Below are 239,054 nucleotides of genomic sequence, written 5' to 3' on the forward strand. Positions count from 1 at the left end.
GCTCCCAGGAAACAGTTGAGTTTTGTTTTGACCTTTAAAACATTTTATACTTTCTTCTCCTGTTCGTGCATTTCAAATGCATTAAGATCATTGGTTCTAATGGGAATGCCAATGTTAAGGTTAGTTCAAGGGTAATTTAATATATTTAGGAGGTGTCAGTGCTGAAATTCTATATAATAAAATATACGTTATTTTGCATGTTTGTACGTCTAGATAATACATATCCTGTGTTAAATTCAGGTTTGTGTGGAGAAAGTGTAATAAACACTTCTAGAAGTATGTCAAGTGACATTGCAGTGTACATAGCGGTAACAAAAATGGGAAATTAAGCTCCTAACTCTCTGTGCATACACTGTGTCACAATTATGCAAAGGAAGTGGAAGATGATCTTTTACAAACTGGAGAAGGTTTATTTTTGGGAGCCTTATCCATGTACTTAGCACCAGGAACTGTTGATCTAAAGGGAAGTGTGAACATAGCTGTAGAGCAGAAAAACCTTGGAACCTTTCTCCATTCAATAAATAAATGAGGTCAGAATGCTTATTATTTTAATTAATGTGTAGTCATTAAAAGTAACAATACTTCATCCTCCCATCTTGGAGACAAGGAGGGCTGTTATTTCAGGGTTCAGCCATACGGGAGCAATAGAACTCTGAAGCAACTAAAAAACCGGATGAAAAAAACCCTGCTTGTCTGCTTGGACACAGATTCTCAGCTTACCCATGACAGTTGTGTTGATACTGCTATTAACAGTATTCTGCCTTGCCTTCCGATTACACAGGTTTTACAGATACCCAAGAAAATGTACATTTAGATAAAACTTAGCATGATTTATATAGCTTGAGCTAATGAGTAAGTTTTTACTTAATTAAATGAATTATGAAGATGTTTTTTAATTGTCAAAATGCCAAAACTGATATGCTGGGCTTTGGAAATCCTTTCTATTTTTAGAACAATACTGACTTTGTTTCTTATAATGAAATTTTTCAGGCTGGTAATCTATAATATACTCAAGTCTGTTTTGAGATGGCTATATTTAGTTAAGCGTGTAACCTATTAATATTTTGAAAGTTGGATTAAATTCTTTTGATAGTATTTTTAACATGCCTATTTGTAATTATATTATTTCACTACAGCAGACAGACTGGTAAGTCGTTAGTTATTAAGGAAAAAAAAATGTTCTAATGAGTAAACAGGGCCTTTCACACAGTAAGCTGATAGTGTTAAGCACCACTCAGGAGGACTGTGATGGGTACTTCAAGGCTATTACCATGCTGCATATATCTACCTGTACTTAAATCCTTAACTCTTAAAAATCGTGGGGATTTTGAATTATTATTATGATGCATGATGCAGCTCATACATATTCCTGTGAGGAGTTCTACAGCCATTTTAAGTTGTACAGTTAAAAAGGTGAATTAACTGTAAAAGTCCATTCAGATAAAATCAGGAGATGAAACTGGTGCAGAACAGTAAACCAGTATAGATGTATGGCTCTGACAGCCTCTGCATCTTCCTCCATTTTCCCGAGCATGCCTTGTGATGCTGATGACAATGCATGTATGTAATGCCCAGGATCCACAAGGTAAACATAGGACTGCCTTAATTACCATCACCAATCCCACTGCTGCTGAAGGTTTCAAACAATCTCTTTGATTTATATATGTATATAACTACTACCTGCTACTTATATCAGCTGCAAAGCGGTTTGACCTAAATTCTACACAGCAATATGTCATATTATACAATATTAGAAATATCCCTCCCCAGTAGGTACTTAATACTCTGCTGTGTTTTGGTGGTGTTGGAACAAGCAAGTTCCACTGTGAAAGTGAACCATCGCCTGATGTGATTTACAGTGCCCTAAACTGGGAGGTTGTGATCAGAAATACTGTAAAGGGGTTTGATTTTCAGATGATGCCAAACTTTCCCATTCTAAAAATAGGATCTCACTGAAATGTGTAACATTAGGAAAGTAAACACATAATTTTTAATTTCATTTCCATTCTTTTGTGTGACTATTACAGATCACGTGAAAAAGGAAGCCATAATAGTGTGTCATATATTGAACTTATCTTATCTTAATCACTGGCATTTTTTCCCCCAGTGGGTCTCTAATTTATATTGGCTCATTCAGGAATGATATACTGCTATTTTCTGGCCTGTCATCAGTGCCGCCCAGCTCTCTTCAGCTTTTATATTGAAAAAAATCATGTTGTTGAACTGAATGCTAAAGAAGCAAACTGTTTTAGATTAATTTTAAGGGCTAGCCCTTTCCAAAAAAAATGTTTTAACTAGCTTCAAAAATCTTTCAAGGGATGCAATAAAACATTTTATTCATCCTTTCATTACTATGGCACTAAATTTCCAGTGTTGCATATGTACCCGTAGGTAGGTATACGTGTTCGCACACACAAAGATATGTCTGTGTATATATAGAGAGATAGAATGAATGAGTACGCGAACGAATTAATATTGGTTTTGTTCTGAGTTGTTATCAGTTCCCCAGTACTTCTTGATCTCATTACCACCACCCAGTGGAAAAGCTTGGAGCTAATGCCAAGTCTTGATGTGAACTTCAGGACTTCTTCCCAGGGAAATACCTACTGCTTCCGTAAATGAGCCCAAGCTCACTGAAGGTGAAATTTCCTATTGACTGTGGCAGACTTTTGATCAATTCTTTAGACTCCAGATATTTTAAGTCTGGAAAAAGTTGTCTGCACATTGGTAAGGGAAATAATCTGCTTCTGATAAATGGCAATGACTGATCTGCTATCCTAGATCTCAAAATGTACTGTTTTCCTTTTTATTCACTGATTTGCTTTTGTTAACCAGGTTTTCTCTTGATGCCTCTTTTATTTTAGTTAAAAGTCTTTAATTTCTTAAGTATCTTAGTCATACAATTTAACAAAGCAAGTTTAAACTGGTTAAAATTAAGTAAAAAAAGTTTAATTGGTAAAAATTAAAATTTGGTGCTCATTATGTAGTCAACTCCCTTTCCAAAAAAGTACAAGACACTGAAGGGCTTCTTGAGACCTTCTTGGATATTGGTTATGGAGTTAATGTGTCATTGGCTTTAATACTGTGCTAGCTACGTCACCTGTCTGCTGGAGTTTAGGGATTTTTGTCTGGTAGCTCTGTGGAAGTGCTCCCATTCTGTGGTCTTCCTGCATTTGCTTTTTGATTTATGCAGGGGTATATTTTTCACTGAGTTTTTCTATGCTATTCCTGGAAGATTGTTCCTTGCACTGTTGTGCTAGATTGTTACAGATGTGCAGCTGAAGAGGGTTTTATATAGCAGTCAGTTGTAAAAAAATGGAGGTATTGCCTTTGGTGAGATCATATCACTCGATTTTTGTCATATGACCTTTCTTAATTTGATTTCATTTGTTCTGTTTGGTTTTAACTTGGATGTTTGGTTTGAGTAGAAGCCTGGAAACTCTAATTCCATCACAGATTGTTCTCAGGATCCTTTTACCGGTTAGTGGCTCCATTTGCTATTCATGTAGAGCCACTCTTCAAGTGTGCACGATGAAGGATTTCCTTGTAAGATAATGTTTAACACAGCAGAGTTCAGTGTTTGAAACGGGCAATGTGGCTTTGGCAGAGGGTTCATTTACCTTGCCTGGACCACCAGGTGTTTTCTGGCTCTTATAAAAGCCTCCTGCTATTTAATGCTCTTGTGGTACATCAGTTACTTGTTCATGTCACTCATATTCAGAGTGTCATTTTTTAATTTTGGGGGTTTGGAAGGGTTTTTTGGGGTTTTGAGTGTTTTGTTGTTGTTTTTTTTTTTGTTTTTGTTTGTTTTGGTAGGGAGGGATTAGGGAAGGAAAAGAGAAGGCATGTGCAAGAGCTGTTGGGGAACTTCTGCAACACAAACATTAATAAGGGAAGATACAGAGAACAGTGTATTTGGTTCAATAACAACAGAAAGTGTTTTCCTCAACAGTATTCTAAAGTAGAAAGGGGTCATACAGGTAGTTTGGAAGAGAAGGGGCAAAAAAGTGTTTCTACCTCTTTACCCACATGAATTTGTTCAGGGCTACAAAAGCTATGTGAGTATGTGAAAAAGGGATGGGGTAATTCTTGACAGACAGCTTCTTTGTGGAGCTGTTCTTCAAGAGCTGTAGTCTAAAATGATGTGCTTTGTAGGGCTGAAGGAGGAAAGAAAAGGGGAAAAAATATACAGTGTGTTTTAATAATTTTTTACTACTTTGGGGATCAAGCAGAAATCTTAGTTTAAGCCTTCCCAGTCTTCTCCCTGTGACTTTTTGAGGGCTGCAAGGTACAGCTCACAATTTGACTGCATACTACAGGGCTTCGAGTCACTATTGCCTTTCCTTAGCTTTTGTGATACCGGAACTCCGCTTAGCTCATGCACTGAAATAGGGAGCCCACTCTGTCACTCTTTGCATACAGTGAAGGATGTGCTGAGGAACTAGGCTGCCAGTGTCCCAGTTTCCTTTTTTCTAGCTGCACAACCCCCACAGCTGATGAATGAATGCAGTTGTAATATAGTCTATAATGTGTATTACACCATAATGGCCTTTAAAAGGTACATGGGATACTCTCATTTTTCCTTACGCTTAACCCAAGGGTAACAGACATCTGAAACGGGGGGAAATATCCAAGGCTAAGTGAGAGGAAAAGAGGAGGAGTGCAATAAAAGGAGGCTGATAGTGCAGGAGACAGTAAGTAAGGGTAAAAAGGTGTGCCTCAGCAGATTACTTACAGGCAGATATTCCTAGGATAAACTGCATTTTGTTGAATTCGATAAGAATTGCTATGGCAGCTGAATTGAGTTTCTGGTGACTTACAGCGCAGATATTTCTTTCCATACTTGATGGATATGTTTCAGTAGTGGGTGAATGATTTCTCAGGATACGTTCACTTGGTAACATACTCTGTGCCATGCTTTAAAGACTGTTAACCAAAAGTCAATTGTTTATATTGTTGAATTTTTTTTCCTGGATTATGCTAGGACTATTTCTTGATTGAGGAATACTATTAAATGTTAAAATGCAGAATACTGAGTTTTGTCACAGGCAGAAAAACAGTACAGTGCATGTGAATAAGTGTAATTTATTCACTGGCTTCCAGTTCACAAGTTTTCCAGAAAGTCTTTCAAACCCATAGCCTGTTTCTTGAGTTGATATTTGCAGTTTTATAGAGAAAGAACTCCTTGAAGATTTTTCCAAATAGGAAGTAACAGGGAGAATAAGAGAATGAGTTAATTGGCAGCACTGGTTATTATTATATGGCAGAGATTTGAATAAATAACAGTATCCACGGCTCAAAACCTAGATAATTATCCAGGAGAACAGGACTGAGACAGACATAGGTAAGAGTGATGGTATGTAGGAGCTGATGAAATTAGCAGTCTAAGATAAAAAAAAGATTTGGGAAGGAAGCAGCATCTTGAGCCTGTGTGATCACAACAGAGAAACAGAATGAGGCAGGAAGAGTACACTGAAGGATTAAAGGGAGAAACAAGGAAAACTAGAGATAGCAAAGTATCAGAGAAGCAGCCAAAAAAAAAAAAAAAAAAAAAAAAAAAGGCCACCCAGAATAAGTAGGAGTAGAAAAAGTGTATTTTGTTTATTAGGTGATGTTTAGCAGAACTTTCTTTATCATTTATAGAGGGCTTTGGAGGAATCAAGAGGTCTTTAGTTGGGGTTGGTTTTCCTCCTTTAATAGAGGAGGACAACAATCCCATAGCAGCAGCAGCAGCTATAGTAGGTTTTCAAAGCTGTTTCGGGCACTCTCACTCATTAAAAAGCACAGTAATCCTTTCAAACTTGAGCTATGGCAGTAGATTATTTCTCTGATGTCTCCCAAGTTGCGGGAGTCCAGCAGGAGCATGCAAGCAGTGCCTGCATGCCTCTGAAAGGCCAGAGAACGGCCGTACAACCCTGAAAAGACTCATGTACCATTGTAGCAAGTGTAAATAAATGTGTCAGTAATGTGTAATGAAATGGTCAGCAGAAGGATTTCAGAGAAAAAATGTTCTGATTCTTTGAAATGGTGGATGTATGGAGTAGACTGTGAAGAGTTTCCCTCCCAGGCAGAAGGGTCCTGACACATCGCTAATGTTATGTTTAGACGGTGGAAAAAAATTGTTGTCCAAGTTGGAATACATTATTCCCACAAAGGAGTTTCATGATTTTATGTCTTTTCATTACTCTGTCCTACCTAAAGTTCTGACATTTTTGAAAGAGAGCCACACCCATGGTCCTGTCTTAAATGGGAACTGGGTCTTAAATGTGCTATGTTGTTAAACCTATCAAATATTTATAATACCGGCTTCATTTTTACACTGTAATAAACTTGCTGGTAATTTCTGGGTGTACATGTACGTCTTCATCAGCACAAATATAGTGTTATTGTGTGGATGTACATTTTCACTCTCTATTTTGGCTGCAACAAGCGGCAGCAAATTCTGATCTCTTACCTGTGCTTCAGCTGTCAAAACTTCCCACTTTTGCCATTTCTGTGATTCCTCCCAAAGCACTGAAAATGCTGAAGGATGAGGGACAGCTGTCAAAATTTACTGTTCACTGTGTATGAAGGGTTGTAACGATAGAAAATGCTTATCAGCGGAAGGCACCTCTTGTAAATTGGGGCTTCCTTCATCAGGGATACAAACAACAAAGACAAATTTCTGCCAGGAATGTGTTCCTCCCCGCCTCCCGCCCAGTTTTCTGTAAGCAGTTCCATTATTTTGGAGGACAAGATGATTGGACGGTGGTGTTATGTTGCCAGCAGTAAATGCTGACTAAGAGATTTTCAGATGTATCATGGTTCTGGGCTTATTTTCTAAGGTGTTCTCTCTTTTGGCACTGGAATTTCACCCTTTAAAATCTCGACTTTTGCAATGCAGAACAAAGGTAGAGCTGGATGGAAGATGAGCCAGTTTTAAGTCTTAAGTGATAAGCTGCAAATCATAGATCTCTTGGAGGGGGGAGCATCTTTATTAAATATGTCTTTACACTGAGAAATTCTGGTTCTGGCAGCGAGTTCTGATTTGTGTGCTGCAAAGAGAAAGACACAACGTGAAGGCGTACGGTGTATATTGTAGTTGCCACGTGCTGATTATCTGGTGGCTTTTAATCTATAGTCTGCTAGGGGCTTTACAAAACGGAGCGGGTACACTATACGTACGTTAAGGCTGAGGCTGAGGCTCGCAGAGGCAGCGCCAGAGCCTGCAACAAACCACGGTGGTTCCCGTTTCCCCTGCAGCCGCCCAGGCCCTGCGAGGAAGGGCGGGCACAGCCGACCCCCGGGCCGGGCCGCCGCGCCGTGAGCGCCGTGAGTCACCGCGGGCGGGGGGCAGCGGCGGGGCCGCCGCCGGGGGGGTGAGGGATGCGGAGCCACTCCGGCGGGGATGCGGGGCCGCCCCGGCAGAGATGCAGGGCAACCGCGGGAGAGATGCGGGGCCGCCCCGGCAGGGATGCCGGCGCAGCGGTTCCCCGCAGCTCCTCCCATCCTCACCGCAAACACGCCGCGACCCAGAAGTTTTGCCAGCACGCTCCCGATTTTTAAGATGGCCCGGCGGGATGCCACGAGAATGGGCTACGGCGGCACGGAGAGCTGCTGCACCGGCAAGGGGCGGGATGGAGCTGGCGCTGCGCGGCGGTGCGAGGTGACCGGTGTCACCCACTTACGCCGTCACGGGCCAGCAGAGCCGAAGGTGGCGGGCGGGGCGGCGGCGGGTGCTCCTGACCGCCCCGGCCCGGGGAGCGGGGGCCGCGGGGGGCCTGCTCCGCCCTGCCGAGGTTAAGGTGCCTGCCGGGTCACGCATTAAAATATTATAACTATATATATATATATATAAGATAAAAAAGAAAAGGGTGCGGTGGCGGCGCGCGGAGGCTGGTCGGAGGAGGGCAGGAGCTTTGGGCTGGGGGCGGTGCACGCCCGGGCATCACTCCCTCCTGCCCCCCCGAATCCCGGAGGAGCCGCACCCGTGCCCCCCCCTCCCCCCCCCCCCCCGGCAGAACAAGGGAGCCCCTCCGGGGGGCACAGCCTGCATGCGGGTCTCCGGCGCTGGCCGCCATGGGGGTGCCGCCCCTGCCCCTTTACCTGCCGCCTCCCCGGCGTGGGGGGGCGGGGTGGGGTGTCGGCCCGTCCGCGGCGGGGGCAGCGGGGCGTGGGGGCTGTGGGTGGCGGTGAAGGCGGCGTGTGACAGATGTCCTCCTCTGACAGCTCTCGGTATCAGCCCAGTGGCTCCCTGCCATTGGCTCAGTGCAGCCGACCGGCAAGGCTGCTCGCTATAATAACACTATGCCTGCCAGAGGCGGCAGCTCAGACGGCTCCGCCGCGGCCGCGGCGCCGCTCCTCCCCCGGCAGCCAGCGCCGCGCCGCGCCTGAGGGGCTGCGCCCCCCGCCCCTCCGCCGGCGCCGCACATGCCGCGGGGCCCCGCCGGCCCCGGCCCTCCCCGCCGAGCCCAGGCCGGCCTGAGCGCCCCGCCGGTGGCGGGGAGGCGGCCCCGGCCCCATCCCCGGCTCCATGGAGTGCTACTACATTGTCATCAGCTCCGCGCACCTCAGCAACGGGCACTTTCGCAACATCAAGGGAGTTTTCCGTGGCCCCCTCAGCAAGAACGGGAACAAAACTCTGGTAATGGCTTCTTCCCTTGCCTCCCTCCTTCCTCCCCTCCTCGCAGCAGCGGCTCCGGCTGGCGGGCAGCCGCCGTGGGTGAGCTGCCGGCGCCGCAGGCAGCCGGGGTGCCGGCCCTCCCGGCGCGGTCGGTGGTGCCCGCACCGCCCCGCACCGCCGCGGGGATGCGGTGCCCTCGGCTCCCGCCCGCCCGGCTCCCCTCCGTGCTGGGGAGGCTCTCCCCGCGTCCCTGGGGCGGTCTGTGCAGCGGCAGGGTGGGCGCTTGCATGTCCCTTGCATGGCTGGTTGTGGAGAGCCGGTGAACGGCAAGCCCGAAGCCCCTTTTCGGCGGGGAGCCGCGGGGCTGGGGCTGCTCGGCCCGGGGAAGGGGGCGGCTGGCGGACACCCCCCGCGCACCGGGCGCCTCCCGTTGCGGACGGGGAGTGGGGGGGGCTGGAAGTGCGGCTGGGTGAAGTGAGGAGGGGACCCCAAACTTGGTTACTTGGGGTCTGAGCTGTTTGGGCTCAGAGATGCGGCTGTGCGAGAGCAGCTTGGGGAGCGGCACCCGGGTGTGATGGTTGGGCTGCCGAGTTTTTTCAAAGCAAAACTCCGCGTTTGGAAGGAATTGATGGCTTCAGGTAACTGCTCGGTGCTCCGGGAAGTCTGCATCTTAAGGCTCTTAAAACTGTTTCTGTGTACACGTGCCCTGCTTTGATATCTTTACATTTGTTGGGTTTCCTGCGTGTTTTTGCTGACTTGCCTGGGCTGGCTTCGCTACTATTGCTGAACTTCAATGGCAGAGTTACGACGCGCCAGTGTTGGCAATACGTGTGCTCTCCCGCCCGTTCAGATGAAAGGGATGTGGGATAACGGCGGGCTGGGTGAGCTGCATCACGTAACATCTCAATCGCCGCACAGCAAAGTGCGGACAGACGTCTGGAGAGTAGGATGGAGCTGAAAGAGGGGCTTAGCCACGTTGTTTATCACTCTCTCCCATCGCCGTCTTACTCTGAAATCCCCTTTGGAGGAGATGGAGCAGAACTTGCCACATTCTTCTTCACTCGAATGCATGACCTATATTGATAGGGAATTTACTAAAGTACTTAACATTTGCTGGAGTTGGCAAGCTTGCAGTTTCTCCCTAAATAAAGAGATTAAAGCAAGTCTGAGCCAAGTCATAAAAATAGTAACTACTACGAGAGAATCTGAGGCAGATTTTTGGACTGTTGCAAATGTAAAGTTCCTGCTTTCACGTTGTAAATCTTACCACAATTTTACGTGCTGTGGATTCTGCATATTTTTCTGTTAGGGATTACGTTCTTGGAATTTTAAACAAGTATTTGTAGTATCCATGAGATGGCAATATGCATGTAATATTTCACTGTAACAGTTGCAAACTCAAGACCCACTGTAGAAATATTTGGTACACTTAAAATAATTGCATGATGCATCACCTTCTCTCTACTGAAAAATTTTAGTAAAGATGCATTTGGACAGGACTGAGAATACTCTGATGTAACTTTTGGACTGTGTATTTATCTTGTAATTTGTAAATGATTCTGCTTCAATAACATTTTATTCTGGCTTTTTGATCCCCCACCCTGGCAAAAAAAAGCAGCCCTGTATTCTCAACATTCCTGATTGGTCTATTTATGAGATCATGAGTAATGAGTAAAAACATTAGTGACCAAATTACATTGGAGAAGACTGGTATTAACTTAAAAATCAAATAAAAATATTGCGTAGGCTTTGAAACATGCTTGCTCTGGAAAGAAATTTAACTCAACCCTGTTCTTCAGCGAGACAGGGTAGATGTGAAGGGAGAAGAGATAGGATGGGGTTTGGGTTTCCCATGGGACACCTTACCTTTCAGAAGCTTTTGTTGTGGGCGGTGGGGAGAGTAACTGGCAAAAGTTTTTGCAGGGTTAAAAAGGGAGAGTTCTCGATGCTGGCTCTGTGGACAGTAAAATGAAGTCCTTTGCTATGAAATAAATGCTACATACGCAGACGTCAAACTTTTATTTATGTTTGATTTTTAATTTAAAGGAGGGAGAGATACCATTGGGTTGTGATACAGGGCGATTGGATACTTCAGACTAACAGTTCTGTGGTGCTGAAGTACATTTCAGCCAGCTCCAAGGCTGAAACCAACAGAGGATCGGTCACTTTCCCTGTAAATAGGCTTTCAAATGGAAAAAGATTAAAATCTTTATTAATACAAAGTAGAATATGCCTGTAGAAGTTCCGATAAGAATGCAGCCTTTTAATATGCTCTTGGTGGCTTCTATCCTAGAGTAAGACCAGGAGAAAAAGCAATTTGTCAATCTAAACCCCAGAAATATTTTGGAGCCACTCTGACTGAGACCTACCTTCCTATTTTGCTCTAAAGCATTCCGCCAGTTTTCATCTGTGCTCCAAGCTTTCTAACATCACTGTTTCCTCATAAACTGAGGAGAACCTGACAACAGCCTCTGCTTGTACAGCATAGAACTGCTTCTGTGCAAAACTTGCAATATTTGTTAAGCTATGCTTCTCTTAAACAGTTCTGCCACTATGCTCTATCTGGAAAGAAAGATGACTATACATGCTACAGTAGAATTTCACAGCAATTAAGAAAGTACTGGTCCTAGTCAAATGATGAAGTTGTGGTTTCAAGATGATTTTGTGTAGTGTATCTTCAAACCTGGTAGCTAGTTAGGTTTCAGGGGAGGAAGGTCCTTAGAGCTTCTGGCTGCTGTCCCACACTGAAGTGTCCTGCTGTTCACCGGCAACTCATCTTTTTTGCCCTGCTCTCCAAGAGAGGTCACTGAGAAACACTTTTCCCAACTCTTTGTCCCTGCAGGTGATCCTTAGATGTTCATCCTCTGCCTATGTCCTGGTTCACACAGAATTAATCATCTAAAGCTTTACGAAGTTTTGGTTCAAAGCCCACAGAAGGTAACTGGAAGAAAGAGCTACAAATTCTTGCTCACCTAGTAGGGAACATAAAGCGCTAAGCTTTGTCCTTCCAAAAAAGTCTTTCTCAGTGGAGAGCATCAGAGAGTTAGTTTATGGTAAAAAGATGGAATAACAGTGTTTCTATTGCCTAGTTCCCAGCCACGGCCTTTTTCTAAGTCATATCTACCTGTAGTGTCTACTGAGTGCAAGGCTTTGAGATGGGATTGTGTGGGTGGAGAGAAAAGGATGAGGTGAAGTGTAGGAGAAGGAGGGGATGGCCATGCTTTTGTTCCTCAAGGGAAGATTTAGAGGGAAAACCTGAGCTTGGAAAGAAGTGAAAGGCATAAGAGGGAACAAAGCAAAGGGTGGATTTAACCAAACTGAGATAAGAGGCTACTATAACCCCCCACTTTTTAAATTAAGTAAGATATGAAAAAAATGCTTGTGAATGAAGCTTTAGTGAGATGGTGGGGGAGGATGAAGGAACGCTTGTCTGTGTACAGCTGCGGGTACCTGACAGTGCAGCTTTGCAGGGTGCACAGAGTGTACGCCCCCGGGTAACAGCTCCGTGCGGGCAGGACCCGTGTACCTGATTGTAATGTGCTGCTCCTTATCAGGAGAGCGCATCTGAATAATGAATTGATGGGAAACTCAGCACATGTGGGAGAATAGCATCCTGACTCTTAAAATTCCTTCAGAAAATGCAGCGGTTTGGTTAAAAGGAGCTGGTGGTGTTTGGGCTGTTGGGTAAGCTTTGTCCTCCCCCACTGCAGTTTCTACTGTCTGAAACACCCTTCAGGTACGTAAAGCCTCATAACAATCATGGAACTACCACTTCGGTGCTCTGGGGCAGCTCCTTGGAAGGGATGCTTTGTTGGTGGGGTACTGTTCAAGTGAACCGACTGCTGATCTTTGCATGGCAGATCGTTTTTGACAAGAAATTCAAAACTTACCATGTGGGTCAGTAATGTGTAATGATGTTGCAAATTTCTGATGCTCTTTCTGTGTTTTAATGTAATATTGGTTATGCCTTGGTGTTTTAATCAATGAATATAGGCCTGATTGCTTGGCCATGTCTTGTCAGGGTTCCTATCTAGTGACTTTGAAGCTTTTCCCAAGGCTGTTGTTTTTAGCAGTAGCAATCTGTAGAAATTTGTTTGCTACAAACTCTTTTGTCCACAGATCTCCTGAAGTTTTCATGCACTTACAGTGTTATTTTTTTCTATACCTTATGTTATTGATGTCAAATTACACTAGTCTGTCTTTGTAATTTATCTTCCTTGCTGTGGCTGCTGTCTTGCAGTTTATAATCTCAAAAAGTATTGAAACTTGTATGGAAAAATAGCTCTCTGGAGGGAGAAATCAGTTGTTCAGACTCACAACCACAAGCGATTTGCTAAATCCTTAAAATGTCTTTCAGAATATAAACCAAACCATTTTCAAGCATTATCCTGGTTACATGTACAGTTTCTGGTTTGTCAGCAAGAGAACTGACTCTTGGTCTTCTGAGTAGCTGGTACGTGACTGGTGACTGAATATCTGCTCTTTCACCCAAGGATAGTCTACTGGTGTAAATGGCAGTGAAGAAGAACTAGCCATGTAGGGCTCATTCACATCTTTTAATTGGACAAGTACATTTTTTCTGTTGCTGATCGGAATGAGTAAGGTTCAGTTGCTTGCCCAAGGAGGTCAGTGAAAAGTTTAGACCTTTATATGGTATGAATTGCTGCTGGAGTTGTGGTTTTAAGTGTCTTGTTGATACTAATAGAAAGTAGGTGAGGTCAAGAATTCCCTGGTCAGTAGTTGGTTAAAGACTGCTGTTTCAAATGTACCAAACACAGTAACCTGTTACTGTGTATAACAATAACCTCTCTATATGCATGTAAATATATAGGTTTATACTTTGGTTATAACTATGTATGCACAGGGGACTTCAGGGGAAGAATTGAAATAGTGGTCCCCAGCTCCAAGGGAGACAGGCACAAATGATCTCAAACTGGAATCAGGCTTTGAGCTCAGTGTGGAGAGGAAGATCACATGAACTTCAGGTGGCTACCATGTAGTACAGCTCCATGCCTCCCAGTCAGCTTGGTTGTAGGTGCAGGGAGTGCATGTTGACCTTTAAAATACAGTGTAGGTACAGGTCTGTCTAAAAAGCTGTTGGTTGTCCATTAAGACCATATTTTGTTAATCCAGCTGTTTTTGCCATCAGCTATCTTGCCTCTTAGGTTTATTGAACAAAACTGCTTTGAATTTTTATTTATAAACCTTTGTGTGTGTGTGTGTGTGTATATATGAAAATACTTACAACTTCTTTTACAAGTCCTAGGGCTTAGTTCTGCTTTTATAAGAACTCCACAGAGTTCAGATGCTGGTACGCTAGTGTCTTCTGAAAATGCCATCTGTTGTTCAGGCTGTCTGTTGTCTTTAGCTCTTTTACATTTTGTAGAATATTTTTGTGCTTCTAGATCAACTAAAGTAAATATGTTGTGGTGGTCATAGAAATTCTCTTAAAATTGATTTTTATTACAACTATGCGTACCCTACTACAGTAAGAAAGCAGTAAACTACTTGTAAATCGGCTTTCCTGATGAAAAATCTTCTAGCTGTTGTACTCATGCATGGTCAGATGGAAATGCCTGCTGATTTCGAGTCATTTAACACGTGTGAAATAAACAAAACTTACCAGAGGTTTATTTTAAATACAGGTAAAAACAGGTCCTGCAGTTCTGTTTGCCATATTGTATATTGCCAGTAGCCGAGGGTAGTTTTAAAATTCTGTCTTATACATGCAGGATTTAATAAAACTTTTTTTTTAGAAAAAAAATTTTTACAAAAAATTGCAATGTATTATACGTTTTTCATCTTTAGCATTGCGGAGTTTGTAGGGTAGAGTTGTTAGGCTTGAGTTATCTTGGTTAAGGGAGAAAAATTACCTGGTACTTCCATGAGGGGTTTGTCCCCTGTGAACGTGCTGGTGTCTGTGGCGTCTCACTGTGCTCACGAACCAGGCTTGGAACTCGATAATGTTTCCATCTTTTCTGTGAGAGAAGCTGAACAGCCCTAACTCATTAAAATATTAAAATGCAAAACAAATTCTACCTAATTTGATTTGAATAGTTAATCAGTGTCACTTAAATCATGATTGAAAACCAACCACTTGGAAGACAACAAAATAATTCGGTAAAAGGGAAGTAACAATGAAATCATATCTGTGTTCTGCATCTAGAGTTCATTTGTCTGAACACAGGCGACTCTTTTTTAAATAAGGCTCTTGGTAGTAGGCCTGAGTGAAAGCACCATCAGCAGGGTCGTTTTGGTTAGCTGAACGAAGATAAGTCTATCATAATTTATGTGCATTTCCAAGGCAACTCTGAGGGGTCGCAGGTGCCATGCAGTGAGATGCGGGGCACTCGTGTCCATCAGGCTCCGTATGAGTGCATCATCTGTACCAAAATACAGTGGGAGCTGGAGCCCAACATGCAGCAAATTTTAACTGGGGCAGCTTCTGATTCAGAGCTAGTACTGAGGCAGACTTTTGTGCTGTAACAGCTTATTAAATGCATGATAAGCTTCAAACACATCGGTATTCTGTTGAACGTAATTAGACTATTACCATGGTTAAATTAGTACACTTGTTTATTTTTTTTTCAGATCAAGGCCTTAAAGAGTAAGTCTGAGGAGAGCCGTTGCCTTGAATATTTTCTAATGCAAATATCCATAGCAATCTCTGAGCTCAGAGATACAGAACATTAATTTTAACGCGTTGCTCAGTCTGGAAAACTCTGTTGCGCACATGTTGTTTTAACATGTTGCTAACTGGCAAACAGCAAGTTGGCTTCTGTATTTTCAAAACCATACATACTTTTGGATGCATTAAACTTACGGAACCTTCTCAAGGTGCAGGTTGCAGTTCTAAAAGTCTCACCTTTCCCATAGGCTGTGGGAACGTGTGGGTTTTCTGACCTTCCTATCATCAGGGATTCACCATTGAAAAAAACAGTTAACTGTGAGGAGGACATCCAGGGGACACCGAGTAGTGGCCTTTTAGTTTAGCACATTGGGTTTTCCAGTAGGACTTGACTAAATAGCTGCAAGATCTTGGATGCCCCTATCTGGTGACAATTGCAATATTTCCTTTTTTGAATGGCACCCAAGTATGCCAGCAGGAATAACTAATCTCTGCAAGAGTCAAAAATATTGAATGGATGCATCTTGAAATGTGGGGATGGACCAAGATAATCCCACAAAATCAATCCAGAGCATTTTCTATTATATAATACCTTAATACAGTTACTAATGATGGCGGCCTTATTTATAGCATAGGTTCTTTAACACTGCCTGGTGGTGGTGGAAAGTGAGTTGATTTTTTTTGTTTGCTTGCTTGTGATTCAAATGTAAACACAGGAGAGGGAGTGAGCCTTCCTCATTTAGCTGTATCTGGCCAATCCCTAATAAACAAATACTAGTCAGACCCTTTCATTTTTCCACGCATTTTTGGAGTGAGAACAAACACTTTTCCTCCAGCATTCTTGAGAGGCTGGTATGTGATGAGCTGTGACTTCATGTTGTTTAACCAAAAAAACCCACCCCAAAGTAAACAAAACAACATTTACTCACGAGGAGGCACAATATTTGTCATGTTTAACCTTGTTTTTTCAATAGAGATAAGAAACTGCCTGAAGGCATCAGGAAACTGGAATTTTAAACTCATAGTGTAATTAATTTATTTTGTTAAAGTATGTTTACGATTCCCTTCCTCTAGGGAAGGGAATGCCACTAGCCATGGCAGGGGTACAGATTGGGCAGAAGGTTTTGTTTTTCCCTTGGCAGATGTTTGTTCTGAACCATCTGAGTTGTATGTGAACACGAATCTCTGCAGAACCCTATTTTTTTCAATTTTTTTTAATTCTTTCAGATAGTAAATTTCCAGATATTTTCCATGTGGGATTTTAAATGGTGGTAGTTGTACAGATAGTTTTGTAAGAAAGGACATGCAAATTGTTCCCCCACAGCTGTAAGAGCAAATCCTCAAATAAGGCCTGGAGAGTAATCTCCAGCTCTCCCGCCTGCCATTGCTCTCCTCATTGAATACAGTGAAGGACAGGGGTTTGACTTAGAATTCTGGAAGCATCTTGGAAAATGTTTAAAATTGGTTTGAGGAACTGAGATTTATTATTTTTTTTTTGTAGCAACTTGTCTTTGCATTTCTTTAATATTTTTTTAGTTTTTGGTGAAAAGGGTATTTTTAGAGAGACTTCTTTCCTCAAATAGAGAGTGATCGGACTGCCTCCTCTGGGACCCAGCTCAACTCAAATATTCATGTTGCTGAATTTCTCACAGCTACATATAGCTGTATTGCTTACATTGGCCAAGTCTTGGTCAGGTTGTTTTCTTTAAAACTTTGTAGTGCAAAATGTCTGGTAGAATTTGCCTCTTCACCTTACAGAAATAAGTTTCTGGATTAGGAAAACTGCTTCCTTTCCAGCTTACTGATAACATATATCCACAGCAAATACAAATCAATGTTTCTGAAATCTGTGAGACTGTGATTTAAGAAACAGAACAACCCCCAAACCCCCCTCTTTTCTGTGTGTGTGTGTCCATAAAGTTTGTGGATTCCCCCCCCCCCCCCCCCCCCCAATAAATAAACTTACAACTTGATTTACATGGCAGGATGTAATTGTTCTTTTAGGGTTTCTGTGTAAACAGCTGCATTTTCTAAGTATTTAATTTCTGTTGGAAGTGTTTTTAAGAGGAGAGCACAATACCCATTACAGAACAGCGTATCAGCTACTACTTCATAAAATGGAGTTTGATAAAATGTCTGGACTTCAAGCTTGAGGACGCTCTTGGGTCTGTATAGGGTTATGATTCATACATGGGTCTAGCCAAGCAGTCCGCGACACAACTTGAGCCTGAATCTGTACAGAAAAATGCTTTTATTTATTTATTGATTCTAAATTAGTTATTATTGAAACATATGATTACTTAGGGAAGTTTGCGTAAATGTGTTGATTTTTTTAAAGATGTTTGGCCTTGCTCTGTTGGAAACAGTTGGCTTTGCTGTCTCATGAAAGGGTAGAGCGTGGACAAAGATGTTCGCCGAAAGCCTTGCCAGTCTCTAAACCTGCTTGTCCCCGCCTTGGTACTTGTTCTTCGGCTGCTCCCAGTTCACAGGATGGCTTTCTGGCCTGTTCAGCAGCACTGTTTTTCTGTGGTAGGAAAAAAAGGTCCGTGGTCTGCCAATACCACATCCAGTTCGCCTCTTAACAGTTAGCTGCTGGCTATGCTGGGAAGGAGGGGGGGGTGGCCATGAGGAGTACCTGAGCAGGGTGGGCAGGGAGGATGGATGGGGAAGCGACCTGCGGAGCACGTGGTACCTGCTACGGGACACTGCTCTGCCTCTCCGCTCCCCACGGGCAAGGACTGAGCGTGTCGTCAGCTGATACGACCTCTGAAAAAGGCAGGGGCTTCTAAAGTGTATTCGTGGCGATGGTAATAAGCTTCTCCGGACCAACAGGCTTGAATCAATCAGCAAAGGTAACTTTTATTTGTTTATTTATTTATTGTGTTAGTATTTTTCATGTTTGGATAACTTGTTTTTATAAAATAACGGTAATACCAAGGGAAACAAAGCAGCTGATAGGAGACACCATGAACGACTTACGTTCCATTAATGCAAGGGTTCTTCCCCATTGTTAATAGCACAGGAAGGTGTTTATCCAGATGTTATGGCTTGGTTTGGTTTCTGAATTTAAAAAATACTACAAAGTAGCTAAGTGGCATAAATAACATTATACCACAGATCTTGGACTTTTTATGAACTTGCAGCATAGCACACTAGATTACAGTCTCCAGTATTTTTTTTTTTTTTTTGAATGTATTCTATTTTTACAAAGTATTCTTTATTGTCAAAAAAAGTGATAAAAAGTTTAGGTTTACTTAGAAGCGAGACTCTGGAAACTTAATGTAATTACATGAAGAACATTATGCTTTTTCACATGAGGTTTATACAAATAAACCAGGGTTGCTAATAGCTTTTATGCTGCTTATTTATGATACATTCTTAAAACATAGTTAGCTGATGCTTTAGACTACTCTGAGGTTAGCAGTGAAGCAAACTGCAGAGTAGATTTGGGACTTGTTGGTTCTTTGCTTTGATATTTCTGATAGTAATGTTAGTTTTGTGATAGTTTTAAGGAAAATATTCTTTTACAAGGGAGAAAAAATGAGGTAATATTTCCAAAGGAACCACTAAATCACCTGACAGCTATTTGTTTGGCAAATAAATGAATGTGTGTGAACTAGCAGGTAGCATTAATGATCAGAAAGAGATTAAAACAGTTTTGAAGGACCACTTCCAAAGGTTTATGGAGTTGTAATACTCAGGGTCTGTTGAGCAGAGACAAGAGCTTACTACCAACAGGATGTCCAAAATACTTGAGAGTTTCTTTATAAAACACCTTTGAGTGCTTGTGAGTGCGGAATTGCCAAGGCAATGTCGTGAGAGAAAGCCTAGTGAATCCCCGTAGCTGGAGCATTATGCCTGCAGCTGCAGGTGGTGGCAGCGTGTGCCCAGAGTGGACCTGCTTTATGAGTAACTGGGAAGTAAAGAAGAAAAATGGAGTTTCCCAGTGTGCTGGTATTTGAAGGGAAACTTCAGCTAGGTATGTGAAGGGAGCAAAAATACCCAAGCTATTTCATATAGTGAAAACGAAGGGTCACCAAATGTTAGCAAACTATTGCAGTGACTAATGATAAGGTGGAACTGAGGAAAGACTATGACAAAGGTTTGCCTGTCAGCATGTTCATGGTGGCAGTGGCAGTATATCTGCTTTGTTTGTTCGGGTTCTTGCATTGAGAAACTGGACAGACTTGGAGAGTTTTTGGTCAATCAGATTCCTCTTGGAGGTATGTGGAGGGTGGCAACAAGCTGAAGTTAAGAGATGGGAAATTCTGATCAGGGATAAGGAAAAAGAAAAAATTTGAAGGGTGGTCAAGCACTCGAAGAGGTTGCCAGAGAGGCTGAGGGCACTCCATCCTTGGAGATGCTCAAAGTTTGACTAAGCAGCCTTAATCTGCCTGGTTGTGCTCTTAAGCAAGGTGTAATGTCCCTTTCAGTCAATGTTATGATTTTGTGTTTGATCTGTAGGAGAGGGGCTTTTAATGTCATCCTCTGTGGTATGAAGCTCCTTGGGGAGCGAGGCATGTCACTGTCATGTCCTGCTTACGGCCTTTTGGGACCACTGGGTGCTCGTGGCTCACATTCCAGGTGCTGGCTGGCTGGCAGGAGCCATGTCTTAGCTGACTTTCTCTGGGGATCTCCTAATCTGTCAGAGGTCTGACATATAGTGCTTGTTTCAGCTCTCAGTAACAAATAAATCAAATGCAACTATTGAATCTACTTACAGTTTCTTTTTAGGGATTCCTGAGCTGAGTCATGGTTTTCATAGTCAGTGACCCAACTTATAATTAAGAAGGATGATGGACTCGGAACTTGTCCAAAACGAATTCATATTTAGCTCTCACTCTCCACAAATCATATGCATTATCAGCAGTATTTTATTGATTACACTTTTTCATATTAAAAATTGCTGGAGTATAGAATCTCTAATTTTAGAAAGGCTTTTAAAAGGTACTCAGGAGCACTGCTGATAGAGGAATTGATTTGCTATTAGAACAGCATTATGCAGAGGCAAGGAAAAGTCAAGCTGAGCATTTTCTAAAGGCATTGTGTGGTGCACTCCTGCATTACTGGAGACGCAGATTGTTGCAAAAAGGTAAAATAAGGAACAAGCCATAAAACTGACTTTCTTCAGCCCACAGAGCTCTTACATTGTGGGATGGACAGTGTATACTTCCATAGTTTGAGTATTTCCAGGAAATCGGTCAGGTATTTTGCATCTCTTCATACAGCAGGTATGGTCTGTTTATGGGTTGATTTTTTTTTTTTGCTCTTATATATTTATATAATTAGTTATATTAGATTTTTATATTTTATAATGTATATAATATTTATAATTATCATATGCAATTAGTTTTTATTATATTTTAAAACTATATTACGTATATGCAGACCCGTGTTTAACACAGTGGTATGGCATCATACTCATTTCCTATAGTTCATGATTTACGTAGAGCAATTATGATTCTGAGGGAGGGCAGTGCCAAAGCTTGTTATGAGTGGCTGAATCTCTCTTTTCTGTAAGAGGGGGCTAGTTGATATGAACAGACAGTTTTCACTTACTGGAATGGAACTGAGCAGAAGACCAACCTTGCAGAAGTCCCCATAGAGCAGATCTGTGCATGTGAAGACTGAGTATGTTCTCCTTCATCCCCATCACAAGCAGTAGAATTCTAGTGCTTGCCTTGAAGTGTTCTGGTCGCTGCAGGCCAGGTACCGGCTAATGCTGACCATGTTGAAGTCAAGGGATGAATGTTGGATTTATTTTCAAATCGGTTAGTAGAGTAACCGGAGCCATATATAATCGCCTTCTAAAAAAATCTGTCAGAAGTTTGATGCGTAGTAAATGTGAAAGCTACAATATGGAATAAATTAGCAAATGGCTCAAGTTCAGTGTCTCTCTGAAGACTACAGGGGGGTAGAGGAAATTACACTTGTATTTTACACCTGCCAAATTGAATTACAGCAACAAATCTGTATAATTACAATTCAGAGACCATGATTTATTCTCGGAGTTAGGTAATTAGAAGCAGGACTGCACTTGAAGGCTCAAATTGGATTCTTAGAAAGAGTTCCTTACATGAATATGACCCATACAGAAATCAGTGTTTTCATCTCTTCTATTTTAAGAATTTTGAATCATAATATAAAGTGACTCATCCATTATTTCCTCATCTCTTCATCAGCAAGATGCACAAGAAATTGTTCCTTTGATTGTTTCCCTGCAAATGTGAAATCTTTACAGTTTCTTCTCTTTTCAACAGGCATTCATAAATCCAATTAACATTAATGAGTCTCACATGTGTGCATCAAGAGAAAGAAAAAGGACCTTTTGTCTCTTAAAGCATGTGTTTAACTGCAGAAAAAAATGAAGAAAAAGCTTTTGGTGAATTACGGGTTACAAAGTCAATAGCTTCTATCTCATTTTCGCAGTAGCTAACACATTCCCCTGGTTCTCTCTCCCCTGTCAAGGGTCCTTGTACGAGCTATAAATGCAGGATGAGCAGTGCTATTGGTGAAGTGGTGAGTGCTATTATTACCTTCAGTTCTAAGATTAATTACTAATAGGCCACATTTGCAACCGAATGGCAGGATTACAATAGGGTTAATGTGACTGTACTTCTGTCTCATGACATGACTCTGGGAATAAAGTGAAAAGGAGTAAAAAGTATTAATATCTTAGTGACCTATAAAAAAGAAGTGCTTAGTGCCGCTCTGCTTAGAGGGATGACAGGAGAACCTCTGAAGAATAAGACTGATGGTGCAAGAAGTTCGTGAGATTTCATATTACTCAGTAATATTTCTTGTTTACTTGGGGGGGGGGGGGGGCTCTTGGAGCAGCTGCGACTTTCGCGATGACACGGGAGGTCTTGATTGAGCTCAATGCTGTGAGCGGGGTCTTAGATCGAATACTGACCTCTAAAAAAGCATCTGCTCCTGTTGCTGGTAAAACAGTCTCAACACAGGGAATTTTGCTTAATTTAATTCATTGTCAATTAACACCAACTTTTGATTACTGAACTGTGTATTGGGGTTGGCAAAGAAGACTTAAATTGAAGAAATGCTTCCTTAAATTTGGCAGCAGTGAAGCTGGGGGAGGGGTGGGGAGGGAAGTGGGTGACTCACATCAGTGTCATGGCCAACCACAACGGGTGCGGGGTCCCCCACGTTCCCCCCACATCCCCTGCCCCCCAAACCTGCTGAGTGTCCCCAGTACCTTCCTCAGTCACAGCTGACGTGCAAAAAGGCTCCAAGGAGCTCATCGCAGTATAAATATGCTGAAACCATATGGTCTATCAGAATCATAATATCACTTCAGAGGTTTAGAAATAGCATGTTTATTAGCCGTAATCGCTCAAAACCTTTCATCTAAATGAATTGTCCTGAGTATTCAATGTAGTTACATTTCCATACAAACCTTTTGTGCCTTTCAGTTTGGAATAGAACCATCATCATTCACATAAAAAAACCCAACAGTGAAAGCCTCTTTGGTTGACCCCTGCGTCCACAGCCATCTAGTAGGATCAGGATCAGGACTTTCTTGGAGGCACAGATTACAGCTAATTCCATGTAAGATGATCTAACATGCACATCTATATAGGATGCTCTGTGCTTTAAAATAACTGTTACACTTTTCTGTCAGGAAGCATTTCCTCATTTCCTGATAATTTTACAGTTTTGCAGTGGTTTTTTCTCTGCATTGTTTGAATTTAAGCCCATTTTGTCTTGACTGTTTGCTTTTACTCCTTGATGGTTACATCCTTCAGATATCTGTAAACTGTAAGAATCCTCAATCCTTACATCTTTTCCAAGCTTGGCATGCTTAGCTGTTTTCCTCTTTCTTCATACATCGGTTCCTTTAGTCTTGATTATGCTGTGGGTTTTTGGTTTTGTTTTTTTGTTTGTTTGTTTTGAACTCGCTCCAGCGTTTCAACATAAATCTATCAAATGGTTCCTAGCAGTCCATATAAAAGGTGAAATTAGAAGAATTCCATGGATGTTGCTAGTGGTTCCTTGATGTATAGATACTTGGGGGTGGATTGTGCAGTCTGTATTTATAGAGGCATATGCTTATTCTATACATAATCTCACTAGGACCACTCACTTCATCCTGTTCTTATGACTTCCTTAATTTCCCCCTCCACTCCTTAAACTCCTTCCCACAAATGCAGCATTTGGCTATGGGTAGAGTTTTTAGTTTTGTGGAGTCTTTAGTAGTGCTGTGACTTCTCTATTGCCTTCAGTATATCAGATACAATTTTCAGCTTCTTAGGAAGATGCTTTGATAAATCCCTGATTATAACACTTGTAAGAGAGGCTTGTTTATATTTTGTAAGAATAATGTGATCCTTGCCAGAAGCTGACAGATTTATTTCCTTCTGCACTATTAATTGCTTGAACTTGTATGTGTATGAAAGAACAGGAATGAATATGATGTATTTCTACACAGCTAGAGACATAAGTTTTATTTCTGATCTCTTTGTCTTTTAATTTTTGCCTTATTTTCCCCTGTGTGGTTTTTTTTTTTCCCCTATCAGTGGAAGATCTACGTAGCTTGGTTAGAATTTCGCTGTTGTCCTGCTCAGTGCAAACCTCATCTCAGTGGGTATGTCCATTTTCTGTTGTGGCTCGTTGACCTCCTGGTCTGCTTTAGCTGACATTCCTTACGTGCTTTTTCTGGTTAGTGGGATGATCTGAATCCACTAAGGTTTTCTTTTGGGGTGGGGGAAGAAGTCACATTCGCTCCTTCCACTGCAGATATTTGGAAATACCTGCATTGTGTTGAACATAGATCTCACGGTTGATTCTTATACAGTTCTACAATCTAATTTTCTCTGTTTTACCTGCCTGACTAGATTGGCATCCTCATCACCTGCCATCTACCACAAATTCAGGTTCTTCCATTATTTCTTTATAGACTCAAATTTTAAATGACAGACATAAATTGAATGAAGGTGAGCTTTGCAGCAGACAAACGCTAGTCACCAATACGCCTAAGTTAATTTTTACTTGTAACGAAATATGAGAGCCGTCAAGATGTGCGTTTTATTAATCTGAAGAAGCATACTGCTTTGGCAACATCCATTTCCCAGGGATGCTGTAGCCTGCCAGGCTGCAGAAGTACCAGTTATTGTCAGCTTTTTCATAACAGGGTTAGCTCTTACATCTGTCTGTTCTCTTTCACCCTTCGTTGCTGCAGAGAAGTACAGAACATAACTTGAGTAACGTGAGATTCCATGTTATTTCATTTTGGGGCAACTGTGCTGCTCTCTTCTGTCCCCTCCTTCGCTGTGCTGGGCGCCAGGGTGCCTGTAGGACGGAGCTGACCTGCCAGCTAGGGTAGCAGGGCTGCCTTGCTTTCACTCCTGTTAAAGTACTGAACTTGGCAATGAAAGGAAGGAAAGAAAACATCGTAAAACTCTCAGATACAAGCTGACAAGTTAATATGCATGCTTGAACACTTAAAGAAATGAAATAAAATCCTGGGATGCCAGGGTTGTCTGGTGAGCAATCATTTTCATCACAAAGCTCTGGGTTTGAGAAATACTGGAAGAAGATAAACAGATTTAGTGATTTCTTGACATCACCCAACACTTTTTTTTTTCTTTTTTCTTTTAAACCATAACAGTATTTTATGTTTCTTGGTGCCTTTTCCATTTCCCCCATTCCATTTCTTTTATATCCGTCATTTGGAGGGACAGGGGCTGCCTGCGACTGCATTACTTGTAATTGGAAAGATGATTTGCTAAATGTAATTCTCTGTTTTAGACTGTGTACTTTTTAATGTCTCTCTGTCCCATGCTCCTACTTTGCTTTTCTTTCTTCTGTGCTCTGTTTTGCATATTTTTCCTTTCTGCCTATACCTTCCTCATGCTGTTTTCTTTCTTTTTTGTATTTTAAAAGCTTTGTTCCATTTCATATCCTAGGTCTTTGCAAGTTAATTCGCAAAACCAGATGCCATTTTAGAACTAGATAAACTGCCTTTGGTCAATCAGAAAATGAGAATTCAAGGTCTGAACTCTTGTTTTGACTAGGTTTTGGTGTTTGTGTTTTTTTGTTTTTTTTTTTAGAACAGGCTTTTTTGATTATGTTTTAAGTACAAGGTCTCTAATACAGTTGTAATTGCTTTGCTCATTAATTTGTTAAATCTGGTACAGATTTAATGGTATTGTTGCAGTTGGCATTTAGCTGATTGGAAAAACATGGTAATACTTGTGTTCAGATACTGCAAATGAGAGAATGGTAAACCTGGTTTATGCTACTCTATGCTTGCGGTACTCCACGTTGGTTCTTGTGAGCAGTTACAAGTTGGAAAAGTCCTCGTAAAGCTTGACTAGGTGGAACTCAGAAGTTGGTGTTTTGAAATGAGCATGTGGTTATTACTATTATTTATTTTTATAAAAAAACAACTAGGACACCAGAGTGACTGTGTGCATGCACACATAAGTATAGATATATAAAATGTATTTTCAGGCTCACTATTCCTTTTATAATGTGAACAGCATGATGGAGGCTGTGTTCAGGTAGACTTGAGTAAGCAGGGTGTGATCACACAAAAAAAAATGAAGAAATCTCTTGTAAAATTTTCTTGCAATTGTATTTTTTTTTTGTTTTCTTGGACAAGGAGACAACGGCAAAACTGAAGTGTGTTGTTTTAAACTGGCCTTCGTCATGATGGTGAACACTTAATCTGATGTGAATTCACCTTCAGATCTTTAAGATAAAGATCTGAGCTGCTGTTCTTAAAAAAAAAAAAAAAAAAAAAAAAATGTAATGAAAAAGTTATTTTGAAGAAATGGAGAGGGTGTGAGGAAGCAGAGGAGGATGCGGCTGGTAACAAAGCATATGGATTCCTTCAATAGCATTGCTAGAAATGCTGAAGTGGGTTCAACTGCTGGTAGCTGGGAGAGGACAGTGGTCATACTGGCAGAAGGATGGACTTCCCAGAGAAGTCTGACTCTCTGGCCATTTCTTGAGCAGGTCTCAAGGACCTGTGGCAGCACGTCACTTTGCTTAGGTATATAGTGAGGTACACTGGGAGTTGCTCCTTCTGTTGTACTCATGGGCTACATAAAGTCAAAAAGTCAAGAAGGTACTAAAAATGCATATACTGAAATTTAATATTGCTTAAACTTTGTGTTTTCTGAAAGGCATAGAAGAATATTTAAAACAAGATTGTGAAGCTTTTGACTCCTCCTAACTGTCAAACCTCATTAAAGCTTCCTTGAACGGTTTCCCTTCAGCTTTTTCCTGCTTGCCTCCCACAATAACAGTCTCTCCAGATGACAATAATAATCAAGTACTCTAATAAGCATATATACGGTAAATCAGTGCTGCCTATGCATATGGACTCATCTGCTTGCTGGTCTGTGTATGCGCATGGAAAATGGTCAGCTGCAAGGAGTCAGGCACCTGCACGCACCATTCATCAAGCTGATGTTTGGAGTACGTAGGGAAGCTAAATGGCTGGAAAGAGCTATCTTGTTCGAAAAAGCCACTTAACGACACATTCAGTGAGGAGGTAATATCTTTAAAAATATTTAGTGCCACTCAAAGCCTGAAAAAGCAACTCTTTGAAATATTTCAAGACCAGCATCTTTCAGGGGAAAGCTGAGCGGTTCATACGCAGTAATGTTAACTGTCTTTTAACGTAACAGTCTTAGATACTTAGATCCACTTACTACCTGGAAATACAGCTTGTACTGAAATCTATTAATTGTTTAAAAGTGTCAGATAGCAGAAGAGAACTGGCTTCATTACACTGTACTAAGCATGTTAGAATAATAATTTAGTACGTTCAAATCGCTGGGCAGGCAGGGATCATGAGCCTTTCTGACACTTTAACATTGTGATTCTGTCTCTGTTCACGTGAACAAAAAGTGGGGTTTTCAGAAAGGTTCCTGCTTATGCAGTGTATTTTTTGCTTCCTTAAGCTATATTCAGTGTTAGTTTTCACTGTTATATTTCATTTCTTATTGTACATGATAGATTTGATGTTTCCTTTAATCTTGCCTGCATTTCAGAGGTAAATGGAATTAATCCCGTGGTAAATTCCTATGTGTCCTCAATCGAACTGTCAAGCTTCTGTTGTTGGTCCTGGAAACATTTGTTTATCATCAGACTTGTTAAGTCTTATGTGTTGAGACCTAGACACGTACCAGTGGTTCCTATCTCATTCTTCCTGAAGCAAAGTGTCTGTCTCACTCATTTTCAGTGTTTGTAGCAACATATTACAAGTTGTCAGTAAGTGACATATTTTAAAGTGGGGTCATGTTTTGCTTTTCCACTACTAAAACGGGCCATAAACGAGACATCTTGTAGGTTCTGCTTTAAATGGGCAGCCGTGACTGAATCACGTGTTTATTCTGATGTTAATATTTAATATATGTGTGCCTTTGGATACTTTATGTATAAATGACCTGTTGAACAACCTGAAAATTACTGAAGTCTCCATGCATCTCCACAGGTTCTTCCCTGATCCATAGCAATGAGTGGGAATCGGAAGAGAGCTACGTATGCCTCCTATAGCAATAACTGGGGGCTGTTTAAATCAGTCGTGGGGATGCAGGAATGATCACATTACCTTGGCTTAGGAATGTTACCCTGTGTTATTTGAGCATGAATTTAGCCTGAGAAACAATGAGTAAATCGATTCAGCTTAGCTTTCTTTTCTCCTAGGCCAAGCTAATTTGAATTGCCTTACCTGGCTTGCAGTTAAGGGCAGGAATGAGGACCGTTGATTTACATAACCTTGTGAGAAGTTGGGGTTGCCCGTTTGAGCTGTAGGAGCTGCACTGAGGTGGCTTAAGCTCTGTAAAATTATTTTTGCCAGCACCTGCATTATAATTATTTTCAGAGGAATACCGTAGTTTTGAAGTGAGTTGCCTTTCTCCCTCTACCATGCATGTGTTGGTGTGATTTGCACGGCGGTGCTGGGACAGGTGAACTAGATTGCTTTTGGAGAAAATGAAACTTCCCTCCGTGAGTCTACCAAAATGTATGTTAAGCCATCAGTAAGATTCCAAACCAATGACTGGCCTTTGGATAGCTTTGAATTTAGATAGCGTGGGAATTGCAATATATCTAGTTTGAAGTCAAGTTCCTGATCTGCTTGTGTTACACAGCTGTTTACAGTAATTGAGTCAATGTAGAGATCCATCCTCTTGTGCAATTTCTTTGTAATGTAGACATGACCATATGTCTATATATAGACTGAGCTATGTCCAGAATCAGCATTTTACTCAGTAATACGAAAGTGCAATTAGATATTACAATAATTATATTGTTTCCTTTACAGTGTATAAAGTTATAAAGCAAAACAAGAATAAAATACTTCATCTTTTTGTATTACGTGTTTGCGTGCAAACATTCCCTCTTGCCCAGATGCACACAAAATTTCTTGCCCGTGTGATTGTCAATGTCTGTTTTACCAAGTCAGGAGGCAGAAGGGAAGCAGCAGGTCTGTAGGGCAAGAGCATCAAACCCCAGTATGTGCGATGGATGGACTTGAGGGCTTTCCCTTCCTGATAGCTCTGATCCGCTCCAGCAGACTGAAAGGCCCTTAGCAGGTAGAGTGTGTTAGGCAAGTCCTGGAGTGCATCTCCCTGTTTCCCTTGTGTGCTCCAGGACTTCTCCATGGTTTGAATCAGAACATGGTTGATGAGAGCGGTTGGGATGTGCAGGGGCAAACACTTTGGGAACTGAAGTACCAATGTAGACACGTCTGCTCACATGCTCACTTCTGCCAAACAGCATGTCCTAGAAGCAGGTTTGTTTTTTCAGGTGAGGGATGAAAGTATGAGAGAGGTTGAGGTTCTGTTTATGAAAGCCCATAATGCTTTTATGAAGTTAACTTATATTTGCTCTTGGGTTTTCTTTTCCTCCAGCGGAATATTCATGTGTCCTTTGAAAATAATTGGTCTGGTCATCATTAACATCAGTGAGGATATCATTTAAGTAAACACCCAAGTACTATGGTTGCAAGAAAAGTTCAAGCTTTTCCTGAGCGTTTGAGGACAGAGTCAGTGCCATGTGTTCCCCTTAGATGTGTTTCAGGCTTCTGGCTTCATTAGAAGTAGTATCATCAGTAGGAGGAGCTATGTCTTCACTATCTCCCTTCACGTTCTCTGTTTTTTTCTCTCAGTGTTTTTTCTCTCATCTTTAAGGAGTTTGTCCTTTCAGTTTATTGAGCTAAGTTCACAAAACAAATCTCGTTATTCTCGCACTGTGTATGTTTAATTCCTGAATCTCTTTCCATTTAGGATTGTATGAACTGGGCCAGGAAAACAAGGCAGAATATCTGGAAAAGCTATTTAAAGATGGTGGAAAATCTTACAGTTTCTCGTCTGATGCTAGGCTGAATTTGTTGTAGAAGTTCAGTGATTAAGTCACACCAGGTGCTGTGCTACACATGCAGAAGGGTAGCTTGGCACCAATGCAGCAGGGCTGCCCTCTTGCATTCCTTCAGCAGCTGGGCCAACATCACTGCGTCAAAATAACTCGGTGCTTCTGCTCAGCCTTCTCTAATCACCTCACTTAGATCCAGGCTTCTGAAAGAGCGCTCGGAAAAAATGATGTAGCTTAAGAATTTTTCTAAATAAATAAAGAATTTGGGAGAGTTCTGCTCTGTGTCTCTGGGACAGGGACTCAGGGGGACAGCTCGGGATGTTTGGAAGGTTTGTTTGATCTTGCTCTATCTTATGCTGTTTATATGGCACTGCTCTGGAGTGGGACATGGCCAAGAGTTCTCTTACCTGCAAGAGCTCCTTAGGTGGCCAAGGGAGCGAGTGTTACCTCTGTGATGTATGCTGTCGTGTCTGAGAGTCTCCTCGCTTTGGTAACCTGAATGGCAAAGGTTTCTATCATAGCTGGTGTCAAAATGCTGGTGGAGCTCAGTGTTGGAGCACCTTTCTCATAGTGTTGACTGTTTGTATGAGACTTTTTCCTCGATTATATAAAATATGTGCAACTGTTTGCAGTAAATGATTAACTGTGTACTATGTGAACTTTGGAACGTTATTGGTCTCTAATGCTGCAGCAGAATGCTGAGATGTGTATAAAAAGCTACAATAATTGTTAGAATATTCACCTTTTCATGCACGAGGAGACTTATATTCGTGCAATTAAGGAAGCTTAATATCTTTGTAGACTCCTGAATTTTTCAGGGAAAAACAGTAAGTGGCCAAGCATGTTTTGGGTGTAGAAATATTTTACACAGAGTTTAAATGATACCATTTTCCTATGGAATGAGATACAGGCAGGTAGCTTGTATTTTCCCTTCTATATATTTTAAATTACAAGGTACCTAGGTGGGCAGTGATGCATTTTCCTGTTGTTACTGAGGTATAACCTGAGCTGACAGCTCCTCTTAACAACTGGACATAATAGTCCTAAATGGGGTGACTGCTACCTGCCTGTGCTGGGTCCTTCTGTTCAGCTGGCATTTTGCCCACCTAGAAATTGCTCAATAAAACTTGAGTAAAATATATGGGCACAGAGTGATCTTTTTAAAACCCCTACCAACTACCTTCCTTATTTTACCTCCAACATTTACTGTTGTTCATTGACTCAATAATATTATCTGTATAGTTAAAGGTAGGGAACAAAATGAATTGACTTTTCTCAGTTGTAAAGAAGAATGATCGAGCTAATTTTCAAATAGGTGTGTAAGGTGAAAGAATAGTATGCAAATTTTAATCTGAACTTGAAGTGTAATAGTCACATAGCTAGACACAGTCACTTATGAACCAATAATGTAGATAGAAGGGGGAAAAATTACTGAGTTTTGAGAATGTCACATGAGCTGTACATGCAGGCCTTGCTCAGTTAAAAGAAGGCAAACCAAGACCAAACAACTCTTAACTCCTTTTGGCTTCAGTAAATATTGTGTGGGGTGTAAATGCACGTTTCCAGTGCAAAGCCATGGGTAGTGCTGTATATTTCAGTATACGCTGGTAAGCATGACCACTCAACCCATTTTCTTCCACTTGGTTATAGGGGTACCGAAAACCTGGAATATGGTGGGTTTTTCCCCTTTTCCATTTCTAGATTTAGATTTTGATGGGAAAAAGACTCATGACTGGACTCGCTTTTGCCAGGTACATCCAAGCAAGATTAGTTGGCTCGTACTCAAAGGGAGCATAAGGACAAGAGCAGTTCAGCACAGCTGGGTGTGGGAGCGGGAAGCCAAAGCCTGGAAATAGCCATTAGCCCGGTCCTGGCAGGCGAGAGCACGGATCAGATGACTCCCAGGCAGGGTGGGAGGGTGCTGCAGCATCTTTGTAGCGTGACATTGGAGAAACCTTGAGCTGATCTTATTTTCTTTGCCAAAAAGTGATTTATTAAAAGCAGGATATTTTTTTTTTTTGTACTTTTGTGTTGCAGTTTCTTGAGATTCAGTGAGGAAAGTCTTGTGATTGAAACAAAGGAACTTTAATCTGTATCCTGAATACATCCGTTTGATAGTCAGTTTGGGGGGGGGGGGGAAGTGGTGTGGTGTGGTAGAGGAGATAATTAGAGGAAAAACTAATTAAGTTTAATGCCTTGTATTTTTTGATGATTTTACTTTGGAAAAAAATGTATAATAAATACTCTTCCCTGCTACCCTCTTCTCTCTGGCTCTCCTCTCCTTCATTTCAAAGATGCAAGTATTTTATGAGAGGAGATTTTTGAATCTATTTTTTTTAATTCTTTGAGATAATTCTCAATATTGATCTTTTCTACCAATCCACTGGACTCTAATCTTTTTGACTACAAGTTTTGATTAGAGCATACAGATATATGAAAGGCATGGACTATATTTAAGCAACAGACCCCAGCTTAATTTTCTTTGCATCTCACTCTCTTACAAGTTTCCAGTATCTTTTAAATACCAGGAATTCATTTGAGAGAATGGGAATTCCCAGTACCTGATCTGTGCCTCTGGGTACACACTGGAGCCTGGTGCCTGGGGTTTAGACAGCAAGTGCATGGCAAAGTGAAGAGATTCCTTCTGTCTCTGCAAAGCACCGCTGTCATTTTGGCATCATGGAAGAGCACTGGAGTACCGAAGCAGGCAGTTCAGTATGAAAAAAAAAAATGTGGAGAGATTTGCCATTTTCCATGATGATTTAAAAGCTGCAAAGGCGTGATAAAAATCGTAATGATAGTACTTTGTGTTTAAACTGTAGTTTCACTGTTAAAGTTGAAAGGGAGAATTTTCTTGTTCCCTACCAATTTGGTTCCAAACTTGATGTGTCTCCAGCCCAGGTGCATCTGTAGTCCCATGGGAGACAGGTGTCGATGTTTTTTAGGGGTAGGAGAATAAAAATTGATAATAATAAAAAACCAAAACATCATTCCCCACAAAACCCCTCAAACAACCAAAACCCCTCAAACCCCAGCAAGATAGTCCATTACATGGTGTAAGATGTTTACATGGGAAAGTAGTGAAAAGCATGAAAGCTCATCAGCTCCTTTATTCTTATCTGGTTGGGCCAGAGAAGTGGAGAATTTTCCCTTTTCCCTCTGAATGCAGGGAGGCTTGTCTGAGTGTGAGCCCTGCTCGCCCCTTCTGCCCGGGACTTCCACTGTGTTTGGCCTGTTCTGCTGCTCGTGGGTCACTCCCATGGCCTTGTTTGGTTGCTTGGGTTTATTTTTCCTTCTGCTTTAATTGGAATTCAAAATCTACTTGTGGAGTTGAGGGTGTGTAGCATTTATATGTTAGTTTAAAATTACAGCACGTTCTTTTTCTCCCTCCCCCTAGCTAGATCCCTCCGTAATTGTAAGAAGGACAGATTATCAAGAGCTTTTCCAGGCACAGTAATTTTGTCAAGAAGGGCATCACTTTGCTCCTATTCAAAAATCTGTTTACGCAACTTTTAACATCATATATTCACTTGGGAATTAGCCTAGTAAGAGAAATAAAATCGCAACAATTTTTGTGGAGGTCTACTAAGGATGGAAGAGTTAATTATTGTTTCAATAGTAGTGAATATTTTACATTTATAATATTTTATTGACAATTTACAAAGAAATCAGCCTGGAAGTAAGGTAATCTTATAAGTCTGCTTAGAAATTTAAAGTCAGTATTCCAGGAAACGTGCTATATGAGCACACTACCACTCATCCACAACACAGAACTTTAAAATAGATGCTTGTGTTTTACATTCCTGTCTCTTATTACTGAATAATTAACACACAGACACAGTGCACCTCATATAAAGATTTTTGTAGGCTATAGAGAGTCACTACCAATTCTGGTTGGACTACATACGTGGGCTTTTTATTTGAGTGGTGACATGTCTGTTCAAATGCAGCTTCTTTGGAGCACAGTGGGGTTGAACAGTGGGCTGGATGATGGACATCAAGTCTGGGAGAAGATAGATATTAGATATAGACAGTAAACAAACAGAAAACATAATGTTGTTTTTGGGTGGAGTATGGCACCGTTCTCTCTTTCTAAGTTTATGTACCCATGCCATTGAGTTCACTGCCAAACTTGGAGAAATGTCTGGATGGTAGCACAGGTCTTGCTGTTTATTTGAATTGGGATAATGTTAGCTTTGGCCAGTGGACTTTACACAGAATCACACATAGCCTGTCTGTGTTAGCATTAAACTAGAGCTGCTGTTGTCTGTCATGCCAACAGTACTAATCCAGAATAAAATCCATTTCACATATGTCTTTCTGTCTGACCTAACCGAGGCTTGAGCTCCAGCAGTAATCTGATGGCATGTAGGTTCAGCATCCATAAACATGTGTGAACATAACTTGGGTGTCCGCTTTGGATGAGGTCTGCTTGTGTTATCCTTGGTTTACAGACTATGCAAAGGAAAAATGTAGAAGATTGATCTCTGAGAAGCAGAGGAAGGTTGGAAATAGGAGCTTTGTCCTTGAGGGCTCGTGTCTGCATGAGCTGTAGTTTATCTTCATCTGTACTATGTCCAACAATCCAGTGTGATGAAATCATAAGAGGTATTGGTGGTCTGGGAGGTGGGAAAGATTTTTGTGTTAAGAGAACCATAATTAGTCTCATTTTATATCCATATCTTATGCTTTCAATTTTAATAATTTTTGCACACTTTATCAATGAGTTCTTTGAAGGCTTTGAGTACTGTTGGATTAGAGACAAGTGTAATGGAAAATAATGATTATTATTAATATTCACTAGTGAGATAAGACAGGGTAGGTGAAAATGTGTTGGGGGAGTTGACCGTGTTAACTATCATCAGTAAGTTGGGGAATTAAAAAGAAAACCTATAAACATTTGTATATTTTTTTGGTCATTGTTACTGTTCCAGTGGAATAGGAAAGGGACACTGAATTCTTTAGGGCTGTTGCAAAGGGGAATTAAAAAGACTGAGTCTGCCACACCAGTTATTTTCACAGAGGAGAGTGTGGAGGTGCCAGGAGAGAGCTGGCTGTGACCTGGCTGAGGGTTATAGTTACAGCACCTTAAAGGTAATGGTCTGGTCATGGGTTTAGCCGGAGGGGTGCTTTCCCAGAAGAGGGAATTACATCTGGGAACAGCCCCTGACAGCTTAGTTGGCTGGTCCTAATGCAATGTAGTAATGGAGTCACTATAATTCCTGAGGAATTTAAATTCTGCTGTATTTAATCTTTCGTTGTTATTGATACCACTATTTTGAGCAGCCTAGACTGATTATTTCCTAGTATAGTTTAGTATATTTGGTTTAATTTATTATTTACATTTTAGCGTATTTGATTTAGTCTTTTATTTAAAGTAGAAACCAACATGTAAAATAGGATGCGGTTCAACAAGAGGCTCTTAGTTCCTAGTTCATCACGGGCTCAGGGGTCTGTTCTTCCAGGTGTTAGATAATACCTCAGCTTGTGGCTGAGGAAGGCATTGTGGACCGCCTTAGACCCACGTTCTCTTTTCCTCTCCAGTGTTTACTTGTTCCCCTGAACTTTCTACTTTTGACCTTTTTTCTTCTTTTGTGTAAGTCAGACTTTTCCTAGATCCTTGATTTGAGGGGATGGGCAGGGATGTAAAGCTGCCTGTGTATCTGGCTTGACAAACCTAAGGTAAAATTAATGAACAGTTGAACTGGGAAATAAAATAAATGTATGTTCGGGTGGTTCTTTTTCTTTTCCAGTACATGGGAAGTCTGACACAAACAACCTTCAGTCAGCACACTATTTGCTATTACTTATGTCGAGATTTAAAGGGAAACCCAAAAGAAAGAAGGAATATGAGAAAAGTATAAATCAGGATTTTTTTATTTTTTTTTCAATCCAGATACTAATGTCTGTTAAAACATGCACCACACTGGGGCAGCAGTCAGCAAGCATAGGTTGTCTGAGCTCCAGCCTCATGTCAGGAGAGTTAAGTATTTGGCATTCTGGAGGAGACCGGCAATTGGTTTTGAATGCCTTTGTGTGGTTTCTTTTCAGACAAATTCAGTTATGGACATCTTCTGATTAGGTTGAAGTAGGAGTTGCTAACTGCTTGGGTTGATGTGTATGAAGAGGAAAAAAGGTTAAAGAAATGTATTACCAACTGATGCTCCTGTCAGCATCCCTGTCTCTCTCATATTTTGAAAAGCAAGTTGTGAATATGCACGTAGTAAATTAGCCATGTCTGCTTATCTACCGATGGCACTTACATGTTTTAAATTCTCCCTTTCCCCCCATCTTTGGATATTTGAAGTAAAAACGGTAATTTTCTCACTATAACCTGTGGTTTGAAAGCAGTTACGGGCATTACAGGCTACATTTGTTTTGACCTTTCCCCCCAGGTTCATATTGCTTTCATGAAAGCAAAATCTTTCTCTTGGTGGCAGCTGTGGGCTTCTGTGCCATTGAATGTTTAGAGCAAATGGGGTAGGCGCCTGGTAGGCAGTTAATGCACTGCAGGCTCCAGAGCAGTCCAGAGGCTCCTTCCATTCCTTTGGCTCTTCATCAAGTCCCAAACCTCACTGACAAAGGGCCAGGGTATCAGTAGAGTGTTGGGTCTGTTATTTTTCAATTGTTTTAAAACAACAGCACTAACGTTCTGCTAGCCTAACTGGTGAAGTATTTATTTATTTGAGATGAATCAATTATTTTGATCTTTTTATAACTGATTTTAATGGAGTAAAGGAGATGCTGTTTCCCAAACAAGAAGCAACAGCAGATCGCAATTCTTCACAGTGTAGTAGATACCTTAATACAAGAAAGACTTCAATAATATTTAAATTACTTAAATAATTGTACGAGAAAAATAAAAGTCTTAGGTTAAGTATTTTGCAGCATATACTTTCTGGCTTAAACATGCAAACCCAGGCTCTTGAGCACGCTGCCTGGGATTTACTTGTGAATCGATAGAGTTCTTGATGTACTTAATGACTGATTCAGGTTTGGGTCCTTATATTTTAAGAAATTTTTATCCTCTGTAGGTCGAATGAGTTAATTTAAAATATTGTTGACAAATCCCATTAAGGTGATGATTTTGTTATAATCTGTGATCATTCATTTTTGAAACGCCCTGATTATCCCTGATGTTTTCTCAGCTGATGGATTCGGTCATGCAGTGGAAGGAAATATGTCTGATAAAGGAATGAAAATGCGTAAGAATCTGAAAATTCATGTGTACAGTTAAGTATGCTTGGAGTGTCTGAGGAAGGAATACCAGTCTCTTTTGAGTGATAAAGCTCTACTGAGTCTACTGATAACCAGAGGCAAAGTAATTTAATCCTCTTTTTTGGAGAGGCAGCACTGCACTTGCTCTCTGCCATCCTGGTTCTGGTACCTTTGCACATTCTTCTGTTGTGCGTGATGTGCGTGGCAGTGTGTATCTCTGACCTGAAAAGGTGACTTCTGGCCCAGGCCTGCCATGTTGAGGAGACAGACAACTTCCTATTTCCATATATAAAGATCTGATTTTTGTACGTACACGTGTACGTGGCAAGGAGCCAGTAACAAGTCTGACCTAGTAGAACTGAAGCATCTGGTTATAATATTATGGAGAAAAATGCAGCACAAACATGAGGAAAAATGTAGTAATATAGATAAACTAATTAATCCCTCCATGTCTTGGTAAGAGGCCCAACTTGTTGGCAATAAATCTTGGGGTTCTTTTCAAGGTGGAATTTCTTTTGAGCTGTCAGCTTGTATGTGTGTCTGAAAAAACCTATCTATTAGATTGGCATATTGAATGGGTTTTAGCCTCAAAATACTGAGTAGTGGTCTTACCAGATGTGGTGCTGAAAATGGAATAAAGGTTATACTGAAGTCAATAAAAATATGCATAGAAACATCAGTAAGGTTAGTATTTTATCCGAAAGTACGTAACACAATTGGCTACTGGAAGGTGATGCAGCTTGTTCTGTCTATTAAAAATTGTTCAAATATTATATTATTCTGTAACTTATGAAAATCTTTCAATAATTAGGGATAAATTATCCATTCCTGTTTTGTTTTTTCTTCCTCAAGTAATTACAGAGATAATTTAAAGATGCTTTTTCAGTCCAGTGGCTACATATATTGACCGCTGATTTTTATTCATCTGTGTGTACTCTGTGGGTACTTGTGTGTATGTAAAATATATACAGGTGCATAGGTATGTGTATGTATTTTTTAAATATGTGCAGGGTTTGGGCTCAACTTTAACATTCAGCTCCGTAGTTTAGGTACACATACCTGAGCTATTTGCACAAATATATTTATTTTTATAGGCCTACCTGCATATCAACCTGCTTTATTTTGTATGTGTTGAGCCCTTAAAAACCATGTTATAATAATGCTGGGAAGAAATCTTCCTCACTGCTTCAAAACCAGGACCGTCAGTAAACTGCAGTTAGGTTCAAATGGCCAAGGTATTTATTCTTCCTGTGAAATGTAACTGTTTTTCCAGTGAGAAAAAAATCAGACAGAAAAATGCCTCTGCCCATAAAAAGATGATACAATATTTTAATCTTTAATTTTCTCCTTCTTTAAGTCTTAAGTGGTGACCTGCAGACTGTCTGATGAACTATGAAGAGGGTGTAGAAGTAGTGTACTGTGTAATTTTTTTTTTCCTTTGAGTTTTATATATTGGAAGTGGGGTTGTGTGTGAAGGGTCTGGGGTTAATGTGTATTTTCAGGTTGTGGTGGTTTAAAGGAGGGATTGGTAGAGATTAGTGAGGAAAGGATGAAGAGGTGCATGGATGGTTTAATGTTATTTTTAAAACTACTGACTCGTTAAGGGAAAGTCTTTGTTTCCTTAATCCGTCAATTAAATGTTTTCATTGTTTGTGTGGAGATTCACCAGCAGCAGGTAGGAAGTGCCAGATAACGAACACATCCTCATCTAAATAAGTTTATAGGCAATTATTTATTGAGTATGGCCCTGACTGAAGCCTTATATCCAGCTCCTGTTGCAAACAGGAGCTCTGTTCCAGTGCTCTGCAACTGGAAGATCCTGTAGAAATTTGAGATATGCAGAGAGGTATTTCAAAGTCCTGGTATTTCTGAGACCAGAGCAAAGGCTGCTATTTAAACCAGTAAAAGAATATTCTTACTGAATGTCCTCCTGTTCATTGCATTGCTCTTAAAATAAAAGTCTTAGAAATAAATCCGAAGTCCAGCAAGATCCTCTGTAAATTTCCTTTATTTTTTGAGAGTTTTGTCAGAGGATCGTCACTGTCTATTTTTGAAATTCATTGTCTGTTGCCAGTGATGTTTTTATTTTTTTAAACAAGGTTAGCAGTTCTGTGTCTGGGGCTCTCTAGGTGATTTCATAGCTTGCTTTCTGCAGCGTAGCTCAGCAGATAGTAGCAACATTTCATGCAGTCAGTCCTTTCTTTCCCCTCCACTAAATTATGAGGTTTGTGTGTGTTGGATTTAACTATTTTGCCACACAAACCCTCCAGGATTCTGTGCATATTGAAGTGATACTAAATGTTGATAATTTAGGAAAAGAAGTCTGTCTGCTGTATTTTTATATTGGAGCTTCTTAAGAAAAAATAATTTTGTAACTATGTTTGCAGGATTTCTTCAAGCATTTTTCCTCATATTTTTAGGAGCCCATATCTTTCATATGCTCTCTCTCTTTTTCTCTCTCATGCTCTTGCATTCGCTCTCACATACCATTTAAATTTCTATGGGCTTCCTGACATTAACATATGGTGCTCCAAGGCTCTTTAGCTGGTACAAGCTCAACAGAAAATTCTGTGGTAGACTTGTTTGTGTTTGTATTTGAGAAATGTTGGCTGAAGAGACCTAGACTTTAGTCCTTTACCTGCATGAAGTAATATTTTACTCTGAGTACTTCCATTGCAATTAGTAGGACATCTTCTAGAGAAAGAAATGACCAAGATTACCAGAATCTTGTAGCAGCATCTTCCCAAGAATTTTTTTTCCCCTGGTGTGCTCTGTCTATCGTAGCAGTTTCTTAAGTCTTCTGATCAAAATCTCCTCTTTCTTTGAGAGAGGGAGGCAAGATACCAGGACAAGAACTGATCTGCTCTTGAAGATGCCTGTCTGCTCAAGGGAAAGTTTTTAAAACACCTAACTTCAGTGTTACTGCTCAGTTCTGCTTCATGGATTTGTTACTGTTATTGCTTAATAAAAAGGAGGTGAAGAAATATCTCATAAGAATCTTTTTTGAAAACACATCAGAGATGTGTTTTATATTTTCTGGAATTTCCTGTCTGCCAATGACAATACACAACCAAAAGCATGTTTTGGTTATACTGTTTATAATAGGTAATTAAAATAAGGATTGGAGTTTTCAGCTCTGGAATTTTATAGCTTGTATTTGGAAACATGAAATGACTGTGTTTTTGAGTAATTACCTTTAAGTTTATTATTTTTTTCTAAGGGAACTGTAAATGCCATCTTTTGAGGGAATTGGGCAGGTCTGCAAAGGCTGATTTTGCCATCCTTGCCCGTGTTTCAGTATCTGACCAGTATCCAGGGTGCTTTGTGCACATAGAGGAGTCTGATGAAAAAGAATGGTGTGTTCTATTTCCATTTCAGTTCTGCTTTTTTCCTTTGTGCTAGTTTTTCCTACTAAGCTACTGGGGAAATGGACAGTGCAGTTATTGTACCTATGCCAAAGGTATCTGGAGTACTGGCCGTGCAATCTGGAGGAAGGGGGAGGGGGGAGAATAGACACTTTCAGACTTCCCAGGGGCAGGATTGCAAGTTACCAACTGAAAACTCATGGATTGACCTCTGAGCGATTCAGAACCGATCTCAAAACACCTATCCACAATTCCCAAGCATCTTCCAGTCTGTCCCATGGACGAGCACATGGTTCCACACGATTGCTCCCCAGGAAAAGATTTCTGCCCACTTAATCCTGGTTTGTGTCACTGCTAATTGCTGGCAACGCTCCTGCCCTATGGAAGCCAGTCGGTGCGTTGAGGATGCTTCTTACAGCAGCGAGTTGATGTGAGCACTTCTTTAATGGGGAGGTTATCTTATTTAATGCCCTTATGTTTCATTAAAAGACTTCAGATAATCTGAAATGCAGAAATATGCTCCATTAGGTAAATGGTGAGTTTGTGACCTTTGTGTGGCTCGGTTCTCTAGTCTTAGTTATTCCAGGCACGTTAATAGGCTTGCAGGGCTGTATACCTCTGAATTTGAATTGCATTTGAAAATTTTCATGTTAATAAATTTGGCTTGTGAATAAGTGAGGACAAATGTTAGGACTTGCATTTCAAGGTTAGATGTAGTAGTGTTTTTACTATGAGTTTTGCCGAGGGCAACATTATTACGGTTTTTTACAACTTCCAAAATGGATGCATAAATGTAAGTATATGGATGGTCCCTTGGTTATTTGTATATATTTGTTTTTTAAGAAAGTGTTTCCTGGCTGTCTTTAAAAAGCATAAACTTCAGGTAGTTTAAAGATGTGCCTAGTTTTAAGTTAAATAAAAAATGTTATGGTACATTTAGTTGTGTAAATACTGATCTGGCAACTAGCAAGACATTAGCAGCAGTAAGAGGGATAGGCAGCACTTCAGAAGTGGCTTGTGCCACGCGTGGTTCCCGAGCCCATGTCACGGAGGCACGTCCCTGGTCTTCATTGCTGAAGATGTTGGCCTTGTTCTGGTCTCCTACCAGTCAGAAAATGGGTGTTACACGTGGATCTGATTCAACGGGGGTAAAACCCGCAGAGAATAAATATTGCTTCCGAGAGCAGAGAGTTTTCTGAGGCCTACGAGATGAGACAGTATTCTGCTTAGCTGATAAATTGCAGTGTAGCAGGAAGGATGCTACAATGAGTATTGATTTCTTCTGTGCATAGAACTCATTTTGCTCCAGCTTGTGAATTGCCTTCATGAGCTGACAATCCATTAAGGATCACTTTGTGTGTCTCTTCCTTCATTATTGCTTCTTCTACTGCTTTCTGCTTTACTGCCTTTAAAATACATTGTCAAGGCAAAAATAAAATAGGTAAAGGAGAAACTCTAATAGGAGCAAAGCAATTTGGCTCTTGGTAAATTACTTTACTGCAAAAAATATTTTAGTAGGAGACTATCTACAAAGACAATTTCAAGGAGCTAAACATATTATATTGAAATTATTTTATAGTAGGGTAACTCAACTAATGATTGTAATTGTCACAAAATACACCTTTTATTGTAAGGTTATTATTTTTTGAAGTCTGAGGACCTAAAATTCCAGTTTTATGTGGACATAATTTAGTCTTGTCCGTTCTGCGTGGGCAGTCAGCGCCTCATGTACTGAATATGTGCCAATAATACCTTCACAGATGAAATGCTTGGGTTTGTTTGTGTCCAGGAGGGCTACTGCTTCTTCTTATCCTGAGTAAACAGGGCAACGCTATATTTCTCTATGTTAATTTGTTTGCTTTTTCAAGGAAGTAGACAAGGTCAGTGACACAAGTGCGTTAGTAATAAAAATGTAGTTTTTTGCAAGAAAACTTGGTATTTTCCTTAATCACATAATTGCATTGATTAGGTTTGCACGTTTCCATTGTAGGGAGGGTTGGGATTTAAAATTTCTAGATAAGGTTATCAATTATAAGACTAGCAAATTAAGAGGACCACTGTGCTCCATTATGGAAGAAAATTTATTATTTTTGTCACCACGAAAATGTTTTAAGTTGTAATAACCTCCCATGTGTCTTTCTTTTGTATCCTTTTCCTGTAATTTTGTTTGGTATTAGGCAAGCTTTATCCTCCCACAAGTCTCCTTCTATTACCAGTCTCTTAACCTTAGGGATGGATATTGACTGTCTGCATAGTGATTTGTGATCTAGTGGTGGAGAGCTCTACCGAGAGCTGAACTGCGTTTTTAGGAAACAGATGTTTAGGAAACAACAGATGTTGCTCCTCAAAGCTGCTTTAAAAACCACAACTGAAATGTCTTCTGGCACTGGCTATCAACATTCAGTTTAATGTAGTTAGTCATACAAGCAGGGTGGCTTTCACATTGCAGGATTTTTCTTTTTTTCCGCGCTTGGACATTTGTGTGATAATCTGATTCATCTGACTCCTGCAGCTTCTGGCAGGTCCTGAGTTCTCCTGCCAGGAACCTTAGCTTTGGTTCCTGCCAGGAGATCTCTGGTAGACAATGACCTCATTAATCGCATCTCCTGGCTCTCTCGGTGCAGTGAGGCTTAGCTATTTCTACCCGAGAGTGACTGCAAATGCATTAAGCAGAGTTGTTTTCTACAAGCAGTTGGCCAGACTCGTGATACTTCCTTACACTTGCGATTTTAGCATTGGCTGGCCTGTAGTATTATCTTCCCATGCTTGTTTTTCATTGCCTCTGATCAGTGATCTGAGGAGTAATGTTCTAGTTGCTATGTGTTTTAAAAAATAGTTATTATTGAGGTCATTAAGCACCTTTTGGAAACTTGACTCTTTCCTTGGAGAAGACCATGGCAAGGATGTAGAAGTAAAATGAATGTCTTTTTTCTTTAAAATACATGGTGCCATGGGGTGCTCTGTGTACCTTCAGCCCCATCTCAAGAGTGGAGAAAGGATGAATTGGATAAGGCTGATCAGTTCCAAGGTGGTATTTTCTGGAACAAACTTTAAATCATCTTTCCAGTATGTCATATACATGAATTTGGGATTATTAGTAGACATGGAAGTGAATAAAATTGGTAAACCCTCCCTGAACCACCTGTGCTAAATCAGGAGAATTTTAGTTTGGTGAATTATTTTAATTGCAATTGATTTCTCAACTTCTTTAAAACATCCTAAGTTCTTTTTTGTTGTAAACCATGCTATCCTCCTGATGGGATTAAACATTGTAATTACTGGACTATGGGAGTGGCTATAACTATATCCATGTGGATCCTTTGAAAATAAAATTTTTTTAAAAAAAATACATAGAAGACAATTTCAGAGCTTGGATACTCTGTATAAACTCAGCAGCATATTTTTTTCTATATTTCCATTGACCTGATTTTGTTGTTGGGTCATTGTCAGGTTTTAAGGGTTTTTTTTTCCTCCTTAACACCTTTTTTCCTTCTTGTTGTTATTCTTTTTTTTTTAATGAGGAGGGGCTTTAATTTGTTTGGGGACTTTGTTTTCTTTTGGTTTTGCATGAGATTTGGGTTTTATTGGTGTGTACTACAGCGTTCACTTTTTTTTATTTGTTTAGGGTCAAATCCTTGGCCATGTACATGGAGCATCAAGAGACACAGAAATAAGAGGTTTGTGCCATTTCTGCATACCATTGAGTGTCAGGGGGGCTGGAGGCATCTGCTCCATGCTCAGGTACTATGACAGCAGACACCTAATGAATTTATTCTTATCCTCTATGGTGGTCACTCAAGCAGTCAGGCAGGGAGCTGGCATTAATGTTGTCTGTAATTTGCTTTAAATCCTCTTGAGAATTCTGCAAAGGATGGTGAAGCAGCCACTCATTCTCTCTCTTTCCGTCTTCAGCTTCCCTCAGCCCTAAGCCCTCTGGTGTTTTACCCAGATGTGCTGGATGGTGGAGACCAAACCGTGGCCAGTTCTGCAACATTGTCGTTATGAGTACAGAGCTTTTGAAGTCATTTTTCACCTTTGTTTTCCTCCTCGTTATATGTTAAATATAATAGTTTGTACTATATATGTGTATCTTTTGCAGCACCTCAGGAATGCATCATTTGGTGTGGCTTTGGGGAACTGGATAATCTCAGTGTTCATACTGGAGGTTTTACTCTGAGCCAAGTGAAGTGGCAAATCCCAGGGTTCCTGCTAGAGGCATTAATCTGCCATGGGTAGATTGAAAATTGGGTTTCAGTTTAAGATAGGAGTGAGATAGTTTGGATTTTATGCATGTAGTACACAATTGTTTTAAGTAATAATAATTTAAAAAAGAGAAGAACTGTAAGCTCGACGCATGAGTACAAAAACTCTACAGTAAGCGTAACACCAGAAGAAAAGAATCCATGGAGGAACGTACTTTGCAAAATGCTCGGGAAAACTTTGCAGTCCAGCTGAGCTTTACCAAGATTTTTGGTAACAAGAAAAGTAGTCATCTTGTACTTCTTCACAATGAATAAAAGCTTTCTCAGTGAAAAGGCAAGTTGAACATCGCAAGGCTTTTCTGTTCGGGCTCTTACAAGCCGTACCCAAACGTTGGTGGAGGAGTGGCAGGAGGAATGGGAAAAAAGTATTTTTATTTTAAATGAAAAATGATTTTATCTTTTTACGTATGTTTTTTCATAGTGTATCACTTGTCACACACAAACTCTTCCCACCCATTTTGCCTCTGTACTTGTGTGCTGGGTACTAATGTTTCTTTCTCTGCTTACAGCAGAACTAATTTTAGTATTCAAACCATTAGTATGCTATCAGTTTAATTCAGTAGTACTTTTGGGTTTTTCTTAATGCCAACATTGTTGATTTTTAGACCAGCGCCTAAGCACATATTGCCTTATTTTCATAAATTCTGTGACGTTTATGATTTAGACCGTTCAAGTTGGTAACTCCTGGTAACTCTTACGTCAGTTCTTGTTCTTTCACAGTGCATTAGTTTAATAGCTGTTCTTTAAGATAATAAATAAACAAAAAATAATGTCTTTACAAGTGTTTTTTTACATAAAGTGGTTCATATCCCAGTTTTTACTGTTGCCAGCTATAAGTTTTCAAGGATTATGCAAAAAGAACAAATTAATAATGAAGTATCTGGTGATACATTTTTTTTCCTTACAGACATTAAAGCTCCTTAAGTTTTGGAATGACTGCTTTTGTTTTTAATATACTTTTGGCTAAAGAAAAATCGCTGCTGAAAGATAAAAGAAAAAAATAGTTTTAGTACTATGCTTGGATAAAGTAGGTCTGCTTTTGCTTTATATTTCTTGAAAATCTTTCTGAACGTTAGCTAGTCCTTAACAGCTCCTAACAGGCTCTTTTTAAGTTGGGAAAGACTTTGATGGTTGAGCGTGCCAATGGGTTGAACATTTCAAACTACTGTGTGTGGTGTTTTTTGACAGCTGTGGGAAGGGTTAGGAGAGAGATCTCCACATTACCGTTTGTTATGTACAAGACTAAACCCAACACGAAGCAGTGACTTTCCCCAGGCTGACCTTTGTATGCAAAACAGATAAGAAGCAGTATGGGCTTGAACCCCACAGAATTCCCATCACAAAGCAAAAAAGGGAGGTCTCTTACAAGGAAGAGAAGAGAAAGAAGCAGAGAGAAATCATATATAAAATATTTTTTGCCAAGGGAAAAAGTATTCTTCCCCCCCTGGTTTTAATGAAAAGAATACAACAGTCAGATGTTTGCAAGGAGGGCCAGTTGATGTGTATCGTTGTGTGTGAACTTGGTTATTGGCCAAGACAGAAGGATGCCCAGGGTGAGAGGAAGAAGGCAAATACCTGAAGCTTGTGTACGGTGGGTCCAGCCATGATAATTTTCTTGGTCTCGGTCCTTAGAGACTTAGGTCCATGTGATGCAGCCTGCCAGCACATGGTTGGGACAGGACATTCCTCGGCACAGTGCAGCTGTGGCCTGACAGCTTTGGGGTATGCTGACAGGCTTGAACAGTTTTCTAAATCTCACTTGTGCAGTTTTGATCTGTTAAATTTATTTTTGTGAGGTACGGTGTTAAGTTGTACAGTGTTGAGATATGTGTAACCAGTATGAATAAATAAAATCATTAACATGAAGTACACCTTTTTAAAACTCATTAGTTTGATCTGAATGTAATTTAATTTAATTGAGTTTGCCTTCAGTTTCTTTTTATACTAATAAGCTGATTGCCTTTGTTCATTTCTATACACTAGTGGTTTAAAATACTTTGAAGTATAAGTTGTTGCTGTAGTGTCACAATACTTGAGAGAGACTGTGAAATGTGCATAACTAAGAAAAACTTGAAATAATGTGAAAAAAATTGAGAAGGGCAGAGGAATTTTTTGGGAAAATTATTACTTGACTAATTTCCAGCAACAACATACCTAAAATAGCTAACTCTTCTAACCACAGTGGTTTGGACTGATTTAACTGTAAAGTAGAAGTTAATTCAAGTTAGTCTTACATTTTTACAGTAAAATATTTATAGTGGAATACTTTCTTTCATTCTGAAGTTCTTTGGAGTGTTTTAGGACTACACAGATAATTAAATCCCTTTTACCCGTTCATCAGCTAAGTCTATAAGGTGACAGTTGGATGTTGGGGATTAAGAAAACTACTTTTTTCATTGTTACTTGCTCATAAGTTACAATAACCTTATCACACCAAAAGCACCTATAATAGCTGTAAAGCTGATTTCATGATATGATGCTACTGAACTTTTTAGCAGGTCTTTTATGCTTTTTTATTCTGTCTTCGAATTAAAATGCTGTACTTGGTCATTAAGGCATATGGTCAGGTTTTATTCTGATACCATTCTTCTGATACTGGTGTTTAACATGACATATACATATGGGGACTGTGGTGTAATAGCCCAGAGTGGAAGAACATGCTAATATTTTAACAGCCCCCTATGGCTTTTGGCCATGTAAGGCTACTTTGTGCTTCAGTGAGGATTTTGGCTTTGATTTCTGTGGCTTAGTGACTTGATCTGGATGCAGCCGTGAATTTATCCTTGACCTTGAGCAGGGGAGTTCAAAAAAGCTTAGATGTGAACACAATTAATGGCCATCAAATATTCTGGACTGTACTCAGCTTCAGTTATCTGTGGAAAAAAGAAGAAGAGAAACATTTTATTCATTTATTTTATGTATTACTTTTTTTCTTACGTGTTTGGGAAAGTAAACTTTGTGGCACATTGATGTAAAGTTTAGTGGCACAGGACACCAATTTTTGTCTGTTGACTTAAGGAGTTGGTCCTATCCTATCTGCTGTGTACATTAAACATACTGCAATGATAATATTTTTCACAGTTAGGTTATGCATCTTTTAAAAAATATTAAATATACTGTAAAATAATTGAAGAAATTAGAAAGTTCTATAGCTGATTTTGGTCAACCAGAAGACTTAGCTGGAATCTGACGGACGACTTCTGTTAGTGTTCACATTTTGAATATCTATTACAAAAAAAATCTGCGTGATTGCAGATAATTATATACTGATAAGCATGAAGCATTTTTTCCCTCTATTTTTATTTCAGAGCTTAAAAAAATGATTTACAACGTTAAGAATAAAAATGCTAAATATATCTTAAAAAACAAGACTGAAATTGTGAGCATCTGAAAAATGATCCTTTTTGATTGGAAATGAGCTGAGATCTAGACAACTTTGGCTTTAGATTTATTTCCCTGGTGTTGTGGCACTAAATTGGCTCTGCAGAAAGTACTGTCATGGAGGAGTGTCTCCTGTGGAGCCTGAGTAGGGGGCTCCATTTCTGCAGCCTACTTACTACTCCTTAGCCCTTTCACCTCCTGGCCCCACCTCTCTGCAATGCCAGGTTGCTCGCCCCAGGCAAGTGGTGCCGTTCACCCCACATCTTCTCAAATTCATCGTTCATATGTACCCGTTGCCCACTGTTCCCCAGCAGGCTCTCTCTCGTTGCAGAGCTACTGGGCAGCAGAAGCTCCCTGGTCCATCCTGGTGTTCAGAGATGGCCCCTCACCTGTCTCGTGGAGGTAGGATGAAAGGGTGCGTTGGTCTTGGGTGTCCAGGGAGCCATCGTAGGAACAGTCAGCACTCCTGGGGGCAAGGTTCACTAGTCATGGTAAGTAAATCTGTTAGGTTTCTGTGAAGTTGTATATCTGTGGAGAATTTATAAATTATGTTGGACAAATGTATGTGTATCAGCACAACTTTTTTCTCCCAGACACCAGAGAAGTTTGAATTTTTTTTTTTTCCTTTTTTCTGAATGACTTCTTGTAAAATGTAGCTTTGATGAGCCTGTTTGGGGTGGGAAGTACCTATTTTGATGTTTTCAAAATATAAATGTTTTACTTGGAGTTGCAAAACAACTGTTAAAAATAGATGTTTGTAGTGTGCTAAGCTTTCCCGCCAAGGTGTGTTTCCCCCATCAGTCCCAGGTGACCCACTTCCCATCTGGGTAAACTAATTTTCTGATAATATGTCCAGACGTGCAGCTTCTCTGCATGTAAATAATCTGATGCAGCGTGTATCTAGGAGAGATGTTGGAGCTGCCGAACAAAGGGCAGCACCATTTCTCTAGAGAGACCCACCCGCAGAAGAGGACAGGGCTGGAAGGTGTTGGGAAACAGGAAGGTGCTTCATGATATTTCCTTAAACAATTTTAAAACTAAAGGCTTTAATTCTTTTTGTAGGCATTTCTGATCAATAGAAAGGAGTTATATTATGGTTTGGATGATCTGGTAGGTAGAGAGTTCATTTTCTGCTGCAAGACTTGATGTGGTGGTGAAGTCTCCAGTAGCTCTGCTGTACCTCCTAAGGGACAGCTGGATTTGATTCAGCTGTCCCACAGGTATGTTGCCTAGAGAGTTTTAGTTCATATTTTGCCAAATCTCTGATCTTTCTTCTCAGGCTGTGGCTTTTTTTTTTTTTTTTAATTATTGTTTCAGTAAGAGAATATAAAATTTACTTACTTTAGAAACAGTATGTAATAGCAAAGATGTTGAAACAACAGATTGTTGTAGATCCTTGTTCAAGCAGTCCAGATAATTTAATGAACAAAATCCTTGATAGAATATTTTACAGGGATTACAGCATCCTACCACTAATGAACAGACTCCTCGACTAAGTAAGTATTTAAGTTCTAATGAAACAAACTAAAAAGTATTAATTACTAAATTATAAAGCTGTGTTTTCACAGTTTGAATCTGTGTGATTTTGTTTTTAGATAAAGACTCCCTGCTAGTTTGGAGTTGTTTTGTTCTGCTTGAGATGATCATCAAATAATAGCTAATTCAATACAATGATCAATTCGGTTGCAGATTAGTGTGGTATTCAGCAGTAAAAATAAATATCCCAAAACTGTACATACCCAAAGCAGTCTTTAATTCTAATAGAAATTACACTGAATGTTTTACAAATTTGCATGACTTGTTTGCAGTCAAACCAAGATAATGAGATCTAAACAGCAGGATTTAGGCTTAGGCACAAATAACGCAGTGTCTCTAAATGCTTTAGGCTGCCTTACTTTAATGTATGAGCTCTTTTAAATGTTGCAACTCCAATCCCTGATAAACGGGATTTTATAAGTATGAAAAGAGCTTATAAAAGAAAGAACACTTAGTTTATTGTACTGGGTAAAGTCTTTTGGAGGTGATTACTTTCTCAATGAGACACTGTGTTCAGCACTCCCGTGGCACAGGCATCTGTCACTCAGTTGTCACCCCATAAACCTGACAATATAACACACACACACACACCCTCCTTCTGTGTGGATAAGTGTAGTCTTCAGGTTGATATACTCAGTGACATTTGTTTAAGTGACAGATGTTCATGTCTAGTAGCCCTCAATGGGGAGGTGACCTTGTTGTCTTAGTGGGAGTTCTGTGTCAAGTGCTTGTAATTATATGTACGCAGTGAATATATGCCTTTATGAAGGATTAAATAGATAACGATGTTTTTACACTTCAGATTGCTGTGTGGATAATGGAGAGGCTTGGAAAAAGATAGCAAAGTTTCAGGGTTTGATTCTAACCTGCCCTAAACAGAACAAGATTAACTCTGAACTCGGTAGATGTAAAAAAAACAGAACGACCCAAACCTGTGGAGGACGAATGGTGTAACAGGCTTGACTCAAATTTTTGAGCTTGTTCCTTTCTCCTGGATGGTGCAGATGTTACAGTTGGTCAAGCCTGGAGGATCCGTTTGCTGAGGAATGTCAATAAGTGCATGCACAGAGTGCAGGGAGAAGGCTTTTAGTCTGAAGAACTGAAATCTCCTAACATTTCTGTTGGGTCAGTCTCATTGGTAGTGCCTGGTGCTGTCCTTACCAGGCAGATGTTTAACTGTTTCCGCGTAGTTTAGTTAAGGAAAGATGATGGCAGTTTTTTCAGCAAGCTGGATTCTGCTTGGATCAGCTCTAGGATGAGTACATTCACTTGGGGCAAAATGCTGGTTCAAATGGTTGATTCTTCACTACCGTTGTCTTCGGTAGCCATACTGGTTTCTGCATGTACATTCTGAATTTGGTATTTGTTATTTGTCATTCCAGGTCTCCAGAACATTCTCTTTGGATAGGTAATGTCTACCTAACTCTTCCTTTCAGAGCATGACTGACCTTTGTTTAATAGCCCCAAGTGATTTATTTTCTGGCCCCCAGCCCCTTTATTAAACCTATGTCACCTGTAGTACCCAGAAAGTTCCGTGACAAACAGTCCTGCAAGGTACTTGCATATGGTCTCAAAACAGCTGCTTCAGGCTTCCGGTTTTGTCACATACTTACTCATTTTTCATAGGGAAAGAAACTAAACAGTCGTTTCCTTTTCACCTTCTCTATGTCATTTCAGAATATGCAAAACCATAAAGAAAATCCCTGCAGATACTTGGGATTACTGAGATGGATTTTTAATTAAAAATTCAGAGACAGCACCTTGAACATCTTGATCTTTTTATGTGAACTTCTTGCAGATTTTATTCCCAAGGGTCTTTGTAAAGTAGTATAAAAGATGAAACCTTTTGGTGTAAGTTATATTTGGCAATGATTTTTTTTTTATTATTTGTTTATTTTTATGGTGAATGCTTAGCTTCAGCGAAGTTTTGTGAATGAATTGGAGGTGTAGTACTGGAGTCCACATGCATACAGCGTGTTCCTTGTGTACAGCACGGATTGTTGGCTATTTCAGGAGTTACATTGCGCTAGAGAGAACCCTGGGTTTGGGGAGGTGTGACTGACTGCTTCAAGAATTCAGTGACTGCAGCGATGGCGCCTACGCATCAAAGCAAACAGATTTTTTTAATTAAAAAAGAAGGGCAACAGACAGTTCTGTAGGAATATGCTTGTGTTTACTACGTAAACATATAGCAAATGCGATAGTTGTGACTGCCATAAGGTTACACTTCCAAGGGGTAAAAAATAAAAATCAGTGTTTAACTGTCTGTTTGGGGGTGGGGTTATTTATTTGTGGTTTTTTTTTTTTTCTGTGTTTTTTGTTTTGTTTTTGTTGGACAATCTTTCTGTACTTTAATTTCTTTTATTATTATTATTATATTATTATATAATAATATTATTTTTATATATTATTATTATATATTTTATATATATTATTATATATATATAAATTTATATATATATATTATTATATATTTTATATATTATTATTATATAAATATATTATATAATAATATTATTATTATTCTTTAATTTCAGCCAACTGGGATTGACAGAGCACCTCTGAGGAATGATGGGAGGCTTAATGTATTAGCATTGAGCACTTGACGGGAAAGCTATTGAGGGAAGCAGTAACATACTGTTCAATTCTCAATGTACACTGTGAGCAATTCCAGTATTATTTTACTTGTTGCCACAGCTCACTTAAAGTCTGGGTTACAAGTCTCAGGCCATTTGCGTGTGAAAATTTGGCCTGCATTTGCAGTTTTGTTGTCTGAAGTCAGTTTTTGTAAGTAAAATTTTATGCATTTTTTGATAAACATTTTAGAGGCCCCAGCATAGTTTTTGGTGTTGCATTAAGCGTGTGGAAGTTGATGGCAGAGTCCAGCTTATCTTGCCTGTGTATTTCTTCACACTGATTCTTTCACTGTTTAGCTTAAAACCTCCTAATTTAGGATATTAAGTTCTCACATTTCTTTATTTCAGTACATGCTCATTTGTAGATTATATTAAGGAGCTTCCTAAACAGAGAAACAAAACTCCAAAAATCCTTTTTGCTACCACGACTGCGTGTCAGTACTGTTCATTTGCTTGAGGATGCGAAGTTTCTTTTGGTAGTCTTGAGGAATTTGCCCTGCTTTCCCAGGGTAAACCATTAAGAACAATTAAACAAAATAAAAATAAAGCCAAGTATCTGTACGTTTATTAAGAGTGTTTATGAAGTTTTGCCATGTAAGTTTCCTTACAGTTTTCTAAAATTTAAAGTGAGTGAATCTATTTTATGAAAACCAAAATTATTAAAACTAGTCTGAAAATAAGTCACTGATGCAATAGTTCTTGAAGATGCAGATTTTTAATTACTCCAGTTTATTTTTAAGGTATGTTTTAAGTGCACTGAAAACACGATAAAAATGTTTTCATTTTTATCTTGTATCTTGTCTAAAGTATTGTCTAAAGCATCTTGTATGAAGTCAGCACTATTTTTAAAGACCTTTTAGTTCAAACTTCTTTTGATGGATTCTCATCCTTTTAGTTAGGAGCCTGCATCCGGCAAGCACAATATCTTAATGAATTTTCTTCATTACAGAAAAATGACTCCTTAGTGATCTGCACGTTTCTTTATTAGCAGGGACTGTGGCAAATTCTGCACATTCCTGTGTATTTTAACTTATTGCAGGGACCTGATCAATGTCGTGGTCTGTGTATGAGTTTCAACCCAAACTGTTTTCTCACTGGAGTTGTTTTTTTTTATCTTTAAGCCGGGTGTGTTCACATCACAGGAGTCATCAGCCAGGTGCCGGGGTTTTGACTGGTGTAAATGTATCTTGTTACTTGATTTATAGTGAGAGGGAGAAAGCGGTCTCTGTCCTGCGTAACTTCACAGAAAAAGAGAACCTAACTGAGTCCTTATTCCTGAAAATCTCTGGCATAATTCTGCTGCTTAAGTTTCTCTTGTTTTCTAGTCAGAGTGACCATCTTGTTTTCCATCTGTTGCTTCTTTTCTGTTTTATGATAAAGGTGCAATATCTGCATTTCTGGACCATTTTTAACTCTAATTTTCTATCTGCACATCACTGTTCCCGGTTTTAGTATGATAAAATGCTACCTCTACCGTTGGCATGCTAAAAACTTCTCTGTAGCAACTAAGAGAACAGCAGCATTACGAAGCTTCAGAAAGCCTTCATATGAACAGCACATTTAGGCTGGACTCACTTCTGTATTTGGTTGTCCTTGTTGTGTTTCTTCTGCATTTCACACACTTAAGTACGGCAATCCTTCTAGATACTAATTATGTCAGGTATGTGAAGGCTGTTTTTTCATGGCAGGTGACTCTGCAGAGCCTTAAGAATTTGCAAAGCTTGTCAACTTCTGTGAATGTTAAATGTCAATAGGAATGATAGTAAGGCAGCTCTCAGAAAGAAGATGTGCATACATATCTTTTAGAGATTTTGAGTCTGGTGAGTTTTTTTAATAACATATGCTTGAGATATTTGAATATTTTAGTTTCCTGTACTTCACATGGAGAATTCTGGTTTAGCTATGGGCTTTTGTATATGTAGTTATAAAAGAAGAAAGTACAGTGTAGGTAATCCATCAAAAAGGTAATGTCTAAGTTTTGTTTGACTATTTTTTATCTGTTCAAGGACATAAAAATAGGAAAATGGTGTTTTCATTACTGTAATCTAACTCATTTGCTGAGTTCCCTCTTCACTGCTTCACCTGCTTGCATTACAGAAGCAAAGACACTGGGTTGTGGTCAACGACCTGTTCAGAGCTGTGCCATGGGAAGGGAGGGACATTATTGCTAGCATTTAATACCAAATCTTCAAAATAATCACCCTCACGGATTTATTTTCTGAAAATGGATCTTTTCAATCAAATACTTGTATTTGGATTATTTTCAAATGGTTCCTAAAATCTTTGGATAGATGCCATTTGCTCACTCTTGTCATTTTTAATTTCTTTCTGTTTTCTCTTAACATGGCATGACTTTTTTTATTTTGACTCCCCTCCCCCAGCTATGACCAGCTGTGACAAATTATTTTTTCAACAGCCCTATGCGGTTTTTGGCAGACCTTTTCTACAGTCGATGTACCTGAGGGGATTGCTGCTACATCTGTCATGGGATTGTGCTGCTCATGGCATACATGAGTACTTATTTCTCAGGGCATTTTTATTTTTTCCATTTGAATACCAATACAGGTCTTTGTTACAGTTTTCTTAAGATGTGTTTGAGTCTTCAACAGCATCACAAGCTATGCCAAGGTGACTCTCTTACCACTCAACCTGACAAAACAGACTGCAAGCATTCCCCGAGTTACTGGTTTAAGCTGCTGCCAGTACAATGGCTCTGGTGGTTACTGTGCCACAGCAATGGTGCTTTTGTTGAATGGTTGCAAATATGGCAATATAATACAGTACAGCACATAATGTAATCTGGAAATTCAGGCTACAAAGACCGTACCCCTAATCCCACTCTGTAGTATGCTGTCTGCAGAATGCAGAATGATGCAGGGATCCAAAAGAGAATATACCCTATGCATCCACCTTCCCTAGGCATGTTCTGTTATTTTTTGCTTGTGTAGTGGGTTTCTGTGGCAAGGTTTTGGTAGTATGTGTGTGTGTGGGCTACAGGGTGGCTTCTGTAAGAAGCTACCAGAAGCTTCCCCCATGTTCAATAGAGCTAATGCCACCAGCTCCCAGAGGGACCCACTGCTGGCCAAGGCTGAGCCTATCAGTGATGGTGATAGCGCCTCTGGGATAACACAATTAAGAAGTGGGGGAAAAGCTATGCAACAAATTGCAGTGGAAGAGAGGAGTGAGACTATGTGAGAGCATCAGCCCTGCAGCCCCCAGGTCAGTGCAGAAGGAGGGTCAGGAGGTGCTCCAGGTGCTGGAGCAGAGATTCCCCAGCAGCCCCTGGTGAAGCCCACGGTGAGGCTGGCTGTGCCCCTGCAGCCCAGAGAGGTCCACGGTGGAGCAGATCCCCACCTGCAGCCTGGGGAGGAGCCCACACAGGAGCAGGGGGATGCCTGAAGGAGGCTGTGACCCAAGGGAAGCCCACGCTGGAGCAGGTTTGCTGGCAGGACCTGTGGACCCGTGGAGAGAAGAGCCCATGCTGAAACAAGCTTGCTGGCAGGACTTGTGACCCCGTGTGGGACCCAGGCTGGAGCAGACTGTTCCTGAGGGACTGCGCCCTGTGGAAGGGATGGCACTGGAGCAGTTCATGAACTGCAGCCCGTGGGAAGGACTCACTTAGGGACATTGATGGAGAACTGTCTCCCATGGGAGGGACCCCATGCTGGAGCAGAGGAAGAGTGTGAGGCGGAAGGAGCAGCAGAAACTACATGTGATGAACTGACCGCAGCCCCCATTCGCCTGTGCTGCTCCGGGGGGGAGGGAGAGAATTTGGGAGCAAAGTTCAACCTGGGCAGAAGGGAGGGGTGAGGTGCTTTTAAATTTTGCTTTTTTAGTTCTCATTACCCTACTCTGATTTGAATGGTAATAAATCAAACTAATTTCCCCAAGTCGTGTCTGGCTTGCCCGTGACAGTGATTGCCGCCCTCATCTCGGCCCACGAGCCACTGGTTACATGGCCTCCCCCTGCCCGGCTGGGGAGGGCAGTGACAGGGCGGCTCGGGGGGCACCTCCACCAGCCGGGGTCACCCCACCACGGCTGGTGTTCCTTAGTGGGGAGAGAGCTCCTCAAGCTTGTCCCCAATAAAAAGTCTTGCCTTTTTTGCTGTGTCGTCCTTTATTAGTGAATGCCTTTGAAGCAGTTCAGGTTTCGCAGCCTTCCTTTTCAAGGTAACCTACTAGTAAGTGCTGGATGTTGCGTACACTTAAAAGCCATTCTCTAGTGTTTAGCCAAATGGTTTCAGAGCCTAGGGCATTTCTGCCAGCAAATCTCTTAGCTGGGTGATGAGGTTTGCATATGGAAAGGGAACTCTGAGCTTGAACAAGACAGCCCTGACTGAGTACATGTAGCAAAACCCTCTGCGCCGCCATCCTCTGCGCACAGGCACAAATTATCCTGCTTTGCTGCTAAATCCCACTCGGTTAAAAACCTCAGTGCAGCAATGGTGAAAGTAGATTAGGAGAATTATTAATCACAAGTTGTCTGTCCACCTCGCTTCCTCATCTGGAAGAAATTATCCCCTGCTTAAGTTCAAGTGTGTTAACTGCTCTGCAACATAACAAGCCCTTAATCTTCAGGCTTCTAAAAGTATCCTCTCACGCCTTGATTTTCATCATCTTTAGGCTGCTTTGTCTGCTTTGCATTGCTGTAAAAAAAAATAAGATTAAACACTTGCCAATCTTCCGTGTTAAAGCTCCAGAAAAAAACAATCATTATAGGCTTTTTGTAGGTGACTTGTGAAGTAAATATTTACTGAGGGTTGATGCATTTTAGTGCGCTGCAAGTGCTACTTTGAAATGTAGTGTTTGGGTATGGGAATATTACAGTTCTTTCCTTAGGTAACTTTACTGATGTACCAACATTTCCTCTCTAAAATACTTCTTCTGACTTGTCAAACTCCCATTTATTTTGCAGCCAGTGTATTTGCATATCCATTTCTGTGTTCCTTAGTATTTATATAGGTAATCTTTTAATATTCAAGTTACCTACTGCAGGCTATTATGTCAGATAGTACTTACAGTATTAGGAAAAAAAAATCATCATGCTCCCTTAATCATTGTGATGTATTTTTAATCTGCTAGATTAGGAGAACAGATTGTGACCATTGACTGTACATAGCCATCAGGCCAAACCATCTAATGCAGCCAGAATGCACAGGGGATGGGTCTGGTGTGAAATGCTCTAGTGTAAAGCTTACGTTAGTGCCTTCCTCCGAGTGCTGCCCTGTGCATTGCCCGGTATATCCTCTTAGGACACCATCAGGAATTCAGCTTGTTCAGCCTGTTAACTCGCCATTTGGTGCTGAAGCTGGAATTTAATACCAATTTACTTCAGCAACGTGGCATAAAATTATCCATGTATTTGCTACTTGTTTTGCAAAGTGAGTTAATGTTCTTACAGCTAAAACCCAAATGCATCATATTGCAGTGTGCCCTTTTTTTCAGCAGTAAGCACATAAATTACATGTAAAGTGAAGATTTCTGTAAGCAGACGTTAAATCAGGAAACTCATGGTCAATTAAATGTTTCAAGCCTATTGTTTTTAAATACATTTTGCCCAGTTTCTCTTGGTGCACTGAATTAAAGCTCTCTAGTAGCGTTGGTGCCAGGGGCAGGTTCAGGGTGCTGGGCCAGCGCTGCGCCAGCCTACAGAAGTTTCCAGGCGGGGATGCAAGCGTTGCCATGTGCTTTGCTGCTGCCTGCCAGCGTATAAGGGGCACGTTAAGGCAAGGCAGGCATTTAGCCTGCATCTTCTACATCCGTGGTTTTGAGCATACTGGAACCTTTCTTAGTCAACATTTTAACGATTCAGTAGTTAAATAACAAAATAGATCGTTTGTGATGTGCAGGGATTAAAGGAGTTAATGGCTGTATTTGCTTTCAGAGGCATGTGTGCCTTCCATCGAAATAAATCAGTCTCTCAGGCTTCTGAGGAGAGTATTAGACCTAACATCATCTTAATATATTCTAAAGCTGTGTGTCTGAGAGAAGTGAATTAAAGGATTTTAAATTTCTAATTACTTCAGATGTAATTAATTTCCTCCTTAAAAAAAAAAAAAGAGTTGGATGGGAAAATGTGGTTTAAAAAGGCAGCAAGAACGTGAAAGGGGATAACTGTTACCCTGCGAGAACTGCTGCAAAGCACTGAATTAATGATTTTATTTTGTGCACGGCAATTAGACGTAGCAGTACTTTACAGCTACCAAGTCAGCGCTGCTTCTTTGAGAAACGTCTTGCTGTTTACTATGGTGAGGCTTGCAGCATCCTCAGGACTGGCACCCTGTGTTGGAATGTGCTGCAGCCTTTCGGGGGGTACCCGGAGAGCTTCATCCCAGGTGTGAGCCGCCTGCTGCCTGCTCACAAGCATCTGCTCAGCCCTGCTGCGTCGGCAGGAAGGTGAAACCCCACCACAGAAATAATTCATGACAGTGCAACTAACCCCAGAAAGAATTATTCTGAGTTGCCCCCTCTGTAAGTTTATAGCTTGTGACATCTGACTGGGGTTTCGTGGCAGCCCTGGAGATTTATCAGCAGTACCTGATCTCCCCTTTATATCTTGCAGTAAATTCAGAGAATTCACAGCTGCTGACTTCTGTCTGCGTTGCTGGCACCAAATGCCAGTTCTACTGAATTTCCCAGAGATGTGTTTAACCAGGTCAGTGATGAATCCACCCAAGAGCCACCTCTGCTTTGACCAATTAAGAACAAACTAAAATTAATGAATATAAATTTTGTACGGAGAGATGCTGTGTTGCCTTTAGATATTCTCAAAGCACCGTCGGTGTTATCTCTGGCCTGAACAGCAGCGTGGTGCTGGCTATGGGCTAGAAACCGTGTGAGGCTGCACTCTGCTGCAGCAGTAGTAGTTGAAGATATGCCTGCTAGGATGTCTTCTGCATCTCAGTGCTTTGTTTTCAGAAAAAGGAAGGTGAAAGAAACTTGATTATGGGGACTGAGCAAATTAGCAATATCTTGACATAAAAACAGTCTGCTTAGAAAGTTTTTAACCTTGGTATGTTAAAAGAACATGCTCAAATTAAGCCATGAGCTGTAAAGGCTAGTTTCTTACTTTCCCATTTTTGTGCCAAGAGCATTGACTGTATTCAATTACCCTGAAAGTGGAGGTTAGCAGAATCAGATTTGCAGCTCAACCTTTCCTATCATCCAGAAGTACAAAAGCCTCTTTCTTCCCACGGCTCTGGATGAACAGGAGAATCCACGCTGCCTTGCCTGATCACAGAAGAGATTCTCTTACAAACCTGGGTCCTTTTCGTTAGCATCCTCTTACAAGGTTAGGCCCCTCTGCTGGGCGAGATTATGGCTTTCATGTGTAAGACAAATAAATGTGAAGTATTGACAGTGCCTTCCAGGCTCAGACGTACCTGAGGTGACCCCAGACCTCTGCATGCCTGGCTCAGATGTCTTGTTTAAGCCTCTGAGCCTTCTGCTGGAGGATGCTCATGAAGAAATGCTTCTTCCCACCCCCTGCTCAGACACAGCAGTGAGGCAGGATTGCAATTAGTCATTCTTCAATAAGTTCTTTAGCAGTATGTTAGCTTTGTTGTGGGAATTAAGAGCAAAGATGTTAATTGAATTCTTCCTTGCCATTTTTGTTTTCTCCTTTGTGTTCTTTTTCAAATAAAAATATTTCCCCTTGATCTTACCATCTGTACGTATGTACTGTAAAAGGCCTTTTCAGAGAATTAGCTAGTGATACTGATGAACATGTAAGAATCATGCATGATGTGCTTTTTCTTGGTGTGTTTTGGTTTGGTTTTGTCTGAGGCTTCTAATTTCTTTACATTTCATTGGATGGCAAAAGTGCATCTTAATACCAGGGTAAACTCCCTGTAAAGTTTCGGTTGCAGTCCTAAACTGTAAAATGGCTAGAGTTTCCCAATGAAAGAGATCTAATAATTATTTTGATATGGACAAAACGACTTATTTTCTCTTAGGTTTGTTTGCAAAAGTAGTTCTACACAGTTCTCAAAACGGTTTCTGCTGTGGCTTTCCATAAGATTTCTTCTGTCCTAAGCATTAGAAGGAAAAAAAAATGTGTGTGGTGGGAAATAAGGGAAAGTGTTGGGGAAACTAAGCATTAGTTTGCAACCAGCTTATTTTCTTATTTGCTAACATTTTGGTTTTCAGTTGGCTAACTGGTTGGCTTACTTGGCATTCAGCTAGATTTAGATACACAGATGCTAAATAGCAGGAGTTACAGGATGCTTTTTGATCAAGACTAATTTTTGGGGAAACAGTTTGTCCAAAAGGAAGTATGTATGCTGTATGGGAATGGAGATTTCTAACTGGAGTTCTCTATTATATATATATATATATATATATATTTTCTCCCCAGTGTGTTCAGTTCTCATTTCTTGCTAAAGACTTTCACATAACCTTGTTCTTATTTGACTTTATGCTGCTGTCTGTGGCTACTGGAAACAAGTTATTTGGAAACTACATGTCTCTGGAATAAAGTGAGGTTGATCTCCAATGTTTTTCTATAGCTCAGTATAAGTGACAGTGTTTATAACCTGCTTCCAGAAAAATAGTGCTAAAGCTTTAAACGAGTGAGGATGAAAATATAAAATACAAAACTAATAAATGTTGTGTAAAGTGTGGGGTTTTTTCCTCTTTGCAATGCTATATCTGCAGTCTCAGCTCATTACAGCAAAATGGCAAAAGGGAAAATGCCCATTTAATAACCTCCCTGCCACCACAAATCTGTATTTGAAAGCATTTCCTTACGCAGTATGAAGTGGTAAAATAATTGTCAGAGCTGTTTAAGTCAATATGTCCTCAGCTGGGATGAATAATGATTCCTCCCGAGAGGAGCTGTGCTGGCAGGCTGTGAGCCTGGCCGGGAGATCCTGGCACTTCTGCTCACAGAAAGTAGTAAGTTATTTTGGAATAAGGAATCTGTGACTGCATAAAGGAACTGGACTGAGGTATGTTCTTCCATAGCCTGGTGCTGCAGCGGTGCGCTCTGCAAAGCTTAAGTTTTGCTGTGTGGTTGGGAGGTACGGACGTAATTGGCCTCTTACAGAGGGGAATGGAGGCACAAAGGTACAATCCTAGGGAAAAAGTGGTCAGCATCACAAGCAACGTTGCAGACACTAATTTTCTGGTGCCTTCTGATCTGTTTGCCTGTCACCTGAGGTGGTCCTGGAGCCTCCGGTTTCATAAATAGGCAGAATGAGGTTCCTCAAGAGCAGAATACCGATGAGGCAGAGGAATGACCAAGTGAAGTGATTCCTTACAAAGCATTAAGACCAAGGGGTTTAGTTTCAGGCCCCCACCAGGAGGAAGAGTAAAGATCATCCAAGGACTCTAACATTGTGGTGCATTTTGTGAGCAGAAATAGCAGCAGTTTGTGATGCCTTGGAGGTGAGCCTGCACCAAAATACCTGCTGGCATGAGTCCTGGCGGTGAGACGGGAGGAGCTAGTGGAGTTTGTTAATTTTAATTCTCAGATAGTTTTGGCATAATAGAGAAAAGAAGTAGTGCAGTGCTATCAGGACTGAATAATGGTTGAATAGTTGTGCCCAGAGACTGGACTGAGGCACCTGGGAAGCATTACTGCCAGCTGGGAGGTGCTCCTCGATGCTTGCTGGTGGCTGATTCTGGTTCCCAGTTGATGTCATCGTCTGTGCAGAGTCAGCATTCATTTCTCAGAACAGCAACATATCCTAAAGCTAAATGGCACATCTTAGATAAAAAGTCTAGCTAAATGCCAAGTTAGTCCTTGTGAGCCAAATAATCAACATGTTTTTAACCTGGGCCATAGCAAAAGCCCAAATGTAAGCATTGGTACCTGTCACTATGTCCCGCTGTCTTGCAGAGGTCAGTTGTCCTTCCTTGTACATATAGATATATGTATTAAAAGTCTCTTGTGTATAATTTTTGGTAGCCAGCAATAGCTTAAATTTAACACACAGACACACAGACCCCCCCACACCCCCTTCCCTAAATAGTTATTTCTTAAATACTTGGTGTATGATGAACTAAGTAAGATGACACAGAAGAATTTGGGACATTGCTTGTGTCAAAGAAGGTAAAATTGCTGTGTTCTTTGTAATTCAGAAACAGAAATTAAATCAGATAAAGTTGCTGCAACTCCAGTTTAGGGCTGTGATGTGATTTGTCGTGAGGTGTGACTGGTTGGAGGGTCAGGCGTTACAATCATGTAGGTGAAATTAAGGTGAACTGTGTAAGGTGGCTGGAAAGGGGAGACTGCACGAACACTGGAGAGACTACCATGGCAGGGCTCTTCTGGAGCTACCACGGCAGGGCTCTTCTGTGAACCTAGGAAGCAGATGGATTCTGTAAGGGACTCAAGAAATGTTAGAAAAACTCAGGGGCAATGCAGAAAAGCTGTGAGCGCTCGAGTCTGTTCTTTCTCAGGGAATGATTCCAAGTGATCCACTGCAGCCAAAGAGAAACTGCTAACCACGCACTTTACCTTGCAAACCCGAAAGTCAGCCAATTGCTAAGTGCCTGAAATAACCAGAAGGAAAGGAGACTTGGTGGAGGGATAGCTCCTCCAAGAGTCAGCGTACGTCACGTCTTGAAATGAAGGTGCTGGTGTTCCAAGCTGATGCCAAACTTCCAAGGGGCCTCATCACACTCAACAATGAGCCTGTATGAACGAGGTGTAATGCACTAGTTTGAAATAAGGGGAGCCAGAGGAGGGCCATTTTTATTTTTATTTTTTAAAAACTGGGTGAATCCTGGATTCTGGTACATTTCAAGTAAAGCTTCGAGTGTCAGAATCTGCCCATCAGAGGATTTTGCGTCGTCACCCACTCACTGCAAAAACCAGTTCTGTTTTCTGAATATTTTTTTGTAATTTATTTTGGAAAGACACTGGCTACGGATGAATATATGAGACTACTTATTTACACTGGCAGTCTTCTCATTAATTACTAGTGTGAAGTGGAAATTTTACCACTAGTTTCATTTTGTGTAATATTGTATTATATCGGTAATATTATTAACATTCTGAGCATTGCTCAAAGACCTATATGCAAAGTTTTTATCCTCTTTAGAAAAAGGGCAATTAATTTCTTTGTGCTCAATGAAGTAAGGACATCTGCAAATTATAGTTCTGGTATATAATTACATGTTTTGAGTAGCACACTGAATGCTAGTAGAAATATAAACTATTTGCAGTGATAAATATATCATCCAAGTCCCGCAAAATAAGCGGACTTTTGTTACTGCTATTTTAATTGCATGTAATTGAATTATTTCTTCTGTTTAAGTTTTTCAGATCTTTTATAGCTTGAAATAAAATTTGGGGACAGGAAAAACCCCAACATTAGGGTGAATGAGGAGGTGATTCAGACTTTACTTACCTTCTTACATCTGGTTCGCTCAAGTGCCACAAAGACTATAAAATTTATTGAGACTATTTTAAAATTAAGGCTTAGCCAAATTCTGCACTCAAAATATTTACTTCCTTTCTCATTTTAAAGACTAAACACTTTGTGATGTGATACGTGGCTTCCACTAATAAGGCTAGAGTAAGTCTTTCCCTGTTGAGAGTCTCTTGTCTTGTCATCCTTGTCATCAACAGGGATGAGTTGATCTGGATAGCACTTCTTTTGGGCTCAGCTGTCCATGGCTGTGCTTTGTGACTGCATCCCATGAGCTAAAGCTCTCTGTCTCTACTGAGGTCAGTTGCCACAGACATCAAAACTGATAGTGGAACAAGATGTGTGTCTCAGTCTTGGGTGTCGTGCAAAGATATATATTCTTTAATACATATATGTGTGTGTCTCTGTGTATATATATATACATTATATTTAAATAGATAAAATATGAAAATATATTTGTCTGTATTAAATATAGACACACACACTGGTTAATAATTAAAATATTATGTGAAATCTGCAAAGAAAACATTATTTAAGAGATAAAAGTCTTATGTGTTTGTTGTTATTCAATAGTATGTACTACAAGAGTCTATGGGAATAAAGTAGTATTTTTCTCTTTTCCATATTAGGTTCTCATACAACGGCATTCAGTGTTAGTCTTTCCGCATGAAAATGCCAGACACGATTTCTAGTTTGATGGCTGCACTCCTATGGCCCAGAAACAGTTATTACCAAAATGTTTTTCGCTGATCTGCATCCTTCAAAAACAAAATTATAAGTATTATTACAACAGGTGTGGTAGTTCTTAGAGGTTGTAGAGTTGTGTAAGCTTGGGTGTTTTCCGTTGCAGTTTCTCTTGTGGAACAGATTTCAACAGAAATGTATGATAGATTAAAATACTGATAGATTCATGTAACTCCATAACATTAAAATCCCTTTGGACAGTTTTTAAGGGGAAATATAATTAATTTTAAGATAGTTAAAAGCTGAAAATTAATTTTAAAATAGTTAAAAGCTGAAAGTACAGTTAAAACTCTTCGTATTTTATTGAATTGGACACATTTCAGAGTGCTTCTGTAATATTGTCTGCATGTACATGGCACATCTAGGGGTGCTATATGTTCTTTGCCAGCAGAACTGTCAGAATGTGGTGTGTGTCTGTGTGTGTGTAAGGTCTCCGCAGTATTAAAAAGCAAGCCTATTTTTGAACTCAGCTATTTTGAACTCAAAACACAAGGGCTTTGAAAGTTGGCTTCCCTTGAATTATTTATAATATGGAACTGCCAGACAGTATGCTTTAAAAGTAAGTGATAAGCCAGGACAAAAATGAATGGGGTATCGCCTTGTCTGCACATCTGCATTTCTAAAGATTAGGCAGAATTGGACAGGAGACTAAAGATTGTTTCATTCTTTGAGAATTACTTCTCTTCATCTACATTGCATTTCTGGAGCTGGTATCCATGGCAATTTGCAAGGATGATTTAGGAGCTAGGCTTGACAATGTCTGTGCGAGTTCTTATTCTAACACACTTAACATTACTTTGCGAGTTCATTTATAAACAGTTGTAAACAGTGTATTTTAAATTCCTTTTTTTCCCACCCTAATGCACATAGAATGTCCATTTTTAGTGGAGTGGAGGATCCCTATGGATTTGGTTCCATTTCTGTAACAAGTCTGTAATCTAAATGCCTCTGGATACTCCTGAATTTTTTCACAGCTAAGAATAAAACATGAATGGGGTTTAGTGAGCTGTACTGGCTAAGCATGGTGATTTAAACTTTTAATGATCTTTTAGTTATTGGAGGATCACTGGATAAAGTTTGATAAATCTCAAATTTGCTAATAATAATACTTGAAGTTCTGAGCATCTTCATAGTCATGTCGACTAAATCTTCTTGGAGAGGGGGAAAATGATCACACAGGACAAATACTTCCTAATGGTATTTGAATTTTAGATAACCTTTGGAGCTAAGAGCCATCGGTGTGAGCCAAACCCAAGGACTGTGATTTAGTAAGCCATTATTTCCCCAAGACCATGTTCTCTTAAAAAAAACAATTTATTTGTCTTTTGCTTGGAAGTTTTATGAGCTTCTGTGCCATTCTAGTGTGTTTCCGAGACAGTCCTTTACCCTAGCTCAACAGTATTTTGGTTTGATCAATAGGCCTGTGAAGTTACATTTATTCTCTATTTGAGTTTTCAAGAGGAACAGGAAATACAAGTTGTTTCTCTCTTTCCATTATTATTCTCTCAGCCATGGGTTTATTCCTTCATCTCCCCTTTCTTCAATTCCAGGCTCCCTTAGGAGCTGGTTTTAGGATGTAACAGCCTGAGGGAAATAAACAAATGTCTTGATTGAGCTTGTTAACTTTGGTACTTGATACAAAACCTACTTTAGAGAGAATTTATTTCTGCCTTGATTATTACATTTCGTACTTTATAATATACATGAAATATTTTGGAGCTATTTTAAGCTTTTGACAGAGTTGTATTGTGGTCTAAACCTAATCAACAAACTTAATACTGAAAGTCTTAGACACAATAGAAGGAAGAATATTTCAAGAATGCAGCAGGTTATAGTAGTTTGGCTTTTGTAATCCTTTGAAATTATTGTGATGCACTTGGAATTTGCTCCAGGTAGGTTGTATACCTTAGGATATTTTTATATACTGTGAAACAAATTTTCGTGAGGAATTTACAGTTGCAAGACAAATAGCCTCTTTCAGTTTTAATCCCTCAAATCTGGGAAGACAAGGATTTGTCTTCTAACCAAAGAATTCGAATATCTGTCATTAAATCTCATCTTTTCTGTTTTCAGTCTGTCACGTGAAGTTCCTGAGCTGAAGCTGTTGTACTCACTTAACATCCACACACCACCGACTGTAAATCAGAGCTGAATTTTCCCCTTACAGAAGCTGATGGACTAGATTTTGATTTCAGTTGCTCCACCATTAGTTAAAAATAGACAAATTCATTTTGGAGTTTACAGCTATGGCACTGAGTTTCAAAAACATGATTCTTCTGGAAGCATATCAGTCCTGGAAGTGAATCACAGGTTGGTTGATGTTGGCAGGGACCTTGTGCAATCGTCCCTCGACCTGCTGGCAATGCTCTACCTAATGCATCGCAGAATGCTGCTGGCCACCTCTGCCATGGGGGCGTGCCGCTGGCTGCTGGGCAGCTTGGGGACCACAAGGATCCCGATGTCTGCCCTGATGGCAAGTCACAAGGTTTTTCCCATTGACTTTATTAAGACCATATGTTATAGCATACCCTGTGCTCTGTTTGCTGTAGTCAACAGAAAGCTGGAACAGCCCGATATACCAGAACGGTGGACAATAAAGGTAGAGTCAAGTTTTAGGAAATAGGAATTAATTTGTCAGAGTGTATCGTACTGAATGGCTGGGGAGTAACACAACTTGCAGAGATCTTGAAGTTCTCCTCTGGAGCGAGCTGACATAAATAGATGAGGATTGCTTGCACAGCTTATATGCAAAAATGTTTTGGGAATTGCGCAATTGGTGGAGCTGAGAACAAAGAAAGATGCAAAGAGGACTGCCTTTGTGGAGATGATTCTTGTTGTGGTTAGATGATGTAATGAGGTAGTAAATAATGTAAATGCGTACTCTATGATGCCTAGCATGGCTTTATAACATGTCTTTTTTTTACTAAGTTACTCAAATGGCATTGCTTGTACAGGTTAGCAAATGCCATGAACTTCCCAGTTGCTGGAAACAAGTTGGGTTTTGTTAAAGTTTATTGAACTGTAAAACACTACGTAGATGTAATCTATTATCTAAAGATTTATTTTGCTGTATATTTGTGTGTGTTTTATTACTTAAGCTTTACATTTACTTTTTAAGTGCTGTGCTATAAAAGAAATCTCACTTTAGTGACTAAATACTTCATTGATTTCCAGGTCATGTGTATTTGCTTCTGGAAACAAAGCATTTTTCTTTATTGGATTTTCATTGAATCTTTTAATTTTATTTTTTTTACAGTTACTTATTTTTTATAATACATTGCATAGTACAATGCACTTGCAAATTTAGAAGTAACTTTGTCTTCCCTGGGAGTGCTTCTTTATATAAATCCAAACTAATCTTAGTCATAAAAATAGCTTAGCTAGCACCCTGCCTCAAAAATAATCAAAACTTTTTGAAAAGCTACATGGAAAACATCAAAAGGCTTTTCTTGACTATTGTAAAAATAATTTTGGTACGCTGTTGTGTTTTGAGAGAATCCATGTCAGTTGCAGCATCTCCAGCTGCTTACAGGAGAGGCTTTTGACCCAAGCTTGCTGCATTTCTGTGTCAGTATGTCTGTGCAGGGGCTGCCAGATGGAGTGGCCAAGACCCTTCACTTTGGGGGCATGATGAGGCCACACCAGTCCTGTGGAGCTCCCCCAGCATCTTTCTTTCCTGAGTAACTATTCAGTTCATTCCGCAGTACCCCTGAATGTCATGGTCGTTTTATGCCGCAGGCACCTGCTGCCCCAGCAGCAATAAAATCCTCTATTTATCGGAGAACCTCTCCTCCTTAGGTCTTGTCTTACTAGTAGGACTCTTGGAGAAGCGTCTTGCAGCATGTGGGACCCCTGAGCTTACCTGATGCCCCAGGGTTACGACTTTATGGATTCTTTTCTTGGGATCAGTAAAAGTTGAGTACAAAGTTTAGGAAACTTTCTCTTCTGTAGCACAAATTCTGTTTATTCACCACTAGCTAGGGATTGCATACCTCATTGTGCATTTGGTTGAGGTCTGAGTTCAGGTGGATGCTTTATTCCTGTTAACCTATGATTTGTCTGATATGATTCCTCGTGCCATCCAAATGTGCAATTTTATTTAGGACTAATTAAAACACTAATTAAAAGCTGATAGCTGTGCTGAGAAAATACATATTTATCACTAGTGGACTCGACAGAATCATAAGTCCCTCTTTTTACAATTTAGTATTAATATTACTCTACAGACAATTTAGACATCTGTGCATTGTGAAGCCGTTCAAAACTGCTTTACTAGACTGACTTATTAAAAACATGTTATCTAATTCAACAGCTCATTGCTCTAAGCAAACCAGCTGGGCTAGCACAGAGCTAGGAAAAAAAACCCAATGAAAGATGAATTTGTAGGGCAGAGTTGGTTGGTTTATTAGAAGAGATCTTTGCCAGGAAGGGAAGCATAGCTTTTTTTTTTTTCCTGTTAAGTAGGAGATTAATAATTTTGTTGTGATTGCTTGTCCACTGATTTGGTGAGTAGATACGGAATATCTCTTGACTCTGTTGGAAATGGAAAGCTTACAAGGGTCTTGGAAAATAGATGTTTATTTGGGCTTTAGCACAGTCAGTCTGTGCCTTCCCCAGCTGTTGCAGCTGTGTTGGAAGATGGGGAATGACCATGGCCCCGTTCTTAGGAACTGTTATGGCTGTGCTGGAATTTCCCAGCCTGGTGTTAATGTGATGAACAGGGATTTGCCTGTGACTGGAGTTGCACATAGACAGTACCTAAGGGATAGCAAGTGTGATCATTGCAGAAATAATCAGACCTTAACAGGAATGTGTCCAGTAAACAAGGAGATTGTGCAGCTGCTAATAACTATAAAGAAGTGTCTAAGTACTGGTAAAGCTGGAATAGTTATTTAGATTACGCTGTCTGCTTTGAGGTTATTGGAGTCTGCACTAAGAATGGATTTGTGGGCATCTCCATATCATATAAACAACACGAGTCGCCTTGACATTTAAAGACCATAGTGCTTTAATCTGTTGGAGGTCGTGATGGTTGTGTTAATATACAGGTTGAGACACTGAAACTATGATATCTTCCAAAAGTAATTCCTGTGACCCAACTAGAAATCTCTGTGGCTGTGAAAAGTAGGACTCCTCTATGGAAAACAGTGGTGGCTGCAGTATCATCTACAACTTTTATCTTAAATTGGTTTTATAAACCTATGCACATACTTGTGAACAGTTCAGAGATTTTAAAAGAAATCTGTCCACATAACTCACAGACATTTATGAACGATGCCAGTGTAATAGTAGTAGGTTGTTAATCCTGAGCAATGACAAAATCATATATGCATTCACAATGGACATTTTTAGTAAACTAAATCCATTTATCCACTGAGCCTTCAAGGAAGTGTATCTGTGACCTGAGGATTGTGCTCTGTATATGCTTCATGTTTGTCATGGTGGTGTGGGGTTTTTTTCCCCCCAGAAATAAGTAATTTATCCTACTTTGGCCTTATTTCGAAATACTTCTCTTGAAACCTTTTCTACTGTTGGTAATACTCTCCTGAGCTGCCAGAGTTGAACACTTGGAAGTTGCTTTTAGAGGAAGAAAAAACTGTTGTGATGAAAAAACAAAGTTAAAAATACTAGCTAGATATGAATGTTGTCCGTGGAAATAACAATTAGCCTGGAATCCTGCCAGCATCCCTCTCCCAGGGTCTGACCCAACCACTATTGATGGAAGAAACACGCAGAGGCAAAAAATCATTTTTATTATTTTTTCTTTTTAAAGTCTGTCAGTCCTTTAGTGGGCCATCTCATAGTGCTTTTCTAGAAGGAGAAAGAAAATTATTACCCTCTGGAGCTGTTCAGCATCATGGCTGTTGATGGGAAACAGGGGAGATTAAAATATCCTTCCTAGGCTGGAACCTGCACCGACATCTGTGTTTGTAGACATCTGTATACCTTCAAATTGATTCTGTCTGCCTCTAAAAATACTATCACATACCATATTTGTCTTGCAGAAATGAAAATTTCTCTGATGTCCAACATAATGAAAAATTGGATTAAATAACTTAGGATGGATTTGTCTTTCAAATGTTTTGCCATCATTTTCCATTGTAATGACTAGTAACATCAGGCAGAGACATTACCTTTATCATTTGTCTCTCTTTACCCCCTCCTTTCTGTTTACATTTCTCTTTTCCCCTTCCTTTCTGCTTCTGTTTCTGGTGCAGTATGGTAGGCATATCCATGCTTGGTTATTGGAGCTTTGAAACGAGCAGGCAAGTATGAATTTTGAGTCAAGCTCTTCCCAAGTGAGGTAGATGAGCTTTCTTCACTGGGCTGTTCCCTTTGGCTGAGATTTTGGTTTGATTAACTTAAAGTCATAAAGGAAGAGGGCCAAACTGGCTTCCACATTTCCTGGATATGTGCTAGGAATATGGTTATTGTAGCATCATTATTATTGTGCAGAGAAATGTATTTTGTACTTTCTATAGGAACTACATTGTAAAAATCAACTGTGCTCATCTTGTCCTGTTTATGCCCATGTTTCACTCATACTTTGTCAAAAAAGAAAAAAAAAAGGAAAAAATCACAAAGCTGGCTTGGTAAGTGCCACTGACCACCTACGTGCATTAAATTAGAAAAAAAGAAACAACAAACCACGCTGTATTATCAATAAAATTAAGCATGTCATAACTTTTCTTGGACAAGTGTGGTTCAAAGTTGGCATCGCAAAATGGCCCAGGGCTTCAAGACTCTGCAGCGTAAAAATTCGCTTTGTAAACCCAGTCTGCTGGTTACTGCCCTCCTGCCTCTTGGGTACCCATACAGAGCTCTGCTCCTTACTTTTTCCTGGGGCTAGTTTGGCAACTTAGTAGTGCTAAGCCAATAATAAAGGTGTACCACAGCTTCCACTGAAAGCTAATTGCTGTGCTTCTGCTCCCAGGGGCTTCTTGTCTGAGTATTTGGGAGTATAAGCTGCTGTTTTACATTTCCTTGCAGGCTTACACCTTGGGCTATGCTGTTGTCTACAGATGTTAGCCCTTGGACATGTTAGTTTAAAAGCATCAAGTGAAAAACTTGAGGAGCTCAAGATTTGATGCTGATAATTCAGAAATCAGTAGGGTGCTATGGCTGTGTTACTGCAGCTGTGGGTTACTGGTGTTGATAAGGCGTAGATACCCTGTTTCCCTTGCGGCTTCATAGCTTTGCAAAACCTTCCTAATGGACTAGTCTTAAAATCTGGACTGGGGGCACCCAGGATGTTAGCAGATCTCATTTTATATTTAACCCATATGTTTGCTTGGGACAATTAGAGCTTGGTGATGTTTGATTTTTTTGAAGTGGTCACTTCAAACAAGTATTTTTCATTCTTGCGTCCTTGTATTCCAGGGAAGCTGTAACCTTCTTTTCCACCTTCCAGAATAGCCCTGTCCTCCCCTGAAGCTTTGAGGATTGCATCAGGCAAACTTAATTTGTTTTGAATTAACAATTAAAAATGTGATTTGTTTTCTGGTAGTACATATTTGCAAACCTGTCTGTCTACAAATGTGTGCCCACACACAGTGATGGTGATGTATGGTCTCTGTAAATGTGTACGTGTTTATACGTAGTGCAACACAGTGTAGACATGAATGTGTGTGTCTGCATATACACGTGCATGCATCCCTATTTATATATAAAGTCATGAATAATTTTGCAAAATGTCCTTCCAAATACCAAAGTTCCATGGAATGATTTATAATTTGCCAAAAGATATGGAAACTCAGATATTAATTACTACAAAAAGTTAGTGAGTGATTTATGATGGGCGTTTGTGGACCCCTCTGTTATTGGACCCTTCAAAATGACTGCAGTAGAAAGGAATGAGCAGTATTTCTAGAAGCTTATGTGTATAAAAAGCGTTCTATAAAGTTTCATTAAGTAGATTATTATGTTTTTAAAATATTTGTGCCTTTTATTTATTTATTTCATCCCTTAACTTCAAGCAGCCTTTCTTTAGACTCAGCAGTTGGTAACATTTTATTTTGTGTCATTTTATGTCTTTAGAGATGTGTTGACATTTCTGCTTTTCAGAATAGCAGTTCTACTTTCTGTCATCAGCCTGTGTGTTGTAAAATGCCACATTAACCTTTCTAACACATTTAGGTGTTACACAGAAGAGACTTTTTAAGGAATAATCTGCTATTCGTTAAATAAGTAGTAGATATTGTGTGAAAAAACTGTCTGAACACCAAAACTCCATCAAGACAATCATGGGTGTCTGTATTAATAGTTTCAGGGTACAGGACATAATTCTTTAAAGAGACTTGGGTTTTCCTTCAGGAAAAAACCAGTAATGTCTCCAAGCACTGAACTGAACAGGCAGTGTCTGCTGCTTTTGACTTGCCACAGTTGTGTAAAAGCCTTGGCCTTGGGTGGAAAGAACTAGCCAACACCTAAAGGACAGTAGTGGGAAAAGGAGAAAAACGTTCATGTGCAAGATTTCTCACCAAACACTTAATCATGGCAGGGGGTTCTGATGTCTGCTTCAGCATCAGCAAGGTAACAGACTTAACTGAGGCAAATACTAATCCTCAAATGTCAGCAGTTGTGTGTTGAATCTGATGGCCACAGGGTATTCATTTATTGTATTACTTTATGCACTTTTATAGCTATTTCAAAGTTAGTACCAGAATTTGTCAAAGTATATTTAATCTTTTCATAATCCAAACATATTATATAGCATAAGTATGGATTTTCATATGAGGAATAGTTCCAACTTAATGGAAGCATGTGCCAAAGTGATAAAGGGTATATCCAGAGTTGGTGTGTTCACACAGAGTTTTAAACATTGAAGCATTTAAGTGTTGAAATTCTACGCCAGGTCCCAGAAGCAGTACCGTTGCATCAGTGTGGTGCTGCCTTTCAGCTGCAGATTCTTCAGGCAGAGGTTGTAAGTTCAGGTACTGAGTCACTTGGAGCAGGGTCTGGTGCTCTGGATTTCAGAGCAGACTTGGTGGCTGCAGGTCAGATGGAAATTGCTGGTGGAAAATCAGAGGAGGCTTTCACACTTTATATGAGGTCTTTTTAAAGTTTCTGCATTTTTAAATTGTTGCAGCCAGTTTAGAATGCTAATGACACTATCTGATGGTGATCAGTGACTTTTTCACGTGTGGTTCTACTCATAACTGTACAGTGATTCATAAAATCCAGCCACTATGTGGGCATTTAGTTCACCAGGCAGCTAATGTTCTAATACATTTGGAAAATAAAAATACAGCAGTCAACCTTCATTCCTGTAATTGCAGGACAAAAATAAACATCGAGACAAAGGAGAAAGAGGCTAGTAGAGGCACAGTGTTTGTTATGCTAAAAACCCCCAAAATTCACAGGATTTATCTAAACTGAATGCGTAGCTGAAAAATATTTGGGAAACAATATGTAAAGTAGATACAACAAGGGATAAACATGATTTTTAAAATGCATCTTCACAAATTTAGCTAAGTTAATGTTTCTGAACCCCCTGGTTCTTTTCTCATGTTGTATTAAGGTAAGGTGAATGTTTAGTGTATGAATGTAGCAACCTGGTCTAGTGGAAGGTGTCTCTTCCCATGGCAGGGGGGGTGGAACTAGATGATCCTTAAGGTCCCTTCCAACCCAAACCATTTCACAATTCTGTGATCTAATTCTTAGCTACTAGCCTATGCTTTAATTTCTGTGTCAGTAAGCAGAACTATAACTGTGTCTTGAGTTCCAGTGGTTATAGTCAGGAAGAAGCCTGGCAAAATATGCAACATTTACATTTATTGAAATGAGATCCTAATCTTTATATTACCTCAGGGTCAAAAGGATCCTATTAAACAATTGGCTTCAGTACAAGAAAGCAACTTAATCTAAGTCTTTGATTCCTAACTATTTTTATTTCTAATCAGTGAAGGTGGCAGATCCCCTTTTCCGCCTTTGTCCTGTTTCTTGATGCTATTATGTAGCTCAGAGGCATTTGCCTGCTCCTGTTTTCTGTAGGATATAATTGTATCTTACCTGAAAATGTCTGCAATGATCTACTGCAATTTAGAAAAGATTTTTGCAAGGATGTCACATGTATTGAACAGTATGCTGGAGAAAACAGATTAGTGAGAAACTCTGAATATAAAACTTCTGCTATGACATACAGAAATGGGCTCTGTTTTTTGTAATAATAGGTCTGACTGCAGGCTAGATACTAAACTTTATTTCCAGGTCCCAGGTGGTTCTGAAAGCAAATGTCAGAGCCTTATTAAATGAGTTAACATTATTGTTAGTCAGGAAAAGTGAAGTAGGGGTTTTTTGTTTGTTAGAGGTTTTTTTTCTTTAAGATCCTGCCCCCCCCCGCTTTCCCTCCCCCCCCCCCCCCTCCCCCCCCGATAAATAACCCAAGTAAGATCTGCTCACACTTCATGATACTATGTCCGAATCAAAACTTTAAATTTGCGGAGCATCTCTTTTGTTCTGAGATCAGTTTATTTTTAGAAAATAAATGAAGTACGCACAACCTTCCATTTAGAGCGGGGAAAAAATCAAATTTGGTGGATACTTTTCAACCACAAGTAGTCACTGTTCATGTTTGTTGTCACAGTTTTCTTTTTATCATAACATCGGGTAATGAAATTTAATCCCAACCAAGGGGTGTTAATGCTGGCTGAGGACAGCAAGGGTGGACAAAAGGGACATCGGTTTATGGCAAATGTAGTATTACTGCTTCTGTTTAAGAAGGATAAGCAGCAGCAGATGAAAAAGGGAATTCCTTGGACACTAGAATATGCTCAGAGCAATTGCAAGATGATTATACATGCTCTCTGAACATTAGTGACTTTGGGGCGTTTCACATTTACTATGGTAACTGCTTCCCCACATTGCATCTTGGCTGGCTTATCGAAGAGGCTTTGCTTAGCTGGATGCAAACACCGGAATTGTGTGAATCCTTGTTATGGATGAGCATGATGCATATGGCTAGCAGCAGGAAAATAGAAAGGGGTGTGTGTGTGTGTGTGTGTGTGTGTTTGATTTTTAAGAAACAAGGAATGAGAGTGAGAGACCTTCATGATATTGTTCAGATATATTCTCTAAACAATTCATATTTCTAGAAAACCACAAATATTAGTGGCTGCAAATAGCAATACCGGTTGAGAATAGCAAGCGTACAAAGGCATTGTAATAAGAAATACAGTCTGGAAAGAGTAATTTCATAGTAACATACTATTGTTCCTTCTGTATTTCATGCACTCACTGTATTAGTGAATTGTTACCCACTCAGAATTCCTGATTGAGACAGAATCAGTGTAAGGACACAGGACATTTGTAAGTGGAGAGGAAGGAAGGGATATATTAATTCATATTCATGGACATGAATATTCATGGAATGGAACATTGTACATTTGTCAGATGGAAGTGTTTGGTTGAGGAAACAGACTAACCAAAATATAACCATAGAGTAGCCTTAGTCACTGAATAATAGATTGGAATGACTTGTACTGTAGGTGGTGAACAGGTTTTGTTGGGTGCTTTTTTGATTCATTAGTAAATACGGAGAAATTAAAAATATGCTCCTAAAACACTAAGTCATGTTTAGGTTTCAGATACTAATTAAAGTGAGTTTAAGTCAGTGGACCAGCAGTCAGATTGGCACTCTTAAACATCCGGGATACCTCGAGCTCTATGACTGTGCGAATCCCTGATTTTTAGCTGAAAAAGAGTTTACATAGCTATTTCTTTCTACCTTTCCATTAATAAAAACTTGGATATTTTTATTTGTATGTATAAACACATAGCGTTTAATAACAATGAAGTACTTTTGCCAGTTGTGGAGGATAATGTGAGCACATTTCAAAATGCTTACAGCAATGAAGATGGGAATCATACTCATTCGGTCCAAAGTTATTACAAACTATTGAAATTTTGCTGATTCAAACACCACTGTTTCTTAACTTCAGTTATAAAGAAAAGTATTTGATTTTCATTGAAAGAGGAAAAACCACGGGTTTAATGAAGAATTATAATAAACATTGTTTTCACTTTATCTTGTAGTTGTTTCTCCTCTTTGTTTTTTGCTTTCCCTTATAGAGTTGTTTCCTGGCTCCCTTGGCAGCTGAGCATTTTCTTGCTTTGTTTTGAGAGTTAGAGACTAACTGAAATCCAAATTATTGGAAGGCAAACCCAAGGTTCCTATTTACTAAATTGCTTCAGAGTCAGATGTAAGTTTGACCCAGCTTACTGTAGAAATGTTGAGTCTTATGAAGTTCTTACGAGGATCGCTTGATATTTTCAGTTTATGAATGCTTTAAACCAGAAGAAAGCAAATCTTGTAAAAGAAGATGCAGGTATTTTGCCTGTATTTTCTTGTGTGATTTTAGCCCACGACAAGAGAGGAGCTTAATATGTTTCTGGAGTCATGTGTCTCCAGGCAGAGGTGTTGGGGTGTAACAGGGTGTGCTAAGGAGGACCATAGCAGCTCAGGAGGAATTACTGTCCAGAGTTTAGACCTAAGTGTCCAGAGTTTATTTAGACCTGATGGAAGGTGGAATGTGCCTGTCAGAAAGTTAAACTTATTTTGCATTTGTCTTTGGCGAGTGCTGCTTCTCTATGTTTAATTAGATAAGTTAATGACTTAGACCTGCTGGTACTTATGGTATAGAGATAATAGTTTATAATAATTAATTTCTTAAACCCCTCCCTAGTGTCAAACAATTTATCTTCAAAGGCAGCTTGTTTATCAAATTTGTTGATAGAAACTTGGAATATAAACCCCCAATTTTGAGCCCTGTAAATTAATTGTATTGTATTTTCTTTTAATCTGGGAAGAGGAGTGGGGGGGGGGGGGGGGGGGGGGATGGGGAGGAAGCACAAAGGATGCCCTGTTATTGGGACAAGGAAATCTAGGTAAGCGGCCAAAGAGAAACTTATATCCTAAGGATATAAGAACAGATGTTAATACACGGTGTTAGGCCCCAGGGGAGGGCTGCCCTCCCTCTTCCAGCGCTGGCCAGGCTGTGCTGCAGCACTCTGGGTCTGAGTGAAGTCATTAGGCAATTCCCTTGACGTTCTTATGCGAATGATGAGTAGCAAAGAGAGGAAAATAAATTCTCTGCTCTGCAGATATGTTGACTAACAGCTTGTGTTGTATAATGTGCCAAACAGGCTTAAACAGATCCTGAATTAGGCTGAGTGGATGGGCAAAGGTGGTCTCTGGTGTCCAGGTAAATCCACAACTTCTACTTCAGCATCTTCCAGAGGAGCTGTCAGCCATTTCAAAATAGGAAGAAGCCTGTGTAAATACTAGCCCGGGGCAAATCAACAACTACATAGGCTGTTTACCTGATAAAACTGTTATTAGTATTATAATCTTTGTTTTAATGTAAGTATGGCTTCGTACTTACTGCTTGTGGCAGCGAGTATCTGTCAAGGGAGAGGCGTCTGTCGAAGGCACCCGCCTTCCTGACAGCCACGCACGGCAAACGTGACAACAGGTTTATGTTTGGTTTTGTTTGGTTTTTTCACTTACATGTGCAGAGACGTTTACCTGCCTAGGATCAGGCAGCTACATCTACAGAATGTTTTTACCTGGTCTGAGCGTCCTCTGTGTCAAGTGGAGATCAGGTGAGGAATTTGCAATTTTTAAAATTTTCAGTTTGCTAAGAAAATCTGTAAGTGCCCTGAATTCCCTGTTAAGGATCAGTTAAATAAAATGATGCTAAAATATGTCCCTGTCATTTTTCATGTTCAGAAACAGAATGATCTATTACGCTTTTATATGCCTGAGTCTTTTGATGTAAGAAATACAAGATAATCATAAAAGTATGTTGAAAGACTGAAAGTTGTATTTCAGTCAGACTATGAAATTTTTATTTATGTCTTTTGTCAGGAATGGAAACCTTTGGTGGTAGTGTTAGTTTGACCCTTCCCTTGCATTTATCTCAGCGCCAGGCTAGAAATTGGTGTTGCATCCTATTTTCTCTTCAAGTAGCTCAGTGTAACATAATAAATGCTATTTTGTAGTTCACTGGTGTGTATGAATGAAGTTCAGCACATTGTGGATTCTGTCATTTTGCTCTGCACTGCTGGCATGGCTATTCCGAGGGGCTTCAGTGGAGAGCATGTCCCTGTCCTTATTGTGTGCTATTTTATCTGCTTGTCTGTCTGTTCTGAATGGTTTATTTTTTAAAAATTGCTGCTTGATTGCTTGCCCTAGACATAATCTACATCCCCCTGAAGTAACTTGGCATCTTACACTATATTTTGTTTGGAGTTGAAATGGGCTTATTTTTTTAAGTAACATACCTGAGCTGAAAAGTCTGGCTTTGGTGTTTGGAAGAATGTTGGGAAATATGTTTTGTTCCCAAAGGTGTTGGGAAATATGTTTTTCTTCATATTAAACTGGATAGACCTTCAGGATGATCTTCTGTGGCTCACCTCACAGCAGCAGCAACAACAAAATGAATCTTCAGCATTTTCTGGTCGTTTAAGGTACCTACTCGTACTCTCCCTGCAGTACTGAGGTGGAAGGTCTGCAGTTCTCCTCTGAGCTCAGCTGTCAAGTACAGTCATACATCTTAAACTACAAAAATTGAAGTTGAAATAAAGAATTAGTTTGTCTCGGGCAAGAGCATAATCAGTGGTGAGGAGCTGGGACTATAACTTTCTTAACGGTGGGTATACCGATTTATCTTGGAAGGGAGCTAGATTTAAGAGAGCACACGGAATGTAGTATTGCTGTTTTAGCAGCAGTGATGGGCTGATCCTCACTTTACTGTAGCCAGCTCCCCTGGCAGTTGGTCTATGAGTTCACCACATCCGTCTCCTCCCTCCCAAGCATTACCATTAACCTATTTGTGACCATCTCTCGTGAGAATGCTTGAGATGTGCTAGAAGTATTGCAATAAATTCAATGATGCTTTAAAAGTCTTTTATAAAAGGTTTTTTTTCAGAGCACATATTATTATTTTATTGATGATTCCTGCCGCTTAATACGTGCCATGTAGAAGCTTGTTCTTAACATGCTCAGATTGTTCAATATCAAAAATAGATTTAAGGGAAGAAGGTATCGAGGGAGATAGGGCAATCCGTCAGAAGCCTCTGGCTTAATATATCTGATGGGAAATTCTGGTTTGCCATCAAAGTGGCAGCAACTCGCTTGGTATGAAGTGCCAAGGAGACAGATGGCAATGTTGAAATATTCTCTGTTGTGCCTACCATCAGGTCTAGTGAAAAGAGAACTCAGGAGCAACAACATGTTGTAGTAGAGTAAATAATACTTGCTACCACTTTTTACAGGGAGTGAGTTTGTTTGTTAGAAGCTGCTGATGTAAAGCCGAGCTGGATTCCATAATGTGGATGGAATAGAAATGTGAGAAAGATAGGTTTGTATTACAGTCTCACTGCCTAGGAGCAGATAAATTAAAATTTCATTCTGGTAGAAGAATACAAACGTTAATGGTCAAGGTCAGTGGAAGCCGGAAGGGTAGCGTGCAAGCCCCAGACTTGCTGGTAGGGATAACTCTGCTTGGAGACTGAGGGCCTGCTTCTCTGTCTTTGCGGTTTTATCCCAGGTTCACATCTGGGTGCTGCTGCTGCTGCTTGTGCCAGACTGATGCGGATTTGAGGTGGTTCCTCACGATGAGTTGTAGCATACGGGATTCCCAGTTGCAGTTTACTTATGAGCAAATTAAGTTTTGTTCGTATGATAGATTGGACTTTGGAGACAGCATGCCATGGTTTGTCATAAAAGGTTTTATAGAAGTACTGTGGAGACATCTGTAAAGTGTTAATAGCTATACAACCTTTATCTTGGTGGGAAGAAGAGGTATTGCAAGGAAATGTTTGCTTAAGTTGTTCCTTTTGGAAAAGGGACCTGAATCAGGACCTGAGTGCTGTGTTTCCCTGCTGGCTTGGTCCATGAATTTGGACATGTCTCTTTGAACCTCTATTTCTTAGTACATGGAAAAGTGATGCAGTGGTACCAGGAGTAACAGTCAGCAACTGTAATAATTTTTTGTGTACTCTAATGCGCTTTAGTATTTGTAGGTAGCATCAAAGGTGCCAAGTATTTGAAGAACATGGACACTCTTCTACTTATTCTAGGTCATTTTCTAGCTGCTCTGTAACAGCTTTATGCTCTGAATACTAAAGGTCAATCTCTAACACAGAAGGAAGCAGAGAAATAAGAATTCACTTGCAGTTTTCTGAAAGTGTTAGTTACTTCTTTCTTATCTGCGAAAGATCTATTAAGAAAAGAGTTTTAACCTTCATAGGAATAGCTTCTTTGTGGAAAGTGAGGCAAAACAAGAAGAATACAAGGTACTTACAATGGTATAAATGAGTTAAAAATTATATAATTTTTAAATACAGTAATCATATATATTAATGTTGGTACTTGTGGTGATAAGATGATTTGGTCTTTGCATTTCTTTGGCTGGAGTCCAGTGAGGGCAGTAATTCCAGCTGGACTTTTGAAACCTGAAGGAAATGGCTGTTTTATACACGGAGATTGTCTTCTCCTTTCCTGCGTTAATTTCTTCCTGAGCAAAGATACGGGGAACTACCGCTATTTAGCTTCAAATTAAGCATTAGTATATGCCGAGTATTATTTAGGTCTTAACAAAACATACAGTCATTTGTATGACAGTTTTTCCCTTCTCACAAAAGTGTTTCTTAGTCTGTAGTTTTGGTCTGTTACACACATTACAAGAAAAACTTAATCTTGTCTTATGTTTGTTTTTGCAGGGGAACAGAAACAGTCCACGAATGCATGTTTGACCCTTAGGAGGGATGTATTTGGCTCATTCCCTTTGGTTAGGTTGCCATCTTCAGTAGACATTAGGGGCTTTTATATATGGCTGTAGAGAATCTGACCTGTAACATATTGTGCAAATGAATTTTAATTCTTCTTTCATGGCTTCTTTTATAACTACTTATAACTACACAGGTTGCCTTGTAGGGAATGGGAGGTGAAAAGCTCATCTTTATAAACACGCTCACTGAGAATGAAATAGTTTATGTTATTCCAGCCGAAACACATGCGGTCTCTGAAAATTTCTATATTCTATCACATCCCAAATAGAAAGAAATGCACTGGAAAGGTAAAAATGAAAAACGTATGAGATGACTTTGGTTGCATGAAATTCAAGATTGGAAGCCAAAAAAAAAAAAGAAAAGGTAAATAAGAGCAACTGACGGATTTAGATGAAGCTTAAATAGCAAGGGTTTATGTTTTTTCCTTAAATAAAAAAGTAGATATATTAGTAATTCATATTCCAAGGACATATATTATTTGTTAATGATACAAGGTAGCAATAGTTCAGCTAAATGTGTTCCCAATTTAGTTTAGTATGTTTTATATAACCAGGCAAGTAAGACAGAGATGCTCTGCATTATAACAAGCACATCATTAAAATGGCAGATGACCATAAAATTAAATCTTGCTGTCCCATGGGATATTTTTGAATGTTAAGTGAAAGCATCTGCAACTGATTATTTTGTCCTTATTAAGCTCAAACAGTCCAGAACCTTGAGTTTTTAAATGCAGGTTCATCTCTTGCATTGTGTATTTGTGATGAAGTAATTAAATAAAAAGATGCAATATATTTTTAATAACATAAACTTAGCTCACTGATTGATTGTGATTAGAGCCTGTGTTGAGGTCTTCCTATGCATGTATTGTTTGGATCTGGAAGTCTGGCTGGCAGTCTTGTGTCAGGGGTACTGCTAGAGCAACTTCAAGACTTCTTCACTGAATTCAGTTCATGTGGAAGTATATTATCACCTTTTTTTACTATTATTATTTGTAAGCCTGGCTAGGCAGGTATAGAGCTAAGTGAGAATGGATTTGGTCATTCCAGTTGTGACAGAAACAAATACTGGGACGTAAAGAGGAAGCGACTGGTCTGGTATTAAACACTTAAGAATCTTCTTACAAACCTGCATTTCTTACATTTGCAATGTGCTTCTAAATTCTGTGAACTTAGCCACCCCCAAGATTGTATATTGCCGATATTGCATAAGTAACTTCGTGTATGAATGGAAATTTAAAATTAAGTCTTGCTTTCAGGCTAATATGCTTTACAGTAACTAGTTTACAAACAAGAACTTATCTTGAAAGCCACTTTTCATAAATAACAGTAGCTGTATTGCTACAGCACCATCTCTCACAATATCTGTGGCAGACATTAGGTACCCGTGTTTACCTATTTTTTGGATGCAAGACACAGGGACAGGCCTTATTTTAGGTACATCACTGATGACTTCCATATTTCTGTGTTCATTGGGTTTGTCTAGTGCTTACTGATTCTAATTTGAACCTAGAAGTGCCTGGAAAAAAGTCCTTAACCCCAAATCTATGCAAAAGTAATGGGGATTTTGTGACTGCATCATCACGCCTGCATATATGGAAACTTAAGTTTTCACCAGTGCTAAAATTTTGTGAATTTAGAAGAGTATTTTGTGCATTTAGAAAACAGCTTAGTTTTTTTCCAATGGCCAAATTTAATATATTGCATATAACAATGTATATTTAACAACTACATGGTAATGTAAGTTAATGCTAGTGTCCCTCACCCTTTAATTTCTCTTTACTATTCTAAATTATATTCATTTAATGTAAAAAAAACCAAAACCAACCAACAAACAAAACCCTGAAGATAGTTTCAGGAAAGCCTTTTCCCCGTGAGAGGCTGTATTTTACATTAAAAATGTGATACAGGTTTTTATTACACACTGGTATTAAATTTTAATAATATCTTTTCCTCTGTGTACTACTCTGTGTGTATAACATAAATACATGTGTTTAGGAAAAAGCAGGCAATGGTGAGGGACTAATGAAAACTGGAAAAAATGTTGGTGCATGGATGTGTTCATTGCTGCAGTATTAATAGGATATTAAACTATTTCAGTTGACTGGGTAGAACTGTGTGGTTAAGATAGTCTAGATTAGTCTTACTATTTTCCCCAAGTTAAATTACAAACAGGTTTTCTTCAGAGGTGGCTACAGAGACACACACAAAAAAAAATCTGAACAGAAAACCCCAACAAAACCCCTAGAGTGATAGTATTAAATAGATGATGTATTCTGACCTGGTGACCATTTGCTGCTTTATTTACTGTGACATATTTATTATGAAAGAAAAAAATATCTAAATTGTATCAGCAAATAGTCCTGACATCAGTGTTTTCTTGCAAACTCAGATAATCTGTATATCTGAAGGCTACAATTTTCCTATTTTACAGCTTCCTTAAAGAGATTGTACCTGCAAAAAACACAGCTATATGCAATCAATTGATTGCTAAAAGTTATTATCCCCCTAGGATGCTTTCCTTTTTATATGCACTAGAACATTAAATTTAAAAATTAGGCCTGCTGTGCAACTAACAACAGGCTTCAGCTGAAAAATGTCAATCCACTTCAAACAATTTCAACAAGATGCCTTATTTTGCCCTTCACTTAAAAAAAACCACACCAAAACCTCACCAAGTAGTCTGAAGGAGCCGTGTAGCACAAGCTCATGCAAGGCCAAATCCTGCCTCACTGTGGGTGATGTGGACCTTGCGTGTGGCTGTGTGCCTGTGCTGTCTCGCTGCTGCTTCTGAGGGAACGTCAGGACGTGGCAGTTGGATGTTCACCAGCTCCGCTTGGGAGGATGGTGGGAACTGAAGGGCTTTGTGAAGAGCACTCCCTGCTGAGCATCTTCCTTGCTTCACCCTGGTCGACAATTTACTTCCCAGGTGGGCGAGACTGAGCCGTTGGCTTTTTCAGACCTTTCTGCCAGCCAGCACAGGAACAAAATTCATGTACTGTGAGAAGGCTGCTAATAACTCTTCAGGGCTAGGGAATGTAAAAAATGTTAGTACCTGTGAGGCCATTGCTTTGAGAACTCAGTGTCTCAAAGAAGCTGGGAGGAACATTCAGGCTACCTTTAAAGAGTACAGCTCTCAAAGGGGGTGGAAAATGCAGACAGAGAACCTGACCAGCAGTGTCACTGGGATGAAGGATTTGTATTGGAGAGTTATAATGGAAGAAGATTTGCTATAGGGAATGGAGGTACTACTTAATGGTGGACATCTGTGTGGGTTGTCAGAAAATCAAAAGATGTTGTGTCAGATTTTGGTTTACCTTCTCCAAAGTCAGCAGAGGTGCAATAGATATATAAGGCTCATGCAAAAAGCTTTTAAACTTCGGATTTTACAAAATCAGATTTTGTATGGTATTTCTTCTCCTTGCAATGTTATGCCAGTTCTGGTTTTGTCCCCCTTCGTATTGCACAGTCATTTCATGAATTGTCGTCATCCACTGCTTAGCTTCAGTTGGAGTTGCCATTTTGATGTCTACCTAGGAGTTTCCAAATTGCCAGGACTGGCTGTTGGAATACTGGACTATCACTAGTCCAACTGAAAAAGGAACTGGAGCACTAGTCGCATTATTTAGGAAAAGAGGAGCGACACAACGTGTGTTGAGTCAAATACAATTCTGTGTCCTGTGGAAGCTACAAAGCTGCATTTTGTAAGACAGTAATAGGATGTTTATGCTCATTAGCATCAATGTTTTGTGCCATTCAGAATAAATCCAAAATTATTTGACTTCAGAAGTGGGGGTGAGATGATCATTATTATCTATAAATCTTGGAATCGGATTTTCCTTTACATTTAGAAGCGTAACTTAGTTGTTTGCTTCTCAGTAATAAATAAAGTTAGCCAAAAGGAACTCACAAACATGTCTGAAGGAAAAAATGTAGTGTTAGAAACATATGACTGTGCAGACAGTGGGTTCAATTTATCTCAATAACTTCAGCCACCTACAAACTGTGGATGATTTTGGCTCCATTTCATGTGCTTTCGGTGCACAGTGCAGCCCTCCCATTTCAGCCATCTGCATTAAAAAGGGCTAAATTCAGACCACTGGCGCTGTCTCATTTTGTCACTAACTGCAAAAGGTGTCTTGGAGTGCATGGGAAGGGTAAGAAACTTGTTTCGTTTTGGATGAAAACTGTCATGTAGAAACTTCCTTTCTAATCAGACAGCATCAACCTGGAGAAATATAAAAGTTTTTGGTAACTGTGGAAGTCAAATATGATTTGTAATAGCAACTTTTCCAAATATGAAAATGGCACAAAAAGTAACGTTGTGTGATGCAAAAACACAGTATTTGCAGGCGGTCGGGCTTGCGACAGTGAGGGGGGAAGCTAGCTTCATGGGAAATGGGCTTCTTAGCAGGTTTGTCATCTTGCCTGGTGACTGTCACTCTTGGTTTCCACACTGGGCTGTGTGCAATCGGACCATGCAGCAAGTGCATGGAAATGTATTGACTAAAGCCTGTTAGAGTTTTTTGCATGTGGGCAATGAAGGAGAGGTTTAAGTAGCAGCACTCTGTAAAGGTAATATGTTTAGAGGCAAATTTCCCTACTGCTATAGAAGAAACAGCTTGATTAAAAATAATTTTATAAAAGAAAACATTAGAAAAATTAAATATAATTAAAAATCAGAATAATAATTTTTTTAGTGTGGCCAGGTAAAATTTTGCCTACTCCTTGTATTTGGAAGTGAATAATCTTGGTTGTTTTTTTATTCAGGGCAAAGCATATGATATATGCTGTATGATACAATGCAATCCTATGAACGGTCAAGTGCACATTAACTCATTTTCATACTGGTTTCTGGCTTTGAATGGTCAGTCTCGCCTTGGCATTTAGCAGAAATTCAGATTTTATTGATTTATGAATAATTACAGTTGCTACCAAAAGCCTGACTAAATGAGAAACTGTTGGGGTTTTCTGACCAGTGATGCAGTATATCAGATGTGTTTGTGGAAATTGGTGAAGGCTTATGTCTCTGTGGGCTGAAGTGAGAAGAATCCGTGTGTCTTAGATCAGTTCCTGTCACATCTTTCTTTCTGTGTCCCGGGTGGTGTGCGCTCTATTTGTATCAGAGAAGAGGCAGAGCTCTTCAGGTTTGTTACAGCTCGTCTTATTGAGTGATGCAGTTTTTTTCTGATGAGGTATCGAAAACATTTGTGATGTGCTGTTATTCATTACTTACAGGTAATAATAACAGTACTTTTTAGAATCATAGAATCAGAATTACATAGCTTGGAGAAGACCTTTAAGACGACCAAGTCCAACCATTAACTAACACAGCACTGCTAAGTCCACCACTAAACTATGCCCCTAAGTTCCACATATATGCAGCTCTTTTGATTTAAACTTTCTCAAGTGCTTTATAAAATGTATAAACACCGAAAACATCTGTGAGGACTTCTCTGGGTCATAACCCTGCACGATGTTCATTAACGGTGGCCAAATGCAGTTTCTGCAGTTTGGTCTCCAAAAAAAGCTCATTTGCTGTCCAAGCCAGACACGGTTCATACCAATTTTTGAAAACTTTAGCAGATTTCTGTTGTAATATTTTTTCTAATCTGCCCTCTGTAATTTTCGGCATCCACAGCATCCTGCAGCAAGCATTAAGTTCATGGCTAAACTCCACCTTGTGTGGTGAACCACCTCCCTTCTTTTTGGTCTTAAACTTGTCTAATGCTGATGTCATTAACTGCTGACTGGTTCCTGTGTTAGAATAACGAGAAATTGCCCCTCATTCATCCTCTCCACACCGTTCATGTGTTTAAAACAATTGCTCCCTGATTTTAGTTGGAATTACTACAGCACATATATATAGGTTTTGTGAGTCTTACAGCCTTGTTCCATATTCTGCAATATATGTAGTCATACATATTTTTAGCTAGGAAAAAAGTTAAGGTTGGATTTTCTTTATTTCAGCTGAGTAGTTCAGATTCTTCCTCTGCTGAATAAGATACTGTTTACATGGGTAAAAGCAGCAGGTTTAAAGTGGAAGGGAACAAGCTGTGCCTGTGGCTTTTATGTTTGTACAGACCTTCTCAATAGTGGGAAGTAAAAGACTTTATATGTATTTTACAGTTGAAAAGGCAAAAATAAGAACATTCATGATACATAAGAATTTTTAGGTAACATACCTTTTATGTTAAAATAGCAGAATTTAAGGAATGTACAAAATGTATTGAGTCCAGAACAGAAAGAAACCCTTGAAATACATCTGTATAGCCTGGAGGCCAAATAGACTAATTCTGCAGTTAAATAATGATTGGATTTCATAGCCTGTTTATTTACAGGGGTAAACAAGTGCATTTATGCAACGTCTCTAATGAAAATCTTGCCAGTATGTGAATTAGTGGGTTTTTTTCCTCTTGGTGTATATAGGATCTGTCATACAGAATTAGCGTGATTTTTTTTTATTGCTGTTTTAAAAATCAGTTTCTCAAATAAACTCTAAAGTCAGTCTTGCATCATGCAAAGAAAATGACTATTGTAAAGCAAAGCATACCCTTAGCTAGCATTCAACAAAGCAATGTAAGAAGAAAAAGAAATTTTTGAAACACCTTGAAGGCTAATTCTCTATGTTAATAACAAAATCCCCGGTTTCCCAGGAGTGCTGTTTTTATAATACAGTTTTCCTGCCTTAGGTTTTAGCTAAATAGATTGTACTCACTATATGCTAAATTTAAAATTGTTTGAGAACATCATGATTGGATGTGCCATAATTTCAGTGTGTCACAGGTTTTCTCTGAAGCATACAAATAGCTTTATCTTTGGTTCTCTGTGGTCTAATGAGATAGCATTGTTTTTTTCCAAGTGTGTGCCCTTGTTAGTGTCTGTATGAATTGACATTGACTTTTGTGGTACCAAAATGCTTACCCAGCACTTTTGAATACCTGGAGAAAGTCTGAGGCAGCTACGCTGATAGCAAGAGAGAAGAGGAGTGTCTTTATGCTAATTTCCAATTTTTTTTTTTCCTACTGGGCATCAAAATTCATTTATTCATATCAAAGTAGAAGAACTCTATTATGAATTCAGCTACCTGAAAGGAGGTTGTATACAGGAGGTCGGTCTTTTCCTGGATATCAAGTGACAGGGCAACAGAAAAGGGCCTTGAGTTGTGCCAGGGGAGGTTTAGATGGGATATTAGGAAAAAAATTCTTCACTGAAAGGGTGGTGAAGCATTGGAACAGGCTGCCCAGGGAGGTGGTGGAATTACCATCCCTGAAGGCGTTTAAAAAAATGCATAAATGTGGTGCTTAGGGACGTGGTTTAGTGGTGGACTTGGCAGTGCTGGGTTAACGGTTGGACTTGATGATTGCAAAGGTCTTTTCCAACCTAAATGATTCTACGATTCATGTGTATGCATTATTCTTTTTGTTTGCAGTGAAAATACAAAACATGGCATACAGCCACCTATTAACAATGTAGCACAAACACTTTCTCAAGTCACTGAGAGTATATTTTAATTCACTTAATGCAGGCTGTATTTGGGGCTGGTTTTGTAATCTTTGTCCTGGTTTTGCTATCAGTGAGATTGGTCCTGTGCTACAGTTGTGCCTATGGCTGAACTTTCCCACACTGCCTTAATGTATGAAGTGCATTAGCTGTTTTCTACAGGTCTCCTAAGTGCTGTGTATGAAAAAGCAAGAATAATGGTAGGTTTTGCTGTCATGGTATTTTGATATCAACTTCTACAATGCCATGATTTAGCATGATTGGAAAAATATTAAAATCCTGTGTGGCTCTATCACAGTTCTTGATGGAGCTATAGAAAATTATGAAAAAGATCAAAATAAATCTTGCAACAAGGAAAACAAGAAAGGTGTAAAGGCAATTTAAAATGCCACGAGATGGAATCTATCTGGCAATATCAGAAATGACAGAGGTGTAATGTTCTACAAAAAGATACAGTGTTTCAATGATGCAGTTGGTGAGAAGTACAAATTATTAGCGGGGATCACTAATGTGATAGGCAGTATTCAGTAGTGCCACTTCATAAGCAATGATTTTGCTTAACATCTAATAGCATTTGAAATTTGTGGAGAAACTGTCTGCATGTGTTGATCTCTGCATACATTGCAAAGTGTATTTTGTGGAGGTATTAAAGAAAAATTAAGCTATTTCTTTTCCAATCAATATATATTTTTCTAGTCTTAAAGAAGCAAGAAGCACTCTTTGAAATAGATGGGAATAGGTAGAAATGCACTTAAGGTATTTGTTGATTGGGAAGGTAGCATAGGGAAGTGTTTCAGGTATTTATTATGAGCACTATGTACTAGGAGCTGTTGTGGATTTATCCATCTTCATTTGTGTTGTACAACTGATGCGTTTTCTGGCAATGTAACTTCTTCACGGCATTTATATCCTGCTTACAAACAGCAATCATTCACTTGACTGCACTGCCAAAGCAGAAGACTTAGGAATGGACTGAGAATGTCAGCATCTCTCTGAATGCAAATTACTGTTTTCTAAAGTTTCTTACAATTAAAATCTAGGAAGCACAAACTGATTTAAGCTAATGTTGCTGTCGTGGTGTTAAACACGTCTGACCGCAACAGGGTTGGAATATTTTGGCAACATGCCAAAATAATCGGTGTATCAAGCCGATCAGGGTTTATCGAGCTTTTGGCTTGACCCGTATGGCCGAGCACTGTAGCGTGGATCAGAGGTGTGATTTCAAAGCCGGCCTCTGGCTCATGGCCACTTACCATGCGTTTGTTGATGTCACAGAGCAGTTTTCAAGTGACCTCCCTTTGGGTGCACCCTCGTCTGCTCCCATGGACCACACAGCCTTTAGTGGTGGGAGAAAGACTACAGCAAACCCGAAGGCAGGCCTCGGGAAATCCGCTTGCTCCCTTTGCGCCACATAGTTTACTAATGCAGGCATAGGCAAAGCTTGATTAATGTTCCTTCCCGAGTATATTTAATCTTTGTTTGCCCAAACTATTACCTTGTCCCCCTTCATCACCTTGCAGTCTCACATGTGTACTTAGCCATTCACTAGCTTTTCACTTTTTTTTTTATAAGAGAAATTACAAGCAATTATCCCATCATCTTTAAAAAAAATTAAAAAGGGTAATAAATCTCTTTTCCATCAAACTTCAATTTCCACTTTTATTTCATATCCATGAAATAAACCACTTCACGTATGACTAACTGATCTTCAGTTTTTTTCACCTGTAATGCATTTCCTGCACCTTTTACATCAGTTGGTACTTCTCTACATTCTGTTACTGAAATTTTTAATGATCTGCTTTCAGCGATTTGTTTATCTGGTTTGTCCTCACATATCTTGCTTGGTTAGTCATATTCAAAACTGTTGACTGATCCTTTCCTACAATTCTGTCTTCCCTGGGCTTTTAGAATACCAAAATTGTTCTCTCTCTGTCCTGCCATATTGGTGAATAATTCACTTATGCAAATCCACATTAGAACTGGAAAAGGGGCAAAGGAAACTAGCATGCAAGCGACCTTTTGTCCTATAGGTAAAGATACATTCTGGACATGAACTGTTATCCCGGACAATACTTTAAGATACAGGATTTAAGACATGTTGTAGGGCTGGTCTGCAGTGGAAGGAGGTTTACTGCAGGTTATTCTAAGAGGAGCTGGTCTTTTAGAAGGCAGAATGTGGCCAAGGGCGCAGTGAAAAGAACAGATGCAAAGGGAGAAACACCATTAATTTAGCACAAAATCAAGATACTGGAAAACAACATTAATCAATACATCAAAGAAGATGAAAAGAAGGAACGCTTTGCCTTTGTGCAAATGTTAAGTACCTGCAATAAATAAAAAGTAATGAAATCCCTCATTTATAATAAATTTGAACAGGTTGCTAATAATGTAGCCTAATGGGAGAATTCAAATGATTGAAAGGCTGAAAACGTATTTAAATAGCACTGAGAGGGAATGAGAGGAGAAGTGGCTCAAATATGTGGAATTTTTCTGTGTTCATAATAATTTATGAAGTAATTCTCTTGAATAACTCACAGTGCCACTTTCGAAGATATAATTTGCGAATGGAAATCTAACACATTGTGTGCAGTAGGCCACCAGCAGAGAGCAACATGGCCAGCTCCTTAAAAGCCTCCTGTAATGTGTAGGAAGAAAAATCACCATCGTGGGAGACTTTTATTTGTATGATGTTACTGGAGTCACACTGTCTTCTAACATTCTACTGTTTGAATTTCTTTTATATATATATATGTATGTATGTATATATAAAGTACATAAATGTAGATGATTAATTTCCTTCTACAAAATCTGATTTTGAGAGATTTCTATATTAGGTCTCATCTTTGCAGATGAAGGCAAAATTAGTGATGGCTTAAGTACCAAAGGGAGTAATTAACCGAAGTACAAAAGAATATGAGTTAGTTAAATTCTGAGCTGCAAGAATGACTGTAGAAAATCTGTGTGTGTGTATGTTTGTGTGCATGCATATATAGGTATGTGTGTGCTTGGTGCACTGAACAGGCCAGTTTTTGAGAATTGCAACATTTCTGATTAAAAGGAGAACTCACTGAGGGCAAGGAAGAGTGGCTAAAGTAAATCAACCAAAAAAAGCGAAGAGGAAGTTGATGCTAATGGATTATAAATCAGCATCCAGAAATTGTAGAAAGCTACTGAGGAATATGTGTGTGTACACACACACACACACACACACACACATATAAATATGTATCTATAATGCGCATATTATGTATCACATACATTGTATATGTATATAGATACGACCCTAAATAAATCAGTGGTGAGGTAGAATAAACATTGTAAAATGTTCTTTTTTCAATTATACCAGAATATTATATAGAAAAATAATATATATAAAAAAGTAAACTTAACCTCAAAGTAAGATTACTTCATTAGTAATGAAAATGGAAAAGTTCTAAATAACACTGTAGAAATGAAAGGTAGAAGAGTTTGAAATGATAATATAGGAATGTCAGAAATTCTGGGCAAGTATTGATGTTGTGTATTTGGAAAAGAAAGTTAGCAGAAAAGCATGACAAAATTTAATTACAACAGTAACTAAGGATGCTTAATAACGGTTAGCAACACTAGGCATATTGCAGTCAACAGGTTTGAATTACAAGTCTCTGAGAGTTTTAAAAAAATCTGCTTGAGTCATTCTCTTGAGTCATTCCTGTTGATTTTTAGTAACTCATAGAATATTGGGGAAGTTCCAGATGACGGGAAGAAATCTAATGTTGTGCCAATAAAAGGCTAAGCAGGACGACCCAGATAATTATAAGTCTGTCAGCCTGACATTGATCTCAGGCAAAATAATGGAATGGTTTCTAAAGGACTCAATTAATAAAGAATTAAACAAGGGTAATATAATTATTGCTAATCAGCATGGGTTTATGGAAAACAGACCTTGTCAAATTAGCTTGGTATCATTTTTATGATATTACAAATTTGGCTGATGTAATGAAGTTCTGTAGGTCATTGACCTGGTGCAAAGTATTGATGAAAAACTGGAAAAACCTACGTGATTATTTTGCAGTGTAGAAGGAAAATTTGTAAGTTCAGAGCTTTATGGTTAACAGCATAGTAATTACTTTTCTACTGCTTATAATGGAGAACATTGTAACTTGAAAGTAGCCACTGGTTTATTTTCCACTGAGCCAGAGACCAAAGATACTTACTACACAGCGCTGTCTCCTTAGAGCATGATGGATCCCAGTATTCTTCCAAAAATAATACAGACAATCAATTACTAGTAAAAAACTTTCTGGTTCAGATGGTGAGCTGTGAGCAGTGTGCTTGAGTGCCCTCTGGTACCCATATTACAGGTAGAAAGAAGGGTGCTGATAGCTACGGATGAAAAGTGTGGTAAGTGAAGGCTGAAGGGGTGTAAGGGTGGTAGGGGACAACAATATCATCTTTTTATTCTTTCCTTATTCTATGTTTTTCTTTGCTGGATTGACCAGCTGTGTCCTTTTGTTGATTTCTTTGGGTATGCTAGTTAATGTACATGTACAGCACCTAGCACAGTCAAGTGGTGCATCATACTTCCCAGAAATGGGAAATTTGCAATTTTATTTTTTTTAACAGCATGATGAAGTAATTTTCTTCTTGCAGCCTCTACTATCAGAAAAAAAATGTACAAAGGCTAAAAGATAATAATTTGTAATTAGCACATATGGAGATAAAATTTAACAACCTTTTTTACAGAGTTCTGCTACAATTTTCTCAATCTTTCCTTCTTATGTAAGTTGTTGGTTTTGCTTTCTATGGTCTGGTTAATTAAATCAGAGTTTTTTCTTTTATACTGTTTGGTTGTTCGAGCTTCCTGAAACATTAATTTCTGTTCTTACAAGAATTCAGATCTTGATGAGAGAGCAGAGAATAGAAATAAAACTTCCAAATTCCCATCAGCTGTGATTGATGAAGAGCTTGCTGAGCAATGTTGCAAGAAATCTTCATACATTTGTCTTGCCCACAAGTTCGTATGGGAAGTCCAACTGTATTTTACTGCAGAACTTTCATATGAGTGGGGTGATGTTCTCCATTAGAAAAATCACCTAAAAACTGCTTTGGACATTTCATTTCTCATTGTGATCTTGTTCAAGTTTTATTAATGCTTTATGCAAAAATGAAAAACAAAAGAAGGATTTTTGAAGTTGAATCAAGTCTTAATGAGCTGTAGATGGGGCTTATCTAAACACATAGTTGCTTGAAAAATTAATTTTGAATAATTAATTTTGATTCATGTGTCTTTTAGATTTTTTTTTCCCCTCTTTTAATTTATACTGATCTATTGAAATTCAGATTTTTAGGTCTAAGTAAGTAAAATCCATCCAGGGCAAATAAGTTATCCTGAAGTCAGTATCTTGTCCTCAGATAATATGAGCTATAGGTGGAAAAGAACCAGATATCCTTGTTGAAGGTTCATGACATTGAAAACATTTTTATAACTTCATTAATTTCTTTCTGAAAACAAATAAGCAAAGGAAATGCAAAAAGGTGATAAGTTTTTATTGAAAACATGGCTAGTCTCTGATTAGGATGGAGAGAAGCACTCTAGATCTTTAAATTCTGCATATTCTAAAATTTACAGTACTGCAGGAACTACTGTAAAAACTCCAGTACCGACTTTCTGAAGTGCTTACTGTTTGATACCATTGCTCATTTATGTAGCTATATTAATTATATTTTTAGTTTTGGTTTCTCTAAAAGGCTTTCACTAACAGTTTTTGAGTCCATAAAAAAAGCGTGCAAGGTGAGAAAAGTCTGAAAGTAATTTTAGATGTGAAAAGGCTTCTCTGTAGTTTATATTAAATGCAGAGGGGACGAAAGAGTCTATTCCTTTCCCCATGGAATGAGGGCTCCTACTCCCCACTCCCCAACCCCCAAGTTAAAGCAATTAGGGCCATTTTAAAATTGTTCAGATCCAGCAATGAATGAATAGTCATTGAAACTGAAGGACGTGACGTCTAGAACTGAGAGAAGGAACTTGAAGTCATGGATAATTCAGTATGACAGAATACCACTGAGGCCAAGAGCATGATTAAAGAAAAATCAGAGCATCTCTTTCTTTAGATCTGCAATTATTGGAGATGAAATGTGAACACGGAAGTAAAAATCCTTCATTCTTTAAATAAAGTTACCAAAAAAAAAAAAAAAAAGAGGAGGAGAATGAAATTTTCATAGGAAATAGTTACTTTTCCAGCATCTTCCATGAAATGGTTTTAATGACCTTGAAAAGATCTGTTACTTTTGGTGAAGCGATACTAAATTAGAAGTATTGTTGGTCTGTCCTGATGTAATCATTCTTCTTCTCTCCCTTAATTTATTGGGGAGTTAAGTAGAAGATTTTCAAAAAGTGTATAAAACCCACAGAATTTGCAATTACAACCAAGAAAATATGGATACCTGCATTAAACTTTGCAGTTTGTGGCAAAGTAGTACTCCATGGCACTATAGTGTATTGACATATAAACTAGATATAGTATGCATGCAGCTCTTAGAGTGCCTACTAAAACCTTGGTCATGAAAAAGAATCTTGGAATTCGTCTCCAAATAAATATAGGCAGTGTAAAAATTCAAGCTTTATATAATTGTAGTACCATGTTAATCTGATAAAACTCAGATATTTCTAAGATGCAATCCTAAATGTAATATAGTGACATTTTTCTGGGTTTCACTTACAGAAAATTTAGCAGCCAAATAGGGAGATATTCTACAAGACAGTGTGGACTAAAATAGCTTATAGCTTTTTCAGATAACTGTTTTCAAAAGCATTTGCAAAAATAAATATATCAGAGGTACTGGGATGTTCATTGAAAGAAAGGCATCTGCTTTTGTCAAAGTAATGTGATGTTCTAAGTTGATTTAGCAATGGTTGTAATCAACAATAAATTATAATCATGCTAAATGATGAAGTTTAATATGTATAAATGCAGCATACAAGAAAGGATATTGCAGGTGTTTGTAAAATGAATAAAGTACTCTGATACATTAAAAATGCAGTTCTCAGAGTATGAAGATGTAGCCTTTTTCTTCTCTGTATTTTTTTTTTTTTTTTAATAGCTGACTGGATTTTTTTAAAAAAGACAAACCCGACATTATAATTTGGGGATCCGTTTCAGTAGAGTATAGTGATTGTGCATGTGTGTCTGGAAACTGTGTGAATAAAGGAACATACTGTTTTAGAAATCAAAATACAGAATTATGCTCTTAATGTTAGAGACTCGGGAGAGAAGGGTTAGAAGCGTTGCTGAAGGCAATTATCTAAAGACATGCTAAACTCACTGAACTGTTCATATTAAATATACTAATTCCCTAGGCATTAACTCAGCTCAAGAAAAATTCCTATTTTTCTTGATGTTAATATTGTTAGGAAGAAAAGCAGGGAAGCCAGGTCAATTTGTGGGACTAATCGGAACAGAACGGAGTTAACAGAGAGGATGCCTTCATTTTTTGTTTTTACAGGATTGAAGATCTTTGCTTTTTCAACAAGAGAGAGGAAGGAAGAAAACTTAGAAAGATACAGCGTAGGAACCCCAGTGCAGAATACAGGATGTTGCGTTGCGGTGGTACAGGCATATATTGAATGGCCAGTGGTCCTTATCCCAGGAATCCCTTTGCTGTTTGGATGCTGAGCAGAAAGATTACCGTCCTCTTCCTTTTGGACAATAGCATCTGCTGTTTTGCTGTGCTCCTGCTGTTAGTTATTCCACATCATCTCTGTTTCTGAAATTCCTTTTGGTCTGCCTATTCCTGTTTGCCTCTTCTATCTTCTATTTCAATGTGCCTGAGATTTTTGAAACAAAATGTATTTGCCATCGTAGTCTGGTTTTTTCCTCTTTGCTGTTACACAGCTGGAGGGAAAAAAGGGCTTCCCAGAGAGTTTCTGAGGTTGTTGCTCTGAGTTTTCTACTCTATACAGGGAAGAAACAAGGTCTAACTGAGTGGTGTTAATTTTTTTTTTTCTGTTCCCCAGCTATTGTCTGTAGCTTTTAAAAGCAGAAAATCCCCAGTCCCTAACCCAGATTCATAGACATGTAAAGCAACCCTTACAGTAGTATTGTTTTACTGAAGAAGCTTTTGCCTTGGGAGGTAACTGCGGTTTCAAAGATGTGATGAAATATGAGGCTGCATTTGTTCTGTGAATAGTCTTTTCCTCCTACAGAATGCCTAAACATTTAAAGCATAGCTGTCAGCTTAGGTTAATCTCATCTGCAAGTACCTCATGTAAAATAGTTTCAATATAACTATATATAAATATATAATTTATATATGAGCCTGAGAAAAACTTTTAAAGAAAGTGGCATGTGAAAAATGATGCCTTTTCTCTCTACCATGTCCTGGCATTTAGATTTTGTTTGGCTGATGCTACATGTGCCGTTATATGTGTTACGCTATTGCCTAGCAGCTGAACATGTTTGCTTTGTGCCTGCACGCACAGCGTAGGAAGCGTAGGTGAAGTGGGCCATTGTAGCCAGTAAGAGGAAGGGAACACCAGCTTCAGATCCTTCTCTGTGGACAAAATTTCTTCCACTTTTTTTCTAAGATATCTACTTGTGCTGCTACCTCAGAGGAAAATTTTCTGAAGGGAGAAAATGTCATTTTCAAACTACCTCTAGAACCTAAATCCAACTTTTAATGTTGATCGTGAATCATATTCTGATTTTGTCAGTTTCAGCTTGTATCCTTTTTTGTGTCTGTAGGTAACAGTAGGGTCCAGCAGTAAATCCGGGTGTGATTCAGTCAAATATAACGTTGGACAAGAGCTGACATTGAACAACACCTTCATGTTTGTTACAGGGATATGGATGTTTTGTTAAAAAAAAAAGCATCTGATGAAAATGTGTTACAGGATGGAAGGCAGAAGTTGTTATACTAAAAAAGGGGGTTGGTTTTCTTTCTGTGAAGCTTACACACAGTATAATCTAGGCTAAATAAATTCCTTGGAATTTTTCTTCAAAGTTTAGTTAAGCCCTTGATGTAACTCTCATCTGAAGAGAGTCATAATTTGAAATTGTCATCTAGATACAGTATCTTTACTTTAAAATGCCTAATATGATTAGTTGCTTGGCATAGCATTATAATTGAAGTATTTAATAAACTGTGTAAGTACTCTTCTTTTTATCTATACAGTGTCTCTGTGAGGTTTAGTTTTAAGGCCTGAATTCTTAACAAATTAATCAGCTTTCCACAGCAAAGCAAACACAATTTCTTCCCTTGCATATTTTAAGTAATCCAGGCTTGGGGGTAGGGCCCAGTCTCTGATGATGATGGCTTTTTTTTTTTTTTTTTAATTCCTGCATAATTCTAAATCCTTGAAATTAAAGATGTAACAGCAGAACAAGACATGTTGCAATGCACAGTGTTTTCCTGCCTTCTTACTAGTCTGCGCTTGGCTAGTATGAGCAAAAGGCTTTCCGTCATGCCTCTCTGGAGTTGTAAGTTGTGGTGTAGTTTGGAGACTTTACTAACATACAGGTGAAAATACATGCATATGAAAAGTGCGTAGCCTTTGCTTCTCATTGATTATTTTTAATATATATAATTTTTTCAGATCTTTAGTCTCCAAGCAGCTGAAGCTCAAGCTTCCGTGACTCACAGCCATTTCCCCGTGCTACGCTCAGATAAGCAAGGGTTTATTGATGGAAGCAAATTAATTGGTGGACCTTTTACTTGTAATGATTTCTTTCCTATGTATGCTAATTTCTTACACGGAGACATTTTTTTCTGCTGATTTGATAGGCAGTGGCAACCAGATGTGCTGAATGTGTTTGTCCAGAGCTGCAAGAAGATGTACAGCATGCTACCTGCTGTGCAAGGCAAAATATATTTCTTTTTGTAACCTTTTCAAATCATAATTAGACCTGCAGCCTAGAGTATTTTTCATTGTGTTGTTACCATATTTCTTTTTAGACACAGACTTTTTTTACAGGCTCTATGGATCTGATCTTGCAAACAGGTAGAAGAACAGTGTTACCCCCATAAATGATCTCACAAAGCCTTGTGCCCAGCAGTGTGCAGGAATCGGTCCCAGGGATCTTGCAGTTGTTAGCGGTCTGATACCGATCTATACCTCTGCCGTAGCTACAATCTCTTGCTATTAAATAGAACGATGTGAGTCTGAATAGGTTGCAGTCAATTCAGAGTGCCACAGGTAAATTAACTAGATGAAATTTGACCATTGCATCGTTTCTGAGCTCCAATCTATACTCTGGATGCCCGTAACATTTTACGTCTGTTGCAAGGCTTTGCATCTTTGCACTGCCAAATACTGCTTTTAACTCTGTTCCGCTATATATCTCTCTTGCTTTTATTCCATTGTAGTGTTTTTGAGTGTTAGAGGAGTGAGTGGCTGCTTCATCCTTCATCTATAGCAGAGTTACGATTAGCCTATAATGCAGTTGCATTTGAACATCAGTAGATACAAAAGGGTATTCCTAGCTGAGGACAGAAATAAAGGTATTTGCTTTCCAGTTGGAGAACCATACCTTTAAATACCTTTACATCTACTTTTCATATGTTTGAAATGGAAAGGTTCTATACACAAGACAAACAGTACAATCTCAGTGATTTCTGAGATTACAAGATACATAATCGTTTCCTATTCATTCTCCGCTGTTTGACGGAGCACAGAAGCACCAGCCTCTCAACTGAACTGCCATTCACACTTGTACTCCAAGCCCCATCCTTTCTGATACATGCAGGCTTTTTTATATATATAAACCTGTAGTTTTATAGTACACCTGCCATTTTAATTTGGAGAAGGGGAGGGCAACAGTATTTTAAAGAATAGTGATCAGATTTGACTAAATATATGGATAAGAGAGTGGATGTCATTGCAGTGTGTGAGTATAGATTGAATTTAGCATTTAAATGCACTGCAGTTCTTCCCTATGGTGCTTCTACAGTAGGTCAGAATCCACGTTAAGTGTTTAGTTGAATTATTTATGCTAACAGGAAATTTTATTTGATCCATAATTTCAGCCTGGAATTTGCCAAATAGGAAGTAGTTGAAAATGACCATTAAGACAAAAAAAATGGGGGGTTGAAATGGGCATATTACCTGACCTCATGTTGTGGAGTGCAGAGAGATAGGTGGGAAGGATGTTCTTCCATGCAATAGGGACGAGCACCTGCCTTCTACCTGAAGAACAGGGCATTGGCATGAGAGGGAAGTTTATGTCAGTTAGTTGAGTCTTTGCAGAGCAAAATCATTGAGTGATCTAAATGTTGCCTAACTCTTGTTTTAAACCTGAAGTAGCATGCCTTTTTTAAGCAAACACTACTGCAAAAGGTCGAAATTCATCTGACTGCAAAGATTTGTGGTTCTGAGATAAAAATGTGGGATGGGAGTTTATATTTGAGACTTCACCTGTTAATAATAACTACCTCCAATAACATATTTTTTTAATTTATAAGCCAAGATAAATATTATACAGAATAAACCACAGAAAATCTCTAGCAGGTTTACCTGCAAATATTTGCTGTGTATGGCCATTAATTTATTTATTGCAAAAGGTAAGCGGAGAGTGTGTTGAAGCAAAATTTTATAATAAGGTATCAAGCCTTTTCCCCTGGCAAGGCCAGGCATTTCCTAGTCAGAGGCTTTACTAGAGCCTCAGGAAAAATTCAGCTAGGCTCAGCAGACTGTTAAAAGAGAATAACCCTAGCTGCAAGGGGTTTCAGGACATTGTGCTACAATTCTTTTTTTTTTTTTTTTTTTTTGAGACAAATGTTGTCTTCCAAATTTTTTAGTGTTGGTAAGTCAAGAAGAGCTTTGTATGTTGCCAGAAATATTTTTAACTGACTTCTAAAGTGAAAATTGAAAATGTGGGTGGATTTAGCTGTCTACTAATAGAAAAATCTAATGTATTCAGTGCTCTCTAAAATAATTTGTCTGACCGGCAGCTACTGCTCCAGAAATGTGCAGGTGTATTGTAGGTCTGTCATGTCATAGTTACTCTAGAGAATAAAAAACACTGACTCATCTCTAGGCTTAGGCAACTGAATCCCACCATGTGGTAAAAAATAGTTTTTTTCTCGAAGTAGAGAACGTTTTAAGTGTTCTCCCCTTAGCTGTTCATTACAACACATTTTAAAGGCAACAATTAATGCCTGACTGATTATTTTCAGTACATTAATGAAATACCATTAAGAACATTTGAAAATGTAAAAATATATGAGCAAGCAGATAATTTGGACTGGAGGGCTATTTCATTGTATGCAAGTAGCAAATGCTACTTTTTGGAGACTGTGCTTTGCCCAATGTAATTTGAATGAGTATGAGTTTTACTAATTTTTCAGATTACATACTGCATATAAAAGAGCCCTTGTTAATCATCATTAGAACATGAAAACAACATAAAAGTACTTTCTAAGTACTTTTTATCAGTTTTCTGAATCTTCCAGATAAATTCTGGGATTACCAAAACCATATTTTTTTCAAGGTTGCATACAGAAAAACATTGATGCATATTCAGTAGTTGAAGATCTTAAAATGTTTGCCATAAGCTACTTCTTTTACATCACTGAGAATTGCTCAGTTATATTCTGAATTTCATTAAGGATGATGAAAATCAGGGTGATGGAAAGATGCTTTCAATGTGTATCATTTGTATTCCTTCGGAATTTGTTATGTTTTTCATGATACAGTCTTGAAATTATAGTGATTGTGTATGTGAGGATGTTAAACATTGTAAACTCAATGATGACTTATCTGTCTTGAAAAACAGATGAGTAGATAGATATTCTTGGTAGTAAGTATTACATAAAATCATAGCAAACCAGACATTTCTTTAACTGGTGCTCAGTGACTCCAAAGTACTGAACTTCCTTTGACTTTACTTGAGTAACCCAAATTACGTGTCTGACTTAGTCCATGTAAAAACTGTGGAATTTAACAACTTATAAAACACTATTCAGAGGCAGGAACCTGTCAAAGATGGATACATAAAGATTGCATTGGGAATATAGTTTAGTGATTCCCTGTTTTTTGTTATGTCTACTCTTAAAATATAGAATTTATGATGTCCATTCATTCTTGTCTAAAATGCAGCAGTGAAACACACCTTTTGAACTTTACTGCAAATTACAGGAATGTGCTAAATACCTATTCTCTAAAGACTGCACTTCCAATTAAAGTAATTTTCAGTATGTTCATTGTACAGCATTTTGAGAGCTGGTTTCAAGATACAAGGCTGTATCAAAAAGCACAAAACCTGGAAAAAGTACTGTATAAAATATCAAATGAAAAATAATACATAAAATATGTATTAGAGGGCTGTAGCAATACACAGCATCTGATATAGGATTGGTCTTTGAAGTATGCCATACAGCTAAGCATCATTCTGCATTTTTCCTGTGATGGTGTTTTTTCTGACCAAGAAATGAGGGCAACTTATGTGTGAGTAAGAGTTCAATTTTTAATATGGGTCTACCGAACACTTAAGCTTTCACATTGACTAAAGCACTCAAGAATATTTTGCTTCATGTTCTTCTGAGGGCAAAGGGACATGGTAATTCCTTCCATGGTGTGATTCTTAGTTGTGAACGGAGACAGACTGATGCTCATAATTCTGCAAGTGCTTCCCGAGATCCTTATTGATATTATAGCACTGAAATACTGTAATATCATTATTCTGAACCTGTATCAATGGTCATACTTTCATATAGGTTATGGCTACCTGGTGATTTGTGTCTCTAGTAGCGTTAGTTCGTTCATTTTGATAAAGCAAGTGCCAGTCTGTGCAGAAGTGTCAGCTTTTGATACCTACCAGAGAGCCTGTACTTAGTAGATTTGCAATGTTTATAATAGCAGAAAAAGAAGGGGAAAAAACATTTAAAAGTAAGAAGCGCTATCAAGAAATTATTCCTAATCACATTACTATTTCCGAGGCATAACAAAAGAATTCTGGAAAAATCAAATGGCAAAATGCAAACCTCAGATGTCAGCTTGTCACTATGTTACATGTAAAGTAGTTATTAAAATCATTATGTTATCAACTGGTGAAGTTTAGACACACCAAATATAGCAACCTGCTTAATTGCTCAATATTTTATAATGAGTGAAAGAAAGGCAGAAGGGGAGGTGGGAGTGGAGAGAACAGTGTGTTTTCAAGGTACTCTGAAAGAACTTTTTTCCTGCAGAGTAAATTAAGCATATGATCAATAACACCTTATTCTTTGAATATAGAATATGGTATTAGAGGTGCAGCTGCCTGCTTGCCTATGTAGCTTAGAAATGGTTTCATTGAGATCTTCCAAGAATACAACACAATGCACGCTGACGTGGATTTGTAGCTTAAATCATTTCATGGACGCTACTTTTCTCTTGGGGAATCATATTAAAATGAACTGGTGTAGCCAAAACCAGTGTCTAAAATACTTAGGGTGCAGTGTCCAAATGTAATTTGCCATTGGAGTAAAGCTGGAGAAACTCAGCTGCAGTTACTTCAGGTTTGTGTTTGTATAAGGAGCAACTTGATTCTTGATTGTCATACTAGAGACCTGGCAGTGAAAAGGCTGAAACATGATTCGAGGATAAACCAGTAATTTACAGCATTGCTACAGTAACTACATAAAGCAGCCGAACAATGTCCAAAATATAAATTTGGGGGTAAAACCAAACAAACAAAAACCAAACCCCCCCACACACGCACACACAACCCCAAAAAACACCCAACCAAAACCAAATTAAGACCCAAACAAAGGAAAACCAAGCCCCCCCAAACCCTCAACCATTTAGTTTTGAAGAGTAAATGTACCCCATGTTGTGTGTTGTTCCCATAAAAGAAGTAAAGAACAAAGAAAATCTAATTTCTCCCAATAACATAAAGTTGTGATTACTGCATTTCTTTGTATTGTTTGTCTCATATTTCTTCAAAATTTGGATTTTTTTTTTCTTGTCCTGCACAGGGCATGAAATAAAGCTGTTGATGCAGAACCTACCAAGGGCACCCTTCTTCATTTGGGATGTAGTAATTTACCAAATAGCAACTAAGGGGACGGAACTGTATTTCTCCAGAGCATTGAAGGCTGTTAAATGATGCGCAAAGTCACTAAGTTTTCCAGGTTTATTATAGAAAATAACCTGTTTTCTGTTATTATTAAATATTCACCATTCAGATTCAGTTTTAGTTAAGAACTGGAGGACAGTCAGTCTTTCTTGCTTACCCATTATGTTTCCAAACAAGAAAAATGCAGAAAAATAACCTGTAAATACTGAAATAATTTGTTGAGTATATTTCTGCAGTCTGTAGAGGTCATTGCAAATTCTGCTATGTGTAAAAAAACAGAAAAAAATAAACTTTATCTCTTTTCTATCAAATCTAATTTTATGGAGTTTAGAGCACTGGAGAAATATGACTGGAGGGCAGCATTCACTAGTTGTAGTTTTTTTCCTGACTGGCAATTCTTGCCATGTCACAATAGGATTAGTTGAAGTACCTGTGTACTCTTTGGTAAAAGATCAAAGCCAAAGGAAATGTGCATCATATCCTCTTCTGAGGATAATTTATTGAAGAGAATGTACTTTAGATGTGTTGAAAGCATCGGTATAGTATGTTTTGCTTCCCTGGCCGTGGGAGTTGCTGGCATTGCATGCTCTAGATACATCTGTAGATTTGGTAAGCATTTAGTTGGAAGAATGGAAGGTGATACTGAGTTCATTACCAGGGCTATAATGAGATGTTATTAGATTTACATAATGGAACACTGGGAAATTCAAATACAATGTTCTGTCCAGCAGGAAAGTGTTTAGCTACTGTAGCGTCATGGTTATTTATTTCATGTCTCCCTACTTGCCAGGTAGTAGGTTGGTCTGGGAGGAGGTTAAAAATTAGGGATCCTATAGAGTAAGAAATACCTGCTTCCTTCTCTCTATACTTTGTGTCTTTTTTTGGATTAAGCTACTATTGTTTTGCCCAAAAGCATATATTTTTCCCATAAGACTTTATAGTAGAACTATTGTAATTATTAATTGTACTTTTCCCACAAGGACGTTTGTTGTACCAACACACATCCCTTTTTTGCATAGAAGAATTTCAACTTTCTATGAATTTATGCTTTAATTTTAGATGTCTCTGTTTAAAACCAGTTAACACATATGGGTAGAAATTATTAATATACCCACTCATCTAAACAAAGTATTCTGGATACTCTCCCTACTGTGATATGCTATCGTAATTAATTCAAGCAAATGTTTATATTCATAAAAATCATGTTCTTATTCAAAGTAAATAAGATATTTGGCAACCCCCCTGCCCAAAACCCCAAGGCCCAACACCAGGCTGATACGCTTGCCCACTAAATGGAATTAGTTTTATTCTTCCTAACAAAGCCACAACATTCAAGCCTTAAGTCTGTAGCTGGTTCAGTGACAGATGTGCCATTGTCCAGATGGACCTATTTTTTGTTTCTATTTTTTCACATCACCTTTATTCTGATGGGACCTCATTTACTGTTGACTGTGCTCTTCCAAATGCTTAAGGAAGCATAGGCGTATCTGTGCATTTTAAATACTCGGAGCATATTGCCCAAGTTCCTCTGAACTGGATATGGCAGGGAAAAGGATGACGTTACTATTTCTTTCGGTGTGTGCCAGATCTGCAGGGCTCATCTCGTATGGCTAGATGGGTAAGCTTATCTCAAAAAACTCCAATGGGAGCTTGCTTTTGTGTGGTTCAGAAGCAGTGTTAGTTGGAGGTGAGCAGAGTGGACATTGTGATGACTATTAGCTATATAAATTAGCTTATTCACACCTTCAGAATGAAAGAATTTTTTTGCTTATTTCTATGAAAGTATTTTAAAAATAGCTTCATGAAGGTACTTTGCATATGGTGTTAGAGTACTAAGCACTAGAGGGAAAGCATACTTAAGTCACCTAACACATATTCTGTGGTGAGGGACAGGAACCTTCAGTCTTGATTTCTTAAGCTCCTTTAAACTGTTTTTTGGAAGATTAAATGTGGTCCATCCCACCTAGATGTAGTGAAGGACTCCTAGGTGCTTTGGATTTTTTGCTTTGCTGGTGTGTGTGGCAGGTGTGTGCGCAATTTTCACTTTCTATTAAGGGGCTGTCAAACTCAATCTGTGTTGTCCAAAATCTTACATTGCGATGACAAAATTCTTATATAGTAATTATGTTTTATGTCTGCGCATAATATTGAAATTGGACAGAGAGAAGGCTTCCAATCTCCTTAATTTTCTACAAAGGTAGATTTTCTGCAGAGACAAAGGTCGAATCAGTGGTTGGGTTTTTTACTGAGGATGAAACCGCTTTGAATCTTAATTCCAAATTTATGACCTTTGAGAAGACTCCACAGGACAAAGTCTAGTTTGCTTGTGTACTTTGGCTCTAGGAAGTGTTTGTGGGTAAAAAACAGGAGTATAAGATGCTAATCAACCCAGACCTGATGTTTACTTCTTCTGTTAAGTTCAGACTGCTATTGTGTTTTTTGTTTGTTTTTTTTTTTCATTTGGTTTGGGTTTTTTCCCAGAAGATCACATTTAAAAAACAAAACAAAACAATGCCAAAAAATCAAACAACAAACCCACAACCTATTTAAAAAAAAAATCGATTAAAGCAGGCAATGATGACTGTTAGAAGCTGGCCACAGTACCAACATTTCTGATACAAAATACTCCCCTTTTACTCTCTGATATGAGAGCGGTGATGTAAGAAGAGCTGTACAATGTTCTGAGCAGTGATGTAAGAAGAATTGTAACGATCCCTTATCTGGAGGCAACCTCCAAATGCTTCAGAAGGTCTCTTGATCTCTTGAAAAAAGAGAGAGGTGCCACTAAAAAACCACTAACAATATGACACAGCAGATGTCTTGAAGTGTTAGGTCTTTATCTAGATTTTTTTTAAAAAAAACCTTTGTTTAAAAATTACATATTATTTGATTATATCTCTTACTTCTTGAGAAACTGTTCCGTTTGGTTACTTCCCTATTACATCACCACGTACCTGAAGATTTATGTCATTTTTTCACTGGGGATTCTGTGATTTGTTTAGATTTCTCTCTTGGAGGCGTCCTTTTCTCTGTGTTTGTACAGTCCTGATCCTAGAGGATGGACCTTACTGACCTCATGTTGTTATGTCAATATATAGATGTAAATTATTTTCATTATTGAAGGGATGGAAGTAGCAGACTTTTCTTATATAATTGCAGGCATAGTCAGCCCACAATGAATTTTAGGAATTTCCCTATGACGTCCATTTAAGAAAGCTGATTCGCAGCTTCTTTGAGTAGCTGTCAGAGATAAAATTTTCCCTTTATCTCTCAGCTGATAGAAAACTTCATTCTAATACAAAAATCACGTGAAGATTATAGTTATACAGAAGCAAATAACTGAGAAATTGTGCCTATCTTCTTCAGAAGGAAGGAAAAAGAAATTCAAGGTTTTGAGGACGTGCTATGGTTTTCTTCGTTAGGTTCAAACTACATTTGTATTAATTGTTCAGCCTGTACCTAGGAAATCACATGAACTGTTACCAGCAGAGTTACCCTTTGGGTTCTGTGAAACAAAGGCAGAATAGAAGGGCATGGCTGGATCAGGGAGGGTGGAAGTTGCTTGGGAAACAACAGATGGTGCAACGGTGCCAGTAGAAGTTGTAACTTTGTTAGCGTGGCATATTTGGTTATATGAATTTAGAGGTTATAGAGAAAAAGTTGAAAATTACTTTCAAGTCACTGGTTCAGAAAAGGATGAGAGGTGCGTTAGTGGGTGGGCGCAAGAGGGATATCTGTCTCTGGGTTCCTTAGCGCTTTTCTAAGTCTCGTTTGTAGGAATCTAATTACGCTTTGAAAGGCCCAATGACTTCAGTGGTGTTCTGATTCACAGCAGGGGTGATGGATTTGAATGTGGCATCTCTTGCACTTCCCGTTGCCTTTACTCTTTGTGATGGTCCTTCTTAGAAATGTTGGGGAAGGGAGAAAGCAAAGGGATAACAAATCTTCTGTTTCCTTTTACCAGTTCATTCTGTGTTCACAAGTTTGTGTATTAGCTGTAATTTGATGGTCTTGAAGCATCTCAAAACACGTTTGCTTTGGAACAAAAAGTCATCTTATAGTAAATTATTAATTTAGGTTTAGCTTTCAAGATGCTTGCTTGGTCTCTCTTCAGCTTTAGTTAGAAATATGAATATTGAAAAATGGCCAAGAGGAGCAGTAGTTTCTGAAGCATGAGTGTAGCTGTCTGAGGCAAACAGCCCAAAGCTGATTATGTGTATCAGCCTCCTCTACACCACTTGACCCCGACACATTTTGGAGCAGGCAGGTCCTCCTTATTTCATCAATGCCATTGTTAAAGACAGTGGCCTGTCGGCTGGTTTCTTACAGAGGTCAAACACATCACATGGAGTGGGACATCAGCATGACAGGATCTAAATTGCTTGCTTCACCAATTTCTAGCTGTATTGTAGTCTAACATCAAATCTTGTGGTTTCCTTGGAGCTAAAGTAAAAAAGACACACGTGGTGGGGGAAGAGAGGAGCGGAGAAAAAAATATAAATGGAGAAGAGTTAAGTTTTCAGCCAGGTGATTATTAATCTTAACTTCCAGGCCAGGGAGAGCCATGGAGGCATAGATTGCAAAGCTCTGCAATTTATTGGCTGAATTTAATGTTTTAAATAGAGTTAATTTAACAAGTTTTATGAAAGAAATACTGGTGATGTAGTAATACAAGAATTCTGTACTTTTATGGAAACACAGAATGCCCTTTCAGAAATATTTCAGAAAAATATCAGCATTTCAACACAATCACATCTTTTAAAATAGACTATTGAGAGAGTTCCACAATCCCTGGGAGCCAACACAGAAATCTGCGGAAACAAAATCAGTTGTTACTTTTGACTGCAAATAGCCCAGTGCTATATTTGTATGTAATCTTGAAGCTCCCCAAACTGCAGCTATTTTCCCAAATATGTAATATCACATCTTAGAGCAACAGAAGGGGCTGCATATTGGGTCTTAAGGTTGCCCTCAGAAGGCTAAATTCATCTAAGAGCAAATACTGCATCATCTTTTTTGCGAGCATCGTGTTGCAGTGGGGTAGTAATGGCCAAAATACTGTTTATATGTTAGAGCTGGACAGTGTTTTAGAGATTGAATGTTTTGCTCCAGATATTCCCTTCATACTAAGGGAATAAGTAGACTAAGAAATAAGCCACAAATGGTATGTGAAAATGAAAATAATTATGTATTTACCTTCAAATAACATACTTTACCAGAGAGAGCTGATTGTTTAGGTTAGACCAGGGGTCCTCAAACTTTTTAAACAGGGGGCCGGCACACAGATGAAGTGGCAGGCAGTCATCTGCGGCTGCTTGGTTCCCCCCTCCAACCCCCAGCGGGGGGGTCTGTAAATACTGGGGGTCGGATTGAGGACCCTGGGGGGCCGTATCTGGCCCATGGGCTGTAGTTTGAGGACCCCTGGGTTAGACGATGCAATTTAGAAAGAATTTGCTTCCCCAAAAAAATGTTATGTAAACTCCTAAATGGAATTTCATACATACAGAGCTGAGAAGAAAATGTGAACGTTATAGAAGTTTGGTAATCCAACAAACCCCACTGACATAGAGGTTAGACGTTTGTTTTTGTTTTGGTTTTTTTTTTGTTTTCTTTTGTTTTGTTATTGTTCAAGTATTACAGATTTTATCAGTGTTGAGCAAATCTGTTAGAATATGCTAAAAAAAGTGATGTCAGTTTCTGTAGTTCATCAGCCCTTTCATTTTCTTAACTGTCTGTTCCCATATACAGAGAAGATTTCCTTTGCTGTTCAAAATGGACAAACCCCTGTGCTCTGCCAGACACTTGAAATAGCTGCTGAGAGAATAGCCCTTAGCCCTCCCCTGTTACCTGGGTGTAAATGGCAAGGGAGAATCCGCTCCGGTGGGCTTTAGAAATGTATGTGGAAGGAGGGAAGAAAGGTAGTCAGACCACCTCCTTCATGCAGTTGGTTTGCATTTCAGAAAAGCTATCTGAGAGCCCACGGTGTGCAAGCCCTGTGGAGACTGCTAGGAAGGCAGCTAGGGTTTTGTGCTTTAATTAGTTGGAAGGTAAATGCTGTTTTGTAGGTGGGTTCTGTCAGCTAATCAGCCTTTCATTCATGTGTTGTTTTCTCTTGTCATTTATTAAGAGAGCTGTAGCATGCTTGGAGCTTTTTTAAAACCTTGACAGAAAAAGTGACAGATGTCTCGAGCATGGCAATCCGCAGACTCTCTTCCACTGTTTTTGGAAAAGGCATTTTGCAGTCTGTAACATAAATAGCTAAATCAGATGGAAAGGATCTGTTGAAAACCATTGCTCTAGCATGAATAGGAGACTTGATAGATTTTAAATTCCCTTATATACGCGCAGATTCAAGCCATTTTTCTAGGTACTATTAGTGTTGGTACTTACACATTTTAAATAAGGAAATCATCTCATCCCAAAGCTATCACTTATAAACAACTATTGTTAATATATTTAATTCAATATTGTAAGTCTGGAGTAACCCCAGTCTGAAACTGAGTCTTTAAAATGATGCTAAGTTACATCAGTTGAAATGAGATTTGTGAAACTGTTTTTCTGTCATGAATGCAAGCATGGATGATTTCCTTTTTTAAGTAAGGTAAAATCAAAGATGTTATTTGTATTGACACTGATGTTTTCACACTAAAACCCATGAAAACACCACATGGCAATCAATTGGTGGTGTTGGCTATTACATGACTGTAGCTTTGCAGTATGTTAGTTTGATTCAGGTCAGGTGGGCTGAAATAAAACCATCTGAAGCAAGTCTCATTTTGTATGGCATTTCACAAGTGCAAGATGATAATTGCTGTCACTGAAGCATGACTGCTCTTGTAATGAATACTTTCCACTTGCGTTCAGAGTATGTAGCTCTGTGTGTGTAGTACAGCATGCTTTAATCTTAAAATAATAAGCTAATTTGAAATTGAATTTATTGTTCAATAAAGTTTATTTGACAGAGGTTCTGGCTTCAACAGTCAAGTGCTCAGTGTTTGCTTTTAATTACGTAGTGTTGGAGAGATCCTATGCGGCTCTTTCTGTGATGACATGTGTTTCCAAACAGCTATGTTGATGATCAAATCTGAAAAGCACAGTTTTAAATTGGTTAATGAAGTTGTTAGCCCAACACATCATGTTTTCTCCTCCACACTGTTCAATCAAATCAGTGTTATCTAATTTTACAGTGGCTTTAATGTGGTCCTCTTGTATTTAGGTAGGATTGTTCGGCTGCTTCACTTTTCCATTGGTCTTGCGCACTGATGATACTTAGGTCACCTTTCTGTTCACGTAAAGTCAACACGTTCAGCGGTAGGTTAAGAGCTACTCCCTTCTTGCTGGAAAAAATAAGTACAATAGGATGGTTTTGCCGTCTGGTCCTCCTGTGCAACTAGAGCTAGTTTTCTATATGTTAATATATGCTAGGGCTGCATGAAAGTTGTAAGGTCTCTTTGGACATTAATAAATGTCACATGGGTGTTGTGATCCTCTGGTCAAAGATTCTTCACCCAAAGTCAACTTGTTTGACTGAGTATGGGAAAACTGAGAACCACTGAAATGAAAAAACAGAGGTACAAATATATACCTGAGTGTGTGTGTGTGTGTGTCTGTGTACAGAAAATTCTTGATACAGGAAAGTTTTTGAACTGAAGAAGGAAATGCCATGTTTTGTTGGACAGCAAATGTTTTTCAAGTCTGTCTTCAAGGGCATTACTATGTGGGTCCTGCTGCCTAAAACTAAAGAATGTGTTGGGGATGTACGCTTGAACTTCTGTGTCATGATTTCAGAAGATATGGATAAGAAAAGAGGACAGAAAAAAAATGTACTCTATTGAGGTCAATCTTTGCTTGCTGTGCACACCAGCTGTGGACCTGTGGGATGGAGCCAGGTTCCATCTTTCTGCTGGGAACTTCTCCTAGCATGGTTAATTTGGCTCCCGGTAGAAACTTCTGTTAATTTCATTAATGTGAACTAGTTATGAAGTCTACTCCTAAGTGGTGACCTAATCATTTGCAAGTGATTAGATATTATTTTATTAATGGTTAGGCTCTCGAGTGTAGCGGGTGGACTGTTTGGGGTTGGTTACTTGGATGTGGGACAACATCTGCTAGGAGTCAGCTGTTCTCTGCCCTCCTCTTTACTCATCCCTTTGGAGTGCTCAGCTGCCTGGAATAAAGACTGAAGCAAGCAATGCTAAAGCCAGGGAGCTCTGAGATTATGCAAACAGCCATTTAAATATGCATTACAAGAATTTACATTTTCACTTACATGCTGTTGAACTATTTTGCCTACTGCTTCTCTTTGTGACTCTATTACTTTAAAATGCAATTTAAAAATACGTTATTTCATAATTATTTGCATGGCACATAGTTACATCATGAATATTATGACTAGAATAGAGTAGGCAGTAAAAAGAGTATTTGTTAATGGAAAAAGTAAAAGCTTCATGGTAGTAAATATTTTACCAATTTATGAGAAAAAACGGTGTAGGAAAGCTTTTTAAAAGGTCAATGAATTTCTATTAAATTGTTCTATTCTCATTGCCTTTAAAAGTAAGCATGCAAGGTCAACATTAAATGCCCTGTGTTCAGCGGCTGAATTGCCATTTAAAGCAGAAGTCAAACGCTTGGCTCAAGAAAGAGAAAGGAGTGAGAGCTTTTGCTTCTTCCTACCGCTATTGCAGCGTATTGCAGAAATTATTCACAGGAATAATTTTAGTTCCACCTCCTTTGGTAAGACATTTCCAAAATGGAAATAGTTTGTATGTAGAGAATATACATGTATATATACCATCAACACTAGCCTCTCAAAGTGTCAGATTCAGTCTCGTATAGGTTGTTCTGATGAATCTTGTGATGGTTTAGAATACGTGAAAACCCCTAAAGGAAGTCAGCCAGGGAAAATGCATAACTTCTCCGTGTTGTGCTGTGTTACAGGGCTTTGTGTGCTTTATATCTCACCTTATCTTAGGCATCTCACCTTCCATTCCCATTGCAAAGGCATTTGGTCAGCAGGAGGTTCAGGGGGGAGCTGGAGGCCAGGAGCTGTACATGGTTGGTTGTCTGAAGCTACTGTTGGGGAGCTTCAGTGGTCCTAGGCTTAAGGGGGTCTTTTATATGTGACGAAATGTTAGTGTTGTAGGTGTGATCTTCATTTCTCTTAATCGCAGTTGCTGAAGGCTTACGTTTCCATGCAGGTAGGTGCTGTATTGAGTTGGCCAAAGAAAGCTTTTCTTTTAATAAGGACAGAAATCAACACTTAAGTAGCTTCTTTGAAAACGTTTAGCAGAATTATTTTAAAAATCCAAAGTGATGGCCACTGTCAGAGTCTTTATACTTTCATCACTTTCTCAGTTCTGATTACTGAGCTATAACCCCCAATTTTAAGGCGACGAACACAATCCTGAAAAAATGTTTGAAAAACTTCAGAAGTTCAGGATGCAGAAAAAAAAAAATAATCAACAGACCTGTCTCACATTCTCAAGGAAAGACGCCAAGTAAAACCAGGATACTGCTAGGCATTGATTCTTTTCTATGTATTTTCAGCTTTCTTTTCAAGGGCATAAATTGTCATTCCCTGTCTGCTAAAATCTTTTTCTCCTATTATTGTTGTTAAGGTTGATTGGTTTTTTTGGTTTTTTGTTTTTTTTTTTTTTAATGAGAAGATTGCTAACAGCTGCAGCACCTGCAAAATTCTCATATCAAAGGGATGTTTAATTTACTTTACTTTTAATCTAGTTTAGATTAGAATGACCTTTACTTTGCCTCATATTAAAATCCCTTTCTTGAAAAATTAATGTTTTCCTCCATGTTGCATGTATTGATTATTAGTGCTGGTACTTATTCATAATTAAAAATACAGTAGGTAAGAAAACCATTTTAAGGCTTGATCTAAAGCTTCTGGCATTTGTATTTCACTGCATTTTTATATTAACCCTTATAAGCATGTAAATAGAGGAACTGTACTTACTAAAGAGCTGTAAGAAAATCAAATGGGCCCAGTGCTATTGATCTGCCTTTCAAGTTTTGGGCTAATCTCAAAAGTGTTCCAGCTGGTACAGGAGTGCAGTGAGTCCTTTTGTCATGGCTTTGGACAGTCTTCACATGAAAATGCAACTTTGATCACAACAGTTACCTGCACAAACCCCAACTAAGAACCAGTTTTGTTTAGGTTTTTAGTGCTGAAAGTAACAACTTTCTCTTCCGGAAAGTAACTTTTTTAAAAAAAAAACCCTCTTACATAAGCAAGACTCAAGCAGCGAAATATTAGAAAGAAGCAATTTAGCTTAGAAAGAGCTATATAGATTGTGGAGGGTGACAGAAGCTGTCAGTATTGATTTTCTGCCACTTTCCTGTCCAACCTTTTGAATTCCAGCAGGCGCTCTTAAGGGGATGTAGCTTGTAACAAATTAAAGATGTCAAGGAACAATTGCTGACTCATATTCTGAGAGCTGAGCGAGCTCCTTCGCTATCAGCGCAGTCTTATTGTACACGGGGGACATCGTCATTACTTGATTTAATGTGCCTCCGTAGATAAAACTCATTGAAAATCTGTTTATAAAAGCAAGGTTAATGACAATGAATGATGTTCCCATTTACTTTATTTTTTATACACATGTATTTGTATACATATGTGTATATTTAAGCATATAATTTTAAACTTTGGCTTGTGAAATTTATAACATGCAAAGGGATCAAAATAAACACCAAAAATGTTGCTAAAACTATGCTTAAAACGAAGCCATTAAAATATGCATATATAAAAGCTTCATCTGCATTGTTGTGGATTAAATGGGAAGAAAAAACCCTAAGTGCTTTGTCTTCATTTAAAGCCTCCTGGCAGCATCTCGACACAAAACTTTTAACATGAGCATCCTCTGCTGAGTACTTTTCCACTCTATTTGGAAAAAATAAATTGCTTGTCTGGAGTGGTTAAAAGACTTTAATCTAACTTAATCATCATGAAGTATTTTACCATATGATAGAATTTGGTTTGCAGAAATAGTTGTTTTTTCACTGGATGCCCAGAATACATACAATATATCTGTAGTAGTAATAAACAGGAAAATTCCTTGTAATCATTAGCACAGTTTTAAAGAGTACATTAGCGTGTAGTTTTCTCTGTGTGATAAACACGTGCTATATTAATGTATTTTAAAATCCCACAGGAATATTGATCCATAAGAGCTGTCCATGAGAGATGCTGTGAGAGGCAGCGAAGGGCTGTGCATCGTTGAGGGAGCAGAGCGCTAGATCTGCTGGTACCAGCATTATTGCTTCCAGCTCTCACTAGTTCTGTGCTCTTCCCCCTGCAAAATTTGGCAGAAAATCCAAAAGCAGAAAAGACAGTCCTGACACTGCTTTCTGGTAAGGTCAGGATTAAAACTGCCTTGAGTTCAGACTTCAGGCTCTCCACTATGCTGACTTGTGTTTTTTTAAAACACTATTTACCTAAATTCCCTGGGTTTTATGGGTTGTTTCTTTGTGAAATTAAACCTGGCCTGATAGTTTCCCAAATCCATTTTGGTTACTACAGGTTTGCACTTTAGGTAGCATATCGTAAGCCTGGTTTCCAAAGTTAGATTTATGCTGCCATGCTCTGAATGTGCACGTGTTAATGTACGTGTCCGCAGGAAATGGTCAAGCCATTTCAGTCTAAATTAACAGAGAGGTAAAGATCTCAAGGGTTTATTTATTTTGCAATGGCGGAGGATCTAATGGAAAAGGAAAATGGGTCCACAGTGTGAGGATATTATTCACAAATGTTGTAGGATCCACACTTGGAGCTCAAGTCCTGAGAAAACCCGACTGCTGCTGCAGTTGCTGGCTGACTTGTGCTGTGTTGAAGGACAAAGTCCAAGATCCAAGGCCCTTTTGAGGTTTGGCAATATATACAACTTTTTGTTGGCTCACTGCTACTCAAGGATTAGTTTTTTAAGTAGGCCTTGCGAAGCTCTGCATCCAGAATGTCAGTTTTATTGTCTTTTATAAAAAGTCATTTTACATCAATATTAAATTTTGGCCTTTTTTTTTCTTTTCCACTATTAACTGTAGCTAGCTGGAATCCGGAATCCTGTGCATCTGACTCCTCTATCAGCAATATTGCAGATACTTTTGTTTTTTTAAGAAAAACAATTAGCAGGTTCAGAAATGCTAGTTTTGCATATGTTCCACCGATGATTCCTGCTGGAAAGCCTGTTGTGCATCCAACAGTTTCCATTGCATGGGGCATTTGTCTGCTGTTTGTTTCTTCAAGACAGCTGGAGGTCCTTTCAACTAAAAAACAAAACCTTCTGGCTGGGCAGGGATGGCTTAAGGCTAAGAAAGAATTGAATAATTCGAGACTATGAAGCCTTTGGAAAAAAAACAGCACTTTTATGCAAGAAATCTGTTTCTTTTACTGAATGCCTTGAACTGCTCACCGGTTACAGAAGCAGCATGACCTTGAGGCTCAAGGATCCTCCAGTACAGCCAGAAAAATAGATTGGAAGGCAGAAATAAGGGCACAACAAGCCAGACAGACACGTGTATTGAGGAGGAGGTACCTGTAAAGTACCACTTCAGTTTCTGGAGACTTTAAAACTGTCTTTTGTATGCTGTTCAGCCTCCCTAAAGCAATGGGAACCTATAGGCGCTATTTGCATAGAAATGGTCAGTAAGATATCTGGAATACTTTTCATGCCAGAGTTTCAAATTGGACCTGATGGCTTTTGCAATGTCCCTGTTATTAGAAAAGTCAAGACCAGCATGTTAGCACTGCTCACGTAAGGTTTGTGGTTTAGCAACCTCCCTCTCTGATAGCTCCTCTCAATGCTGCAGTGTGTGACAGATGGGCAGTGAGAGTCCCTCGAACTTCAGTCAGATCTTAGTCTCTGATGTGGTCCTGAGCTTCTGTGAGTGTGAATTGCAAATGTATTAACCCCCTCATTTCTTTACCTGACAGCACGACAGCATGTCATTCTCTTCATTTTTGCTCAACTTCAGGGATTTTGGCCATTTGCTATGCAGAAAACAGGACAGAAAATGGAGAAAAATGGAATAGCGTGACTAAGGATCAGCCTAAATGTGTCATTTATGCCAATGTCTGGGTTTAAGTGTGATATTTTTGAGGAAGCTTTGGCTATTTTGTGAATGTGGCTCATTTTCTCTGCATCTCTTTGAATGCAGTTAATAATTCTGGGCAATGCTGTGTAAATGCTTCATCTTTGTGCGTTCATCTTGCAGCAAAAGGTGTCACTCACACAGCACTGCTGGCATCAGAGCAATACAGGGCACAGCCATAGTCCTGATGCCGTTCTAAGAATCTCCTTGGAAATGTCATTGGTGGTAGCAGCCAGTAATTTTTTAGGCATTTTCCATCAGCTCATGCACAGTTACTAGACGTAAGACGTTTGAATATGGCTATCCTTGTTGCAGGGCTGGCTGTTACTGAACACTTGCCTGAGTAGGTAGACAGTGAAGAGATGATAAAAACACTTTCTCGTGTCTTTTCTATATCTGACAGTCTCAACTTCAGAAGTGTCTGCCCAACAGTGTATCTTGACACATGGCTGTACCACAGTCTATTTTTTTTCCATTTTCCACCACAAGAGTGAAAAGTATCAAATCAACTGAAATCTTTCCTTCCGCCCTTTGGCCAGGAGGTGGAGGTAAAAATCAGACTTCTATGCACTTATGAGCCTTAAGGGGTCTTTTCCTTTTATTGAAATGATTGACTGTCAATTATCAAGCTTTATGACCTAAAAGCTTCAAAACTTAAGTATTATCATTGACATAAAGTAATTATTTATGTGGGCTTCATAGCAATGATAAATGCTCCGTTGGCCATTTGTTTCTCACACAAATCAAAAAGTAAGAAAAACTCATTAAAAGTCATTGGAAAAAAGACATTTGCCATGGGTCACTGGTTACTGTTACTCCAAGCTCCTTTCTTTATTTTCTTTTTCCCATCCACCTTTTTTTTTTTTTTTTTTTTTTTTTTTTTTTAAACCTAGGGTTGTTCAGACATTTGCAACATTTTTTATCATCTTTTCAGAGAGCGCAAAGACCCGGCCCATCTCATCTCCAGGCCCATTTCATCTCAAAGATGCTATATCTGTGTTTAAGACCACAATAAGGTCACTTATAATTTAGCTAGTGTAGATCTGCCAGGGTAAATCAGGGCTCCTGCAGGGCTCTTCTCATGCTTTGGCAACTTGCAAAACAATCTCAGAAATGAAAGAACAGGATTTTCAAAACGTGTTTGTGTGTTTGCAAGGCACTGTTCTTACAGTCTTGTTTCTCTTTGTCCAAGTAGTGTTACTGTCTTTTCACTTAGACTGAGCATCACGCACAATTACTGCTTGTGAAGAGTATTTTGAATCAACCTAAAAGTAGAAGTCTTTATAAGGATTTTTTTCAAGGAGTTTTCTCTATGGGAAATTTAAACTTAATTCCATTTCCCATTAGGACTAACTTTTTCTCTGGGCTTTTCTCCGAGTAAAAAGATTTATTTCCATTATTTAAAGATGCCGAAAGAAATGCCTTCGCTCACCACCACCAATTTTTTTGTTGTTGTTGTTTTTGGTTTTGTTCAGATAAAGTTTTTCTGACACTGGTAACACTGAGGATTAATTTTAGGAAAATAAATATTAACTGCATCGTATTGCACCATAATGCAAATCTTAAGCTTGTACATATTAATAATTAGACAACTGAAGAAGCTCAGGAGAGTAATTCCTAGTAGGTTTGGGGGTTTTTGGTAGTGGTGTTTTTTTTAACTAAGATTAAAAGTACGTTGGTCCAGCTGTACAGGATGTGTTCCATTTAATAACCAAATGCCGATGTAGGAGATACTTCTTTCCAGCAGGATAAGCTGATACAGACCATCAGCTATGTATGAGAATAGACCATCCTTCTGGTTTGCAACTGGAATTGGTTCCTGTCTGTGTCCAGGACTTGCTGGGCAGGCACACTAACCTGCCTAGGAGTGTTTCAGACCTGGCCCAGTTCTAAGGTCTCTTTTTCCGTGGCTGGGTATTTAAGTGCTTGTGGCATGTAACTTCAATGCACATAATGTAAGGCTAGTCATGACGGGTCCCTGAAGCTATAAAAAAGATAGTAAATTTGCATGGAAAGTTTAATGGTCTGGAAAGCCATAGTAAAATGGAATTGGTGAAAGGTTCTGCGAAGAAAAATCCCTGATCCTGCTGTGGGGATTTCCAGGAGCACTGACTTCAGCAGGCTCCATGTGCTGTTCGGCAGCGCCCTGCTCCTGACAGACACGTTGGCTGTGAAATCGCAGTGGACTTGTTGAATTTAAAATACAGTTTGAAACTTCCTCCATAGGGCAAATATAATCTCACAGTCTTGAGACACTGATTTATATTTAAATAACAAAGTTTCAGATTTGTTTGAAAGTAGAATGGATTGCAATTTTAACCAGTCATGGAGAAGTTGTGTTCTTGAGAGGAACAAAATGGCACATAAACATCTTTATTTCAGTTCAAGGATTATGATATTTCCTTTTGCTTCTCTTAAAAAAACATTCCTTAAAAAATATAAGCAGAAGCAGAAAAAATACAAGAAAAATAGTGTTTTGAAAGTTTAGCATAAAAAAATCACTATAGACTATCATGATAAAAATCTTGCAGAAAAAAAAATTATTAGTCAAGCACAGCAGCCAAAGCAAGGAACACTGAACTCGATAATTACCAAGAACTCTCATCCTGAAAATACAGGTTTGCAGATTTTAATCTGTAAGTTGTTCCGTAGATCAACCATATGCTCAAAATTAAATAAGTTTCATAAGATGGGGTCCAGTTTTCTCTTTCCTCAGCGCCCCGGCTAGCTTGACTGGCAATTTTTGTTAGACCAAAACCTAAGTTTACCAACAAATTAAGGCTTGAAGAGCTCAGAGCAATTTTTTAATACAAATTAATAGCAGCCAGTCAATTTGCAGTCAGTTAACCTGAGGTGAAATAAATAAACAGCTTGCCCTTGCCCTGTTCTTTGCCCTTCCTGGGGTCCTGCCGCGCCTTGCAAAAGATGTTGTCATCCCCCTCGGTCTGAGCACAGCCAGCCCTAAATATTGACATTTTTTCTAGCGCTTGTTTTTTGTGCTCAAGAGGGGTTTTCAGTCCATCTCCAGGGCTGCAAGTTCTGCAGGGTTAAAAGGCATTTCATTTAGTTTCATGTGCCGCTGGTAGGATCAAATAGAAAACTTGATTTTCCTGAAGAGTCTAATTACATTAGACACTTACCTGTCAATGACATTATGTTAAGTAGCTACGAAAGTCTTTAGATGACTACATGCCTGCTATGAGGAAATGAAATGCCAAAAATCAACCCCATGATGTTTTAAAATCAAAATTCTGCTCTAATTAAAGTGTGTGACTGAACTATTTAACATGGGAGAGTAAAGGAGATTGGTACCAGGCTCCTCCTCCTTCCCTTACTTGTCATTAAACAGCGATGAAGATTTAGTGAAGAAGATATCTAGAGTTAAACGTTCTTTTTTTTCTACAGAAAAACCTTCTTCAATTCCACCGTGTGTGTACATCAAAAGATTAGTAGTAGACATGGGGTAAATAATTTTTTTTCCCGTTATCACTAGACCCACACTTTCTTGTAAGCACTGCTGAAGAGTTCCTTCTTAATACTAGTATCCAGGCAAACGTGTGTCTGGCACTCTCGCCTTGTGAGTGCATGCTCTGCCTGGAAGTAATTTTTAAAGCACCAGAATAAATAAATAGTTCTACAGACCTAGGCACAACAGTTAGTTTTAATGGCAAAAAAAAACCCAATCAAGTGATTTCATGAGACCCAGTTAAAAGTAATTATACAGTATAAGTACTTTAAGTAAGTTAATGAGACAGACAAATCTGATAACAAATTGCTGTCTCATCATAAGATTGCTTTCAAGTTAATCCAATCCATCCTAACAGTGCAGGACACTGCTGCATTGCTTTGCTCTCTGCTGAGTCCAGCTTTGTCCCTGGTCACATCCATCTCACCCCGCTTAGGGCAGGGGGGGCAAAATGCAGCTGTTTGCCTTAGTAGGTGTGTGGTTAACGAATCTGGTGTTTCAAAAACCAATGATGCATTAGGAAGCAAACAGCACTAATTTGAATAAATTCTGCTATTTCTTCCTGATTTCATGATGTTATTTAACCTAATGTTAAGGGTGTTTACCTAAATGTGAAATACTCTCTGTGTGTTTATTAGGAAGATGAGAAACCAGTTTTATAATAATTTGCATGTCTCTAATATAATTTTCAAGTACACACATAGCAGAATACTGATTAACTCTCTTGTACGTAATAAGTGTTTTGGTTGTAACTGGTTGTTTGCAGTTAATCTTGAAGAGAAAATAAAGGTAGAGCGTGTGTTTTTTTCAGACTCTGATGTTCAATTAATGTAGGGGTCTTCAGAGTATCACTCCTTTCTTGAGCCCATCCTCATCCACCGCAGTGAAACAGTGAGGTCATTGCTGGTGGGTACACCTGTGCCTAAAAGGAAAGTGTCAGAAGGGACCAAGAAATCAAGGAAATAGCATCTGAGGCTCATGGCCTTGTGAGTTTTAGGTTGCTATCACATCTCTCAACTAATGGGAATGTTTCAGGTAGGCCAATCAAAAAGGTCTGATGATATTCTTGGTATATATTTTCTCAGCCAGACTCCTTGGTATGAAACTGAAACTCACTATACACTGCTTGGAAATGAATTTGTTAAGATCAATGAGTAATTTGATCAATGTATCTCATTGGCTTTTGCTTTGATCTCACCGGCTTGATAAGGACAAGAACCTTATAAATAATTAGATTTGGTACTAGACTGCTTTAACATTATTAATGCAATCTATTTTTTATTTATTCCTTCAAGTGCATCAGTGAATGATGTATAGACTACTTACATGAGAAAAAATAAGTAATATGAGAAGGTATTAAAAAATTACGTGTACCAAGTAATACGATAGTAGAGGAGATGTTAGCAAATCATACATCTTGTTCAGTTAAATCTGCTTCTTTGTACTGTCTTTATAACACCTAGTAAATATACCACAAATTAAGGGAATCTGCTGTTTATCATGTCCATGAGTATCATAGTTAATTGACTATAGAGAAGGGTGTTCTTAAGCTATGGCCAGTTTTTTCTCTTGGTTTTGGGTTTTTTTGTTTGTTTGTTGGTTTGTGTGTGTGTGTGGGGTGGTAACAGCATATTTTTAGGCAGGTTCTGTCATATAAATACAGCTAATATATAGAGTAGCTTTGCCACATCAAGAGTATTAGCTCAAGTTTTTGACAGTGTTCAAAATACACTTTTGCGCCTTTTTTTTTTTTTTTTTATTTATTTGCTTTTTTTCCCCTGCAGTTATTGGGACAGAAAAAAAATGCTTTAAATAGTTTTTGTGAAACCAGGTTACACTGGAACATCTGTCGGGTCTAATGTGATCTAATCCGGAGGATCAGGCCGGAGCAGTCTAATCCTCTCTGGGATGACTGTACCAGTAAATTATCCTCAAGAAGGGGTTTATTTCTGTAATACATTTTACTTTGCAGTGACTGCAGGCCTGACCCTTTTAAGCCTACAGTAAATGCAGAATAGCTTACTGCAATAAAAGGAGCTCACATTTATTGTAAAGTAAGAATCTTCACACTGGCAGTCACCATGGAGTAGATAACGTATTGTAATTTCACATTCTTACCTTTTTTTTTTCCTAGCTGACCTTTCTGCAGACAGTAGAAGTATGGCCTGAAGTGCGCTCCATAAAAATATCCACTAGATTGAGGCATCCAGTCAACTCTCCAAAGTTATCCAAGTAGTGTTTAATGTTTCTGTCACTTTCCTTCTTTCTTTTTCTCTCCCAAAATGGGGGCAGAAAGTCTAGTCTAGTTGGTGACAGGTAGCCCCTCTGCAGATGAAGCCTGTTCCTAATCCAATTTATCAGATGTTTGCAGTAGTATTTGCCCAGGCTTAAGGCTTCGGAGGATGGAGAAGATGGATTTAGAGAAATAAAGCCAGCTTATAGATGTGATCACTTATTAGAGATCTTTCATATAAATTATGAAAAATAGCTACAGTGAATTATAGCTGTAGGCTTTCAGATAATAAGCCTTTCAGGAAAAAAATAATGAAACTAAGCGACACTCAGTTCTGAGTTTCATTACCAAGCTGAATCATAATTCAAAGTTCTTGTAAAACTTCCAGGACAGTTTTCAAATCTTGATGAAATCATGACTAAACCTGATCGTGTTTAACCTGTTTAAGTGAGTTTTTTGGCTGCTACTTTACTCCAGGACTATTCCTCTCCAATGATTTTCCAGGTCATTTCTGTCTGCAGTCCACTGTCCGATACTATCAAGGGCCAAGGACTGTAATTTTTTACTGTCAGTTTCTGGGCAGTTATCCCTCATGAAAATTGATAGAGCTAGCAAAAGCCTCTTCTTCCAAGGTAGTACTCCCTGTAAAATCGATAGAAATAGCCTGGCAGGCAGAGAACCAGCAGCCTGTGTGCTCCTTTTTCCATTCCCTGTTCACCCTTGAGATGGGACTTCCCTTGGCTCCCAACACTAAAGCAGCAGCAGGAACGTGTCCTCAGTCCTGCCACGGCCCTGGGGATCCCACGGCCACAGAGAATCTCCTCAACACCCTTCCTTAAGGGTGTTAGAAAAGGTATTTTTGTGTGTGTATGTGCAATGCAGTAAGGTGAAGTCACGGAAAGGACTAACAAAGATGTTTGGAGAGGTGGTTCAGTGTCTTTTCCCACCAGATTAAAAGAAAATTGTGAAGTCTCATCAGGTAGTCTTAGGAGCTAACATGAAGAAACTACCTTTTTTGTGTGTTTCATGATTGTTTGAAGTGCAACGCAATGCAGAATTGTGCAAAAATAAACATTTCTGCTACTGTTCCTTTAGAAGTTTTTGCTGTGAATGTATTCCTATTGGAGGTAGATACTTCATTGCCAACAATTAATAGTTAATGCTATTGCCCATGCTTAGACCCCAAAGCCGGTACCTCAGCCATGAGGTTTGTTAATGGCCATTGCTGCCACTGAAGAAACGTGAGGTTTTTGAAGTCAGGTGATGTGTAGTAGTTGGATAGAAACGTCTTCTGCCAGCAAAATATTGCACAGTGGCAAAGGGTGTCGGTGATAAAGGGGTTCTATAAAAATGTTGGTTTAGTGCTCTATCGTGATGTAAAAAATTTCCTATGTTAAGACAGTACAAAAAGGAATAGGGTAGAAAATATCAATATAGTACTGCACAGTGCAATGGTATATCGTGTTATCATGTCTTCTTTTGGTGAAAAGAACAAGCAGAGGTTGGGTAGTGGCCTTGATACAAGGAATGCCTGAATAAACTAGAACTATATCATTCAGAGAGCGACAGTGAGAGGCAGGGTGGTAGGGATTGTATATAATTATGAATGAGCCAGTCAAAGGGAATGAAAAATGTGTGTGTATGACCTTTTCCAATATGCAAAACCTAAAAGTAGCAGAATGCAGCTGCAAAGCAGAGGGAACGGTCCTTAGTTAAGAGTCGCTTTCCTTAGTTACACAGAATAAAATCTTACACGGGTTCAAAAGATTGACCTGATTCAATATAACCATTTTTATGTTCCTAAGGTCAAATACTTGTGGTTCTTACCATGTAAAAGTCCTGGTTTTCCCCTTCCCTGTGTATGATCGAACTCCTTTATTGTATTTCATCTACTTACATGTGCCTAATTTAGATGATGTGATGACATTTTTTACTTGCCTCCGAAACCGTGGTGTAATGCTGTAATGTAAAATTAACCCTACCCTCAAAAGAACCCTAGCTGAAGGAATTTAATAGTAGAACCCCCAAGATCATGATGAAATTTTATTGCTTTGCAGTATTCCAGTGTCTCTGCTCTATTAGGATGCATTGGCACATCAAATATAATTGCATTCAGGTTGGGTTCTGCTATACAGTAAGTGTATTGGTTCAAAAATGGTGCTTTATGTCAAAAGGAACACCAATGAAGTTCCGTAATTTTTTTCAAGCTATTTTGCTATATATGTAAGCCTTGCAAAATTTTGCTTGAGAGTTAATCAACAACATGGTTTGACATCTTTTACAAAGGAAAATTTATATTCGATTCACTGTTCTTGTCTTAGAATCCATCACACCCACCGTCGTCCTTCACAGATGTCATATATAATATTTCAGATTTCTTTCGTGTTTTAAAAAAAAGCAAAATTAGATGGCACCCCTTTGTAGGCTACGAGAATTGTTTTTAAAGTGTTTCAAGGGACTGTATCTCCTTAGGGTCTTTATATGCTGTCTCCACTGTTTTCCTAAACATAGGCATCTTGGTAATAATTTAAGTGGTTCAAAATCTGTAGTTTCTTACTACTTGATAGCAAGAATTAAGGTTCCCAGGCTAGGTTTCCATACAGCATAAATATACTATTTCAAAGTATAAAATAGTTCTGTTTCTTGAAATGAAATGCTAACTCCTTTTGGTTTTAAACAGAACAGATTTTATGAAATGCTTTAGAAATGTGTGAGTTTCTCACGTGTCAGCAAATATTCAAAATTCTTTTAACGGACAAAATTTTGAGGAGGTATTACCTCAGTTTGGGGATGAATCAATGGTGTTTGCTAGCAGTCCAATCATACCGAATTATATTTGGAGTACTATTTTAAATAAGTACTTTGTGGATGTAATTCTAATTGTATGACTATTCCTTCCTTTTTTTTTTAAATAAAAATTGTGACTAAAATATTCTAATGTGATAAAGTTTCCATTTTGGAATTATATTGGGTGTATGAGATCTAAGCTGTGAAAACTGCTAGGAAACAGGGACTTTTTCCCCCAAATTAACTCAGTTTAAGGTGTTCTGGCTATGAGATCATGTTTTATCTTAATCTAACAGAACAAGTAAAAAGGCAGAAACAAGGAGAATTTAGGGTCGGTTGCAAAGAGCTCACAGTGTTGAAATTTCTTTAAACAAATCAAAGGGGTATAAATGGTATTTGTGGCATTTGGGATTTCAGGGTGTGATTCTATCCCAGGCAGACTTGTCAAAAGCAAGAGTCGTTGCACTGAAATTATACATGCTCAGTGTTTAACTGGTATTAAAGTAATTTGAGATGACAGACCATTTCCATGCTCTTTCAGAACAGGCCATGTTACCATCAATGTATTTAGGAAATTAATAATATTATTTTATATAATTTGCTTGTAAATGATAAGCAAGGTGGACTGAAATGCCTTTGCTGACGTACGGTAAGCGGAGATGTGTGTCTTCTAATACTGGATGACAAATAACAAAACTATGAAGGTGCTCATTACATCTCAGATATGAAAATGTTCCTTGTGTTTTCATGTGTACACGTATATGCCTTCAAGAAGTGTGTATACGTATATGCCTTCAAGAAATGTATATACATACATGCCTTTAAGAAGGACCCAGCAGGGTTTCTTTGATTTTGTTTTCTGTTTAGTAAGTGTACTTTCTGCTTTCTTGTAAAAGCCTGATAACTAAATTATTGTCGTTTGTATCTTCATGCTTATTCTGCTTGGGTATATTACCTAGCAGATCTTTGGAGCAGTGAGTCTTGGATCAAAATTAACTTGAAAATAGCCTTCAGCATGATAAATATGTGTGTTTAGACAGAACCTGGGGAAATCCTTCTAGCCTCTGACAGAGCCCCTAAAGGGAGCTGGCAACTGTATAGCAAATTGATGTGTGCAAATCTTCAGCCTCGCAGCAGATACAGTAAATATGTGCAGTGTAACACAGCAAATATGTGAAGGCTTTTACTTACAGAGGTGTGTAAATGTTTACAAATATGATTAACTGCAGAGCGCAAAATCCATTCGCAGCATCAAAGGCAAAACTAAAATTACTTTTTCCCACCCCCCTCCAGGATTATGCTGAAAAGAAAAACACGATAGCAAAAGCTCTGGAAGATCTTAAAGCCAACTTCTACTGTGAACTCTGTGACAAGCAGTACTATAAACACCAGGAGTTTGACAATCACATTAACTCTTATGATCATGCTCACAAACAGGTAAGAAGAATCTGCTCACTACTTCAACTTAGTTTCAGGTGGAATAATGAAGTAAGATGTCCTTCAGGTGAGCCTGGAAATCAGGGTTGAGTTGTGCCCAAATTTCAGGTTCTGGGAAGCAAAATACACTGTTTTCTTAGAAAGAAATCTTGACATGAAGATGTTGCTTCATGTAACAACTCAGAGTTGAAAACTCTGAGATGGAAAGAAAGGGAAATGTGAACATTTGAAATGTGAAGATGAACAGGGAATGATGAAAAAATATGATTACGAGTGTTAATGTAGAGTTTCCTTGTTAGCGGTTTAATTGTGCACATAAATACTGTGGTATACCTAAGAGATGACTTATGGGAAGCATTTGTTGTAACAGATGTGGATAAGAAACTCCACGTAATTTTTGGTAAATTTTCTTTTAGTGCAGATACCATTCTGAAATGGGCTATATGATTTTACTTAAATATACTGAATATTAGAAAACTGCAGTTATGAAAAGTTTCTGGCTCAGCTCACAAGCAGATACATGTTAGCTTTAAAACATCGGCATTTGCATTTTTACCACCGCATTTTATCACTGCACCTCCAAGTTGTGTGTCCTGCTTTGGTAATGTAAAAGCAGTGCTTCCACGTAACAAGAGAGGCAGTGCATCCCAGGGTAACGTCCTGGTTGCCTGAGGAGTCGGGACTATGTAACTTGGAGGAAAAGACAATGCATCTTGACTGTACTATAGAGATATTTTATGATAATGTAAAGATATGTAATATGTGTGCAGGAAATTTCTACTTAGTCCACTTAGCTGACAATTATTCTGTATCTTTTTCTTTTTAATTATTTAATCTGGTGAAATCATGTGGTTGTGGATCTGGTTGATTGCTTTTCTTTCTAATGGAATCTTCCCTTGTCCTGTAATTCTGCTCAGAGTGAACATGGATTAATTGCTGTATGTGTTTTATATCTGCATTATGTAAGCCAATTATTTGCCATTCTTTCCTTCAGTGCTCCTCCCTGAAACACTTCCCTCCCTCTCTCTCACTGGTATTTTTATTTAGTCCATAATTTACGGTGTCAGTGTGTTAGATTTAGTTTTGAGAAGTATGGAGATGTGGACTTCAGCAGCAATAGCAGTCTGTGAGAAGCTGGAGAGAAAGATATGTTAGATAAGAAATCAGCAGCTAGCTTCTTTGCATCCTATAGATGTTTATTATGAGATGCAAATATTTTTATTTAAAATAAGCTGGAACTGGTTCTTCAGGTGTTACGTCCATACAGCAGCATCTCATTGATGGAAGGCAGCAAAAAAGAAAGTGATGGGCAGAATCTTCTTCACTTGAACTCAAGATGTTTATATATTAATTTTTCAGTGTTCTGAAGCACTTCTAAAAAATGAAGACCTGAAGGCTGTAGTGTTTGTTCCTCTATTCAGGACTGATGAAAAATTGATTTTGAAACTGAGGTCAGGTGTGAGACCTGGGGCTTGTTTCCAACGGCTCATATGGTTATTCTTCTTTCCTGATGGCTTTAGGCAGGAGGCGGTGGGCACTGCAGAAGGGTCTGACAGAGCATGGCAGATCATACCTCTCCATCTTTTCTGCATGAGGCCTCTGTGTATGTGTGTGCATGTGGCTTTGTCGGTGGTTTTGGTGACACACAGGAAGCCATCTTCCTCTGTAAGACCTCCACAACTCTGATCTTCCTGGTAGGAAATCAGACAAAAGTTTCTAGTTTTCCAGTAGAAAAAACAGTATGGATGCTTGTTTGGGCAGAGCAATAATTTTCTGTAGTATTACTGACAAATTAGACTATTGATTCCTGAGATTAAAAGGTTAAGTCAAGTTTAACTCTTCTGGAGTTTTTTTTGTTTTGTTGTTGTTGTTGTGGGTTTTTTTTGTTTGGGTTTTTTTTTTTTTTTTTTTGTGTGTGTTGGTTTCCACTGCTGTTATAAAGGAAACCCATTCCTCTTCCTGTATTTTGGGTGAAAAAGGGGGCAGGCAGCAAATGCTGCAATGCAAGCTCACTCAGATTTGCTCATTTTTCAAGAAAGTTCATACCACCTGCTTTTTTTGAGTAACCTGATTTTGCTAAGTGTGCTAGAGCCATTGCAGATGCTACTGTTGAATGCTCTGAATTTGTCTTTGAAACTTCCTACCTCAATGGCAGAAGTTTTCCAGCAGTTCAATAGGGGTGAGAGGAACAGATAATCTGGTTTTGGATTGTGCTTCATATTTTTTTCTCTTAACTTTCTCCCTTCAATCACACCTTTCTACTAATAATGGACAGGTAAGGGAAAGCACCTATTAGAAAAAAGTTCCCATGATCCAAGAATTAGCTGTAAGCAGCCAGTTCAGTGTCTCATTCCCAGCACCTGACAGTGGTTTTTGTATGATCAAATGGATGAAAGCTCTGCCACAACCTGAATTCATCCCTGCTATTCTGAAGAGCCATATTTAGTCCTAACTGAGCATTGTTAGCACCCTATCTAAGCCATGGGGTGGTGTACCGGTGAAAATATTTGTAACAGCTCCTGTACCTCAGTTTTACTGTAGAAGATTTTCTTTCCATTGATTCGAAGGTTGCTAGCACAGAAAATTTACAGGATTTGCAATAGAAGATTTTCTAATTATTTAGTTTTCCTCTTTGGGGTGGGGGGCACTGTACTGTCAGGGGTTGGTTGAGTTTTGATTTATTGTGCCTTACAGCTTCTGAACACTCGCTTTGAGATAGTATGAGGTCCTTCTGACCAGTCCAGAAAGAAAGGGTAGAAACGGGGGGAAATAATTTTACCTCCTAGGACCTGAAGGAGTTCAGAGCAGTTTCTCAAGATCTCCACTGCCTGTTAGTGTTTTCTCGTTCTTAGCTTTGACAATGTGGTTTGGAGAGCAATATCTGTAGCCTTTATGAAATACTTCTGGAAAAGCAACTTGCAAGCAGTTAGACAATAACAAAAAAAAAAAAAAAAAAAGGAAAAAAACACCAAAATATAATGCAGGTAAAATGTTCTGGGCTCAATACAGAGAGAAATGTAACTAAGGCAGAACCACTGTTATTTCATATAGTAAGAAGAGAATTGCTGTTTGATGATGACGATCTAAAATCACAGAATGCAGCTTTTGAGACCCATGCCAGGGCTTTAAAAACATCTGTATGGTTTTATGCAACATTTCTTAAGTATTTGGAAGCGCATGAGGAGCTCTCTGAAGTGCTGTATTTATGCAGGGGGAAAAAAGTCCTGCCTGAGTTCCTCAGAACACTGCAGTTTTGATAAATGTGGCTGAGCATGAAGTCCTGGGCTCTGAACGACCTTTGTCTCATAGCCGTTCAGAGCTGGTGAGTTGTGGTGTCTCACTGGTGAAGAAGGCTGGATCACACAGCTAGCTCCCTCCAACAGTCATTTCTCAAGAGACTTCTTGTCGCTACAAGAGCAAAGATGTTTTATTCCTGTATTTGAAAGTCTTCCTCTCCATGCCAGAACTTCTGATTAATTGCCTAATATCACGGCGGCCCACCGGGGCTTGGTGCTGTTTCCTCTCCCAGGAGTGCTCTTCCAAATTTCGAACAACAACAATAAAAGAAAAGCTGTTAGGAAAAATAAAATTAATAGCCCTAATGTATTTCTATCTAGATATGCAAATAAATCAAGTAAGAAAATTATAAGTAGGAATTTTCCCCACAGAACCAGAGGTCATTTCTCAAACTGTGTCTCCCTGGATGAAAATGATCTCCCTGCTCTGAAAATGTATTTACTATTGTAGGGAGGTAATAACGCACAAATTTTGCAGGAAGGCTAAATTAGTAGTTGTCTCCTTGCCCTAGTCCAGACACAGATTTCTCCTGTCTACATTATTCTCTCCTTACATGTTTTTCTTCTTTGCATGTTTTTTAGAGATCAGTGCCAAATAAGCTAGAGAATATCAATCTGTAGCCAACCAGAAGTCCAAACTTTAGTTGTCTTTGTGTGTTTATTGAATAAATATTTCATGGAATATGGGTGAAGAAAAAGAAATTCAGAAGTGGAAGGCTACAGTTAGGCATAACAATAATGAAACCCCTGTTAGTATATAGTATATAGTAAATATTTAATTTACTAATGCTGTACCTTCTATGAGGTATGAAGCATGTAAGCTATAAAGTAAGAGCAGTGTAGCACATTTGGGCATGCCAGTACTCTCAGCCAAAATAGGTGTTAGCAGTTGTTTGATTCTGTCATTTAAAAACAAGGCAGTGAATCCTTGTAGTCATCATTACAGCTTTTTAAAAATATCTCATTGTAAAGTTATTACCTCTTAAAATGAAAAAAGAAAAAAATCCCATCTTTTCTGCTTGGTTGGCGCCTGCGGAGAGCACACCGCAGGGCGCCTGCCGGCCGGCGTAAAACAACACAAACACTACAGTGGGTCTGTGCCCAGGCCATCTGCAGCTCCTGGCGTAGCCACACAGCTCATACCTGTGTGAAGGGAAACGGGATACATAATGCGAGAATTACAAAGTGAAAGAATTTAACTGCCTGGAGCCAACAGTATTTTATGTCATGTTTTTCAGGCGTGCTTTTTGCAGGTTGGGCTCCCCTGGAGCTATTGGAATCAGAGAGAGGCAATGTGTTCTGTATCATCTTGGAAATGCAGAAATGGTGGTTCTCAAAAAAAGCGTCATCTTTGACATACTCATAGAGCAGTATGTCAATAAAGAACTTTGTTGTACTGCAGAATAAAACCTTAAGAACTTGAAAAATGAAGATTTGCTTCATAAGCAAAACAAATGGGAGAATAGTGGGTCAGAGTTTTGAGGGATATATTCACCACTAAGATTTCATAAGATAAGAATATTAAAACTTCTGTTTCACAAGTTTTAAGTGTAACCCTTCCTGTGGGAAAGCTGGAGTTGGCTACCTGATAGGGGAATGGTGAAGGGGATCTCAAGGAGTGATGCAAAGCAAGACAGCGTTCTGTGTCCAGCTTTGCCAGGCTCTGCTTGATGAGATGCGGGAGGAGGGGGAAGGTCGGCTGCTCTCAGCTGGGTCCCAACCTTTTCCACTAGCCGACAGCCCCGGTGCAGCTCAACGCAGCCTGAAACAGCATTGCATTTCCTGGACCTTGCAACACACTGAGCCCTGCCAGGAGGGACGTGTAAGATGACGAAAGAGACAGGAGGGCCATGGTGAGAATTTATGGCCATGAAAATCCCTGAAAGTGATAAAATAAATCACTTCTTCAACACCACCTAAGCTGGTCTTGGATCAGAAGAATGCCCGTGTGGATGTCTTGGTGCCCAGCCCTCAGTGCCTTGCGTGACTGAGGGGGCGACTGTGTGTTTGCAGGGAGTGTGGCGACGGGCAGCAGGAGCACAGGTGCAATGCCAGCTGCTTCATGCCCTCGTGGGGAAAGCGTGACCCTGGTGCATCCCGTTCGATGGACCTTGTGGGACACAGGGATGCACGTGTAGCGTCATTCTGTCTGTTCCTTGCAAGTCAAAATAATTCTTTCAAGTACATTTCAGTATTTCTCTTTTTCTTTGTGTTTTTTTCTATCCCTGTAGCTAAGTGACTTGTCCCTTTTAATATTGGATAGTCAGGATTCTTGCAGTGGGTTTTCTGGAATGGAGAAATTGTACATTCCTTCCCTTACTTCAGCTTGTTTCTCACCTTAAAAGATGGAACGACGCAGTGTCTCCTTGTGGGCAGGCAGTCTTAACTTTCTGAATATTAAGCAAGCATAGATGAAGATTTAAACATTTTTGTTTGAATTGATGTTTTGTAGCTCTTTCTTACTGTTATTGGTTTCCCAGAATGTAACTTAGCATCTCTTCCTATATATCTTCCCCCCCCCCCCCCCCCCCCTCAGGAAAAGATAGTAAACTTTGTAGCCTTTTTAAATATTAAGCGAACATGAACAAATGTTCAGCTGTGTTTTCCTATACATAAGTATATTTTTAATGCACATACAACCATGAAATGACCCCCTCCTCTTCCAAACACACGCTGCTCCATCACTGTTTTTCAGGTTTTTTTTCCCATGATTATTGCATTATCTAATGGTCTTTTCTGTCTGGAATGGGGTTGGTTTGTTTTTTTGGTAAAAAGCTTCCTTTGAAGTCTTAAGCACTGATACTGACAGTAATGCTAATACGGGTCATCACCAGGCCTATTAATTATAGCTCAGCACTGCTGGTAGCATCGGAGCAGACACTCTGTTCTTCCTTTCTCAACTCCTTTTTTTTTTAAAAAAAAAGAAAGCATAAACAAAACGTCAAACCTTTTGCTGTTACTCTGAAGAGGAAGGCAGAATTGCCAGCATGACAGGAGCACATTGGGCCACAAAGGAAGAGGGAAATGGAGTGGGGATCTCTGCCCCGTTGCAGTGTGAGGATGTGTCCAGAGCAAACGCTGGAGAGGTTTCCAAGGGGGAGCCTGTTTCTGGGTTGTGGGCTGCCAAGAGTGCTGCTTCTGGGGTCACCCCTGGTAGGTGGTTTGGGGTAGGTTTTGGTGTAGACAGCACGAAGTGTAGGCTGCAGGAAAAGGTGAAATACAGCCCTGTTGCATTAAGGCACAAGGACACTTGGAAAGAGTTTTGCTGGTCTGTTAGTGCTGCATCTACATTGGCAGGCTGCCGATGATAGTCTTTATTCTGCTTCATAGAATGTATATTAAAATAAAACAGTTCTGTTCTTTATGTATATTTCAGTATATTTAGGAAGAAACATCACACACTGTTTCCTGGATGAAAGAAAAAAAATATTTTCCTTCCAGTTTTTGTTTTACCTATAAAATTTAATCCCAGAAATTGTTATCAGTGTAACAGAGTATTTAAGCACTCTTTAGCTCAAAACTTGCACTGATGGGTTAGATGAGGATATTCTTGAGTAAGGTATTAATACTGAAAATGCAGTTTTGTTGCCAATGAACATTCTGTTTCCTCATTACCAAAAAAGACATATCACTATGTTCCTGCCTTAGTAATTATAACAGAAAAGATACTGCATAACATTTTCTGTCTTTCATGTTTGGGAAATGCTGTTCTGTAATAATGTTTGATTAACAAATTGACTTATTTTTTCTGAAAAAAGTGTTTTTAGAAGAAATATAATTACAGTAGAGAAGTATATACCCTATTTGTCCCACTAATAGCTTGCAAACAGGGTATTAACCCCATGCACTGACACATCTAAACTCTGCGAGAACTGTATTTTATACCCTACAGCTTGTGCATGCTGGTTTATATGTGAGAGTTCATTCTTCATCGGGAAGAACCGTGCAACCTTTTCAGTACAAGCCACAGTAAATCTTAGGGTTATTATTGCAGTCTTTGCTGATCCGTACAAAATCAATCCTTCATTCATTTCAGAAAACACTGGTTCTTCTCTTTGTGGTAGTTCTGACCTGTTGACAAAACATAGCATTGCAATAATGTTGCCTTTTGTGAAGAGATGTGACAAATCGCAGGAACTACGTGGAGGTGGTAGTGGGTTTCCCTCCAGTGATGACACCTGCTCAGCCCATGCGCTGTGTGCAGTAGGACGTTGGGAAGTCTGCAGAGCCAGGCGTTAACCGACGGTACATCCAAGGAAAGGTGGCACGCCTGCAGCAGGCGACTAGTGCTGTGGTTTCTTTAGGCAGGCTAATGCTACTCTAGAAACAATATTTACTGTTCTGCATGTTTTAATTGCAGCTCAGTGGCGGCTTATACAGAAATGTCTTCGAGTTCCTAAACCACTCTGGGTGCGTTGAGCAAAGTCTGCAATATGATCTCAGGTTTTTCCTCCTTTTTCCACATGCAATCAGTGGAGTCTTGGGACAATTCAGCTGGAGAGCCTCTTCTGTGTTCCTGGTTGGCTTTTGGGGTTTGAGCTGCTGTGGTTAGCTGCTTGGCTTTTTTTCTGGTTTGTTTTTTAGTTAGTGCTACCACTACAGCTGTGCAGTAAAGGTCTAAGTGACTCCCTAATTTAAACTTTCCCCTCCCTCACACTGCACGTGGATGAAATCAGAAAGGCTGAAGTAAGGGCTGTGTGAGCATTTGAAGGGACAGGTTAGGCGAGCAGGCATGCAGTCTGTTTTGACCTCTGAAGGCAGACAGGCAGTAGCCCTCATTGAAGAAGATTTCAAGAGTCGGAGTAGAGGAAAGCAAAAAGTGTGCCCCTGCCTTCAGTCCTGTCTGCATTTCGGATTCAGCTGGGCCTTTTCCTTCATCTCAAGGATACCATAAACATATGTTCCAGTAATGCCTCCTAGTTTCTCACTATGCTTTCACCTGTGCCTGTTCATGACAAACATCCTTGTGACAAACCTGACTTATTCTGTAAAGGACCTTTCAATTTCTTCCAGAGTCTCTGTGAGTGGCAGAAGGGTAGTGGTTCAACATCAAATGACTGAAAGTGTTGATGTCTTTTCGTTGAATGATTTATTTTACTTAAGACATTCAATGTGCAGAAGACAATATAAATACAAGCAGTCTACATGACCGTGCCTCCCTCTTGCAGGCATCCTTCTCTTTCCTGGAATTTTCTGTTATGCAAGTTGCATCTTTTCTTAAATTAAAACCAACAAGAGACCCATGGTATACTGTAATATAAATAATAAATAACATTAATTCAACTTCATTCATGATTAATGCTACTACTTTTAAATTCCTGGCTTCTCTGATGTAACTTATTTCTGTTGTTTTGATATACTCAATGATACCAAGAAAGAACACAAAAAGGTGGCTCTGCACCTGTAACCCACCTTTCATTTTTTAGCACTGAAAATGAAGAATGTTAAAAAAAAAATTACTAAATGAAAACCTCCACCTTTTTTAATTCTGATTTGTATTTATTCCTTTTTAACCACCTTTATTGTATATTTTTGTATAGCTATTAAGTGCTTGCCTGCAGTGGCATCTGTATATTCACATCTGATACAGGATCTCATTTTGTCACATGATTTGTAACTACAGAGAGTTATTTTCTGCCTACAATTTTTTTGTGATGAGAACTAGAAACAAACCAAGAGACTCACAGTGACAGCATGGAAGAGAAGGGTTACTGGAGGTTAGGGATCATTGTCACAGACTCCCTTAAATATCAGGTTGTCTCCTCCTCACCTCCGTGCAACTTCTTCCCTTACTGTTATTGTATTCCCTCTCCTGGCTGCAAGAAAAGCAACTGTCCCCCAGCCAAAGGGGGTTTCCTGGAGGCACACTGGTTCCAGTGAGCATTGCAAAACCAGGGCAGTTTAAGGATACTTAAGGTTGTCAATAGCCTTTGTCTCACGGACAAAAGCTGTGGTATGAGACATTGCTGTCACTAGGTAGGATAAAAGATGGAAGGCTATATTAATTTGAAAATGAACTCACAAATGAGATAAAATAGAAAAAATTAAGTGAAGCATTAAAATGATGCTTATCAAACTCATCCTTAGTTTTCACTCTCTTTTGCTAAGCAAGCATAAAGCTAACATAAATCGTTCTCTTTTTCTTCTGTTTTGTGAGACAGAGGCTGCTGCCACCTGTCTTTCTGTCTCCTCTTTCTTTGCAGTCCCACTTCTCTGCCTCAGCAGGAGACTTTTCTTCTATGCTTAATGAATCTTTCTTTTTCCTTTGTTTGGATATGAGTCCGACACATGCTACTGATGTGGGTTACTTCATTTTCTTCCCTAATTTCTGCCCATAGTTACATGATTAGCATTTCTAAGGAATACCCCAATTAGTAAATTTTCTTGTCATCAGCATACTATATAAGGTTGGCCAAAAGTTATGTATTGTATAATGCGAAATATATTCAAAATACCATCTATGATAAGTTATTATAGTCTACCTGTGAGTGTTATATGCTCACTAAATAAGAACATGTTTGACTCCTAACCTGTCTCTCACATCTGCTCTGCCTGCAAAGCCTGTGACCTCTTCATTGAGTGCTTGGCGTTTGCCTTGCACAGTGGAAGCTCTATTCTGAGTTAATCCATAGTGATCAACACGGCCAACATCTTCAAAAGGCCAGACCCAATATAACATGAGTTCAACTCATGTCTCAAAGAGCAAAGAAGGTTTCTGGGGGGCAGGCAAAATCACTGGGGTATGAACAGCTAAAAAAAAAAATACAGAGAATTTTTGCGAGGAGATTTTGTGTTCAGATGCTTAGAAGTAGGTCAGCCCTGAAGCAGGTGTCCATCCACCCCATGCCAAAATTCCTGCAGGGGCATATGCTATACTCAAGCCTATTTTAGGATCCTTCTTTTTCACCTAATGCCAAAAAAAAAAAATAAAATATTTGGAGTGAGGAGGAGTGGCCATCCAAGCAAAGCTCTCATAACAGCTGAGCAATAGGATTTGCAATGGTAAGAGCTGGGCATCCTTAAAATGGCAGGTGTTGAATAACTTCACTTATGATGATGAGGTGGAGGCTTACTTTACTTAAATAATGGTCTTAAATGATAGCTTTTTCAAATGGCTCTGCAGGTACTAGATTTTCTTTACAAGCACTGTTCAGGTATCTTACTTTGGCTGTGCACACATGCCTGGCTATGAACAAGGGGAAGCTGGACTAGCTAATGACTCATCTGTCAGCCTCGATTAACATGAAGATCAACAAGGCAAATATAATGTCATATCATTTTCCTTAAGCAATGGTGAGGAGAAAATATTGTGTATTAAAAAGTGCCAGGTTTGGAAGTTTTTTTTATTCTTTCAGTGTAAGAAAGTGTAAAATTCCAGGTTTATGGCCCCATTTGAGTAGAGCTTCACTAGCTGCTCATTGTAGGATGGAGATTCACCCACTACAAAGGAGCTTCAGTGCTTTCCTAAATGGGTCTGCATGGAGAGGACTGACTCCTTTGCAAATCCTTCAAATTGCCATCTGAACTGGAGATCCTTGATCTGTAATTTATTCTTAAGTAGGCAACTGAGAATATCATGGTTCAGATAGTGTACATCTCTTTTCTTGGTCCACTGCAGAAGGTGAGCAATTCTGCAGGCGAAGCAAACCCAGTTATTTTGATGATTTTTTTTTTTTTTTTAAGTGAAAGGAAAGAGAAGCAGAAGCACAGGTCTGAATGTAATGGGAAGAAGGAGTGAGGGGAGGGAGACAGCAGGCAGTGAGGTCGCGGAGGGAACGATACCCTCCTGCCCTTGCACTTATTGAGGGGAGAGCTGACCTTGCTGCAGGAGGTGGCTAGAGGCATGCAGGAGGCTGCTCAGCTCTCGGCAGCAACGGACACCCTGAATAGGTGCCCGTCACTCCTGGGGCAGGGATTGTGTGTAGCTGGAGGATGTAAAGAAGTGGTATCGCGTGCCCTCCTGAGCACACCACTTCAAGCACGCACTCATACGTGTGTGCTTTGGAAAATAAAAAATAAATCTAAAAAAATACAGAGTGCTTATAATAAAAAAATCAAAATAGTAGTCACTTCTGGGAGTATAGGTGATTTCTGCAAAGTAAACTGCCTACTATATTGCTGAGGAAAATATCTTCTTGGACATTTGTATCTGCTGTCATTGACAATAAAATTGCTTGAAATATAAAATATGGTAGTGTGTTGCCTACCATGACAGAAACTGTAAGAGGTTTTGACCTTTAGTATGCTTTAATGGGTGCTCTACAGAGGAACTGACACTTCCATTTATTAACTTGTAATTGTCCAAAATAAATCCTGCTTTTTTCCCCTCCCAGTAGATTGAAGCCTGGTATATGTTAATTGTGCTGGCTCTTCTCCTGCCCTGACACCTTGACAGCTCTTGTCAGCTTTTAAAAGTTATTCCCGTATGAAAACTATACCTCTACTGGTTATTCTCCCATAATGGCCTTGCCAGTCATCTCTTCTGTGTTTTTTAATTCTGGCATCAAAGTTTATGCTATAGTGTTGCCCCCTGACAGGAGAGTGTTCTCTAATGACTAGCAGTAGGTCAGCACTCCCTATTTCGGAGAGAATGCAAAAAAATTGAATCCAGCATTTGGGTTTGCAAGTATATGCCTGGGGCTCTTGCTTTACTAAGGCTCAGGTATTTGCTTTTCATTAAAGAAATGAGGTAGTACAGTAAACTGATTTATTAGCTGTACCACCCGGTGCTCTTATCTCATCAAATCTCACACTGTGCAAGACTAGAGCATCTCATAATTTCAAAAAAAAGAGAGCTAATTAACATTTATGTGCTACAGGACATGATGGTACTTCAACGGGTGGCACTTTTTCCTTTGATTCAGTATTGGAGCAATATAATTGTGTTGCCGGAGTTGCTGCCTTCGAGATACAAAACCCGAGACCTTGACCACCAGGATAATTGAAGTTCCCAGACCGCTTTCTTAGGAGCAAGGGTGGGAACTCCAGTCGTGCACTGGCCAAAATCCAGGCAGGTAATTAGATTCTGTTACATTAATGCCCCCTGTGGCTTCAGCTGATGATAGCGACTTCTCTTCCCATCCTTGCCGTTCGGTGTAATTGGTGCACACAGGCAGACAGCTGCTGCCCCCCTCAAAGTCGAGTGGTTGTGCTGTGCTGATGAACGGTGCGGTGTATTCCTTAAGCCTAGCACCTGTAAAAGAATAAAAAGCAGTTACACCGTAGAGTTCATTGCTGTCAGAAAGATAGGTTTTGGCCAGGGAAAAATACTACTTTCTGTGTTTGAGTTTTTGAGTCACCAAAAATCACTGGTTTCTGCATTTGGGTTACGTGTCAGCAGATGAATGGTGCAATTACCCCAGCACTAATCAGATCACATTGAAGAGAATGCAAGGTAAAGGCAACGCTTTTGCTTCCACTTGCTGAAAGTGCAGTGGCATAATATTATTTGGGAGAGTTTGATGAATTTTAATGTGGGGGGGGTTTGATTGTTTGGGGGTTTTGTTTGTTTGTTTTTCCTTTTCCTGGCGTGTTCTCTGACATGCTCTAGAATCTAACTTTTTTCTCCCTCTGACCTGGAAGATGGTGAAGTTACAGTAATACTGGGGAACACACAGTGATCTGGGAAAGGCTAATAAACTGTTTCTCTTCAGGTCATTGACTCTGAAGTATAATAACTTCTTTAAGATGTTGTAATTAATGGTTTCACTACATTCAGGATCTTCAAGAGTGAAAGGCAAACCTATCAAAATCAGTAGTTTTGTTAAAACAAAAATAGAGTTTTGTTTCATGTTCCAGTTGGGCTGAGCCTGGAAAACCAAGCTGCCAACTCTGTCTCCCCTGGGAGCTGTCACTAGAAAGACCAGTTCTTCAACATATATGATTGTCACCCCAGGTTCTCCCATTACCTTTAGGATTAAGAACGTGCAATGGAAGACATTTCCATTGTAAACCTAATTCGGAGGGCCATTACAAAAGACCACAAATAGTTGAAGAACTGTAGTAGAGGAAGTATCAACCAATTCATATGTGAATGGACATTAAAAGTAACATGACTTAGTCTTCCCTAAATTTTACATCCGTTAATGTGTTAAGTTAAGCTTTAACATGTCAATGGCTGGAGAATTCCTTCAGAGTAGAAGCGGGAGAGGGAATGCTTTCCCTGGCAGTACGCAGGAATCTGGACACAGATTGCAGATGTGCTGCATGCAGGGTGCCAGCTGGTGTCTTAAGGGTCAGTAGAAATGTCAAACAGCATGATTTATTGTTAGTGATACTGCCCCAGGCAGAAATGAGCGTTCGTAACATCAAAGTGATGCGTACACTTTGTAGGCACATGAGATTTGTTTCACAACATCTGTTAAGACAAGAAAGCAAGTCAAAGCTGCACTAATTTATCTGCTTGTAAGGGTGTGAGACTGCTACCTGTAATTGTATCAGAACTCTTCATCGCCTTGTGGAGAACACTAGATCTGGTTTCAGCAGTGAGAAGTACTGGGGACTTGCATTGCTGAAATGTGCCTGCATTTGATGAATAGACCCGCTTTGTGCTTGTGTCAGGTGCAGCTGTGTATATGCAGAGTCTCAGGGAAGGCTCAGAATTTCTGGTGGGAAGCCAAGTACCCAAATTTACACTTCACCATCTTTTACCCATTGAAGGAAAGCTTGAAGTTTTAACACTGCAAAGTATTAATGTTTGAATACAAGAGGTACTTAAAATTATGCAAAATTTCTTAAGCGGTTCTCTTGCTTTGTTACTATTATTTAATTTTGGCTTTGTTTATTTCAATTTGTTGCCATTTTTAATGCAATCATTAGTATACATTTTGGAAGGCTAGAGTTAAAAGAGATGGTTTTCTTTCATAAAGATGGCCATTTGCAATTTTTCACCCGGAATCTTATTAGCACTCTCAGATTTTAGAGAAAAAAAGTGCTAAAGCCCTAGCATTAGCTGTTAGTTCAAAACGTAGCTACAGTCAGTTTATCTCTAAGCAGTAAAGTGCTATACATTAGCAAGATTTGATGAGAATAGAAAACACTATGTAAGTTACAACCAACTTAGTAAAACTAAGTAGCTATTACTTTAGTTCCATCTTCAGTGATCTTTTAGCAAGTTATTTATTTTAGTACAGACTGCTCTAATCTGGGCAGTGGGATCAAGGAAGAGCTTTAGTTGTCTGCTAGCAGCTTACCCAGGGACATGATTCCTCAAAATATGGGAATGTCCTACCAAGCCCAGGTGCAGGTTTTGGTGCACAGAGTGCTGGCACTGCCTTTGCAGACTGGTGAAATGGCAAATGGTCCTGAAAGAAGTCACGTGTTTGTCTGCCACTCCATCTAAAGAAATGTTTTGACTGATGAAACTGTGAACCATCCCCCTGCCTTACGTTAGCAGTGTTCGATGACTTTGCTAATCTCTATGCTTCTGTAATAAATTAAAAAAACCCAAAAACATCGTGAAATGGGTCATGTGGATTGCAGCCCCTTCTAAATATTCTCAGATCAGAAATCAGTTCAAGTATTGGTACTCTGCAATGCTTTTCATGGCAGCTGCTTCACACTAACTCCATTTTGCAGGCAGAGTTTGAAGGACAGGCTGTTTTGTTTCGCAACTGGGGCTTTACAATAAATCTGAGTCCGAGCCAGAAGTGGTGTATGGGTCTCCTGATTGTCTTTGTTTGAAGCCTATTTGGCCACGCTTTCCTTTAATTACACATGTGCTCACCACCCGGTGTACCATGCATTCATTTGCTGATGTAGCCTGGTTTTGTGGCACGCCGGTAAGGATGGTAGGTCTTTCAGCTTATGTACTGCATAATAGAAATGATGCTATTCTCTGCTGAATTGCCCTTTTTACAGTAACTGGAAGAAATTTTAATGCATGTGTATTTGTGTTAGAGGTAAGAGTGTAAGTTTTGTTCAGAAAGTTTCTAAGCTTTGGAACTTGAGAAATTTTCTAAGCTTTTCTGAGTCTTTCTGTGAGTATGTGGTTGCATCCTACACAAGAAGGCAAGAAGCAGTTTTGGGGATGACAGCTTGATGAATGGATTGAAGACATTCATAAAGGATGAGTCATTTTGATGCCATTAAGAGACAGAATTCCAACAATATATCCAGGATGTGCAGAGGGAGAAAGTGTTGTTTGTGTAAAGTAGTGTTCTTCAAACCTTCCCTAAGCATCATCTGTGGCAATTTTGCAAAAAACAGAGAGGATATGAGAGGGAAAAACAGGTGTCTTACAGATCTTTTTTTTTATCCCAGTCCACTTGGCAATACAGCATGCTGCTAAGAAATCTCGGAGCAGTAATGTGGGAACCTTAAGACAGAAGCAACATTTTTAAGACCAGCCTACTTTAAGGGATGTTATAAAGACTGAAAGCAGTATCTGAAAGATCTAGGTTTCCAGGGAAGATAACTTGTGGAGAAAATAGCCCATTTTTTGGTAGGCTAGAAGGAAATGTCGTTATTTGCTTCTCTATTTTTTATAGCTATCTGTAGAAGTATATAAAGAAAATTGAACCCAAATTTGTGGAAAGTTTTTCCTCTGTTCTTCATTAAAAATGCCCTTAAGGTTTTCTAGAAAGAGAGAGATTTGTGGAGTTGACAAAATCAAAAAATATACAACTTTGGTGAATAGGAACCAGAAAAATATGGTGATCACCCAGAGGGTTCTCCTGCCAAGTTAAAGACCAACAAAGGTACCTGTTTCTGCTGAATGATGTAGATCTTGTGCAAAAGTAGAGAATCTGGTCTGTAAATACTTATTAATTGTGGAGTGCTGTAGCAATCCTTGTGTAGGGCTTGAGGATTGTAAGAGGTTTCTTTGCAGGGCTGGGAGTTCTCAGAATAATATTATTTGTTCTGGTCTTTGTAAGAAGAGTGGGCAAGGTTTTCATAGCTCTCACCAGTAGTTCTTAGCTGCAGAGTACTTTAGTTTGTCTTTGAGTTTACTGTAGGGAAAGAGGAAGGCACTTTTTTGTTGGTTTTTTTTTTAACTTGCCTGAACATACAGTTATGCTGACCTTGAGATGATGAAGCTTCTGCTCTTCTTTTCCATTTTCTGTGGCAGTGTTTTACCCAGAAATACCTTCACATGGGGCGTAGACATTTTACATCTATCTTCTGCTAAGATATACAGAAGGTCCATCTAGTTAATTTACCTGTTATTTATGTGTCAGATAGCTTTTTATGGGCTTCTTTTTCTTCATCTCATCAAAGCTTAAGCATATAGCAGTTCAGAGTTCAGTGCCATAGGTTGTGCTCTGTGCTGTCTTCCTCACGTGATGCTCACCTGTTAATCAGAATTTGTATCGTGAGAGTGGATGTATTTCTATCCTGGCTGTTGTTATCAGAAAGGAAAGGTAAAAAAGGATATTGCTGGTTTTCCTTAGGAACTGCTTTCTGCCTGTAAGAATGTGGACTGAGATTTGGGTACATTTCCATTCAGTAATGAGCTCTAAGTTATTAGTTAATTATTGTTTTTATTAATTTCCTAGTGATTCTTAATCAAGGGCAAATTATCTCCTGAAAGCTTCGTATCTGATTGAGGCAAGAGAATGTTGTCATGAGTTTCTTCTGGTTTATATGAAACCAGAAGACTGGACCTGCTGTACAGTTCATCAGCTCCGTCAGGTGTTCAGCTGGCTCTCAAGGCTGGGGTACCCCACCAGGCACCTTCTGCAGTTACGTGGGTGAAAGAAACACGCCCGATGTGCAAAGCCAAGAATTTGTTGTTTGTTTAGCTGAAGTCCTAACAGCCTACTGAAAGAATTATTATTAGGCCAATTATAATGATGGTGCTTATAGTCCAAATTATCTAATTACAAGAGCTCATTCCTGATAACAATACAGATACACATAAGCTTTCTAGTGTCTGATCCTTTTCTGGTGTTACAGTCCTCCCAAAGAAGAAAAGGAAGGTGTCGTTACAAGCTATAAACACCGTGAATTCTTCATGTGGTGGGGGAGTATGATGTTGGTATCTGTGGTTTCCTCCTCCTTTTTACCAGGAGGAAGGTGAAGTTAATGTTGATGGCTCCCTTCTGGTCACTCTGAGGTTCATTTGGGGTCATTTTTATGTATTTACTAGCACAAATATGTGCCTCGCTTGTTTGCTCTTTCTCCAGTGTTTCACTATATTTTAGTCAAATTTGCTACATATAGTAAGTTTTACGTATGTTGGATACTTCTTCATTTTCTTTTTATCCCTAAACTCACTTTTATCCATATTTTAAAGTTTCATTCCTTTAGCAAGCAGTAACTGAACACTAATGACTTGCTTATCGTGCTGGGATCCTGCTGTCATCCCATTCCTTGCACCTTCAAGGCCTCTGCTATGATCTCTTGCTTGTCCTATTGGGGTCTCTGTTGCAGTGCTGGTTTCCCTCAGCAGCCACCAAGCTGTGGTTTACTGATAACGTAAGTAATATTTTATTAGTGTAATGTGGTGACACATACATCCTTGCTCTACAGTTACTTATATTTCAGTCAGCAAAAGCAAGGATGCAGTAGAAGACACACACAATGCAGACACGTGCTCTCCTGACTGCTGGCTACCAACGACTGCTATTTGTGGTAAAGTCACCAGGATGTTACCAGAGTTACTTTACAACACACTTCATCTGCACAGGTGAAAATGAAAGAATAATGCCAGGTTACAGTTTTCATTTTGCCTTGCAAGATGCATACTTCATATTTAATATTTTTTTTCTGCAGCCTTGTGTTTTCCTCAGAGCAGTCTGTGTGGTTAGTATTATTAAAGGTTGGCTTAAGGATAACTCAGATTTTGTCTGTGCCAGTTAGCTGTGGCTGAGACATATGTGTCAAAATTAGCAAAGGCCTATTCTTATCTCAGTTTTTATTGGTCAAATTGATACATTCTTTAAAGAAGCTTGTCATGGTCCTGGAATAATCGCTGGCAAGGACCAGATCCTGCCGATGAGAAGCAATTTGTGAGCAGAGGCTTTGAACGGCTGACTGATCCAATATAAAACTGGTGTGAGAAGGGGATTGTGATTTAACTCTGACATAAAGAATTAAAATAAAGAGCTTCCTTTGAGAGAATTCATGTATCTCCTTCAGCCTATCACAGTTATTAGCGTATCCTTCAAGGATTAGAGAAAATAACATTTAGGCGACCTGACTGTAAATATTAATTCCTCATTTTCAGTCATAGTGCATATTGTGGAGGCTGGAAAGATTTAAGATTTGGCGGGTTTGTTTCTGTGGCAGTCTTTCCTAAGAATGTCAGTGACCAAGGAGGTTAAAACAGTAAAGACAGACTAAAAATTTCCGCTTGCAGTTTTTAACATGCTTGTAGAAAGGGCATCGTGTCCTCCTTCAGTAAGGAAGGAGGAGGAAAGATCAGAATAGCAGCATGATTCCACTGAAGAGAACTTCAGTGAACCATCTTGACCAAGGTGAAAAGCTGGTAGGTAACGACAGACGCTGGTAGGTGTTGGAGGGCACGGGAGTGAAGAGTTGTTGGATGAAGTCTCGAAGAACTCAGAGCTGCCAAGTACGTTATTCATGCAGAAAACAGCAAAACAGTCTCCAAAATGAGCAGAAGACAACGTCAACTGCTGAGCCATCCAACACTTGTGTGTTTATGGAGCTATCCATTTTGTGGCCTTATCGTCTCCCACTGGAAAGTCATTCAGAAGAGAAATCCAATTTTCCCTCTGCAAAGAGATGTAGAGGTGACCTTTCTGTGAAAGGAGTTCTTGGTGAGGAAGTCGTTGCTCCTGTGAAATGATTTATGGAAGATGAATGCAGCTCAAATGCGGATTTTTCCAATAGTTTAAAGCTTTCCAGATAGAGTTTAGGTGGGATGTTGTGGAGCTCTTGTTATTGATGCATGGGAAATTGTAACTGGCCAGAGAGTGAAGCACTCATCTGTGTTTAGATCTCAGTGACTGGTGCCCACCTGAAAATACCAGGAGGCAGTGCCTCCCTGTATCACTGTTTTGGTTGCAGCAGAACTGTCAAACTTGAAAAATCTTGTATATGCTATGCTCAGACAGATTATTCTGGATGCTTAAATTTCACTGTTGGAGTGAAAGTGGTGGATAATTCTGTGGGACCAGGGAGTGGCACATGATGTCTGAAATGGTCCATGCTGGGTTGTTCCCCCTGGAGCAGCAAGAGGAGCTGTGGCCTCTGAGGGCAGCCCCACACTTACGGCCACCTGCGTTTTCCCAGCAGTGTGGAGCTGAGTTCTTTTCCCTACAGCATTGCCTGTTTCTCTAACGGTGCTATGAATAATCATTTCTTGACAGGATTTAAAATGTTGCATATGTTCTTTTTGAATCAGAATCCTAAATGGTGCAGGAGTGGCTGCAAAGGTAAAGTGATCCTTAAAGAGGTGACGTGTACCGGTCTTGTCTTTAATCTTTGTGACTGAAGAAGCTTCCTTAAGCGCTGCTGAAAATTTCCATGGTGAATTTAAAACCTCTGCTCTCCCTGAGCTCAGCAGGAGTTTCTCCATTGACTTCAAGAGAAGCGGAATTAGGCCTAGGATCATTAAAATAGATAACTTTAAATTAGACACTAGCATATGTAACCACTTTCCAGATGCACAAGTGTGTGTCAGCTTTATGTTCTTTTCATTATCTGGTAAAATTAATTTGATAGGTGAGATGCTAATTCTGTATGTCTATGCTGTTTTCTTCGGTCTTGGCCTTAATATTTATGGAGTATTCAGCTGATTTTTGCTGAAGCTAACAAAAAAATATCCTACAGCTTGCAATAAGATCAGGCTGTTGTTACACACGTGGTTAGTAGCTATCGCAGTGAAATATTCAGTATGCAGTGCTCAGCAATTCTGTAGGCTTGAAACAATGTTTTTTGCACAATGGCAATGCTGCGGCCATTTAGTGAACTTCTGAAAATGTAGTTATCTTCAAACGAAATCAACAAGACTCTTAATTTATGCTCTGTAACCTGTTACTTGTTAAAGTCCTGGAGCCTTGTTCAATTGTAAGCCATAATGCTATCTGAATCCCGCAACAGAGGATACTGGAAAGGAGCAGAAGATGCGCAGGCACTGGAATGATGTCAAATGAAACATGAGGCTTATTGTGCTGGGAAGGGCATTAATCATCATATAATGAAGTATGTGTTTGTTTCTGGCAGATAATTTCTGAAGGAAAAGCGTTAAAAAGAATAGAAAGCTGAGAAGGATTGATTTTTCCTGCTATTGCTTCAGCATATTTCTTTTGCAGTCACCTAATCAAGAGTAATTATTAAGATCTTCATCAAAGACAACCACTAGCTTTCATGTATATTACAGGTGCAAGTGTGCAAAATATTTAATATTCTGATTTTCCCCATGATTTGGAAAACAATAATGTTTTCATTTGGGTTTGGTTTTCATTTTAAGCTCATTTCATTATTTTTTTTCCCCGTGAACGCACATGGGAAGATCTATCTGAACTCAAACACACTTTACAAGAAAAATGCTTCATATGCAAGTCTGAAGTAGTCTCAAAAACTTAATTATATTTAATGATAATTTCAAGTTTTATATTACAAAAGTAGAAAAGACCATTGTGAATTTTCAGTTGTATAACATAATACATGTATCGAATATATATTTGTAGCACCTGAATGTAAAAGCTGGTTCAACAGTTCTTTCCTGCAGACTACACAACAGACTGAACTGCTGTGTATTGCTCAGGTGTGCTTATGAGCAAGTTGTAGTTGTTTCTGAACGTTATATGTCTTCATTTAAAGTTAAACAAAATCGCCCACATCATGAAGAATCTCACCTGCTCGTCACCGACCTCCTTTGGGCCCATGACTGGCAGGTAAAACAATCCCAACCTTCCGTTCCTCTTAATCCCCACTTTCTCCCCAGTCTGGGTTGATGCTCTTGACAGTGCTGGAGAAAGAGCAGTTTCACTTCAACTGAATCTATCTATTCAGCAATCTCATGGGCTCCAAGGACTCGCTAGTTTAAAATCCTGTATATATCTATATCTGCGTATGTTAGATTTCTTCTAATATTAAAAGACTGTCAGGAGAGTATGGCTGTGGTTTGTGGTGGAAATAGGAGAGGAACAGATTATTCACAGCCTGCATGTTCCTTGTTATCTGTAGAGCTTAATATCTAATCACATAAAATGGGGTTCTGTTGCAAATTGGTGGAGCTCTCAATTTTTTTTAAAAAAGCTTAAATTTTGAAACTTAAAGTGAGATACATACAGCTATAAGCAGAGGCAGTTAGAAGCAGCTTATAACTTGCAACAAACTGAAAGTTATTCCTACTCCAGCAATACCTCAACGTTCTTTATTAAAGGCCTCTCAAAACCAAAGCAAGTGGCCAGTGTAGCCTGTACACTGACAAAGAGTGCCGATGGGATAACTCACTGCGTAAGATGGAAATCGTAAAAATAGTGGTTGGAAGGAGCTAGCGGCTCACCAACATGAGATCATCAAGTAAGATGGGGCTTTTTTCAGCCATGTCTTGAATTTCTGCAGGGCTTGGAGATTCCACAGCCCCCCTGGGTAACGTGTTCCAGTGCGGCACTGCCCTAGCAGGCACTTTTCTCCACCGCTAGCAACAAGTGACTCTCATCTGCTGTGCAGTTCCCCGTCAAGCAGTTGTAGGCTGCTGTGAAAATTTCCCCCTTTTCCTCTTCTATTACAGGAACATATTGTAGTAATTAATTCCGTTCTGGAAGCATGAAAAAAAATTGTTGTCTATTGATTTCTTCCTTAGTCTGCTTATTTGAGTGGCTGAGTTACTAATTCCGTTGAGAAATCTTGACATTTCTCCTTTCTCTGGAAGTAACTTGCCTTGTTTGACTTTGCTAGAGAAGGACTATAGCATTAACAGGGTAAGTTCTTCTTGTATTACACTATCTGTTTCTTGGAGTTTTAAGTTCTTCTGTAGTCTTTACAAAGGGTTGTTTGTTCTTTTTTTAAAAATAATATAAAAGATATGGTCATGGAAAATATGTGGAATTGCAGACCAGAGCACAAGTGAAGAGATGCTGCCCTTTTGTGCTGTGCTAAGTGGTGGAGACTCCAGTCGCAGAATATTACAATATATGTGCTCACACAAACCACCAGAGAAGGTGTGTTTTTCACCTTAGTAAGCAATGTTTTCTGCTTTAAATGGCATGATGCATTCCCCATTTGAGTGTTTACAGGAGCTCTGATCTATTCTGTTATTATTTATTTTTGATTAAGCTTAAGCCTCTTTGTGAAGGGATACAAAACTGGTTTCATGTGACAAGTGTTTATCTAATGAGCACGTTGTTGCTCTGTTTGTCGTACCATAATTCACATAAAGAAGCAATAAACCATCTCAGTTATGTGACAGTGTTTCAACAGTAGTCATGTAGTATTCAGAGAAAGGGGAGCACACACAGCTTCTAGAAGAATCAGCAGCAGCTAAGAAGTACTCTTATTTAATCCCCGTATTAAGCAGTAATCAAGTTCTTTAAAAAAGAAACTGAATTCAAGCCCCCAACCCCTCTTTATTAACAATTACAATATGTTTTGTCTCATATACGGATTTAGAGAGAGGAGATACTTGATTTATTCTAAATAAATCCAAATGCCACTTTTGTGTCACCTCCACAGCATCGCTGAACTACCAACCTGTGTTCCCCATGTTTAGGTTATCAGCAAATTTTTGAAGGGCAGGAGGGAGCTGCAGTGGACTTCCAGCTCCTTTCAGGGTGCAAATGGAGTTACAGACTGGGGAAGCTTATGCTGGATTTTGAACACACCTGTAGGACCAAATATCCCATGTCTTCACCGTCTCAGCCTAACGCTGCTGTTGCTGGAGGCTAGAGTAGGAGCAGACCTGTGCCTTGTTTTCCTGGTCTGGCAGGTTGTTTGCCAAAACAGAGACTGATGCTCGTCCTCCCTCTGCCGACGTGGGCAATTTGGAAATTTGACTCCATTACTGCTTTTAGCTTTGCCTCCCTTTACAGTTTCAAAGTCCTTGTGCCAGTTAAGCAGCCGCTGCATTTTCTGCTGTGTGGTATAGGTGTGACAGTATGTCGGTTCTCTTAATGTAACGTAAAGCTATAGGGCTGAAATATACCCTGGCCTCTTTCCCTGATCACTCATCTACTTTCTCAAAAGTTCCCACATCAGCTGTGACTCTGTTGTGTTCGATCTTTCAGAAGCAACTAACTTGAAAAAGAGCTACGACCAGAATTTTGAGGTGTAACACAAACACTTGATATTTTAGTGCTCGGCATACAAAGGGCTGTAGCAACCTGCTCATGCTATTTGTGCTGCAGCTTCGAATATTTCAAAATTACAGAGTAAGAAAAGGAAGTTTTATTTTGATGAGTTATTTTTAAAAGCTAATAATCGCATACATTCATGACTCAGTGGCTACTGACAATACAGTTATTTTTTCTGGTAAAAGAAAAAGACAATAAAGCAGCAAAATTTGATGTCATGGCTGTTAAGCTCTGTAATTTTTTACATCCATTGATCAGAAAATGAATTTATGGTCTACATATTTTCAGCATCATAAAAGTCCATGTAATTTAATTGTTAATCTAAGGGCAAAAGCAAATTAACATAGTAATACCTGAACTGCATTTCCCTGAAATCCCCCGATAGACATTTTTCTGGCTCCTGCTGTTGTTAGAACTGTTCCCGCTGGTTCTTGACCCTGCTAAAGTTGTTCCTAGACTAGGGAGATAAGCTTTGCACAGGTGGTCTATGAAAGCCTCTCTGAATAAGCAGTCCTTAGAGGATGCCTTTGTGCTGGGGGGGAATGACTGGTTTTTACATGAGTTACTAATGCCATACAGAGAGGCTGTGTCAATGCTGATGCTAGTTATGATTTCCCCTTCGGTTTCATAAACTGTATGAAAAGTTTCACTGTTTTTCTTCAGAGTCAGTTCTGAGAACATTAGATGATATGTTTCAAGCGATAAAATTACTTGAGGCTGGGTTGTTTGTTCCCCCCCCCCCCCCCCCATTTTATGACCTGGTATCATGGTATTCAGGTACACTATTAAGCCTTTACGTGCTTTTGGTGTCCTGGGTATATTTATTAATTAATGTCTTCTCTGTTTTGAAGACCTATTAGTTTGAAGTGCTGTTGTTACAAGTGCTTAAATCATGAGTTAAAAAACAAAACAAACCCAACAACTACTTTGCCAGGTGGCAGAAGGCTTGTAGTAGTAATGTAAGAAGTGCACTTTATGCCGTAATGTCTTTCGAGATGCTTTGATCCACAGAGGTCTTCAGGCAGCTGGCTCCAGCAGCAGGATCTGGGCTTGTGGTTCCTGTATTATAAAATGCAGGGAGAATTAGAAAAGTCGTGAGCTTTTTGAGAAGCGGCATGCTGAAATTAATTGTCTAATGTGGTAAATGGAGAAGTGAAGACATAGGTGAAGTAACAAGAAATGGAGTCCTGTTGGAAGTCCAGTTAGGATTTCTTTGACTTTTTTGGTGGGTGTCTTCCACAGCAAGCCTGGGGACACCTGAGCTGTATGCCTCTGACTGAAATACCACACCTGAGTTTGGAACTCATGTGGTCTTCTCAATGAGTAGTTTCATCCATGCATAGTTGTGTGGGAGCTGGTGAAGTCTTCTTTTTCATCTGGAGTTGCATACCTCAGCTCAGCATGATATAATGGTCCTGCAGTAAGATTCCTGGCTGAGTTTGTTAGAAATAAGTGGAATATTTCTGCTTCAGGCCCAGTGTTACAGTTAGATTTGTTAAAATAATTCAGCTTGTGCCCAAGCGAAAGCAAGCCAATGTCAGAATCCCATTGCAAGGCTGGAGGGTCAGGGTGAGGCTTCCCGGTGCTCCACGTTTGGGGAAGTAATTTGCAAACCGACGATGGTCCATGCTCAGCCTGTTCAAAGTGGCAATACAGCGTATCAGGATAATCATGAAGGCATTTAGTTTTCTTGGAGAAATGCCATTTAATTATTCATTGTGAACTGTTTGTTGAATTCTACTTGCTAGGACTTATATGTTTTGAGCTGGTTTGTAAGCAGAGCAAAATACAGAAGGGAATCGTACATAAATACTGTATGACTGCCTTCTAATTATTTGCTTACTGATCTGTAGAAACAAACAAACATAACAGGCGTTAAACTAACTATAGAAGTTAGCATTAGTGAATACCTTGGCCACATGGAAAGGCATAAAAACATTAAGGAAAAGATGCTCTTTAAGAATAAAGCACACTTGGTTTTTTATTACTGCCATTTACTTTGAACAGCATTTGGGGGAAGGTCTCATGATACTCAGAATGCATGGACCAATGTTATTTTACATATAATCGGGTGTAATAATTTTGCCTATAATTGGGTAATGTTTCATTTTAATTTGCATAATAGAAGCAAAACCAACAAAATCTTGTATAGGGCAACATAAATGCAGTGCTAGCAACCACTCGCATGACAAAGTGCGGTAAGGAAGTGCAAGTGATAGCTTATCAGATGGCTAAATAAAGAGAAAATACAGAAAATAACTACAGTATCAAAAAGGGACACACTTTTTCTCACTGAGATGACCTTTTATGTATATGAAACAGTATTTTTTGGAAACTGACCAAGCAGGCCTCAAAACAGCTTGCACCAGGTGCAAGTTTTGTGGCTTACAACTAAGAAAAGTTCCACTTGTACATATATATTTGCTGAATAAAGACCTCAGGAGTTACTGAGGTATAATCCTTATAGATTGTTAAAGCTGTCCATGAAAAAGACTCAGACAGCCGTTGTAAGAAGAAAAACCCATCCATGTTGTATAACTAGTTCATATTCTGCTAAGACCGGTTTTCTGTACAGGCAAGGGGAGGTGTGTTTGACAGGAGGTCTGACAGAAGGGTAGCTCAGGAACAAGTAGTTCTCCAGAAGAGAAGAGCAGGCAGTTCGACATGATGGCTGTGCACACAAAAACTTCTGCCGGTCTCCTCTGTCTCACACGTTGACACCTACTTGTAGCAATCAAGAAGAACAATTTAATTAAAAATTGTGAGCAGTTCTTCTGTACCAGATCTGGTCCATGCTAAACAGATAATGACTGACCGAACTGACGGGAGGCTCTGATGGGTAGAATGATGTTTATTTGGCAATGACAGGCATGAAACCCATCTTCGTGCCTCCAAGGTCAGGTAGAAATTCCTTTAACAGCATTGCCCCTATTCGCTGTGAGTGAGACCTTACTTGCACCCTGAACCATGGAGTCACATTAACTTGGCACTCCTGATGGCGCGGAGTCCCACTAACTTTCAGCAGTTAAGACTAAAGGGGTCAAAATCTGGTCAGAATCAAAACGCTAATTATAATCATTATGGTAATTACAGTAAAGTGCTGCTGCTGGAGGGTGATTATGGATTTGTATATACCTCAGCTTCTCCTTTTTAACCTTGTGAAAAAGGCACCCTTTTATCTCTCTTTTCTTCTCTTGCTTTATCACATACTTCTTTTCTTTATGCATTGGAGGGGGAAAAGACCTGAAAAATTATTGAGCTCCACAAAATGGAATCAAATCCTCTCTTCAAATGCCATGGGCTGGAGGTGGGGAGGGGAAGGAGCAAACTTTATCCCTTCTCTTGTGTTCTGAGTACTCAGAAGTCACCTATGAAATTAAGTACTTCAGGTTTCATGAGTGGCTGGTGGGAAGCAGGGTCTTTAGTAAAACAGGAACGCATGGGGTAAAAAACGTTCTAGAAAGGTGCTTCACATTTCAAGCCTTTTTTCTTGGAAAAAAGTCGCCGTACATCCAGTTTTGATTGTGTTTATAACGTTGCACTGTATTAGTACAATAAAACAAATTTTGATTATTCTATCTAGAAAATATAAATGGTAGAAGAGGTGATTACATTTCAGATTATTTTTCTGTATCTATCAAGGGTATCCAGTTATTTGAAAAAAATGTAAAAATTGAAAATAGAGAGTGGTGCTCATTTTTCCGCAACTGTTTGTTTGCTTTCTCAGCAGGTTTGTACATACATGTTTCTTGGCATTAAATGGACTGCCAAGGTAGCACTAGCATCACCTGAAATGGCAAAGAAAGTGTGTAAATGAATCATAGAGTCACAAAGTATGTCAAGTTGGAAGGGACCCATAAGGATCATCTAGTCCTGTGCACAGGACTACCTAAAACTAAACCATATGACCAAAAAGCATCGTCCAGACTCTCCTTCAACTCTGGCAGACAGGGTGCTGTGGCCACTTCCCTCAGGAGCCAGTTCCAGTGACTGACCACCCTCTCAGTGAAGAAGTGAATGATAGTATATGGGGGGTTATTTTTCTGTGAATAGGAAAAAAAAAAAATCACGATAGGGGTGAAATAAAAAATTGAGAAGGAGCAGGAGAACAGTGCTGATAGAGTTCTGCAAACTCTATTTCCATGTGTATTATGCGCCACCAGGGATAAGAAAAGCTCTAGATATCCCTCAGACAATTTGGAGTTAGAATTACTGCCTTTACAAACCCACGTGGCCCCTATTCATGGCCAGCCATTAGCCCTCGGCCACTAAAACAGTGGCAGGTTACTGGGTCCTCCCCAGAATCGTGAGGTTACAGTCTTACAAAATGATGTCACCTGACTGTGAGCCATATCGGGGACTGATGGGCGTTGGGACCTACCGGAATACTTCTCACTGACATGAATGATTAGAGAAGTCTCTGCGTATTTGTCCTGTGATACAAAAAAACCCCTGAAATCTCCTTTTGGTGTGGAGGGTCAGAGCTCTGCATTTTAATTTCCCCCCCAAAAGAAACAGGCTGGAGATGAAATCAGATGTGGTGCTGGATCAAAGCTTAGTGTCTGCTTAACTGCAGCATCAGACACCAGCAAGAGCAGAAGATAAGCTCCTTCAAAGGGCAGATTTTCCCATTTCAAAATACAAGACTTCTCTGGCCATTGGGGATCCTCACTGGGACAGGACCCTTTTAACGTCTCTAGTAATGAGCTGGATGGCAGGACAGCGCGCTCTTGGGAGCTTTGCAGATGATACCATGCTGATAACATGGTAGGGCAGGTCTGGAGAGACCCTGGTAAGCTGGAGAAAAGGGCTGACAGGCTTCTCCGGGGGTTCAGCGGTGACAAATGCTATGCCCAGCATCTTGGGCAGAAAACCCCAAGATTTAATGCTGGCTGCGGGGTCAACAGGCTGCAGAGCAACTTTGCAGAAAAATACCTGGGGTGGTCTCATGATTTTTTATTATTGTCTCAAAGAGCAATCAGGCTGTAGAGAAGGTTCTTAAGCAAAATTCTGGATGAACGTTATGTCATCCTGCTGAGGGTGGTCTACATTAACTACAAAAGCTACGGTAAATTTTTTTACATTATCTCTAACCTGGCTAACCTGTCTCTAGCATCTCTGTGTATTTTGGTTATTCACTTGAAATGTATAAATTTATTGAATGGGTCACTTTGGTTAGGTCTGAAAATAACTTGTGCCATGAGTGCTTACCAGAAAGTAACTGTCATGTTTAGCATCCCTGGGGTTTTTGTGTGCATTATATGACTATTTCTTGCAGAGACTGAAGGAACTGAAACAGAGGGAGTTTGCTCGAAATGTAGCATCTAAGTCACGAAAAGATGAAAGGAAACAGGAAAAAGCCCTTCAACGTTTGCATAAGCTAGCTGAGCTAAGGAAGGAGAGAACGTGGTAAGTGCATAGCTGCTGAAACATTAAAAATACTTTAAGATAAGCCCTCCACTCTTAATTGGTGCTGTGGGGCACAAGGCAATTGGAGTCTCTCGGCTGGAGCCCCACATGCGTGTTTATGGCATTTTTGAAGCAGTATGTGTACAGTAACTTGATTCACACTATGTGCAGAAATGAATGTTTAACGTTGCTTTTTCAGTGAAGCTAAAATGACATGTATTTTTAGTTTAAAAAAAAAGATGTGTTTCATATATATTTCATAAAACCAGGCACATTGGTTGAAAGCTGAGTGAACTAGGTCATGCATTTACAGGCTGACACTGCTTCATTGATGAGGCGAGGAATACAGTCAGTCTTTCTAGGATGTAACAGATCTCTGTGATTTAGGTTTCAAACTGCTCACCTGGGAAAGCTTCCAGAAATCTAGTTTTAAATTTCAATAATGGCATTTTTTTATATTAAAAGGTAAGTGTTCCTTTTCCCCAGCTCAGCAGTGTTTACCTCCCTCCGCAAAAGTGACTCCTTGCTCATCATACATTTTAGTGGTGCATCTGCACATACTGTTAAAATTAATATTGAGCTTGCTAGTGGTGACTATATTCTCACCTAAATATGATACATTTATGATACTGACAAGCCAGTGAAAATATACATACCACCTTTTCACAGTGGAATCTATGGGGAAAAAAGTGAAAAAGTAGATGCTCAAATGCAAATGTTTTCTTTTTATCTAGCCTTTGTCTCACCAGATGTAAACAGAGAAATCTAAACAAGCTGATGCTCTTGTTCAGTAATAGTCTCTTTCTCTGTAGTTCGGATGGTGGGCAGTGTGCTGAAACAGTCTAAGTAGGTGGATGGGACATGAATGTTGTGAGATCTGTTTGACGTGAGCAAAATTACACCTAGTTTGGGGGTGTTTTTTTATCATTTTATGATAACTCTTATTGAGACGCTTTCTCCTCTATTAGTGTTTTAACTGTCCAAATTTAATACTTGAGGGTATTAGATATATTCCCCCTAAATATACTCCAAAATCTGAGTTTAGCATATTTCAGGAGAAAGAGGAGCTTAGTGTTTCCCTTTTTCCATGCTAGTGAAGCCCAAATTTTGCACAGTTTTGTTAATTCTGTTTTGGGTTTGGTTTGTTCATTTTTTTAGTAGTCTTCTAGTTCCCAAAGGAGAATTTATCTCTGAGCTTTATTTCTCTATTTAAGAATTGCTTTTTACTACCACTTTGCATGCTTAGAAGTGTGATATAGACAGACACACGGGATTTTTTAGACTGGTATTTCCTAGGTTGCCTTTGTAGAAGTGAAAATTTTATTCCGTTAAAGAAAGGATTTGTGTGCGATTTTTAATGTATATTTTAAATTTATGAAGAACTCGACAAGACAGGAAATCTCTTGAGGAATTCCTTTCTTGTAAAACCTCTACCTTAATTTCTAAACCAAATAGATCAAGTTTGTCATTCTTTATCTCAGCACTTCTTGGGGTCTCAAATGACACTTGCAAGTTTTCCAAGTGACCCATCATCTAGTATTGCTCTGCACTGTAGCACACAATAATTTGGTTAAAACAACAACAAAAAAAATACTGTTGTAACGTAACTCCATTACTCCTAGTGCTGAGCAGTTCCTGTGGATCCTGGAAAATTGGCAGCTTAAACAGTTTTTACTCTTCTCTTTACTTCCTATTAAGTCAGATAGAACAGATGGGAAGAGGACATGAACTGAAGAACAGAAGTAGACAGTGATAAATTTTTTCTCGAGAGGGATGAATCACTTACTGCACTACTGTCAGCTGAATTACTCCCCCTGGTATTATTTTTCCATGAAAGAAATTGCTGAGATTGCAAGGGTTTGGTCTGTGAACACAAATAGGATGGGAGCTGCTGTGTGACCGCCCGTGGGCAGAGCAGCAGTCACTGGGGTGATGGCTAAGAGGGAAGCGGTGTATGAGGTGCTCTCTGGTTTAAAATACTTTGTAGCGCAAAGGAATGTAAAACCTCTGCTATTTGCGGTAATAGTGTTGTAGCCACAGCGGTCTACTGGGAGGAGAAGCAGGATTTCTAGGGAGATACACAATCTGTTATTAGGCCAGCCAGTATGTCTTGGGAAAGTGAACTACCTTGTAGGGTTATTAGCCCTTCAGCTGATAACTTCACACGAAGGAACTGGGGGCAAAATATATTTACTCTTCTTTTTTTTTTTTTTTTAATACTAGTCAATGGATCTTATACAAGATGACATTTTTTTCTTATTCTAAATCTACGTATCCACAGATTCTTCCTCTTTCTTTAAAAAAAAAAAAAAATCATAGGTACTGATGTAACTCTGTATTTCTGTCTGCCGTTCTCTGAAAGATGCTGACTGAGTTTTGTTTTCCTTCCTAGCGCTCCTGGCAGTGGCCCTATGTTCAAGTCCACTACAGTGACTGTGCGAGATCATTGCAATGATATCCCACAAAGTGCTGCTGTAGATTCTGCTGACAAACAGGATTTCAGCTGTACTTTAATGCATGATGCGCAGAATTGTAAAGACATTGCTTCTGTTATTTCTTCTACTCCTGGAAATGCATGTAGTAATAAATCTGATGCTAACAAACGTGGAGATCAGGTTCAAGGAGCTCAAGGACATAGGGTTGGGTTCTCTTTTGCTTTTCCTAAGAAAGCAGCAGTCAAACTGGAGTCTTCAGCTGCTGTTTTCTATGAATATAATGATGAAACATCTATGGAACGTGGATTGAGCAGGAGAAGTAGGTTTGTTCCAGGAGCGTGTAACCTTCAGTCCCCTTCAGTGGCAGAAATAGTCCTGTGCCCTGAGGAGAAACACGACTGTTTTCACCCACTGGTGGAAAAATGCATCGACACAGCAGAAGCTCCTGAAGCTCAGGAGTCAAAAGAGCTGGCCAGTGAAGAAACCAGGGTGCTAGAGAGTCCCATATTATCTCCTTCTGTGTCCCATTCAAAGCAGCTGGTGTCCTCGGACATGGATGGCTGTGGTATTGATGTAAGTCCAGCAGACTTTGCGGACCAAACGGTGTCAGCGGTTGCAGAGAGTGCTGAGGTCCTGCCCCTGGACTGCAGCGGTTACGAGCTGCAGGCAAACAGGGCTCTTGCACAAGCAGTTGTAGAGGATTGTTCATCTCTGCAGGATGTTGCGGAGGAAAATGATAAAGACAGGAACAGTGATTCATCCACAACTGAAACTGAAATACAAAAGCTGGGGGCAGACATAATAGTTCCATCACCATCTGAAGAAAGCAGTAGTGGAACGCCACAAAGCAAACAGGACATGCACAAGAGACCTTGTGAACCCTTTGTTCCTGTTCGTAGCAAACATGGATCAAATATTCTTCAGTGGCCATCAGAAATGTTAACTTACACGAGTACAGACCCATCGATTTCTTATAGCTGTAATCCTTTGTATTTTGATTTCAAGTCATCTAGAGCAAGTGACAGCCAAGAAAAGCCCAAGCATCAGCCAAGCATACCTCATCTGCACCATAAAACTGAATCCAATGATAGCTTAGTCTCGGATTTTACAAATAAACCTACTTCAGAGTGTGGTGATTATGAAACAGAAATGAATAAAAATGTGTGCAACTATACAATACCCCTCATAAGTGATGTTCCCCTTGTCAGAAATTGTGATCTTGCAAAAAATCAAAATAAAGTGTCCTTGGATGAGTCATTCAGGATTAGAAAAATAGAAAAGTACCACATTTCTAAAAATTACTTGCGACAAAACACTGTGATAGATGAGAAATATAACAAAGTCTGGATCAAAGAAAGCCATGAAAAATGGCTTCACAAAAGTAGAAAACGGAAAAGGAGAAGAAAACTATGTCATTGTCATCATCATCACTGTGGGGACACAACAGCAGCAGAAATGGAGATGTCCTCAGTGACTGAAAAAGAAATTAGTTACAGAGATGAAAATAAGCATCAGCACCTCCAAACTGATCCAGATAAGTGCGGACAAGTTGCGGGGAATATCTGGCTATCTACAGGAGAGATACAGCAGTCGCATCAAAAGCTTGGCACTGAAAGTAGTTATAAGAGAGTCACGTCTGCATCAGATCATGTACACGGGGACCGAGGCTTGTGTGATATTTGGAGTGCAAAAAATAGTGGCCAACACCATGGTTGTAAACGACCACACAGAAAGAGCAAAGCAAGTTCTGGGAGACAGGCAGAGCAGCTGGCTCCGCGTTCTAGGAGGCACAGCTTAAGGTACTCTAAAACATGTTGTAGCTGGAAAGTCAGGAGGTCAAGCTGTAGCCCAGAGCATAAATGTTTAGGACAATGCAGTGAGGAGAAGAGTCCGAGTCACAACCAGTCCATAAAGAGAGGTTACAATGTTCTGACAGAGGAACCTGAAAAATCCCATCGCAAGCGGAGACAGCATACCTATTCCTCTTCGTCGGAGGAAAGCTCATATGGACAGTCGTTATCAGCAGAGGAATATCTAAGGCAAGCGCATACTTCAGGTACGCATCACAAGGCAAAAGGGAAACGCAGAAGAAGAAAAACTAGAATTCATCACGTATTCCTTGACAGGAACACAAGAAGTGAGACCTCCAGACCTTCCAAAGAAAATTCTGCAAATTCTGCATTAAATATTTTGGGGGACTTCTTGACTCAAGCCAGTCTAGAGGAAACTGACGTGGATCCCAAAGCTGATCATGCAAAAGATACGGATGAAACAATGCAGCTGGAGGAAAGCAAGTCACCTCTAGAAACAGACAGTTCACACATGCTGGAAAATGACAAACTGATGCCATGTGCAGCGATGCAGAGCGCTCCAAGTACATTTTCTGACATCGTCACAGGTTCTGCTGCTTCTGTTCCTGGGCACAGTGCTCCGGCAGCTGCCAGCACACAGGATGTTCTGCAGGATGAAAAGAAAAAAGAAAACGTCAACAGCTGTGAAAATCAAGCTCGTTACAAAGTTCCCCTCCCTAAGAGACATTTGGAACAAGTTCCTCCTAAATCCTATCTTTGCCATTACGAATTGGCTGAGTCTCTTCCGCATGAGAAAATAAATGAGATGACCAGTGAATGGGTACAGTGTAATCCTGGCATATTTAGCAGCCCACCACCCTTGCCATTCAAAGAAGCACATGTAAACAATCACACCTTTCTAACTACTGAGCAGTTAATAGCCCCCTTCGCCCTGCCCGATCAGACGTTGATATTCCCTCCAGATAACCACGAAAAATTTAAAGATCTCCCATCTGAGGCGTACCAGCAGATCGTGCCACCAAACATGCTGGCCAACAAAGTGAAGTTCACCTTCCCGCCCCCAGCAATGCAGCCCCCAAATTCCCCGCTGCAGCCCTTACCCTTGCAGCCGCCGCTGTGTTCTACCTCCGTAACCACCATCCATCACACTATCCTACAGCAGCACGCTGCCGCCAGTACGCTGAAGGTTCTCCAGCCCCACCAGCAGTTCCTCTCGCAGGTCCCGGCTCTTTCCAGAGCACCTTTACCTCATCTACCAGTAGGACCGCGGCTTTGCCCGGGGGGGCACGCAGCTTTTGTCGCCCCGCCGCATTTGCCGCTGCTGCCGCCCTCGGTCCTGCACCCAACCCAGCTGGCATTTCCCCCGCTGCCACACACTGTCTTCCCATCCCTGCTGTCCCCGCACCCGGCCGTCATTCCTCTGCAGCCTCTCTTCTAAGACAGTTTTTTTGGGGATGGGGGAAGGAGTCTTCAGCTAAACGGTCCTGCTGTTTCTGCAGTCCCCTCGGCTTTGCAAAATGGTCCTGAGAAATATACTGATTAAGATTCCTTATTCCTTGGGAGGCATTTACTGTAAGTGTAATGATGCAAACATTCATGCGAAGGTCAGACCTGTACTATAACTAAAGCACTGAATAGTCTGATACTAATATGAACTCTATCTATATATAAAGTGAAAATCATGTCTTAGAATATGTATAATGTATATAAGATATATTTATAGTTCTATAACTTATGTTGTAAAGTATTCATTTTTGGTTTTTATCTTTGTGTATTTGCACCTATTTAATGTTTAGACAAAGCTGATGCACTATGTTTTGTACTATGTTCTCTGAAACTGTAAATCTAGTGACAAACTATCTCTTGCAATAAATTTTTGTTAACTACTTAAGTATATAAAAAATCTTTCATTATAAGCCTCATGGATGTTGTTCTTCCATGTTCTTCTGCAGCTGAATAGCATCTTCTGCTCCTGCTGTGTTGGGATAATCAGGTTTCCTATACATCAGTGATTTATCAGGGAGGCTCGGAGGCTAATACCTTGAGGGCAGCTGTCTTACCGAACAGGAGAGAAAGGGTAATAGATGTGTTCATGTTAACGGTTTGATGTCACCGTGACAAATTTTGCCTACTTGTAGTATGCGCACAAACTGCTGACTGTTGGAGCTAATCCCTTTTGTTCTAAACCAAAAAAGACAAGGTAACAAAAATAACATCAGTGATGGGGGGTGGGGGGTGGGGGCGGGGGTGAGGAAAATTTCAATGGCACTTTAACTTCAAGGGAATATTGCCTATAGCGGAAAGGCAGAGTGTAGGGAAGGTCTCGGTTCCACCAGGCATGCTCTCTCTGCGCACAGCCCTTGGTGGCGGACAGATCTGTCAGACTGAGGTCCCTGCTGCCTGTGCGATGTGGGAAGATAGCAAGAACGTGTGAGCGTGAAGGGGAGGTCACGAGGAGTTTCTCATGGGGAACCCGCCAGGGTTTCATACAAATCCATACCTTGCTTCGCCCCCTTTCCTCCATAGAATAGACAGTCAGTAAAACAATAGTACGCTGCCATTATTTCTAACCGTATTCCAGAGACTTCTCCCTACCTCTGCAACCGTTTTATTGCTGTTGAACCTCACCCAGCTTTAGCCAGTGAAATCTTCTCATTTGTTTTAGTATGAGGTATATCAGACCCATACCTGTGATGGTCCAGAATAAAACCAGAATTCATTCTGAGCCGGAGCTATCTCTTCAGAGTTAAAATGAATTTTACTGTGTGAGTGAAGCCAAGGATTTGCAGCATAGCTGTTAGTGCTAGAAGTAGGCCCTCCGTAATGAAAGGTGGGTGCTAGCTCTCCAATTAATTGCTTCTTTTCACTTTTTTATATAGTATAATAAAATTATATACAGTTGAACAGAAAGGATAGTAATTTTAGAATATCATTAACATACATTGCATATTAACTGTTTGGAAAGTAATATCATAAAACGTATGTATCTGGATATTATTTTCTGCATCTATAGCGTTAGAACTTACCTGTATCAATATTGTAAGTTGTAGTATAATGTGACATTACAACTTATAACAAACAACATCTTGCCGCTATGATTACGGTGTCAGCCACTTAAGGGATGTGAGTTTTCCATGTCATGCAGTTACAAAGGGCTAAACTATATTAATAAGTGAAATGCTGATAAGAAAGAGCAGATTGGTCAGGTTCTGGAGAGCAGCTGGGCTCCCTGCCTGAGGCTGTGGCATGGGGCAGGATGTTGCTAAGCATCTCTCCCTGTAATGCCATAAAGAAGGTATATTTTCTCTAGTTGTAACTTCAGGTGAATGTCCATTGCTATTTATCTGGTACCTGAAAAATACAGCGTATAAGTAACTTCATACTCCTTTATTTCAAGAGTATGCCTACATAATCTGTATGTCTCCGCTACCTCCTGTAATATAGAGGTACCAAGCAGGCGCTAAGCATGGGAATCTCTGTCCCAAGCAGGAAGGTGTGCGCTAGCTGCTTCGTCTCCTGCCTTAGCTGACTTGAGCTGGCCTTTGCATTTCTGCCCTCTTCTGCGGTAGTCGGTGCAGATGGTCCCCTGGGTTCTGATGTCTCATCAAAGACAAAATCCATTTAATTATAGAGCGCTACACTTGGAAAAAAGAAACCACATAGGGCAATTATGGGTGCATGTTGTCATATCCATGCATTTTTATCTGGCAGGAGATTAAAAATCCCCAATTTCAAAATTTCAGTTGTGATGTTCATTGAAAAATCCCATCTATAAACTTAGAAGTCTGCATTTTTTCAACAAAATGTTCCAACAGCTTTGGATTTTACTTTTTTTCTTACAATTGAAATTATTTTTTTTGTATTTTATTTGTTAAACAGTTTCAAGACATTGCACAATTATTTATTATCAACTGTAACTGCTTTTCAATAGTGTATAAACTACTTACAATAAAAGACTAATAACCATCAAATGTAATAATTTTCTAATATGGTATTGCCTTTAGTGCTAGAACTGTTTGTATATGTGACTTCTTATGTAAAAGAAAAAACAATATAAAAATAAATCACAAATTACGTTTAAAATTGAGCACTCCAAATTAAATGACCTAATAAAATCATCTTTTGAGTTTCTGTTTTATTATTAATTATATAACTTATAGTAAGTTATATAAGGGTAGTTCTTTTTCATGTTTTATCTGGTATTGTAGATTAAATGTGTATTTTTATTCTATAACTTGGTAGTCTAATTTACAAGTAAAAATTCTTGAAAACGCTAAACAATTGAGTTTTTTAATCATTCTAAATAAATGCCGACAAATTTGTTAAATCTAATTGATCTACTTTTCAATTTCCAAATTTTCACAGATCTCATGTGTCCATGTTCCTAGCCACTTTGCCATTTTTTAGAATTAATGGGGTGTCTTCTTACTGTAAACAGTAGAAGTGATATACTTGAACCGCAAGAATTAAACCTTCAGACCTAAATCTAAATGAGGTTATAGATTTTAAGTGATTTCCCAGACCAGCTTTGCAGAGAAATACCTGAAAAGTTAATGTGTTCCACTGAGATGAGAAGAGTGTCTTTTTTTTGGTCCTTCGAAAGTTGCAATCTGTCCAGTCTATGACCTTCTTGGGGACATACCATTTCTCAGGAAATGTGAGCCATAGAGTAGTGGTCTAGAGGAGCTTTTGAGCATTGAAGAACATAATCGTCTCGCATTGTTATGGGCAGTTTGGAGTAATTGGACTCTTGTCTGTAAGTACGTAGAAATTATTTTTTTTAATGCTACCAATGCATGCAAAGAATCAAATGGTTTATTTGGTTTCCTTCACAAACTGGAAGCTATGCAAGCTTGTAATTGCTGGAGAGAAATCACCAGATTTCAGATTGTACAGGAGTGAGTGGTGGGTAGTCACATACTGAGCAACAGCTGATTACAAACATTGGCAAAAGAAACACCTTTCACAGAGTATTATTGAGTGAGAATGTTTTTATCATTTGATGTAACTGAGTAACAATTAAACCATTATGAAGCAATGTCTTCTTTACTTGCAATGTTAACTTTTTATTATAAACTCATAAACTTTTTACGCTTGGAAAAAAGTCATTTGGATTTGGTATTCAAACTAAGTTTTTAAAAGACCGTCGGGACATCCGTTTCTCATTACTATATGTGTTAATATGCTTCTTACACAGCATACAACGTGGCTGTAATTATTCTGTCAAGTTCATTTTCTATAATTGTGCATTTTTCTCAGGATACATGTTTTGCATTATGATAATATTTACTTGATATGCTGTATTTAAAATACAGTTTTAAGTATATTTGGCCAGACTCTTAATGAGTGTAAATCAGTGTACGACTTCTGACATTGGTGGGATTTCATTGATTTGTATCGGCCAAAAATTGCTCATGTTGCTATGTTAAGGATTTTGTTAACTTTCCCGGATTAAGGCAATACGTTATGACCATGTGAATGTATTTTGAAGACAGTTATTTGTTTGTAACTTAGGTGGTAAATTTTAACCTACTGGGTATTCTACCTTGGTGCTCATACTCTACAGGTTCTAAACTCTAGACATTCATTTTCTGATTTCCGTTACTGTACGTTGCCTAAAGACTTATATATATGTGCCAGTGCACATATTTATGTAATATACCTACCAGCTGTAAAATTTTACAAAGCTATATTAACTCTCTTTATTGAAAGTAAAGACATTTTTACTGTATAAAGATCATCTGATATTTTTAAATTAACATGGCTTACTTTCTAAATGTGTGTGTTATAGATCACTTTGATTTAATGTGTGCAGCTGACATGGTTTTGTATATTATTTTATGTCTGTCCTTCCCTTTACTTCAGGAATACTACAGAGTTTTATCATATCCTGTGTTTCTGAGAGTAAGATTCTGAGAATTTATTGGAATTTATATATTTATGAATATGAACCAGGCTTTTTTATTACTTGTAACTGCAAGAGTCGGCGTACCAACTTTAAGCATTGTAAGATACCTTATTTTTGCTCCAAGCTTTATGGATTTTATAAACAGTTGGGAGAATTTCTACCCTGAGTCTGGATTTTGACCTTTCGGTGAAATCCTAAAACCAATGACGTTTAAGGAAGCTTTGCCATTAATATTACTGAGGATTTATTTTGACCTGGGGCATTAGGGCTCTTTATTTATTAAAACTCCTTAATACTTGCTGCTTTCAGTTGAATAATAATTTCATAAGGTATGATGAGGAGCACAATCCAGTGAAGGAAAATGAATCCATTTTAAATCCATCTTTTACCTCCTTTGTTGTAAAGGCATTTGTGTAATTAATGACCATAAAGATACATCTTCAAAAATTTCTGTTCTGTATCATCAGTGTTTTGACACATGCACGTGCACCTTCTAATTTTGATGCCAAAGAAAAAAAGTTGATGAAAATCTCGGGGGTTCTACCTGTACAGGCTCATTTAGAAGTTTTAGTAAGTAGGACTACATTCATACAATATTGAGGTGAAATAATATATCGGTAGTCTTTGCTTTTGATGGGATAAGGTCAAAATGTGCAAATCCATGTAGAGAAAAAGTTATTAATTAAACAAGCCACAAATGTGAACCCATGATGGATATAGTATTGTTTCTGTGAATTAAAAAATGTTACTATTAAATCAGCAATGGTGTTTCTTTGCTATCAATGAGATTTTTTCAGAGAAATTATTTTCTTTTTTCCCCTCAAAAGGAGCAACAAAGAGGGAAGTACAGATTTTAAATCAACTGTAGGTAGTACCTGTGTACCTTTCTCATGGATCAGAAACAGCAAGTAAGTATTGCACATTCAAAATGTTTGTTGTAAAGAAACAACTTGCACTTCTAGTGCAGCCTTATCTTGATTTAGTCTGATGGAATCTGGAGGAAGAATTAGGCTAAAATATAGAAGGTTCCACATCAAAAGCTCAAGAGTCTTTTCCTATCATAAGAAATCAAAGAGATTTTTTTGATATTAAATTGGTGTACTTTCACTGCTGTGGTTATAGAGAAAGCGAAGCCCAGCACAGGTCCAAATTTTTTCTTGTAAACTCAGATTTAACAGCCTGGTTAATTTGACCCCAAACCTTCTTGCATGTAACAGACTCTTTTCTGTATGGCTTTTATGTCACTGGAGTGCTGGCAAAAATGACAGCAAAATCCAGTCTCTCCTCTCACGTTAATAATGCCCATTGAGATAAAAAGGTGGTGATCACTGTGCGACATGCTGAGAAGAGGGAACCTGATTCTGGCAATGCCAAAAATAAGACTTTTTGCTTCTGGAATTGTAACTGGAACTCGTATTTTACTCGACTTGTAGTGTTTATACATATACGGGTGTGCATGTATGTGTTTGCTTGCAGATACAAGATTTATTGGTTCAGGATTCTTTTTCTCTAGCTGTGATTTTGCACCTGTAATTAAGTAGCAGTAGGAATAGCTTGTTTGAAATGTACATAGTAGAAGAAACCATTGAAGGGAGGAATATTGACACAGAATAATAATTAAAAGAAAGTTATTATTGTGTAATAAACTTATCTTTTTCTCTCTAGGGTAGAGGGAAGTTGCCTCAAGTTACTTCACCTACTTTACATTGGCTGGCTGTACGTTGTATCTTTTTACCACTTAAATTAGCAGTGCTGTTTTCCTCTATGCCTTCTGCTAGCTGGTCTGTCAATCCATCAGTGTGAAAAAAAGACAGGGTAGTGAGAGAAGATCTGCATACAACTTACTCCTAATAAAGTCCTTTTTCTCTCTGGAGAAATCGTTCACTAGAATGAACCTTCAGCGTGCAAAATAAGCATGTTGCTCTCTCTGCCACTGCCTGCAGCTGCATGGTTTGCTTGCCTTCTGTTAACTTGTCATTCTCCAGAAGCAGAAGAAATGAAAAGGAAGGTCTTCTAGCACCACCAGTTTATCCAGTACTGGGTGCAGAGGAACATGTTGAAGGATTAACCATGTTCTTCCCAGCAGAGGTGTTACCATAAATGGAAGGAGTGTCGCAATTCCTGGGCATTTATTCTTCAGGTCTTAACTACTTCAAAATGAATTGCAGCCAGTCTAAAAGAAGCATGTGAGTAGAAACACTGGGGCAGAGTGGTTTATGTGAACGAGGCATTTAATAATCTGAGGTGCTTTACTGTCTCATTAGATGTCCATCAGCTCTAGACCTGCTGAGTTCTATACCTTACAGACTTTTGCAGTGAGAACTCTCAAGAAATTGGCCAGTGGTTGAGTAGGCAAGGAAGCGAATTACGCTTCACTCCTAGGGCAGATTATTGTTTTATGCCCATTGGACTAGATAGTTTGTTGGAACAGCGTGGAGGACCTTCCTTTGCTGTGTTGCTCGTAGTCCAGAGTCTGCATGGGGAGGTACAAGGGCATTGGGCCAGCAGTAGTGTACGGGAGCACGTACAGCCCGTAGGGTGCAGATGCATTGCTTCTGCATACACCCACCTGCTATCTACCAGCTTTATGTTTAGTAAGTGGAAAGACTCGGATCTCCAACTGGTTTTCCTCTGGTCTGGTGATGTAGGTAGAGTCACCTGCCCATGGCAGAGGTCAGTCAGGAGTCTGTTCTTGTGGCGGGGCTAGGTCTGGCTTGGAGCTGTAAGGAAACCTAGTGTAGGATGCAGGGTATTTTGCGGTTTATTTTCCACAAAACAATGTGGGCAGTAAATCTTTTATTGGCTAATGAAACAGGCAAAACGCTGTTCAGGTTGTAAAAAGCAGAATAAATAGAAGCTAAGAGTTGGGATGAGATAAAGAATGTTAATCACAAAGCTATCATAAGGGAATTCTCAACGGCAAGAAATTGATAATGAAGAATAAAAGCAATAATAATACTACCTTACTTGCAGCATAAAACATCCTTAGACATACAGTATCTATGTAAACCAGCCCTGTGCATCACCAGTTTGGTACTGGGAGCATGGCTGTATTCTGGGCAGCAGGTTATTGAGGGAGGCAGCACTGTATGGGACGTAGAGCACTGTGCAGAGGGGTAGCAGTAATGGCTATGCTGCAGAGCATCTTGAAGGACAGTGGAAAGTGGTTATGGGGAAAAAAATGCAGGTACATTTAGAGAGGAAAAAAGGAGGGGGAGGGGGGATTGAACCTGGCGATATTCATCAAGCTGGATGGCAATGCAAAGGCATACAAGGGAGACCAGGTGGAAGGGGGCACTGCTGCAAGGATTCTTAAAAAGAGCTTTAATACTGAGCCTGGAGAGGGTAGTGATAATTAATCTCTAGAACCGCCCCCCCCCCCCCCCCCCCCTCCTTTTATTCAGTTCCCCTTGGGGGTACTTTTACTTTTTAACCCCTGGATACCAAGCAGTGGGTTTTCCTGATTTTGTGTGGCATTAGCCTTGGCAGTGGGATGTATGAATCCTGCAGTAGCAGAAGGACTAATTACCTGGAAGGGTTGGAGGAGCAAGCACCTATCAGTGTTTTTCACAGAGGGCAAATTTGTACAGAGACATGAATGGAGACCACTGCAGCTGCATGTCTAAGAGGTTTTATTTGAGATTTAAGTGTTTCAGGCTTTCTGCTGCTGTAGCGCAGTGTGCTGTATGGTATCAAAGCTGCTTCACCCCATCATTTTCCATTATCACACAGGGTTATGAAGCTTAACATAGCTGATAGATGCGATTTGACACATCACAAGCAGATGCGTCAGCAGGAACATCTAAATATGACACAATTTTCTCAAATGCTGCAGTTACAAAAATATCTTTCTTGGTAAGATATTTTAAAATAAAACTATAGGCATTTTGATGACAGTGCCGAGACCCCTTTTGAGGAAGAGTTGGTATTTGGGGAGCTATCATAGTTTACAATGTTACCTTACAGTGGGAAGAAGTAGAGGGCTAAGCAGATATTGCCAATCAAAGACTTTTTTTCCTGAAACATTTTGTATAACTTCAGCAACAGGAACTAGTGGTCATCAGGGATTCCTTGTCCATGACAGCTGAGCAGACAGCTGTCTGAAATTCAGTGGCCTCGTAGATGGAGAAAGCTCCATAGAGTAACTGGCAAGCTTTCTTTTTGTCTTTTAAATCCATAATGCATGCATATACATATTGTTAATATTTTATATTAATGGAGAGCTCTTGCCCAAGAGCACATTCCGCTATCACAGAAAATAAATTGATTAATGATGTCTAGGTTAGAAATCAGAGGCTGGCTTTAAATCCAGCTCTTACAGAATAGTACTAGACATGCAGTGCACACTTCCATAAACAAATAAATTAATTACAGTATAATAATAGTAGAAATAAAAAATGTAAAGTAATTTAAATAATGTGCAAAATAGAGCCATATTTTATCCTAATGCTGCCATGCCGAGTACTCCCATTATCAGGAGCTCTGGGTAGCCTTCAAGGCTGGCCCTAGTGCAGGTAAGCAGTAAGGCTGAACTTTGATGTTATCATCCTGGCCTAAATTTATAGGGAGGCAAAATTCAGTTTTGTGGTATTTGTCTGAACCTGGGTGTTAGATGACAAGAAGTCTGGGATTGCTCAGTTAGGTGCTGGGCCACTTAGTATGTTTAGGTGACAAGACAGGATGGAGGGTGGCTTCTGAGATTTGAGAGCAAAATATCCGCATTGTCACCACCGCTGAGGAAGACTGGAGTGTGGAGATGGCAGAGGCGCATTGCAGAGGTGGAAAAAATGATGAGGAATGGGACCTTATAGATTCAGCCTGCAATAGTCTTGGCAGAAATTTGTTGCAAATTGTCTGTACCCTCTGAGTGTTAGCTAACGTAAGCAGCTTATTTTCATATGTTTTAAAGTAAAGGTGGAATTTCTTTCCTGCTTAGAAATGGGTAATAACGGGAGACTCAATAGTGACTGAAATTTTGTTTTTCAAACCCCAGAAACTGAAATCTTCTTCAGGACAGTGAGAGCTCGCTCAGTTGGGTAGTGCTGCATCCTACTGGTGTTCTCCCAGTGAACGCTTCTCTGCAGTGGATTGCTTCTGGTCATCAGAAAAGAACACGTCAAGGTACCAGGTGACCTGAGATGTTCATATGTTACATATGTTCCCTTTTTCCTGTAGTTTCACGTATCTACAATAGATGCAGACAGTCACAGTTTAGTGTTGTGTCACACTATTTTTCATTGTGATTAGTTATAAATACTTGTTTGTTCTGTGATAATTCAGCTTCAAATAATTTTTGCTTTTTCTCTTAAATGATTACACCTTTTCCTTTCACAGAATTATTATATGCATCTTACCCTAGAACTGAATTAATGATTCCTTTAAGTGATGTGCAACTCTTACTATGTGGTAACAGCTACATGATATAAAGACAGGGACCCTTTGCTTTTCAATATTCTGCTAAAATAGTGATGAGTAGGTACTGGTTTAACTGGAAATCTGCATATCCTCACCTACAACGTCTGTATCTGATTGAGCTGCTCTGAATATATATTTATAGTCTGAAGTAGTCTGTGTTAATAAGTTTTTGGTTCTATGAAGATTTAACTCAGAATTCTCAAGCCAAGGTCTGGAGTTTTAATTTGGGATATTCACGGCAAACTTTTGAACTGGGTTTATGTTTGACAGCTTTGTGGGTCTGGTGGGAATTTCTGAAGCCATTAAACAGTTCTGGATGCTCTTTTTGAGTCTGTATAAGAACTGTTTGGAATTTTCTCTTGCCACAAACCTATCACACTGATCACCAGCCTCACTGACTCAGGCACTTCCTTAGGTTTCACCATACCAAGCATACCATATTTGTGTACTAACAACCATAAATGGGATCTCATCCAATTATTTTCCTGGAAAATATCAGCATACCAAGTTTTGCCTAGAGTAACTGAATTTGATAATTTAAAAAATGCTGGCTATATTGTTTTTATTTTAAAGTCTATGCAATAATTTGCACGTTCATTCTCCTTTTGCAAGCAAGGAAGATTTTGCGAGCTGGCTTTCTCTTGCTGTTTGTCATAAGGAACTGATTTTGTGTTCAATTTTTTTTTTTTTTCTTTCAAGTCATCCAGAAATTTTAATATACTTGCTCTGTTATGCAATAAGAGAATGAGTATTTATCCCAAGAGATATTTTCTCAGGCAAAAACCCCTCCACCTTTGCTTCTTTGAGGGTTTAAACACAATTCTTGTTTCCTCTCAGCTCTGTGTCTTGTGATGCTCCTTGTCAGATTACTGTATTTTAAAGCTGTCGGTCAGTACGTGAGCTGTCAAAAAGGAAGATTAAAAACACACCTTTCTTCCTGAGGCTTCATTTTGCATTGCAAAATGCAGAGGAAGAGAAAGAAAACCTTTCCTGCTTATCATTGACATACATCTGAGGCTTGCGGTATATGGCATTCTGGTTATTTTTTGGGGTTAGGAAGGAATTTCTGTTACTGTCAGACAGCCCTGGGTATACACGCTAAAACATACGCAGGATCCTGGAATAGTTGTTATATTGTGGGGAGCACAGTGTACTTGAAGACAGAAAGGAAGGGTCATAGATTTGGTTTTTATCTCCGTCACAAACATGCTGTATGACTTAGGACAGAAATAATTTCTCTCTGCGTCCTTTAGGAGACTGGAGCAATTGCAATTACCTTCTAGTATAGTGGATATACTTACCGTCCGATACAGTTGATCAATAAATGAAATATGATTTATTAACGTCTAAGTTTTGTGAAGTTTTTACCTAGGAAAAGAGATTTTTTTTAAAAAAAAATTATTATAATTTTAGTACTTATAAATTCATTCTATTTATTTCAGAAATTATCTGGTAAAAATTTATGATGTAAATCCTTAGTGTATTTTTTAGACAAATTGAAATAGTTTCTGGAATAAATACAGAGAATAACGCTTGTAGTTGAAGCGACAGGGAGGCATTCTGCAGCAGCTCCATTTGGTCCCAGATTCTAATGAGACTACAAACGCTGGACAAGGTCCAGAAACATTACAGAGGTTTGGAGCGACAGTGTTCACCCGTGCCACTAATCCAACTTCAAATCAGTTTTTCAGAACCTGAAACCTAGGTGCTACTCAGTCTGAGCAATAAATTACATAGAAGGGAATGATGCCCATGGGAAAGGGCGTCTCATTCCATGGGACTTGAAGAATGGTCCAGGACCATATATTTCTCTAGCGTTTCAGTTAGTGTTTAAATGATTCACCCATCATTTTAGCTATGCACTTATAATGGAAAGTGCTTGGTTTTGATCAAATATGTATTCTGAAGAAATTTAAGACCATTTTTACGGGTTTTTTTCAAAGTAAGAACCTGTTGCGCTCTCTAACTATAAATAACTCTCTTTTTTATATATGGATATCTCACCATATCTTACAGTCAAGTCAGCTTTTTTCTAAATGGAGCAAGAATAAAAAGCAATGTGGAAAAACAAGCTGGAAAAAATAGTGGAATTAAACAATAGATCCTTATGTATATATGATAGGTTTGTACACTTTAATGAGAAACTGAACATGTAAAACCCAGTTTTTAAATTATGTGTGGCCTTGCTTAGCAGAAATTACAAAATATAACTAGTTGTCCATTCACACTAAATGCTATTTAGCAAGACAATAGAAAAGCAAAAAAAAAAAAAAAGCAAAAGAAAAAATAACCAAGGGAGACTCCCTTACAGTTAATAGACTGGCAGAATTCATAAGCAGAGCATTTTCTTTCACTGGGATATAATGAAATAAACGGGCTTGCAAATGTTTTGGGATGCTGAAAGCAGCTGGCCCCGTGGCAAGGCTCTTGTACTGCCCCAGGAAAGGTGATTGTGTGCAAACAGTGAAGGAGGGATCCTCAGATTGTTTGAAATGCAAACCTTTGCCTGGTAATCGCTTGGGAAAGTGATAGTTGGTATAAGCTGGGTCTGTGCAAGGCAGTATAGTGACACCTGTAATCAGCCGTAATCCAGTACTGTAACTGCCTAAGGCACACCTACCTCTATCAGTGATAGGCAGCAAAAATGCCAGAGTTTATAATGTGCAGAAATAGGTATTCGGTTATGTGACTTACTTTTGACGACCACCACCCAAAAAAAACCCCCAAAACCAACCAAACAAAAAAACACACACAAAAAAAATCACCAAGAAAACACACTGCAAGCAAAAAAAAAAAAAAAAAAAAAAACAACCAAAAAAGGGAAAACCCCCCAAAACTAACCTAAACAAACAAACCGACCAACCAAAAAAAACCCCAACAAACCAGACCAAAAAACTGTCACAAAAAGCTGTAGCAAAACCGGTATCGTGTGATAAGTCAGTAGTTCTAAAAGCACAATCATCAGATTTTTTTTTTTAAAATATTCATTTATGGGTAAGCTTATGGCTGCTTGAATCAGTAGGGGACTGAAGTCGGTAACCCAGAGCTCATTTTCAATGTTTGTTTTTGTAGGTGCAGTGTAAGAAAGGAGAGACTGACAACAGATTTTCGGATACTGTATTGGCATTTGCTGCTGAACAACCAATATATGTATCAGACACATCTGATCTTATAAAAAAATCAGTTACTCATTTTTGGTACGTAACATTTTTTTTTTCTTTCTCAAATTGTTTGATCTAGTACAAAATAAGAAAGTAATTGCACTTTTTTAAAAAAAGAAATCTCTTTTTACAGTGAGCATGAGGACCAGTGATTTTCTACAAATCTGCAATAGGTCATTGCTGTGTAGAAATGTCTTTTGGATCGAGAAATAACAACAAAAACTGTAATGTACTTGTATCGGGTCATATTGTAAGAAAGTGAAAGTATGTTCAATTAAGTGATACATAATTTCGCTTTATCTTGCTGTCCCAGGTGGGTGCTGTGTGATGGGATGAAGTACACGTGATTATAATAGGGATGGTACATAAAGGAAGCTTCTAAATAGAAAGTAGTGCATTGGAGTTTAAATAAATATCTTTTGATGTCACTATGCAATTACTTTCATATACAATATTTAAAAGGAAGATATTTGGAGATAAGCTTTATCCAGAAAAGTTATAAAACCCATTAATGCGTACCTTGAGAAAAGACAAGTATTTTCCAGCCATATGTAAATGCATAGCTCTGAGGTGATATGCATCATTATCTTTCTGCTACAACCTGCTCTTACGGGATATATACAGCTTCTTGTCAGCTTGCGCATGCTACGTAGTCGATAGAGATCTGAACAAGCTTTTCATGCCTGTTGCCTTCTACTCTTCATCGGTTCTGCTTTATTGTGATTAATGTTTTCCCTTGCAGCAACCTTAATTGTTTTTTGAGGGTTAGAAGAGTGGTCATAGTCACAGCTGTTGTCAATTTAATTCTGATCTGCAAGGAGGCTACACTATAAGCAAACATTTTCATTTTGAATACTTTAATCAAAGGTTTTCAATTACAAATAGAGCACCCACTAGCTGGAAATGTTCCTTACCAGAGGGTAGATTCCACCCCTATTCGTTATCCGCATTGCCTATTATTCAGATGTTCACAGCTGAAATTGTGAGCTCCAGAAATAAAACACGTGGTAGCTACAAAAAACATTTCAAGTGCATGATCTCTAACTAAAGAATTGGTACTGATAAAAAAAGCAGGGTAGATGGCCACTTTCTCTTGAATTCCTTGCCATTTCATGGCAGTCTATGAACAGAGTGGATAGTCTCATTTCTCTCCTTTCTTAGTTGCCCTTTTGTTTCCTAGATCCTTGCTGATGCTTGCCTGAGTTTAGGTTTCATGTACCACAGAGGTTTATTCCTAGTAGCGTGCTGTTCATGTCTTGCTTGTTGTTTCAGCTTCTGAGGTTCAGTTTTGTTCTTCCCCTCTACACTTACAGTAGCGTGCAATTCTTTCATACCCATGTCCTCGCGATGCAATGGGGAAACCGCCAGGAAAGCAACAGTCTATCGTGGCAGCTTATGAGACAAAATCCCATCCTGTTTAAGAATCTGTAGCCAGGAGCACAACTTAATTTGAATCATTTAACTTAAATTCAGCTTCACTTTGTGAATGTTGTAGTACAGAGACAATACCAGCAATAGAATAAAGATGAAAAACTCCCAGTTGAAATAACGCCCAGAAATTGCATTGGCTTGGCGCCAAAGAGCTGTGCAGGGCTGAAGTCTAACAAAGTTCTGCACCGAGCAAATTCAGGTAGGTGCACTTTACATATGAGTAAAAAACTTTTCATGTAACATTTCTTGTGTTTCCTCTTAACTATTTGGGGTTACAGTGTAATAATTACGTTCTCTGTAAGTAGCACTTTCCTTCATAAATTGTCTCTTGAACTTAACAAGGCTGCTTGTGGATTTCGGTGCCGCTCACGATAAATGCATCCAGTGACGAGCATCTGTAGTAAATGGCTTATAGTTTACATATCAATCAGGACTGTAAAGCAAATTACTGACTCTTCATTCTAGGTATCTGGTGACCTGTATGACAGGGCTTTTTCTACTCGGACTTATGTGGTGATAATGGAATGCCAAATGAGATAACATATGTGTACGGGTTCATATTTAGATACACATTTTTACATCAATTTCAACCCACAGATCATCATTTAAAAAAAAACCCTAATTACTAAATTTTTCAGCTGAAATCAGCACAACTGCCTCAAAAGTATATATATATTAAACACCTGTAAAGCAAATTGCATATATATGCATGATTTGTTTCCTAATATAATAGCATTCAGAGTAGTGTAATACTTCATTAATAACAGAACTAACCAGGATGACTGATTTCATGCAGTTATGCTTATATCCCACGTTCTTCTACATTATTTGAATGGAGAGTTTGGCTGTTAAGACTTCAGAGAAAAACTTCCTGGACGGCTGAAAAGCCTAGTCGTAAAATACATTATGATGTGAATTGTAATGTAGTGTAGCTAGTACTGGTTTAGTTTAAACTCTTTGAGTTTGTCATTGGTAAAATAGTTCTGGTGGATTTTGGAATATATTAGAAACACTGGTAAATATTTCATATATATTTCTTATAATTAAATATCAGAAGATGAATATCAACAAATCAATGAGTGCCTTTCAACGCGAACATTCCAAAACCTGTGAGGAAAGCCAGACTGCCCTGATGTTCCATTTATTTTTGGTGTGACGTGAAGCCATTGCTCAGTAATGTCAAGAAACATTGCTGAACAGCACAGAATGATACAATTTAAAGCCTTAATTAAACATGCTTGGGGGAAGATGAAATACATTTTTGAAATGTTATGTAATTTGAAAAATATATTTTGCTTACTACATTTATTATTAATTTTTATTTGCAAAAATATTTTATTTAAAATTTATAATTTATTTTTTACTTGTCCATAAATTTGGGGAATAAAGTCTGAAATTTTTGATAGAGTTTCATTGAAAATTTCTATTGAACCTTGAAGTGCTGCACACATATATATTTTTTTTTCTTTTGCATTCGGACAGTAGTGGGAGAAATTATTCAGAGAGGAGGTGGAACATCCATCCTGAGAGGTTTTCAGGAGTCAGGTAAACAGAGCCATGGCTGATTTGCCAAGTTGCATGCAAGACTTTTAGATCCTAGTGATTTCATTAGGGGCGCACTGCTAAACATCAGCCCAAACAGAGGTTGGATTACAAGGGACAGCTAAGTCTCATACACGGAGCAGAGATAAGTCAGCATCTCCATTAGGCCCTGTCACAAATCCCAGATTAATTAAGAAAGGTTTTATCCAACTGTGTTTGTATTTTCCTTCACCTTTTATCACTGGTACCAAAATACTTTGTGAAATTGTATAACAAAAGAACGACAAGTGGCTGTATCTAAAGACACGCTGCAAGACATAAAATGTGAGAATTTCCATTCTTTGTGTAGTTACCAATAACTTAATCCAGTCTTCCCTGGGTGCACTGTTGGAGTAGATCTCATTTTTATTCATGCTTTTCTTATAATAGGTTGAATTCCTTTTTGATGACTGACATTTTCTAATCCCTGTGGATTTCATCAAGAGTTGATTTGTTTTTAACAAACCACAATTACGCTATGTATTTATTCACTACATGAAGTGAAACCTTTTCACTTGTAGATGTTAAGGGAATTACTACTTTTATTGATTATTTTACAGTTAAATTGTATTTTACCAAATAGAACGGGTCAAAGGTTTTCAAAACTCTTTCTTTCCTCCAAGTAATTCAAGATACAGTTCAGTTACAGTGGCAGATCCGTTCTGGACTTTGGTTCAGCATCCTGAGTTTCAAGTTGTTCTCGTGGTCCCATTAGATTATCTTATTGATTTGCCAGACATCGATTTACTGACTGCTCTGCCAGCAGCCATAAGAACACAGAGTTTGCTTGTAGCCTTAAAATATATTCCAAAGTACTGTTCACGGACCAAGTTCACGCAGTAGGCTCCATGGTTTTCAGTCAGAGTTCCGTTTAAAAATATTTCTGCATAGAAAGAAAAGGAAGTTTATTTAATGTTAGGCACATTTCCCATTGATAAACAGCTTAGGCAAAGAAATTGGAATTAACCGATTCATCCTAGCCCAGTAATGTATTCTGCTTTTTTTATTTTAGTTTGCACATACATCGGTTTTCTAGAGGAAGTAATTGTATTCAGCCTTTTCATTTCAGTGCAAAACCAATACACTTAGATTTCTGCCTGAACTTGCAGATACTACTCTGCAACACAAATATCTAAGACGGAGATCGCTGAGCAGGCAGTGTGCAATGGGATTCTCTATAGAACTCTGCAGCAATGGGCCCCACTGCTCCTTATCGAGGAAATGTGCAGCTTACTAGGAAATCCATTAACTCTGTCTCCACTCTGTTTCCTCTGGTATTTTCCCCTTTGTTCCCTGCCTAGTGAAGTGACAGAATACCTATATAAACATGGGAGACCCTCTCCAGTCTTTCACTCTTCCCAATAATCCCTCCCATAACAGCAGAGCTTTTGATCAGCTCCATGTTCCTGCAAACTCTGCGCCATGTGAAAAAGGGAAGATCCCAGTCTGCACCAGGGGGAGATTCCGATGGTGATACAAGCTAATAACAAATTAATTTGCCTTGGCATGAGCTGGCAATTGTAGAAAGCAAATAATGCAGCAGATGGTGGGTTTATTCCCAAAACCAAAACTGAAATGCAAGGACTTCCACGAGCTCCTTGCTGAGCAACAAAAATAGCAAATTTGCATTCTCTCCTCATTGATACCCCATCAGTATCTCTAATCTTTTCTGAGAACCCCAGATTGGACAAAATATATTTAACTAATTCGTAAACATTGTATTGGACAAGTCTTTGCTTGGGACAGGGAGGCGTACACAGGCAGACTCACAGACCCTCGCAGAAACACATTTCCTATTTATTTATTCTGTAGCATTTAATGAGCTGACAATGCTTTCTGAAGATTCAAGAGAAAGGTATTAAAATACTTTCTTCTCACGTATTGGTCTGCCTTACAGAAACAAACTTGGAAACCTTCAGCATGTTACTTTCGTGTCAGTTATGCACTAAATATATTCTCTGCAGCCAGACTTAAGAAAAATTGTCCAAGCTGAAAGAGGTTGTGAGATGCACAGGCAAAGAGCTTCTGTTTAGCCACGTTCTGAAGCAAAATGGGCATCAGAAAGGCCACTTAGGCAGGATGCGGGAAATGAGAGAAATAACTTTTGCATTTTTGATATAGAGAAGCTGGTGGGCTTGGTGGATTCTTGGATCACTTCTATGTCCGTTGGAGTCAAAAAATTAGGCTCGTTTGTGTTTGCGGAGTATTGGTTTCTTCCTTTAAAGTCAAGAAAGGTAAGAAAAAGTAAAAAGAAAGCTCTTCTCTGTAAAGAAACACCCTCTTCAGACCTGCAAAGTGAACTAATATTAAAAGTTCCCAATGCTGAAATCAAGCCAAACACCAAAAGTAAATGTAATTACAGAAAGTGAGGTGAAATACCAGCATTGCTGAGCTTTGAAAATACATCTGCCAACACAGAAAGGTAAAACCTCTCTATCAGTAATAGCTATACTATGAACTATCAATCCTGTATGTTAAGCATTTTGCTACTGCAATGTTGAGACCTTTGTCACTTTTTTTTCAGAAATACTGATTATCTGGCATACAGAATAGCATTATTTACCATATATCTTCATGGACTAACATGTCTCGTGCCGTGTTTAGAATACGAGCCATCCTGCTTTGTTGTTTTCATGTCAGCTTTAATTACTCTGCTTTTAAATGCTTACTACAACAAAATGATTAGGAGCACCCACATTCGCAGTGTATTCTTTGACTGATGCATAACATACATTTGATTTAAAAATTAAAAATAGCAGAATTAGGTTTTTATGCATGGAAATATGTATTTATATGATTTAATAACTAAAGACAGCTATGTTTTTATAAATACAGCTTTGTATATGGCAAAGCACATATTAATGCAAAGAGAACATCTTGTTCTTAATATCAACTGTAAAATCTGGTAACATTAAATTTATAAGTTTAATTAAAGGAACAACCTTTGATTAATTAAAGGGACAATCCCTTACAAAATAAACAGGTGAAGAACCACTGAACAACACCCGCTGTAAGACAGTGCTCATCTGATAAGCAATGATACATCTAAGATGAGCCTATCCATAAGAATAGCTCTTCCTTAATGCTTTTGTTTGAGAAATCTCAAGACTAATTACACTATACACGGCGAGTTTTCTTTGGTACAGATTTCTCTAGTTTTCCTTGGAACCAGACAATGGAGCTTTAGAAATCTTAAATATGTCTCTTAGCAACTTGCCAAAAGGAAGCTCTGCTGTGATTACTTATAATTCAAACATCATCGGCCAACGGTTTTGACCAAAGTTCTCCGTTAAGAATAGGAGCAAGCATACCATGCAGTACGCAGTTCCCCAGTATCTTAGCAAGCTATTAGTTCCACCGTCCTAATATATTTTGTACCCGGAAGTGGGCTTTTAAGTATAACCCCTGATTCCAATACCACTGAGCAATGCAAGTTTATTTCATCTGTTTGGGTTCCTGCCTCAGGGAGGCTGGAGAACCGAGTACCACACATAGGGATAATCCTGGGAGCACAGGCAGCAGCAGCAGGAGTTGGGCCAGAGTAGTTCCTACCTGTGCTGGCTTTGGCTGCGGTAGAGTTAATTTTCTTCACAGTAGCTACTATGGGGTTTTGTTTTGGATTTTGCTGGCAAAAGAGCTGAATATTCAGGGATGCTTTTTTTACCCCTGAGCAGTGCTCACACAGAGCCCCGGCCTTTTCTGCCCCTGCCCCAGCCCACCGGCGAGCAGGCGGGGGGGCACAGGACGCTGGGAGGGGGCACAGCTGGGACAGCTGACCCCGACTGACCAAAGGGACATCCCATTCCATATGGTGTCATGCTCAGCATGTAAAGCTGGGGGAAGAAGAAGGGAGGAGCTGGGGGTGGTGTTTGGAGTGATGGTGTGTTGTTTTCCTAAGTACCTGTTATATATGATGGAGTCCGGCTGTGCTGGGGATGGCTGAACACCTGCCTGCCCATGGGAAGCAGTGAATTAATTCCTTGCTTGGCTTGTTCATGCGGCTTTTGCTTTATCTATTAAACTGTCTTTATCTCAACCCATGAGTTTTCTCACTTTTACTCTTCCAATTCTCTCCCCCATCCCACCGTGGTGGGGAGTGAGCGAGTGGCTGCATAGGGCTTAGTTGCCAGCTGGGGTTAAACCACAACAGTACCAGAACAATTCTTCCTTCTTCCTGCTACAGCAACCTAAATAGCCTCCTGGAAAGCTGTAGAAATTAGGGCTTTCCTGAATAACACACACCTGTGGGTTACTTTTCTCCTTGTTTCATATTACTGCTGTAAGCACAAGGTAGTCATTTGTGTTCTCTGCTTTTTTAAAAACACAACAGTTATTTGGGTTCTCAACGTGGAATGCAGTAATTATTTTTTATTTTCTTTAAAGAAAACGGGCAAAATTTTGGTAATGGACGGCCACGTAGTTGGAATGGAAAGTATTCCCAGGTGTCAGGGGAATCTGCTGCTGGCAAAATCTTTATGGCCAAGTTCTCGTATTTGCTACTGTGAGCTGAAGGAACACCACCTATGTTTTCAGCATTCCTAAAAAAAAAAAAAAAATTCACTGTGCTTGGAGTCTTACAAATGGGTGTTTATTTGTCTTCTGCGGTCATCCCTGTTTTGTGTTCCACCACCAGTGAGGAGCTTAATTTGAAGATAATTCAATACAACACTGTATCTTAGAGCTCTAGCGACAGGCGTGAAATTGTTTTATCTTTTTTGTTCTTGGTGCGCTGTGCCGATTGGGCTGGTGCGTAGACCATCTGCTGCTAAGGTAACTCTTGGGATACTTGTCAAATTGATTGCACTCAGAAACAACTGAGACAGAGGAAAAACAGAGTTTCTGATTACATTTTACCCAGGATCTTGTTTAACTCTAAGAAGTGGTAATTCAGAAATAAATGGCTTTAGTGGACATCATAGAATCTTTAATTAACAAATTACTCTATTAACAAACACATTGTTTTCCAGGTGAGTGAGATCATTTGCCCCTGGGGCTTTTATTGCATATGCCTTCTGTTCCTGCGGCTAAATATGTAACAAATTGAAGTATTCATTTTGATTACGTAAAGCACGTGGGTATACAGTGATGTGAAAAGAAGGATGACATTTGTTTCCTGCCTTCCCTAAGGCCCCTACAGGCTTGCCCGTCCCTGAAAGAATAAGGCATAACGTCATTAATGTATATGCTTTTTTTCTCTACCTGTGACATTTTTGGAAGGGTGTTTTTAAAGCAAGAGCCTTTACTAGATACAATGGGATAATGGTTATTTATAAAATACCACTAAACCCCCAAATTTTTCTCCCAAAAGTTTTATATTTTTACATATGTCTGTTGTGTGACCATTCAGCAGCTTTTAGAAATGAATTTATTTAATGTTATCAAATTTAAATAACTTTATTAAAACAACAAAAATGTATTAAATATTTATGTAAACATAATTAGTTTACTGTTTGATTTTGTTAAATGTTTATTAATCATTTATGGTTTATTAAACAATTAATCTGCATTTGAGTCCCTTCTTTATATCTTATTTTACAGGGACACTTTCTGTACTGTGAAACAATTTGTTGGCATGTATTTGACTGGAAGAGCTCCTCTTTCATTGCAGTCTCAATATTTATCGAAGTGGATGAAACACTGGGAAACATTAGCTCGCATAAGTAAAATGACAACATTTCTAGACTATATAAAATCACCAGAGGTTTTTTTGAAGTATATTGTTACAGTAAAAAATGCAGAGGAATTTATGTGAAAAAAGGTCAGAAAATTAATTTAAAAGACGGTCAGGAGTGTGTAAAATAGTTTTAAAGAAGAGTTGTCACATGTTGGTTGCCTTTGCTTTGTCCTTCATAGGACTTGGATGTAATCCCTGTTGTGGTGATGCTCTTCTGACTCTATATCTTCTGTCCTGGGGATATTTTTTCCATCTTACATGTCTTCAGCAAGCTGTTTAAGAAAAGGGCACGTGAATTTATCTAGACCTGACCTCTCACTGCATGTTTCAGGTGTGTTTTCTGGTATTTCCTTCTGGATATCTTGCAGAAAATCAGGCTGGGGAACTTGAGTGTGGCCCATGCTCCGGTTCCTCGTCTCCTCTGCCAGCCACAGATGAGCACGACGGATTGTATCTGGATTCGTCACAACAGGTTGGTTCCTACTGTACGTTGTTTACTGTTGGTGAATAAAAAATGACTACGTCAGCCACCGTTTAGATGAAGATACTGAAAAAAAAATTCTCGTTCAGATGTAGGGTTTTTGGTAGTCTTTTTCCTATTAATACCTATTGGAAAGCATAAAGTTTATCTTTCCGGTGTCAGGAAGAAATGTGTAATCACCAGAGAAGACACTGTGACCAAGTAAACAAGAAATTCTACAAAGTCATTACTGGGCTTATTTTTCAGTCTAAACTTTCCATCATCCTTCAGGTAAGAGTATGTGCCATGTTTTTTCACTGTTCTAAGGCACAGAAGAGCATGCGTATGTATGCCTATGTGTGTTAGTGAGCTTTTGCATTTATGTATAGCTACATAAAATCTGTTTCTAACATCAACAGCGTTATTACATGCGTTTCACATTGAGTTACTTTGTATTGCAACACCTACCTCCCTGGTATTTTGCTCTGTGGTGGCTATTATGAGTGCTGTCTTCCATATTATTAAATGCTAACGTGAGCATATGCTGGCATGTCACTGTAGCAAACAATGACTTGTAGTTCCCTTGAAAATTCACATGCATTTTATTGCTGTTGAGAAAATAACACGTATCACCACTGCAGTTCTAGTCATTTTACTGATTGTGAAAGGATTTCCCCCCTATTACCTCTGCATTTTCTGTGTTGCCAGGTGTGAAATGAACAGAATCATAAAGTCAGGCTGTTTTGGAGAATACAAACAACGGCACAGTCTGTGCTGATACAAAAAGCAGCGTACTGAAAGTGGAAAAATGCTAGTAGCTATTGGCAAGCCAACATATGTGATAGATAGTACAGTATAAAAGACATATTTTTAAATTATTGTAATTAAAGCAGTTGTAATACATTACTGTATCCTTATATTTAAGTACATCCTAAAGTCTTTCTGAGAGCAATGCAACCACTACGCTTACGTAAACAATATCGATATTTAAGTGCTCCTTAAATATGGCTGGGTTGCCAGGAAGGGACACATTTGCTAATTGCAATAGGAGTTTCAGCAGTTACAAGGTCACATGCTTTATTCAATTTCTAGTAAAACCAGTAAGATCTTTTTTAATATTCCCAATGAGTTGAATAGCGGTTGACTCAGATGAGATGTGGTTGTGGAAATGGGTTTTAAGATTGGACCTGATCAAAGCTGTTTTGAAGACAGGATGGGTGTATCTGAGGTTGAAAGGGTAAAAATCACCTAATTGCAGACTGAAAAGAAAGATACTTTTATGGGAAGTCAGGGGAGTATGTAAGGATTTGCAAGATCAAGATCAGCAGAGGAGAACATCTGGAGCTATTCTTGAAAAGAACTATGGAGCTACAGAAGTCTCAGTAAATGATAGAAACATTTCCCCTGAAGGAATGACTAATGCCATTCAATATCAGCGGAGCAGAAAGCATAGCCAGGAGGAGCACTAATACACCTGAACAGGCCCTAACTAACTCACCTGGGAGCCCCATCCACCCCTTCCAGGGGAGTGCCTGCTCTGTCCTGGCAGTAACATCATGAGATGGATTCCTCCTCGAGGTGCAAGTTTCATAAACAGCTTAGGTGAGAAAATGGTGAGTAATGTGCTCTGACTGCCTCTGTGTGTTCTTGCCACCTAATCTATGAATAGGGTAACACTTCTTTCAGACAAGATGCAAACATTTTAAATATATTACAGACATCAAGAGTAAAGTAAGAGATTTTGTTAAGATTTCTTCTTTAAATATGAAGTGTTAACAAAATAATACACTTCCCCTGTTAAAAAAACGTTGCTGTGAAAAATCACAAATTAGACCGAAAAGCTTAACCACAAAAAAAAAAAAAAAAAAAAAAAAAAAAAAGAAGCGTAAGAGATAAGAGTTGAAGCTCATTGAAGCTCTCTGAAAGATTTAGATTTATAATTACCAGTAGGGCGCTGTAGGAAGCATGTTGATCTGTGTTTACTCAAACAGGCCGTGTGGAGCTCCTGCTAGAGCAGACAGATAGGGAGTGGGTGAGCCTTTGCCATGACTCAGTATGGCCATCCTCATGGTCAGGGTCATGGAGTACAGACAGATGGACGAGAAGAGGAGAGAGAGGGAGAAAGAACTAGGAAGAGTTTATTGATTATTGCAATCAAAGCATCCAAAAGAGATTAGCTGCTCTAGCGTAATAATTAATTTTTTGTGTATGGTTCTTTATACAAACACAAGAGGAATTCCCTGGACTCACAACCTAAGTGGCAAGCTAGAGGCAACATCCTTTTCTGTTTCAGTCTTTCTCTGGAGGGGGGAATAATGAGCCAATGAGCAGCACCTAGGACACCTTTCCAAGCCTTGTCTAGACAAGACTCTTTGCATTTTATGGGAGAGCCTGTTTCTCTGCATGCATGTATGGTTCCTAATGCAACAGAAACATCATCTTGATGTAAAAACAATACAATTAAATAAAATTTAATTATAATCCATTATGATTTATAGCCTCTTGGAAAAGGGGAAAAAAAAAAAAAAAAGAATCCCAGAAGCTTAGCAATAAGTGAGGTCAGACAAGGAGGAAGCTGCAGGAAAAAAGTTATTAGTAAACACCTATTGTCTTTTGAAGAGAGTCTAAATGTTTTTAATTTTGTGCCTTGGAAAGGAAAGCGGCGTTTTTCTGCTTATGAGGTCTGGAATAGCCAACTGGTTAATACGTTGGCCCATTAAGAGGATAAGAAGAGCATAAACACCTATGCAGGCAAATGGAAGACAGACTAGGGAATTTCTAGTAAGGCTTTTGGTTGTTACTTTTTTTCTATGCACTTTTGCATTTGAATTGGTTTCAACTTAACAGAACATCTTTAATTCTACCACTGTAAACATGTTGGAGGACGCACGAGGGTCATACAGTTGTAGGTGCTTTATAGTTCTTCAGGCAGGGGCAAAACTGTGCTTTGGACTTTTTCTCCCTCATGGTTTTGTTTTCTGACGTCATCATTGGTTGTGAATTAGTCTTAACACAGGATTTTCTGAGGTTGTGGTCTAGTTTAACATTGAGTTTGAAAACTTATGTTGTTCTAATGACTTTATGTTTGAGCATAGGCAGTCTTTTGGCAAGCATAAATGTAGATTCCCATCTTTGTTACCATCTCCATTTAGGTGCTCTGCTCTTGGCATGTAATTACCAGCAGATGCAATCAAGTATAAAGTGGCATTTGGCACCTGTGTGCCAGTGCCCTCACAGAGGAGGGACTTTCTATAGAAGAGATACTGCTTGAAAACTGCCCATCTAAACTCATTTTGCTTGGCACGGAGCAAACTGGCAGCACCCTGGGCGAGCAGGCACTGTGCCATTGTAGCAGATGGGGCTGAGTGAAGGGAGGCATTCGGGAAACCTTGTCCAAGCGCTGAGTGCACATGTCTGAGGGCAGGGTTTCCAGCCAGCAGCATTGAAATGGCTCCCTGTCCTCAGCTTTCAGCTCCAGTTTAAAAGAGTCTGCGATAGATTTTAAGATGTCAGTCCAAGTTTCAAAATGTGCTATGGTTACATTGTTCTTGAAAAAATTATTTCAGCCTGGAATGTACGAGGGTCTTAGAATTATATCCCACAGACTAATGGAAGTATGATCTTAGTATCTGTGCGATGCCGTAACCAATGTGCTTCGTCTAATGTTTTGGAGCACATTCTCAAAAATAAGCAAATGTTACCTAAAAATCATGAAGAGTTAAATGTCATTGTTTGGGGTTGTGGGGTTTTTACTATAATATCTTTTTCCAACACTGTACACAGGTGGAAGCTACTCAGTAGCAAAAAAAAAAAAACCAAAAAAAACCGAGTTAGAAACTGTCTCAAACACATATTAGCAATCATAAGCTAAATACAAGGAGTAGGTTGTTCTATTTCAAAATAGATGCAAGTAAATGCACCCAGACTTGTTGCATGGCCCTAGTAGAAAAGGCAATGTTCAAAATTAAAGCGACATTGCAATCCACAATTACTTGTCTGTTTTTTACACCAATCACAATAATTATGTGATTTTTAAAGCAGAAGTAAAGCATTTTGTGAAGCTGGTTGCAGTGTCTGTGCCCCAGCAGGCCTCCTGAATGTCCCTTTTTATCATCTGCTAAAAGCCCTGAACTTCCACGCTGAGTCACGTTGTCTTGTTTAAGTGATAAATACTCTTTAAAAAGCTGCTATTAATTAGCATCTGTACTAATGTGAGTATGGTAGCAACGAGACACCCATTCAACAGTAAGACTAGAGTGTGAAAAGATAACAATTCCTCCTGACTTCTTTGGGTAAATACTGCTATACAGAAAGCATGATCAACTTACAAGTATACAGCCATTTTGGTTACTTAAACTGCTTTAAGCATGAGCTTAATGTTAAACCGGGGCTGGAGTGATGGAAAAATCAACAACGACCAAGAAAACCCCAAAACCAACAAGGTATGGACTAATGCATGGTAGTCCTTGATCTGTGTATAGTTGTTGCACAAGGCAGTTATTATTCTCCACAAAAGAGAATTCATCAACATTGGTAATGCTGTGGGGCATTTTTATGTTCATGGTGTTCTATGATTCCAAGAAATTAAATGTTTCATACCTTCTCTCAAGTACTTTAAGTAGGGTAACAGTATATTTATTATTTTATTTTATTTATACAAAGTTTTCCTGGAAGCTAGAAATAACATACTTGGGCCTGACTAATACATTTTTTTTAGTATGGTTTGTTTGGGTTTTTTGTTTTATTTCTTGTAGTGAGCTTGCAAGTGAGAATGTCTTTTGGGATAATGCTAAGAGTTTAAATACAAATTTTTCCTCTCTCAGTGGGTATCTATAAAATTATGTAACATAGAAATAACTGTCCTGAATGTAATAAAATGAGTAAAAATTAAGTATAAATATATGAGCTTAGGAGGAGGCTTTGCAACTAGTTATAACATAGTTTTGACTCATGTGTGGTATCAATCTCTGCGATAACTCTGGGAAGCAATTTGGGGTGTCCTGTTGCAGCAGTGCCGCCAGGAAGCCTGGCATGGGCTGTTCCCACCGGTTCCTAGCGCTGTCCCTGCAGCCTTGGCTCCCTCCCTCTGCCACCTCCACGTGCTAGAAAAGCACGACTCTGCCTGCAGCGCAGGCTTCGTGCTACAGGTAGTTTTCAGGGAGAAAAAAAATCAAATCCAAACAGTAATTATATTTTAGGATCGCTGGGGCCCTGAGGAGACCTAGGGTCTTGTTTGGTTGGTGCCACTTGGATTAATTTAGCAGTTTCATTTCACAGTACAGAGGCTGATTACCTTACAAGGTATGTTATTGCAAATCTGGGTCCTTCACCCAGTGCGCAAGAACCAGTGCGCACACAGAGTCAAGATCTTGTCTATTGCAAGTCCGCAGAGATGGGTGTTGTTTGGTCATAAATCCACAAAGCTAGCACGCCTCTTAAAGCATAGTAAAACTTTTTATACAGTTTGAACAATCGTTTACAATTACATTTAGTCACACTTATTTTTTGTTGCTTTTTACAAGCCTCGTCTCCATTTAAAGGTACAGTGTTCCTTGTTTTTTCACCGCACATGTTCAGTGAGGAGGGGGCTTTGTTAGCAGGGGGCTCCCTTTGCTCTAGGGTGGGTCTTAGTATGCTAGTAAGGCTAGTTCACACATAGTTCAAATAATCTTTTGTTTAGTCTCATTAACCATTTGGTTCTCCTTGAGCTTAGCTTGTTGTGCCCCAGCTTGAAAAATTTATGGTGTCTGATCATTCTTCCAAGGCCATGCTTTTTTAACTGGGTTTAGCTAACATCCTCTGTTTTTCAAATTCTTTCTTGTTTTTCACTGTAGATATTTACATATCTCCCCCCCCCCCCCCCCCTTTTTAAAGTAAATAATTCTTGTATCAGGTATGTGAGAATCAGAACGAGGTTTTCAAAAGTCGCCGTATGATCTGTTCAGGCTGAAGAGAGCAATGTCCTAACACCCTTAGACACCTGACCCATTTTCTTCTCTTCAGGGTAATGGATTTCCAGTATTATTCCAAACCTCCGGCTACCTCTTAGAAAATACTTATTTTCCCAGGAAATATAGAACAAAAACAAACTTTAACAGAGCTGCTGAATTTACTTTCAGCACTGGGATTCACTACAATACCCCTTACACAAGCCTTGCGGCGTGACTTGTGTACCGCAGAACTATCGACAACACCACAAGGAATTAACTGGGGGCCTGTTCTCCTCCAATACTGGAAAGAAAAGGGAAAACTGAGACTGGTTTAGGCAAAGAATACAGTCACAGCTTGGAGGAAAAAAAAAAAAAAAAAAAAAAAAAAGACTAAGTACTTCCTGTTTAATAATACTTTTGTTTAATTGCATTGCAATGTAGCAGTATTTCTTGTAGCTGGACAGCTCCAACACATTGCACGTGTCTTGCAGGCTGCATGGATAATTAATGCCCATTCACAGATATACATTGATAATATATTTAACTTTCATAGTGAGAGCTAGCATATTATTTTAGGAGGGTGGGTGTTTTTGTTTTTTTTTTTCCTTCAGAGCGGTGCCGCATATTAAGGTTTGCATATTAAGGTTTTTTTTCCCTCAGCTATTCCACAACTGGAATGAAATGCCACCAGTATTAATGGGATGACAGAGTAAATGTCACAAGCTGAAGGGACCACAGGAGTGTGTATTTGCCACATGTAGAAGCAGTACTTTATTACAGCACAATGTTGAATTTATGAGCATCGCTATAATATTCTAGATATATCTCTCTGGTAATATCTGACATATATCAGGGCTAAAAGTCAGGCTACTGCAAAACCAGCTGCCTTTTGCTCTGTGTACCTTTCCTAGATGCTATGGAGCTATACAGTCCCAGTAATGCACTGTCAACCGGAGCAGGTAAAACCAGCCCCTGAATATTATTTATTAGCCTGTGAATGCAGATTGCATGCACACTTTATTACCTGCTAATTTACCACCTGCTGGCTGAAGGATGGCAAAAGTCTACTATTTGTTTTATAGGAATTCATTATGTCATTAACCTTTCACTCCTATTGGCCACGAGGAAGAATTTCTTCAGTTAAATCACTCCTGTAATAATGCTCTACAAATGAAAACAATGATTTATTGTACCCACAAAGTCTAATAAACATAAATTATTTCCTAATGCTCTGCACATTGCAAATGATTGCATGTACAACTAGTTACTCTTTCCAAAGACTGTTTTAGTCTCCTCTGAAACACGTTAAGCAGAAATCATGCCCATTTTGGTATTTGAGGTAACATTTTCACGTTTGGCATCGTAAAAACAGGGATGTCATTAAAGATCTTGTAGTTTATGTATTATGTTTTTAAGGAGGAAGAAGAGAAAGAAAGGAGCAAGAAAACTGCGCTTGCCTTACTCTAACAACTGAAATGGTAGGTAATATTCTATTTATTTATTTTTGTTCTAAGAAGTTCTTGAAGGAAAGCTGGTGTAATGTCAAAAGCAGTCAGCGGCTGTTTCATTTTAAAGCTGTCTGTTTTGAGCCGGTACTCCACGCTGACCCTCTGGTGGCTGTTTCCTGTAGGGTGCGAGCTGGGTCCTTGCAACCTGCTGTGCTCCGTGGAGAGAGCTGGTGCCTTCACGGGGTGAAACTGGAGCAGCCAAGGATATTCCAGCTAAGCCAGGCATATTTTAAGAAATATTTTGCTTTTGAAGAGAAGTAGCCATGCTTGATTTAAGTTTGTTGCAATGTTTAAGTGCTGAGATTCACAGCTGGTGTAAATACCAGTGCTGCACACCATGCCTCTGTGAGGGAAAGGAATGTTCCTCAGGGCTGCCTGAGGAGTCCACAGCTCTCAGGGAGGTGCTGGTGAGGCCTGGGTGTCCTCAGAGCAAGGGCGGGAGATTTAAACTCGGCGTGATGTGTAAGGGAAACTGGCAGGCCATCCCTGAGGGGAGCCGCTGGGCAGGCGGCCCGGGCCGCAGCAGGGCAGCAGATCTCAGGGGTGTTCCCTGAGGTGAGCCAGGGGAACGCCAGGGCCACAGAGACACCTGCCAGGGGCCGGCAGCTTTCGTGAGAGACTCACCCAGAAGGAGCTTGGCTGTGGTGTCCATCCGGCATAAAGTCGTGTCCTCTGTGCTCACCAGAACAGATGTGGCAGCCCAGAGCTCCCACAAAAACGTGCAGCCATGCAGGTCTGGGGCTGCAGGGCGTGCCAGAGCCTTACACTGGTAGCAGACAGCAGGAGCAGGAACAACTGTGTGAGGTACAACCAAGTGTACATTCTGCTTGGCCTGGTGGCAGGGCTATGGGGGAAGGGGAAAGGTTAAGGAGCATCAAGGAGTTAGACAGACTGGCAGAACCATGCTCTGCCCTCCCTGAGGCAGAAACAGCCACCAGAAAAACCCCAAAGATCAAGGGCAACCTGTATCTTCCCCCCACCAGACAGAAGGCAGTAGCTTAAAGGAAGGGAGCGAATGGAGGCAAGTCTGTGCCCAGGGCAGCAGGCGAACCCCCTCCTGGCCCACCTTGCCTTCCCGGGTGCCTCTGTACAACAGGTGCGAGGCTGTGGGTGTGGAAGGCCAGTCAACGAATGCTGTGGGTGATGGTCTATCTAAACCAGAGGTGTTGCCAGGGTCAGAACTCTCCATATCATGACCATCTCCGTGAGGAAGAAAAGACAGGGACTCCCTTCTAAGAGGAACAGAGGGTTCATTATGCCTGACAGACCCTCCTCTTAGGGAAGTCTGCTGCCTCCCCAGGGCCTGGGTTAAGGACATCACTAGGAAACTTCTTAGCCTGGTACTGTTTAATATCTTCGTCGGCGACATAGCGGGATCAAGTGCACGCTCAGCGAGCCTGAAGATAACACCAAGCTGAGTGCTACAGTTGACTGTGTAGATATGCCTGAGGGGTGGGATGCCATCCAGAGGAACCTGGACAAGCTCAAGCCTGTGTGAGCCTTATGAGGTTTGACAAAGCCAAGTACAGGGTCCTGCACCTGGGTCAGGGTAACCCTTGGTATTAATACAGGCTGGGGGATGAGAGGATTGAGAGAAACCCTGCCGAGAAGGACTTTGAGGTACTCGTGGTTGAAAAACTGGACAAGAGCCAGCAACGTGCACTTACAGCCCAGAAAGCTAACTGTATCCTGGGTTACATCGAAAGAAGTGTGGCGCGCAGGTCAAGGGAGGTGATTCTGCCCCTCTACTCCGCTGTGGTGAAACCCCACCTGGAGCACTGCGTTCAGCTCTGGGACTGTCAGCACAGGGAAGACACGGACCTGTTGAAGTACATCCAGAGGAGGGCCACAAAAACGATCGGAAGCATGGATCACGTCTCCTATGAGGAAAAGGCGGAGACGGTTGGGGTTCTTCAGCCTGGAGAAGAGAAGGTTCTGGGGAGACCTTATTGTGGCCTTTCGGTGCTTAAAGGGGGCTTATAAGAAAGATGGAGACAGGCTTTTTAGTAGGCCCTGTTGCAATAGGACAAGGGATAATGATTTTAAATTGAAAGTGGGTAGGTTCAGACTAGATATTAGGAAGATTTTTTTTTGTGAGGGTGGTTAAACACTGTAAGGTGGCCCAGAGAGGTGGTTAAATGCCCCATCCCTGGAAACATTCAAGGTCAGGTTGGGCAGGGCTCTGAGCAACCTAATCTAGTTCCTGATGTAGTTGGTGTCCCTGCTCATTGAAGGGGAGGTTGGACTAGATGGCCTTTAAAGGTCCCTTCCAGCTGAAACTGTTCTGTGATTCTATGAAATCAAGAGGTTGTTTGGAGTCTGTCACAAATAGTTCCACAGTATGGTTTTAGAATGCTGTAAATTGCTTTAGCCTACTTTTCCCTTTTCATCTTTGTGTCTTCTCCTCTTCCCTCTCCATTTTTGAAGACTCACTTTCTTCCAGTTTGGAGAGACTTGACTCTGAAGATATTTTTTTTATCCCCCACACCACCGCACGCTCCCATTAAAGCAAAATGTTCTGTAAATTTTCCAGTGTTTCAAGAAACGTTTTGTGAAAGGGTCCATCTGTAATCAGTGCAGCATTGGCATTCTATCACTTCTATATTTTCTGCACCTTTTTGATAGCCCACAAAATTTTTCATATCCTTTTCAAGCGTTGCCAATTAAAAAAATACATAATTCTTTACAGTATGTGTGACATTCACCTTGATACCGGTGACATTCAGAGAGCCTGCTGATTTTTAAGCTCGTGATTAAGAACTGTCTGAAATAGTTTCACGCGTGGTTTGTAAATCCTCAGTCAGAGCTTTTCCATCAGTACTGTTGTGAAATATTTCTCCTTGGTTTTGCGGATGTTTAAAAAATTCCTTTGCAGGAGCTCTCTGTCTTGAAAATGAAATCTTTTTCTTCTCGTAAACATTTATTTTCTACAAATACAAGAGTTACTAGTCAGTGACTATAATGTAGTACAATTTTGCACTACATAGAGGACATGACCTAGGACATGACTAAAGAAAACTAAATGATTATTTAACTTGTGGTCTCTCTCTTCTCCTATCACCTTGTTTTTCTTTTGATTCTTTATCCGGCTGTTTTTCCTATACTATGAAGTCGCTTCTTAGTGAAGTAATTTAAAGCATCTTTCTTCTGCCCCTCAATTTAGAATTAGTTCACAGTTTGAAATAAAACAAACCAACCAACAAACTGTTCTCTCTTTGATGGTATTTCCATTCATCTTCAAGAGACATTAATTTGCAGGTCCTGTGATCAGCTCATTTAAATCTAAGGCATGATCATCTCCCTTTAACAGCAAGTTAAAAGAACAGAAGTTAAATAACTGGATTCCAAGTAGATCTCTTAAAAAGAGGTTCTGTGAACAAAAGGGTTTATGTGGTTCACGAATTGTACCAGGAGTTTTCTCCCCTTTGGAAAAGATGCAGTTCTGTAGTTTCTTGCACTTAGAGCACTAAATGCAAAGATGTAAATGATTTGATCAGAATGGCAACATCTCTTTAATCAATTTTAATTGATCGTATAAAGCAGACAATTTTAATGGATCGTATAAAGCAGAAATTGACAGGATAGCCTTTGTCCAGTTTAATAAATGCTGTATGTCTGGGAGGATAGTAAGGACATTTATTCCATTCCTTTCCAGAATAGAATTAGTACAGCTGATTTCTATCCTTCTGACGGTTTGTATCTGGGGTGGGAGGGTGTGGTGGAAACAAAAACAAAACAAAAAAACCCACGAGTGTGAACTTCTTTGAATCTGCAGTCTAAATTGCCCGCTATCATGCTCTTAGTGATGTTACGCTCCTTCAGTTCTTTTCTTTTTTTTTTTTTTAGCTGTAGAGTTGGATTTCATAATAAGAAGAAAGAGAAAACTGGAAACAAGTCATGCAGACTTTATTACAAGCAGCATCGATCACAGTATACCATACCTATAAGAGAGCTGTTGACTGGAAGGTAGGCAGCATCTCGTAAAGACCATTCTGTTTCCTTGAGTTGCCGCCTGCTAAATGAAAACTCTTTTCTTGAAAGTGTGTTTTGCAAGGTCTGCTTAGTCCGCACTTGAAACCGTTGGTAATAGCAAGCAACTGAAGGCAAGGTACAACCCAGTTAATCTTCTAGAGGTATGTATAGGTAAGAGAAATCATTAAGGAATTATATAGATATTGGACACTTCAATCTGTGTGGCTTGTTCTAAATCCCAGCTAACAGCAGATGTGGTTTTTAGGTTGAGTCAGAATTTGGCATAAAAATTTTGGTGAGCAACTCTGAATGAAAGTGATGAACAACTCGTGTTCCTGCCAATTGGACTATTCAATTTTGTATTCAAATTCAAAAATGTATTTAAAAATTACATCCAGAGTCCACAGTGTGAGTCCCTTGAACAGCTGGATAGCTATGCTCAGAGATTTTCTCTAAGTAAGTGTGCTTCTAGATCATTTGATAGAGAACAATCCAATTTAATCATGTACTTGAGGGGAAGTAAATTACTTAGTCTGGTCTCTCTGTTGTTAGTCTGATCAACCTCTATTCATCTTCTAGCTTAACATTTTGCATTTTTTAAAAATGGGAGTCAGCCATTGTGATCTAGGTATTAATAAAAGTGCAGTTTCCATGTCTTTATTCAAAAAAATAAAGATGGTCAGTGTCACAGCTGCAGTGGTTCATATCAGATCCTCATCGATATATGTGACTGATTCAGGATCGCAGTTCAGTTGCTGAAAGACTACTTTATTCTTTTGGTTGCATGGTTTTCAAAGAAAAATCTTTGCGCTCACACTTTCTTCTTTCTCCTTCTGTCATACTTATCCAATGCTTCCCTATAACTTCTGTATTTATTGTCCTGTTTCAGCCAAACTTGGCAACTCTGCCAGAACTGAGGTCTCATAACTGTGAAGTGCCTATGGTTTTCATTAAAATTGCTAATTTGGCGTGTGCTTTAACGCATCTTTTGCTGAAGGTGCAAACGTTATTCGTTCTACCTCGCAGCAGTTTGCTGGCCCCTGACTGTCCCCACGGCTCTGGGCTAGCCACTGTGTGTTGTCTTGCAAGTGAGGGATCAAATAAAGGTGCGCAGAAGCAGCTAAGGCCCCTGTGGGGGTCCTACTAGGAACAAGAGGAAAGTGGATGTTTGTCAAAGAATATTGTTTGTCGCAGTAAGATGCAGGAGGAGTTGGGTAACAGGGGATCGACAGGTGAGGCTGGAGGCGTAAGGCAAAGGAGCTCAGTTCACAGTGGTATCTGGGTTAACAGTTTACAGACAGGGTAGAAGATGAATGTCTCAGATGTGTAGGAACTCAGGCTTCATTAGCTTTGCTCCTTGCAGAAAAACATGTTATTAATTGCCTACGGTCTCCTGGGGAACTACTAGCCTTGTTTGAAACTTTGCTGCTGCTGCTTATTGTCTGATCACTGAGGCATGCTCTGAACAGCATGTCTTTGATGCTGATAGATCAAACTCCGAACTGAAATCTGCTGAGATGAGGAAGCCTGAATCAGCAAAGCCAGCTTTTAAGGAAACAGAGAAACCTCTCTGTGGAATAAAGAAAGGAGTGTTGCCAGAGACTGGAAATATGAAGTCTGTGTTCTTTAGTGCTCTGCACTCTCTGGGGCCCAGCCGGCAGCCTGAAAGACAAAGGAGGAATTACTTGAGTATTTCCACCCAAGGAGGAAAAGAGAACTAAGTAGCTGTATGTAGGAGTGAAAGGACAGCCTGACATGATGTGTGGTTAATGCTGGTCCCCGTGCCTGCAGACTTGGAATATATGAAGCGGTAGCATTAGCAAATGCTCCAAGGTGCTAGGGAAAATTGCCTGGGACTTTTTCTTCCTGTAACCGCTAATACATTTTGAACCTGTATATTTAATTTGAGGCTTTCCACCCTGTCCTTTTGAGTAAGAATTCTGACACTAATAACTGGCTTCTGCACAGATGAAGTCTGAATGAACAGTTTGTTTGACCTCTTTTACTGCAAAGATCTGGGAGAGGGTGGAAAAAAATTCTTCACTATTTTTGGAGAAGTAGCTCCCAGCTCTGATTTTGTTTTCAGCCTTCTTCAACTCATACTTTACTATTTTCTTCCATTTATTCTTTCACTATAATCACCTGATATAGATCTGTTTATTATTTGCAGTGGTAGCCATTTTGTAATGTACCCGTTAAAGATGTATGATGTGAATGATTAGACAGCGTTAATTTGGAGGGAAACACGTTTACATACATACAAACTTACCCACTGCACTTCACCAGAGGATTACACAATGCGTTTATCTCTGCAGCATCCTCTGGACACTCCGTGATGAAATCTTCAACTAGATGGGCTATGAGTTTTATGCTGTAAGGCTTGTGGCAGGATTATCAAAACCCCAGGCAAGCTTCATATAGTAACCGCAGTGTTTGCTTTTCATTCTGTTTCCAAAGGGATGGTCTGAGCAAGAGCAATACAACACAAGTGTAATTTGCTTTGAACTACTACTGTCTTTTACAAAATTCGTGTAACTGGACAGTATTTTTGAAGAAATGGATAGGCCTGGGTGTAAAGCATGAGCTAAATGTACAGAGCAACGTGTGACTGATTAAGTTGTGGAATGATGTGGCCAGGGACTTTTTGTGAGCAGCCTGATAAAATATTGCAAGTAAGCATGTCTACATTCATTTGTTATTCTTAACTGATTATTTTTTTTAACAGAATACGGTTTATAACAATGTTTAAATTTTAGTCGGTATGTCGTCATTGTGAAATGGGAGAGGACTCAAATAGACGGTAGAGTAATAACTTTGAAGCAAAAGAAATTCAGGAAGAGTAGTCAGTGGAATTCTTACTATGTGGAAACCTCAGAAAGGCATTAAAACAGACAAGTACATTAACAAACTTAAAATAAGCTTTTTATTACTCAATATTTTTTCACTGAAATTCAAAGCTTTTGCACTCTGAGTAAAGCAGAAAGTGGAAATCTCAGCAGCACTGCATTAATTTTTCAAGCCTTAATGTGCCAGACAGGGAATAAGTTATGCCCTCTGGGAGGAAGAATGAAAAGCCAAAAATGATTCTCCGCTGTTAGGATGGAATAACTGAATAATAGCTGATATAAGCAGCGGCGTTGCAGAAGAAAAGCTTACAGCAGCTTTTGTGTCATCATTAGGAGTGAATGTTTCTCTGTATAACTAGTGTAGCGAGATTAGGAAACATGGCAGGGCCTATTTGTTCTTCTCAAGGGGCCCTTCACAATTATGGGAGAATTTCAGATGAGTACCTCATACACAGCTGCTGATAATCTATGTGAGCTACTCCTATTTTCACATTGAATTTGCAGCCTGTACACATTGCTTCCAGCATCCACAGGAGAAAGTATAATTGTCCGTGGCAAGCTTATGATAGCAATATGGCACTTTAAACTGTGGTGCCTCTGGGCAGGCTAGGCTTTATCTGCCAGAAGCCCGACACTTGGGTGGGCTCCTGGAGATGAAGAAATGAGTCTGTGAAGTCCTTGTCCCTCTGACAGGCAGAAACATCTGCTGCATTCTTGAGTAACTTGTTTTCCAAGGGAGATCTCAGGAGGCCTCTTATTAATGATTGTCTTCTCTGTAAATACACTCGTAAAGCTTTTTAATTACTGTGATAACATGGCAAATAAACAGAAGGATAACCCCAGTCTCGAGTAGAGGAAGGTATAGGAATTTTTTGTGTCTGTGAGCTCACCTGGGAATGAAGATACCAAAGCACCATCTCCATGCTTCAGTGGTGCCTCAAGCTAAAGTATCTCGGCCTTTAGTCACCCCCAAGAGGTATGAAAGGCTTCGCTAACAAGGAATGAAACAGAGGAAGAAAAGCAGCATGAATTTTTAGGAAGCCTTGCCTCGTTCCCATGTCCTATTCAAATGTCAAGTATTACTATGGCATGTGGATGAAGGAAGCCGTGTGGGCAACGAGGATAAAAGCATTTTAGGCCTTCTCAAATCAACCTGTCCTTTGTTGAAAAGAAAATGAGAATGGAATGTAGAGATTTTTATCTTCACCTTTATTTAATCGATCTTCAGATAGCTTTACAACATGCTTTGTTGTGGCCTGCCATTGCCTCGTGATCCAGAGAAAGCTCATTTTACCTGATGGAACTAACTGTACTGAGAGTTTTCATACACATTTCTGTAAATAGTACTGAATTGGTATTGCTTCTCTGGAATGACCATGCCTTGTCAACGGTTCATCTGAGATCTGGGATGCGGAAGGCTGTGGCAATTTAGTGTACTGTAGGATGTAATGCATAAACAAAAACTATTTTGAGGCTGATGTGAGCTAATGGAGAAGGTAAGTGCAAATTAAAGCTGATGGAAACTGATTTACTGTGACTACCACCTAACTGTATTTGTGTGTTGAGGCAGACTAGGGGTGGTTCTGTACATGCATTCTTTAATTTTTTTAATACTTTCATTTGTATTGAGCAGTGCCAGAGCAGCTATTGGTTTGCAGATTTAGCTGAAATTGGCTTTTTGGAACTTGGTTCACCACTCTATATTTAATTAAGGGTTGTTGGAAAGCTTCCACATATTCTGTGTAGACTAGCTGTGCCTTAAGACTTACCTAGCTGATTTTGACAGTTCATCACTCCATCATGACAGGTCACGTGCTCTTATTACATATATCAGCATCATCCTTTAACAACCAGTTTAGCAATTCTGCTACGACCTGGTTGGGAATGAGGAGTGTTCCTGATCATGATCACCTCATGCAACATGGACAGTATGTAACAGTTGTACACCAAATGTGAAATCATCCGTTTTTAGACACAGAACAAGTATGTGCCTGTATTTAATTTTGTGTGTAAACATTGCATAAAGGCAAAAACCTACTTTTTCAGTACCCCTGCCTCTATGCTAGTTTGTAATTAGCCCTATGTACTGGACTAAACGTCAGACCCCAAATCACATGCAAATTAGTCTTTCATTGTTGACATCCAGCTACCTCAGAGGTGAACCATAGCTGAAGGCGTCCAAAACCTGCTATGTAACAGCTCAGGAAAGGAAAGATCTTCAAGTGTTAAGAGTAAACCAATTATAAAGAAGGAGAAGATTTTCTATTATGAAGGGTAATCTGTCTTGGAGGTAGATTAGTGCTGACGTATCCCCTTTAGACAAGCAGCTCAGAACTGACAGCCATTTGGATTTCTGTCTGGAAATGCTGTCAACACCCACGTGTCATGGAAAAAAAAACGTGGTCCCTTGGCAGCCTGTGGTTGCAGCCATCTGTTTGGATGGTGCATTCCTGCTCATAGGTTGGTTGAAGTAGTTCACTAGGACTTCATGGGTGCCAAGCAGCAGTAGCTTTAAAAGAGCAGACTGTATGTCTCAACGTGCACTGTATTTTTTATTAGGAGCCCTCATTCTGCATGACTGCAATAGCATCACAAACATCCTTGTTTTGCTGACATTTGTTGATACTTCCATGTCAAAATAAAGGAAGAGAGACAAATAAAACAGCTTTTGTGGGACCTTGTACCCGCCAAGATGCAGTGTAGTAGGCACCTCAAACTTAAAATACAATGAGGGGCAATGCCAAGTGTCTTTAGGAGAGCTATCTCCTGAGCTTTCTAGATGAATAGAGAAAATCACTGACTTTTCACCAGCCACTGAATCAGCTGGAATTTATGACATAAAATAGGTCTTTCAATTTGGGAGAAGTCAGTCAAAATACTTAATTGCATGAATGTTAAATGGATGTGGAGCACTTTTCCCTTTTTCCTTTTCCTTTTTCCTCTTTCCTTTTCCCTTTTCCCTTTTCCCTTTTTTTCCCCCTTTTTTTCCTTTTTTTTTCAAGATCTGTGCCACAGAAGTGGAGAGATCCGCATAGCCAGAAGGCAATGCAGCTGTAAGGATTTTTTTTCATATGCTGTGGATTTTACTTATGTTTTTGTTCTACATTTTACAACAAAATTATTTCACATAAGAAAAAAATAACCGGTATTATTTAATTACATTTTCAATATATTAATTTTTATCTTGATTAACTTTTTCAGTTTTTCTTAAAAGCTTTTCAGAAATAAGGTAAAATCCAGTAACATTATACCTAAATGAAGCAATAGTGCAGGTACCGCTTTTAGCCAGAAGTGTAGTTGTTGTGGAGTGATTTTATACAGTATTCAATCCTCACAGACTCAAACCAGTGTGTGTTTCCTACATCTTGTATGAAGATGGTATACGCCAAACTACTCATTGTGAGTATAGCCAATATCTGTGTCTTGAAAGATATTGATAAATCTCCAGAACTGGCCTTCCTATTTGTTACCAGCTCCATTTGCATTCCGTATCTTAGACTATTCTCCAGCGAGGTTATTGACGGGTGCCGTTAAATTAGATTACAGCCAGGCTGCGTGATTAGATTAAAACCAGTTTACCAATTTTCTTCACAACTGTATTTCTCTGAAGCCAAATCAACTGCAGATCTAACAAACGCTAATGCACTGTGCCATACTGGGAATCGCAGAGCAGGGCTATCCATTATCAGACCGCATGGCAATGAGCCATGATGACAGTGCTCAGCTCTCACTTTGCAGGGGGCCACGCCGCCTGCTCACCATCAATCCTGTGCAGCACGACGCAGTGCATTGCTCTCGGGAGCAATCCATAAGGAGCGTTAGTGGGCAGAGGGTTTCTGTTCCCCCTCTCAGTGGAGCTAGCAGGATGAGGAGCAGCAGTGTCTTTTCAAAGGCATTGTGCTTTGAGCAGCCCTGGAGGTCTCTATTTAATGAAATAATTACCTCTTGAGCTGCCATTAAGAAGGATTTTACTTTTTTTTTTCAATTTTTCTGACTCATTTTCCACAAGCACACAATATTTGGAAGGAATGAAAACATGAAGGATCCACTGAAAAGCATAGGCTTTTAAGGTTAATGTCTAGCATCACAGATTTCCAAGGACATATGCTTACTGCCTTTGTAAGACAGATACAACACACTTTTAACAGGCCCCCAGTCCGAGATGTAGTAAGTAATGTTGGACATGAATATCCCTTTTGTCAAAAAGCAATGTTTTCAAGTGCCTTCATTTTTTTTTTTAAACTAGAGGCAAGTGAGATCTCTATATTTTGCACGCTATTCCTGTTCAGTCCTTCATTATTTTAAATTAAGTGTTACATTTGGTCTTCCTGTCTAAGGTCTGTTTTTACTTAGCCTTTTCCCCTGACCAGCCTAGTTATTTCTTACGTGTAACTAATTTTACTCCTGGTTGGGGTTTTTTTTTTCAATGTATCTACCTTTCTCATATGCTTTCGTAAGTTTCTTCTTTTGCTAGATTCCCTGATCTTTAACATGAACATGGTGGTGACTAAAGAATGCCTCCACTGATTCTCAAACAAGTAGAAAAAAAGCCGATTTTGTTGTTATTTAATTACACTTTGACTAAATTTTTTCAGAGCTATATAATACAGAGTAGGTTTCTAGCACAAACTCCCAGACAGTCTACCTATACCTAGAAGAAGCATGCCGCTATAGTATGGAAATGGGGGATAATAAGCTGCAGAAAATAGCAGGCTCTGTGCAGCACACTGAGCGATGTCCAAAGACAAGAGGTTTTGCCTGAGAACACTGAATGGTGGTAGTGGGGAGGCTGGACCATCAAGCGTCTCTGACTCAGCTAGAACACACAATGATGCATGTGAAGAATCCATCCAAGTCTTCCATAATGACTAAGTGCTATTCATGTGTCTTTGCTGATGACAAGGTGACTTTCACCTCTTCCCATGTCCATCGGCTACCTGTGCTGGAGGAGCGTGCTCCATCCCCACTTCCCATGTCAGCGGGGGTTTCAGGTGAGCGGGCATTGTCTCCTCCCTTGGCTGGCATTGACCATGTTGTGAGACTGAGCTTGTGTTTAGGGCAGTAGTTACAAAGCATAAGCTCTAAGAATGACTCCACCATCTGGAACTTTGGCCAAAGCGCACTGAAAGCCATGCAGTTTTTAATAGTAATAGTGTATTCAAAAGAATTCGTGGATAGGAACAGCATCCCTATTCCAGGCTTTTCCAGCATATGTTAAAGTTTTCTGAGAGTACTCGTTGAAGTAAATATTCTCTACTTCTCCCATTTCTGAGAACCTTTTACCCTTGACTAGACAAATGATGACATTGCCGTGTTACTAATCTTGCCGATTTTCACAGTGTTTGATAAACACTTTGGAACAGATTTCATCACATCCAGCAGATTTAATGCTTCTTAAGATAAGGCAACTGCCTAACAGTAACACTTTTCTCAGTCAATTCAACTACAAGTAAATACTGTGTGTGATTATAGGATTAAATCTGAAGCAAAAGCCTGGTTTTGTAAGCAGTTAAAAATCTCTTGAAGCTCTTCTTTCTCTTTTGCTGTAGAAAATGGACTCATTTTTCCTTGGCGGGTTTCCAGTTACAAAAACTGATTGTAGGCTAAAAAAAACAAGTTGTTGGGAGATTTTTAATTTCCTTTTGAGAGGATCCTTTTTAAATGGACACACACTCACTTTTGGAGAATTTAAATTTTATTTGTTCCAAATCTCCCTGCAAATTTATTTTTCTGCTTCATCCATTTTTCCTTTTCATGCTTGTGAATGTTGCCATAGCTACACATAAATTGCTGATAATTTCACGCAGTAAACAACTTTTTTGTTTCCAAATAAATCTCAGTAGTTATGAAGAAAGATGTTGTTACTTGTTACAATAAGAGGTTTCCTCCTCTGCCCCCTACTCTCTTGTCAATTGTGTCTATTAAAGCAGCAATATTTTTCTGACTCATATTTACCTGATGACTCAGAACCTCAGAAATGAGATTCCATAAGCAGAAATGACCGCAGTGGGTGTTAATATCTGCGTGGGATATGGTAATAATGCTCCACATGTTACATCGGGCTCTGAGAAAGCATTCCCATTTCTTAATTTTTTCATCTGTAATGTAGCACTGGAAAGAGATGTCAAAGTGCATGCTTTTTTAATTTTTTTGCTTCACGGTTAAAAAATTTATTTAAAATCACAAGGCTTTTTAAGTGCTGCAATTCAACAAATAATAAAAGATTGTATCCCATTTCTGTGCCTGTTGGAAAAGTCCGAGAAGCTGGTTGTGGATGAGGTGACAAACTGTTCCGGACAATGAGAATCGTAGTTCCCATTATAAAATATCCAGAATTGGCAATATCATGTAGTACCGTTACTCTTTCAGTGAGCTGTACCTGTATAAGCCCTGGAGATGAGACGGAATGCATCTGAATGTGATGCAGGACAGAGATGTTGTCGTAAAGCTGTTCTCCGGTGCTGGAAAGGTCACAGCAATTGGAAGCGTTCTGCCTGTCTTCCAAAGTAGAAGGAGGATATGGAAAATGACCAGCCAGTCAATCTTACCTCAGTCCCTCTGAAAGTTATGGAGCAATTCATCAATGAAGCCATTTGAATTGTACTAGATATCGTACTGGAGAGTTAGTCTTGCTCCCTTGTCCTCCATAACTTTTTATATGACACGTACAAAACTTGGTATCTGCTTACAGGGATATCTGTAGTCTAGCAGGGAAGTAGAGCTCATGAAAGGTTAAAATCCACTTGCTGCCTTCACTGCTTTTTTTCCGTGAGCCTGAAAGCCAAGAGCTTTGCTATAGATCCCACTGATGGAACTGAAAAAAAAAAAAAAAAAAAAGTATTATTTCATCAGAGAAAAGAATGCCACAGCAGTTCAACTCTCTCTCCTCAAAAGTGGTTCCATTTTTAATTTGATAGTTGAAGCAAACAAAAAGCCTTCCTTACACAGCCTTAGTGATAACATATCACACCAAGCATAGCCCAAAACACTGTTGGAGTAGCTTCCTAAAACTGTTATTTGCTCTTCCAAAGTCATGATTTACCCATGTACTCCCTTGAAAATTTCAGCAATGAATCAAATGTATTGTTTTGTGTTTCTGCGGAAATGGAGTAGAAGCACTCATAAAATCAGCTAGTTTGTCTTAGCTGATGAACAAATGAGGGAAATACCATTCCAGACTTTATAGCTGCCTCAGAACCAACACAAGCTAAGTGCTTCAGTCCAATATCTTAAGGACAATATACAGCAAGGTAGGATTTCAGGGTAGTTTTATTGCCTCTGAGGCTGTCTTGGTAGCATGGATTAGTTACAGGAATCTTTGCTATATCACTTTTCTTTGGAAGATGCAAAGACATCATATATAACCGAGTGTTATTTTTGAAGCATACAGCAAATGATACCGGTTCCTAGAGTGCTGTGCAATGGCCAAAAATGACATGAACAATGTTTCCGGACATATATTTTTCTATACACGAATGTAGAAATGGTGCACAGACAGACAAACACATCTATCAACATTAGATTTGGCAGCTCTTTTTTTCAGTGTTTTTTTTTTTTTAATAAATAATTTTAGTTCATGTGTATGGTGTGCTTACTAAAACGGAATCTAAGTAGTTATGGCTGTAGCTGGATCTACAGCGCATATGTAGCTTTTAGAAACATTTGCAGTACTTACAGTATGTGCAATAGCATATGAAAACCCTCAGGAGATAGATGTTACTGGTGAATAGAGTTCATTCTGAAAAGTGTCAAGTCATCATACAAATGCATAACATGTTTGATAATGTAATATTTTCTTCATGGAGAAAAAAAATGATTCACTAAAATGGTTGGATTGCATCCTTGCTATAATGTTAATGGAATTACAGTCGGTTTTGTAGTTAAAACTGTGTCAGTGCTTGGCAAGAGTCATATCTATTTCAATCAGTGATTTATTTTAGAGTTTCTCTCGTGTTATAATGTGGGTACGCAAAAGAAACCCGTCCTTAGATGAGCGGAGAACATCCATTCCATTTGTGTTGGACTACCCTAGTAAGTAGAGACCACGATCTGCAGTTCACTGTAGCAGGTGCAGACGTGTTATTAAAGCTGAATATTTAAACTAAGTAATTCTGGAACTAAATATATGCTGAAAAAACGTGCATCGCAAATTTCAAATACCAGTAATGCCGCTATTTCTATTTGGCTGGTTTTGCTAGAAGAATTTTCCATTCTTCAAATGTGGTAGGCCATAGCATGTGGCCTGGAAATTGTCCACCGTTTTGCCATGTTTAAAGAACATTGCCATAGTGAGCTTGGATACTGTTTTATCCCTTTGCTTACGCAATATTGTGGCTATTGAATTTAGAAAATTGGCTGATCCCTTTTTTCTGATGTCTGTTTTTGTAATCTTCATATCCTCAGAAATAATGATCTGTAATAACTTCAAAAATAAGTAAGCCTTGTAGGATTTTGGGAATCTCAGCTTATACTTGAGATGTTTGATAGACTGGAGAAAATATTCATATATAACAACAAAAGGAAATGATACAGCTTCTCTCCTGAAATACTGTCCGCTTACAATAAGACTTTGAAGATTAACATTTGAAAAAGGCTTCTTTTTAAGAGATATAAAGTTGCTTTCTCTCTTTGTTATTTTTTTTAAGGAAAAGGAGCAAATTCATTGTTTTCCTGTTTAGGCTCATTTGAGGTGGAGCAGAAGTAATATAGTGGTTTAATTCTTTGTATGGTAGTTTTTCTGTTTTCTGTAGGTAAATGTACAGGTGTAGATGAAAATGTTTATTAATAGTTCCCAGATGAGTGGCATAAATATGATCTTATGTCTCAGTCAAAATATCAAAGTTACTTGTTTCATTACATGCAATGTAATTGCATTTTATCCTTCCGGTTTCTACAGCTGGATATCTTACTACACATCCTTTCAGTAGATGCTACAGCAAAGTTGTCATTGAGCTTCAAAAAGTGAACTTTCAAGCTGTTGCGGGCATCTGTTTGCCCACTTTCACAAATTAATTACTAGACGGTGCTGTAAAATTCAGATCTTACTCTGGATTCTGAACCGAAAGACATTTGCTCAAGTATTTGGTTTAGTTTTGCTTTCAAGGGCTTTAACAGGAGAGCTATAGTCGTAAATGTGGGGCAGAAGTCCCACCTGTGCATCGTTGTTGCAGGTGATTGCCCTGCGAGCAGTAGGAGGCTAAGATTACGTGTTAATGGCAATTCCTTCTCCACCTGAATTTAAACAGAACATGGAGCTATAAAAAGAAAATAACTAAACTTGAGATGAGCCACACCTGGCAAGACCAATGGTCTGTCTAGCCTTGTACGAGCCTCCGATGCTGGCCAAAACCAGGTGCCTAGGAGGGAAAGCATCAGCAGGTTCAGAAGGGACTTAGACAAAATCGAGTGCCATTGGTTGTTAGACCCCAGGGCGGCACCAGGCTGTAAGTGCCCTGACCAGCTTCACCTGGCCTTCCACCCACACCTACAGCCCATCACCCCTTTTAAGTTACAGCCCGAACACTTGGAGTTGGATTGAGCTGGTTTAGATGTATCTCTTCCTGGTCCTGTTCCTGACTTCTTCTTTGGCTTTCCCGTGTTGGTTTTGGGCCCGGCTTGTAACCCTGTCTTTGCTGAGGACAGCTAGGCTGTCGATGGGTCTTGTCGCTGTCGTCATCCCTGCTCTGCTTGCCTGGATCGGGGGCTCCATCTGTGAGGTCAGTATTTTTATGGACGGAGTGATGGCGTGACCTAATATACTGTGGTTTTCCTAAGCACCAGCAAAGACAAATGTGTGTTGCCTCTACTAAAGCGCTTAGGCTTTAAATCCCCACCTGGAATTCAGCATGCTTATTTGGTAACAGTTAGTTGGTGGCAATTCAGACAATGCTGTAACACAGCTCTCTTTCTTGGGTGAAATATGAATTATCTGGAATTTTTTAGTGAATTCACATGAAGTGTGGTTATGTAGTGTATTGCTATGGAAGGGGTTTAATGATTTAGTAGTTTTAAATTTTTGTGTGTATGGCAGAAATCCAAAGCTCTGGTATCTTAAACGATGTTTTTCCTCCTAAAGTGTTTTTACGCCTAGCGTATGCAGGTTCAATTCACCACTCAAATGAATCTGATTTGGTAGGGAAGTGTATGAGCTTTCCCTCCGGAGAGCTGCGTAGTGCAAAATGTCAGGAGGCTGCAGTTCCCCTATTTCTGAATGAGTGGTGCATGTGCTGTTTTTTGGGGGGAGTCTTCAGAGAGAGCTTTTAAACTTACAGACTCTGTTATTGCTTACCGCATGGCTTTTTGCTTGGAAACTGAACTGCTCAATATTTTTAGAAGCTAGCTTGCATCTCTCGTGAGACTGAGTGTCAGGATGATGTCGGGTGCTAGTTGTTAGCATCCTAGTTGGATGCTCTAGGAGGTGGCAGGACAGCAGTAATGCTTCTTGTGATGAGGTTTTGCCTTACAGCCATCCGTACAAGAGAATGTCTCGGTCCTCAGAGGTACACCTGATTGCCCAGCTGTTGTTCAAGGGCAAAGGGGTGCTCGGAAAGAGGGCTGGCAATAGGATTCAGGGAAGATGTACACGTGAAAATACTGTAATACAGAGTTAGTATATTAATCTAGAGGAGATCCTTGAACATCAGCTTGTAGCTTTTTTCATCAGGCCTGAGATACGATACTAGCCAATTGAAAGAAGAGCCTGTAAATGCTTGCTTCGTTCTCCTGAAGGCTGTTTACAACTCGCAGGGCACAAGAGTTCCTTATGATTTGAAGAAAGTTCTTTTCTAACCTGACTGGTTTCCCTCAGTGAAAAGAACCACTATCCTACCCAGTCACTGGGCTTGTGTCAGCGCCCTTAAATGGTTTACTGTAAAAGCAAAGTTTTTACAAAGGTTCCATGTAGAAAAAATCTGCTTGCAAGGAGCTGCGTTAATGGTCCTTTGGTTCCTTTGTTTTGGTTTTTGGGGGTTCATTGTGTTTTAGCTGCCTGTTATGCCATGATGTAAACTAATAACAGCTATATTTACAACTAGTGTTTACAGAATCAGATGAAACTTAAACATGGACACAGGCTTATTCTTCGACCTGTCACTACTATGACAAAACAGTTCTGTTCAGAAATACAATTAAACTGGTTAAATGTGTATGGGTGTTTGAGAGAATTACCAAAATTTCTATAAAAGACTAGCGTTGACTTTGGCTTTGACTTTCCTTGCAATGAAGCATTGGGCGGCTAATGGCTGTCATTCCTGAGGTGACCTCCTTAAACAGATTTTTAGCTGAGAGCGATTAAGTATAGGTACATTAGAAGGGAAGAAATACATCACCTATGCGGGTATGTGCAATCATTATGTCCTGAGGATAATGAGGGATGCAAAATGTTTGGTGTATTTGGATAAGAACCTGTATGTCTGGCCTGGAAACTTTGTTTCTGAAACCTTGGCTAATCAGGTTAAGGGATATGACTTACATTAACTATATTCAAGGTCTCCAAGAGCTGGTATAATGTTACCTATGGTCCATATTTATTGCCATTGTAATGCGCATATAGACAGACGCATGCTCACCGGCATCCATTGTCTCTAGTCACAAAGCGGAGAATAAACGTAAGGGAGAGGTTGTAAGATGGTAAGGTTGGGAAAGGCAAGAGTGGCTTTTTGTTCTCTGGTGTCTGTTCCAGAGGTCACATTTAATGCAACAAAATTCTCCTAGAGACTGTGTGGTTTTGATTTAACTTCCTAAGCAAGTCGAGTCTACGTGCTCGTGCTGTCCTATCCATCTACTCACAAGCGCTAAGATACGCCCTCACGTAGGCTGGGTAGGATTGCTTTTGTGCAGTATGGAAGAAAAGGATGGCCAGCTCTTGAATATGCATGGAATCCCTGCGTTGCTTTTGATTGCCAGCTCATAAAAATCACATATTCCTGAGTAATGAATAAATTATACTGATCTGAATAAATGATATTGATTAGGCTCAAGGCTCTTCAACTGTGAGCAAATTGGCATTTTGCTGTACCAAGAGTAATGGGCTGGCACTAAACTATTCCTGTTATAAAATGGTGTAGGTTGTAGCTGGACTCGCTAAATCGGCTTCTGGCAGAGCATGGAAAGGATTGAAGCGTTCTTTTGATCGAAGGCTTCTGGAATGAGTTTCCTTCTTAGCGGTAAAGTGTATTCCACATATACCTCCTAAACTCGTGGTAGTAGAAGCCAGTGCAAACAGCCCTGTTTGTTCAGCCTTCTAGCACAGCCAAGATGATCGCGGTAATCTTTCTGCTCTCAAAAAGATGTTAATCGATGACTGTCTTGGCTGTTACGCAGATTCAGTATCAAACTGAAGTTGTTAATGCTTATCGGCCAACCTTTTGCAACAAGTAGTTGGGTTTGGTAATGTGACTGATAGTTTGTCATCTGCCTAATGCCTGTGCTTCCTAGTAACAAAGTTGTCTTTAATTCTCGATAAACTGTTCAGGCAACATTTGAACTTTGTCAAACTTCTAATGCTTTTGAAAGGGTAGTGAAGAGGGGATTGCTGTTTCGCATCTGAGCGCTTGGAGTGAAGTCAGAGACTTGGATGCAGGTTTGATAAATCGAACAGCTTAAATAAGGCATTGCAGTATGTGGAAGACCAAGGGTTGTAAAGGTCATGAAGCACAAACAAGTGATTTGAAGCATTAAAGTTTACCGCCTTTAAGTGTTAAGGTACCGGTTCCCATTTTGTTCTCAATTTATTGACTTTCCTTAATCACTGGTAAAGCAGGATAGTTTACTGCATAGAACAGAAAAATTTGGACTACTTCAGAAGGGCTTTAAGAGGGTTTTGTTTCAGGTTACGTTTGGTTTGGTTTTGTGTCATTGTGTCTGTGTCCCCTCTCCCTCCCAAAGATTGTGTTGCTATGGACATGATGAATATTCTGTAGTAAATGGATTAAAATATTCTAAAGATTGCAAGACATTCAACTGGAGCATTGGAAGAATTACTTGAAGGGAAGGGCCTACTAAATAATACAAAAATTAAGAAATACTGTCTTTCAAGTGAAAGAAACGAGTGTTTTAACTGAAATGATCTTTCGAGGAAATTGTTCTATGTCACTTTTTCTTTCCATCAATATTCTAATGACAGGAAATGCGGGAACCATAGGGGCTGTGCAGTCCAGAAGAGCTGTTTACGTATGTGGATCGTAAGGTAGAAATGCACAAGTTAAGGGCACAATGGCCGGATCCCAGGATCAATTGTACCCATGTGGATAGTTGCGTATCTTCTTGAGGATTAAGAAACACTTGCTTCAGATATTTCATGACTCTGTTCTTAAGTGACTGAAACTTCCTCGATCGACCAATGGCCCTCCTTGTCCAGCTTTTAGGAACTAGGTGGGAGATCCAGACGTGTTTTTATCAAAGCCTGAATCTCTTGTTCTCTTTTAAATATAGAGTCTTTTAATAGCTTTCTGATGTCTTTAATTCTTCGCACAGCAAATTTCAGGGACAATACTAATCACTTTCATGGAAAATTACAAATTTATTTTTTGGAACATTAACTTCAAGTGCTATGAATGCAATAAATGCACTAAATAACTGTTAAGTGGTTTTTACAAGAAAATGCAAAAGCAGATTTTTCTAGGGTATGTTTTTTTCTTGATACGGTTTCCTAAGCTATATTAAGTTCTCACGAGACTTTCCATATAATGTATCTTCATTACATCGCTGGAAAACTTGGTATTTACAGAGTTTCTGTGCAAAAAATGGATGGATACCTGGGTGCCTTTGGGGAAGTAATATGCTTTTGGATCATCGAGAATAGAATAAAACTTGGAATTGAGAAATCCTAGTCCATGTGAGAAAATGTACTTCAGCGCCTCTTGTGGGTTAATGTACTGTCTAAGATTTTTCTGGACTAGGTTGTTCTTGAATTACACAGTGGTGATAGGGTATGTTGCATACTAAATAGGTTTATGATAAAATTGGAAAACTAATTGTGCCCAACTGGTAGCTTGGAAGACTTATAATATTGATTCATCTTTTTTGCTTACAAATAAGAGGATGAGAAATATCAAAACTTAATGCTGCTTTAATTTCAAAAGTGCTGTTTCTGTCTGATATGTGCTTCCCAACTGTCTTTCCAAATCCACATGAAAAGACCGCTGTTATTACAGCTAAAATGAAAATAACGTAGTCTTTATACCATACTTTATTTGCGATCGGTGTGTTAGTTATTTGTGCAGCCTTGTTGATTCTCCTTCCGATAATCCTGGACTATCTTGCTCACATTCATTCCAATACGTGCAACGAGAATGTCATGAATCGTACATACCAATTAGGCAGCATATTCTTCAATGAAAGGAAGGGGACAAGCCAACCTCAGAAGTTGTGTGGGCTTTATTTTTTTCATGTTCTGTAACTTTCAAAATGTTCATTACTTATATACTTAGCTTTTGCTGCAGAAGTCTTGTGACTTCCGTGCTTGCATCTTTAGAAATTGAAACATAGGGACAAAATTTTCAGAAATCTGCAACTTCTTTCTAAGTTAGACTAAAACTCTATCTCCAATAGCCAGATTTTTCTGAAAGAGTTAATCTTATTGTATAGCAAGGTTTTTGTGGCGATAAACCCATAAATACTAGATGGTGTAGTATTTTACACTGATACTCCATAAAATATGTTCTAATAGAAATAATAAAGTTCTGGAGCATGCTGACTATAAGTGACTAACTGCTGTAAGTATCAATTAGTTAAGCAGGAAGCATTTGTGATCATTGAGGTTTTTGTTTGCATTAATAATTCATTATCTACTGCCGGTGCGGATTAGCCTTGAGTGCATTACCCCATTAGCATCTAAGTTATTGCAGCATTTGCTTCCTTCTCGTGTAACTCCTGTCTCCAGCGTAGGCCACTCTCGCCTGTTGTATCGATGTATATTTTCTGATCCAAATACTTCAAAATAAACTAAATCTGATATTCTATATATATCTGCAATAGTTTATGTGGCATGAATAATAGGGGAATGCGAGAAAGAAACCTTGATGTATATCGGGAATTAAATGGGAAATTAAGCACACACATGCTGCACTGTGTTGGATGTTCTGGACTTTAAGATGCACGTGTTTTGACTATGCAATGTATGAACAGTCTGTATTAAATCTCTTGGACGTGTTGTAGGTATGGTTTGAGTACAGAACACTTGTAAAAGATAAGACGGGTGTAGTATTTACCATCTGTACGGTATGCAGTTACTGACTCCCCGTTGAAGCTCTTGACTGGATTACTAACAGTGTGCGGGAATACATGCGCTGCACTGGATGGTAATGAAAACTAAATTACTGTGCTTCCGTTACTACAAATGCATGTCGAACTTGATTCAAAAAAGAGAGTTGGAATAATAAGCATTAGCAGTTTTGTCGGTTACTTTGTCCTTATAATTATAAGATGCTAAAGCTGATTGTAATGAATTCTGGAGACTGCTAGCACGTCCTTCGGTATTAAGCGTGCTGGCATGGTAAGGAAAAAGGATGGCAGGATAGTATCACGAAGCATCCCTTGAGCTTGATTAATAATCTTTACTTCCAATATGTCTCATTTCTTATCTGTTCGTTCATGGGTAGAAAAAAAGAAAAATCTTTTTAATGTCTCTGGAGAGGTGATAGAAAGGAATGTAAATGTAGCCAGTCAGAGCACAGTTGACTGATAGCATGTAAAAACCAAAGCAAAAAAACCCAAACGAACAAATAAAAACAAAACCGACACCAAACCACCAAACAATGATAAGAACAGAAAGCCTTTAAATTAGAGAAAGAACTTGGGGAAAACTGGCAGAACAAAGCATGCCTGGAAGTCTCTCGACAGATCTTGGTAACATCTGCTTTAAACTGGAGAAACTGAATTGCATACTTGTTTGTTAATTAGGAAGATTGGTATGCTGTTATGAGAAAATTGAAATGTGAAGGATAAAACTGTTATGAGGATTACCAGTCATTTTTCTAGAGAAATATTCGTGTTCAAAGGTGACATTCCAGAGGAATGCTTTGATCGTCACGTGGCATTTGATACTTCTGTGTAACGGTCAGAAAATATCAGATTGTCAATATTCCTGGAAACGGTTTCTCCTTTACGGAAGCAGCCGTTGTCATAGCTGGGTGTTAACTATTCCCGGCCACAAATACTTTTTCTTTCAAACAAACTCCAATTGGAGAGAAAACGCCACCAGTTTTTCTTAAGAGCTAGGGTTAAAAATCACCTTGGCTAAGGGCCTAAATATAAAACTCTCTTTAATTGAACTAACCCATCAAAAATAGGGGTAGATGGTAGAATAGGGAAGCCCCCAAACCCTCTATTCTGTTCTTCAGAAGCTAGATATATGCTAGATATATGTACTCTAGTTGTTCAGTTGGCGGAGGATAAATTGCTCATCTGCCCCCGTCAGCCTGCACTGCTGTAAAGAACACTTCCACAGGGCTACTTATGTATCCAGATAGGGAAGGATCAATTTTACCTTCAGCAAATTAAAGACTGCGGTCTGGAGAGTAGGGCATAAAGGAGATATGTATCTGTATTTCATCTTACCCTTGTTATCTGTGCTCCAAATAATACCAGTTGTTAATCTCCCGTTTGAGTCAATGGCATTAAGATTATACAACACCGAAGTTACAATATTTCCAGAAGTTGACAGCAATTGGTGTAATCAACATTTGTTTTGATGTGTCGGAGTAATGATCCACGGTTCCAAGTAGCCTTCACTGTCTGAAGGATGATGTTTATAGGTGGGACTTCTTGGAAAAGCGCAGAGAAAATTAAACTTAGCTGTACCAAATGGAGGGAAGGGCAACGTGTGGGGAAGGCAGAGATATCTGGGCCTGCTGCTGTCAGGAGACCAGGAGGAAGGAGCAGGTCTCGGGACCGGGGCGATGCTGCTGGCAGGGCCTGCCCGCTCTTCCCCCAGCGACAGCTGCTGCTGCCCACGGAGAGTGCTCCCTTCCTCCTGGGACCAGCGTGGTACCTCAGTTGCTGACAGGAGTATTAGGGGGGGTCTTTTGTTAGGCCAGATGTATTATTTCTTATTAGTAAAGATCATCTAATACATTTCAGGCAAAATGACAGAAGCCCGAATACGTAGTCAAAAAGTGCTGGTGATTTATTTCCCCACTGATTTGCAGTTCCAGTGGACTGCATGGATAAAATGCAAAATGATACCAGCTTAGAAATAACCCTTATGTGTTTATATCAAGGGCTTTCCTCTTCAAATATTTAGAGTAAATGTAAATATATTCATAGTGTTGTATATTATGCCTGTAAAAATGCATTGGCAGTGTATCAATGTGTTATAAAGAATAATGGAAAATACTATTTTCTAATAAAAAGCACAAAACTTAAAGGCAATAAGACTAGAAAATGTTGTCCCAAAGAGACATATTGCTCCCTGTATTCTGTATTTGAAATTCAAATGGTAATTACAACATTGTACTTTGAGATTGCTCTTAACTGTGATTTAGATTCTTTCTGGTAATCGTTTCTCTATAATGACTAGGTACTACTGGTGATACAGAAGTATCTTTGACAGTTACGGTTAGCCAGCTTAATCTTGGATGTGGACTGGTTAGATAAATGTTGTAGTTACTTGAAAGTATTGTTTAAAAAAAAATATCACTGGAATGTTTATGTTGGGCATCTAAGGATTTAATTTTCAGGACGATGGAGCTGGTGTCTGTAGGAGTATGAAAGTCCGTGCAGACAACTGTCAGGAATGTGTATAGTATCTCTAAGCTCATATGCATGCATCATCACTGTGGGCGGTATGTATGAACGTAGGTATATTACCACGCTGTGGTGTGTGCATCATACCTAGAGGTTAGTGGGATTTAAATGTATGTGATTTTTCAAGCAAGTGGATGGCTGGTGGTAGAGGGTGTGCAACTAAGTCGGTCAACTCTGAGAGGTATATTAATAGTTTCATTTAAAGAAAATCTTACTATTTTGTAACTTGAAAAATTTTAACGCTGAGTACTTCTTCCTTCTGGACAATCTCTAGCCTTTTCATTGCAAGAAAATGGACAAAATAGTTGCAGTTTAAAATATAACCTTCAAAATGTGGCCAAGCATGGATTGGTGTCAGAGAGATTACATTTGCTGGAAGAAAATTTATTTAATGGTTAACACATCTATGCATGGTTGTGTCCCGCTGAGAGCTGTAGTACAAAACCCTGGAAGTCAGATTGTCAAAACTAAATTATTTTCATTAGGACCTGTACAGAAAAGCTGAGATAATACAGCATATCAATAATTTACATCAGACATTATGTATGCAAGCTGTGTTTATTAATAAACACAAATCAAAGAGTTTCCACAGCAATTAAATTATAATGTCGAAGGAATGGAAAAGGTTATAGACCTTCTGCTGAGAGCGAGTGGAATGTCTCTTTTATTGTATTTTAAGGAATAAAAATACCCGACCTTGAAAAACAACATAAAACTTTACTTGGGGGTGGAGGGGAGCAAAACTACATGTTGGAAATTATTACAGATCCACAAGAGAATTAACGTATGTGCTGCTGCTATATAGTCTTTTCTCTATCTTAGTTAATGATTTCTCCACTTCTGCAAACCTCTTCATTCTGTTATGATTACTCTATTATATCCTATACTGCTACACTGCTTTTGTTCAATTCGATGAGGGCTAAAAATCAACAGCAATTATTGTTAACAATGGTGGATGGATTCAGTATATTGGTACCTGGAGGTCGTCCTGCTTAGGCAAATACATTGGCCGGAGCTTTGGGATAGCTTCATAACATCTCAATCTCTACAGTACATCATAAGCGGGGGAAGAGAGAATTCCCTTCCTTCCCACAGCTGTTAAGTTCTTTCAGAAAACTCCTCTTGATATTATATAATGCAAGGGGCCTCAGAACTGAATGTTTTTTTCATTTCATTAACACAGTCACAAATAGCTGACACTGCAAAAATATGCAATACAGTCAATGGAATTGGGAAGCCTCTGTTACTAGTATGGGAAAATACAGGTTTCAAAATTATTCTGATAATTGGAGAAATAGTTTGTGTGTATCTTTCTGAGGCAAGATTCAAACAGTTGATTTTTAGTTCGAAAACAGGTTAATAGCCACTGCAAAAAAAAATATCATTTCTTCTAACCATAGCCTTAAGCATTTGCAATGATATTTTTTTTAAATGAATAGCTTTGTGTGAGTTTATCCTAGCCATATCCTGCTAAACAAATGGCTAAACTCATTTTACAGGTTGAGATACCATAAATCACTGTGATTACTGGGTTTATGTGGCTTGGATTTTCGTAGCTACCTGCTATGAAGGATCTCAAAAAACGTAAGCATGTGTTAGTTGACTTTTTTTAAAGAAAAGCTGACGGAAAAATAAACGTCTGCGAAAGACTGCCAAGCAGTTATATCAGATAAGACTAGGTGCTATTATTTTTCCTGAATTCTGAGTTGTTGATCACATTTGCCTCAGAATGCGATCTGAAGGTTGAATAGCTAAAATACAACTCTTGCATATGCACAGATATACACATAAAATATATATATGTATTCATATACACATACACAGGTTCTGTTTTTCTATCCATGATTGTGGCTTTTTAATCAGGAAAAAAGCAGGGAAGTGTTATCTCTGCCTTATCTGACAAACATTGTAAGTCATCATTTGAGGGCTGCTTGTTAGGTGAGAACGCGATCAGTTGCACCGTTTGACTGCGGAAGAAAGACTGCAGTTCACACGTGTGTGTGTGGTGGTGTTTTTTTCTTTCCTTTTTTAAATGGAACATCCACAACAGTTCACCGGAGCTCAAAATTACAGCTGAGGAATGATCAGTTACATCTCAAAAAATTACAGGAGGGAAACAGAGTGAGAAATTAGTTTCTTAATATTGTTATGAGACCGCAGGCATCATTATAAACAAGATTGTCATCTGATATCATTTTAGTTTTGCATATGGATTTCTTATGTTTCTAAAGTGGATCGTGAAAACTTCCTCACAGTCCAGTGAAATCTAAACAAATCTGTTTGAAGTAGTTTAATGTTCATTAAACAAGCGCTTCTTCAAAGGATGTAGATGTATGCTCCGCTGCTACACATGTTGCCTGAGGTCCTTCTTTTTACCGACGACTCGCTTGTTAACCAGTTAAATTGTGTGGCCTCCATGGGAAATCATGAAAGCTCCTATACTTTCCCAAGGATGTTCCAACAGCAAACGCTAAATTTGAAGGTGGGATTGTAATCAGCTTTCATTATTTCCCAAGGTGCTGGTTCAAATCTATGAGGCAACAGAAAGATGTTGAGGACTGTTTGACTGTCAAGTCATTTTTTTTTTATATATATGTATATAATATATTAGTACTTACAGTGATTTTTTTTTTTTAATACATTGATTTTGGTGATTTTTACAGAGAAGACATTATGGCTGAAATTAAATACGAAATTTTGAAGGAAATCTCTGAAAACTGAAAAGCGGCTAGTCCCCTCATGTTCCAGATTATTGCCAAGACAACCCATTCAGCAATACCCCCTGAAGGATAAATATGTAATAAGGATGTCAAATATGCAAATAGATAACAAAGTTATCTTTTACTTGGTTCCTAGTTCACTTAGGGAGAGGGTATCACAATTTTCTTGCATGAGAAGACAGATAAACTGGGGTCCTGCGTGAGAATTATTTCTTTTTGTTTTCCTTATAGTGTGTGCAATGGTGCTTGAACAGATTAGTTCCTTTCCTCACCTGATGTAGAGAGACAAGGACAGGATATTGAAAGAACGCAAAGTAATCACTAAGCTTGCTATGAAAATTCTATGTGATTCTCAACTGTGTGCTCATGTCAGATCTTGAGATAGATGTTTCTGATTCAAAGTGATTTGCATTGTAATTGGGTCACTGTCATTGTAGGATTCAGTTATGAACTGAGGTTAGACATGAGGAAAATGTGTATTTCCCGCCCCTTGGTCCTGGCAAAAACTATATTGGTCATCTGCTAATTGAGGCAGAGTCAAAGAAAACTTTCTGAATTTCCCACAAAATGTTCCAACGAGAACAGACCCTTAAGCAGGAGTTCAATACTTTTCAGTCTGTCAAACCTCATATGAGTCTTGATACAGGAGTACTGTAACTGATGGAGCATTCTCTGTATTGCATTCACATGTACAAATACTATCTCTGTCTTTCCAGTCTGTTTCACTATTACAAAATACAGTTTCTCTAGTGTGTGAAATGTAGTTTCACCTGTGCTGAGAATTTTTTTTGTCCATTATTCGTGTCTCTCGAACCATTTGAATAATTGCAGAATCACAGAACAACAGAATGGTTGAGGCTGAAGGGACACCTGGAGATCAGCTTGTCCAACCTCGCTAATTAATGTTATTGAAATGTTTCTTCATATATAGCTGGCAACGTTCCCTTCCTGCTGCCCCAGTTTGTCTGTATCTGTCTGGGTTGCATTGCATGTGTGCAATATGGTAAACTTGGGCTCAGCAGTTGTCAATGGAAGACATTTAATTAGCAGTGTTGTCCACAGAATGAAATCTTTATTAATAGGGTGTAAAATCACCATTACTTTTTTTGCTGTTGTATAAATTTAACAAGTTTATATCTAATTAGCTGTCAGTTCTCAGTCTTAGGTGCTTTCTTGCATGCTTCCAAAAGATCTTCCTTCTGCCAAAGTACTGTTTTCGGTAGACCTCCTCTCTCTGGCTGTAGCATTCCCGATGTACTCGCTGCAGCTTTACCCCTAATTTGTGTAGTAATCCACTAATTTACCTCTTTTTCTACTTTTTCTAATGCTTCTAGATGCTTGCACTCAAAAGGTGAAGTTCTTCCCTGTCTTTTGAGTGAGACCTATCTCTGACTGTGTTGCTCCGATCTTTTGGTTAGAATGCCACGGTAAAGCAAAATGAGAGCTGTTTTCTCCAGATATTTGCCAACTACTTCTTGCTGCTGTTAGAAGGACATTTTGCTATATTAGGATATAACACAGTGATTCACAAGTTACCTGGTGGGCTTTTCTTGGTTTTACCTCCTAGAATCTCATTGGGTACAAAATGTTTCCTCGGGTAGAGGAGAGGAGGGCCGGGCAGGGTGAGATGTGGAGCTAAAGACTTTCCCTTTGGAGACAAAGACAGTGCTTTTGGTGGTGGTGGTAGTGTAGTAGTAGTTTCTAATTTTTGTATGATATTTATATTTTTTCTGACTATATAAGGGGCCTAGAGATAATATAGATTGCAATTAGTTTTGTAACTATGTAATAACAAGAATGTATAGATGTAAGCAGGTATGTTGTTTTCCAAGTGTCTTGTCTTTGACATGCGGATGAAAAAGCATTATTTGTTATCTTGATTTTTTTTTTCCAGAAAACAACCATAAAAATATAGGAAATGATATGGGTCCATGCAACCGGTACTAATTACCTGTCTATTTGGATTTTTTTGCAACTCTTTGCAATTTATGGATTTCAGTAGTGTGTGTTTTGCAGCTTTGTGGAGATATACAATTGGATAATGTCTTCAATATATAGGACTGGATTAGACTCACTGCTGTTACAGTAATGAACTTTGTTATACTGAAATATTCTTTATAGTTTAGAAACATATTAAAAGGCTTACTAAAAAGTTAATAAGGTGAATGTGGACAACTTCTGATTTGAATAATAAAAATCAGTTAATTTTCCAAACAAATTAATGAAGAGGCCCAAGTATTAGCTCATGAAGAAGTAGAAACTCTTCTGAAATTCAACCCCCTTTTATCTCACCTCAAAACTCTGTCTGCTGGCAACAAAAATGGTAATGTCCTTAGTGAGATTTCAGTCTTTAATGTTTATTTAACCTGAACTTTAGGATAAATAACTTTTTTAATCTGAAACCGTGTACTTGGAGATTGTGTGGTACAAGCTGGCGTTGTCATAGCAAACATTGCAACCTATCCATCCCCTTGCTCTTTCTCTCTTTGTTTTTCTTAATATTATCCATTTTTTTATTATTGATAAAACAATTACAGAGATTATTTAATTAATTGATTTTAAACAACTTCAGCTGGTTTTGTACTCTACTAGTAGAACACTGCTGTGGATGCATTTGAAAAGCCTTTTATATCCATAAACAGATTGAATCCAGGCAAAGGTGAAAGCAAGAGCAACAAAGAAAAAGGCAATGATGAGTCTTTTTTTTTTTATTTATTTTATGAGAGTAGAAAGGCAAAAAAATTTTTTTTCGTCATATAGCTTAGCAGCGTAGGGCAGGAAGGGACCGTGCTTCAAAGATAGTGACTGTTCCAGTCCTGCTTGGTGGTGAAGATAGGACGACATGACTTTCATTGAGACTATTTTTATTTCTTCAGTAGTACAAGGCAGTGCCAAAGAACATTTAATCCATCGGAGTTTGTGATCATGAGAGTGTAGCTTTCCAGTGGCCTTCTGTATAACAGTAGTTCTGAAATGTAGTAAAACTAAGTGCGTAAAGACAGTGGGTTAATCTAGGGTTTTCCATGATACTTGTTCACTCCTTGATGTATATTAAACATGGTTCCATGGTCAAAGTCTGTCTGTTAAGAGAATAGTCCAACTGATCCTAGGAAAGACTAGTACTTAGCATTTGCATTCAGGTATTTGGGGAGGGAAGGTGTCAGGAAATTAGCCCTAACAGCTTATCCTTGAAAATCATCCTTGCTCTGAAATGGTGCTGTGCATCTCTAAGCACAGTCAGGAGTCTTTGCTTTCATTTCCAAGATACCCTTTACTTAATCCAGAGACATTTAAGGAAGTAAATCAAAGGATGCTTCTGCCTGTGGCTGCTTCATTTTCTAATATTATTTTTTTTTCCAAATCAATCGTGATACAATAGTAGGTCACGTTTGAAATATTCATTGTTTACAGGCTTTGTTAGAGGATTGGTGCTCTTCATGTATCAAAAGGCCCTGTCTTCAAGAATGTTTTAAAAATAACTCGTATAGCCTATAAAATTAAGGGCTTAAAAACGACGCATGAGTTCATCAATGCTACTTTGGTTTCTAGAAGTAATATGCTGTATTCTGGGAGAGATTTCCACATGTAATGTTGGATGCCTGCAAGGTGATGTGGCATTACAAAGCACAGAATTAAAATATCTGTTTTAAAATACAACATGCTTCAGCTGTGATGTTTTAGGAGGAATGACAGTATAAAAGAAAACAAAAAAGTTTTCGCTGGAATGTGTAAGTTATTGTTATTTCTTCTCTAGTTGTTGATTGAGGTCTCAGCTGAAATCAAAGTTGTATTGTAAAAGATACTGAATTTAGGCATAAGAAGGGATAGTTCATGCCCAATAAAATGTACAGTAGACTTCAGAGGAAATGTGCCAAAGGACAGAAAGGAAGTGCCATCATCTCAGTTTAATGAATAGAGAACTGAAGCACAAAGAACACAAATAATTCCCCTACAATTATTCAGGAAGTCTATGGCAGGAATGACCTTGACACCTGCACCTTATGAGACATGATGGCTTGGTTAGCAAAACAGAAAACAAAGAAACAAATTTCCCCTTTTGGTGTTTTGTTGTTTTGAGGGTTTTGTTAAAGGAGTTGTTTATTGAAGTCCGTTGTAATTCTTTTTAAGCCCTGTTATTTCTACAGCTTCTTGTATATGTTAGGTAACTTTTAAAAGCTTCTTCGCTTGGCTCGGGAATAAAACCTGAAGGTGAGCTTTTCCCTGAAGGAATGTTGGAAGCAAATGGTGACTAATGACAGGGTTGGGGGAGAGGGGGAGTCATCTGATGGGTGACACAAACGCTGTCCGAGCCGTGAGTCTGTTGGCCTGTGCAACTGGCAAGCAGGTAGAGATGTAAATCCTAAAAAGCTGTGGGGTTGGTTTTGGTGAGGGTGTCTTATAAAACTGTCAAGTTAGTCTTATTTGAAAACATTGCATCAACCTTCAGATTTCTTTAAAAATATTAGAATAGCGGCTCTTCTCAAAGCACCAAGTTAACAGTCTAGTGGATGGACATAGGTATATTGCAGGGGGGACCAGTGTCATGCACTTTGTACAGATTATTAAGAAATGTAATCGGATTCCGGAAGACTCCTCACAGGCTCTAAATGTCAAATGTTGTTGAGATTACCTACTACTAGGCCTAAGCTATTGCAGTGGGCTTGGCACCAGCTGTTAGGCTGATGAAGGTGGGTGATACCTCTCTGATAAGGTGCTGGCTGCACAGTGGAATGACTGTGAAGATTTACGTCATTGAAATAGTGGGACCAGAAATGCCTCAGTTAGTGCGCGGCAGTCATCTGACTGGCAGTGGGGTGGTGAATCCAGACTAACTGTGCTCGTCTGTCTCCTGTAGAAAGAAGTAGCTCCTAATCATAGTGGCCTGGGTTTGCCCCCCTTTCTGTCATCTTGTCTGTCTTTCTGCTAGGAGGCTTGGGTGTTAAGACAGGCCCTGACTTGGAACTTTACAGGGGAACTGCTAAATATGCAGATCATCTCCTGTCCAAAAAATACTAATAATGGAACCTTCAATGATAGCTCTAGCACAAAGAGCCATTTTAAAGGCAAAAAGCTGCCCAAGTAAATAAAGAAATACCTGGAAATTACAGAAATGAGCATTTTTATTGGATAGTAACCATCAGAATTATTTTTTTCACTTTTATTGTTGGTAGATTACTTGCATTTTTAAATGTGTTAGTCTGTCTATACTGTGTCCTGTTCGAATTAGTGACTGTTTCCTATACGCTGGAATTGGAGTCACTGTATCATGTGCTTCTGCCATGTTAATGGAATAGCAGAAAACTTCTTGGTGGACATAATTGCTGATGTTTGTGATCAGAAGGCTGTCAATACAGTCCTAGCATGGTCACCCACACCTGAAAATGCTCATTGTAGTGTGCCGATGTGAGGTGGGAAGTAGAGATTCCTTGATCTCACTAATTCAAGTAGTGCATCAATATAAAGAATGTTACGAAGTAAGTTTCTTCAAAAAGTGTTGTTTTATGACCTCTGTACATTAACAGCTTCTCCCTGGAGAATTACAGGGAAATTAGAGTTCTAAGAAAATGTTTGACATGGTATACATTTGTCTGTGTGTACAGGAGTCAACATTTCAGCACAACCGCCTCCTTATTGCTTTGGCATGTTAGGCATTGCAAAGAAATGAGACTTTTATGGTGAAGCAACCTGTATGTCAGGTAGACACTTTCCATGTTCAAAGCATTTGGAAAATTCAGGATAAAGATGACAAATTCTCCTAGTGGAAAAATTGCCTTTGAGTTTCTCTTGTGTTACCAAAGACAATTTATATTTGCCTCACTTCTTGTTACTGGAATTGTCTGCCAAGGGTCTGACACTTTGGTGTTGCAGAAAGAATGTGCTTGACTGCAGAAAATAGTGTGCTAAAATACCTGGTGGTAGTAGCTAATGTATCTCCTCAAAGAGGAAAGCTCCAGAAGCCCATTGCCGCTGTAAACAATTCATTCTCCAGTGATTTGTCTATAATAACCTCTCCGAAGTCTAGCTAGTCTTATGTGAAGCTACCCCATGTGAAAAACATAAATTATGTCAAGTTGTCTTAAGAATTTAATGATATTAATGCTAGAAAACAGAAAAGTGTTTATTGATTATTTGTATATATTTTACCTAAATACTTCACTAGAAATATCATTTGACAAAGATAGTGATGGTCTTTATACATAGTCATATGCACTGCACAGCAAGTAGTAAATTTTGAACAAGTTGGATTTTTCTCATGGTCTTTTGGACAATATCCGCAATTAAAGGATGTAGTCCTGGACAATGATTTGAAACACCCAGCATCTCTTTACTTTTGGAGCTTTCATGAATGATGCAAATCATGTCTTTGAGTAACAGGGAAAAACCCATAATCCCTTATTAAATCTTATTGTGTATGTGATGCATGTGTGCAATCAGAGAAGCTCAGATTACTGGGATAACAATTCCCGTGTTAGCACACAGTTGTTATCCCTGTGGATCATCTAGGACGTGCAAGATACTACTTTGCTACAGTGTGCAGAAAATACCCTTGATCTGTGCACTTGCAGTAAGAGTTTTGTTATAAGTATAATATGGCATCTTAACTGTCTTTTTCCCCATGAATGCAAATGAATTCATCCCAGTAATCTTCCCTTCCCCCGCCCCGGCCCCTTCACACACAGGTGTCGTCATAATTTTGTCATCTATATCCATGTTTTACTTTTGTCCCAAACAAACCTGTTTAGACTTTGTTTTCCTTCTAATAAGTTAGATAAAGCTTTTTTTTTTTTTTTTTTTTTCTCAGTTAAACAGGGTGATATCTTTCCATTTTGCCTCAGGTGAGTATTGAAGTAGACATTAAAATGAAACAGAATTCTCTTCATTTCTAGGTGTTGAATTTCATATCTAACTCTTTTCTCTATATTCTTATGTTAATAGAAAGGTCTAATTGTAACAGTGTTAATAGCAAGACATTAAATTTCTTTCTCTGAGAATCAAAAGGACCCAAGAAACATAGGATCGACTCCTAACTTCGTTGTAGAATAGTCATCCTGGCATTGATGTCTGCAAACAAAGCTACTTTTACTTTCACCCTTATATTCTCCCTTCTCTTCTGTTTCTTAATTCTTCTCCTTCTATCCACCCCCCCACCTTCAAGCACATAAAAATAGACATATTTGGGCAGTGGCGGGGCGGGGGGGGGAGCAATAGACTTGTTCTCTACCTGAGCTACTGGGTTTGATTTGCTGCTGCTTTCTGCCCCACCCCCCCTGTAGTGGAATCATGGAAACTTTCTCCGTCTACAGTTTTGGACAGGAAAGTTACCCACATGCTAAACCTAATGGCTCAGTGTTGTTCACTGAAGCCTGTATGTTCAGAACCTGAGCCTGGGGTGGGCCTTCTCAAATGTACCTGCGTCAATCCCTGTATCAGACCAGTGCCCTGATAATCAGCACAAGCGAGTCTCCTGTTAGCACATTTCCTCTTGGTAGTGCATGGTGCAGCAGTACCTGGGTTATTGAATGAACCCGCTCTGTGTTTCCAAGCGTATAGCATGGCCCTGCATTACTATGTTTTCCAATACTGAACTTGCCAAAAGACCTTGTGAGATCCACTTTGCCTCCCAACAGCTGGACTGCCCTGTATTGAAACAGGGTAGAATGGCATAATATCACCACATTATGGATGTGTTATTGTGCCGAGTTTGTGGTGACTACCCAGAGGGAGAAATAATAACATTATTGCTGTACTGGTTTTTAATTGCATAAGGATGGGTGTAACTAGAGAGCTCACTGTTTCCAATCTACAGAATGGGTTTCAAAAGAGGAGAGCTGCCATTAAAAGGAGATATTCCAACTGTGTTTTTTACTGGAATTGATCGTTGTTGTGTTGTTCTATACTCTTTCTAGACGATGATGTATAAATTTTTCCATACCTTGTTTGTGAAAGCATACATTAAATAGTAGCAGAGCTATTCATTCAGCATTTTCAATCAATTAATTTGTTCTGACTCAGTATTTGCTTCTCACTTCTGTGTTTGTTACCGGGCCAGGTGAACTAAGAAGTACCAGCTTACAGTCAGCTACCTTTGGCTGGATACACTGTGTTTATTGACAGAAACTGTATCATGAAGGGAAAACTCCATTAGTAAACGTGACCAGTTGCTTGTGAACAAACCATAAACACACCCCTTGCCACACAAAGTACTCAATTCAACCAAAAACTGAACTAATTAATTCCCTTTGAGGTTATAGGTACATTCATTTGCTTTGAAGTGTTTCAGTCAGCAGAATCCTGAGGAGCGAGTAGTCTTAAATGCAATTTCCTTCATGTAAGTCAAATGTTAGTGTTTTCTTTCAATTAATATTTACACACATGCATGTGTACCCTGAAAAGGGATCATGTGGAATTTCTTTGAAATTACGTGGATTTCATGGTTCAATTAATACTATTGTATAGATAAATCAAGGGTGATGGAATGAAATGGTGGTAAGAATTTCTCACGAGCAGTGAGGAATGAGTTGTCATACATGACGTTTCGTTCCCAGTAGCTGAAGGTAGTAATGGACAGGCTGCTGGCTCAGGCATTAATCTTCTCAGCTATATCCATAAATGAAATGTCAAGACTAACAATTCCTCTTTCATTGGTATTTCATCCTCGCTTTCCCCGATTAAAATTAATGTCTGTGCATGTATGTATAGAAAAGGGGATGAAAAGGTCCACACATTCAGATGGTCAGAGATTATACATTCACACACAGCATGTTCAATTTTAAAAGGCAGATGGAAAAAAGACGAGTGCAAAAAAAGTCAGAACACTTTCTCTTAACAAACATGACAACCTGCCAAAATTTCATCTTGAGATGTGCTTAAGAGTATGACATAGATAACCAGAAATTACTGTGCACTGGGATAGCAAATTAAAATCCAGAAGTCGGTGAGGCCACAGGATATTGGATTTAAGACCATGAAGAGTTTGTCAGTGTTTGTGACATTTCATTGCTGGAAAAGTATCAGTGTACTTAATGAGTGTATGTATTTGAATGCTAAAGCTGGGCCAAAGTCTAAGTCAAATCCGTAGGAAAGCTTGTCATCATGAGCAATTGAGCACACTTGGTTACAGTCAGTCATGGGGGCTGCCATAAGCTAGTCCGAATGTATGGACTGTTAACGAAATAGAAGAAATGTTGTTCTCAGGAGGCAGAACCAAGACATGCAGTTTACTGGAGTGGCAAACTGGCCTTTGGGTCCAGCTCTGTATGGCTAGTCTTCTGGTGTAACATTAACGTGCAATGAGAAAATGGAAATCCAGGGGGTTGACCTGGTTAGAACCCTGCTGTCTGCTTTTTCACTCTGAGCTGTCTTCACACTGCCAGGTATGGGACGAGTGTTGTCACTGGGGTTAAAAAACAGACGTGAGTTACATTGTTGAGTTTTCTAAGCATTGCAATTTGTTCCAGGTCTGTTCAGAAGATACGCATTGATGATGTATCTTGGAGCATGAGTTGAGAAATAAATGCCAAGCTAAAATGGATGAATTAAATCCCTTAAGACTTATTTTGAATTTTTCTTGTCCCAACCTATTTTCTAATCAGGCAGAGCACTTGATATTTTCTTATCCTTTGAACAGTTTTGTTTGACGAAATGGGATGCTTTTTAAAAAATACATCAATAAATGGAGACAGAAAGGTAAAATTTTAATCATCCTCACAGGCCCCTTTTTAAGGCAAAAGATTAAGTTAGATGAAGGACAAAATATGAGACATGACTGACGTGTTAAAGCATTGTTATCCATAAAACACCCTTAAAAAGGGCAATATTTCTGATGACACATCATCTCCTATTGCTTCTGACCGCACGTCCAGCCTATAATGTTACCTGACAGTAAATACATAGCCTCATCAAATCGCTTATCATCTTCCCATGTTTCAGCAATAATTTTGAAGGAATCTGGATAAATTGCATCTCAAATGGTACAGCTGCTCTCAAACAGCAGAACTAATGAATTGTCTTGACTGGGAGAGAGGTGCCTTGCATCCGTAATCCCAGACAGCTGACAGGATGATGCCTGATCAGGTTTAGTCACCATTGCTAATTACATGCTGAGAAATTACAGCCACTTTTAAGTTAATGGCTGGTAAACACCTAGTGACAATTTATAGGGAGAAAGGACCTGCCCTGCAGTTTAAAAAGGGGGTGGGAAGGACACTTTATATTGCTGTGCTGACCCTCAAGCAGCAACTGTCCAATCCAAGTGACTCTAAACTGATGGCCTGAGTTACTTCTGAGGCCTTTAAAATCTCCTGTTTACAGCTTTTAAATAGCTGTGGTAGTTTGCCTCTGGAAACACCCACAGGTTTTTTATTCAGAACATCTGGAATGCTCTTATTTTAGGGTGGGGTGGTTTTTTTGTGGGGTTTTGGGTTTTGTTTTGATTTGGTTGTGTTTGTTGTGTGTGTTTTTTTTTTTTTTTTTTTTTTTTTGCAGAAACACAGTAACACTTTAAAGGCAAGTTACTCAGTCATAAGTAAGAATTCAGTTACTCTCCTCTATAGATTCTTTATCCTCAGCTGAGTATGTAATGTTGTAAGAAAAAATGTCAGTGGCGTGATGGTTATACCAACAATGAAATCATTTGCTCTCCGTTTTCATCTGGAGATACTAAATCTAACATGACAGTTGTATCTCTAGAGTGGATTTGAGCGAGTGGTGAATGCTTGCTCAGTCAGCAGTTTTAAATCAATCCTACTGTTCTGTAAAAGCAGGGGTACCTTGTCAGGTTTGAAAATGTTAATGGACTAGCTGGCAAGCATGACTTGAATTAGAATCCGAAACTTAAATTTCACTGTGCTCATCATTGTAATTCCCCTCCCCTCCCCCTGCTTTTCTCAGAAGTAATTTGCATAAATTGTTTGGTAAGCCAGACAAGTGTTTCAGAATGCAGATCTATGATACATAAACTAAGGTGAAGGCGATAAGTGAGAGAAGTAGGTAAATGATTCTTGAAAATACAGTGAATTCAAGTGGGCCTTAAATTTGTAACGCTGTACGTGCTCCTGTGCTGCTTAATATTTATCAGCCTGGGAATTTTCCTTCCAGACCTGTTGCAGTATTTGTCGTCTCTGCTCTGCAAGTGACATGGCAAAATTTAAAATCAAAGTCATGATACTCTGATATTAAAATGCTCAGTCTTGCTTTGATGTGGACACTTTGGAAATAAAAGAGCAAAGAACAAAAAAGACCCACATTGACATTTGCAAAGCTAAAGAAAGTTCTTCATAGTCATAAACTGAAGTAAGTTCATTTGTTTGCTTTATCAAGATGAGAACCGAGTTGGAATTTGATTGCTGTAATGCAAGTAGTTTTCCCTGAAAAGTTAGAAGTCTCCTTTTTGTCAAGGATGTCAAGGATGTCAAGGATGAAGCATGACATGTTTTGATTTGTGGATGAATTCTAATGGGATACTAGGCCCAAAAGTTTAATGTTTCAAAAATTATGACACCACCAGAGCAATGTGAAGAGGCAAAGGGCAAGTTTACTGTTTCAATATCCTCATGTACAGTTTCCAGAAGTTGGGTATAAGATGGCACCAAGAAAGTGAAACCAAGTGCAGTGGAGGGTTAATGTCTTTGATACTTTTGATATATTTCACTGGAAAGCCTTTACCTTTAAAGAGCAATACAAATGAATGAACGTGTAAACTTAAGGTGTGGGGCTAAAAGTGTTTTTATTAATATTGTTTCTTCCTGCTCAGTTGTGATCAGGTCTGGTGGCACTTTAGAAGTGATGCGGGGTTTGTATTTGAATGCAAAAGACTCTCGGTTACTACAGAAACATCAAAAATTCATCGGAGGCTTCACCAATTTTCCTTTTGCCTAGAGTGTCTCTGTATAGAAGCCTTCATAGGCATGCAGATAGTGTTGACACTTTTTCGTTATGAGAATTAAAATATACGAAATACCTTTTAAAGGCAGCGCTTGGTAATGCATTCAAATGGTAGAAAGTCAGGAATATGCCTAGCTATTGGGTCCTGATTTACAACTATATTAATAGGGTTTTCCCTCTAAAAGTTTTCTACATTCTGCCTGAGGAAGAGAAGTAAATTGCTGATAACTGTTGAAATTTTATTAATAAAACTCACCCCAGTTCATACTATGGAGAAGAAAAATAGGGAGCATACATTAACACCTTCAGTAAAAAAAGTAACACTGTCTAACATTCAGAACTCAGTAAGAGCACTGGTATGAGTCGAATCACTAGCCTTGTTCTCATGGGGGACTTCAACGTACCAGGTGTCCACTGGAAATACAGTAGAGAGGAAACAGCCTGGGAGGTTCCTGGAGTGTGTGGAAGATACTCCCTGACACAGCTGGGCAGGGAGCCAGCTTGGGGAGATGCCCTGCGGGACCTGCCGTTTGCAGACAGGGAAGGACTGGCGGGTGATGTGGTGGTTGGCCCTTGGCTACTAGTTTTTACTGCCTGCTTTTGGGAAATTTCTAGCCGCTTAGTTCCTGTTTTCCAGTCATGTTTGTGAAAAACAAACCTTTTCCTTCATAGGCATTACCTCTTATTTTACTCTTGCAAAAGGCTCTTGCCAGATGAATTTTGTTACCATTGGATCAGCAATGTTTTACAACACAAGGAAAGAAAATAGTGTAGGGATTAAGAAAAAAAAAAAAAAAAAACCAACAACCCAAAACCAACCCCTACAAAAAATAGAAACCACCTCCAAAAAATCCACACACCCAAACACACACAAACTCTAGAAATTAAATGCAAAAATACTAGGTTAGGAAGGTTTTGGTATCTTTTTTTTTTTTTTTTTTCAAACACATTGCATAAGTTTGAATAATTTTCTTGAAAAGGTTTATACTCTGTGTCTCTTGGGACCCGGTCAGAATATCTTCCAAAATCACAAATGGCGGCGTGATGCATCAGCACTTTATCTTCATGACTGTTTTATGGGGTGGGGTGGGAGAGACGCCATTTTTTTCTACTGTAGTAGCCAGATTTCTTTTTATTAGTGAAAGCTCCTAAAAAGATTTTTGATGGCATTTTTATTTCTATATGGTAGTGTTGGTAGTTTTAAAGTCTGCTGTTCTGCTAATTCACATTTCATGCTTGGTCTCCTTCTGAAGAGATAGCAGCCCATTGTAGTTCACTTAAAATTATCAAAAAATACTCGGTATGTCATCTCTCCCACTGACAGCATATAAACACTTCACCACCAGTGGCATAGAGCAACAGCTATCCTGGATACCTTCCTAGGAGGAGCTTTATGTTTTGATTAGTATAGTATTTCAAAAAGGATTGTTCAGAAATGTATTTGCAACTCCAACCCTTGTATGTGCCCCTTGATTAATACAATTATTTATTTGGCCACAGTCCAAGTATAATGTCAATAATCTTTCCTATGAAGAAGGCAAGATTTTGCTAGAACATTTCACCCAAGCAGAATTATGTAAGCCACCTTTTTCTTTTTGGGTTTTTTTTTCACCCATCTTATCCCCTGATTATGCAAACAAAATTAAGTGAACAGCGCTGTATCAATAGCCCTTCACCTGACTGTTCTGAGGATCGCTGCTGACAGCATGCAAACTTCCCAAAATGAGTGGGTGGTAAAATGATAGGGCTATTTGTTCTCTAAGGATAAGCTTCCAAGATAATGAAATCATTTTTTTTTGTGTTCATGAACATCGGAATGTGCTTTGGAGGCTGCATGGAGAGTGGTTGGTTCAGTAATGGTTGGGGATCTTGTGACCTCATTCAGAAATACCCAGCAAATGAAGTAGAACAGAGTCAGATGTTTAAAGTTTCTGGGGGTTTTGGTGTATTCTTGGGGAGGTTTGTAGTGTGTTTTTATATTATTATTATTTTGTTGTTTCATCTGGAAATATTTACACATGGTGTTTTGCAAGGGTTTCATTTGGATTTTCTATTGCATGTTTTCTTAGTAAGGAAGTAGTATGCGTATGAGTAAATCATGCTTTTAATTAGATTAAAAAATGTTTTAGTAAGTAATATGCAAAAAATTCATCGTCAACTGGAAAGTCAATGACTGGTTTAAGGATTTCATTAAAGCATCTTCAAGTATTGTCTTTTTGCTTTCCTGAAATGGCATAAAAATCGTCCATACTTCAAGGAAAGGGAAGTAAGCATGCTAAAGAGTTCTGTGTGTGCTGGCATAGCCAACGCTCTAAGCTGTGTTGGGGGGTAGGGCACGTACCTTTTACTGGTTTAAGTTTCCAGTTATTGCAGAAAATAGGTAAACTGGGTCTGACCTGGGATTGAAGGGGGTCGTCATTTTCTGTTTCCTTTACTGAAGGTCCAGTAAGTTGTGTTATTTTGTTTGGGGCTTTTGGGGTTTTTTTGGGTCTTCAGCTCTATGAACTGGAAGCAGGGAAAATATTGCTTGTTTCACCAGTGTTGTACATATTAGACCATCTTTTTTTTCTAATGTACATCTTCTAATTGCTAGTGCTGAAAGACTTCACAAAACTGCAGAAGGCCTCTTGTTAACTGTAGTGAAAACAATGTTGATAGTGATGCTAAGTAAAAAGTGTCATATGCAACACCTCTTAAAGGCAATGCTTTTGCAGCCTGAACAAAAAAGAAATAGATGTCACAGAACACCTCTGCTTTGCAGCATGGGAAATTAGAAATTCTGCTGTTGGTACCTAGTAGTGGTTGTCAAAAAGCAAAATACTTGCTTAGAATCATGAGTTCTGTCAAGAATACAAAATGTTTTTCTTTATGGTTTCACTGCTGGTTTCATGTCACCTTGCAATCAAAGCACAGCTTTGCTTGGTAGCTTGCTCCTGTGTTTTGTCACAACATAATACTATCTGTGTTGGCTGCATGCAACGTGTTTCTAAGTGCGTGACAAAACCAAGGTCTTCATCAAACAGCTTTAGTTCTGGGTCTGCTAAATCAAATCAAACAACCTTGATAGGTGCAAACCCCTTAAATGGTTTTCCACTAAAAGGGGCTATGTTATACCACGGTGATTGGTGGGGACACAAAAGCGAAATGAAGGAACACTTGCTAATGTTCAAGTGTCCATTGTGGTGATGTTTTTCAAAAACTGGCACAGAAAATCATCTGGCCGCAAAACCCACTTACAGAGTATTACAGCTCTGGATGTGGCATCATCAATACTTTCCTTTTTTGCTGAGGAATTTACTGTAATACAGAGATGATGGCCAGAAATCTGAAATCAGTCAGGAACCTCCCATATAGTTTTATTCTCTCGTAGGGCAAACGGTAACCTGACAGATGAGAGCAGTGTCGTAACTGGTCTAGACATGACAGCACAGAACTCAGCGTGACCCTATTTATCAGGCTTCTTTATGCTGCCGTAACTTTTTTAACTGGTTTCATCTGCTTTTGTGTAACTCTGCAGATTAGAGGCTGAAGATCTTTTGGAAGAGGAAAGCCTCTCAGCTAGAGAAGTGGCAGCTACCATCTTCAGGGGATGTTACATGAAGAGGTCTGGGAGTGCAAGTGTAGGCCATCACCTTGAGCTGGTAAGTGGTGAAATGCTATGTTCACCTTTCAAGAACTAGCAGGATCTTTCTGTTTACAAAGGAGAAAAGAATAATAATAATAATAAAAAAGTATAAGGTATTTTTTTAGGAGCTATGTAGCAACCACTTTAAGGAAATCTAGTTTGAAAGCATATGCCCAGTTTATAATTCCCTTGCTTGTTTTTAGAACCACACTGCATGTAGATATGTCATGCAAATGCCCAAAATTGCATCAGAGACCTCACAGGCCAAAGTTGTTGGTGGTTTTTTTCTTTCTTAGTTTGCTAAATTAAATTAGTTCAGCTACAAGAAGAACCACTTCAGACAAAAATCTATCTTTTTTTCTGTATAAAATTTAGTGTAGGTAAAAAAAAAAGAAAATAATTTCTTATACTCAACAGTTCTTGCTGGAAGGGGCCCTTTACAGAATTACTCACCCAAAAATCTAAACTCTGCAGCACTCTGGGACAGAAGGGAGATCATGGCAATGGTCCTCAAAGAAAGCAGATCTCTGAGCTGTACATTACATGCCAGGAGTAAAAAAAAATTGCATAGGACTGACTAGTCACAAAGGTAGCTTGTTTTTTCCAGGCATCCTGTGCTTTAGTAGGGAACCCAGCATTGGGATTATGGCGTCCTGCCTTCTCGGTGACTGGATTCATGTGCAACAATACAGGCTGCAGAGAAATTTGACAAAAATAACTCCTGTAGTACATGTAACAGATCGCTAGTTGTCTGGTGTAGGGTGATTTGTAAGTGCATGGTAAACAAACAAAAGCATTTTACCAATAGTTTAAAAAAAGCAATTGAGATACCTCGGGGACATATTGCTTGTTCAGACTGTTTCACACTGGAGATTTTTTTTAAATTACCAAGTCCTGTAGTAGTACCTGTAAAATCCCTTGGCACTACCAGTTTTTCAAGTGTTTCACTTCAATTTGCACTTATGCTAATGAACGTTTGAATATTTCTGTTCTTTTGTGTGTTTTTAGTTTTTTTCACTCTGTCCCAGTATTGTGCTTTTACAGTCTTATGCTCTGCGATGAAATAACATTTTTTGCCTATGCTTGGAGCACATGTTCCCCATTCCTGGCTTTAAAGTGTCGCTGGGGCCAAGTCAATTTGCAACGTGGTGTGTTTTTTCCCACAGATGATGGGCGGCTGTTGTTTCAGTTATCTCTCAGATGTTCAGTGGGATGATGAGACAAACACCTGTTTGTTTCCACAGTCTGTATAATCTGTACCATTTTTGCAGATGGTTCACTACACAGTTCTTTGAGGTACATGCTAAATAGTCATGAATGACTTGGGAGCAGAAACTGTTGGAAGGGATGCTGGAAAAAATGCAAAGATTAAAACTTCCATCAGATTTTTAAACTTGGCTGGGCAAGGGGGAGAGCCTAGAAATGGGAGGGGGAGAGGGAGGGTTTGAAGACTGCAAATGGTCCTGGGCTGCTAACATGCCATTTATCAGCTATGGAAGGAGTCTTCAGTAATACAGAAATGAAGCGGTTTACCCAGCAGAAAATAACTGTTGCCACTTTTTATTGGTTTTGGCAGGAGTTGGTGGTTCATCATTTGGACACATCAGGTACTTTCTTTGTGACTGTCATATAATTTAAAATGACAATGTTTCAAATGGTGACAAAATGACAAAGTACTGATGTGTAGTGGAAATCTAGCACGGCGAGAGAGATTCAGACAGGTAATACTGTCTTGAAAGGGAGTTGGAAGAGCATTTTGTTTTCGGTTTGTTTACTTACTGTGCTTTACCTTTGGGAACTAGGAGTTGTGAATGCAATCTCAAAATGTTTCTATTTTGCGTTTTGGGTTGTGTGTTCATGGCATTCTCTCCTCCAGTGTCTCGAGGACTTTTCAGGACTCTGACTTAAAACATTGTTCCTCACTTTGAAAACCAAACTAAGATCAAGCATAATACGTTTGCTGTGGTTGGAATTTTTATGTCTGTCCACATAATAAGGAAAAATTCTCTGCAGTTAAAACGCACTCAGCTGCTTTAAGTTCTCACAATCGCTGTTGTGACTCTCAAGTGTCAGAGAATACGGCTTGCATTTCAGAGCTATGTCCTCTGCCAGTCTTTCCCAATCCAAGAAATTCCTGGCTGTGCACAGCAGTTGCCTTATAACAGAAACACAGTATGACCTGGTCAGCATTGATGGGGAATGGTGGGAGAGTGCCCTGCGTCTGGGAGTTCACTGCTACCATTCCTGTGACCAGGGCCAGGCTTAAATCTCCACACAGCTCCTTAATGCCACACAAATTTCCTCCTTAGGGACTGAGTGGGACTTTGAGGATGAGAGTGAAGACAGATTGTGTGGTTACAAAAAAAGATTTATTTTCCATAGGAAAAAGAGTATATATTATTAATGTATTGATTAAATAAAGCCTAGCTGAAACACCTTTCCTTCAGCAAGGACTAAAGTTAAATGAGATTCTTGAGGTGTACAAACACACACCAGATGAAGAGTTAGAGAGTAATGCTGTTATTTCTAAGTGTTACACTGCTCTTTAGACTGAAATTAATAGATAAAAAAAGAGAAAAAAAAAAAAGTCAAAATGCAGCTATGTCTCTTTTACTGCTGTTCCCATGAGAGGCTGCGGAAGTGGGAATGACTTCCAGTGACGATGATGCCTGGGATTATCTTGTTCCCCATCTTGCTAGCAGGTTTCTTTGAAAAGGGTTTCCGAGCCTCCTTCCCACCACGTGCCCCTGTTGGGCTGCAGGGGAGGCCCATGTGGAGAGCTGGGGAAGGCATTCAAACTGACCTGTGTTAGCTCAGCAAAGGAAATTCTGTATGTGCCACCATTAATCGGCACTGGAACCACTAACACTCAGGTTTAGGGGGATGTTTCTATCTGTAGTCATTTAGGAAATGTAAATTGTGTGTCTGACTGGCTGGTCTATACTTTTGCCTTATAGGTTTGAACTATTTGGTGGCCATAACCAATTGTAAAATGCCAGAAATGCAGCAATACCTTGAATGAAGCTACCTAGCATCCTTCAGATTAAGAACTGTTACTTTAAGTACAGCTGTCATAATGGCTGTTTTACAAAGCTGTAAGAACTCCTCTAGATGGTGTTCATTTCGGTGAGAAATTACATGGTGTTAAAGGAAAGGGTTTCTGTGCCCAGGATTGGTTCTATGACTATGTTTGGTTCGAACTTCACTTTTGTTAATTTTGTGATGTAACTTGTATTTCTAAACATAACTAAAATGTTGGACTTCAAAATCTGAGGCTCACACATCCCGCTTTGAAACAAAGCATTAAACATTACTCCCCCTCCTTCTATGCTGTTCCTCCTGTGCTGTAGGAGACTCTGATTTTCCAAGTAACATTTCAAAGGCTGTTTCAAAAGTCTGGTTGGTGTGACTGGTTAGCGATGCACTCTTGAGATTTAAGGTCTGATTTCTTGCTTCTACCTTCCAGCTTCTGGTTTTAATCTTCTGTGGAGATGTGCCGAACGGAACAGCTGGCCTATAATTGGGAGAGATTGATGCAGACACTTATCGCTGTGGGTGTTACTCCTCTTCTTGGCATTATTGCAGTTAAAACGGTTATCATTTCCATCTATAGTGACTTTCTATGACAAAAAAAGCATGTGCCACTTACCTTTTCAGTATTATCAAAAAGTTTGAGTTGACCTGTTCGCCCCTGTTCGCCCCTGTTCGCCCCTGTTCGCCCCTGTTCGCCCCTGTTCGCCCCTGTTCGCCCCTGTTCGCCCCTGTTCGCCCCTGTTCGCCCCTGTTCGCCCCTGTTCGCCCCTGTTCGCCCCTGTTCGCCCCTGTTCGCCCCTGTTCGCCCCTGTTCGCCCCTGTTCGCCCCTGTTCGCCCCTGTTCGCCCCTGTTCGCCCCTGTTCGCCCCTGTTCGCCCCTGTTCGCCCCTGTTCGCCCCTGTTCGCCCCTGTTCGCCCCTGTTCGCCCCTGTTCGCCCCTGTTCGCCCCTGTTCGCCCCTGTTCGCCCCTGTTCGCCCCTGTTCGCCCCTGTTCGCCCCTGTTCGCCCCTGTTCGCCCCTGTTCGCCCCTGTTCGCCCCTGTTCGCCCCTGTTCGCCCCTGTTCGCCCCTGTTCGCCCCTGTTCGCCCCTGTTCGCCCCTGTTCGCCCCTGTTCGCCCCTGTTCGCCCCTGTTCGCCCCTGTTCGCCCCTGTTCGCCCCTGTTCGCCCCTGTTCGCCCCTGTTCGCCCCTGTTCGCCCCTGTTCGCCCCTGTTCGCCCCTGTTCGCCCCTGTTCGCCCCTGTTCGCCCCTGTTCGCCCCTGTTCGCCCCTGTTCGCCCCTGTTCGCCCCTGTTCGCCCCTGTTCGCCCCTGTTCGCCCCTGTTCGCCCCTGTTCGCCCCTGTTCGCCCCTGTTCGCCCCTGTTCGCCCCTGTTCGCCCCTGTTCGCCCCTGTTCGCCCCTGTTCGCCCCTGTTCGCCCCTGTTCGCCCCTGTTCGCCCCTGTTCGCCCCTGTTCGCCCCTGTTCGCCCCTGTTCGCCCCTGTTCGCCCCTGTTCGCCCCTGTTCGCCCCTGTTCGCCCCTGTTCGCCCCTGTTCGCCCCTGTTCGCCCCTGTTCGCCCCTGTTCGCCCCTGTTCGCCCCTGTTCGCCCCTGTTCGCCCCTGTTCGCCCCTGTTCGCCCCTGTTCGCCCCTGTTCGCCCCTGTTCGCCCCTGTTCGCCCCTGTTCGCCCCTGTTCGCCCCTGTTCGCCCCTGTTCGCCCCTGTTCGCCCCTGTTCGCCCCTGTTCGCCCCTGTTCGCCCCTGTTCGCCCCTGTTCGCCCCTGTTCGCCCCTGTTCGCCCCTGTTCGCCCCTGTTCGCCCCTGTTCGCCCCTGTTCGCCCCTGTTCGCCCCTGTTCGCCCCTGTTCGCCCCTGTTCGCCCCTGTTCGCCCCTGTTCGCCCCTGTTCGCCCCTGTTCGCCCCTGTTCGCCCCTGTTCGCCCCTGTTCGCCCCTGTTCGCCCCTGTTCGCCCCTGTTCGCCCCTGTTCGCCCCTGTTCGCCCCTGTTCGCCCCTGTTCGCCCCTGTTCGCCCCTGTTCGCCCCTGTTCGCCCCTGTTCGCCCCTGTTCGCCCCTGTTCGCCCCTGTTCGCCCCTGTTCGCCCCTGTTCGCCCCTGTTCGCCCCTGTTCGCCCCTGTTCGCCCCTGTTCGCCCCTGTTCGCCCCTGTTCGCCCCTGTTCGCCCCTGTTCGCCCCTGTTCGCCCCTGTTCGCCCCTGTTCGCCCCTGTTCGCCCCTGTTCGCCCCTGTTCGCCCCTGTTCGCCCCTGTTCGCCCCTGTTCGCCCCTGTTCGCCCCTGTTCGCCCCTGTTCGCCCCTGTTCGCCCCTGTTCGCCCCTGTTCGCCCCTGTTCGCCCCTGTTCGCCCCTGTTCGCCCCTGTTCGCCCCTGTTCGCCCCTGTTCGCCCCTGTTCGCCCCTGTTCGCCCCTGTTCGCCCCTGTTCGCCCCTGTTCGCCCCTGTTCGCCCCTGTTCGCCCCTGTTCGCCCCTGTTCGCCCCTGTTCGCCCCTGTTCGCCCCTGTTCGCCCCTGTTCGCCCCTGTTCGCCCCTGTTCGCCCCTGTTCGCCCCTGTTCGCCCCTGTTCGCCCC

The 239,054-nt window shown here is 39.5% G+C and overlaps 1 protein-coding gene across 16 annotated transcripts; it reads left to right on the forward strand.

Moving 5' to 3' along the window:
• The first annotated feature begins 8,310 nt into the window (after positions 1–8,310).
• Positions 8,311–237,137, forward strand: ZNF804A (zinc finger protein 804A). 16 transcript variants are annotated; one of them, XR_013929989.1, is made up of 9 exons: positions 8,471–8,623; positions 126,302–126,445; positions 155,227–155,357; positions 157,750–183,245; positions 190,559–190,641; positions 194,524–194,637; positions 233,355–233,478; positions 235,039–235,069; positions 236,929–237,137. XR_013929989.1 is itself a non-coding variant. In XM_080399324.1 (4 exons), the coding sequence occupies exons 1-4, from the start codon at positions 8,513–8,515 to the stop codon at positions 161,039–161,041; spliced, it is 3,678 nt and encodes a 1,225-aa protein (XP_080255450.1). In that variant the 5' UTR covers positions 8,471–8,512; the 3' UTR covers positions 161,042–184,136. The 16 variants fall into 16 exon arrangements, 1 of the variants encoding a protein (XP_080255450.1); XR_013929987.1 differs by having other exon boundaries at positions 233,355–235,069; XR_013929988.1 differs by having other exon boundaries at positions 234,629–237,137.
• The last annotated feature ends 1,917 nt before the right edge of the window (positions 237,138–239,054 follow it).

The sequence above is a fragment of the Falco punctatus genome (assembly GCF_963210335.1).
Source record: "Falco punctatus genome assembly, chromosome: 8".
Taxonomy (NCBI): domain Eukaryota; kingdom Metazoa; phylum Chordata; class Aves; order Falconiformes; family Falconidae; genus Falco; species Falco punctatus.

Coding starts and splice junctions, on each gene's coding strand:
- ZNF804A (XM_080399324.1), top strand. CDS start 8,513: ATGGAGTGCTACTACATTGTCATCAGCTCCGCGCACCTCAGCAACGGG. Junction 126,446..155,226: donor ATGATCATGCTCACAAACAG/GTAAGAAGAATC, acceptor TATTTCTTGCAG/AGACTGAAGGAACTGAAACA. Junction 155,358..157,749: donor CTAAGGAAGGAGAGAACGTG/GTAAGTGCATAG, acceptor TTTCCTTCCTAG/CGCTCCTGGCAGTGGCCCTA.